At 48.5% G+C, this 288,358-nt stretch overlaps 1 protein-coding gene across 12 annotated transcripts; it reads right to left on the bottom strand.

Annotated features, from left to right (window-relative positions):
• Positions 1-180,384: 180,384 nt before the first annotated feature.
• Positions 180,385-274,578, bottom strand: FGFR2 (fibroblast growth factor receptor 2). Of its 12 annotated transcripts, none has more exons than XM_054690563.1 (18): positions 274,540-274,578; positions 270,562-270,847; positions 249,164-249,430; positions 248,013-248,090; positions 236,228-236,397; positions 226,698-226,821; positions 212,030-212,220; positions 210,932-211,079; positions 207,438-207,640; positions 200,807-200,958; positions 198,825-198,946; positions 196,547-196,657; positions 195,046-195,236; positions 189,023-189,145; positions 188,418-188,488; positions 186,703-186,840; positions 185,111-185,216; positions 180,385-181,320 (listed from the first exon to the last, which is right to left on the bottom strand). In XM_054690563.1, exons 2-18 carry the CDS (start codon positions 270,725-270,727, stop codon positions 181,156-181,158), a joined length of 2,526 nt encoding a protein of 841 aa, XP_054546538.1. In that variant the 5' UTR covers positions 270,728-270,847; positions 274,540-274,578; the 3' UTR covers positions 180,385-181,155. The 12 variants fall into 12 exon arrangements, with proteins under 12 accessions (XP_054546538.1, XP_054546539.1, XP_054546537.1 ...); XM_054690564.1 differs by lacking the exon at positions 274,540-274,578 and adding an exon at positions 271,210-272,473; XM_054690562.1 differs by lacking the exon at positions 274,540-274,578 and having other exon boundaries at positions 270,562-272,473.
• Positions 274,579-288,358: the final 13,780 nt, after the last annotated feature.

Genomic DNA, 288,358 nt, shown 5'->3' with positions numbered 1-288,358 from the left:
ATAAAGAGTTATATTTATCATATCAAGGGTATCATTTTTCAAACAATCGAAATGAACTGTCATATTTAACATCAAGATGAGATTAAACACTATTTACTCTTTAATGATGCATTTAGTGCCTCAAGGTCATAATTATGAACATTATTGTTCATTACATAATGGAAGTAAAGAATAATAAATAATTATTGAATAATATATAATTTCATATTATTAAATACAATAATGTTAAAATTATATACTATTAAATATATAATATTAAGTAATAAATAATTCTATTAGCAGGTAATTTAGGGCCTACTCGTCTTCTAAAAGGTTCTCATCAGAAAATACAGTGTCATCTATTTGATATCAAGATTGCCAAATTGGCAGACCCAGGTGTGCTCTAGCTCCAGATTCTGTTGCCAGAACCCTGAAGCACTGGTGGTGGGAGCACACGGTCCTGCCCTGATATCAGCCTCAGTCACCAAGGCAAGGCACAGATGGTCTTAGTAGCTATTTGTGATTCTGTAACCCACATGCTTTTCTAAGCCCCTGTGAAAGCACTTTTTTGTCCCAGCTGTATTCCAGAACCATGAGTCAAGTAGAACCTATAACAGGCCTCCAGCCCCCCAGAGAAATGACTGCTCAATCCCCTCTCCCCCACCATAGGTAAGCCTTCAATAAACACCTGTTGAATAAGGAATCACAACAGTTCTGAGCCAACATTCAAAGTGGGACCCGACCAGCCCAAAGAAGGACAGATTGTCACACCTTGACGTTTTATTAGTAGAGCTTAAGATCATGCTGCCTGTAATTCAGCTGCAGTGCACTATGGGTTTATACCAAGTCCTTGAAATGCCAAACAAGATGTGGCCCTCCTCCTGCCTTTGTAGATTTTGTTCTCTGAATCTGGAGTATAATTTTAGCTCCATCTCCTAGACAAGAGTGCTTAGCCCTTAGTCATCCAGGATCAGCCTCAATGGCTAATTGTCCTCAGATGCAAAACAACATGAGCTCCTGCGGGTAGGGCCTTAGCCATGTGGCCGACCACTGTGTGTGTGGCCAGTGATAAGGCCAGGCTGACTCACAGTAGATGCTCAATGTATGTTTGTTGAATGAAAGAATGTAGACTGAGTCCCATCACATCTTATAGTTGCTTCATCATTTAAATTGCTCAAATCCATCATCAGCTATGATAGGAGTCTCTCCAAGCATCCTGTTGTCTAGGTGATGACAAATTGCAGCCACCGACAAACTCCAGCTCACCCTCTTTTATATAGCCCTCGAGCTAAGAATGGCTACTGCAATTCAACGGTTAGGGAGAGTAGAATTCAAAGAGAAATATTTCATGCCTAGTGAAAACGATATGACATTGGGCATGATGTAGGAACATATTTCTGAAGAGCGATGGACGTATACCCCAAATCATAAACCACTGTAACCACTGTTACCTCAATGAAAAAATAATACAATCAATAAATAAAAGTAAGACATTCAAATGTTTTGTGTCCCCAAATAATGTGCTGTTGGAACATATCACACTCATTTGTGTATGTGTGATTGGTGGCTGCTCCTGAATGACAACGACAGATTTAAGCAGCAGCAACAGAGGCCATGGAGCCTGAAAAATATAAAGTATTTACTCTGTGGCCCACTACAGGCTAAGTCTGTGCATCCCTAGTCTACACACACCATTAATATCTCCTCTTAGCCATGATCTAAGATGGTAAACAGCCTGAAGGCAGGGAATGACAACTGAACACTGCACACTCTGGGGACCTCCCTTGCCTGGGTTTTACCCCCTAATCCCAGCTCCCCTGCACCCCATATTCTCCAACCCCAAGGACTCAGATTACACTTGGCTCCCACATTTCCATCATGTCTTCAGAGCCTCCATGGGAGTTTGCTGGAGCCCAGAAGGCAGAGACGTTCATGGGTTTGAGAATTTTCTGAGCATTGCAACCCTTACTCCAGCAGCTCTCAGTAGAGGGAACTGGGTGAGGCATGAAGTGCGAGTGTAGCCGCCACATGCAAGAAAGCAACTTGATCCCAACAGCCAGTTCAGTCGAGCCCTACAAATTTCCACCCTGGACTGGGGAATGTTCCACCATGAGGGCCCCCACCCGACCTCTGCTTTCCACACGCAGCCCTGCTCATTCGTACCTTGCCTGCTGAGCCCCCTTGACACACATAGCCAGCGCCTCCTTGCCAGGGCCATCACCTATTAAAAGAACTATTCCCATTGACAAATTAACATCAGCCTTAAATACTACCCCCCCGCTCCGTGGATTCCAAGGACGAGGGGCCTGGGAAACACTCTATTAAACTACAGAGAGATGAATTGATAGTCTGAATCATTGTCTTTTATTTCTCTCAAATAACATATCATTTGGTTTCCATAAAGTTCTGGCCATTGCCTTCTGGAAAAATTCACAGAGCCAACAAAAAAAAGGGAGGAAATGATTAAAAAGAATTTTCTCTCAACGCCACTAATTTGTTGAAACTCCTTCAAAGTTTTGAGCTACAGCACCCGAACCTCTCAGGTTCTGGTTCTCTTCCTCTTTCCCCTGCTGTTTCGTTCCTCCTCTGGCAACTACTGAACGCCTAGGGGACACCCAAGGGTGGGACAGGGAGCTGTTTGCAGGTGAGTATTCATTCTACAACAGATGGCAAAAGTCCAACGGAGGAGGAAGCCTGTGGAGACACTCCATTTGCACTGGAGATGGATTTGCTCCGGGATAAAGCACCAAATGCTAAAGTGGCACTTGTCAAGTTACAGAAACAAAAGAGGATGAAAAAGCTGGTGGAAATTATGAAGCAGAGGTGGGCACCATTTCATTCTGGAAGTAATGGCTATGAGCTGCTGAGCACTGGCATCAATAAAACTTGCCTCCTCCAGGCAGCGCTCCCTGACCCCTCTGGGTGTCACAGCCCAGCCCCCTGGGCAGCCTCCCGTAGCACTTATATTGTGCAGCAGGCCACTGAGACTTGCTAGCTAAGTCTTGGCTACTACCTAGAGTGCTAAGTTGTCAAAATTGTTGCAGATAGTGTTTTAGATCTGTTATGTGAGCCTCAGACTACCTGAGCACACACAGTAAGTGCATAATGTATCAAGAAATGAAAAAGGGGAGAATGGCCTCTTTTTTCCATCCATTAATCTGAAGTAGGCATTTCTAAAGACGAGGTATCCTCTGATCAAGACAGACATAAATCCTGCCCTTTAGATTTTTATTTGACAGCTTTAAGAATGCTGTCAATTTAAAAAGGGGCTTCTCTTTCAATGACTGCAGACTGATTGGCAGCTGTAGACCTCCTGGGCTGCTGAGATATTCATGTTGCAGAAAGAAGGGCAATGAGGATTCCAAGCAACGGAGCTCATTGTGATCCCAGCACCTAGACCTCCCTACACTTGCGTTTGGCTGAACCGCAATAGACATGAATTCCTCGGTCAGCTTTCCCTTTCTTCAACTGGTGGCCACATTGTTGTAATACCCACATTCCTGCACGCCAGGGATCTTTCATTCTGAGGAATATTTAAGTCACATTTTAATCTTCCTTTTGCTATCTTAACATTAATAAAAAGATCAAAACTTGCCCTGCAGTTGAATTCATATTAAGACATTCCAGAAGCTATTATGCATCATAACAGACAGTGAAAGAACTATAAATAGAGTCATATGGTATTCTATTTGATTAAATATTGCTTTATTTATCTTACTTCAGGTTGGTTAGAGAATGTGACTTGTATTTTTTTAACACTTGAAGACGGCAAGAGTTTCCCAGCTATGATGGAAGAGCTTCCAGTAGATCTCAGCAGGAGTGTTCACTAGGAATTTGGATAAACTCCAAAAACTACCTGTCTGAAGGCATCAGAGAACTGCCAAGGGACCTGGGACTTGAGAAGGCTGGGCATTTTACTGAGGTGAGCCCAAATTTCTGCACACCTATTTTCCCTTTGATGCATTTGCCAGTTTCAGGTATAGCATAAGAAGTTAAGAAGCAAAAAGAATGAGGCTGATAAGAAGTAGGGGTGCCAACAGAGCTTAGGCAATCTCACAGATATAGAGACCAAACCTGGTGTGCATGGTTGCCAAGGCATCTAGGGTTTGGGGGACAAAATCCTAGAGAAGCAAGGTGCACAAGACTGAGCCCCACTTGCCATGTCTTCTTCTAGAGGTACTTTCTGGTTAAGTGGCATGAAGAAGAGGCTAAGAAGGCTAGCAGAGCAGAATTTTTAATTATCTCAAAATGACAGAAATGTAAAGAATTGAATTCCAGATCCACCAAGGAATACAGACTTCAGGAAACCCTGCTGGCATTTACTTGGGAACCCCAGAGGATGATATCCTAGGAGCAAGAGCAAGCGGGAAGAGGACCAAGCATTGCAAAGACTCCACACTGGACTTGGTCAGCTTACTCTCTGAATGGACTGAAAAACAGTTGACGTTTAAACATCATGAATTTGAACAGTGTAGATCCATGTATCTTTCAATAAACAGAGAGGAAAGTCTTTTGGAAACCTGCAGCAATTTGAAAAATTTTACAGATAAAATGCATAGTCTAGAAATAATGAAAACATTAAGAGTTACGTATGTCATGAATTCATACAATACATGTAAGTGATAGTCTATCGTTTACTACCATATGTACAAATTTACTATTAAAAGTTAAAATTATCAAAACCTACACACACACAGACCATATGTGGCATCACAAGTAGTGAAAAATGTAAATAAAGAAGTAGTATTAAATCATAACTGTGTAAAATTAACTAGTGCCTGCTGTATGTATACTGTAATCATCTCACAGCCACCTCCTGTTGCTATTCTGGTGAGCGCAAGTGTTTGTTATATTGGCTTAAATGCTACATGATGCTAATCATCTACATGTGAGCAGTTCAATTTTCCAGTAAATTGCTTATGGCAATAAAAAGTGATGTCGTGCAGTTCTTGCATGTTTTTCAATACATTTAGTTGTTGGAATATATATATATATATATATATATATATATATATATGGGTTAATCAATTGTTTATGCTATTGATAAGATTTCTGGTAATTACATTTTGGGGAAATCAAAAGCTATATGTGGATTTTCCACTTCACAGGGGCCAGCTCACTAACTCCTGTGTTGAGGGGAGTCAAGAAATCTGCCTCTCTGCAGCTTGCTCAAGGATAGGTATATTCTCCCTGAATGAAGGTAACATTATCCAAAATCTCTGCAAAATTCATATAGAAGTATGAATTTAAAATTACGTGACAACTATTTTAAATTACCTGATCATACCAGGAAATAGAACCTAGAAAAAAAAAAAAAAAAAAAAACCTCATAGTAACAACCGACTACAGTTAACTCAGATCACAGTTATCAGACAGAGTTTACCTGTAAGTAAAACTCAGCAGTCTAGGAGGTGTACAGCTGCCAATCTCTTTTATAGCCATAGTAAGTAACACGTTGGAGAAAAAAAAATAGAAGAAAAAAGAATTGCATTTAAAAAGTGGAAATTCTATGATGGAAATTGTAGAAAAAATAAAATAACTGAAACTGAGAATTCATAAAGGGCTTTAATGGAAGGGTAGAATGGTTGAAGAGAGAATTTCAGCTACTGACAATACAATAGAAAGTAGACAAGGCTGAAGAATGGGTAGAAAGGGGGTGGGAAATGCATAAAACAACATAAAAGGCATATAGGGCATGACAGAAAGATCTAAAATATATGTAATTGGTGCCCCAAAAGGGAAGAAGAAAAGGAAGAGGACAGAAGCAATATTTTAAGCAATAATGTCTAGAATTTTCTAAAACTTGAAAAATAACATTATCATGGATTAATGCTATAGAAATGCTATAAACCTCAATAGAAGACATGCAAAGAAAGAATACATCTGGGCACATTACAGTAAAATAGCTGAAGCCAAAGACAAACTGAAAATCTTAAAGCAGACATGAGGGCAAAACAACCAATAAAACCAAAGCTATTTTCTTAGGATAAAGAAGGGAAGACAAAGTAAATGAAATAGTATCTTTAATATGTTGAAAGAAATTGCCAAACCAGAATTTCATACCCAGTAAGATATCCTTCAAAAGTGGAGGTTAAACAATTGGAAAATTAAATTTAAAAATATGTATACACACACATGTGTATATATAGACACATATGTTTATTGTATATACATACATATATACATGCATACATATATACACCAAAACACATCAAATGTTTAAGCATAAATCAAATAGAAGCTATATAAAAACTCTGCAGTGAAAATCATAAACATTTACACAGAAAAATTAAGAGCTCAATACATGGGAGATTATCATGTTCCTGACTTGGGAAACTTTATATAGTTAACATGTCAATTCTCACAAAGAAATTTCTAATTTGGCAGTGAATCCATAGATTTAGTGAAATTCTGATTGAATCTCAGCAAGTATCTTTTTGGAAGTTGATAAACTGATTCTAAAATTTATACTGAAATGTAAAGGGCTCAGAAGCAATTTTAAAAAATAAAATTGAAGCTGTACTTTACAATATATCAAATCTTATTAAGTATTGTGTTAAAGATAGAATGTATTGCTACAAGGACAAATGGGCCAATGGAACAGAGTAGGATACCATAACAGACCCACACACACAGTCAGCTGGTTTACAACAGAGGTGCTATTGCCGAGGTACTATAGGGGGAAAGATGGTGTTTTCCATAAGCAGTGCTAAGCAAATTGGATATCTGTATAAAAAAAAACAGAATTCATACTCTACACAGAAAATAATTTGAGATGGAACATATTAATGGTTCTAGAAGAAAGCATAACATATTTTATGATTTGGAGATAAATAAATGTTTCTTCAAAAAGGAAATGAAAAACATTACCCCCAAGAGAAAGGTTGATAAATTGTATTTCATTAAAATTAATAGATTCCTTTCATTAAAATAAAATATTAAGAGAGTAAAAAGGCAACAAACTAGAAAAATATATTTGCAACACAAATATCTGACAAAGTGCTTGTGTCTAGAACATATAAAGAGCTCTTACATAACAACAAGAAACAGATGTAAAAAATATTTTCGAGTGGACAAAAAAACAACACAAAAAGCAAATAAGTTCATGGAAATGTTGCTTAACCTTATTGGTCATCAAAGTTGTTATGGGATAATATCACACACCCCCCAGGAGGGATAAAATTTAAAAACAATTTCAACTGCTGAAGACATGAAACACCATTGGTGAGAATGTAAAATGGTATTACCATCTAGGATGCTAAAGATGTATATTAAAGCTAATATATATATATTATAATATTATAATTAATAACTATAATTATATTATATATATATTTATATATATCTCAGACCCCCAGCACTTTCAACTTTCCTTTGCAGGTATATGCATAAAAGGTTTGCACTTCGTCCTCCAAAGACTTAAGAACGTGCATGGAAGCACTTAAGACACTTAATGGAACATGAATGTCATTTTTTACAAAGGTCAAAAACTGAAACAATCCAAATGACATCAGCAGTAGAACAAATAAATTATGGTAATGTCATAATGGAATACTATACAGCAATGAAAATTAAACCTGCTGCTCCCTACATAAGCTAAATGAAGCTCACAAAATTAAGCCAAAGAAGGAAGAAATAAAAGAAACATAAAATGTTATTCCATTTATATACCTAATATAGTATTACTATTTTCAAAATAGTTAAAAATCAATCCAACCTACTAATCTGAAGGTGAGAGTAGAGGTTACTTCTGAACAATCATTATTGACTTCAGAGGGCGAGGGAGGCTGGGTGCTATAAATGTTCTATATCATCATCTGGGTGGCGGTTACACAGGCCTGTACAAATATAAAAATAAATTCAGCTATAAACTTAAGATTTGTGCATCTTACTCTATGTAATTTCTATCTCAATAGATTTTAAAAAAACTGAAAATAAAACTGGGCAAAATAGACATTTCCATAATAAAAATTAAGAGAATTAATCATTCGCAGACCTGTATTAAAATACTAAAGGGAATTGCTTTTGTCTTGTTTTGTTTTGTAGACAAAAGAAAAATGATCCCAGATGGAAACCCAGTAATGCAGGAAAAAATGAAGAAAAAGGGAAAAGGTCATTTGTGTTATGTGGGTAAACCTAATCATAATAATATCTCCTGGGAATTAACATATGGTGAATTAAAATGCATGACAAAAGTGAAAAGGAAGGAGGGAGATAAATAGAGTTAAAAAATCTACTTCAAAGATCCTAGCATTGTCTGGAGAAGGAAAAGCACTAATTTAAATGATCCTCTAATGCCAAGGATGCATATCTGCATTGGTCACCAAAAAAGAAAAGAATATACAAGGAATAAGCTTGCAGAGAAGGAAACATAGTATGATTTTAAAAAGGGAAACTTGAAAAAATATCTGAAATAACTTGACAAAATATAATAAAAGAGAACTAGCCAGCTAGCTGCGTAGATAGGAAAGCAAACATACCAATAATCGCATGAAATGTGAAGCGGTCTACCTATCTTTCACTAAAAGATGTTAAGAGGTACAGGATCGCCCCCCTTGGGTGTTATCACCGCACCATGCCCACCATCAAGACCCCTACTGTCCACTATGCTCCCTTCCCCACATTCTTCTCCCCACACCCCCTCCCCCTCAGGCAGTCTCAGTTCTACACTCAGATTTCTAGGGTTTGTAACTGGTTTGGCTTTATCTGACCATTTGTTTTGTTTATTTATATTCCACATAGAAGTGACGCCATCCAGTATTTGTCTTTCCCCTTCTGACTTATTTTGCTTAGCGTGATCCCCTCCAGTTCCATCCATGTTGTCACAAATGGCAAGAGTGAAACTTTTTTATAGCTGAGTAATATTCCGTTGTGTATATACACCACGCCCTCCTAATACACTCATCTCTCTCTGGGCACTTGGGTAGTTTCCACAGCCAGGCTAATGTAAATGGTGCTGCAATGAACACAGGAGTGCATATTCCCCTTCAAATTCGTGTTTTTGCAGTTTTCAGGTAGATTCCCAGGAGTGGAATTGCTGCATCATGTGTAGATCTATTTTTAATGTTTTGAGAAACCTCCATCCTGTTTTCTGCAGGGGCAGGGCCAGGCTACATTCCCACTGAAGAGTACAAAGCTTCCTTTGTCTCCACAAAGGATGGATTATTATGATTCCTTTATTTTACAACATATACATAATAGCCCTACCAAGAGTTAAACATTTTATACTTGATTTAACTTTTAAATTAGGTTTTACAGGTTACAATGAGACTCAGCTTAATGAATTTGTCCGAGGTTTCCATATACCTCCATTTTAAGAGTGCTTCACAGAAGAAATTCAATTCCAAATGAATCATCTTAGGGCATTTGAAGTGTTAATTCACAAGTTTTTATCTCCTCCAAGTGAATTTCTATTTGAAAAAGAATCACCAGAGCAAAGAAACTCTTAACCTAAAGACCTTAATAACTGTTGGTGGAATTTCCAGCCAGAAGGTGAAAGACTAATTTACCTATTGGAGAAGGTAAACATCTGGTGCATGTGTGTGCACGTGCACTCTCACACACATATGCACACACACACATGCATCATCACCAATATTCAAGTACTAATATTCAAGTACTTTTTATATAATTCCCTTACATACACACCCCACCAAAACAGCTGCACAAACCCGAGTTGAGTATGGGAGAGCGATTTAAAGACACAGAGTCTAGAGCCAACGTCTCAGGGGCCAAGCCCAGCACCTCCACTTACAAATGGGGACGTTGTGCAAGTTATTTCACCTCTGTCTCTGGGCCTCAGATTCGTCATGTGTGAAATGAAACTAATAACCGTCCTTATCCCTAACAAGTCCTGTCACCATTAAAGGAGTGAACCTAATAGTAACACCTGAAGGGGGTGGTCCCAGCCTCAAATAAATGAATGAATGAATAATTAGTACATCAAAACATTTTTTTTTTTAAAAAAGACATACATCCGAGGGGGTGGGAACCTGTACCTCTGAATCACATGCAGTGTTGTAAACCAATGTTACCTCAATAAATAAAAATAAAATTGAAAACACCCCAATTGAGGGGGAAAAATGAGTTCACCCAGAAAGGACTTAGATCAGTGCCCACGGAAACCACTTACCAAGTGTTAACAACTCCATCACCATGAAATCTAAATCCAGCCTCAGGAACAAAAGGTGTGTCCATTAAAGCACCTGCCAACCAGTTCCACATCATCAGTGATTACTGGTGCTCAGAATGATGACTATAAAAAATTACAAGCATTTATATCATTTCTGAGTTAAGAATGAAATTCCGTTCCACAGAGCTTTAATGTCCTGTGAATTTTATTGGGTGCAGACCCTGAATATTCAGAATTTGTACAGGAAATATGGAAACTCAGTTACCCAGACCCCTTAATTCAACGTCAACAAAATGCTGAATGTCAACAGTATTGGCTGGAGAGAGAAAGCTAGACTCTCCTCTCTATCCAACACTGGTAATATGTGCACCACTCCAGAGACTTCAAAACGCTCTCACTAAGGAGCAAAGAAAGTTCTAGATTGCTAGTGAAAGTGCTAGAAATAGATAGAAATAGAAATAGATCATGCCATTCCTATGACCACAGCCACCATATTATGACATATTATTATGAGATATTATTAATACTCAATTCTCCACTAAAAGGCATCTTTTCACCACCAGTTTCTCCTTTCAAAAATACCCTAAATATGTGTCTTTCTGTTGTAAAACATTATTTTCATGTTTACTTTACAATGCTTCCTTAAAAAAAAAATTCCTTCTGTTTTATCACCTTGCTATTATTTCACAGTTATTCATTCGTGTTGTTAACACCTGCTGTTTTAGACGTGTTAACTACCTGGTCTCCTCTCAGTATGCTGAACTAGCAAATGATTAAATCCTAAAAATGGACAGCTTTGTAGAAATAAACTTGAAGCATCTGAATTCAGTTGTTTTACACATATCAACTCATATGTCATAAATATCTCAGGTTATCCTTTGTGAGATTGGATTTCTGAAATTCTGAATTATATATGAATTATTTCTGTATATTTATAGGCAAGCAAAAATCTTTTGATATTATAGTTGTAAATTGCTCCCTTTACTAAAGACATGTGGTTTATTTTAATAATCATAGTCTATGAATACACGTTTTTGAGATTTTTTTGTGAATTGCTGCATTCTGTCTATGAGAATGCATTGTTATGCTGATTTTTATTAAGAGAAATATGGGATCATTGAGTGTAAGATTTAATTAAGCTACTGTTACCATTTCCATTTTACACATTAAGAAACTGAGGCGCTGAGGTTAAGACAGAGAGCCAGGAAGAGCCAGAGATTTGCACTCACACAGTCTGATTTCAGAGCTTACACTCTACTGAACAAACAACCATAAGCAAAATAATTATAAATTGTGGTAAGGGGTATTAAAAAATTTAGGATGAAGATGTAATGGCTGTCCATTGAATCTCCTCTAGCTGGGATAACCAGGAAGGGCATTTCTGATCTGAAAGCCATGTGAAGCTCTGTGAAGAGCAAGAACAACACTCCAAGAATAAGGGCAGCATGTGCAAAGGCCCTGAGGTCAGTGTAACTGACACCCAGTGGAGGGAGTGGCACAAGATCTGGTTGGAGAGGTAGGTCAAGGCCAGATCAAGGACATGAGCCTGAAGACCTTGTTAAGGAGAAGACAATATGAAACCCCAAGGCCTCACATGGTGCCTAGCACACAGTAGGTGCTCAGAGGAATCCTGACATTGAGCTATCATTAACCTTCTTTCAAGGCTAAATCAGTTTGTTGGAGGTCAGGGACCAGGAACGAGTCAGATCTATTTAAACCAGACAGCCAGTTGGCTTTGATTAGCCCACACATCTGCAAGGAGCCATCTTCATGTGAACCAGGATCAACACTGACAGGTAGTTGCATACTCAACATCTGGTTTACTTCCAGCTTAAAACAGGAACTTTCCATTGACGCTGGTCACTGTGGTGCTGACAGTCCCCAAAGGCCTCTGCAGAGCAGGCGTGCTGATTGGATCAAGTCAGAAATCCAGACCCCGTCTAGATTGGGCCGATCCTCCTTACCAAAAGCCCCAAACAGGTATGTCTAAGAGACAGGATTAGCCATACGTCAAGCACCCTGGGGACAAGATTTCCTAATCTTGCCAAAGCCAGGCTGGGGTTCAGTTGGATTTTCATTCAGATACATGTGGGGACTGTTACCCAGGAGCTTCCCTGTCCTGATGATGGAGTTCATGGTCTGCACTCCACCCCAAGACAAAGCAAAAACTGCTAGCCCCCTCAAATCTCTCCCTGCTAATGGCGACCACAGCCAGCCTTTGGCCAAGTCCTACATCTTGACCTTGAATGCACACGGCCCTCTTACTCCTGGGGTTCCCTCAAAGTGCCTGAAACATTCTAGATCTGGGCCAGCAAGCACTTAGGGCCCCAGCATCTGACATAATGAGACCTCCACACACACAGAAAGGCCCTGACCCTCTCTGACAACCAGCAGCTCCCTCATCACCTCCCATCAACATCTCCCTGAAGGCAGCAACTTGGCTTTCCCCAAGAGGCTCGGAGAGAGTAACTCAACACCTTCTTCTGGTGCCCTGTTCCCTCCTGGTTACCAGAACCCAGAGAGTAGGAGTGCCCGGGCTCTGTCCTGATTTATGGGACTAGTCTCTGAATCTGATTGGTAACTGCTGGAATGCTTAAATAGTAAACCAAAGTTAAATAAACCACCGCGGAGCACACGGAGGCCTTCACCACACCCTTCCCTGCTGCTCTCAGAGTGGTGCTGGGGGAGGGCTGGCCAGTGCCGGCCCTGCTTTGGAGCTGGGGCTACACAGGGCCAGCTCAGCAGGCCAGACAGAGTCCTGGTCATGGGTTGTTTTGAACCAAAATGAACCTTGGAAGAGGCTAAGCCTCCAGAAGGGAGGTTCAGATGCTTCGTTTTCTGAGTCAAGACATCTGTTTAGATGCATCCTTGCAAAAGTACAATTTTTTAGCAACTTGATGGTCGCTAGATTCTCACGTGGCTCCTGCTGTCCTTCCTATTGCCGAATATTTTGCTCAGAGAGGACTGAGTTGTTGAAAGATGAGTGGAGCAATATCTATACGTTATGTTGTTACTTTACACCGGTTAGGCAGGAGGAAACATTCCTTGCTGTGCCTTACTTGCCAGGAATCAGGTAAACTGGGCCAGGAAACAGCAGTCAGCACCAAAAGCCATGTTTTCAGAATGTCTTTAATAATGCAGCTCTGACATGGAGAATGCATTGCTTTGACTAAGCAAGCTCTGTCTTGTTGCCTCTGCCTTGGTCTGTCCTTCTCTGAGGACAGGACAGAGAAGGCACAAGGGACCCGCATTCTCTGCTGACTTCCGTCACTGCTGTCAGAGCATCGCCTTTCATGGGGCGGGCGCACTTTAAACACGCTTCTTTGTGTTGAGAGAATGTTGTGCTCTTTACTGCAATGAAGGAACATTCCTGCTCCCCTAAAAACCCTTAATGACTTAATAGCGTTTAAAACACACCCTACTGAGTCTTTAATTATATCAAGCTACTGTAGCAGTGAAATTAACTAAATTGCAACCCCTGCAGGAGTGACAGAGGTGACCAGTGGGGAGAGGATTAAACATCTGGCCGGCGTTCCTACAATTTATGATGGATGGAGGCTTATTAATAAAAAACAGCTGAGTGAGGGGACTTGCTTTCCATGTTTATTTTGTGTCCTAGATGTATGACAACACCTGATCCCTTCGCAGCATGATTACATAAGTGAGGATTTTTTTTTTCTTGGTAAACCTCAGATTTGCACATAAAATTTATTTGCCTTCCTTTAACAATCTACCTACATGGGGCTGTAACCTGCTAATAAGCCCCACGCTGGTGGAATTAATCATCATTTTTCAAGCTCTTTTCTAAAAAACATGAGAAGACAATGTTTTCTTAGGTTTTCCTCCCTGGTATGCTTCTATAAATGACAGAAGCAAAAAAAAAAAAAAAGAAATACTAAGTTATTATGAATATATTTAAAAGAATAAATATTATGCTGGGCACTTGAATATGAAAATATAATAACTAGGCTTAGGAGAGATTTTATACCAAATATGACCATTGATGGGGTGTAGTATAACCTAAACGATTTGGACTATAATAAATGTAACAAACATAGAACGTATAAATCAAATAAATCATCAAGTTCAGAATTACCTAGGTGAGGTGGGTTTTTTAAAAATTCAAAGACTATAAGCATAGTGATACCAGGGAGGTTTGTTTTTTTTTTCCTCCAAATCTTGTCAGAGAGAAAGTGATTCTCATTGACTTAAATACCCACAGCGGGATTGCTCAGACAATGGCATTTCATTTAAAATATGTCTTAACCATCACTCACGTAAGCACGGCTCTGACCGAGAACTTCATAGATCAAGTGAAAAGAATGGAGGGCAGCTGCAGACTGTCCCAGGGAACCTGAGCATCCGGCGCAGCCCAGACATTTCAATTACCTAAGGATGACAGCAGCTAACAGCCTGCCCGTGCCTGTACCTGAACCCAAATTTCAGAAACAAGTGCAAACTGGTTGGGTTCATTACCATCCCCGTGGCGCATAGTCCAAATACTTACACTCTTGCCAACCTAGCAACAGAACGTTTAGTCTGGGGCTTTGTGTGTAAAATAAAGGCGGCCATTCGAGTAATTAATTACAGAGATAATCCAAATTATTAAAAATTCCATTTGCCCAATTGTTTGGCTGTCGTAAGAAAATTTGACGGAATTACCAGGAATCCTGTTGCTATCTTTGTCCTTCGTGTCCTGAGAACTGGTGATCAGGATTTGACGAAGTGGGAACCCGCAGTCCCAGGAATGCCCGCGGCGGGCTCGCTTATCTTGAATTTATTTTCTTAAGGACTCTAACAAGAGTTGCAAGTGTGAACATCTGTCTCAACATAGAGTCACAGGCTTTCTTTTCACAAGGAAATGTTTGCCTTCCAAATCCTAATGGGCTGAATTCTCTCTTATTTATTTTCTGTCGGCCCATCACATTGCACCACGAGGAGGGGGGCATTTTCTGGGCTTGGGGACATGCAGGAACCAGGCAGCTTATTTTGATTACGTGACTGTGAGTGATGCTGTCCAGGTCGGCTCCAGGCAATGGCCCCTGGGGTAGGAGACAGTCGTCCCTTTAAGGGCTCTGTCCTTCCCACCATCTCAGGACGGGTGAGCTGCTGCTCAGGACAGTCCCCCCCCGCCGGGCCACTGCCCCTGCAGGAAGCCCAGCCGCCCTGTACCTGGATCAGGGGCAGGTTTTGTAATCATGACTTTGTGCAACAACCAATGCCAGTGGCTTTTGAAAATATGCACAGAATTCAGATATAATGTTGGCGAGGATGTGGAGAAAAAGGAACTCTCCTGCATGGTTGGTGGGAGTGCAAACTGGTCCAACCACTATGGAGAGCTGTGTGGAGATTTCTGGACCTGCTAAACATAGAGCTTCCATAGGATCCAGCAATTCCACTCCTAGGTATTTTCCCAAAGGACACAGAAACATCCATTCCAAAGAGCACCTGCACCCCTATGTTTATAGCAGCACTGTTTACAATAGCTAAGCTTTGGAAACAACTCAAATGCCCAAAAATAGATGACTGGATCAAGAAGATGTGGTACATATACACCATGGAATATTACTCAGCAATCAAAAAAGATAAACTCATGCAGTTTGTAGCAACATGGATGGCGCTGGAAGGGATCATGCTCAGCGAAATAAGCCAGAAAGAAAAAGAAAAATACCGGATGGTCTCACTCATAGCAGGAATCTAGAAAACTTAAATAAGGGACCAGGAAAATGAATAACTATAAGAAAGTGAAAATCAAAATCAACAAAAAACTATGAACCAGAGACACTTTATGGGGAGTGGGGGGCGGGGAGGGGAGGGATTGGGGTCAAAATAAGGGGGTTGCAATTGTATGGGGAATATAAAAATAAAATTTATTAAAAAAATAGAATTCAGATATAATTAATGAAAACTTTCTGTCATTCAAACATTCATTCAGAACAACTGGGGGGCAGGCACATAGGCAGTGGTGCTATGTCAGTGCCAAGAACCCCCTGAAAGGCTTGTTAACGAGCAGATTCTCCAGGCTCAGAAATTAGGATGAGCTGGGTGACTCCCCAGGTGCTTCTCGGGTAGGTGACCCCCAAACCACACTTGATATCTATAAGGCTTCAGAGGTAAAAGATGAATTTATTTTTGTTTATGTCTGTCTCACTCTCTCCTAGAGGGTAAGAGCCTCCAGAAAGAGGTTGGCCACTTTTTCCATCAAGGACCAGAGAGTAACTATTTTAGGCTTTGTGAGCCAAGAGGCCACATGCGCTGCCCATGTGGCATGAAGCAGCCACAGACAGCACACAATGATTGAGCAGAGCGTGTGCCCATGGCCTACACAAAACAAGTCAAGGTCCACAGTTTGCCAACCACTGCTGGAGGGTTGGACCCTGGTCCTGGTCGGTGCTCACACCCAGCGCAGTGCTGGGTAGATGGGGCATGGCTGAGAATTATTTATTGAATAAGGACTTGAGGATCATCCTCTTGCCTCAGGGATGTTACGACAGCAGGAAAGACAGTCGGCAGAATAGGAAGTCCCCACGGTGTAAGAGGAGAGCTGAGATGTGTGTGTAGTGTCCTGTGGGCACGTGATAGCAGATGGCATGTCAGAGGGGCGGCTGTTAGACACAACACAAATCCAGGTCATGGTTCCTTTTGAATTTCAGATGCATATGAATCAATTGTTTGGGACATACCCTCATAAATTAAACTTCATAGGGCAGACTACAGTCCATCTGACAGAGTCAGGGCTGATAGCCGAGCAAAGCTGAACAGGGGGTTTCAGCAGAGTGGTCAGAGGACAGGACACTCCGTGTCCATGACGAGGAATCCCAAGGCCCATCGCCCTCCTGCGGTCTGGCCCAAGGGTCCAGCCCAGGGAAATCAGGCCAGAGATTCTGAGGCCAGGAAAAAGGCTCAGACCAGCCCTGCAGACAACAGGGAGTGAGCTGAGAATTCCAGCAGAGTGGCTACTTCCAGAAGTTCCTGTTTAAAAGAGTAAGTATTTTGTCTTGAGTTTTGCTGATAGATTAAAATATGTTATTTTTGGCCTCAGTGATCTCTTCCCGGACATGTGGGGAGGATTTTACTCACTGTGAATGTGTTGATTAAAACACACTCTCACACACACGCTCACACATGCCTTCACACATAGTCCCATGTTCATATGGGACTTTATAACCTATGCACATATGTGCACTTTATAACATATGCACATGTATGCACATGTGTGCACACACACACACATACACGCAGTGGTGATCAAGTACTTATAACCAGAGAGAAAAAAGATTACATCAGGAAGACCATTTGCACCAATCAGAGAGAAGGGCTCAGGTTCCAGGCCACAGGGTGGGGACCCCTGGGCACCCTCTGTCTACACTGCAGATTGGACACTAGCTGAGAACCACACCGTAGCCAAGGGAGGCCAGACAGCATGTGGATCTGGGCTGTTCTGCATTTCCTGCCTGGCTGGAAGCCTGTCCCAGGTCATTTCCTCATAGGTCAGTCTGAACCTGTGATGCAGTGGCTCCTCCAATCACTGATGAATTTGGAAAAGACACAAAGTCAACCACTGGCTATTCTCAGTGGGGTGAAGTCTGAGAACAGCGCTGCTATTGCCCCCCCCCATCACATGACGTTCTTATCCCATGGTCTGTGCAGGAAAACTTGATGAAGAAAACTGTGGCAAAATCTGGGATGATGAAGGGCTGGCTGTGGGACACTTCTGGGATAGAAGAACCAGCATTTCATCCTAACTAGATGGTGAAGGGAGAAAAAAGTGGAAGAGAGACATTCTAGAAATTAAGAAGTTTCCAAATTAGCAGATTTAGTGATGCCACCCACCAACTTAGAAAAAAATGAGAGTCAAGTTTGGGGTGGGGAGAAATGATAAGTTGACTGAAAAATGTGTCTTTTGTGGGGCTTTCCAGGCAGGAGAAGACATTCAGTAAGTAGTTGGATGTGTTTCCCAAACTTCAAAGCGACATGGATTTGGCAGCAGTCACCCTAGATGCAGTTCCAGAAGCCTATGAGCGGATGGAGAGGAGAGAAGGGGCCAAGCAGGGAGCTGGGGAGAACCTCACATGTGCAGCATGACCAGAGCAGGACAACAGAGAAAGAAATGGAGACAGACAAGCCAGACAAAGAATGGAAGAGAACAGAACCACAAGAAGGGCGTACAAGGGCGCTGGGTTTTGCATTCAGGCGGCCCTGGATGCTGCTACAAAGCTGTGTGGAGACTGGTGGGGACCCAAGACAACCGAGTTGTGTTTTTCAGTCCTGCCCCTGCAACATTTGATTCATGCCTCAGATGAGATCATCATTGCGTTTATTCAACAAATACTCATTGCGCACACACGGTTCCAGGCACATCCTGGACAAAAGCTTACAAACTCGTGGATAAGATAAAGCTGGAGGGGCGAGATTAATCCTGGTGTGGGAGGGAAAACCATCAGCATATTTGATAAATAGAGCCGGGGCTAAGTCAGCCTATCGGCACGCCAGACTGATTGTTCTTGCGGCCCAGTGAATTAGAAAATGATAGTGAATGCTAACTCGCTCACTTCCAGGAAACTGCCAGTCTGAATCAGAAGAAAGCCTGAAAAAGTAATTATTTTTAATGACAAGTAGTTTAATAACTCTCAAGTACTAAAATAATTCATATTTTGCTAACATCACTGCCACACAGCACTCCTTCAGGAAATGCTTTATGGAAAATGTACTCTGATTTGTAATGAATATATCAATTGGCTAGCAATAAATTTTGTTTCAATGCTGCAGAAGCATTGGCTTTCTTCAGGAGACTGAGCATTCTCTCAGTGATATCGTCTCGTGATGATGTGCTTTGTAGTCAAATATCCAGAAAAGAACCTTGGAGGGAGGCTGACTTGGGTTCAAATTCCAATTTGGCCACATGTGAAGGCGATGACTCAGGGGAAATTGCCCAATATTTGAGCCTCACTTTCCTGCAGCATCAAAAAGGCACAATAATATGTCTCAAAGGATTATTAAAATTAAATAAGATAGTAACCGGCACATAATCCACATTGAATATTCTCGTAATGCCTGTTAACTGTTATTAATCTCAGACATTAAGACAGGCCGCCTCAGTGCTGGGCGCTGGGGTCTTCCTGAAGTTCCAAAGACGGTATCCAGTAGAGCACTCGGGTAGGATACAGGGGAAATGAGATGGACAGGAAGGGATGTTTCCTTGCCCAAATATCTGGCAGCCAAAGAGAACTCCTGTCAATTATTAGAACCCCGGTGGATCACATATCTCCTTCCCTCATCTTGGGGAGCCCCTGGAGCACAGGCGGCCCATGGAAAGCACAGATGTAGGAGACCTTGTCAAGTATCATGGCCAAGGTCGCAGACAGGGCTGCGTGAAGCACGGCCCACCGAGGCCAGCTCAACCCTCTGTCCTTCTGCAGAGACCTGGCCTGAAGGAGCGGGAAAGGTAGCGAGTGAGAGCCATGACAGCCTTGGTTCCAGATTCAAAACTGCAGTAGAAGAGAAGGGGACAGGCCTCGCAGGGCCGACCTTTACCACCTAAGACATGCTGCATCTTTTCCTGATGAAGAAAATGAGAAGATTAGGAAGAAAAAAATATATAATATGCTTTTGTTGTTGTTTTACAGGGAGGCAGACAAGATCCTATTGGACAGAATCTTAGGGCATTGTGACACCAAAATTTTTTTTTTCTAACAATCTTAACATAGGTACTGGGCGTCGATGATGGGCAAGGGATGGTGATAGGCCCCAGGAGAGAGGGGGAGAAGAGAAAGAAGAAGAATGAGGAGGACAATGACGGACAGTGCTGTGAAGCTCTCTGCAGCCTCTGCAGCACAAGTTCGATCCCCAGCCAGCCAGGGAGCTACCCACAGGGGGCAGCAGACCTCTCCTGTCTCCCCGCTGCTCCCCTCAGCAGTGTATTTCAGTAGATCCACCTGTTCTGCTCCCCACTCTGTCTCTGGTGAATCCTCTCACCCCCCGCACCTCTGCTCTGTACCCCAGTTCTTGCATGCATAAATAAGTCTTAAAAAAAAAAGAAAAGAGTATAACAAAGACCTGTAGGTAGTAGGTAGACACGAGGTGGCCACCCCAAGTTCTGGTGTTAATAGCAGGCTCTGCAATGAAGACCTCGCTCAACCACTGACCAGGCCTGCCTGCCATGTCTGGGGTACACTTGTGGTCCCCTTGACCTAATTAATGGTCCTAGTTAGTTCTAGATGCCACAAAAGATAAAACAAAGCCAGGTTGTCACACCCTGAAGTTTCCTACATTTGGGGGAGTCTTTGAGAAAGTTGGGGTAGAGTGGGGATACCATTTAAATTTATCATTGTTATGATTTGCCTTTAGACACAATGGAACCAAAGCTAAATGGTTAAATCGCTGTCAGACCTTACAGGGCACAAAAGTAAAAAAAAGGAAAAAGAAGTAAATCTTCCCCCCTGAGTTGAGTCTGTGATTCTCACAGATGAGTAACAGCCACGAACTTGAGATGAGCTCGAAGGCTGGGTGGGGCTCCCCAGAGGTGGGCGCCTTGAAAAAACTGAACCCTGGCCCTGGACTTGCTTCTTTTGACCTTTGGCCCTTGTCTCCTGAATTACTTGGTTCCCTTTGTCTCCCGAAGGAGATGCTAACATCACGCCCTGTGACAAGCAGTCACATCTCAAGTTAGTGAGGGAAGGACCCGGCTCTCCAATGGGCCCCAGGCCTCTGCCATTCAGCAGGGAGCAAGTCTGAAGACGGACCTGCCATGGCCCCTCGGGATGAGGAGTGGACACAGACAGGAGGGACTTGTCACAGGCCTGGTGACCACAGCTCCTCGTCCTGGCCCTGCTCCTCCTGGCTCTGCTCCTGCTCATCTTTTCTTGCTGACAAAACCAGAAAACCAGGCAAAACCAGCTGAGACCAAGACGGAGGAGAAGTAAGACAAGGCCAAGCCGCAGCCTGGTCGCCACGGTGAGAAGACGCCCCCTGCGCAGGACGGACCCGCCAGGACCGCGCTGGGAAGGCAACGGACGTGACAGCAGGTCCCAGAATCCCTGCCCGTTTCTCTGGAATCCCGCAGGCCCGTCAGTCTCTTCCCCTTCTGAGACCTTCCCCACAGAAGTCCCTGCTTCTCCCCACATCAGGGAGAAGCAGACAGTGTCTGCCACGTCCTGGGATTTGCCAGCTCCTGAGTTAACCCGATTCCTCCCCCCAACTTTTATCTCTGGAGTTTTGGCTTGTGAGCAGCAAATGGCCAGACCCCAAAAACTCCTGTGAAAACAATAGGTTTGTTTTTTATTTTTATCTCTACCAACAATGAAAGAAGACTTGAGATTTTTTTCTTACTAAGTGAAGGAAGTATGGGTTTCATGTATTTTTTAATGGATCTTATATCTTTTTTAAAAAATACTTTTCTTGAACTTTTTAAATTTTTTAATTTTTTTTTGGTAGAAGAACTGGGGTGTAGCCCAGCGGTGTGAAGGGTGAGAAGATTCACCAGAGACAGAGTGGGGAGCAGAACAGGCAGATCTACTGGAACACCCTGCTGAGGGGAGCAGCTGGTGAGGCAGGAGAGGTCTGCTGCACCGTGTGGGTCAGCTGCTTGGCCTGGGATCCGAACTCAGGCCACAGTAGTGATAGTGCTGAGAGTTAACCCCTACGCCACTAGTGAGGCCCCTGGAAGCTTGAGTTTTTAATGGCAGAGGAATTATTGCAATTGTTTAGGAACTCTTTGAGGCCAAAAGCAAGTCACTATGACTACAGACCTGGCCATTCAAATGAGTGAGTAAATGAATCCCAGACTACAGGAATCCTGAGCAGAAAGCAAGGAAGACCAAGAAGGGAGTGTGAAGAGGGGGTCCTATTTCCGAGTGTGTCTCTGAAAATGCAATGTATAAAGAGGAGAGCCGAAAGAAGGGCCCCCCACCCAAACCAGTCACTGCCTTCTTCATGGACTTCCACATGTCCCCTGTCCTCAGGTAGTCTTGGGGTTCTGTCACATAGCCCATGTCTTAACCAATGACAGCAGAGGCAGAGTGGTGGGCTATGGGAATGTCGAGGAACCGGAGGATTAGCTCTGTTCCTTCGGGGACAGGGTGACCAGCAGGAGCAGGAAATGTCTGAAGAGGACAAAGCAGGACTTGAGGGGAATTCTGCTTCTGGGAGAGTCTCAGCCAATGAATGCAACACTCCTTGATTTTGCGGTAACAGAATTCAAAACAAACTCTTTCTTCCACTTAGGGGTTTGGGCCCTGAGCAAAAAACAACATAGATCTCAAAACCAATGTCTAAACGCCACTTGAGAAAGCGTTACGCACGGCACATGCATCCCCAGATTCTAGAGGGCTCCCAGACATCACTAATTCTGAGCAGAGAATTGCTCAGAACCCCCAAGCTCTTGGAAACTTTAAAGCCCAGCAAGGGCCCTGTTAACTCAACAGTGTCCGTTGCCGATGGTCCCCCCAGTGTGTGCTTTGGAACAGTTGAACTCGGAGGTCCGAGTGAAGTTGTGGCTGGCGAGGACTTTGGACAAGCCCTCCAGGCCACAGGTGGAGGCGCTGGGCAGGCAGAGGAGCGTGTTCACTACATACAACAGAGAATTGCTCAGGGTGTGCCAAATAGCCCAGGGGAGACAAACAGAAAGTAACCTCCAAACCAGACTGCCCAACAGAAGACTTGGGGAGCGTGTTGAAAACAGCAACTGCAGGCTATATTGAGGGGGGTTGCCTCTGCAGGACGTGTAGGACTCAAAGCACACCCAAGAGGGACAAGCATGACTTCAGTGGTGGATGCCCAGGCCACGCAGACCCTGCAATTCAGCCCTGGCCCAAGCTGCCCAACCCTGCACTGCCCGCTTTGGCAATGGAGCAGACAGCAGTGTCGACGGCAGTCGCCTGGTTCCAGGCCCATCTCTGCCACCTGCCCCTTCTGTGTCCTCTCACCTGTCGCACTGACCTTTGAGTCGCTCACCTGAAACGTCCTCCAGCTGCTCAGTTTTGATTGGTAAAACATCGGAATCACCATATCCTGAAGAAGAGCCCTTGGCTCTACCAACCTAAGGTCTCGCAGAACTGGGAAGGGAACAAGACCCTCATCTGGAGCCGTGGATAGTAACAGAAAATGAACTGAGCCAGAAAAGGGGGACTGGTGAGTGTCCTCTGGCCGGGAGTTGAGATAGGCCGGGAGACTCTAAAACACAAAGCTAGTTCGCCTCCACGTGTGCTTGGAGATGGAAAGCAACAAATAAACAAAAGCAAGGGCCGCCTTGGACTATACCAGAGAGGGATTAACCACCGAATCACAACTGCACTTAGTGCTGTGTAGACACATACTTTAGGCAGCTGCAGTGTGGGGATTATGACAAAATGATTATTTTTCTTTAAAAAAAATCTTTTAACTGCTTCTTGTGGAACAAAACTACGACAGTGCATAGTCCCTAAAGCAGACTCCTTTCTGCAGGTGATTAAAGCATCCAGGGGTGAAGCGCAGCAGACGAAAGTTCACACAACAATAAAAAAAGGCACAATATGCAGGTCAGGAGCCCAGTCTGGCGATCGCAGTTAGCAACACTGCGTCGTGTGTTTGGAAAGAGCTAACAGAGTAGACTTCGAAAGTTCTCACCACGAGAGAAACATATAAATAAGTGAGGTGATGGATGTTGACCATTCTTTGCTGGTGATTATTTTGCAGTATATGTAGACATCAAATCATTATGTTACCCACCCCAAACTAGTACAATGTGCTATGACTATTCTCTCGCATAAAAAGGGGGGAGAGTTGTTACCTTTAAAGTGGTTATTTCTTTCAGGTTCCTTAACATTTACCAGGAATTTAAAAAAATAAAATATTCCATGATACCTGGGTTAATTGTTTATCAGCCAGAACACTCAACACTGGAATGCTCTGGTGCAATTGGAAGTTTTGCACCTGCTGCTTTAGCTAAATGACAATGATAAGAAAATGCTCATGACGTTGGTGGCTTCCTGAGCCCCGTCTTGCACTCATTGAGTTGCTTTCTCACACACTATTAAGGAAAGAAACCAGGACTGAATTCAAATTACCCCCAACTAAACACCCAGTGTGATCATCACAATTGCAAGAATATGCCCTAATAATCTAATCTCACCAAAACACCTTATTTTTCATTTCTAAAAATGCAACAACACCTGTTCCCAAGGGTTATTTTTGACAGTCATGACGGAGCTGCATTTTCATTTGGGGTGAGAGAGCTAGGTTATAAAGTTAGCACATGCAGTCATATTTTCCTTGAAAACTCACTAAATTGCCCACTGCTGTCCAATAGAAATATAATGAGAGGCACACATGTAACTTGAAATTTTCTGTTTGCTATATTAAAAATGTCGAAAGAAACAGGTGAAACTGATTTTCATAATATATTTTATTTAATGTAACAGATCCAGAATATGACTCCAACATGCAATCAATATGAAAAACATTAGTGGATATTTTACTACCTTTTGCAACTGCCCATCTGGAGTCAGACTACTCATTTCAAGGCCTTACTAGCCATGAAGGACTGGACAGGGCAGCTGTGGGCCATCTTCGTGGCCAGTGCAGATGGAGAGGCCATGTCTCTGTAGAGCAAGCCAACCAGGATTCCCTCCAGAGTTAAAACCAGTCCCTGTGGCTTCAGTTGAGAATCACAGTTAAGTAGATGGTTTGCTTATAGGCTGTAAAGTGGGAAGTTATCTTTAGGCATCATAATCACTCACTGAGCAAAATGTTCCCACTTCTGAGACACACCTCTGGACACATAGGAAAGGACAGTCTCCTTGGCCATCTGTCACATGCTCACACCCCTGAGAATTTTTTTTGCCTAGAACTGGGGTGTAGGCCAGAAGTGCAGAGGGTGAGAGGGTTCACCAGAAGCAGAGTGGGGAACAGAACAATTGCATCTACTGAAACACACTGCTGAGGGGAGCAGCAGGCGAGACAGGAGAGGTCTGCTGCACCATGTGGGTATCTCCCTGGCCTAGGAGCGAACTCAGGCTGTAGCAGTGATAGCCCTGAGACTTAACCCCTAGGCCACAAGGGAGGCCCCACCCCTGAGATTTCATTGTGATTTGCTCAGCATCTGTAGCTAAAATTACAAGCAAATGCACATGTATACTTTCACTGAAGTATGTGGACAAAACTTCTGCTCAGGGAACTCTGTCGAGCTCCTGCTATATGACAGAAACTAGAAAATACAAAGACATCTGCAAGTTTAAATCCTGATATAGTTATTTAGAAATTCCAGAACCATAACAGGTTGTTTGATTTTTAAGCCTCAGTTTCCTCATTTGTAAGATAAAAATAAGAACTATCCATTGATAGAGTTCTTCTGATAACAAATAAGCTAATCTTAACAGAGCCCAGGACAGAAAACACGCTCCATTCACTTGCCCATTCCTCATTGTGATTACTGCTGTGTAGTGCTGTGAATATTTGGTGACAATCAAAGTCCTAACTAGGCTTGGTCCAATTGCCCATGTTAAGGGGATGAAGACCTCCAGTTACCCCAATTTCTTCACTAGCCCCCAATCCACCCATCAATTGGACAGTCACCCTTTAAGCTTAGGTCATTCTCTCTAGCTCTTTCTTTAAAAGTGGAGGAGGGAAGTCAGCTAGAATGGGCTTGTTTCCTTTGCACGTCTCCTGCCTTGAGGGCCCCCAAGAACCGGTGATGTAGTAGGGTGGGGCCGCAACTCCGAGACTGGGATGGGGGCCAGCCTGGGTGACACCCTTGCTCACAGACGAAAGCCCAGCCCCAGGACGCTTGGACATTTTGACTCCAGAAAACTTGTGAATGCAGTTTCATTTCCCTGCAGATGTGGTTAAGGAAAATAGAAATACAGGTCAGTAAGTTTCCAAACAAACTAGAGGTTAAGGTGACTTCAGATGATTTTCTAATCTATTTGTCAGTGTTTACCTTTCAAGAAAGGTGAAGGCTTAAAGAATAATTCATCATTCTCCCCCACTAAAACACATACACACACATTTTTAACAACAAAGAAGAACATTAACCTGGGGCAAAAGCATTTCATCAAACACTGGACAAATAAAGGGAGAAAATAAGTCCAGGCCTGTCAGATCTTGCCATGAATTGCTGAGCAATGTGAAGAGAAGCTGAAGTTATGTAACACGCACCAAGTGTGTGTGCACACGTATTTATGCATGTGTTATGTGCACACACATGTGTATTTATGATTGCATAAAGGTATCCTGTGTGCATGTGTTTGTGTGTGCACCTGTTCTTTGTATGTATCTGTGTGCATGTGTGTGTGCATGTGTGTGCATAGCCACTGGTTCCACAGCACTCCTGCAGGCGGGGAGTCACTTAACCTTAGTATTCCAGTAGTCTTTATTAGAGCAGTACAAAGAATGAGATGCCAAGTAGAGAGCATTTTCTTGGAAGGAAGACACAGATCTTCTTTCTATTCTCCGCCCCTCTATGGACAGCAGAGCAGGAAAGTTCACACCTGCTGCTGTGTAATCCCTCTATGTTAGGCTTACTCCGCCCCCTATTAGTGATTTGAAAGTTGAATAATTGTTTGTCAGGGGCCTGCCCTGTGCAGCATGAGGTGTTGAACAATACCCTTGACCTCTACCACTAAGAAGCACCCCTTCTCTGCAGCTACAACCCAAAATATCTCCATGCACCATCGATGTCCACTGAGCCAAAACTGTCCCCAGCTGACAGCGACTGGTCTAGAGCTGAAGTAACCTGCCTGACTCCTGGGTTACGATGGTCAAGGAGAAATTTCTGCCTCCCCAGCCAGATGGGAAAATCACTTATTTAAAGCCTGATGCTCCAGCACATCTTTTTTCAGTTCTGACAAAAGGACAGTTGAATTTAGTAAGGCAATGAAGAATGGAAAACACAGCCTGGCCTTCCCAGCTTCAAAGATCATGAAACCTCTTATTTGTACTCCACAAAGCAGCAATTTCTCACAAGGATATGTTCCTTTGACTCTCTTTTAAAAGTCAAGTACAGCTTGGCAACCACAGAGTACAGAAAATACAGGCTTTCTGCAAGAAGCAATTATTCAAAACCCAAAGACGAAAAAAAAAAAAAAAGTAAGCATGTCAAATCGTATCAGTTACAACACGTTGGACAACTGGATTCCTTGAGTAAGAAGCAGTGGAATGGTTTGGGTTTGTTTTTTCTTGCTGACTTTGATTATTTCTTAGAGGTATATCTGAGCTGCCTAAAACTGTTGACACTGGATTGCTGACCTTTTAATTCAAAAACAGTAAAGTCCAGGTTTAGTATTGAGGCTTTTGCTTTAAATGTTCACCAATCATTACATCCATAATTAGACCTTGTGCTGGAATGTACCAAAATCTGCCTCCTGGATCACTTACAGGGTCTGCAGAAGCCACAAAAAAAAAAAAAAAAAAAAGAAAGAAAGAAAGAAAACTTCAGCAGTGGTAAGATTTTTCTGGGCTGGCACAAGAAAACTCAGTTCATGGAATATAAATCAGCAATCCTACACTCTAATTTCCACCCTCCCCATGTTGCATGATTATACAAGTGAGCTGTACCAGTGTCAAGTCAAAAACTGAGGTTTGTTTGCCAGAAAGAAGCCAAACCTTCAATTCTGCGGTTAATGCCACCTAGGGATATAATTACACCAGCTAATATCATCTTTCGCTAAAGAGGAGGGAAAGGGATTCTCCTGGCCAATGTTCATGTGAATTAACCATTTCGGGTTTAATACCAATGCTAATATTAAATTCCTAAGGTATTCCTATTTAGATGTTTCAATGTAAAAATTAAACCTCTTACAGAGCTGTTAATATGCTTATAGTATATTGTCTGTGATTTATTAAGTGTCAATTTCAGAAATGTTCTGCAAACACTGCCCCCAATGTTATTAAAGGGATTGTGCATAAAATAAACCAAATTTCTTATAACTTTTATACACACAGCAGAATTCAGGGAGAGTTTAAACACTTGGTGAACCAGTGATTTCCCTCCTTGTGACCCCAGATATCAACATTAATACATTTAACTAATGGCAGCCACAGAAATTGCTTCTAGTAAAAGGTCTGAACAGGATATTCGACGAGAAACGAGAGTATTTGGGAGAGATGGTGGCATTTTTTTCCAACACAAAAAGATAATTCCTAAAAAATAAATTAGGCATTTAGAAGTATAGGAAACTTCGTCAATGGATCACATCAAATCTTTCTACTGCAAGTTCACTATTACACAAATGTATATATTTTAAAACTAAAGAAAGGAATGTTTTGAGCAAACCGTTTACTATGAAAAGCCAACCAGGTTAAAACTTTCTGGGTCTGAGACACCCATCTTCCACTTTACTTTCTTACCCCTCAATCTGGGTCTTTCCCTTCATCCAAGCTGACACTAACATGCTTACATGTAACCCAGCCCATCTCCATGGATGAGTCACAAATACAGAAGGGCAGTGTCTTGCAAAGCTAAAAATGGAGCTGCCTGTAACCCAGCAAGTCTACCTCTAGGTTTATATCCAAGAGAAATGAAAACATACATTCACCCAAGGCTTGTACATGAATATTCATAGTAGCACTCTGCATTACAGCCAAGAAGTGGAAGCAGTCCAGCAGTCTACCAACAGAGGAATGGAGAAATAAAACCAGGTGTTTTGATATAATGGAATATTATTCAGCTACGAAAAGGAACAAAGACCTGATACAGGCTGGAACAAGGGTGAGCCTCAGAAACATCATGCTATGTGAAAGAAATTAGTCTCTGAAGGCCATCTAGCAAATGATTCCATTTACATGAGATGTCAAAAAAAAATATATGGGTTCCAGTGTGTACAAATAAATTTTCTCAAATACAGTAATTCACTTCTCATACTCCAGTGTAACATCATACCTAACACCAATTTTTAAAATGCATTACTACCTGGAACTAAAATGAGATCTGCAAGTATATTAAACACATTCCAACAGACAAAACAGAACTAACACTGATGTCCAATAAGAAACTCCAAATACTGCAACAAAAAATAAAAGCGAGCTCTTTAAATTGATAGTAGAGCCATTAACTACTGTCTCCTAAGATGGTTGCTGCCAATTCTAACTACTATTCCTTAAATTTTTCAACCTGGGGATCTTCTTCAATTATGTTGAAATGCAATGAGATGTTAAGCATTTCCAAGTCTCCCTGAATTATCAAAGAATCAAAAATAAATCCCAAATTGCTTTTGAACTGTGAAATGTGGGGTTTTTCCTACTCTCTATTGAAAAATGGCTGCAGAGATTGTGCTCAGATTTTCTAAGCTATAAATCTCTCTTAAGCTAGGACTAGGTATGGATATGTTTAGCCTCAAAGAATATTTTTGTCAGAAGGATATGACCAAAGGCACCAGGGATTTGTAATGGTCATCTGTGTGTCACCTTAGCAGCAGAGGTGCTGGCTGGAAACCAAAGGTGGTATTGTAAGGTCATTACCAAGGGTCAAAAAAAAAAAAAAAAAAAAAACTTAAAAAGTGCACACAGCCCAATCAAATCAAATGTCTGCTCACATGCCATAAAATATTCCTGTCCTTTGGTCCTGGGATGCTGTTTTCAGGAATTTATCTCAAAGAAAAGCAAAACATGGCAACATGATTTATAACAGCAAATACTTGAGAAAACCTCCACAGGCAACAATAGGGACTGGTTAATTACATTATGCTCCATCCTTTTGATGGAAGGTTCTATCTCCATAATGACTATAAAAGACATGGAAATGTACTGATGAGAAAATGTTAATGGGGAAAAGATAAAAATGTATGTATTCAAGAGTAATCACACAAGCTAAAGTGAGTATATGGAAAAGGACCAGAAAAGACCATCTAACCCTATCCATCACTGTGCTTTGGCATGGTGGGCCTATTTATTTTGCTTCTCTAAGTTTCCAAATTGCTGAAATTTTCTTAGTTGGTAGGAAAAAATTAAGTCAATCACACAAATTTTATGAGGAACAGTTCCGTGCATCAACTTGCACGATTTATACCAACATCTCTTTCACCGCTCCTGTTTATGTCAAATGGCCTCCATCAGAACCTCCATCCCAAAGTCAAGAAACAGGGAGTAAAATCCGATTTCATTATAAATTAGCAATGAGAATAATTTTGTGTGTACAACAGAAGCCATAGAAAAGTCTCCTCCTGTTTTCTGAACTCCACACATCTGGTGCTGATGTTTCTCATAAATTTCCACCCTGTATCTTGGGAGGAAATTGGAGGCGAGGAAGCTGAGAGAGAGAGAAGGAGAGAGAGATCTCCACATCAAAGGATACACATGTATGACACACATATACACGTGTAGAAGATGATACATATAGTGTGCATGGTACATGCATGGTTAGATCGAGATACACATTCAATTGGTTGTTTCTGGAGAATCGTGACCAAAATAGTCCTGTTTCCATGAAAGTCCCATGTGGGAGCAGAGGAGGTGATGGAGGAGATTTGTTAAATGAGGGTGAGAGGGGAGCGTCAACCGCTCGTGGGTCCTGGAATGGAGCCCTCTCAGGCCAGTTGTTCAGGTTTAAATTTCAATCCTAGTAAATCTACAAAGCTAGCTGCTGTCTATAACACATTTTGTGACTATTTTAATCATTTGTTAAGACATCATTTTGCCCTTCCCTTCCCATACCTGGCTCACCTGATCTGAGAGCCTTAACTGCACACCTGAGGACATGGGTGACATTGCTCTCTGCTCTCCAGGGAGAGCACAGCTTTAGATTTACAAATCAATTACTGATTTCACAGAAGGTCTGTTACTTCAATTTCTACTTTCCATGTAAATGTATAAACACAGCATAAAAACTAACACCAATTGCTGCTTTAATGTAGGATTCATATTTTACTGCAACAGGCAAAACCACCTTCTCCTTTTAGAACACTTTTTTTAATATTTGTTTATTAATGCATCCAAGAGCTGGGGTATATGCCAGAGATGTGGGGGTGAGAGGATTCACCAGAGACATAGTGGGGAGCAGAACAGGCAGACTAACTGAAATACACTGCTGAGGGGAGCAGCGGGCGAGACAGGAAAGGTCTGCTGCGCCTAGATGTACCTATAATTAGTAGTATGTTTTTTTAAAACTCATTTCCAAGACATATAAAAACATATATTTGAGTTATTATTTCATTTTCTGGCCCAATACTTTGAGAATTCTATTCCTGTAGTTCAGGCCAAATCAGACAGCTTTGGTATTAATTTTTTTTTTTTTTTGCACTTACAAGCTTTTCTTTTAATGGTAAAAGCAAAAGGCCTGATTTTAACACCAGCTTTTACATAATTGGTTTAAATCAGGAAGATTTAAGTACCCTGATGACCACTTCAGATATTTTTAAACTACTGGTTTAACACATTTTTGCTGAAATGGGTTATTTCTGGCTTAAATGATTAAGCTGCCTGTTTCTCTCCTAAGACGAGTTTACCAACAGGTGCTCACACCTGGATGCCAGGAGGGCAGCCTTCCAGGAAACAGACATCGTGAAGGCCCATGGAGCCTCAGGACCAGAGTCCTGAAGAGGAGGGCTTGCTCTCTTGCAGGGAGCACAGTCCAGCAGTCTTCAGCTTTGAGTCAGTCTCTGGACAAGTGACCTTAGAAACGCCGCCAGGGCATCAACTCCCCAGGGATACACATCACATGATGGAGACCAAGGAGGCGGCACCGTGCAGAGCCCACCGTGCACTCACAAACTCAAGATGGCCGACTCTCAGCACTTCAGGTGCTTGTGCCACATCCATTGGCCTCAGCCTCGGCTCACCTTCCCTAAGTCATACCTACTAATCAGGATCAGGAGTCACTAATCCCAACTGTGACCATCACATTGCATACCTGAGGGGGGTCATTCCTGAGCCCCACCCCACATCAAGTAAATCAGAATTGACAGGGATAGGGCCTGGGCAGATTCTGAAGTACCGTCAGGGGAAATGAATGCATAGGCCCACTGGTCAGATGGGCTTTCTAAAGGCCTTGAAATAAACCTCCCCTGAAAGCTGCCCCCAAGGATGGCAGCCCGCGTGCCTCCCTGCCCATCTACCTGGGAGGCACAAGGTTCATCCACCATGCCCTCAAGATCCTTTTCTAAAAAGGCAAACCTTGCAAAGAATCCTCCAGAATTTCACGTGTGCAACAGTTGAAACTATGCTGTGTTGGGTGTTTTTTTTCCTAAAAACACATGTGTCCTTTTGTTTCACAGTCTCACTTGGCACCAAGTACCCAGTGCATTTGCCCATCAGATTAGCTCGAATTACATGCTTTTACTGCTCCTACAAGCTAATGCAAGAGACCTACAATTAACTGTGGGCTGGTCTAAGCCCTAAATGGAACTAATGTCTGTCCCGACCGAATGCCTTAGGACCCGCTTTTTTCCCCTGTAAATTGCTATTTTTGTAGGCTGTCTTCCAGAAGTTGAGCCCCCAAACAAGTCAGAACTGTAAGCCTACTAGATTCCCCTCGCAATCACGGCAGGGCCCCCGTCACTTTGCACAAAAGCTTAGTGAAATGCACAATATGGCCCTGCCACAGAAGACAGACTTGCCCCCATAATGTAATCACATTCACATATCAGCCTTGCCAGGATCACACCCACACCTCCGCCAGCCTGGGTAGTTCCTCAGATCAAGACCTAGGAAGACAGAACACCATTTGAGTCTGTCTCTGCAAATTGACGTGCTAATCATTTTTAAGGGGAAAAAGAAATCTACTTATTTTCCAGTTGAAAATACTGAGGATGTTAGAAAATCCCAGCATCATGAGGTCTAAAATGACGACAGAGGACACAAATTTGTTCTGGCTGGTTACATTTTGCAAATTTCAGAAAGAGAAAAAGATGAATGGCTAACAAGCATGATTCTTCCTTACAGGCCTCCATGGCAAAGAGCAGAAGGCCGACATTACATCACCTTTCATTGCCATCAGCCACGAGTTACACCATGTCAGTCCTTGAAAGGGACATCAGGTAGAACCCTACCAAGTGCCTGTGCAAATTGCTGCTCCTGGCATTCAGAGCAGATGGAAAAGGCAAGAGTGATCTTAAGCAGAGCTGGTTCTGCTTATGGAAGTGAGGGGCGGGGGCGGGGGGAGCAACCCCCCAGCAGGACAGCAGGCTCCACTTCCCCACAGGTCACATTTCCCCCAAGTGCTGTCATCTAGGAGCTGGGGAGGCTTCGTAACAGGAGCTGGACGTGGAAAACAGGGGCCTGAATTTGTATCTTCACCACTTGACTCTGAAGCCAGGTAGCTTCAGACTTTGATGGAACGAGGAGTCTCCATTTCTTTACCTGTGAATCAGACCCCAGCCTTGCCTCCTTCATGGTCAAGTTAGACACCATTTCCTTGAGCTCAATGCCCCTTCTCAAGTGGATTATACTGGATACATGGTAAAATGCTGAATTTCCAAGTCAAGTGAGCCGTTGTTGTGAGAGAGACAACCCCCTTTGTGACACTAGAACTTTCCATTCCTCTCTCAGGATGGGTTTGAAACCTGCCTTCCTAACCACCCAAGCTTGTGCAGTCTTCTAAATAACCTTACTGTCTTCTCCATGTATGAGTGATTATTTTCAAATATGTGGAGTGAAGTGAGAACAATGACATACAACTTCATTTAAAAGCATTTCTAATTTAGTGAAACTTCTGGTACTGTGTGTTCTGCTAACACCTACAGTCTGTGAGAGTCTCAAAATGTTTAGGCATGTGTGGAATCACTGTACTGGAAGACCATCCAATTTCACTATTGTCCAAAATCCCACTCAGAGCCCCCTATATCCTTTAAGGTTCTGCAAGATGGCTGGTCCAGTGGCAGTGGGTTATCAGAACTGACATTAGTGTTACCAAAGTTGGTGTACAACCCCCACTACTAAATTTGAATGGCTTAAAATAAATAAATTAAACAATTTACAGGAGCCTGAAAAAAACCCAATGTCATTTCATTGTATTCCATATATTGGTGGTGATGCATTATCACAATCACAATGATGATGACAGCTAAGAACGTATAAAAATAATGAAGACTTGCCCAACACTGCGGAGGAGGCTGCTGGGTTCGTGACCTGGGGATTTTTCCTCCTCCTGGCTGCTCCCACTTCACATGACCTCCTGTGTGTGGGTCCAGGAGTTCAAACTCACTGTGTTTACTAGCTAAGAAGGTGATTTCTGCAGTCAGATTGTGAAGGTTTAGATCTGTTGAGTCCTCTCTCTCTCTCTCTCTCTCTCTCACACACACACACACACACACACACACACACACACTTGCTCTCACCCTCCCTCTCTCTCCTCCCAACCCCCCTTTCAGCCTCAGGATGCTTGCCAGGTAAATGGGTCCACAGTGTCTACAGTGAGGTGGACGAAGAAGAGCCTTCACCCCGGAGCCTACCCAGGGCCTCCTTCCACACTGTTTTCCTTTTAGTTCCTTTCATTCTGTTGGCCAATTGATCCTGCACTCTTCTCAGCCCACTCCCAACACATCTCCATGCCAGCCTCTACCCAAAGCGCTGCTCTGGTTCTGCCTTTCCAGAAATTTCCATATTTCAAATTTTGTTTTCTTCTTTGCATCGGCCACGTTTTCCAACTTAGTTGCAGATTGGTTCACAATCTGGATCTTTAGGATCCCCTACCCTTCTTGCCCAAGGAGAGAGTCGGGGATATACCCCCAACAGCCCTGCAAAGGCAGCCCTGCAGAACTGATGTGAGGGTGTGATCCCCCATGCACACACGCACACAGGTACACATCAGAGACCTGTCAGCAGGTAATTTTCTCCCATGCTGATGGCACTGAGTTGCTGGGTGCCTTCCAGCTACCGTCTCTCTTCAAGCCTCACTTCCTGTCCCTGTCCTAGATGCAGCTGTTTCTGTCTCCAGCGCCTGGGGCGGCAGACCTGCCCAGCCCTCTCTGTCTTGCCTCTTCTTGTCCCTGTAAAGAACTGCTGCCCTGAGGTATACAATTTCCAGAGCACACAGGGAAGACACTTTACCACCCCGCCCAGTCCAGAGGCAGAAAGCTATCTTTCTGTAAAGTCAGCCCAACTGTTGTCTTATTAATTTGTATTTTATTGGCCAAACAGTGCTTGTCCAGACACAGAGGGGCTATTTTTACCCAGGTTGTCTCAGGCATCACAACCAGCGTGGCATCTCCCAACCTCAGGCAGAGGGCCTGTGAGTCCCCTCACCTGAGAGAGGTGAGACCATCTGGCCTCTCTCATCTACTCTGTGTCAACTTTCCCATGGGGATGAACATTCCTGGTGGGTGGGTGGGTAAGCAGGTGGGTGGGTGAAGGAGAAATTATGTGGTTGGAATTCTTAGGAAGCGAGGACTCTCTTGATGCACACTTCCTGGGGGAACAAGAAAGGGACAAGCTAGGGGAGGGTTAAGTGGCTCTGCAAAGCTGGCGGGACACCCAGGGGGCCCTCTGGGGTAGGATCACTCATCCACAGCTGGTCAAATCATGTCAAAGTTTTGGCCCCTCAGCAATTTTCTGCAGGCCCTCTGTGTTTGCATGATGCTTTAATGCCCCCAAATTTGACCTTGTGATGGAAAACTTGTTCTCATTCGGCACTTTGGGGATACCGTGCCATTTCAAATCCAGGGGATGAGAGCATGTAGCTATTTTGAAATCCCATATGCTAAAATTCATTCAAAAATTCTCTCTTCTCCATCCCCTGCCCTAAATAACCAACCAAATGAGCACTGTTTTTTCATGCTTTCAGCAATCTTTGTTAAAAAGCTCAATGTGTGTTCATGACAAATACACCCCTGTGGCTACTTGCAAGAGAAACAAACCCCAGCATGAAAATACCAAAGCTTTCCTCTTTTCTTATGTAAATAAATCTCCAGATGGCTCATTTGTAAGACTGTGTTTACTAATTCTTGTTTTCTTTTTAGACAATCTGTTTCCAGTAACCATTCTACCATTGAAACTGGAAGTAATTCTTATAATTTCATTTCATGAAGAATCTACCAGAAGACAAGACCTATAAGGGTAGAGTGGGCCAATGCCACACACACACACACAAACACACACACACCTCAGGAAGGACTAACAATCTCCTGCTGCTGCTGTTGTTGGACAAGTGATATTTTTAATTAGAATCAGAAGAGAATAATTAATTTCAGACTTGTTAGAATATCAAAACTAGAAGGGATCATAGACTCATCTAGTCCAGGAATAGAGATTTGTGACCTGCCTAAACTTTCCCCTCTCCCCTTATCCAGTGCCCAGGGCAGACATCACCAATCACTCTTGCATCCTTCCAGCTGGTATCAGACAGGATCTCATTAATGTTTTCAAGATGTCTCACCATCAAGATTAATCAAATACACTTGACACATAAAGATGATACCTATTTGCTACATTACTAAGTCCCACATTTTATAGATTGGGGGATTGAGACTTTGAGAGAGGGAACAGTATCATTCAATGTCTCTTGCTAATTAACAGCATTTGCTCTTAGCCTGGGAAATTCGAAGAGTGATCTGTGATACCGGATGGGGGAAAAAAATGACATTTTCATTGTCACTGGCCCTGACTGTAACTTAGCATTTCCCTCATTGACAAAGAAGGCAACAGACCCCAGGAAAATTAGCATATCTGGCTCGGTCACCAACAGCAATCATATTTTCATGTAACATTCTATAGTTGCCAATTTCTCAAAATATCACGTATACGCCTTGGCTAATTCAAAGGTATAGTAGTTATAAGATCTACAGCTCAATCTTGTATTTTAATGCACTGATCAAGAATATTATAGTACATATATAACTATATCACAAGTTTGTTACTTAAGTATTTTGCTAGTTATATTTCAACATAGTTGTCTTCCTTTGTAATTATAAATATCATTGTATGTATTTAAAACATTGTTGGATGAAGGAATCCCAAAGACCTCGTCAAATTGTCAAAAAGATCCATGGTACCAAAAGAAATGAAAATTAAAATTTAATTAGAGAGAGATAAAGTAAAAATTATAAGCTCTCAAGCTCCTCAAGACAACTATTGTTAGCAGCTTACAGTAGGGCTGTCCAGATGTAGAGTCATTATGTAATAAAGATGGAATCAAATGATCCAAACTTTCACTACAGCTGGCTTTTTTCACTTAACAAAGCAACAGAATAGGGACTAAGATCGTGCACATCTTTCTATAGATATGACCCCTGCTGTTGAGTAGCTGCAGCATGTTGCACCACATGAATGTAACCCAAGTCATCTTACAAGCCCCAGTAAGGAAATTGATCAGCCAAAGATAGTAGAGGGAAGAGTCTTGATTTGAAGCTGAGAAGAGAAGAAATTTGCCTGTAACAGTTATAGGGCCCTACTATGGAGTGGAGCCAACAGCAACGAAGTCAGGGGCTGAAGTCACAGCCAAGCCCCCCACGGCCGGCAGTTCTCCAGAACAAGAAGGTCCCCTTTGGTGGCAAAGACTGGTCTTTTACATCAACATCCCAAGAGCATGAGCATTGAGGAAGCGTTGGCACAAAGGTGGGGCTCCAGAAATCATGACTCAGGGAGCCTGCTTCAGGGGTAACCTTCCTTGCTTCTCAATCTGGTGACCCAGTCTGACACGTTTACCAGACTCTAGGGCACCCCTCACTCAGATGTCCGCCTTGACAGTGGAATGAGCCTTCCCTCCTAGCTCCTGTGCCTCCCCAGCTCTATGCTCCTAGACTCTTCTGTGTCCTCCCACAAAACCCTTCGACTTCTACTTCAGAATCACAGAAGAAGGGGAAGAAAGAAGAAAGAGGCTCTCAGTCATCCCCAGTGAGTGCAGATGCCTCGGTTGATAGAACTGGGTGAGGCGACTCAACAGCAGAGGCTCCCAGTAGGAGAGAAACGCTTGTTTTCAGAAAATGAAATAATGAGGCGGCAAGTGGCCCAAGGCACAGGGAGAGACCCCAGGAGAAGCCAGCTTGCTGGGTGAGGGCCCCCAGTCACTGGGAGCACCTACTGCGAGCCAGAAGCCCCCCAACCTCGGGCCACTGAGCCAGAGATGGCTGTGAGTGGACATGGCCTGTCTGCCTGCCTTCCCCAGACAGGAAACCAGGGATGAGAGCACGTTCAGCTGACCCGTTCCTTCTCCCCGGCGCTGTAGGTGCCGCCCACCCGCCGAGCTGGCTCCAGATGCCGATGCCGGACAAAGCAAGAGCAGAGACGGGCCTACCTCTGCCTGGTCTCTTTGCCTGAACCACGTTTTTTTTCCCTTTGTGTTTCCATATTTCTCAAAAATTGGACTGTCGCTCCCTCCGCGTTCCCAGCGCGGGGTAAGAATGTCCGCCTCCCTCCCCACCCTGCTGTCTCCATTCTGCCTTGGGTTTCAGCCTCTTGAAATTCCCTGGCTGAGAGTCAGCTCTTCTATCAGAACCAACGTGGCTCCAGACTGTTCTACCCCCGTTCAATGCAGGGAATAAAACAAAGCCAGGCTTGTTCCCAGTTTGATAGGCTGCAAGTACAGGGAACGGGGGCTTCAAATCTTTTCACGATTTTGTTTTGGCACCAGAGCGTCTGTGTTTAATTCTACGTCTCCTGCCAGACTTGGGAAGCCGAAGTGATAATATCAACATGCGGAGAGATGGGGGGCTCCAGGCCACCATCTTCCCCTCCTGTGCAGAGGCGGGGTCACTCAAGTGTGCACACACATGCACACACACTCACATAGAGACATGCATACACTCACACAGACACACAAATGTATGCTCGCTTAGACTCACACACACATACACTCACTTAGAGACACATTCAGAGATAATCACACAGAGAAAAATACACACATGAACACACTCAGAGACACAAATACATACATACATTCACATAGAACACGCATACAGTCACATAGAGACACAGACACCCACATAGAGACATAGACATGTAGATGAACACACACTCACACAGAGATACACACAGACACACATGTGCATGCACTGATAAATACACCCACAAACATACAGCCATGCACATGTACACACATGTATACATGCACACACATCCAGTCATGCACACAGTCACACACTCACCCTTGCACACAGCCGCATCTTTATACCCAACACACACACACATACAGGTACACACATGCACACACTGACACTCCCACAAACACAGCTGAATGTGCACACAGTCACATACTTACATAGAGGCACAGGCGTGCACACACAGATACATATGTGCACATCCTCACATAGCAACACACGAGCGCACCCTAACACACACGGCGGGAGGGAGGCTGTGCATCAGAGGGCAGCTGTCTTGGCTCGTCCCCCACCCTCCAGACCCAAGACCATCAGCTTCTGATCGCAGCCTCTCCAGAGGGCCTGTTAGAAAGTTCATCCCATTAAGTAGACGGTTTCTATGGCGACGTTTACTTTTCCCTGCTCTGAAGTTCAGCAGCCCCTGAGTCCTGGCAGATAGGGTGCAGGAGCAAAATGAGGGACCTCAGTCCCCTTATCGACGCTCTGTAGATAACGGGCTAGCTCACTTTTTCTAAACAAGCCATGGGAACGAGATGGCATGGGTTGACCTGGAGCGTCTGACGATGCCCAGAGGGGAACAGCAAGGTCCGAGCCCAGCTGTCCCAGGGACGGTGACTCACGCACTCCTACACTCAGTAAACACTCTGTGGGCCAGCCACGACCAGAGACCAGCCAGCCCCTGGGACCTTACTTCGGGGTGAGGAGAGGTCCTGTCCTTCTGGCCAGAGGAGCTGACCACCCTAAGCAGTGACCACACAAAGGGACTGAAGCCAAGAGTAGCTGCCACCATTCTCTGTGTCTCCCAGCTGTGGGAGGCTGGGACCCTGTAACATGGACATGGTGAGCCTGCCTACCGACCGCCTGGTCCACAGGGGCTCAGCGAGGCCCACCTCATTGGTCCTGCTGTCGTTGCTCTTTAACTCCCAGGCCCCCGGAGAGAAGCACGTGCCAGGGTGTGTGTGTGAGCATGTGTGTGTTGAGTGGCGCAGGTGGAAGAGGTGAAAAAGCAGCTCAGATATTCCATGAAGTATTCCACAGTAGCACCAGGCAGGACAGTAGCACCAGGCAGGTCACCAGCCCAGCTTTTACACGTTGTTCCACAGTCCCCCTCACGTGTCTGTTGTTCAGCAGAACGACTACATTTCTTACCGGTAAATCAGAGAAATTTTTTCAATTATAAACATATTCTAGTCAAGGTCTTAGGATCAAAATGGAACTCCAAATGGAACTCTTGTGAGTGTCATTTAAAGCCTATTAATCACTGTAAATTATTTTGACACCCAAGTGAAGAGTCTTCCGTAATGCTTCTAGAATCCCATTTTCATTTAACATTAATTAAAGGCCACTAGCCGTAAAGCATTAATAAAACCAAATTCCCCAGAGGAGAGCCCAATGGACAGACTTCAGCTGTCAGCAGGTTCTGGGACCCTGAGCAAAACAGGCCATAATGAAATGTTAACCATGGAAATCAATCAACCCCACTGTGATAGAGACAAGACATCTCTCTGGAAGATAACAGACACTTTCAGTAATGAACTTCACAATCATGGTGAGTCTGTCTCCAGCACTTGTGGTCTTTCTGACCACTTACTCCTTCTGTTATACTATAACTGTAAGGTTGCGGGTTTATTTTGGGGCGTCAGGGGCTATGGCCCTGGTGGTGTCAGCCACAGGCATGTGAGGACTGAGACCAAAGGGCATCCCTGATCATCCCAAGAACAGTGAAAAGGTCCACGTCACTCCAAGAGTGTATGTTCCTCCAATGTCAAGGTCACCCCCAACTCTATTCTTTAAGAAATAACAAATACCAGTTACTCTGGTGGCTCTTTAACCTTGTCTGTTTATTCATCTACTGGATGTTCGTGATATGCAGCTCAGCAGCTTGGCGTCTCATGAATGGATAGAGGATGGAGTTCACCTCCTCTGGCAGTGCCATCTCTATGGTGGCATCTTGGAAAATTCCTGGAGCTGAAAGGCCCTGGGAGAGATAGATGGGAAGCAGCAAAGCGCAGCAGCTCCAATCTGGCAGATTCTCCTACAGAACTTCCAAACATCTGCCACATGCCACTCTGCTCCTCCCCCTGTGTAGCTGGATGGAACCAAGACATTTTTCACCTGTATTTCAGGAACTGAAACTGTGATTTTAGGTCACAAAGATCTTTTGCTTGAGTCATGGCCACCTGAAATCCTTACTATGTCTGAGACAGTCAAGCTGAAATCAAGCTATTGGCCCAGATTCTGACCTCACCTTCAAGCACATCCATGCAAAGGGCTCTTTGGGGATGAGGAGACGTTTCCCATTGTCTTGGTGGCATAAAGTTCCCTTGTAAACCTGTTCAAAAATATTTTGAATTCCCAATCATGAATAAAAATTTCCTTTGTGCTAGAGGGACCCACGGTCTAACGAGCAGGTGTCTGTTCCAATAGCTTCCAACGCCCTTTCCACTCTCCCACAGCCCGCCGAAGTCCTCGAGAGATTCAGCTGCAGAGACCCTCTAGCGCTGTGAGGGGGAATGGAAGGGCCCATATGCCCCAACCATGCCTCTTTATGCCAGATCAATCTGACTCATGTGTGTGGAGCCCAAATCTTTGCTGTTCAAGGAGCCACCAGCTGTGGGACAGGAAGGATGCTTAAAGAGGCTAATTGCATTTTTAAAAGTGTCTGGACCCATTAATACCACCCATCCCAGCCATAGCAGTTACTCTCCAGTTTGAGTCCCCCAAAGTCCAGCTCCCCAAAACATGAGACCCCAAAACAATACTGGTGCTCCCATTTTTTACATAATTCTGTCCATTTAAATAGGCAGGGAGATTCCTCCAATATCCTGACTGCAAACTTGCTGGCTGAGCAGGCAACAAGCACATGATAAGCAGATGGACACCCCATTTACAAGCAGAAGTGGTGACTAGCTAGCAAGCCCAGACACCCACCAGGGCATGGGACTCTGTGGTCAGGGGACCGATGCTTCCACAAACTCATCAGAATTTACCCATCCAAATGACTGCTATTCTCAAGGCGATCACTTCAAAGGAATTATCACTTAGAAATCTATCTGTGAAACTTATTTTCTAAGTCACATGGTAGAGTAAGACTCAAAGATTAAACGAATTTTCAATAAGGTGGGTGTAAAGCATGCCTACCATGGGCTAAGTATATAGTAAGCACTTAATAGATGTTGGCTATTATCATGATTACCCATCCAACCTCCTAAGATGTGACTGGATGTCCTTTTAACAGAATAGAGGCTGTCAATCACCCAAATTATTTACCATCTTCTTCCCATCAGACACTGAGCATACATGATGTAAATTAAGGGATAAAATGACAATCTTGGGCTAAATGTTTCTGTGGTGAAGAATAATGACAAGACTCGCTTGGATCAATATCTTCAGGAGTACAACGGAAATCGTTAAGTTTTCTTTCACCGTCTACCCAGTTACACCACGAGGGCGAAAGGTGATCTTGGCCTCTGTCTCTTCATGCCCTCAAAGCAGGAAGCAGAATCACCATGGCGAAGAGAATAATACTACAGGCCCAGCAAATCTGTTTCCTCTTCCTGGGCACACAGGAAGACTGCATGCCAACATCCACTGCAGTCTGGTTTGGATCGCATAATTTCTGGTTCTCTCTCTCTCTCTCTCTCTCTCTCTCTCTCTCTCTCTCTCTCTCTCTCTCACCATAAAAGCAGACTCTGGAAGGAGATCAAATGACAGGGGAAGACTGAGTCACAGCTTGGAGAAGACACTCTCCTCCCCCACATCACACAGACTGGGAACATCTACTTAGAATGTGTGGGAGCGAGTCATTCAATTTCATTGTGTTAAGTCGTTGAGACTGGGGTGCTACAGCACAAAGTGTGCTGACTCATGTATTTACCTTCCCGCTGACGTCACAGCTCCCTCTCTAAGCAGAGTCTCTGGGAGACACTCGGTAACGATTCATCAGCGTATTCACTTCACAAGCATTTGCCTATCAAGACATTGCTCTACCCTCAACAGGTCATGGTTTAGTGGAGACACCAGGCAAGGTCTTGTTTAAGAGAAGCCATCTCAGACATGAAAGGCCCAGGTGGGAGTGAGACCCAGGTAAGCACACCCAGTGTTTTTCTCCATCTAAAGCCTCCGTGTTTCACAGCTGCAATCTAAAAAAAAAAAGAAAAAAAAATCTGCTTTGTATAGGAAGCTCTGAATGCACAGAGAGTGATGGGTACCTGTAGATTATCCATTTCCTGCTTCAAAACTAGTTTTGCAAGTAATTGAGATAAAGCTATCCATTGAAGAAAAGATTTCAGAAGTAGAATTGAGATTTAAACTCAGGCGGAATTGGATTTTCAGAACTAGAGGAGGTTAACAGATTTAGATCAATGTAAGATGAGGGCCTGAAGTCAAGAGAAGCTAGAAGTCAAGAGACACAGCACTATATCACTCGCCAGTTAGCAAAGGGCTCAGAAGCCTTCTCTTCCAATTCTAATCAGTTCTACCCACTCCCTTTATATTCCAGAGAACTCAAGCCTGGATCTCAGTGGGAGCGAAATGGCAGAGTCAGGTCTATTTATTTCTAGTGCAGGCCCCAGGTGGTTCCAGGGGATTCTTCATGAACTGTGCCTTTGAAAACCCATTTAACAGTTGATTCCAAACTATCAGAACTTGACTTAAGCCAAACAAAAATCACTAAGTAAAATGATGAGGAAAACAAACAAAAGGTAATTGCTTCTCCAAAGCAGCTGCCTGCCTTGCACCTGGGGTATGCTTCCAAGTTAGCTGCTGAATGGGCCTTGATTGATACAAAACAAATAAGAACTATTTGAAAAGAGAGTAATATTAATCCTCTATCCATGCTTAGGACAACTTAAATACTGACTGATGTCAAAAAGATACTTTCTGAACTGTCTCTCGTAAATCATTCGCACATGTTTAAGCAATGAATTGTTCAGTAAGAAGGCGATTTTTTGTTTCAGTTGCATATTCGCAAATAATTAGCAGCTAACTTGGATATCTGGCCTTTCTTGGGAAAGAGGCTCTGGGTTAGAACAATTGGCACAGACTGGAAACTAAAGGCAGAGGGAAAGTCAGCGCTGGCCATCAACTCTTCATGAGCCATGAGGGGGAAGAATGGGTGGAGTCGGAGGAAGAGGGCGAGAGACGGTTCCGGTCCTTAACTGTCTACTCCGCCGACCCAAATTGCAAACCCAGCTGGAGGTTGAGTCTTTAAGATAAAGACTGTAAACTTCCAAACCCCATCTCCTTCTGCACAACTCAGAGAGGGGGTGTACACAATTGAAAGGTAGCCCCCCAGAGCACATGTGCACCTCCTGAGTCCCAGACCCGTGAATGTGGCCTTATTTGGAAAAAGGGTCTTTGCTGATATATTTCAGTTAAAGATCTCGAGAGAGGAGATCATCCTGGGTTCCAGGACTGGCTGTGAAGCCAATGACAGGCGTCCTTCTGAGAGACGGGAGAGCCGAGGACAAGGAGAGAAGGCCATGAGAAGAAGGGACAGAGGTTAGAGTCACACGGCAGTAAGCCAAGGAATATTTGAAGCACGAGAACCTTGAAGAGGCAAGGAAGAATTCTCCTCCATGGCCTGTGGAGGGCAAGAGACTCTGCTAGCAGTTTGGAGACTTCTGGCCTCCAGAACTGGGAGGTAATCCATTTCCGATGCTCTTAGTCACCCTGGTATGTGGTCATCTGTTATGGCAGCCATAGAAAACGAATACAGGGGGGTGCTGGAAAAGAGGCCCATGGAATATCTGGGAACCCCCTCAGGTCCAGCTGGGAAGTCACCACTCCTTCTCTTAGCAGAGTCTCCTGGAGACCGTGACGATTCATCAGCATATTCACTCTACAAGCATTTGCCTATCAAGACGTTGCTCTAGCCTCCACTACTTCATGGTTTAGCAGAGACACCAGGCTTAAGCAACAACGACAAAAGTGCTACGAGTAAGCACCAGGTAACACAGGACAGAACACCAGGGCGGGATGCTCAGTTTCCAAAGGTGCTCCTGAAAAAGCAAGCACATTTGTCACCTAAGGGCCCACTAGGAATGGACAGTTTTTCAAAGCCACGAACCACATGCCTCCCACATTCCTCCTTCCTCGCCTCTCCTTAAACCTGGGTAGGGAAGCCATGGTGGAGAATGGCAGGGGGCATCATCTTTGGGACTGGCAAGGCTGACTCCCTCAACATTCTCTTTCACATCTTGGACGGCAACCACAACTGCCGCTGACACAGAGGCCAGGTGGCAACACCTGTACTTTCACACAGGAAGTAGGGTTCTGCACCCCAGCATTTAGAGCCCAGATGTGTGCCAGAGGCAAGAGCCCACATGTGGAAGTCTTCCTTCTGAGTACCGGCTGTCACAGCCCTCAGTTAACTATGAGGGCAAACAGGGAGGAAAATCCCCTGAAAACCACTCTCCACTTGGTTTTCCTCAGATTGGAAAATGAAAGGCCAGTGACAATGTGCTGGAAATAAACTGTTCGGAGAATATGCAGATTGTGAGCAGGGAAGATCGAATGTTGCAATCAAAGGGAAAGAGGATGTTTAATCTAGTGGGAAAAGAGATTCGCATTGCAGAACAACCAGAATTCACTTAGTCTGCTTCTGTGACAGGAAACCACCAAGTTTAACATTAGAAACATTCATTCAGAAATCCAAAGTCTTGGTTTTTGATGGCTCGGGTCCTTGAAAAATAATGGCAGGGACCAGACCAGCAGGAGTGGAGACCAAAGAACTCGAAGCAGAGGACACAAGTATGATGTCGGTAGAGGCCTACATGACACCCAGAGTCAAGTTCAAGTAGGGCCAGGGTCAGCAACCCCAAATGGGATCGCACAACTGGTCAGCAGCCTTTGACTAAGGCCAGTTCTGGGAAAGAGGCGATCTCCCTGGAAATGTTTATAACACATCCTGGCTCCATCGTTTTCTGCCCTCCGAGGAGGACTGAATTCATTTTGCTCAACACAGCAATTTCAGACAATGTGGGTTTTATGGTTTTTTTGTGAAACAGAGGGAGGAATGAATTGCAAAACCAAATATAACTGGAAATGTCTTTGTAATTTTAAAATAAAAAAAATGAAAACAGTTCCGTCGAAGGATTGCCCTCCAAGAATGGAAACCCGAAGACAATCACTTTCTGTTGAAATATGGGGGACAGAGTAGAAGGAAATCCAAAGAGATGGAGATCCAAAATTTAAATCCAGTAAACCCAGTGGTAGAAATGAAATACAAATTATTAAAATCTCACCAACTCTTGAGGCTAGAAGTAAAAATATTTATTGTTCTTTCAACTTTTCATGGACAAGCATCAAATCTGGATGTTGCAGGTTCCCCACTGCTTTGCAGCTACAGGTATTTGTAATGTGACAAGTAGCTGCACCTGAACCATCTTGTATCCGGTAGCAAAAGAGCCAAATGAACAGCTAATGCTTTGCAAATGCCCCCCCAGGGCAAATCTTGCGGCGGTCCAAATGGCTTTTGTACCAGGGCAAGTGTAGGTATAAAATCTGAGTATCATTTACTTATTCAACCTGTCTACATGCCCGAAAGGAAAATGGTCGAGCAAATAGTTTACAGAACAACCACTTCGTAGAATCATATGCTACCCTCAGAAGGCATTTGTGAAGCCTGTATTGACAGAGACTGCTGACTATATCATGGGAAGCGAAAAGTAAGTTGAAAAATGCATGCTCTACTTTTAAGACCACATTAAAATCCATAGGCCATGAATGCTAACAGAAGCTCTCTAGGGGTGCTAGGGGTAGGTTGAATTTTTTTCTATTTTATTTTCCAAATTTAAAAATGTAATTATAATGAAGAATTAGAGGGCCTCCCCTGGTGGCACAGGCAGTTGAGCTCAGCGCTGTGAAGCTGTCCACAGCCTCTGCAGTGCCGGTTCGATCCCAGCCGGTCGTGAGGGTCCCACATGGCGAGGCAGACCTCTCCTGTCATGCCTGCTGCTCCCCTCAGCAGTGTATTTCGTCAGTCTGCCTGTTCTGCTCCCCGCTCTGTCTCTGGTGAATCCTCTCACACTTCCGCACATCGCACCTGTACCCCGGTTATTGTACAAATAAATAAATAAATCTTTAAAAAAAAAGAATTAGACAGCAGGCAGATAAATAGATGATGGATGGATGGATAGATAGATAGATAGATAGATAGATAGATAGATAGATAGATAGATAGCTATGCAGACAGATTTTAGAATCTTCTGGAAAAAAAACACAAGCTTCACTTGTTCTATGTGATGTCACCTTTTTAGTAAGGATGTCAGGTGTGATGGCAAAGCCTCGTGAAAACTAGACTCATTTCTTTCCTTGAATTCTTCTCTGGCTCCCTGAGGAGTGAGCTGGGGTGAAACTGAGTCTTGTTTTGGACAATTTGGCACTGAGGTGCCTGTGAATGCCAACTAAGGGGCTGAGTTGCTAAGTCTATAATGAATAGGATTATTTTTCATTTTGATATTATGGTCAGAGGACTATCCAGGGATAAAAGTATTTTCAGGCTTCAGATGCTGATTCTTTGAGCCCTTATCATAGATGAAATGGTACCGTGATGGAGGAGACTGGTCAGCCTTGCATCAACCTTACAGGTCAGTTCTGTGCATTTTGAGTCCTCTAAGATTCTATCCAACTAAAATTCTAGGATTCTAGGGCAAATGCAAATAACCACTGATACCATAGTCATGCCACCAGGTGACAGGATTCAACAAGAGTAATCTAAGCAAGAAAGAAAGTGTTAGAAAGATATGGGGAACACACAGGAGTGAAGAAGAGGATGAGATACCAGATATCATCAACTCAAGGAGAGTCAGGGAGACTTCAGGGGAAGGACATGAGCACAACCTGTTTAGGTGATGATTGTCAAGAAGAAGTGATGCTTGCAGTTTCTATCCTAGTTGATATGCTGATTCCCAGGGAGGGAAGTCAGATCGACTTATCTTGGTCGTGCGTTCGTGTCCAGGCCAAGAGGGCAGGCCACCTCCATTGAAAGTGCCACCAAGGTAGCACATAAAGTCAGAAGGTTGTGACCTAAGAGAGGGGTTGGGGTGCCAGGACAGGAAGAAAACCAGTACCCTCTCACGCTCCCAAGTCAGGAATACATGGTCCATGTGCAGTGTTTTATACAGACGTAGTACAGATAGAAAACATGAGCAGGATTATCCCCTGGGCCATGGAGGTGTCTCTAGGTTACAACCATGTGTGTGCCCTTGAGATGCAGATCTCCCTGCCTGAAAACACCTGTAGGTATATATACCCGACGCAGCATCCAGGCCTTAGAATATCCAAAAGAAATAAATACCCCAGATAGTGACTTTGCAATTCTGCTTATAAGCCCCTTTTAAGTTAAATGCCTTGAACAGTGAAATTAACAACAGAACAAGCCTCCTTGTACCATGAGATCATTTTATTTACTTGTTTTCTAACTCCACTTTGAACACAATGAAAGTTGTGTGTGTGTGTTTTTAAATAAAACAAATATTTCTTCCTCTCCCAATACTACACAGAAACCTCCAGGGCAAAGTAAAATAAAACCTCATTATTTCAGATTCCACTCATTCCAGAATTATAATAATTTGGCTTGGACGGCATTGAAGCCTGCCTTTGTACTTGCGCGGAGTCATGGTTTCACTAAACAAATCAATAACACAAACAAGATTGCTAGGAGTCCTGTTTAAACTACTCAAGGAAGGCTTCACCCTGTGGGCCACATGCAAATGACAGCTGTGTATAGAGGCCGCTGATGATCCTGACTGCAGAACTGTAGAGCTTGTTAGCAGTTAGTTCCAATTTCCTTAGGCTCCCTGCATTTCTTCTAAAACTCTTCTAGAATTCAGATCCTCCACTCCCAGTGTGTTTTTACTCTGTTAGTTGAATCAAGTGAGGTTTGCCTGTGTCTTTCAGTGCAAAAAGGTCAAGAGAATCATTTCTCTGATGTCTTGTAAGTGGAGAAGCAAAGCAGCTCTGGATTATACCAACAAATTAGGAACAAAGGCATTGTTTCTGAAATTGCATGTTAATTGTACAGAACCTGTTTTCCAACCAGTCTTTAAAAAAAAAAAGTCCTGGCTGTTATCTCTACTCCAAAGTGAGGCAACAGTAAAAAAAAAAAATGGTGTTTCTAAATGCCTGTGACATATCTCAGTCAACATGTCTCCAAAGGACTAGAAAGCAATACAATCCTGCTGGAAGTATTGTAAATGGCTTCAGAGTGCTTTCATCTGGGATCGCCTTGGAGCATGGCGGAACATACCCAGGACCCACACGGCAGGCAGGAAGTGCTCATCAAATCGTGTGCTGAGCTTGCTGCATTTCCCAGCCTCCCTTGCAGAGGGCACAAGACTTGCTCCCGTGGACTCTGCACAGAGATGAAGTTTCAGTCCCACATCAAGGCACTTACAGACAGCACGCTTGCCCTGTTTTCATCATGGTGACCTTGGCAGTCTCTTGGTGAGATGGCAAGAAGATAAAAAGCCTGGATTGCTGAGACCCTGATGAAAGAGAGATGTTGGAGCCCAGGGCAAGGTGCTCAAAATTCAATCAATACACTTTGCTTAAGAAAAAATTGTTAGGGCCTCCCCGGTGGCGCAGTGGGTTGAGCACAGCGCTGTGAAGCTGTCCGCAGCCTCTGCAGTGCAGGTTTGATTCCTGGCTGGCCAGGGAGATACCCACATGGCATGGCAAACCTCTCCTCCTCACCCGCTTTTCCCCTCAGCAGTGTTTTTGGTCCATATGCCTGTTGTGATTCGCACTCTTTCTCTGGTGAATACTCTCACCCTCCTGCACCTCTGGCCTGTACCCCAGTTCTTGTAGAAATAAATAAATCTTTAAAAAAAAAAAGAAAAAATTGTTAGACTTTATGACTAAGCCACAAAGATTCGAAGTTATATTGATGACTTCAATCAAATTTGTGAAGAACACACTGGCTGTTATTCCATCTCACAGATGAGAAGACAAAGACTCACAGAGGACATGTGACAGGTTAAAAGTCCATACTGATTTAAAAGTAGCAGGACCCAGAATGTAAGTCAAAGCTTCAGACGCCAGCACTATTTCCCTGAAGGCCCTAAAGCTATGCCATTGCCTGAATGCATACATTAATGACCAACTGGCATTCAATAACAACCTGTACAATAAATATGCAATTTCAGAAAAGACACTTTTGTTCCAAATCTGTTTGTATGATCCAGGGCCTCCTCACTTCTCCACTTAACAGACATCAGGAAGCAAGAGGCGCTGTGCAGCAGTGAGCCCCAGAGCAAGCCGGGAGCCTCCACTGCGTTTCATTCCTTTTTGTAAAGGCTTCTTCATAAAATCAAAGGAGTATTGTTAAGGGTGAGTAGTGAGAACAGCCTTGGGAACACAAAAAAGTAAATATAAGTCCAATTTTTCGTTCTGCCAAATTCAAACAAACATCATTTTATTGACCTGGCAGCCCCCACAAATTCAGCAGCCACCAGTTAAATAAAAAGCCCATTCATGTAAGGAAAGAATTGTCAACATAGGCATTTAACATAAGTTAGGTTTTATAGCAGAGTGACCCCGTGCACGGCAGCGAGCACATATGGGCTGGGATTAGCTAAGCAGCATCACCCAAAGTAAATGCAAAAAACATACAGAAACCACCCTTCCAATCTCTGGCCCATCTATACCATCTTAGGGGTAGAGCTAGATGGAAATAGGGGGAACATAAGAAAGGTGATCCACCAGTTTGCAAACTAATGTCTCCATCAGCATTCAGAGCTAATAAAAAGTATCAGCTATCAACTTTTCCTGGTGAGAAACAAAAATTGGCATAGACTACACAGAACAATCCAGCACACACCTTGTAAAAATGCAAAGCTCCTGCAAGAGAGTTTATGAACACATCTTTTTGAACTCGGAAAACACAACGTTGATTTAGAGAGGATACAGAAAGTACTCAGCATCAAAGAAAAAAAAGCAATGATTGAACGAATTCAAAATTGGACATTTCTGCTTGTTAATAGATACTGTTAAGCAAATAAACAGGCAAGCCACAAAGTGCGAGAGAACATTTCCAACATATATGTGATGAAGGAACTGCTTCTGGACAATGTAAAGAATTAATTGAACTCGATAATAAAATGACAAACAACCCAATAAAAAAAAGAGCAAAAAATTTGAAGAGACATTCATCAAAGAAAATATTCAAATGAGCGCATGAAAAAGCATGAACATCATTAATCATCAGGGAATGGTAAATTAAAACGACAGTGAAATATCGTTACAGACCCATCACAATAGCTAAAATGAAAGAGACTGAAAATACCAGATATTGGCAAGAGCATAGAGCTGTCAGAACGCTAATACCCTGTTGGTGGGAATGTAAAATGTTACAACCACTTTTGTTATATAGTTAAATATACAGCGGTCCTGTGACCCAGAAGTCTCCTAGGTATTTATCCAAGAGAAATAAAAACATATGTCCACAAAAAGACTGTTCATAGCTGCTTTACTGAAAATAGCTTCGTACTGGAAACCATTCAAGTGTCAGTCAACAGCAGACCAGATGAACACATCATACTGGGTCCTTGGAGCGAAATACTACATGGCAACAAAAAGGCACAGGCTTCAGGGATGGACTCGTGAAACAACATAGATGAGCAACAACATGGATGCGTTTCTGAAACATAGACTGAAAGGAGTCGAGGACAAAATAATCCATAATAGGTGATTCCGCTTATAGGGCCTCCTTAACTAGGGAAAATCAATATGCGGTGATAGAAATCAAACCAGTGATTGCTTCTAGAAAGGGGGGCAGGGGAGTGATTGGGAGGGGACACAAGGACACTTCTGGGAAATGCTCTCGATCCCCATGGGTATGTGCATTTATCAAAAGGGATGGAAGTAAGCACTTGACATCTGTGCATTTCACTCTATGTCAATCATTCTTCAATATTTCAAAAGTCCTGGGGGGTGGGGCGAGAAGCATCCTCTCTATTTTAGGCCAGGAGTAAGGACAGACCTCTAAGAGAACTTTGGAAACATGGTGAGGGACAGAATCGCCCCAGAAAACGAAGCCCTTGGCCAAATTCATTGGCTGGCTTGGACCGGGGCGGGACACATGGATGAAATCAGCCAACTCACGCAGCTTGGGGATGGCACATGGTCCGCAGACTGGGCCAGGGTCAGCCGCCCCCTGTGTTCATCTGCATCGTCTCTCTTGTGCTCTTGCTCTAAGCACCATCGCAAAGACCAGTTCAGTGCAAGCTCAGGCCCGATTCATCCAGGGCAGCCTGAGGGCGCCCCGCGCCCCGCACTTCTGGAGTCCTGCCCTGGACCTTCTCCTAGGCCCTGGGGCGGGGCCCCGAACATGCAAGCACATCAGGACGGGCAGGGAGTTAGAGCCTTGGGGCCACACCAGCCAGTCCAGGTGGGGGCTGCTGGTGCCCCCTGCATGGCTTGTGCAGACGTTTCTGAGACGTTCTCAAGGCTTCGCAAGAGGACCTTGGGGGACAGCACCCACACAGTGATCAACTCAGTAACATTTCTGTGCTCACTCGCCTCCTTTCCTTGGTCACTCCCTCCATCCTTCACTTCTGCTTTCTTGGATCATTTCTTCAATGAAGCATCTGTGGGCAAGCATTTGTCTCAGCCTCTGCTTTCAGGTGAACCAAGACTGAGACCAGGTTTGTGAACATACATGCAGAGAAAGAAGCCTCCACACACACAGATGCTCGCCTGGGTGCTGAGACCTCGTAGGTCCCAGACCCCCTGGCCTGGCTGTTTGCCCCAGTGCTGACCCTGGTATAAACGAGAGCGTGATGGCCTCTTGCAAACCCAGCCAGCTCCTGTAAGAGACACCCCTGGATGGGAGCCATCACTGGTGCATTGGCCGTCGCCCACCAGAACCCCACTTTCTGTGGAAGTGACGAGTCCATCCCTGAGCTGATCCCACCCCAGGGGTTTCAGGTCACTGGGGTTGCACCATGGATGCTGCCGTCAAGGACTCATAATGGACCCTCCCTGAGATAACATGACTCCCAGGAGGCACCTATCTTGTTTCAAGAAAAATCTTAGGATTTTCACTTCGGAATAACTATTTTTCTCCTAGGCAGTGAACTGGAGTGAATTGTGAGCCCAATCGTGAGAGAAGACTTAACACATGGCAGCCCACTGCTTCCAGAAGCATCTCTGGTTGGGCTTGACTGATCTGGAGGTCGATCCTCAGCCTCTGTGACTGGGGTGCTCTTGGGGGACAGAGGAGAGCTGGGGTCTCCAAGCCCACCCACCCTTTTCCTTTCATCTACAGCAGAGACGCTGCCGATCATATGACTTCAGCAAAACATTTCAAGCAAGGAATTTTGTCCTTTGTATTTCTGTCTTTATCCTGAGCCATAAATCAGCTTTTCCTTTCTTTTCTTTTTGGCTTAAAAGGAAACTAGTTAGTGAAAGACATAGTGTAAATATGACAAAACTCCTTCAGTACAGATAGTTCATTAAATTCAAATGGCTTGTTCCAACAGGCTTGCCGATGAATTGCTTAATGTATGTTTTATAAAACTTTACAAGGCATCTGCCAGTGTTTAACCAGAGTGGCGGGTTGTGTGTTGGTTTTCCTGCACAGAGAAGATTCTAGAATATGGTAATGGGTTGTGAAGACAATTATTTAGAAGCATGTTGATGAAGACTGGAAAAATAAATGAGAAGCTATTAAATGTGCTAAAACGGGGCCAGCTCTAGCTGTGCGGAGACAGACAGGCCTGGGCTCTGTCAAGGCACGCTGAGATCAAGGTCGAGCAGCCTTCCCAGCTTGCCTGCTAATTGCAGCCCCTGTCTCGCTTCCTAGATTTCCCACCCCAGACACAGGCGGCGTCAGCAGCACAGAGAATCCCACAGAAGTGCAATTTACATCTTGGAGTTGCCGTGTGTGGGTGGTGGTGGTGTGGGGTGCTGGAGGGACCCTGACTTTGATTGTGTGTTCACTGGGTTATAGGTGAGCCTGAAAGAGACTCTGGGTTTTCTTACTGGGAAAGAGAGAACAAGTCTCTGCTGGGAGGGAAGTCGCCATTAAGTGTGCAAGCAATTGCTCATGACTTAAGTGGCACAAACTTGAACAGAAAGAAACGTCCATGAGTATGGCATCCAAGGGTGCCCGGCACACACCAGCAGTTCCACGATTCCATATGCTTGTTCCTCTCACCCCTCCTTCTGGCAAGGCCACTTCCTGGCTCCTTGGCTCCGGGTCAACGGATCCTCACCCTTAGGACACCGTCCCTGGATCATCTTCTCTAGGAAATTCCCCACTCGAGTTTTTCCACTGGGACTAGGTTGGCCCCTTCTCACCTTGGTACTCTCACTGTAGCTGGTACGTCCTTCTGTATGGTGCCTTCCTCGCCCACCCACGCCCCCAGGCTCGAGAATAAGTTCCTTGGCAGGAGTAGAGGCTGTCAGGCCTTTCTGTCATCTGAGTAGGGCAACACGAACACACGGGATGTTTTCTAGGTAAAGGAATGAATATGCATCCTAGGTGCTGTGATTTCTTTACATGAGAGAGTGCGACAATATGGGAGGATTGCTGCCTTGCAAGGCATTTGGAGCCTTCAGGGCTGCCTCCGCCTATGGACTCCAGAATATTGCCTGCAAAGCCCTGGCCAAACCAGAGGCTTCCTGGCCCCAGGGGAGCCTTCACCTACAGCTGCCAGCTGTGCCGCTCCTCATTTCTGGGTGAAAATGCACACGGGACTTCCACACAAAATGCAGTCAGGACAGAAGAATGAGGAAGGCAAAGGAACCCTACCTGGATAGGTTTCAAAATTTGGATTCTCTAACTTAGGGAAACATTCCTCCTGGAAGAGTCTTTCAGAGAGAAGCGCACATTTCCTTTCCAACTGTATTGATGTGCAATCATTTGCACAACCGTATTTTTGAGATCACAACCTCACACCTCCATATATGCACTTGCCTCATTCAGCCACCGAATGCTCCAGTGCCCACGTCTTTGAAGGGTGAGCTCTCTCCCCTCCCCCAGCCCCTCTCCCCTCCCCCCAGAACTCTCTCCCCTCCCCCGTACCTCCAGTAACCAGTATATTGTTCGGAGTCTAAGAATTTTTTTGTTGTCTTTTGCCCACTTTTCTTGGTTATTTCACAAATGAGTGAGATCACCCGTAACTGTCTTTCACTTTGATTTAAAATTCCACTTAGCATCATTACCTCAATCCGTCCGTTTTGTCTTCAAAGGCACTGTTTCGTCCTTTTGCAGAGCTGAGTAGTATTCCACCGAGTCTGCATCCCACCGTGTCTTTACCCACACTTGGATCTTGACCACTTCTTTTAAAATCCTCAGGGTGCTGTTGAAGCCACAGCGTTGGGCATCACGCAGGGAACCACGGCATTGGTGATATTTTTGCAACACCTCTCCCCTCCCCCACCGCCTTCAAGCAGGTGGTGACTGCACTAGCAGGCTTATGTTTAAAGACCGAGAATTGAGCCTGAGCAAAATTCGGAGGTAAAGTTTAAAAAGGTAACAGCATGGAGAACAGAATATAATTTAGAAACACTTTTCTTCCTAGGAGGGGAGAAACTCAGTATCTTGCCACACGTTGAAAACAATGGTTTCTTGCGTCTCATCCAAAAGAGTAACCTGAACAGGCCAGAGCTGGCCATGATCCTGCAGCCTGACCAGCCCCTGAGGACAGAGGGAGGCCATTTTGGAGCAGGCCAGGCCAGGCTGTCCACTCCACAAGGGAGAGAAGGCGAAATCAGCGGGGGATGGCAGGCCCCAGCTCGGCGAGCAGAGTGCAGGCAGGCGGGCAGAATGCTCGTGCCCAGGACAGCCCGGCCACTGACCCGTCACCGCGTGTGGTGCTGGTAACTGAGAAGCCACAGGTCCCCTTCCGAGCACGGTTAGGAGACACAGGGAGTGAGACTCTGCAACAGGTGGGCGACACGATCAGGGGGGATTGTCATGGGCTGCTCCCCGCAGGGAAGGGAAAGGAAGCCAGGGAGGCAGCTCCGCATGGGCCTGAGTGCAGAAGAGACCGCAGAGGAGAGGCAGGGAGGAAAAGGAGGCGGGCAAGGACTTGCTACGAGGGAGGCCAGCGCTTCCGAAGACCGAGAAGTCTCTGAGGTCCCAGAGAGAACTGGGAGGTGATGAACAGACCTTGTTTTTCTTTCTCCCCCTGCACAGGAAGAGTTACCTCTCACGGCATCTGCCTCTCCTCTTCTTCCCAGCTTCTGCGCCTCAGGCGACCATGCAAGAGTTTTATCTGTAGCTCAATCCAATATTAAAATACAGCCTTAAAATAGGAGCTATTCCTGACACTTGCTGACAGATTTGGGATCGTTAAGATAATGAATCATTCACATTTTACCAACTCCTTTAAAACCTTTTCAAGAAAATCATCCTCATGTGCTGCCCTAGCTTGGGGGGCACAGTGACCCCGGTTTCATTTTGTCCCCAATAGCTCCCTAGGCTTGACTGGGGAAGACAATCAGGCATTGACCGTCTCATTGCTGTCACCATTACATGATTTTACTACTTGTTCTTGCTGAAAGGCCATGAAAAATGAACATTACCACATGCTTCTCTTTGATCAGAAGGTTTGTGTTTTTTGTTTTTTTGTTTTGTTTTGTTTTTTTTTTTTTTTTTTTTTTTGGTGTGTGGCAATTTTGAGTGGAGAGGATTGTTAAACCAGGACACTTGTTTATTTTCCGTAACCTGAAGACTTAAACGAGGCATTCTCGGCTGTCTTAAAAGACTTAAGTGCAAATTTCTACAAATGAAGTTGGACATTAAATGTTTACTCATGTCAGCTATTAGAAAACTCGGGTGACAGGAGAAGTAGATTCTAAGAGTGTGTCACGTAGCATCAGAAGGATTTACAGAAATGGGGAAAAGATCTATCGATGAGGAAGTACTAAGAACTGAGGAAGAACAGGTGCCAAGAGGCTGGGAGAATCAGAAAAACAGTGCAGCCTCCACCCCAGATCCCATACCCTGAGCACCATGCACTTGGCTCTGGGTGTCTTCTCTACCTACGGTGCCGACTCTGCGCTCCCAGGGATCCTGCAGGAAAGGAACACTTCCTGACTTCCCAAGATCAGCAAGCAAATAGGTTTATGTGTACTTTGTCCATTTATTCATGCATTTGCTCGTGAACTGTGTTCATTGGGATACTGCTGTGGTGGAATACACCGGGGCCACGAATCCTGGAATGTGGGTGTGCACATTTAAATCAATCACAGAATTCTCTTTCTTAAGATGTCTTCTCCTTGAAATGGGACAGGAATAGGAAGCCCAGTGTGGAATTCCTACCCCTTCTTCTTTGACCTCCATGCAGTGGACCTGTGGACCGGCAACCTGAGCCATCAGCATCACTGGGAACGTGTTAGAAATGCACGTTCTCAGGACACCCCCCCTCCTCGCGCTACAGACGCTGACGGAATCAGAGGCTCTGGGGGTGCATAAGTTCTCCAAGGAACTCTGATGCCAGTTGGGGTATGAAAACCGCTGCCCCCCAGGCGCGGACCCTGCTCTGCAGGACCTGCCCCAGCTCTAGACTAACTCCCGCCGAGGGGCAAAGAGAGACAGCTCCACGAGGCGTCCAGGTAGACGCTAACCTTCGGGCTTCCCCCGGAGGCTGTTTGATTCTTCCCACACGCTTGTCGGGCCCGTGTTGGACCTAGAGCAGTATTTCTCTATAAACAGTGTCAGCGTGTTGTACGATCGTCTTCACAACGTTTTTAGCCATTTCAGGTAACAGTGCTCCACGTGGCCCGCACCCCGGCCCTCTGGTGAATGTTACCATTGTTTTGCAGACAGGAAGTGACTGCAGCATTAACACTATCCAGAAGTGAGTGGTGATAAACTCTGGCACTGCCTCAAAAAAGGAAAGCCAGGCTCAGAGCCGCAGGAACTCAAAGAATACATTCTACAGCCGAGAGGAAAAACCCACACAAACTCAAAACAAACCAGTTCAAATAAACCTCTTTGCTTGCCATCTATAAACAGAGTAAGTTCAAGGGAGAATCTTTTGGCCCCAACAAGAAGCGTGGAATGAGATAAGATGTTCTCCCCTTTATTTGAATGTGTGGACGCATTGCCTCCTATTATAAAGGCATTTCAAATATCCATTAATGATTTAATTGACTAAGCCCCATTCCTGCCTGACTACCATATTGGGTTTATCTGAGCAGAACTTCCTGCTATTATCTTAAGTCTCTGGCAGCTTAATGAAGGCTGTATGTCAGCAAACACTATTTTTTTTTAAATTGAAGGATAAACTTACAAGGAGTAAACGCTCCTTTAGATGTTAGAGGTCACTCATGCCCCAACTTGACTTGACTGTCGATCACAGCTGCTCCAAGAAGTCCCCGTGGCTCTGGGCTGTTAAATCATGTTCACGGAGGACAGTCCTCTTCTGGCTTGAAATACGATCCAGTTAATGAATTTACCTTCTTCTCATCCCAGGTATCAGTAAGAATAGCCAACGTGGAAATCTTGCTGAGGAATATTTACCAATCTATAGCCGAACAAATCCCTACAGGAAAGTCCACGTTGGATTTATTTTCTTTAAAAAGAAGTACACTTGCTTCCAGTCTGTTGTGACATAGTTGAACTGTAGACCTGACTGTGTTTTCCAGGAGCAATGAGTGGAATTCTCTGTAACCCAAGTAAACTCCTTTTAACGAGTTCAGGGGAATCAGCGTGTTTGTGTTGGCTAGCCGGACCTCAGGCCTCATAGACGTGGCTGGATCAGGCGCAGATGGGCAGCAGGAGAAGGCATTAGTCTCCCCTCCATATCTCCCCTGCAGGCTTCATGGTCAAGAGCAATGCCAGGGAGTTCAAGGCACTACTTGCTTTAGGGAAACGAAAGCCAGCAGCCCAAGAATCAGTGTCCCCAAGAAAAGGTCAATAGGCCTCAGTGCTGTAATGGATGTAACAAATATTTAAATAAGGATAATATAAAACTGTGTTTGCTCCTTTTGATTTATTTCCAATGACTTGGCTTTCACTCCACCGAGTGGTTCAGATTCAAACTTGATTTCTGCTGACTGGTTTAACCACACGGTTTCTCTTCCTTCCTCCAACGTGCCTTTCAATCACAGTTCCCCACCCCTTCCAGAAGAACCACAAAGCTCATAGCACCAGAGATAGTCTCAGCCTATTAAGTGACTACATAATAAAGGGTTTTATGAATCTGGGAGCCGGAGTCCAGCTTCTCTATAATGCCAAGGAAAAGTCGGGCCGGGAAAGACCAGCTCAGGCCATGGGAATGGCCAGGCACAGTTCTGTCCTCGGGATGCCTTCTTTCCTTCCCAAAGCTTGGGTCTTGCAGGGCTGGAGAAGAGCAACTCCTTGAATTTAGCACCATAATGTGTCTCAGCTGGTGGGATCCCAGAGATCCCCTCCGTTAGCCCCAGGAAGCTAAGTCCTCACCATAACAGAAAGAACTGTCCCGGATCCTCCAGGGGTATATAGCAGGAAGCCAGGGAGGAAGAAGACAGCCCTGGGGGGCATTTCCCTGTGCTCCCTAGCCCCCACCCATGCTTGCTCACTTCAACTTAATCCTCAGTGAACCTCACCCACAGCCAAGGACCATTCCGGCACTTGCTGGAAATCTACCCTCTCTGGGTAGATTGGACTGTTGGGGCCAGAAGGGAGGTAACTGGGAGGAGGAGGAGGTCTGCCTCGAACACTGGTGTTTGCACCCCCTCCATCTGCTTTCCCACGTGCTGCTTCAGACTGCCCAGGGACAGGAGGGCTTCTCCCCTACATTTTTCCATGGGAACATTTCTGAGGCCATTCCTATGCACGTCCAAGATCACTGCTGCACCCTGGACACCACACCCACTGGGCAGGAAGAGGAACAACCGCTCACTGCACTCTGCTCTGCCTCTGACGGCATCCAGAGCCCAGGGGTGTGGCTCTGCTGATTCTCCACCTCCACTGGCCGAGTCTGACCTCTGCTCTCGATATATCGAATATCTTACGATATTCCTACCAGGTCACTCTTTTATTTCAGGTCTGTTGTTTGTTTGTACTTTAAATTTCAAACAGAATGGGAGATGCTCTTGCAGCTCTGTCCCTGCTCCCTCAACGGTGCCACGCACATAGTGCATTATTTACAAGGGATCCTCAGCTCACGAGCACAGAAACTGAGGCTTAGGGAGATGAGTTAATTTATTCAAGACCATCAACTAATTAGAGGTAACGTTGCCTTTCCAACACAGGTATATTTTATAAACATAATTAGACACAGAGATTTGATCAAGGGCACTGCAGACCCCCCCAATTATTCCACCCGTCACTTAGCACAGGTGTGTTTGCTAGGGGCCCTGATCTCTGTGACCCCCGAAACTAGACTAACAAAGAAAAATCCACTACTTTTAATAGACGGAGTTCTGCCTTCATGACATTTCCTACACCCCGGAGACGGGTAACTGTTAAGAAATAGCATCCACTACTACGAACCTCACTTGGCAGCGGAGGCTGGCTCCACACCGAGCCCACGGAAGAACCTGTGCACTGTGATGAATTCCATGTTCGCCCATCAACACGAAATGGTTATTCCTAGGAAACCTGCTCCGTCTCAAGAATCACAACCTTCCACTCTATTATCACGGTTAGAAATGTTGCTCTAACAAAAATTGATTAGGGAGAGAAATAAAGACTGCCTGGGGAGTAGGAACAAGCTTGGATTCATGGACATTTATTGAACAAAGGATATTTTCCAGATGCTCTGTGTCTTCATAGAACAAAATACAACCGAAGTAAAAGCTGCCCGTGGAGGGTGTGAGATCACGATAAAGGGAGACCCCTCAGGGGGGCGCCCAGTGGAGGAGGGAAAATATTATGGCCAAGAGTATTCTGAAAGCAGGACCAATACACCACAGTGATAACCCAAGCCAAGGGCAGAAGTTAGATGAGCTGCCCTACCAGGAGCCTCCAAAGTATTTATTTTCACTCTAGCAGGGGATAAAGGCCTCCTCGGAAGAGAAAGTCCCTGACATTTAATTAATCTGCTTTGCACCATGTAACAAACAAAGTTTAAAGAATCTAACAGATTCTTAATGAAAAAAATAAATCTTGAGGAGTTATTACTTGGGAAACCTGGACATTGTCTGAGGACCTGGTTGCCCGTAACAATTTACATTTGCCTGCTGGGATTGCCAGGGGATCAGATAGCAGACTATAAAGTTGCTAACATAACTAATGCAGTTTGATGGCAGGAAAAGCATCCATCCATCAGAAGCTGTGCAGGCAAAGCAAAAGTGGGGCAGGAGCTGGAGGGGCCTTGGTTCTGAAAACAGAAGGTCTCCGTGGAATTTTTCTATAGGTTCCAAAGGGAGGCCGAGGAAAACCAGGTGCTAGCCACAGGTGGAGCCCTGGAAAGGAGCGCTCTGAAGCAAGGAGGTGGATCACTGGTCTTCTCCAAGTTGCAGCAACCAGAAATGTCTTTCTCTCCCTCTTCTTCCCTCCTCCCTCTTTCGAAAGTCATTCTGTCAGTGGTGACTTCAGACATTGAAAACACCCCACTTTAAGTTGCCGTGTTTGATGGCAAACAAGAAAATGCACATGGGCAGAAATGTATAAACACAGAGTTGTTCTGCCTTGCTGTCTGGATATCGGCGGCAGATGCTGAATTTATTTTATGTCTCAGTTCACGGCTTATTATCATCATCGATCCTGGCAGGGCTGCTCCCTTATTTTGTCTTATTTGTCTTTTGTGTTCCTTTTTTTTTTTTTTTTCTAATTTTCCCTCCCATTGAGCTCCCGCCACAGGCCAACCGTTCCAATGCCTCTACTACGTATCCTCTAATCGGTAGGTATCTGCGAAATGTGGAACTGCTTTGTGTATGGAGATACATATTTTTAGTTTGTATAAATAGCAGTGAGCTATGAACCAAAATGTTTTTTTGTTTTCCCTTTTTAGACTCAGGACTGTGTTTTAGAGCATGATTCCTGTGGCTATGCATGCATCAACTTTATGGCTTGTAACTGCTGCGTGGTGTTTTGTGATATCCAGCCCCCACCCTTTACTGAACTATCCCTGCACCCCCCTCACCACTGACCTACAGGTTGACTTCATCTCGCCATGACACAAGCAGTCAGCACTGAACATTTGCTTCTCTGTCTTCCTCTGGGTTACCCACAGGTGGGCTCTGAGTCTTGGGTGAACATGTACATCATTTTCATGAGTCCTGTCCCCATGGCCGTCCTGTTCCCCACACACACACCAGCACCGACTCATGCATTATCCAATTAAATGGGTTATAACTTTTGTCAACTAAAATAACTAACAGGTGTTATCCTGTTCTCATTTTAATCTGCATTTCTCTGAATATCACTGAGTTAGAGTATCTTTTTCTCTATTTGCTGCCCATTCACACTGACCATTCACACTGACCGTCTCTTATCCCTATTTCTCTGTAGATCTGTCTTTTTCTTTTTTATTGTCCAAGTCCCTTGAATTCTGTATGTTGATCTCTCACTCATCTCAGACATTGAAGACATATTTTCCTAGGTTCTCACCTGTCACCTTGGTTTATGTCATCTTTCTTAAACAATAACTCTAAGTTTTGTGCTATCAGAGCCAGCATTACTTGCCAATTTGTCCTTCGGAGGTCATGTTGAAGAAATCCTTCCTTTCCCCTAGGTCATGTCTTTGTTCCTATTACAAATTAGTTCTACCTTTCACATTGTGACATTTCATCCATCCTGGGTCCACTTTGTCTATGGCGTACGGTAGAGACCCAGCTTTGTTTTTCTTTGTATATCAGTCAATTTTCTCAATACCTATTAAATAATTTGCTTTGTTGCCTATTGACCTTTATTATATCAAGTTATATAGGGATTTATTATTAGTTATTTCTGTTCGATTGGTCTACTTCTCTGTTCTTGTACCAATAGCACTGTTTTTAGGGCCTCCCCTGGTGGCGCAGCGGTTGAGCGCTGGGCTGCGAAGCTGCCCGCAGACTCTGCAGCACCAGTTCGATCCCCAGCCCTTGGCAAGGGTCCCACATGGAGCGCAGACCTCTCCTGCTGTGCCCGCTGCTCCCCTCAGCAGTGTATTTCGTCAAGTCTGCCTGTTCTGTTCCCCACTCTGGCTCTGGTGAATTCTCTCACCCTCCCGTGCTTCTGACTGTACCCAGTGCTTGCATAAATAAATAAATAAATAAATAAATAAATAAATAAATAAATAAATAAATAAATAAATCTTTAAAAAATAGCATTGTTTTTATTTCTACATTTTAGTACTATGTCTTAACATCTGGTAATGGATGTAACTACTTATTCTACCTGCATTTTTCTGTGGATGGAATAACTTTGTCATAGCCATTTAAAAAAATCTAACTGGGATTTTGTTTTGGATCACACTAAAATTATGTATTAGTTTGGAGAGAATTGACACCTTTATAATGTTCAACCTGCCCATTCACAAGACTAAAAGAGCTCTCTATTCATATTTTCTTTAAAGGTCATCTGTAGATAGCATGTGTACTCTTTGTTAATTTCTAGGTAATTTAAATTTTGTGCTGTCATTTTGAAGCATCTTGTTTTCTATTTCATTTTCTGATTGGTTATTGGTTGTATGCAAAACACAATTGAATTTTCCAGGGTTATCTTGCAAGTTTCCTGAACTCCCTTTGTTTGGTATTTTCTGTTGATTCAGATAGATCTCTGTTTAGATCATATCAACAGCAAAAGACAATTTAATGCCACCTCCCCACACACACTCTTTAGACTGACATTGCTTTGTTTCGATTTGTTTTTATCTTAATGAGTTGGCCAGGATCATTTGTGTCGTGTGCTAAGCTGCTTATGTTCCTCTTCTTAAAGGGGATGAGTCCAAAGTTCCTCTGAAGTATGTTTTCTCATGTATATCAGGGGCATAAATCTTTACCACATTAAGGAAGTTTCCTTCTAGACATAATTTGCAAATACTTTTATCATAAATTGATGTTGACCTTTATAAAAAATTTAATATCTAAGATAATTGCTTTTTTTTTTCCTCTTGGATTCATGAAGCAATATATTTTCTGAGGTTGAACCATCTTTGCTTTTCTTGGTTAAAGTTCTTCAACATCATGTGTTATTTTTGCCTTTTTTATATTTATAGCTAATATTTCATTTTGCATTTTAACATCTATGTTCAAAGTCAATTGAATCTTTCATACTAACCTGACAGAATTTGGAGTCAATAATACACTAGTTTCATAAAATATTTTCTAAAGCTTTTACTCTTTCTCTGTTTCCCAAAGTTGTCTATTTTTTGGTTTGTTTTGAATTTGGCAGAACTTGCCTATAAAACTTTTTCTGGAAGAAAAGAACTTGATAACTACTTCAACTTTATTATTACTTACTGGTTTATTCAAGTTTTTTTCAGTTTCTCCTACACTATTTTGGCATTTACTATTTTTCCACAAATGTATCTGTTTCATGAAGTTTTTTAATGTTCTGATTGATGGTTGTTCATAATATTCTCTCATATTTTTTCCTCAACTGTGTTTAATTTATTTCCCTGTTGTTTTTATTCTGTATTTTTGTTATTTGCCTATTCTTTCCTTGCCCTAATCAGCCTAACCAGAGGGCGCCTCTCTTATGGTGTTTTCAAAGTCCCAGATTTTGGTTCCTTAATCTCTAATTTTTTTCAGTATTCCCTAAATTTCTCTTAAAATTATGATAGATCTCCTTTTGCTTCTTTGCATTTGTTCTTGTTTCAACATTTTCAATTGACCTGTTTTTCTTGTTTTCTAATAAATGTATCTAATGCTTTACTTTCTAAATACTTTTCTAGCTACATTACAAACTTTAATAGGGATTTTTTAAATTTCTATTTAGTTCTAAGTATTTCATAATTTCCCTCATTTCTGCTTTAACCTGAGTTACTCAGGTTCTGGATATATAGGCTGTATTTTTAGCTTCCCTTTGATATTTTTTCTCATTTTTGTTACATTTTATCAGCAAAAATATTCTGCATTAAACAGGGTTATTTAAAGTCAGAAGTTTCTTTTGTAGCCTAGTAAATTGTCATTTTTTGGTGAATAATTCAGTCTCCAAAAAGAATGTAACTTTCTATTTGTTGGATATAGAATTCCACACAAACTACAAGTTTCTTACTTTAATGTGTTTTTCAGACCTTTCATATCTTGGTTTATCTTTGGTCTGCTTAACCCATTAATTTAAGAGAACTGTTAAAAGTACTGTCCACTGGGCCTCCCTGGTGGCACAAGGGATTAAGCACCGCACTATGAAGCAGTCCACAGCCTCTGCAGCACGAGTTCGATCCCCCTCCAGTCAGGGAGAAACCCACATGGTGCAGCAGACCTCTCCTGCCTTGCCCACTGCTCCCCTCAGCAGTGTATTTCAGTCAATCTGCCTGTTCTGTTCCCCACTCTGTCTCTGGTGAATCCTCTCAGCCCCTACACCTCTGACCTGTGTCCCAGCTCTTGTATGCATAAATAAATAAATCTTTTTTTAAAAAAAAAGTACTGTTCATAGTCATTTACTTCTCTATTTCTTCTCATAGCTTTATCAATTGTCATTTTATGTGTTTGAAGGTAATGCTATAGGTGAGTCTAAGCTCACAGTGACTATATATTCTTACTATATGTGGCATCCCTCTCTGCCTTTAATGGTGTTTGCCTTTAATTCTATTTTATCAGCTATTAATATTGCTTATTCATTTTCTTTAGGTTCACATTTGTCTAGTATATAATCTTGCATCTTTTTGTTATTATTCTGACCAAGTGATTTTCTTTCACTACTCCCTTATTGACTAAGTATTGCCCTATTTTATGTTCTATATGCAGTCTGAGTATTCCCATCTTTGATTGGTGAGTTAATATTTATTGTAATTACTACTACATAAGGATTTATTTCTGACATTTTATTTGATTTCCCCCCCAATGACTTACTTTCTTTTTCTTCTCTTCTCCTGCCTTCCAGTGGATAGCTCAAACTCTGTTAGGAAGTTGTATATTCTATTTTTGTTTGCTGATGTTGTTCCTTATGCATTAGGATGCTTAATTATATTTTCTCCACCCTTCTCTTAAACATATAAACACTTGCCTCTTATACTAAGCAAAACAAGGGCCTCAGCATGCCGTCACATGTCTCTGCTCTCACCTTCCTCCCTACTCCATCAACTGTAGGTTTATTGTGTCTTGGATTTTAATTCTGCCTCCTTGTGCACATGAGTGTTGGTAGTTCTGAAGACACACATCTCTCTTTGGAGGCTGATGACTTCAAAGATATGCCTCTAGCCTCTTCCCTCCTTACTTAAAGAAACTTGAAAGTGTGTACACCAGAGAGTGGGCTGTTTTCTCCTGGTAAAGCGTGGTATACTTATTGACTCACAGGCAATTAACAAAAATAAACTTTACCACATGAATGAACATCAAATCATCACAAACAACACTTGAGCCTTGGAAACTTCATGGGTGAGAAGGGAGTGTTTCATCATTCCCAGGAGACGAGCAATTCCATCCCACTGCTTGACACTAGTCAAGGGTGCTGCTTGACCCAAGTCCCAACCACTCTCTTCTAAACAGCAGGGCACTGGTGTCCTAAAGAGCTCCAAGTAGAAGGTGCACAGTAAGCCGATATGTATAAGCCTAAGACATGCCCAGATATATAATTTCACACCTCATTAGTAGTTACATGTGTTTTTTTACACTCACATACACACATATACTCTAGGTGATATTTTATTTTTTGAATTAAACCAAACTATCCAATATTCATTTTTTAATGTAACAGTGAATATTACTGCTAACACTGGAATTTAACAGCAAACAAGCTATGCTACTTAAGGAGAACCAACCTCTCAATCAGAGGATCATTTTTTTTTTTTTTAAAGATTTTTTTATTTATTTATACAAGCACTGGGTACAGTCAGAAGCGCGGGAGGGTGAGAGAATTCACCAGAGCCAGAGCGGGGAGCAGAGCAGGCAGAAGGACCGAAGTACACTGCTGAGGGGAGCAGCGGGCGGCAGGAGAGGTCTGCGCCATGTGGGACCCTCCTCTGGTGGCGAGGGAGCAGCCGGGGATCGAACCGGCGCTGCAGAGACTGCAGGCAGCTTCGCAACCCAGCGCTCAACCGCTGCGCCACCGGGGAGGCCCAATCAGAGGATCATTTTTATGAGGCTATAACTCACTTCACATCAATCAAACCCATTTAACCTGATCCTTCCCTTCTGTTTCTCTAAAATCTTTTGTAAACCCTCAGTCGAACTTCTCTAGACTTCACAAATTTTTAGATATAAATAAAGTTATTTAAATGAATATTCAGACTCTTCTGGCTCCAAAATTTCAGCTGTTTACCTGCAAGAGATTAGCAAGTGCTCTGCCTCAGTCTTCACTGGTTATATGGAAACCACAAATGTGTCTCATCTAGTTCCCCACTCCAACCACCCTACTGATGCCCACTGGCCCCCTGAGAAAGGCACATCATTCCGCCTCCTTCATGGCCACCATGACGTCATACCCACTTTGGTTAGACCTCACGTATATCTCTGAGGGTGAGGCGGGGCCTCCTCTTTTCTGTTCCATCATCATCAAGATACTCACTCTGTAATACTTATGCCCAAAATCTTACAAAATACTTTGTAAAAGAACTTCTCCAGGTCTTTATCTACAGCCTTCCTTCTCCCCAGGCTTCAGACCTCTTGATCTATGGAGACAAGCTGGGAAAGATAGAGCAGGACTATAATCTCCACATCTTCTCCAAGAGATGTATTTATACAAAACTCTGATTCTACAGCCTTCTCAAATATAGAAATATAGTAAGTTAATATTGTTAGTAAGTCATGGGAAGAGCCAAGGACAGAGCATCATTCAGACTTCACACAACACCATGTCTTAGTTTCAACTTGGTTGAAATATCTACTAAATAGATAGCTTCTTATAAAACTTTCTCTCTGGGAAGAAAATTCTAGGTAGTCTGAGATACTCATATTATTCAACAAAATTTTTTTAGCCTTGTCATTAAGGTAAGAAGGCATCCCATGAATTACTCATATATTGATTATTCAGCAATAGCTTTAGGCAAGAGAGCACCACGTTCTGTGTCTCAGAGCTGCGATAGTCATTAGGACTGCAAGTTCACCTCCTCCCCGGCATATGCTGAAATTGTCCTGCCCTGTCTTCTTGAGGCTAGGCGTGGCCTTCTGACTTGGTTTGTATAAACAAAAGCATGTGAAAATGACAAGGATCGCTTCCAGATACATAGGGTCACCAACATAAAACCCTGCAGTGCTCAGTGTTCTCTTCCATGAAGATTGAGAAACACACATGTCAACACATAGTCTCCAGCAACCCGGGTTCCAGAGGAACCCCAAAGAACAGAGTCATCTGGCCCTTACTGGACATGTACCATGAGTGAGAAATAAATCTTTTTTTTTTAAGATTTTATTTATTTATACAAGAACCAGGGTACAGGCCAGATGTGAGGGAGGGTGAGAAGATTCACCAGAGACAGAGCTGGGAATAGAACAGGCAGACTGACAAAATACACCGCTGAGGGGAGCAGCAGGTGAGACAGGAGAGGTCTGCCGCACCATGTGGGACCCTCGCTGGCTGGCCGGGATCGAACAGGCACTGCAGAGGCTGCGGACAGCTTCACAGCGTTGTGCTCAAACGCCTGCACCACCAGGGGAGGCCCAGAAATAAATCTTTGATACTCTAAGTTCCTGTAATGTGGGGATGCTTGTTTTCCACTGTATAACTTTGTCCATCCTGATTCATCCAAGGGTGAGTATGCCAGGAATTTCTTTAGGACGTCTATTCAGGGTCATTGCCTTGCAAAACTCCAGAGGACACCATTCATGCTTCATTCTGCAGAGATGGCATGCCTACGGCACAGCCATTTACTCTGTGCCCCTCGCTCTGTCCCTCAGATTGGACAGCCCTTTCGACAGAATAGATACATATATTTTCTGAGTTTTTCCATGCCTAGAAAAACAACAATATAGTATATTACTGTATTTTTTCCCTTCTTAAAGGGAAAGATCTTTCTTCAAAAGGTCATCAGAGTACTGATTTACTGTAAGGAAGTAATTCTCAACCAGAGCAAAGAGTAAGGGGAGATATTCCCCCTGCCGCACCCCCCGATGTGGGCACATTTAGAAGTGTGTGGAAGTATTTTTGGTGGTTAGAAGTTGTCTGCTACTAGTATCCAGTGCATAGAAACCAGGGATGCTAGTAGATGTCCTCCAAGGCACAAGACGGCTCCCACGACAACGAATTATCCTGGCCAATGGGACAACTGTGCCCCTATTGGAAATCCTGTCTTAGCAGAACGCTGAAGGGAAATAGTCTTTCTTCTGTAGACAATTCTCATTTCCTACTGACCGAACGCTCTTTTTCATTGAGAATGGACAAGAGAAAAAGATGGCATAAAACTCAAGAAATGGGAGCATAACTTTCCACTCCTTCAGTGAGGACACGGTGATTTCCTTTCCAAGAGAACAATATGAAAAGAGAGCCTGGAGTGACTTCACAGAGAAGAAACTTGGCAAACGCTCCCTCAGCCAGGTGGTCAAGTTTAATGTCAACAGAGATAAGTCATATTGACAGCATGTATCACTGATAACATGATATAAACAGAGCTTTACTGCCCAGAGCTCCAATCTCAGACTTTGCATGAAACAAATATCAGAAAAATCCCAGTTGAGGGACAGTTTACAAAATCCTTGACCTCAAAATTGTCAAGGTGATCAAAACAAGGAACTTCTGAAAGAGTCTTAGGGGGGCCTGTCAAGTAAAAGTGGTGTTCTAGATGGGGTTCTAGAATGGAAAAAGGGACATTAGAGTTTTTTTTTAAAAAGGAAATACAGATTTACTGAATTTACTGATACAGCAATGCATCCGTATTGAATTGTTCATTGGGACAAATGTTTCACACAAATCTGAGGTGTTAAGTGGGGAGAGGCCTGGGTGTGAAGTATATATAAGAATTCTATTATCATTGCTGCCACTTTTCCGTAAATCTAAAATTATTCTAAAGTAACATGTTTCTTTTAAAAACATAAAATGAGGGGTTTAGGAGAACTATAAAGAATTTTCTAGCAGTCAAAAAAGTCAAGAATAAAATTGCTCCCACAGAGACATTACAGATATATATAAAAACTGGACAAATGATCATTCATCACAACTGATTCGTAGCCATTCTACCCAAAGACTGATTGCCATCGATGGAACAGCTTTTGGGTCATGTTTAACATGTAACACATAATAATCATGGGTCACAAAAAGATAGCTGTCAACTCAAAGACTTCAAGGCACCACACGCTATGACTGGACGGGATTCAGTAGCTTCTAAGATAATATGAGGAGTGGTTTTCAAACTGTTCTGTTAACCCAAAAGGCCCACAGAAGTCTGGTCTGGATCTGCTTCAAGACATTTTTACTATTTTTAAAACTGTAATAAAAAGCAATGACTATCTTTTATAATCCAGCACATGAGATATCAATAACCCGGGTGTGATGGTTAATTTTATATGTCAACTTGACTGGATTGCTTGTGGTGTTGTTTGTGAGGGTGTTCTCTGATTAAATTAGTATTGGAGTCAGCACAGTGAATTTTCTTCCCTAACCATTGTGGGCATCATCCAATCTGTCGAGGGCCAGAACAGAATAATAAGGAGGAAGAGGAAGGATAATTACTAAATCTCTATCTATCTATCTATCTATCTATCTATCTATCTATCTATCTATGTATCTGTCTATCTATCTATCTATCTCTCCATCCTATAGGTCTTGTCTTACTAGAGAGGACTAATATAATGCAGGTTTACATTTGCTTCCAAGAACAAAGCTTCCTTGCCATCCCTGCATATACCTGTGAAGGTCTTATAAAGTGTCAGTTAGGAAGGGTAGACTTTCATGATCACCTTCTTACAAACTCCCACCTCTACATTCTTTTCACAGAGTTATAAAGTGAAGAGTTCATACAACATTAGGCAAATCACTTTCTTTCATCAAAGGTAAAGTTAGAAAGAAAATAAGAGTCATTGGGAGGATTAAATGACCTACTTCATGCAAGGACCTTAGCATGCTGCCTGGTACATAGTACAGAGTGCTCAATAAACACTTGTACAATTATGTTTTTCCATTATGTTATTTCCAGCCTATCCTTTTCATTAACCTTGCAGGAAGATTCATGTTACAAAGACAAGCCATATTTGTTCACATTTCCATATTCTTACCTGGGTCGCTCCCTCTGTCTGGAACATACTTTTTTGTTCTTCAAGATGCTTCTCAGACAAAACTACCTCCTTCCACAAATCTGTCCCATCCAGCACCCCCAAACAGGTTGTCTCTCCACCCAGTTCCCACAGAGCTGGGACCACACATCTCCATGGCTAGTTATCGGTTTTCTATAAGGCCACATAACGAAAATAGCACATAACACAAAATTCAATATTTGAAGCGTACACTTCCGTAGCATTAAGCTCATGCAGGATGCTGTGCATCCATCACCACTAGTTCTAGAATTTTCATCACTCCAAAAGTAAACTCCAAAAGTAAACACACGTCAGGGGGTCATTCCCCATTCCTTCCTCTCCAGCCCCGGCAATCACTAATTTTTCTGTCTCTATAAATTTACCTGTTCTTGATATTTCACATAAATGGAATCATTCAGTGGCTTTTGTGTCTTAGAACTGTCACCTGACTATGTTTTTGAGGTGTCTTGATGTTTTAGTATGTGTCAATACTTAATTTCTTTTTAGGGCTGAATAATAGTCCATATCTGAATATACGCTTTTTATGTATCCATTCTTCAGTGGATAGGCATTTCGGACATTCTGTATTTTAGCTCTTGTAAATAGTGCTACTATGAAGGTTTATGTCTAAGTTTTTTGTTTCACCATCTGTTTTTATTTCTTTAGGCACAAACTTAGGAATGGAAATGCTGGATCATGTGCTAATTCTTTCTTTAACTTTAGAGGAAACCCCCAACTCTTTTCCACAGTGGGTGCAATACTTCACATTGTCCTGAGTAGCGCGTGAGGGTCCAGATCCCACACATCCTCACCAACCCTCGCTCTGCTTGTTTGATCACTTGAATGATATGAAGATATCTCCTCGTGGATTTGATTTGCACATCCTTAATGACTAAACATATTGAGCAGCTTTCCAGGTGCTTGCTGGCCATTCTTACATCTTCGTTGGAGAAATATTGGCTATTAGTTGTTAAATCCGGCTTCCTCGCTCCCCTTCCTGACTTGAGCTCAACAACAGTAGAAAATGCCCTTTTCCCATTGAGTCGTCAATGCAAAGGACAGCCCCAGTGTTATGAGGCTGAGACTCCAGAAAAAATGTGTGACCTCAAGACTTGTGCAAAGAAAGACTAAGAGGATTCTCCCTGATGGTAGAAGCTGTTAAGGACGAGGACAGAAAGGATCCCTACCAGGTGGAAAAGCCACACGGATGAGGCAGGACTTAACTAGCTCCTGACCGAGGAGCAGAATTTGATTCTAGATCCCCAGCTTCTCTTTCTGTCTTCATTAATTCATCTGTTCATGATGCAATCAATCAATTCTGAATGACTGTGTCATGCTAGGAGCCTTGCCAAGCTCCTGATTGTTTGAAATGGGGCGTCTCTGTCTTAGAGACCTCACTCCTAACTTCGGACCCCAACCCTCCTCCCAGTTCCCCTTACCTGTGACTGCACCTAATCTTCTGGTGCTTCTTTCTCTGTTGAAGGAACTGTTTATCATCCCAATCTGATGGGCCAATAATATGTGGAAATGAGAACAAGATGAGAGGCTCAAAGTCCTTTATTGGCGTATGAGGTTCAGAAAAACATCAGATTTAAACCTGTTGCAGATTTGTTCTCGTTTAATTTTCCTTGCCTTTGGTCACAATCTGCTTCCCACCATCTTCCAAATCTACTCCACAAATGTTTCAGAGCTGAAACATTTGCCCTGGCTTTTTTCTGTGATTATTCAATGAAATAGCCTTAGGAATTTTCAAAAAATGAAATTCTTGTTTCCTAACTCTTCATAACTATAGAACCCCATGGTGACCCCAGCTCATCATGACTAGCAACAAAAGTAATCATGTGTATTTGCCCACCCTGACAAGTTTTAGAAGGCCTTTTGCAAATGCAGTTTCTTTTATTCTTCAAAAAAAAAACCCTATAGATGCAAATGATCGTGACAGGCAAGGAAACTTACTTAGATACAAGATGATCTCCCTACGTCACAGTCTCCGGAAGTGATGAAGCCAAGATTCATGTCAGTCCTTTTATTTTTCAAGCTTCAGACATTTCTATGGATCCATAAGAACATTACAGAGCTTCCAGCACAAAGACAAACTCTATATTATTAACGTGCTAAATTACTCAGCAACATTATTTTCTAACAGGTTAGTAATAGTTAAAATTTGGTGAGCAGAGTTCCCTGCCTTAGTTTCCAACCCTCTTAACATTTTTCACATTTAATTTTTGGACACCAAATTCTTGGCAAATGATGCAAACAGAATTTCAAACCTAAGCTGTACCCTTGATGAAATGACTGTTTTTCCCAAAATAGTCCCTGGGCAAACTGTTACACGTTGTGCTCAATGACCAGGGACGCAGCTGGCAAAGGCTCCATATAAAGTTTCTCTATTTGCTGAGATGGTTTCGTGCTTGATGCTCATGGGTTGCTCTTAATAATTTAGTCACGCACTCCTCTGCAGTCTATTGCTTCCACAATGCTAATTTAAACCATGTCAGTGTGCTTGCAATATGACTGACAATAAGCAAACTTAAAAAAAAAAAGAATCCATTCTTCAAATTAAATGTATACTCTTCATCTGTGAACACCGCGCTTGAGCTGCTAGTTAAAAATTCTCTCACCCTCCCTCCCTTTCCACTGTCGTTCTCTCCATCTTCTCCTCCCTTCAAGCTCATTCTCTCTCTCCCCACACGCTCTCTCCCCATGCTCTCTCCCTGGCCTCGTCCCCCTCTGTGTCTCTCCCCCTAAGCTGTCCCCCAATCTCTCTCTCTGTCTCTCTGTCTCTCTCTCTCTCTCTCACACACACACACACACTCACACTCACACACATACACACACACACACGCACTACCCTTTGGACAATTTCCAAGCCTCTAACATACACTTTACTGAAATAGGCTGCCCTGGACCACACACACAATAGCAAATTGCCTAAATAAGTCAGATGCATAAGCAACAGGCACTCAAGTGCAGAGAATGTTTAAACTTTAGGGGAAAAACAATAAATTAAAGCACAGCCTTTCTTCTAAAGTGATTCCTTATTGCGGCCTCTGCTCTGAATTAGGAAGCTGCATGAGCGCGGTGTACATGTCGGGGCCACCCTGCCTCCTTCTCCCGCGCAAGGCAAGGGCAGCCCCGGGAAACAGTCTACACTCGCAGCAGGGTCAGGGGGCAGCGCTTTGGCTACATCATCCTGCGGTTTCTAAGGTGACCTTTAAATCCTTTAAGGGGCCTCTGGGCTCTCAGGTCATCCGCGTGGGTTTCTGAAGCTGACGGGCCCTGCTTGCCTCCACGCAGTGGACACACACCTAACATGGCCACGGCTTTCTTTTGAAAGTGTCAGTGTACACGTCTCCTCATTCTTTCTATTGCCAAACCCAAAGCCTCACTGACCTGCAAGGCCCCCCGATCAGGTGGCTGCCAACTCTCCAGGGTCCCTCTTACTCTACCTTCCAGCCTCCCTTAATCTGTTCCCTCCAATGCCCCCACCATCTTCCTGTGACCAGCCTCCTCCCAGCCAGTTCTATGCCTGGGGCTCTTCCGCAAGACCATCGTGGGTTAGCTTCCTTCACTTTAGCTAGGTCTCAGCTTGTATGTCCCCTACTCTGAGGTCCCCAAGCTCTCTGAGGTAGACCAACGATGGTCCTCAATTCTCTGTTCCCCAGGAATAGGGTTATACATCCACACTCTCGCCAGGGGTGCTTTCAGTGCTTTTTCCTATCATCACAGCCCTTCTGCCATTGATCTTGGTCACATGATTTGCTTGACCAATGACATGTGGGTGTGAGCGACAGTGGCCAGGTCTGAGCTGAGGACCTAGGAACCATCACACATTTCCACTCACCACTTCCCCTGCTGTGAAAAATATGCCCAGATAATCGCTGGTCCAGAGTGAATGAGGGCTCCATCAACAAATGAGCAACCTCGAATCAATCCTTATCGTCATAATTCACTGAGATTCTAATGCTGCTTGCCACGCCTAGGAAAAGCTAAAACACTGTGCATTCTAAAGTAGCCACCCAGTCTCTGCTTTGTTACTTTGCTGTCATTATAGTGCCTATGTTGCTAGCACATTTTTTGCTTGTTGACTATTTCCTTCCACAATAAGGTTCCTGAGGGCACTGTCTTCCCAGGCCTCTTATAGATAGCCTTACACACATCGGGTAGTCAATATATATATTTGTTGAATGAATACATAAGGTCACAAGTCTTACCTTTAGAAGGATTTGTAAGGTTTCCAATCTGAAGACCAAAGCACTCAAAGACCTCAAGCAAAAGCATCATTTTTGTTGCTAAAAGATCAACTAACAAATAAATCAATATTTGAGATAGATTTGTCAGAACTCTAGATGCTCCCAAGAAACCAATAAACAACTGGCTATATGCCATAACAGGACAATACCAACAGCCATTCTCACATGACACCAGGTCTGTGATGACCACAGTGATAATGACGATGGCTATGGTGGTGGTGTTGGTGGTGATGTTGACGATGGTAGTGCCAGTGTTGATGGTGATAGTGTTGGTGGTAGTGATGGTGGTGGTGGTGAGGGGGTGACAGTGTTGGTGGTGGAGATGGTGGTGGTGATGATGGTGATGGCAGTGGTGGTAGTGGTGTGTTGATGGCAATGATGATGGGGGTAATGAGGTGTTCCAGGAAGAGAATAAAGAGTGGGATCTAATACAGCCTTGAAAAACATGGTATTTCCTGCCTTGGGAATAGGTTAGCCTCTTAAGAGACAGGGAAGATGAGCATAGAGACTTATGGCAAGAAGAACTAGTTCTGGAAAACTAGAGTGAGAGGAAGTCACGGACATTTTCCAAGAGGACTCCACCCCTCCGTCTCCGCAAATCCCCACTGCCCATATTGGAGTTTTCTCTTTGTTCAGTTGAAGATTAAAATGTTAAGAATGGGCCTCCCCGGTGGCGCAGCGGTTGAGTGCTGGGTTGCGAAGTTGCCCACAGCCTCTGCAGCACCGGTTCGATCCCCAGCTGCTCCCCGGCCACCGGAAGAGGGTCCCACATGGCGCGCAGACCTCTCCTGCCGCCCGCTGCTCCCCTCAGCAGTGTACTTCGGTCCTTCTGCCTGCTCTGCTCCCCGCTCTGGCTCTGGTGAATTCTCTCACCCTCCCGCGCTTCTGACTGTACCCAGTGCTTGCATAAATAAATAAATAAATCTTTAAAAAAATGTTAAGAATAATTCAAGATTTATTCTCTGAACAACATTATTCTCTGAACAAGACAAGTACCTGCAGGCCAGAACCAACCTCCTATCTGGGTGAAAGTGGATCTTGCTACCAAAGAAAGTTTCCCTTGGCAAAAAAAAAAGTCTCCATCACCTAATGGAAGAGGCTTAAGGTATCCAACTACTGCTACTAATGGTAAGTCAATGATTCAAGTCAAATAGTGATGTCAATCGCTGAGATAAAACTCTAAACTACAGTTAGCAAATCCCTACGCTCAAAATGTATTTACTGAGAAACTCTCACTGTGTCATCCTCCAGTGGGCCCTGGTTTGGGGGAAGGGGAAGCACCTGGAGGCAGGAGGACCACAAGGACCGTGTTCTGTTTGAGTCCTGCCCCAGTCACTTGGCCTCTGTGCAGTTCGGGCAAATCATCTGACTACTCTTCAGAATTTCAGTGTCTCCATGTAGAAAACAGGATCATAACATTGTTTCCAGAAGGTTGCTATGGGCTTCAGATGGAACAATAGACATGAAGCGGCCTGGACACCATGCAGGCCACAGACCACAGTGGAAACTCCAACTCCAGGCTGCACACAGTGTGGACTGAATCCTCTGTCAGCACCACATAGTTCAGCACATGCGGGGTGGAGCCCAGAATTAAGCAGTTACCTGCGTGGTTTAGACATTAATTCTCAATTCTCTGATATAAGTCGTCCCAAGTAGGTAATTTCTCCTTCTATTCGTAGTAGTAGAACAACCATGTAGTGTCTCAAGAGAACGAAGACCGTGGAACAGAAAGACAGGCTTTGATTTCTGGTTCTGCCTCTTCTATCCAACGTGACCTTGAGGAAACCAAGTCATTTTTCTGACCTTTAGTGTCCCACAAAACAGGGATCACTTACCACCCCCCCCACCAGTCTCTTTTATCTATTGCTTTCTTTTCTTTGTTGTCCCGATCACCACCAGAAGCTGACTTGTTCGTTGTTCGTATCACTTCTCATTCACTGACTTCTCCAAGGAGATTGTAAGTTCCACGAAGGCAGGAAAACCTCATCTGTCCTAGCATAGGTCTATCTCCAGGGTCTGATACACAACAGAAATACAGTTAAGTATTTGAGGGATGAATGAACAAAGAATGAATAAATCCCATTGAAAGTATTAATTCAATTTTATAGCTGGAATCTGAGTTCAGAGAAATGAAAGTCTTTCCTAAGGTCATGCTTGGTAGGAGGTGGAGAGGAAATTCAAACCAAGATCTATTTAGTTCTAAGTCCACATTTCTCCAGGCCACTGCTCTGCCTGCCAAGAGAAATCCAGAGCCTGCATGTCTGTGAAAGGCACCACATTCCTTGGAATTAAAATCCTGTTCTTCTCAGGCCTCCCTGGTGGCACAAGGGGTTAAGCACCGCACTATGAAGCAATCCACAGCCTCTGCAGCACGAGTCCAATCCCCTGGTCGGCCAGGGAGCAACCCACATGGCGCAGCAGACCTCTCCTGCCTTGCCCACTGCTCCCCTCAGCAGTGTACTTCGGTCAGTCTGCCTGTTCTGTTCCCCACTCTGTCTCTGGTGAATCCCCTCACCCCCCGCATCTCTGGCCTGTACCCCAGCTTTTGTATGCAAAAATAAATAAATCTTAAAGAAAAAAAATCCCGTGCTTCTGCATGGCCTGTGATGTCCTGTGTGCTGCACCCGCTTCTTCCTCTGACCTCATCTCAAACCAGTCTCCTCCCTCAGGTTTCAAATACCATCAGCCTCTGCCTTGTTCCTCAAATGCACAAAGCTTGCTTTCACCCCCAGGGCCTTTGCACTTTCTCCTTGCTAATAACCAGACCTGCAGAGCAGGGCCATGTCATAGGAGGGATAGAAGTGGGAGGTGACAGTTAAGCTGAGAACTCAAGGAAGAGTAAGGAGTGACTTCAAGTAGAGAGGACACAGGGTAAAAGTGACAAGTACAAATGAACCCAGAGGCCAGAACGCATCTCAGATGAGCGAAAGCAGCACGCAGCCTCCTAGCACGCCCCACACCACCCATCTGGGCCATCTTGGCCACTTTTGATAAAGACATCAATGAATAGAAAGACTTTGTTCCTCAAACACACTAAGCATGCTCTCGCCCCAGGGCCTTTGCACTTGCTCTTTGCTAATAACCAGACCAGCTCCCCCTAGATCTTCCTAAGGGCAGCACAGAATTGAGTTCCTACTTTGAAAAATATCCACTGTGTTATAGATTCTGGGTGAGGGTAGACCCAGAGTTGCTGGGTCATTTCCTATATCAGGAGAAACGAGGAATTCAGGTTTTTACTTTTAAAATATTTTTTATATTGACTCAGAAAATATTTACAGCATTTAAATGAAGCAAAACACGCTTCTAGGAAGGAGCAGCCCTATAGGTCTATTAGATGGGATACAAAACAAAGACTACGCAAGCATGCTCGTTTGCTGTTTGATAGGATTGGAACTGATCAAAACTCTTATTTCTCTTGACCGCCAGGCAGTAATCACAATGACCTACTTCATGATAGAAAATAGGTGACAAATAAAAAAAAACTACTATCATTTTTAAATAACAGCATAATTCTGATCATCTAGATCTCAAAACGACTATTCCCTAACCACACACGGGCTAAATCCAGCGGCCATCCTGAGGCTTTCAAAGGCAAAAACATGTTTAAGAAACGTTTTAAGTTTCTAACTGCAGATGCAGAGAAAACCTTTATGAGGTCGATACTCGATGTCCCAATCTATCATCGCAAATTTAAATACGATACAGAAGGCCGAAGATTCGATCCCTAAACCTCTCTCCGCCCTCTTAGCATGAGGGTGGTCTTTTCTTACATATTTTCCCCCATTTTTGCAAGCGTGAACTCCACGGAGCAAATGGTTTCTGTTCAGCTCTCCAGCGCAAACCCCCTTGTCATTCTTCAGCCAGAGCTTTATTTAGAAGTTCCCAGAGAAATGAAAGTGAGAGAAGCGGGTTCATAAAGGGAAGGGATATAAAGAGCCCCATTAATACAGCTGCTGGGCTGGAAAATCAACAAAGCCTGATAATGTGTTTTATTTGGACCTCTCCTCACTGCGCGCTGGTGATAAGGAGGCACTTGAAGCTCGGACACTCACTGTACTACGCGCACTCAGCTCCTTATTGATTCTGAAACAATACCCCCTTTCAGATCACGCCCGCTGGAGTGAATAATAATGAGGCGATACGGGGAGAGGCGTGCCACCCTGATCACCGCGAGGGAGGCAACACAGGGGGCTTTATTCCAGGTGCTGCCCACTGCCTCGTGAGTCACCGCGGCCGCTGCACTCGACCTCACCATACCCTCGCTTCTCTCTTTGCGAAATAGGGCTGCAGCGCTGGCTGGCAGCCACGAGGCTTCTGTACATCTCTCCAAAGAATTCTAGAAGACTTGATCTCCTTGTATGGAATGTTTGGGGGCCAGTCTGCAGACCCTGCAGGCACCAGCCGGAGTTTCAGACTCAGATTTGGAAGGGATATCCGCAGGCATCCAATCCAGCGCTGGGAACCACACCCAGAGCCAACTCTAGGCCCCTCGCCCCCCCCGGGGCTTCCAGAGAGAGGCTGAGCCCACTCTGCAGTGACTGCTGTCCCACTCTGCCATGCTGGGTCTCCCGTGACCTTGTTCCTGCCTCCTGGCCCAGCGCTGCCATTCCCTGCGAGAGTCATGCGGTTCAGCACCATGTCACCCTGACTATGACCTTCCTCACCGTCTGATGTCACATCCCTCTCTGCCTCTCCCATGTCACCATCTCCTCTTCTCTGCAAAGCACACACCACTACCAGAGGGTATTGCCACATTGTTTGGGTGGCTCCCTTCCAGCTTCCCTCCTGGAACAGAAGCTTCACGAGGGCCAGGCGTGGCCTGGCCTGTCCACAAGTGTGTGTCCCTAATGCCTAGGCGTGACCCTCTAATGCCTTCGGAAGTGAGACAAGGAGTGACGAGGGGAGGGTGGACGGCAAGAGGGCAGAGCGTGGACCTCGGTGGCCGATGCCCAGGGAAAGCACTCAGAGCAGAGACCCTGCAGCAGGCCGGGCTGAGCACAGCAGCAGGCTGCGAGCCTTCCCCGCCACCAGCTCCAGCTCGGGACCCACTGAGCCAGACAGGGCCTGGCAAGACCAGACCAGACATTCCTTTCCCCAGCATCCTGCCTCCTCCTGGTTTTCTGGTTTGGGTCTGGGTTTGGGTTTCAGTGGCTCTATCTCACTTTGATGAATATCAGACTCAAGCAAAGACCCAGTTGGGTTGTTTTGCAACTTGCCTCCAAAGCATAGCTACCATCTTTCAGAAAATGCAATTGCAATGATACATCAAATTTTAATGAGCCAGAAAGCTAAAGAATTCAAGCAGATTAAAAAAAAAATCATTGATGGGAGAAGCAGAATATATTTTTTGGTTAATTTTTCAACACAATTTCTCCTCTGAACCCTGCCTGGTTGAGGTTATGGATAAACGAAGTTTCTAGAGTCTCTGAGCATATGCTGGCTGACATATACTGCCCAGAAGCCGAAAACACACGTAAACTGGGATGAAACATTTTGCTCGAGGTAACCCACCATCCATGCAATCCCCATGGAGATATCTGACATAAATTCTCATGTTCACCAGGAAAGCAAAACCCCGAACGATAAGAAATTCATAGTCCTCAAGCTGATTTTGAGCAGCTCTAAATCACAATATTCTTTTGAGGCTGGAAAAGTTTGGCATATCTCTAGCTTGGAAAAATTTGAAAAGTGGAAGTTTATGTCCTTGGAAAGACAGCTCTGGGTTTTCTGCTCAATCCAAACCAGAAAGCCGTGGAAACACATCAGAAGCAGGCTATATGTTTCATCCCAATTTCCACTGTGGTTGGGGACTTTCATGCAGGCAGGGCAAGTTTTGGGGTCTACATCTCCAAATAAAGTTAAACCTCTGAGCCTCTTCCATCACTAACCAGTAAAATGCATGAATGGAATGAATCTGAAACCAGGTCTCCCCATTTCTCAAATCAGAAATGGCTGTGGAGAGAGAAAAGCCAAACTCAACGAAAATCAGGACGCTGATAACCCAATCCTATCCCTCCACTGTCCCTAATCCTTTACTGGGGAGAAGGCTGAGGGTCAGCTCTCTCATAACAATAACTTGGGGGCGCCCCTACACTCCTTCAGTTTTGCCAACACTGAATGATGATGAAAAGTATTTTTGACCTGCAGACTTAAGGCAGCTTCAAAGCGACGTCTGCCTTAGCCTGCCGGGTCATGAGGTCGAGGGGGTGATCGCCCATGTCTTGAAAACAAAATCAGAAACGCAGGATGGTGATGGATGCTGACAAAGCCACTGCCCCCCACCCCGCCCCGTTCAGGCAGCCTAACAGGGACACTCCACACTGGGCCCCCTCACAGCACCCTCGCTCCATCTGGAAACAAGACTTCAAGCAGAAATGCAAACACGCTGGCAAAGCCTCTTAGATTCTGGCATCCCCACAATTCCATTGTTTGGCCCCATTTGGGGAGGTCAGAGGAGAGCTGAGCCAGGGGCACGGGCTGAATTACAAAGGCCCACAACCCCCATTGTTCCCAGGGTCGGCTCCCACCCCTCGCTCTCTCTGAAGTGGCCAGTCCCCCACCGCCCCCTGCACGCCCCGAGGTCTCTGAAAGGCTTGGCATCCACCGAGCATAATGCTGTGGGAGGGATATTTAGGTCCCAGGAGACAAAGGTCCGAATAACTCAACGCCCTCTCCCTGAGGCTGAACATCACTCAAGAAAAGAGCGGCCTCTGCTGCGTCCTAGTCCTGGGGGCAAGCGTTGAAATAAAGTCCTCAGGTGTCTCCATTCCTTTGGACTTGTTTAGTCAGATGGGTGTCTTTATTACGGCTTTCTGCTCTCCTCACAGCTAGGAGGGAAGGGGGAAGTGTCTGCCTGGACTCAGACTTGGCCTCCCCTCTCGCCAGTCGCAAATGCTGACAGTAGAGAGGACAGCAAGGGGCCAGTCCCTCTGGATCTGCAGTGGCCCCACTTGGGGGACATGAGGGGGAGGTGGAGAGGGATTTGCGCGGGGTGAGACCCAGCCTATGGTGATAGGAGACAAACCATTGCAAGATCATAAAATCTTCTTTGGGGTGCAGTCATAGACAGAGGGTGCAGTTAGGGGTCTTCCTGGAAGGGACTTTTTTGAAAATTAGTGTTGGGTTTGAGACCAATGTTGGCAGAGGTTTTATAGATTTTAAAGTTGAAAACATTTAGTTTTCAACACCCATAGTTCCCCAAAAGGAACGCAGTGTGGGTTCTCAGGGGTATCTCTCCAGGCAAAAAAAGTTTATTGCATGTATATAAATAAATCACTTGTCACGCCCTACAGCACCTACTACTTCTAAAAGTTGTCCATTTACTTTGTCCAATTACCCAGAAAACTGAGGGGACCAGGGGAGAGTCATTTGTAGAACTCTCCCAAGCTGGCTGACCCCCCCCCTTGGCCAGATATTCTGTGAGTATGACCAACCCACACCCCTCTGTCTAGAACATACCCCAAGAAAGGGGTGCTGGAGTGACCGAGAGGGGCCTCCTGGGAAGTGGACAAACATGAGTCTATGAAACCCCCCCAGGGGCCTTTTGCCCTGGACCTTGGCTGCCTACGGTGAGGTAGCCTACAAGTGACCCCGAGGCCAGTTGATGGGACAAAAGCCAGCTCCACAGGAGAGCAAACCCCGAAGGGAACCCCAACATTGGGTTGCACGGTCCACCTCAGCCACCATGGGGCAGCTGAAATTGAATACGGAGTCCTGTAAATTGGTTACAGAAACACAGTTCAGAAGGAGAAAGCAAGTCAGTGTGATCAAAAGCAGGAGCAGCTAATGCCAATGGACACCTCAGTAAAACAATCCTAAAGCCGGAGCGGCTGCCAGGCCCGGACTGCTGCTTGACGACCTGCATCGACACAGAGCCGGAGTCTGGACAGCTGGACCCAAAGGTGGCTTTGCTTTGTGGTTGCGGTTTTCAATCTGCCAGTGACGACACTTTCTTTTTTTTTTAATTCCACATAGATTCATCGCTTTCTAATTGGGGGGAATCACCCAGTCAACAGAACTTCTTGGAACTTCTCCAGATTCTTAAACCAAGTCCCACACGGTTTAATAAACAACAGCAGAGGGTGTTGGGTATTTGAATTTCGAATGACGAACACGTGAAACAAACATATATTTTCTTTTTAATTGTCTGAATAGTTAGTGTCCCCTGGAGGGGAGGTGGTAGGAAGGGGGGCACCTGCTGCCACCCAGAGCCTCGCCCCAGTCACAGTTGGGGCTGACCCTGTCTGAGTCCAGGCAGACACTTCCTGGGAATGAGCCACTCAACCATGTGAGATGAATTAACTGTTTAGAGCAGGGGAACCTGATACTGTTAGTTTCTTCTCACACCGGAGTGGGATTGTCAAATTGGAGTTGAGGGCAAGGCAATGACCCATATAATTTAGAGATGGTGGGGGCAGGGATAAGATTGTGTGGATGTATATTTTATGGCTGACTACCAAACAAAGCCTGCTGCCCAAGGCAGAAGGGAGCAACCAGACACTAATGAATTAAGAACGCCTTGTAGATCCTGCGTTTCAGAAAGATAATTATTTCTTTAAGGAAAATGGAATCTGCTGAGGGTAGGCATCAGCACTTGAGAATGTTGACTCAGCCTGCTAATTTTAAGACCATAATCCATTTCTGGAAAGACAAACAGGTCTTTCCTCCCGGGGATCATTATTGTCCTTAAAAAGAAGCCGAACGGTAACATCAGTCATGTCTTGTCTTTGTGAGACACAACACGGTCGGAGGAGGAAGGATGTTTGTTACAGGGACGGAGGCGTCGGCCATCTTGGTTTCCACTTCCGGGTGCCCCGGTTCACGGGTCCTCTTTTTTGAGGAGTTACATATTTTCATGACTTTCTTATTTGAAACAAAGTTGCCCTTTCATGTCTCTGCTAGGAAAAAACACCAAAAATACTCTCCTCCCCCACGGGTGTGAGCTTGCTGATTTGTAGTCCAGTGCCGTTGTTGCCGCCCTTAAGGGGTCTTTTTTAACCAGCCCTGCTCCCCTTCCCCCAAAAGAATAAACCACACCCTCCCTATGCTCTTGCAGCATTTTCTATCAGCAATAAATAAATTACTTTATCTCCCAGATTCTCAGTTTCTTAGTCAGTAGAATGGAGACCATGCTTTAGAAAGGCGATGTGGAAAAAACAAACAAACAAACAAACAAAATACCACGGGGAATACAATAAAGTGACAAGCACATGCGGGTGTTTAATAAATAAGGATGCTTCTCCCATCTATCTACAGCAACATTATTAAATATTTGCTTTGCTCTGTTCCTTTACCTATTCTCCAGTTAATCCATTTCTTGGGTGCAAAGAAAATATCTTTCATTCATTTTGTATGCCCAGAATTTAGCATAAATGAAGCCCGGAACATAGTGGGTACATAATGTTTGATGTATGAGTTAAAAAATGATAATGAGTGGATGAATTTACCCAGTAAATGCCAGCTTGTTTCCTAGGTATTGGGGATAACAGTGGTGAGAAGGAGAGAGATTCTATGTATTCTCTGTGAAGTTGAATCTAAGGGTGAGTGAGTAGGAACAAAAATAAACACACAATGATACTTTCAATGGGGGAGGACATTACTAATGTCCTTCAGAGGGATTAAAGGTGGGGGGGGGGACAGACAGACAAATGAATGTACAGATGGATGGAAGGAAGGAGGGAGGGATAATTGGTGAATGGGAATCTCTTAATAAAATTGAAAATGGATTTTCCAGTAATTTCATTTGAGTCTAAGCAAACTAAATCAGAAATCTGGATTCTCACTTGCCCGTATTGGCAATTATCAACCAACTATCAACTATCAATGGTATTTCTACCATTATCTATAAAGACTCAGAGTTTATACAAGTCTTTCTGGAAACAAGGGCCGGTAACACCCTGTCTTGGTGACTGCCTGCTTGGCTGGTCTTCCTCTGCCATCTCTGGTGCCAACCCCTCTCCCTGCCCAGAAGCCACAGCCCCCAACATGTCTTTTGGGTGCCGTGTCCTCTCCCCTTGTTCACATAGCCCTTTTCTCTTTACCACAGAACCCTCTCTAGGACCCAATGTGCATTTTCAATCACCCTGGACAGTTTGAGCCCTGTGGGTGACGCGCCTCCTCCTCCCCTCTCCGCCAAACAAAGGTGTTTGAGATGAAATTTCTTATTTCCTATGTGGACATAGCTCTCTGGCATATGGCTTTAAATCATCAGATGCTTCGGGGTAATTCACTGCCAGAGAAGAGTTTACTTCTTTCAACTCACCACAGAATCACAGCCCCAAATAAAATGAGAAGCGCTTTGTTTTATTTTTAAATAAAAGAAGTGCCTTTTAAGTCCAAGATTTCTAAGGGCTCTTAGAACATGTCATATTTCTCCCTCCATTTAAGGGCTTATGCTAGAGGGAAGGAGAGGCAAATACAACAAAATGGATCGGCCAGTGGAAGTGTCCTCAGCAGACCCACAGAGAAGAAAGACCCAGAATGCCCATCTGCCAGAGCCCACCCAAAGCAGTGCCCAGGCTCAATTTCTAGCCTGTGCCCTTCCATGATCCCCCCTACCCTGCCCTCCTGTTCCCATGCACCATTGGGCCTCTACCTACGGGGTATCCCACCCCACTCTACTCTTTCAGGGACTCCACTTCAGCCAGGTGAGATCAGCCGGCACACCTCAGGTGGACAATAATCTCTCTGCCCGCTCACCTTGTTTTTTGCATACTTCGCTCTATCCTCCACATAAAATACCCTCCTCCATCTCGACCTGTTGAAGAGCATCTATCTGCCTTTCAAGGGCCAATTCCACTGTCATGTTCCTTATGAGATCTTCGCAAATCTCCCCAGCAAGTAAGCATAGTTTCCCTCTGTGTGAAATCTGTTGAACTGGGTTTGCATTTATTGCCTGTATCAGTGTTAATAACCCATGTGCACTGAATTCTCGATATGAATGCTGATGTCAAAAATTGTCTCATATTGTCTTTATATCAATGAAGTTTAGATCTTGCCAGGCAGGTAGACACTGCACAGTAAAATCTCACTGAACGAATGAGTGAAAGAATGACACAGTCCTTGTTTGGGGAGGGCTCATTTTTGACACACACTTCCCTCCAACAAAAATCTAGCCACTAAAATGATAAGAGGGTTAATTTCTTTTTCATCTTTGGGCTTTAATTGTAAATCTCTTGAGGCAGGTTTTTCTATTAAAACACCTTTCAAAAGTCCCCTCGGCTTTGTTAATAAGACTAATGGAAATTTCATTTCCACCATTGCTACCTTCTAATGGAATTTTCTAAAGGTACTTTTCTTTCTGTCTTCATTTTTCATGTAAAATACTATTTTTATTTTATATCAATAACTTTAAACATTCAGAAACACTGATTCTAATGCATAACCAAAGCCAAAACTGTCATTAAAAAATCTTAAATCTCAAAGATAGTGAGAGAAGATATTGAATGCCATTTCCCCATAATTAGGAGATTTCCAATGAGCTAGCTATTTGGCAACTTTTACAGAGATATGAGAATACATTTTGCTTCTGAAAATTGAGACCAGGTGAGCTAATTATTAATTTACATTCAGATTTTAATTCCCAGAGACTCTGTCTGCCAACTTTATAGTCAATAACTCATTCCCTCACAAAATGAGCAATTAAAGAACCAGGCAGAGGCCTTATAGAGATGAACTTCTTCAAGCAAGTCCAGAACCTGGACTCTGGGGTCATTTTTATGCTAAGTAGCACCCCACCATGATATGTTAACACCTCCAATTGTCTTTAAAAATTTTTTTTTCTGGTGTAGCCATTACAGAAACCCATCCGGACTTAGCTTGAAAAACTGACTGTTAAGACCCAGCAATCTTACTCTTGGCCAAAGAATATAAAATCATCAACTCAAAAAGCCATACGCTCTACTGTGTTGACTGACATTATTATAGTAGCCAGTACATAGAAACAAGCTCAGTGTCCTCTCATAGAGGTTTGGATGAAGAAACTGTGATCTATCCGCACCGTGGAATATTACTCAGCCAATAGACAGAATATGGCCACTGCCAGCAAAATGGAAGCACTTGAGGGACTTGTGTGTCTTAAAGCAAGTCAGAATGACAAAGAAAATGTGGACATTTATGAAGCAGACGATCTGACAAAGTAAAATACAAAAACGAGTGGACTCTGAGAAACCAAGGGAGGCTTTTGAGGGGGAAGGGAAGGAGAGTGTCAAAGAGTATCTAAGAGATGGTAGAGGGGATTTTTTTTTTTTTTTGTGGGACCCTCGCCGGCGGCCAAGGAATGAACCGGCACCTCAGAGGCTACGGGCAGCCTCGCAGCCCAGCGCTCAACCGCTGCTCCACCAGGGGAGGCCCGGGGATTTTTTTTTTAATTAAAAAAATTGTTTAAATGTTTGAGAAAACTAGCTCTTGTCCTATTAGAAAATCTCTTCAAAGACAAATTAAATGCTGTAAGAAATATTCTTCATCTAAATTGACCTGGAGAATCACCAGAAAAGTAATTGTCATCTACTGACATCAAAGCTTTGATCTAGTTTCTTCTGTTTCCAAGAGGAATGTGCTTTCCTTTCACGTGACCTGGACCAGAGATGCTGAAACAGATAAAGAGGGCCCCCCCTGGTCCCTAGTAAGCTCCCCTGGCTGGTTTCCTGGGCAATTATACACACTCCAGGTAGCTTGCTTTCATAGAGGTACAATTAACGTAACTCGAACTTTACCATCTTAGCCATTTCCAAGCAAACAATCCAGTGGCATTTAATACAGTCCCATGTGGCGTCCCATCACTTCCACTTAGTTCCATCTTAGTTTTCATCTCCCCTACAGAAAATGTTAAACCCATGAGGGTTAAACCCCAAACCCTTACCCCACACCCCATAGCTCTTGGCAACCATTACCTAATTCCTTCCTCTAGAAATTTGCCTTTCCTGAATATTTCATTTCAGTGGAAACACACAGTAGGTCACCATGTGTCTGGCTCATGTAGCATCACGCCTCCAACATCATCCACATGAAGTGCGTCTCAGAACTTCATTCCTTTTTATGACTAAACGCTATTCCATTTGCAGAGACACCACACTTAATTTATGTTCATACCAGGTAGTTCTCTTCTGTGGTCTGCGCACAGTACCAAGCTACCCACCCCTCAGGGCACCAATAATCCATTCTTGGCTTGGAAAATTGGGAGAAAGGCACAAAGACGATGTCCCTGTGACAGAAGCAAGCTCACCAAATGAGGAAATGTTTACTCCCTTCTAAGAACAAACAGGTCCACAGTAGCCCTAACCACTTGCTACTGTGGGCCACAAGCCTAGAATATGTTTATATTGCTTGACCCAGTAATTACACATCGAGGAATTTATCCTAAGGAAATAATGAGAGACGAAAACAAATATTATATTCCAGAGTGTTTATCACATGGTTACTCGTATTAGGAAAAAAATGAAAGTAACATAAACCCCTTAAAATGAGCATCACTGAGGAAAAAAAAGCACATCATTTCCATAGGACGCTCTGCAGCTGTTAAATCACGAGCTCAGAGACCTTTGTGGGCCATAAAACAACACTCACACACTACATAATTAAGCAAAGAACTCTTAGTGCTGTGAATATAGCTTTTCTAAAAATACGTGTGCGGCTTTGTGTAAGGACACACATGACATGTACATGAATATACTCCGATGCCTCAGAATCATGGGGTGACGAGCCATCTTGCTCCTTACACATTCCTGTATTTTTCCTGTTCCAAGAGTCCATGTGCCTGACTTTCAGGGTAGAAAAAAATCAGTAGACGAGTGTGAATCCAACAAAGAAATGGCCGCCAAGGCACCCGCCTCTCCGCCCCCACCTAGGCTCCACCGGTGACCCGTAAGCATCTCCTCCTGGCTGTCCACTCATCATGGCTCCAGTTACCAATGCCTCGTGCTCAAGAAGCCATTTTCCATGCAAGTGTGGGCCCAGACCAGCCTCGTGAAATAAGAATGTGGCTTCTAGATCATCAACCCCAACCATGACCCCGTCCTGCTCCAAGTCTCCCTGTGAGTGCTCCCTTGATATTCCAAGTCGGCCCTTTCCTCTCCTCCCTCCTCCCCATTCCTGCCGCCCCTATCAAGGGACCTCTCCAGCCTTTGAACCCTGGTTGCCTTTTTCATGAGAACTATCAATGTGATGCTCCCCTAACCCTTTGGGTGGAAGACCTCCCCTACTTGTGGGTGGAAGAACTTGGGTTTTATGTCCTCACTCAATTGGAAACTCTATAAAGACAGGGTGGAATTTTTCCTTGGCGAGGAGTCCTCAGAGGGCGTCGTCTGGTGCATGGTGCACAGCAAACATTCCCTACATGCTTGTTGAATGGGCCAAAGGAAAGGAGTTCTTCACAGCCAATTTTGTGGACCCTTAAAAATCAGCAGGAAGGAAGTTTGGCAGAGTAGAATCTCTCTTGTCCAGCACATAACATATAACTCAGTGATTGAGGGAAAGACTGCAGCATCTCTTAATTTCTCAGTGATTTCTTCTCCCGGGGTGATTCTGGCCAAGGTCTCGGTGGACCTGGCCAAAACTATGGAAGAGATCTATGTGGAACTATATTTTACTCCTAGTTTTTCCACTTGAAGTCTCTTTGATAACTGTCAAATGATGCTCTTTGGTAAAATGAGGCCTCTCTAAGAAGTTTGGGAGGGCACTTGGCTCTGGGATATGAGCAGAAAACTTTTTTTGGAAATTCATGTATTTCAAAATAACCAGAGGAATATTCTCGGGGGATTACTGGCCTGAGGAAGTATATAAAAGCAAAATCGAAATAGGTATACTGCAAATCTTCCCAGATCAATTCCAATGTGAACCTTATTCTTGTTGGGTTTCGTGCACAATCAACAGTAGGTACAGAATTACTGAAACAATAAGACAGAAATTCACAGGCACTCCTTTTGCAAAGTGATTTATATCAGCAATAGGTTTAGAAATCCCATTTGGGTTCAGTAGAGAAACATTTTTATTAAAGCACCTTAAGGATATTTCATTTTCTGAAGTTGAATCAGAATCCTCACAGGAAGTGAAAGGGAGTCCTATCTTTTCTCTTGGCGGAGGTGGAAAACCACCTCTCTCCTTGGAATTGGGCCCCTCCTCATAACCAGTGCCTGATTATCCCTGCCCTGTCCCCCTTGGTCTTACCCCACCTCCTCTGCAACTGTGCTCTGGATCCAGGCAAGACCGTCACCAAGTCAAGCTCTTCCCTGCATCACAGCCTCTGTGTTTACCCTTCCCTCATCTTAGGAAGTTCTTCCCTTTCCCTTCCCTGGTCAACTGAATCTTCAGGACTCAATTTAAATGTCACTTCTTGGGGGGAAGGGGATACTTCTGTAACTGTACCCTCAATACTGTCATTCAAATAAGCTTCCCTAAGTAGGCTCCCTTACGAGCAACCTGCTTCATTGTCAAGGCAGCTCTCACTGTTTGCAATGATGTGTGTGATTGTTTATTTAAAGCACCTCACCCTCAATAGAATGGGAACTTTGTGGGAGTCCTCCTGTTTTGCTCATCCCTGGGGTGACAAGGATGAGCTCAGTCAATATTACAACATGAAAGAATCATGGCAGCCTCCCCACCAGCGCGCAGGCTCTGACCAGCTCTGTCGCCATGCCACAGGGAACTTCTGACTCTTTTAATTTCCTAAACTGCACACATAAAAGGAAGACAAACTTTGTCCACCTCACCTGGGCGTTGCAGGACTTGTGTGTGTTGATTGGGAAACTCTGAGACACACAGCAGGGCTATATTATAGTTCGTGTGCTTTCCAAGTTGCCCAAAAGAAAAATATGATCACACAGATGTGATGTCACACATGCGTGTGTGTGTTGGAGCAGAAATCGTCTCCCTGATGCCTGTTTATTTCCTGAGTTTTATGGTTCTTTCGGAAACTCAAACGGGTAGTGAATCGAATGTGGAAATGGCTGCTCCATTGGCATCCACTGGAGGAAACGTGTATGACGGGGCCATGAGTAAAGAGACAAATCAATGCTTTCATTGTAACTATAAATTCAAGATGGCTGCCCCCAGAAAGGCCAGACTGAAGCTATTAGAAAGTTAGAAGCTGGTTTTGAAATGTTAGGCTTTTTCACGAATGATTGTGTTTCTAGCCCCCTATGATTCACTGCATCTCTGTAAATAATTCCTTTATATCTGCAGCTGACAGTTTGACATTCCCTCTGATAATGTTCTCAGGTGTCAACAGATAGCACGGTGGAGTCTTTGATCTCCATGCAGTGATTATCATCAGTCACACTTTGGAGATGTTCCCTTGGAAGCCCATCAACAAATCCGAGCATTTACAGGGTGAGTGTTTCAAGTGTGGTCAGACTCTAAGGCCCCTGCTTGAAAATGGGCCTCAATGGCTTGCACTGAATAATGCCAGATTCCTGACACACACGAAAAATAACCCTCCCCCACCCTTTGCCTTTCTCTTCCCTTAATCTGTACCCCCACCCCTCAAAAAAAAAAAAAAAAAAGAAAGAAAGAAAAGGTTGCAACACTGCCAAAGTCTTTTAAGAGCCATTCCAAGGAGCCTCGGACAGCTCTGGCTGTCTAAAAGGATACCATTGTAAAGGCAAGCTCTCATATTTCAATGACATACGTATATGTCTCATAGAAACCAAGGTTTATGTGCCTCAGGATTTCTCCTTAGTTAACCACAATTGCAGGGAAATGGCACCACATTCATAGAGTTAAATGTGGTAGCAATTACTGTGCTGGCAAAGGAGAAGGAGGGTCTTGATGGCCTAAATCCTACAGTCAGGATTAAATAAACGTGTCTCTTAGAGTTACACTGATAACTTGGAACACTCCATCCATGCGGCCTGCTGGATGCCGCAGCTGCTGCGGGGACCAGCATTTCTCATTGAAGGGCCCGAGGGGACCTGGCCAGAAGGCACATGGGACAACTTCAGAACAAAAATCAGTTAAAAAAAAATTGATACATGCATAGGTATACACACAAACACATATGCACTGCATGGGAAAACTGCTCCCAAATAATCTTGAACTTCTAGATTATTAAATGCTTTTAGATACCAGGAAATAACTTGAAAATTGCTTTCCTGTATCATGTTTACTAGAATGGTGCTATCGCATACTTGAGGGCAGGAAAGATATGGGTCGGGTAACCTGAGCATTGTTTAATGGTCAGTGATTTCACTAATGGCCAGCCAGTCTCTTTTGGATTTCAGTAGAACACAAGAATGCGATAAGATTCCTGTGAGCATGATAAAAGTAGAGGGCCATTTTCCAATGCAGTATGGTTTATGTTTAAGGTCCCAGTTCCAGTTGGAATAGAAAGTAAGTTGCTTCTATATCTTTCCCCCAGTGACTAGAATACCCACATACAAATAATTTAGACAAAGAATTTCACAAGTCAACAAAATATAAGCAGAAATTGATCCTGTCACTTCTTCTACCACTAAAATATGTCAACTCCTGGATGGAAACATAGAGACTTTATGTAACAGGACACAGTTAGAGAGCAAGTTAGGGAGGAAGCATATTTCAAGCATGAGAAATGGTGGAAAAGTCAGAAGTTTTCTTCTAATTGGGAACGGCAGAGATACTGAGTTCAAAAATCCAATAATCCCACAAATTCACCAGTGTGTCTAACAGCTTTGGCCAGCCAACCGAGTGTTAAAAAGCAATTCCTAAGAAGGATGCCCCAAAGGAAATAGATGAGGTGGTTATGAGGGAAAGAAATGTGTAGAGAGCAGAACAATTTCTAAAAGGGAAAAAAAAGGTCCTAAAACAGAAAGATATTTTTAGATAGATGCATGTAGAGAGATAGATAGAGAATAGGTGACTAGATGGATGGATACACACACACACACACACATGTTATATACACACATAACCCATTTACCTAATTTGATGAATATAAAGCTAAAGACCAAATTTTCATTTTATCCTAGATTCCCAGAGATAGAAATGTGTTTCTTATCTGTAGGTTGACAAGCTCTACTTCCAAGAAACTATTTTCTACAAATTCCTTTTGAAATCAAATGTCCACAACTGACTCTAACATTTATAGTGCCCAGAACACAAATAAAATGGGGACCCCTTTAACATAAGTCTATGCGTAGGTTATAGATCAGTCATAAACTGTTAAGTAACATCCATTCTGTCCCATCTTGACAAATACAACTTCATGACAATTTGAAAAGCAAGGATCAGACTTAGAATTCTGAGAGTTTCTTGCCAGAATGTTGAGATAGAACGGGACTCATACCTGCAGCCTGGCCCCCTTCTCTTCTGCCCCATCACCACTGCACACTGTGGGGCATCCTAGCCCACATACTCAAGAGCTACCCATATCTTCAACAACAGCCATCCCTTTGTACCCACAGACCTGGGTTTCCACCAGTGGAGTAGTTCACTCTCAGGAGGTCAAGGCCAGGGATGATGCCAGCAGGTCCTGGCAGCAGGTTTGGATACCTTTGTGCAGAGAATGTCAGATTTCTGAAGAGCTGCCCCTTAGGGAAAGCAGGTAGCCCAGTACACATAGCAGGTAGCCCAGTCCTCTTGGCTCTGCGGATTCCTAGTTCATGGACAGAGACATGACCAGAGGCAGGAAGAGAGGAGTGAGTCCACAGAAGCATGGGGTGTGACCCAAGTTATATCTTGCCAGACTCCAGGACCAGTACCTCAAGCAGCCATATTCCTGATTAGCTAGTGTAGACTTTAGAGAGCAGTACGAAGAAGAAAATGAATGAACATGAGCCAAGGTCATCTTTATATTACTTTTCTTTTGCTGCATAACAAATTATCCCTGAAGTTAGACTAAAACAACAAACACGTCCTTATTTTTGCTTTTCTTTTTCTTTATTAAAATAATAATTTTCCCACCACCTACCCTTATCCCCCATCACCTGCCCTTTTACCTCAGAAACTTCACTTCTGTTAACACTGTCCACTGGTTTATAATTTAAAACAATAAAAATTGATTAGATCAGACTTTGGGGGGGCAGGGCCAGGAATCCAGGGGCAGCTGGGGAGTCTGGTAAGAATTCTGATGAGGTTCGGCCAGCCCATCAGCTGGGGCTATGATCTCATCTGAAGGCATGACGGGGGCGGGGTGGACTCTGGTCCCAGGCTCACTAACACCTTTGTTGGCCCTCTCAGTTCCTCATGAGCTTCCAGCTTCCGGCTGGGAGTCGCCCTTCCTCACCTAGTGGGCCTCTCCTTGGACTGTGTGACTGTGCTTGTGACATGGCAGCTGGGTCCCCACAGCAAGGGACCCAGGAGAGGGAGAGCAAGGCCAAGATGGAAAACACCTAATCCAAGTAAGGACATAGCATCACCTCTGCCATGTGCTCCTGGTCCCACAAGCCACACAGGGCAGAGAGGGAGGGGCAGACCCACAGGTGGGCATCCAGGAGGCCGATGGAGGCCAGCTGTTCCACTCCTGAAATGAGGGTTCAGTGATCAGCTTTGGCCCAGAGAAACCACTCAGTAAATTCTTTCTGAAGAAGGGAATTAAGGGAGGGAAGAAGGAAGGACCAAGGATACTTGAGTTTTCTCCACACACTCTCATTTCCTACTGCTCAAACTAACCTGAAAGCTCCAATGATCCTCCCCACTACTTCTCTGCAAGAAGCCACTCTTGGCGGTGGATGCTTTTCTTAACTTCCCCTTATCCCGCAAACCACCCTTATCCCTCAGAGCCAGCTTAAATGTCCCACACCCCGCCTGTGAGCAATTTCCTGGTTCTCCAAATCCCTTAGTAAATACCCAGCTCCAGGGCTCAGCTCTTCTGTGGCAACGAACCCCGTTCCAAATGAACAGGGATGTTATCACACATCATGTTCTTTCTGTGAAGCCTTTTCCTCGTGGGGACCTCTGTCCAGCCCCTCAGCGCCCCATCCAACCATCCACAAGCTCTCCAGTCTTATTTTGTGCAGGTCAGTCCAGCAGGGACGCTTCCCATCTGCACCCCCAGTCCAGGTGCCCTGAGTCAAATCCAGGCAGCAGAACATCTCAAATGTGTTGGAGAGATTTCCTGCCGATGCAGATCCAGCCCACCCCAGGGCTGCGAAGATTTCAGCCTAAAGAAGCAGCACCCACTTTCTCTTTGCCTCCAGTCCCCTCCTGCCCAGCTCTGCAGCTCTCCTCCTGCACACTGAGTGCAGGTGTCATGCAGGGAGGGGCCCGTATCTATGCAAAAATCCACCTTCTGTTTGCCTTAGGGCTGCCACCACCTTACTAAGACTTGGATTAACGCATATAAAACATTCTTTTTCACGATAGCCTTTAAAAATCTAGTCACTTAAAAGCTTTTTTTCTCATAAAAGGATAATATCCCCCATCTCCAGTAAGACAGCTGATTGTAACAATATAAATGATCTTTTACATAGGAAAGATGGCTGAGACATTTATTGATTCTCTACTTATTGGCTATTTCATTATATTCATAAAATCTGTTCTAATTTTTTAATAAAGTCTCAGACAACTTATGACCACAACTGACTACTTAGCAGTTAGTAAATCATTTGTTATTTCTAAGGGCAGCTCCATGAAAGCATCAGCTCAACGGAAGCATAAAGGCTGTAGGTTGCAGTGAAAATAAAGTATGGCTGGGCTGTCTCCCTCCTCCCGGCTGACGGGCAATAGGACGCAGACCTTCTGTTCCTAAGAGCTGCACCACGTCTGGCTCGGGCTGCTAATGGCCCACTGTGGCCCATGTTCGTTACCATTTCACAGCCCTTGACCTGTGGCAGGCCTGTCTAGAGTCCAGCCTGCAGTCTGCACCCCCGCCCTGGAGACCTTCTTGCTGGCTCCCACTGCGTGGAAGCGCAGCAAGCCCAGCAGCCAGTTAAATCTACTTCAGTCACTGACATCGGGCCTGAACGGGACCTTGACGCTCACGGAGCAGAACTGTCTCTGAGAGCTGACAGGAGGCGTAACGCCATTTATCCCAAGGACAGTACCCCAGGAGGTCTGTCCTGCAAGAGGCCTGGGGGGTTTGGGGGGGCCAGAGTGCAGACTAGCCTGCGAACTTGGGCTGTATGCCAGCAAGGCCACGAAACAGCACCCTGACTCTTCTGTGCTTCAATTTCCTCAATCACAAGAAAGGAGAGACTGGCAGTGCCTACTCTTGAGATGGGGTTAGAGTGTGATACGCTTAGCATCAAACCCAGAGTCTTGGAAGTGATACAGGTGCTTATGGATGAATGAATGAATGAATGAATGAATGCCTTTTTATATATAACAGTGGTTCTTTTAAATATAACAGTGGTTTTGAATTTTTTCTCCTCTAATGCTGAGGAGTTACTTCTCTAAATGTAATCGCATATGGAAACCACATATTTATAAATACCCACACGGAGTCGGGTCTCAACGACGGAGGTACATTCTGAGAAATGCGTCATTAGGCAAATTCATAGGAGTGCAAAATTCCCGAGTGTGACTACATGAACGTAGATGGCCGGGCGCCGGGGGTGGCCAGCCAGGGCCACGGTCATACCCGTAGCTGTCACTCACTGAACAGCCTATACGGCATGTGACTGCCCAACAAATTCCTTAACAATTATTACAACCAGCCACGCTAAGCTCGGCCAGTACGAGCTGAGCTGTCACTCCGCGCTGCTGGGGAGGGCCTGTCTCCCGGGTTATGACCCTCTCGGCACAGCCCCCAGGCTGAGGTCCGTCTGCGGAAACCCTGGCACCTTCCTCCAAGCCCGAAAGCACTGAGGATGCAGGGCTGACCCAGCTGTCAGACGTGGGGCGTGGGCCGTGATCTACCAGCCCAGGGGAGCCGTGAGGAGAGCCACACTTCGCCTGATGCCCTTAATCATCTCCGAGTTCCCACGAACACCCCAAAGGATGTGGCTTCTGTCCTGGAATCTGAGCCAATGTGGCTGCTGGAGAGAGTGAAGAGATGCTCTACCCCATTTCTGAAACCCATAATCAAGGCCATAGCTGGCCACAGAGGGCATCTGGCGAGGTGGTAACAGGGTGGTCTCTGCGACCATCTCAGGAGCCAGCACTGCAGGGCATCTGAGGGATTTCCTGGCAGGCTTACAAAAATAGATCTGGGGTGCTGGAGGAGAGGACTCTGATCTCAGGGATGGTCGGCACGGTCCTGAACGCAGCGTAAACAGAGGAAAAAATCAAATTAAAATTTTAAGTTAAAAAATTAAAAAATGCAAGTCTTGGAGTTCATTTTTTTTCTCTTAAAGGTCATGATTTTCTTTCCTTGTCTCTCCTTGGCTGTGGGTTTAACTTGTTTGTTATTTTGCAATACGGTGCGATGCCCTGACTTCAGGTCTCACCAGCGGAATCCAGGGTCGTTCAGACAGAAACACGACAACAAATGAACTTGAGCGGCGTCCGCTGGAAGGGACGATACTAAGCAAAGGGGAGAGTCGCTCCCAGGTCTGAACTCTCCAGCATTTCCTCGGTGGGCTCTCTGGATCGCACTGTCTGTGGGCCTGACCACCCACGAGGAAAATCAACTCCACCACTGCCTCGGCGCCCAGCCCAGCTGAAGGAAGCCCACCTCAGGCCAGAGGATGCCTCCCCAGCCAGAGGCAACCTGTGAGGGGCCTGGGCCCTGGCCTGAGCCGCTGTGGCTGCAGGCATGTGACCCCACTCTGCCTGGAGGGGTGGCGACCCACTTATTCAACACCAATTTGGAAGATCACTTAATAGGCAGTCGGTAAACATTCTCTGGGCACTTAAAAAGCCCAAAGACAAAGGGGGAAGAAAGGTAAGTTCTTTGCGTTAAAAAACAAAATCTGGGGCCCCCCTGGTGGTGCAAGGGGTTAAGCACAGCGCTGTGAAGCTATCAGCAGCCTCTGCAGCACCAGTTGGAGCCCGGGCCAGCCAGGGAGGTGACCCACATGGCGCAGCAGACCTCTCCTATCTCACCTGCTGCTCCCCTCAGCAGTGTATTTCGTTAGTCTGCCTGTTCTGCTCCCCACTCTGTCTCTGGTGAATGCTCTTACACCCTGCCCTGCACCCCTGGACTACATCCCAGTTCTTGTATACATAAATAAATCAATCTTTAAAAAAAAATCCATCCACTACATTTAGAGATCTAATTGGCTTTATTCACTGATCATAGGTCAGGCAGTGTCTCATCTAGCAAGTAGAAAGGTGTTCCAAGTTGTCCAAAATGGAAGGTTTTCATCAGAAAAGGGGGTGAGACAAGAAAAGAGATCGTTTAGGCAAAGCTACCTTCCCTTACGGGAAGGCTTTGCCCTGCAGATGCCCCTGAGCTGCTGACCAGGAAACTGAAGTGTCAGGCACTCTGGAGAGGGGCTGGCCCTGCAGTTAGGGCAGGTGGCAAGCCTCAGTGGGGCCTTGGCTAAAGGGCTCTATGTGGGGCCTGTGTGTCCTTTCTTTACCCGCTCTAAAAAGTCCCCAATTCTGGGAAACAACAGGGAAACAGTCGTCTCTATGCACTAGAACCTGAAGTACAAAAGGTCGTGGACAAGGACGTGTGCACCTCCTCACACTGGGCTCCAGGGGATGGAGAGATTCATTCAGAATTTGAGAATTCTAAGAGGTCTAGAGAGAACATTCTAGGAAAACAGACTGAACACCCCCATGGCCACGGTAGGTGTTCAAAGCATCAGTGGGCAACGAATGATGTCAAAGTCACCTTCCCCCACCATGAAAAAAAGTCACCTTCCCCCACCCATGTCCTGATGGTTAGTAAATCCAGAATATTCATTGAAAATCACAAATCAATAGCTGAAAAGTTGGTTCCCTTCTACTTTATTATAAAAGCTTCTGAAAGTGCTATCTACCCAAAGTAGAAATCCAATTCCAATTCTACTTCATCATTGTTTCATTCTCTGTTTGGACTGAATAGATGTCAGTGAAAGGGTGGTGTCTTCAGACCCCAGAAAACATTTCAGAACTGTCCCATCAGCCAAATTTAATTAAGATCTACAGGATAAAACAGGATGTTTTTAGATTTCCAGTAGATGTTTCTTTCATAAAAACATGAGGTGGAGCTTTGGAAAATGGAATTACAATTGAAAAATATTTCAATTTTTCATCATTTCAGGAATAACGTTAGAACCTTCCAGGTAGGAATCCAAGGCAAAAGCGATCCGTTCCTCCATTCCAAAGGGAATAAAGAGTTACAGTCACCCAGCAGATTTCATTCTAAAAAATTAATGAGTCACTGGACTATGAACCTATTTATCTAAAGGTCAGAGCCTGCCCCTAGTTCATGCTGGCCCAGTGAGCTCCCAATGAAGGGAAGTACGATATAGGTTGAGTTCCACCCCCAAGACCAACACATAATTGCCTTCTACTTAAGTCTCATTGAAAACACTCACTGGGGCAAAACAGGACCGGGAATGTGGGATTAATAATTGGTGCTTGGGATTTTATCTGGAAAAAATAAGAGAGAGAGGGAATGTTTGCCAAACCATTGCATGGCAGATTCGCTTACCAGGTAAGGAGAGGGTTGAGTAACTCCGGGGTGTAAGGTGAGGGGTCCTCCCTGCGGACAAAAGGAGAAGCAGTCCCAGGAGCCTCTGCCCAAAATTTGAAATGAATTTGAAGGGAAAATTCTGCAATTCAGAAAGTATCACTTCACTCTTTTTCTATTATTCTTGAATTCTGTACATCACTTTGCTTCCCTGTTCCGGCCAACTCCAGCCAAAATACACAGGGAGGCCTGTTCTCACGGTGCTGTCCCGACCAGGAGCAGGAAGTTCCAGAAAACCTTCTTGTGAAATCAAAGCTCCATTTGCAAACTAAAGAGATTCAGATAAAGGCCACGTGACGTCCTCAAGCGTTGCGTGCTTCTCGGAAGGCCAGCATTACCTTATGGAGACTCATCTGAAGTTGTAAGTACCATCTCCAGAGGTGTTTCCAGGCATTGCCCTGAGTTTTCCCTCCATCTTCTTCAGCAGCAAGAGGACTTTAAGACCCTAAAAGATCCTAAATGGACACAACTTTGACTCACTAGAACCCAACTAACGAACTCTCGAGTAACAAAAGAGCTTGCCTATATACTGCCTTCATTTTCAAAGAAGGTGGGACCACTAGCATCTGGCTGACATCCATAAAGCCTCCTCCACGCATGGGCTGCCTGAACCAATGATGCCCAAATCACCTAAAGCTGGTAAGAATTTCACTAGCAAGGGAACAGAAGCTTAAGGTACTAACAAGCAACTCAGCAAAGAGACATGGTTGGCAAGGGGACGAGCCAGAATTCAAAGCCTTCATCCAGAGACTGTCCACACTGGAGGGTAATGAGGTTTTATTCAAAGCAGCAACACAGTGCTCTCCAGAGGGGAACGAGGTGAGGGTTGGGTGAACCAGGTAAGAGGAGCCGATTGTATGGTGAGGGATAAAAGCTAGACTTCGGGTGGTGAATATAATATAGGACCTTCAGATAGGAAATTATCACGCTGTACACCTGGAAACGACATAATGTCATAAGCCGATGTTACCAGTTAAGAACACGTCTTCTAAAGCCACTTCCAGATCTCTGTCCCACATGGTCCACTAATACACAAGTGAAGCTGAAGTCCAGGAGGTCACAGGTGGCCACCATCCATTTTTCAGTCTCATTATGTTTATGACGCTGAGCCATTAGGAAGGTGATTCAACCATCCAAAAACAACTTTCCAGCAAGAATTAGTTTCAAGGCCTCCTGGTGACCCCAGGAAGGAAGATCACTGAGGCCCTGTCCCCAGTGCCGCCCCTCACGGAATCCCTTTCCTCTGGGGATTTCCGTCTCCCACAGAGTTGTGTGTTCCACACAAGACCAGCAAGGCCAGCTGACTTCTGGCACCAGGACTTTTTCCCACCCACGAGCACTCCAGCAGAAGGGCGTGAAACAGAATTCCCCAGAGTGTAAACAAGAGGATTCTGGTTTCACCAAACCTAGGAGGAAAGCCCAGCTTTCTCAGCCCTCGGTCCCGGGCATAATGTCCCCGTGTCATCATGAGGACCCGTGCTGGGGAGTCAGGAGATGGTCCTAGGTCCCAGCTGGGCCCTGAATCTCCTCCCAGCAGAATCCCAAAGTGGGTGCAGAGTCCCGAGATGCACACCACGTGAGGAGATGATTGTGGAGCCATCTGGGAGAGGAAAACCTCTGTTCTCTTTTCCTGGACATGCCCACCATTAAACTGATAGCACAGGCAGGCTGCAGCTGAATGGGGAGAAAGGACCATCCATCTGGAACTGTTGGACAGAATGGGCTTTTATCAGTCCCTCTGGAATCTTTGGACATCTGACTTTTTCCAACTTTGTCTTTATTATTGGTGCTTGTGTGGCGGGGGAGCTCAAGGAGGCTCTTTGCTTACTGGAGTTAGTGATGTTTGGAGGCTTTATACATGTGAAGATGGTTAGAGCAAAGGTAGGGGAGACCTTCCTGCCCCTATGGCTGTCTCCAAACTCTGGAGGAAAAACACCCCAAAGCTTCCACAGTCCTTCAAAATAGCTCTTTATCGGATGCTTCCAGCACCTTCTCTCTCTCTTTCTCAATCCACTCTCTCTCACACACATACACACACACGCACACATGCATGCACACAGGCCACAATAAATGAGCATCCAGCTGCTACTATATAGCAGAGCTGCGGCCTGGGAGGCATCCAACCTTTACTGAGTAAAATGGTCTCCCTGCAACTTCCACCCACTTTTCCGGCTTCGTCTTTGGCACTGTAGTAAATAAAGGAGTCTGGTCCCTTGGCCGAGGTGACGGCTCTCGGCCTCTGTCTCCAGGATGAAGTCAGCCCAGCTGGGTCAGAAGACATCTGTGGTTCAGATCAGACAGGAGGGACGGTTTTATAAATAAACTATCGAGGAAGGAAAACCACTCACTTATCTCCTGCAAGTCACTCACCTTGGCTCCTATAGAAGCCAGACCATCCAAAGACCTGTCTTGTCTTGTCTTACTTTCTTGTGTTTCTAACTGATAGCGTTCTTCCTTCACCCCCCAATGTGTTCCTTACAAGGTTAGGGTGTGAGAGCTGGAGGGAAGATTCTAGGACCCACCTCACAAGGATGGGATGTGGAGGCACAGAACTCAGATGTTTCCCCAAGTCAAACCCCCAGGAGTCAGCAAGGCTGCAGTGGCATCCAGGCCCCCACCTCCCAGCCCAGGCTGTTCTCTGATCCTCACACTGCCTTTTCTTCCATTGAACAAACATGGCTCGGGTCCAGCATGGCCCGGTGTAGAATGTTCCCGTGCACCTAGAATGACCATATTTCCTGGACCAAAAGCAGAGGCACGTTGTCCGACAAATGTGAGTGAGCTTAGGGAGAAAATGCAGAATATTTGATGCTGGAACTCTCCCCCCATCAATTGAGATGCACAATCCAGGAGAAACTGGACTTTCCCTGCCAAGCTCAAAGGGTTGGAGGAGAAGCACAGGGCGTAGTAAATACAAGCAAATGTGAGATTAACTTGGAAGCCAGGCCCATGGCCACCCCGACTGCCAGTGTTGCTCTCGCTCTGCACCTGCACACCCCGTGCAGCTTTTACACCTGAGTGTGGGGTCTGGGTCCAGTGCCGGGCCAGGGCAGCCTCAGTCTGTCCTGGATTCAGATCTTAGCTTTGCCTTTGAATTGTCACACGACCTGTGGAAAATTCCCTTTCTGAGACTTGGTCCCCTCATCTATAAAATGGGGATGGTAATTATTGTTTTTAAAATGCAAGCTGGCAAATCCAATATTGATTGAGAATGCCCTGACACCCATCAGCGGTTGCTTTCCGACTTGGGGAGCCATTTGCACGCGGTCACACCAGCATCGCGACGGCTGCCTTTATTTTCTCAGCTGTTTCTTGCCATTTTGGCCCAGGCCCTGTCTTCAGCCCATCCCCCCCACCCCTCCCCGGGGGCAGAGAGCACCGTCCCAGCCAGCAGAGTAAGGATAATGGAAAGGTGCAAGGGAGGTGGAAAAAAAAAAGCAAGTGAGTGAAGAAATGAATTTGTGGAAAATTCAATTCTGGATCCCTGCTGCCTGCCACCCAGCAGGTACTTCAAAAATGTGTCTCATATGATTGGGATAAAACTGAAAACTAAATATACAAAGTAAATGGTGAATACAGGATTGGAGACAGACAGACCCAGCGAAGAGGAGGCCACTTAGCTGAGTCTTGAAGCCCGGTGGGGGCAGGCGGGGGAGGCAGGGGTGAGTGGTAGAAACCTCACACAAGAGTGGGCAATGTGAAAACGTCCCTAGGCCTCAGTGCCATCGACGCAGCCACATAGATGCCCAGGGCCCCGAGCCTGCTTCAAAGCTCTGCTGTCACCCTCTTGAAATTGTCAATGCTCTTTGAACAGAGGGCCCGGTGCTGTCATTTTACACTGGCCCCTGCAGATGATGGACATGGTTCTGAAGCCTCAGCAAGGCGTTGACCACTTGCCCCAGAAAGGCATACATTAACCCAAACACTGGAGATATTTATACAGTTGAGTCACCCCCAGATCAAGTACTTGGAAGGAATGCCCAGAAATGGAACCATAACTCAGAAGGGGGAGGGACCCTGGGCAGGGGGAGGGGTCCCGAGTAAAAGAAGGGGGTCTCGGGTGGGGGGAGGGCAAGTGAGTTGAACCTCGTTTTCCTGAGAGCCCTCTGGATGCAGGAAAACAGCTCCTACCAGGTGACAAGTGAACCATTTATTATAAGCCAGGATAAAGCAGAAATCCCTGTCATGGGATTAAAGCCACAGGCTGAGTGACTTGGTGACATTCCAAGAAGCAGTCAAAGAAAGGTCACTCAAATAACCAGGATGCAAGGGGTTAACTTTTACCTACAGAACAGTAGGGTCTCCAAGAAGTCTCACATTGAATAAAACATCTATATACAATATGACAGCCAGGGGGGCCGGCTTTCAAGTCTCTGTGTAAACATCACGGCTGACTTTGGAGTTCTGGAGCTCTTACTCCTGAAAACCTTATATTTTATTTTCAAATGGCATCCCCCCTGCCAAGACGTTACATTTTTTCCCTTCTTTAAATAAGCAGCAAGGGTAATGGCATGATGAACAAATTTCATTTCTTCTGTTCAGCTTTTTCCATCCCGAGCCCGGCCTCCGCGAGGCCAGATGGCACCAGAGCAATTGCTAGTAAGTCAATACATCTGGCGACATTCCTGAAATGACAAATCTGATGGAGCAACGTCCAGCTCCCACACAAAGCCCCTTTTCAGAACATTCTCACTGGTACTTGTCTGCTCGAAGCAGAACCTAATGTGTGAAAACAAAATAAAATTGAGCTCTTTCACCGCCCAGCGCTGCAGTTTCATTTCACTGCTTTTATTAATACGACTCTCCCTGCCCTGCTTCTGCACCTCGACGCGAGACCTACGTGCATCCCCTGCCTGGCTCCGCCGCCTCCAAACGCTGACGGCGCTGGAACTGCCGAGGATTCAGAGCAGACAGCAAGGCCCCCACGGTCTTTGCATGACGAGCTTCAAGCTCATTGAGGGAATTAGCTGCAGAAAAGAAGCAGTGAGGCAGGAGCACTTAGAAAGAGGGTTTGGAATCTGCCCCCATGCAAATCTTTCACCAGTAGAGTTATGAGTTAGACCTTGTGAGTGACCTCTGACCTCTAGGAGGACAACCCGTGAAGGAGCCGCTGACCCGACCACAAGAACTGATGTGATATGACGTGTGTGAGAGAGAGAGAAAGAGAGAGAGAGAAGTAGGGAGGGGAGACTGCTGGAATCAAGGGGTTTGTGAAACTTAAAGTCACCTCCCCAAAGTCATCCAGGTGAGTCTGCCCCCTTGGATCTGTTTTCAGCATCATTCTCAAGGGAGGTCTCAACCGGGTATGGAAGTGGCCATCTGATCTACTGTTTCAGTCAGTGTTCTTTCAAGATTCCATTCAGCTAAAGTGAACTGAGTGCCAGCTACGTGTTAGACTTCAGGATGAGCGATATGCAAGATGGACACGGTGTCTATTAAGAAGCTGACAGACAGATGATAAACAAGAAAACAAAGGAATCTACGAGATTGTTCCAGGAGGAGTAGCAAAATGAAGAAAAACAGTCGGGCATAATAGGGAGAGACGTGCTGCGGGGGGTGAGGACGGTGGCTTTAGAGATGACGGGAAAACCTCTGACTTCAACCTAAAGGAGAAGGAGAAGCAGGTCAATCATGTGAAGATCTGAGCAAAGAACCTTCCAGGGTGAGCTGTTTGCCCTGAGCAGCGACCCAAGGAGGGAATGGGTTTGACAGCTGGAGATGTCAACAAGGACGCTAAAGGCTGAATTGGACTCGGGAAGGAGGTTAGGCATTACTCTAAGTCAGTAGTTCTCAACAGCAGGCAATTTTGTCCCCCAGGAGACATCTAGCCATGTCTAGACACACATTCTTGGTTGTCACGACTGTGGGGAGCAAAGGCAGTGCTACTGGCATCTGGTGGGTAGAGCCCCGGGCTGCTGGTAAACACACCACAATGCACAGGACAGTTCCCCCACTCTGGATAGTTGGATATTTGGATATTGACATTATCCAAAATGTCAACAGTGCCAGCGTTCAGAAGCCCTGTTGGAAGAGCTGTGAAAAGCAGTATGAAGATTCCATCAGGGAAAAGGCGTGATGGGCAAAAAGAAAATTCAAGAAAGCAAAATATGATAGGACACCCATTGCTATTGCCCTGAAATGTTAACTTAGCGAAGAGAACATTGTTCTCCTCCTGGAAGAGTCTGTAAACAGCCTGTGCTACACTCCCCTCCCAGAAGTCGCTAAGCACAGGCGCCATCAAAAAGCAAACTTCCGGGAGTGGCGGCCAGCCCGCATCTCTTCCTTCTTGGCCTCCGCACCCGTAGTCCCCTGGCAGATGTGGCTTTGCTTCTCGGATCTAAGTGACATCCGAGCTTCTCCCAGAGTTGTCTTGACTGTTGGACTTGTAAGGGGGCAGGATACTCTTTCAGCTTTACAACAGGGCTCTGGGGATGGAATCAGGTGTCCAGCCATAACTCACAGCCAGGGAATCTGGTCCTCAGGATTGAAAGGAAAGTCAGAAACTCCCGCCATGAGCAGCCCACTGATTACACTTAGCACGAGAAGGCAAGAGTCACTCCAGAGCAGCATCAACACCAGCATTGTCCTTTGTTCTTCCTTCAAGAAAGTGCAATTCAGAATTGCTCCATGCCACCAGGACCCATCCATAACTGAGGTGAAGATAATAAATGACATCTCCCATTATGTTATGTGAGCTTTCTTCCAACGCTGTTAATTTCCTACCAGATCTTTCTAGGCTAACTCCACTCTGCTCTACCTTTCTGATTCTTTATTTCCTCTATCATAAAATATAGAAAACGTGTCCTTCATGTACTTGATAGTAGGTTGCTATGAAGCTGTTGCTTAATCATTTCACGTTGAATAGTTTATCACCCACAACGAGACTGGAATTCTTTAAATAGTCACAATATCTGCTCATCTTTGAAATGCATCCCCACTAACTTTTCTTCTTACACTGTCCCGTTCCACCAGTTTTGCTGCAAAAGGGTTAAACTCTTTATATAACCCACATTTGTTTCATTAATATGAAGCACTTCTTCCTTTGAAGTCAAACACTGGAAGAATTTACCAAAGCGTGTGGGGTACTTAGCATCTTTCATTTAGCAATAAATGAAAAACATACTCAAAAGTCACCGCAATTGGAGAACTGGATGATGGGTGCAGCAAAATTGAAGTTATGGCATAAAAATTGGGCCACGTATACATTATATGTGACAATCTGAGGATGCAATTTGAAAGCTCAAGATGCAAAATTTGAGAACTTTCTGTACCAGTTTCACTAGATGCATATTTCAACTCATTTGATGCATTTCATAAAAATATTGGAGGTGGTTTTAGAAGGCAACCACACTCCCCACCTAAAGGTGAAAATTCTGGCAAAAACTATTTTGAGGAACAATTTGTCCATGCCTAATGAAGGTGGATATATTCTCCCTACACACCCCACACCCCAAGAATTCTACTATATGGACAGTCCCACCCAGTGCGGTGTATAGGACATCTGTTACTGCTCAGTGGTGAAAACACTGTGTGCATCAAGGCAGTATGTTCAGACAATGGAATTCCATTCAGTGATTAAAATGAATGAACTCAATTTACATGTGTCAACACCATCAAATAAAATGTAAAGGCACAGGAACACCTATTGTTTGTGGATATATACAAACAGGGTTAACATCACAGGAAAACAGTCTGATGCAGGCCTGTGTAAGAACAGTGCTCTGAAAACACTACATGATAATAGTGATGATATTAATGCCAAAAACAACCGACATTTGCATATTGTGTAGACTGAGAGAATGGATGCATAAAGGACTGAACTTCAGCTAATTCTGACGTGTTCTTTCTTTTTCAAAAAGAGGAATCTGAGTTTAATTGGTGATGGCTTTTTGGTGTTGGTATATAAGAAAATTTTTGTGGTTTTTCTGTGTTCATATTTTTTGAAAGAATCTAAAGTTTTTAAGGATTTTGAATCTCAAACTAGAGCTAAGTTTTAAAAGTTAAAGGCTGGGCCTCCCGGTAGCGCAGCGGGTTGAGCACAGTGCTGTGAAGCTGTCTGCAGCCTCTGCAGCATGGGTTCGATTCCGGCCGGCCAGGGAGATACCCACATGGCACGGCAGAACTCTCCTGCCTTGCCCACTGTTCCCCTGAGCAGTGTTTTTGTTCCTTCTGCCTGTTCTGCTCCCTGCTCTGTCTCTGGTGAATCCTCTCACCCCACCCATCCCACCCCCACACCTCTGTCCTGTACCCCAGCTCTAGTATAAAAAATAAATCTTTTTTAAAAAATAAAAAATAAAAGTTAAAGGCTGCTGGTTCACTATCCCGGAGCAAAACATGAAATCTTTGTATTATCATTGCTACTAAAACCCAATGGTCGATTCTGAACACACCACCTAGGAAAGAATGATTCGTGAGAAAGGCATCTGAGAAAGCACAAAGCCTGTATTTCCTTTTGACATTTTTAATCCAGAGAGAGCAGAGACGCCCTCCAAAGATGCAGAGCTGTGGCCAGGATGCCAGGGGAGCAGCAATCCCAAGAGCCATCTTAGAAACAAACCCCACCATGCGGAGCTCTCCTTCTATGCCAAGCCTGGCCCAAGTACTCTGCCTTCCTGAAGCATATAAGATGCATGCAACACGAGCCTATAATTTTCCTCTGTCATGAATAGGGAAACTGAGGCACAGAGCAGTTAATCACTTGCCCAGAGTCACTCACTGGCAAAATCCTATTGATGATCCTATCAGAGCATTAACCACAAATCTCCCACCCTTTCCATTTGGTGTGAGCTGCAACTAAAGAAATAGTTTCAAAGATGACCTGCATTTTCTCCATCCAGGCATCAGGAAGACCAGCCAAATCCAGGATGCGGGTCTCAGCATGCTGACCCTGCTCACCCTCCTGCCACCGTCCTGAGCTCAGGTTCATTTTACACACAACCATCTCCAGATGTGGGTGGAGATCACCTCAGGGGTGGCTCAGTGGCTCAGTACTGAGTGGGACAGAGGTCGGTCCCCTCCTGTGCACCACAGGCAAGAGCCATAACAGAACAGTCCCAACTTCTAATGCAGATGATGGCAAGCTCCCCTCTTGTCAGCCCCTGGACATGCCCAGATAGCGACCCTATCAAGTCTGAATACTATGGTGCCGCCCAAGGACCCAGAGCAGGACCACCCAGCCCAGTACTTCACCCTCAAGAGCAACCCGAGCAGCTACAATGTACTGGGCTCCTGCACTGCCCCAGGCATCTTGCTCAGTACATGCTCCACCTCATCGCCCTTAATCCCACAGGACTTGTGAGTGCACCATCATCTTCACTCCCCAACTCAGAAGGAGGGTGATATGCAGAACCCGCCAGTGGCAGAGCTGGGATTCCAATCAGTTGCTCAAATTCCGCTGCCTGCCTCTTCTTTGTGAGCACTTGTCGTGGGTGACACAGTGTCCAAGTCCTAACAATGGCACCTGTCAATAGGCCCTGATTTGGAACACTTACAGATAGGATAGAGTTCAAGGTCTCCAGATGAGCTCATCTTGGATTTAGGGTGAGTGTCCCTATAAGAGAAAGGAGAGGAAGACCTGCCACAGAATCAGGGTGAGGCCACCTGAAGACCCATGTGAGATGGAGCAGGGATTGGGGCTAAGTTGTCATGAGCCACAGAAGACCCGGCCGCCAGGCGCTGGGAGCAAAGTAGGGAGCAGGGCCCCCCAGAGCCTCCAGAAGGAGCCCGTCCTGCTGACACCTTGCTTTTGGACTTCCGGCCTCCAGAACTGAGAGAAAACATTTCTTTTTCTAAGCCACCAAACTGGTGGTGGTTTGTTGCAGCAAGTCCCAAGAAACTGATACTCAGCTATTATAAGATCCAGGAAATCTTATAAGTTTTCTCACGAAATCCTAAAGACAACCACAGAAAGCAGCATCCCGCTCCACAATTTTGAGTCCCAGATGGCGCCAAACAAAAATGCCAATAATTTTGCTCTTTAGACACTCAGAGGCGAGTGAGAACACAATAGTAAGTGTGCGTTTCACAAAGAGCTTGCAATTTCTGCACCAGAGTTACAATTTGGTACTGTTCGGGCAGATTCTGATTTGAGGGACTGTCTGCTGAGACGTATCCCCAGCACACAGATTCCCTGACAACACCCCTCCTCAGCAGAGGGGGCCAGGGACATGCAGTTATTTGTAAGCACTATGACACATTTCCTCATGCCATGTCCTAGAATCTTCCATCATATTTGCAATACTTTCAGATGGCCTTTGAATTCCAGCAAATCCACGTGGCTCAATAACATTACTTTGTGCCAAGCAACAAGCTTCCAAAAGAAAGAAAATGCAATATAAATTCAATTGCCATGGGGGACAGAGGGGCCCACTTAGAATCCACCCCGAAGAAAACGCTCAAGTCCCCCCAAGTGCTACCCCTGTTAGGCCTGGGTTAGCTCCACCGTGGCGACTCTTGTCCTCCTGTGGAACAAAGGCCTGTGGGGTCAGCCTGTACAGAAAACCAGCAGAAAAGGCCTCATCCACCCCCACTGTCACTTGTCGTAACAGAGATTATGTTTCTTATTCTAAACACTTTTAAAATTAGTGTCTTCTTGACATTTTCTCATCTCCCTAATGAGGTGCTGGGTTATTAATTGAGGGAATCTTTAACTGTATTCAAGCTGTGGAGAATGTTTTTGCACCCAAAATAGACTTTGGGTGAGGTTTCCAATAAGAACATCGCTATGGAAAGATGTTTCACTTACGTCTCAAAATCCAGAGATGCAATACTTCTCCTTGTAACTCTACTTACTGAGACTAATTCTTCTCCATCAAATGTGATGTGGATCTTTACATTAAATGTATGTGGCCTTACAAAATGCTTTGTGTGAATTAAAACATGGAGACATGGCTCCTGCCCCACAGCCGTCGGGGCTGTGTCCTCTCCTCAGGACCCTCCCTCCCTCCCACACAAGATCTGCTGAAATTCTCTCAACATCTAGAATCAACCAAAAAGGCAGGTTACTGTGCTTCATTATGTGACTAGAGCTGCGAGCAGTGACTCCTGGCCATTCGACTTTTCCATCCCTGTCCTCACACTCCAGAGTCTAGAGAAGGCACCTCTGCTGTGGGACATCAGAATCTCACCCCGAGTTCACACATTCATGGGGTCCATGAACTAGGATGGGGAAGCCAGCAGTACACCTTCCCTAACCTCTGTGAAATTTGACATTCCCTGTAATTAGGAAAATAGACAACAGACCACATCAAGGTTACTTAGACTAGATTGCCACATTAAAGTTGTCGCCAATCACAAAATTTCACTGATAGGCATCACTATTCCAAAATTACAATGCATGTAGAACCACCTCTAGTTCTTGCTAGTCAGTGTCTTCGTTCAAAGTACATATGTTACGTGCTGAACAATGTTTTTGCTCAGATATATAAAATGATGAAATTGTGCCATGTGTGATAGCATGGATAGACCTAAAGGGTGTCACGGGAAGTGAAATACACAGAGTGACAGATACTGTATGATTTGCTCACATGTGGCATATAAAGAAACAAGACAAATAAATGAAGAAAACAAAAAACAAGATCTTCAATTACGGGAACAAAATGGCGGTCACCAGGATGAGGTGAGGATGGAGTGGATGCATTGATAAGCTCTGGGGCCTATGGAAACTAGACTTTGGTGGAGTTTGGCATGCAACCAACACAGCTGTTCAATGAGAAGGCTGTACCCCAATGTAATAGTATAAACCAATGTCATTCAATTAAAAATTTTCTAAATATTTTTGGTAATTTTGTTTCATTATTATCAGTTTCCCTGATAGCCTCCGCACTTAGTTTCAGCAGATAAGCTTATTCTGGGGCAGCCAAGAGGGCTCATGCCATAAAATGGGCTGAAAATCCCATGTCCTGCCACCCAAGCTCAACCGCGCGGCCATTGTCACCCCTCAGCAATGCTCTTTACACCACTGGGTCCTCGGGCAAAGCCATGCTCCCTCCCGCCCTCCCCCAGGCCCCTATCTGACCCAGCCCCATCCCTCTGTGGAACCCACTCACCCCACTAAGACACGCCACCCCCACCCCGAGCAGACCAAATCTACCATTTTGCCTCCTATTTTTTCTATCACTAAAACAATCTTAATTGTTTGGTTGCCCTAATGTAAAATGATATTATAATAGTGAATGTGCTTTTTGAAAACACTCGTGGCCACTTCTGCCCCCAAGAATCAGTGAGAGCCCTCTGCCCCCGAGTCAATATTGTTGGGCCTTCCAAACCTAATACCCCAGCACACCACCTGTCCATGCCACCCCACCCACCTGTGCACCCCTTCTATGTCAGACATGTCCCGTTATGAGTTCTCTCCTCCTTCCCACCAAGACAGCCGCCACAGAAGCCTCCTCACGCCCACCGCCTCATCACCACCCCCACTTACGCCCCTTTTCTCAAAGATCTTGTCTTTCTGGGTCCTCACTCTGCCACCGACCACAGAATGGAGGCTGCCCCGGGTGGTAGGATGACCTGGAAGTCACACTGTGTCATGGCTACATGCACCCACACTTCCCCCATTGCAGCCCACAACCTGTTCCAGACCTCACCCCTAGCCCTGATTCTGCACCCCTGATGCCTTTTCCTAAGCTGCCTCCTGCGAGGTCTCTAGTCCCCCACTTCCAAACTACCTGTCAAAGCCACATCTGTTCTTTAAGGCCATCTCTAACCCCACTTTTCTGAAAAGACCTCCCCAGTACCTGTGGTTAGAATGAACCCCCGCCCCCAACGGGTCACTCACTAGCCTCCGTGTCTCAGGCATGCAAGGGACACGCACATCTGCTGTCCCCACGCGCCTCTTGTCCTGTGGGCATCTTCCCTGCCTGGGACTCATTCTAAGCATTTAAAGACCAAACTTCTAGAACCATATGGCCCCATCACAAGCCAGCGTCTCCAGCTGGCACAGAATGGGAGGGCAGTCCTCCGCTCTGGTGCCGGAGAAAGCACAGCCAGCAGATTTGCTGAAGGTCACTTAGTTCTGCTTTTTGGCTTATGGACCAATGTTAGATGGCCCCCTTCTTCTGAGAGCTCACTCCCTCTCTTATACCACGCCCATTTGAGCCCCTAAAGCACAGTGTGGGTCTTTCATCTTTACATCCCCTAGGGACTCAGCACCTTGAAAGTACAGAACCATGTTGGGTGCCTCCTGCCAGCAAAAGGATCAAAGATGAAAATGCCACCCACTGAATAAGCTGCAATACTAGTTAGCTCACCTTCCCGGGTGTAAACAGAGCCATCCCCAAAAAAGGCTTTAAACAATAGACTGCTGGCCAGCCAGATCAACTTAAAATTCCCCCATCCTACAGGGCGCTCTTTTTCCTACGTGGTCATATAAAAAATTACCACTTCTTGAAAAATGTACTGATCAAATCTGGTATCGATGCCTTTCCAGTATTTTGAACCTCTTTTCAAACTGGGCTCTCCTTTCCCTGCCACCTGTCTGAGAGCGGTGTGTCCTCCTTCATGTCAAGCCTCTGGTCCAAAAACAGAGTGAAGCACATGACAATCACAATGAAATATCACTACATTAATTGCAAAAGGAAATGAGTTTGAAACAAAGTGAATGCTGCAGGCAGTGAGTTGCCCTGCTGTGTTCTGAGCATTTCAAAGGAAGAAACAGAAAATTGGAAAAGATCAATATCAAAGAACGGTGATCTGCTGCGGTAATAAATAAAGATGTCTTTCAGGGCCCATTAACCGCTAATCACATCTTGGATCAAAACTAGCTCTGGGCTGTTTGCAGGAGCTGCCTCCAGGCTCATCCTGAAAATCAGATGGGGCGGTCCTAGGTGTGTTTCATGTTGATGAACCCCCTTCTGGCTACTGCTTGAGAGATGGAGGGGCCAGTGAGAGCCTCAGCATGAGCTGCAGTGTGGACCAGATACTCCCTTCCAAGCTACAAGGACATGGTTTCCAACGGTGCAGACTGGGGGAGAAGCAGCGAGGAACAGGGTAGGAGCACCCACCAGTGCAGACGGCACAACTGAGTTACCCCTGGTTACAGGGTGGGATTTCAAGTCATTGCCCCAGGCCACAGGGGCAAAGCTTCCCTCTGCTTTTACAAACAACCTGGGTGCACACTGCGCATCACACGGAAAAAATGCCTGGTTTTACCGCAGGGCCCTCCATCCTCATCACAACCATCCAATCCATCCTAACAGCTGAAACTATTCAACAAACACATCCACAAACCTGCTTTCTGGCGTAGACTGGCGTCGCTCTGCACTGCATGGTCCTTGGAGCAGCGGCATCAGCCCCCAAGGGGAGCAGAAAAGCATAATCTCAGGCCTCCCCACTCCGCACCCCCACCCAGAACGACGGATTCCCAATCTGCATGTTGACAAGATTTCTGCGTGATTTGCGCACATGCTACAATTTGAGGAGCGTGATCCAGAACAGCTGTTCCCACTGCTGGCCGCACATGAGCATCACCTGGAAGGTTTTGGTGGGGATTATTTAATATCGGCGTCTTGCCTCCAACCCCAGAGATTTGGCTGGGACTTGGGTGAGATGCAGGCAGCAGAAACAAACACGCACACACACACACACACACACACCACTTCCCCTGCCCCCCCGCTGCCTGGAAGATGATAAATCCAAGCAATATTTTCTGAATAAACTGTCCAAATGACTATAACAGATCAATTCAACCACCAAAATCTGCCTTTCCCTGGCCTCCCCAGTGTGATGGAAAAGGAAGCAGAAAATGATTAGAAGGTTTAAGAACATTTTAAAGGACAGTGGCTTTAAATTGATGAGATCAAAATTCCTTTCTCTCTTTTTTTTTTTTTTTGAAGATGGAATAACTCAACACATATTCCCAGAGTTACAACCCCAGACCAAGAGACTGGAAGTTCAAAGAACAAACGCCTTTCAATCCTCCCTAGCTCAAGACAAGTCCGTTTACCTCAGTTTCTCACCTACACAGAAGAGAATTCACTCATCTTCTCTCTAGGAAGAAGTCTTGACATCAAAACCATAATATGCTTCCAATGCATGATGATGTGGTCCCTGGGGTTTAATGCCATTTCTGGAATCTCTTGATGAGTCAACATCTGAGGCTCCTAGGTAGCCATGCACTGCATGTGCAAATGTAAGCTGGTCAGCAAAACTGGCTCTAGATGACTAGATGTGGCTTCCTCTGACAGCTAGACTATTGCAGGAATCTTAGGAAACAGTGAGGATGCTGTTCATTTCCCAATCCATGATCTGATCCAGACTGTTAATGCCCCCAACCTGGAAATCTACACTGAGATTAAACAGGGTTCATCTTGGGACAAGAAAAGACTTTCTATGAGCCAATCTACAAACACAAATGAAAAGTGTGAAAGAGTTGATCACAGTAAAAGTAAAATTGTTTATGATGTTACTTGTTACTGTGATCAACTCTTTCACACTTTTCATTGACAAAATGGGAGAAAGGTTCACAGTGTACCATAGATCAAGGGCTAAGGCCCTTCCTACATAAGTCCTGTTGAAATATGTGGAGCAAAAGGATAAAATTCAATAGGGATAAAAGGAAAAAGACATGAACAGACAATTCACAAAAAGATTTAATAGTGACCCTCGAGCAAAGGCAAAGTTGTTCAAATTCAATCATAATTAGAAAAATTCAAATTAGAGCATTCCCGACATACCGTTTCTCACCTACCAGGTTTGCAAAATTGTCAACAAAAAACAACATATGCTGTAGGTGAGACTGTGGGAAAACAGGCACCTTCAGCATTTCCAGCAGGAAGGTAAGCTGGTTTGCGCCTGCTAGAGGGAAATTTGGCAATTCCTAACAGAACTGCACTTGTCCTTATCATTCTTTCCGCAATCCCACTTCTAGAAGTAAACTTTTTTTAAAATTTAAATTTTATTTTTATATTCCCCATACAATTACAACCCCCTTATGTTGACCCCAAGCCCTCCTTTCCCCACCCCCCATCCCCCCATAGAGTGTCTCTGGTTCATAGTTGTTTGTTGATTTTGATATTTTCTTTCCTATAGTTACTCTTTTTCCTGGTCCCTCAATTAAGTTTTCTAGAAGTAAACTTTAAAGACATACTTCCAACAACATAAAAACACCCATGCACAAGACCGTTTATTACAGCATCATCTGTAATTGCAAAATACTGGCAGCTCATGCTTGTTTTCAGAAGAGTCACTGAACAGACGCGGGTCCATCCATGCACTGAAGTTCTAGGCGGCTCGTTTCACAAAGAATGAGGAAATTCACTAAGAAATTAACAGCAGCAGAGAAAGAGGAAGATCTCTCCCTGGAGTCATTTCCAGGGCACACTATTAAGTGAGACAAGTGAAGGCCGAGTTCTTATACTCTGGGGTCCACCATATGAAAAAAGGGGGCATGTGTGTTCATTTTCTGGGGCAGCGGTAGCAAATTCCACAAATCAGATGTCTCAAACAACAGAAAACTATCATTTCACAGCTATGGGGGCTAGAAGACAAGATGAAGGTAAAGCAAGGTTGTTGCCTCTGAGACTTACAAGGAACCACGTGTCCATGCCTCTCCTAGATTTGGAGCATTTGCTCGGCATTCCTTGGCTTGTGGAAGCATCTCCTTCACCTTCATCTTCACATGGTGTTTTGTGTGTGTGTGTTGTGTGTGTGTGTGTGTGTGTGTACAAATTTCCCCTTTATAGGAGGACACCAATCTATTGGATTAGGACCAACTCTATGCCCTCATTTTAATTAATTTTATCTGCAGTGAAGCTATTTCCAAATAAGGTCTTATTCTGAGGTACTTGGGTGTAGACTTCAACACGTAAGTTAGCATGAGTGAGCAGGGACACAATTCAACCCATTTAAAAAATCTATAGGAAAATATATGCTCCGGGTGCTTCTGACCAACCAGCTATGAATAAGAGGTTTCCAGGGCCCCTCCTCAGGTTCGGTTAATTTACTAGTATGGCTTAGAGAAAACCCGTTAATCATTGGACCCCTGGTTTATTATAAAAGGATGTGACTCAGCAACAGGTCGATGAAGAGAGGCATAGGGCAAGATAAATGGAAAGGGCACGGAGCTTCCATGTACTCTCCAGGGTGACATCAGTGGGAAAACTGAGAGAATTCTAGTAAGATCCGCAATTGGTTGATTGCATTATTCCACTGTGAACCGCCTGGTTTGCATCACTATACTCTGTGGGTTATGTAAGATTGTTAACAACATAGTACTAGTAAAGGAAGTGGAGTGAGAGGTATATGAGAGCGCTCTAGGGTTTTTTGAACTATCCATGAGCCCTAAAAATAGTCCAAAATTTGAAAAGTTTGGGAGAAAAAAATTTAGGAACTAATACACGTTGGTCACTTATCAGTTCAACTTTCTATGAAACGTTGAGGCTTCAGTGTTTCAGTCTGGATCTTCCACCCACCGCCCACACTCCCCCAGGACTAGCTTCCTAGGGAAAAAACATGGTCAACAACTCACTCAACTGAAAAGGATTTTTTTTTTTGGTGGCAAGTGGCTGGGAGGGGGCTTCTTATATGAATTTTCTATACAAATGGTTTTTGGGGCTCAGATCTACCCTTCTTGGGGTCACCCATAGAGTAGGAAAGGATGCAGGTTCCTAAACAGGTAAACTCAACCTAAGCTGTACCCTTCACCCAGGGAGCTCCATGCCTCTGCCCCAGACATCCCAGCCCTTGCTTCCTCTCCTGGCTCCACCACTAGGCCCCGTCCATCCCCCTTGGCTGGGGCTCCCTCTGCTCTTCCTGCTCTTCTGATGCCTGGCAGAGTTTTCCCACATGAAAATCTTTCCCAGCTGCTCCCAGGTAGAGCTATCTTTTCCTGGACTCACACAATTCTCCCGCAATTCGTTCCTTCCAGCTCTACAACACTCTGACTGTCTGTCCCACTGGCTTCCCAGGTAGGCTAAGTTCTGGGGGACCCAAACATCATCAAACAAAACCAGAGTTGTACTAGAAACACCAGTTTCTCTAGCCCCACTCCCAAGGCCAACCCCTGCCCTCCGGAGTCTCGGCATTGGGCAGGTTGACCATTATGTTGACTTGGGCTAAGATTCATGCTTAGAGAATCCCTGCTCCCCTCCCTCCATGGCGTCTCCATTCCAACCACGGAGGCTTTGCTTTCCCCTCCGCCCATGTGGCTCCAGTTTTCCAGGCCTTCATTCCACTAACATGGGCACTCTGGTCAGCCATGCCCATCTACCACCCAGGAACTGGAAGCTGCCCCCTCACCTCCAACGAGCTGTGCCCCTTTTTTCTTGGGAATAAAAATTCCTGAGGCCCAAGTATCCGCTGCCCCTCTGGAATGACCCTTGGCAGCCCAGCTCCCCTCCCCCACTGCTTTCCACCCTTCCCCCCATTCTTCAAGGGGTCAGCACCCACTAGAAATCAGGCTTTGCTACCCAAGCCCACTTGGCTCACTGCTTCCCACAAGTTGGAAAGGGCTCCAGAGTCCATAAATTCCTAAATGAAAGCACTTAGATTGTAAATGTTACAAAACATTCCCATATTCAGCCAGATTTTAATATTAAGGTTTCATCGTTCTGATTGCTTTGCTCCCACGCACAACGAGAAAGTCCTAGACTCGCACCAACAAATCATTATGGAAAAATCCACCGCTTTTTGTGACTACAGCTTTTCTCACCTTCCTCTGGCCTCCCTGATGGTCACTATGAAAAATACCGGCACTTGTGAAAATGTGTCTATTTTGAGGTAAAAGAATCGAGAACATGGGAGGGAGGGGTGAATAGAGGGGAGGGGAGGGGTGAGGAGGAGCAGGAGGAGGCGTGCAGGGAAGAGGGGGTGAGGAAGGGCGATTTGGTGAACTGATTCCTAGACGGTCCACGTATCTAGTGAGCTCATGCCCCGCAAAACTGCTTCCTCTTCCCATATCTTCTTGTTTTCTTACTGTTGAAAGTTACCAATTAAGACCATTCTGATGAATACGCTTTCTCCTTTTAAAAAATAGCAAATGCCATGAAGGCGGTTAGTCTCGTGTAGGGGTTGACTTCTTAATCAGATTGCATTTCTCCAAACTCCTCATTGATGGAGATGAGAGGCTTAGAGGACTAGGAGCTTGGATAATGTGGTGGGAGAAGAAGGTGTAATTGTTTTGGTTTAGAAATAATTGGGGGGACGTGGGAAGAGTGGATGAAACACTACGCTGGGGGAATCGGGAGATTATGAAAGTGTGGCATAGAAGAGCACCCCACGGCCCAGGGGCGGCCAGGGCGTAGGGGGCAGACCCGCGGGGAGCTTGGGGAGAGTGACTCAGTCTGCTCGAGCTGTAAATCAAGTGGGACTCGTCCACTCAAGCTGTAAATCAAGCCCCGCATCCTCACACATGAGCAAGAAGCCTTGAAACTCAGAACATGGAGTCCAGACGTGCAGTGGCCATGCCCCAAGGCCCAGAATCTTGGGATTTTAGATGAGGAATAAGGTTCGAGGTGCTCTGGTCCGGCTGGCCTCACCTTATGGTAAAGGTGCAGACTTGATGCCAGACAACCTCACAAATCCCTTTATTAGAGTATTTTATGTCTCACTAGGAAAAAAGATCTGATAGAAGCTACCATTAATTCAGAAGCAGCGTGGATTTGCACTTTTAATTCTAAAAGCAGGGCCTCCCCGGTGGCACAGCGGGTTGAGTGCAGGGCTGTGAAGCTGTCCGCAGCCTCTGCAGCGAGGGTTCAATTCCCAGGCCAGCCAGGGAGATTCCCACATGGCGCAGCAGACCTCTCCTGCCTCACCCTCTGCTCCCCTCAGCAGTGTCTTTGGTCCATCTGCCTGTTCTGCTCCCCACTCTGTCTCTGGTGAATCCCTCTCACCCCCCACACCTCTGGCCTGTACCCCAGTTGTTGTATAAATAAAAATAAAACCTTAAAAATAAAATAAAATAAAATAAAAGCACCTGCACACATCCGCTCACCAGGCTCATGGCCACAAGTTCCGCTGCACGCGGGAACCCCACGAGTCCTCTTGCTCAGCGACCTCGCCCTGCCCGCCTCCACGTCACCCCCTCCCCCGTGGGACGCCCACGCTGCCCTGGGAACCCCAAGGTCCACCCCCAGGGAGGGTGCGGAGGGGTCATCCACAAAGTGACATGGCTGGGGTTCCACTGGGCACCCGTGGGTGACTCTCCTTGGCGAGAAAGACAGAGGCACGAGCTCCTGCCCAGGGAAGGGGCAGCAAGGGCAGGGCTGGGGCACAGGACAGGGAACCCACCGATGTGATTCCTGAACAGTTTCTGCTTTCTGGCAGGGAAGATGAGAAATAGCTGCCCTGAGACTGTAACATATGCTCCTTTCTTCCCTCCGAGATATTTCCATTTTTATTAACTCTGCTTGGCTACGGGATAGCAAACGCTGCTCCTTCTTTTGCAAACCACTAAATGATTCCTTTGAGAGCAACTATTCTCTGGGATGTGTGGGGTAACTCAGGGGGCCCCGATCTCTGAACCTTATGCAGTGAAACATTTTGCAAACTTGTCCAGAATAAAGAGGAGGCCAGCCAGGGGTGTGGGGTCTCGGCACTGAGTGGGGGGTTGGCACCTGGGCCTCGCCTGAAATGGCCTGCAGGGCCTTCCGCCCGGCTGCAGCTGGCTGGTGGGTGCACAGGCAGATTTCTTTTTCACACATGCAATAAATGTTCTTCTGTTTGTGTTTAATATTTGATTTTTAAATTTTTCTTTAAAAGGACTGAAAGAACAACAACAAAAATATCATCACCAAGAAAGGAAAAGATGTTTCTCAATAGGACAGAGTTAGCAAAACCCAGCACGTCGTCGTCATGAGTAGAAATGATTCCGAAAGCAGCTGTGTCCTGGTTGGAGTGTCAGAGTGAGCCCTGCGCAGATGGTGAGAACGTGAACTGGGGAACACAGGCTTCAGCAGAGAGCAACAGGCTCTGGGGTGACTAAGGGCTGGGGGGGGGGCCCTTCTCCTCTCTCTGCCCCAGCTTCTTCTGTGCTGATAAGAAGACCTTGAGGGCCTCCCCTTGAGGGCCTCCCGCTGCGCCGGTTCGATCCCAGGCCACCGGCGAGGGTCCCACATGGCGTGCAGACCTCTCCTGCCGCCCGCTGCTCCCCTCAGCAGTGTACTTCGTCAGTCTGCCTGTTCTGTTCCCCATTCTGGCTCTGGTGAATTCTCTCACCCTCCTGCGTTTCTGACTGTACCCAGTGCTTGTATAAATAAATTAAATAGATCCAAAAAAAAAAAAAGAAGACCTTGACCAAGGTTTGCTACCGAAAAAAGAAATTATACAAAGCATATGAAACAGCTAGCAGGCTGCATGCTGCATGAGAAATGTATAATAAATAATAACTACAATGCTCGTGCTGCCATGGAGCTCTTAGTAGGAGGGGGCAGTTCATACAAACCACCCAGGCTAACTGGTTGCCGTCACTGCCATTATGATTTTGTTTTGTAAACTCAGAAACTCGAGTGCTTACTGCTCACCTCAGACCTACCTGTGACTCGGGACCCCACCCCGAGGGTCTAATCATCCACATCTTCTTAACACCCTTATGGATTTTCTAGTTAAGATGGAATAACAGGAACTGGATTTCCTCTGTCATTTGAAAAGACCAGAAACACGAAATACAGGAGGCAGCAGTTTCCTGACTCTAGGCGGTGGGCAAAGGGGAGCAGTGACTCCCGAGAAATAGGGAGTCGGCAAGGCAAACCCAACAATTCCTTGAGAGGGTGTACAGGATGTGACACTGGAGGGGAAACCGAGGCAGAGCGTCACAAGTTCTCTGGGTTGAGGACACAGCAGTGAGCATTCAGGAAGACCAGGGCAGCCAGAGTTGTCAGGACCCACCGAAGTGAATTTCACAGAGAGAAGCCCCGAAGGCTGGAGAGGGTCCTCTCCACAGCCTAGCAGAGGGTAATCAGGGCATAGTGGAAGACAAGGGCCAGGGCTAGGGCCAGAAGCGTCCCAGGAGATGGAGGGGATATGGTACTCTCTCGTGGGCAGGCAGGTACTAGCTCCCAGCAGCCAGCCCCGAAAGGCTCATGATTCCTGGGGAGTTCTGTTGCATACCCAGGAAGGCCTCGCTTCACTCGTGGGGAATGAGCACTTCATAAATGCAAGACTTATATGAATAAGTCTGCTTCCAAGTAATTTAACAGCATCACAGAACAAAGTTCAGGAATATTTATAGTAACACAAAAATACTCAGCACAGAGCAAGGTAAAATCACAACATCTGGCTTCCAATCAAAGATTATCAGGCATGCAAAGAGGCAGAAAAACATGACCCATAATGAAGCGAATAATCAACCCATCGAAACTGAGGCCGAAATGACACAGCTGTTAGAATGAGCAGAGCCGGACACTCACTTGGTTATCACGACTTTTGAACAGATGAAACGGTTAACTAGAGACATGGGAGATATTTTTAAAGACTCAAATTGATCATGTGTAAATGACAAGTACATTGGATGAGATTCATGGTAGCTTAGACATTGCAAAAGAAAAAATTAGTATATCTGCAGGTGCAGCAACAGAAACAACCCAAAATCAAACACACTGCTAAGAAAAAGAATCAAAATGGGACCTTCCAAGTGGCGCAGTGATTGAGCGCTGGGCTGTGAAGCTGCCCGCAGCCTCTGCAGTGCCAGTTCGATCCCCGGCTGCCAGCGAGGATCCCACATGGCGCGCAGACCTCTCCTGCCGCCCGCTGCTCCCCTCAGCAGTGTACTTCGGTCCTTCTGCCTGCTCTGCTCCCCGCTCTGGCTCTGGTGAATTCTCTCACCCTCCCACACTTCTGACTGTACCCAGTGCTTGTATAAATAAATAAATAAATCTTAAAAAAAAAAAAGAATCAAAATGAACCAACACAGACCATCAAGAGTCGGGGGCATTTCAAGTCATGTAACACATAGATTATTGGAATTCCTAAAGTAGAAAACACTGAATGGGCACACACACACACACACACACACACACAAATTCAGAAAGTAATAGCTCAAACTTAATGAAAATTATAAACTCACAAACCAAGAAATATGAAAAAAAAAAAGAAAGAAGGACACCCAGGTGCTACATGTCAAATTGCTTAAAACCAGCAATAAAGAAAAATCTTAAAGGCAGTCAGAGAAAAAGACATCACATTCGCATGTTGCTTATGAAGTCATGCTATGTTCTGAGATATGCAAGGTTTGAGGTTGCATCAGCAGGCGGTTCCCTTACTGTGCAATGTCATAGAGCCTGCTATTCTCCAAACAGCACTTTTCTATTCCTCTGGCACAGCAATTCAGGAGGGCGTCTCAGAAGAGGAGCTGGGTCCCATGACTTCTCATAGCCCAAGTCCTCCACCAGACCCTCTGCTCCCCAACACAGACCAACAGTCGTTTGCTGTTCATAGCAGCTGGAAGGGACTCTGAGATCCCCAAAGAAAACCAGCAACACATCCCTGAGCACACCATGGCCTGAGAGCCCAGAGACACCCCAAATAGCCTCACCTGTCTCACCCCTCGGGCTGCCTTCCTGTCAAACAGCACTTCATCTGGGTTTTAGGGCTCAGACTTCCTTGGCCCAAGTTAAACAGTCAGGTGGAGTGGGTGTGTTGCCTTAAGATTGAGAATTGCTCACAGATAAGGCTGGCACTTAATAAAGAAGGCCTTCTGTCCCATGGGAAGTGTGGCGGTTGACATTTCCTGCTTTGGCCCACGGGCTAAAAGCAGGGAGGCTACTGGAAGCCTCTGTGATTAACTACAGGATCACATCCTTTTAATTAAGTGGTTCCTGGGCCACAGGTCTGGATAGCAAATTCTCTGCTTTGGGGAGGGGGAAACGCACCCCCATGGCTTGCCAGGCCAGCTTTGATGTCCCCATCTCTTTTCCCATGTACCTGTCTTAAAATCTGCAGCTCATGAAGCAGTGCTGGGCTCCCGGTTTCCTGGTTTCTGAGGTTCCAGGTTTGTAGCCTCTGTGGCCCAGAGCACACCACCACCTTCCCTCCCCACTTTCCCTTGCTACAGTCCCCCCACCTTCCCCACGAATGTCCCATAAGCTCCCCACACCTGCCAGGGGAAGCCTGGGAACCCTGTCTGGACAGAATCTCGGGGCAGAACTAAGAGGTGTCCTTCCTGGTCCTTGGGGACAAAGCACAATCCCCTCCAGCCTCCTCCAGGGAGAAGGATCCCACGGGTGGGGGAGGGGAGTCTGGCTCCTTGAGAACTCACTAAACCTGCGCCCAGGTGATAGCCAGAGAAAGAAAACCAAAAGCAAGGTGCACGTAGCAGCTGCCTGCATTCCTTGGCTCACCCCATCTGCACTGGCCCTGGTCTTGACACCAGCTGTTTTGGCATCCTGGAGTGTACTCCACCACGTATTTTTAACCAGTGCCCCCCATCTGGAGTCTGAACATGGGCCATGGTCCCCAGCCTTGAGGACACACTGAAATCCCAAGGGAGCTTTCCAACCCATCCTTGTGGTGCCAGCGACCAGTGATCTCTGGTTTCGTGCCAGAGATTCAGATTGAGTGGGTCTGGGTTTGGCCTGGGCATCAGAATTCCATACCTGGCCTTGTGCCAGGTCCCTCAGAACTTCTGCATCACACTTTTGCTTGGCCCTCCCCCTGTGATAGGAATCCCCAGGGGAGACTGAATATCTCTGTTCTCAACGTGCGCCTCTGCCCGCGTGGATGCAGCGTTCTTGCTGGTTTGGAGAACCATCGCCTTGGAGAAAAGAATTCATTCTTCTGAGCCTTGCCAAACAGACCTAAGCTCTGATCAGTCCCCAACCCCGCTCAGTCACCATAACAGTCATTTGTCATCAACAAATAACTTCTTGAGTGATCACTGTGTCCCGTGCCCTGATGTCTAAAAACAAATACAAAAATAAGCAACGTGACTACCCATGGGCCGCGTTTCATCCTGGAAGAGCACGAGGCTGGAGAGGGGGAGCAGAGGGGGACGGAGGGCGGTGGAGAAAGGAGGATTTTAGAGGTGACTTTTCTTAATACAATGGGGGAAATAAAATAAGGTGAGTCAATCTCTTTGGAAATACCCAGGAAGACCTGCCCACAAGAATAATAAGTATGCTTCCCTTCCCACGCCACCGCTCCCCACTATTCCCGGGAGGTTAAACAAACAATTTGTTGTGTCTGTTGAAAAGGGGTATAGAAATCCATCGCCAGGAAAAAAATAAAACAGCAGTGAGCCAGCTGAGATGCATCCAATAAAGATAACGTCTAAAACCAAAGAGTAGACAAGGATCTAGATGAGTGTGATGATTGAGATTAACCTGTAAGTAACCTGCCAGCCCCAGTCCTGGAGACCAGAGGGTGAAGCGGGAGAGGTAGGCTGTGAGCACCGGGCGAGCACTGGCTCCGGGAATCACACGCAGGGCCCGTGGCTCTAGAAGTTTCGTTCTGGACAGACAGAGTCCGTGCACACCCGCCCAGCAGTCAGGAGTATTGTCTTTGTTTACACATCACTCTCGTCTGCAAGACCAGGGCGTCTTGAGGAACTGGGGCTGTGTCATTGCCACCTGGCTCCCCAGCATCTGGCACAGACATCTGGCAGGAACCACCTGGTCAGTGACTTAAGACTTTTCGAGGTCTGATGGGACAACCTGCTCTTTAGTGGGGACAGAGAAAGTTACATCGCACCCTGGCCAGCTAACAAGGCACTGGATAACAGAGGGGACCCGGGAGGGCCATTTCCCAAAAAGCCAGCCCTGCTCTGGACGCTGACAGTGGGTTGAACAGCGTCCTCCAAGACCCACGCCTGGCCAGGACCTCAGAGAGGGGCCTGCCTTGGGATTAGGGCCTCTGCCAATGCAAAGAACACAAGGATGGCAACAGAGACTAGGGTGGACCTAACCCAATGAGGCTGTCCTTATAAGAGACAGATAGTGACTCCCAGGGACACAGAAAGAAAATCCCATGAAGACAGGGGCAGAGATGGGAAAGCTGAGCCACAGGAACACCCAGAGCTGCCCGAAGTCGGAGGAGAAAAGGATCTTCCCCCACAGACCCAAGAGACAGCCGATACCCGGACTTCTGGCTTCCAGCCTCCAGAACCGCAGAGAACACATTTTTGTGGTTTGAAGTCACCGAATTAATAACGTCGTGTGATAGCGGCCTGAGGAAACTAATACGAGTGACACATGCACATGGCGTTTGGTGCTCCCCACAGCCCCAAGATGAAGAGGACAATGCCCGACTTAGTGGTGAGCCAACAAGGACCCAGAGTCTCCAAGAGGCAGCTATCACGATCCCCGATTGTACATCAAACCCTACAAGGGGCTGACATCCAAGATCTACAAAGAACTCAGGCAACTCAACAAAATGAAAACAAACAGTCCATCAAAAAGTGGGCAGAAGAGACGTGACACTTCTCCAAAGAAGACACACAGGTGCCAACAGACACATGAAAAGATGCTCATCCTCTGTTATCATCAGGGAGATGCAGAGCAATACCACAGGGAGACACCGCCTCAAGCTGCCGAGAATGCCCACACCGGGAAGACCAGGAAAACGAGCGTGGTCAAGGATGTGAAGAAAAAGGAACCACCAGTGGTGGGAATGCAGGCTGGTCCACCCTGTGGAAGACAGTATGGAGGTTTCTCGAAACGTTAAATACACACCTGCCATATGATCAGCATCTCCACTCCCAGGAATCTACCTGAGGAACACAAGAGCTCTAATTTGAAGGGGTGCATGCACGCCTGTGTTGACTGGAGCCCTGCTCACAACAGCCAAGCTGTGGAAACAGCCTAAGTGCTCAACAACAGATGAGTGGATTTAAAAAATGCAGTTACTACCGGGCTATAAAAACTGAACTCTTGCCATTTGCAACATGGAGAGAACTGAAGGGGATGGTGCTAAGTGAAATACATCAGAAGGAGGAAGGCAGATACCAATGATTTCACTCATTTGAGAAATACAGGGAACGAGACAAAGGAAAGGACAAAACTAAACCAAAGCAAACCCTAGAAATCTGATTGTAGAACTGAGGCTACCAGATGGGGAGGGCGAGGGCTTGGGAAGCAAAGGGTGGAAGGGCCCAGCGGACGCTTGTGGAGGACTATGCCTTGGCGCTGGGCATGGCGTGGTAACACCCATCTGAAGGGGTATGAACCTGTACCCCTAAATCACAAAATGTTATAAACCAACATTACTTACATAAAAAATAATACAATAATAATTTAAAAAGTTGTTACTTTTCTGCCCCAATAGACAAAGAAACACTCGTGCAGCCAGATGGCCGTGTGACTAAGGAATGACTAGCCTCCTGGAGAGGGGAGCACTCTCAGCACAGGGAGCACTCTCAGCCCAGGGAGCCCCGCAGATCTGCCACTGTGAACCAGGCAGCGCCCGCACATACGCTCCTTGGGTAACACCCTCGGAGAGGTTTCTGCGGGGCTCCAGTGTTTATAAGGAAAGCCTCACCTTTTCAACTACAAAGACCTAGAGAGACAGGACACGTAATCAAAAGGAGCACATGAAAGGGAGAGACACATATGCTAACCATCAAGTGCTACTTCTACTTAAAGAAAAAGAAAAAACAGTCAACGTTTTTCTAGAGTCCGTGTCTCATGATTCTGTTTCAAGATGATAGTAAAAAGCTACTTGCATCTGACACAGGCATGTTAAGATCTTAAGAAGGCAAGAGCATCATAAGAGAGACATAAAATTTTTTTTTCTTCATTCTCCTTCTCGTTGGCATCTGCTTTGAAGAGTATTTGAAGTGGCTGGGGCCCTGGAAAACACAGCCCCCATATTTGGAATTCCTCTTCTTCTCGAACACAATAGAAAGTGTGTAAAACTGTAAGTGACAGCCCTCCCTGCCTCTGAGGCTGTCTTTAAAATTTTTAAAGCTCCTGAAATATAAGGGATGAAAAAAGACAAAATAATCCTCGTTGTCAAAGAAGCTGTTTCTCCATCTCCCCATCTGCTCGTGAAACTGGAGAACCCGCTCCCATCCCCAACAATGGGGTGTGGAGCCGGGCTCTGGGAATGTTCCATCCCAGCTCCCTAAGACAGGCGACCAGGAAAGGCTTTTCTTTTCAAATGTCCATCTCAACGGCCACCGCGCCGTTCTGCACACTCCTGTGCCCTCCGCCCACGCTCTACCCATCCTGCACTTCTCTCATGGAACCTTCCTTGGAAGGGGAGGAACAGCAGCGAACCACCATAACGGGGAAGTACAGGGGTTTGAGAGGAGGGTTGTCAGATTTAGGAAACAGAAATACAGGGTGCCGCTAACATCTGAATTTCAGAGAAACCACAAATCGAGTTAGTATAAGTGTATCCCAAATAGCACAGGGGACACACGGATGCTTAACATTTATTATTTGTCTGAAATTCAAATTTGACCAGGAAGTCTCGATTCTTGTTTGCTAAATCTGGCCAGCCTGATGGGACGTGGATTTGCACGCCGCTCTGCTTGCAGCCAGCTAAGCAAATGTGGGCAGAGGAGCTCAGCTCTCTGCCGGTCAGGCTCTGCCACGCCAGGGGGATGCCCCCATCCCCCAAAGAGGCTACCAGGGACCCATGGTCACTCCTCTAGCAGGATCTCTTGGACCTCATTCCTTCTCTGCAGGCAATTCTAAGATGCTTCTAGAGCTCCTCATGCACCTCTCCCCTTACCTCTGTGATGTGCTCATGTGGTTACATTGGCCAAGAATATTTTTCCCACCCCAGGGCATGCACACACACGCTCCCATGCCACCACACCCTCACCTTCACTCAGTCACACGAATGCACACATACAGTCACTCATACATGAGCTTGCACACTCCTTGGTGCTCACATACTCACACTCACATACTCCTCCATCTCCACACTTTGGTGGGTAACCTCTCTTAGTCCTTTCAGATGGATTAAGTCCTCCAAGAAGTCACCCCTACTTTCCCTCTCTTCCCATGGGGGTTTGGGCTTGCTCCCCCACTCTCCCACAATCCCTGTGCTGACCCTTTTTCCTTAGTACCTCTTCTCTTTAGGGGTCCACCTTCCCCATCAGGCCATGCGCTCCCAGGCCCTAGTCCTCTCGTCATCATCGGCACAGTGCTAGGTGCGGGTGACTATCGAACACCTGTGATCACCTTTGCTTCACCAAAGTCAGTGATCCGGAGCAGGCAGACCTCACTGGTTGGCACCCACGCCCACTGGGACCCTCCTGGGACCTCTGCCTCTCCAGACACGAGCAGGATGCTCAGCTACTGAGTATTCTTTCCACTGTAGCATTTCCCCAGTTCTTCGCTTGCTTTTTGCCTGCATCCTACAAACCACCAAGCAGACTATGTGGTGCTGGCAAAAGGAAGACACAGGGCCCCTCGCTCAAGAACTGAGAGTCACGAGAGGAGAGAGGAGAGAATTAAACTAAGGCAGTCCTTGTCCCAGACCAGGGCACCACGCAGGCCACCGTCCCCAGTCAGCCAATTCCACTCTCTGGCTCTGCCCAGCGGGCATGTGAAATGCCATCACCTGCCCTCCAGGCGCGCAGTCCCTGCCTCCACCCCAGCACCTCTCCAGCCTGTTCCCACCTCCTCTCGGCCTTTACTGAGACGCCCTCCGGGGAATCCCCAGGAGAGGGCAGGTAAATCATGTTTCACGGTGATTCTAGAGAAACCAACATTTTGGCCAACAGCTTCGGGTTCTATTTGACATACGAGTAAGTGGCCAGATGCAAATGAGACCATGAGCGAGGCCAGACACAGAACTTTCTCTGGCTGCTCCCACACACCAGAAATACGACGACTCGGGCTGAGGCATCAGAACCAAATTCACGTTTAAGGGGCATCTGTGAAAAGCAACGTGGGGCAGCTCTGTGGTTTAAGATAAGATAAAGGGTAAAATGGCATGGGCAAGGCCCAGGGAGTCAGAGGACCCGCTGCCTCAGCCCAGCCACCCAATGACCCTGCACTGCGCCAGGGGCAGCCAGTCTTGCCCACGGGTTAGGGAGTGTGGCACACACACCACAGACAGGGCAAGCCCCTGGCTCTCAGACATTCTCTGTTCTACTCACCAGGATGCACTGTCAGGCGACCCCATTCCCCGCCAGTGACACCCACCCCCAGCTTTGCCCAGATGGGCTGGAGAACTGGCAGAATCTCAGGGGAAGTGATGGCTGGGAGCTTCGTCCATAGAGGGCGTTGGCCAAGGGTGAGGCATTGATGCATCTGCTTAAAAATCCAAAATACCCCTTTTTCCAACCATATTGGAGAAGGCAGAGGAGTGGCATTCCAGGAGAGCCTACAATATAATCAGTAGCCCCCATGGGGTCACTGTCTCAGTCTGCACCCCTCAATCCCCTGCACCCCATGGGACAGGTGAGGAAGAAAAATCTCGCTGTAGGTGACCTACAGGTAAACCCTGAGGCAACAAAGAGGCATTGCTTTAAGCTGCTGATTTGTGATAATGTGTTACACGCCTGCAGGAAGCTAGCACAGAGGTGGACTTGACATTTTTAATGTGAGAAGATTTTGGAAGGTGGTGTTTCCCAAACTTCTGCCTTTTGCAATCTCTCCTGGAAGCTCTCCACCATTGAGCTCTCCAGTGACGTGAGGTCTGCACGAGGCCCAACCAGAGCAGCTGCTTCCGCCTCCTCTTCAGCAGCCACATCCTAAAATCAAAGCTTGGTGGCTGGCAACGTTGGCTTTCTGAGCCTAATATCAACAAAGTAATACTTTAATAGCTGTTAAAGTGAAGATGTGTTTATTTGTGTTACTCTTAGTGTCATAATGTATTTCCCCCTGGGTGGGAGTTCCACATTCCAGACACACCTCCACACAGGTAACACACAGTTGCCTTCAGCCACTAGTAGAGAGTCTTTTGGGCCTTCGAGACACCCCCTAGCTCTCGAGGAAAAAGTAGTCATGGTTTTCTGCTCAGTTGTGACAAAGGGACACAAATAGGGTGGCTCCATCTATCTGTGCTGCCACGGTCTTCTGTGACAATAAAATGTCCCTCACTGTAGTTTCTTGTCACTTCACCAACTTTTCCTTCCAGTGACGTGAAAACAAAACCAGCGGCTGTGGCCCATTGATAATTTGAATTTTCAAGGTGTGGATTCTGATTTGCACGCTGCGGGTTGGCAGGGGGCTTAGTTGGCCTGCGTACTTTTGTCACTGTTGAGTGATCTCTGTTCATCACTTATAAAAACTTCATGAAAAATGACAACAAAAAGGAAGCTAATTGTGAATGCTTGTGATAGATTTTTTTAATGCATGAGTGTGTTTAAAAAATGAAAATGTTGAAGAAATAGATGTTTCTTAGGCAAAAGTATCTGACATTTTTAAGGACCTGATTGGTAGAGTGGCTATCTCTCGTTTCGCCTTCCACTCTCTGCTCACCTTCTGCTAACAGTCCCCAACTTCTTCTGGAAAAGAAGCACATCCTCATTCTCAGAATCTGGACTTTTGTTTGAAATTGATTCTATGTACACACCAAGGCTAGGCCAGGGACTAAGACCTAATCCAAATCAATGCCTTCCCCTGGGGATACATAGCCAATCACACTTGATGGGAATAGAGAATCTTGCTAGGACCTTTGAAGGAATTTATCCTTATACTGCTGGCCTTGAGCAGTGGTGGCTGTGGACCTGAAGCTGATGGCAGCTCTTTGTTGCTGCTGGGAACCTATTGACATATATGAAGTAAACTCTAAGAAGAGCAAAACTGAGTGATAGAGAGAGACTAAAATTCGATATTACTGAGCCCTGGATCAAGCCATATCTGAAGCTTACATTTCTCTCCTTTCACTTACGGGAACAACACATTCTTTTTGTTAATTTTTCTGTCACTCGCAAGTGATAGACCCTTTATTAAGAGTCCCCTTGATTTTTTAGTGATATGTTTTGTTGCATTTTATGTGCTTATCATTCATTTATGGGATCGATCAAGGTTACAGGACACATCTTTCATGAACTTCTTTCTTTCATGAACACAACTTTCATGGGTCTTCTTTCAGGGAATTAGTTACCCTTCCCTTATTTTGTTCTTTTCTACTTAACAAATTACCCTGTTGCAGAGGCTTTCAGCTACAATTAATAGATTGCCAGATTGAAAGTGGCTTCAACTATCAGTTTCCTGTAACAATTGGGCTGGAAGTTAGACTTCCCAGGGTTAGTTAGTTAGCTCACCACCAAAGATCCCAGCTCTGTGCTCCATGCTCACTTAATGGTGAGAGTCCCCTCATGGTCACAAGATGACTGCTGCAGCACCGGACATCACATCCTCATATGATTGTGTCACAGCCAAGCAAGAAGGAAGAAGGTGGGAGCAAAGAGCTTTGCACTCTATTTTATCAGGAGGGGAAATTATACACAAACTCCCTGCTTCTGACCAGGAGTGGGTTATATAGTTCCCCCATAAGCCACTCAGCAACAACTGAGCAGAAAACCACTCATTAGTCCAAGGGGATTAGCTCTTCGGAGGCAACTACAATTGAGGTCTCATTAATCTACCTTCTACCAGGACTAACATTAGCTTATGAGAAAAAACACCAGGTAGGTAAATTCCAATTTCATGCAAGTCAAGCTCAGTGCCTTCTTTACCCTTAAAATAGGATCAGAATAGGCCAGAGGGAAAGGCACCAGTGTAAGAACTATATTTGGATCCCCTAGAGCTGAAAGAAATGAGCAAGAGCCAGAGGGCTGGGCCTGGCCTTTGCACAACTTCATCTGCCCCCCCGGCAATAAATTCTAAAAATATAGACCTTTGACAGTTATGTATTTTAAATAGCAAACTCCATGTATATAATATCCACTCCTTCCTTGCCACAAATTAATTTTTCATGATGAGGAAGAAATGACAGATAGATTTTGCTTTAGCCGAATAAGTGAAGGTGAATTTTGAATTTCAGTGCTAGTATTTCCTGGCTTTGTAGCCTTGGGCAGCCAGACTCCTTCTCTGTGGCTCAGTTTCTCCTCTGAAACATGAAGATATTAGGAACATCTATCTCATATATGGGAGTGGCAGACCAGCACAAGCCAGGTTGGTCATCCTTGGTTATTAGGTTATTTGGGGTAAACTCGGAGGCCGTGGAACTCAAGCTGATGGTGGCCTCTTTGCCACCATTTGGAGCAATAGTGGCCTCTTGGGATGAGAGGCAAAAGGGACTCCACTCTGCTCCCCATAACCCCCATGCAGGTTGCTATGAAAGCCAGGTTCAGACTGACTCCTGCCCCTGATGCAAGCAAGCATTGACAAACTGCCACAAAAATGGTCACACCAGGACACAACGTGTCACACCCATTCTGTAAACTTGGGTCACCTCAGTGGTCTGCCTTTTTAGGTGTTTTAAACCCATTTGCAAGAAAGGCAGGTGTCACACAAGGTTGATGTTTACAACTTTCAAGCCTTGGACACAGGCTGCAAGAACTCTCCAGAGCACTGGCTGCCCCAGGGCTAGTTCAGCATCAAGCTGAACTCTGTTTGGACTCTAGATTCTTCTCGCTGCTCACATGGTATGGAGATGTTGGTTTATCACCACAGGCCAATCTCCCCATATTGAACACATAATTCATCAATGGAAAGTAATGTTTTTCTTCTAGAATATTATTAACAAAAGCCTCTGGTTTTTTGATTGTAGGTAAACATAGTCAGAGCCTGGTAGCAGACACTGTGGAGTGTGCCGTTGGAATAATGTCTCTAATACTAGCTGATCGCCTCTGGGTGTATCTTTCCAGGCAGAGCCGCTGAATGCCTCTAAAGTGTACTAGTCCACATGTTCATATCTAATGCAGGTTTCCCCTGCTATCCAAAAGTAGAGCATTCCTATGAAACCTTTAGTAAATTGAAATGGTGTAAATCTAAGAAGAAATTATCATTCATTGACATGGAAAATTTTGAGATTTCCAGTCTCAAAAATAACCTGCTAAATAGCAACATATAAAACCTAAAAGAACATAAAGTAAGAGTAGAAAGGATGTGATAAATAAACTGTGCATAGGAAGCAGCTCCTGGAAAAGGAGCTTGGCGACCCATTCTTACTGTGCTGGTGCCGCTGCCTCTAGGACAAAGGCTGCTGCAACACAAACGCTGAATGCTATTCTCACTTTTGACCTTTTGGTGTAAAGATGAAAATCCTTGGATTTCCTTCAGTTATCGAAAACGGGTTCTAAAGTAAGTCTTTCATAAAAGCAAAGTGGTATAACATGAACTTCCAAAAAGCAGGGGGTACCTGTAATCTGGGCTGAAGTATTTTGAAATATATCAAAGACCTTAAAAAATGAGGATTACTGCATAATGGATGCAAAATTGCCAATTCATAAGAAGGAAGGAGGGAGGCAGGAGAGAAGCCACCTCCCTTCCACCTGGTCCTCCCATTGCTACCAGGGAATGATCTTCTTGCTACTACATTAGCCTTGGACAGTAGGGTAAGGTTATTCCTCCTAAATAAAACTGCCCTCGCCACAAAACCATCTTGATCTCCCTTTAGCTTCCCATCCCAGACGCTGCACATTCTGACACGCCCTATCTTTCCCACTCGGCTTCCCACCACCACTCATCGAAGCTCTCGCTGGTATCCTTTCCTTTGCCTGGATGCCTGCCCCACTCCCATGCAAAAAATCTGCCTACCCATTAGATGCTGTCTCCTCCAGGGAGTCTTCCCTGACCACACAGCCAAGGCAGTGTTGAGAACACAGGGTCTAGGGGAGATATCCTGGAGTTCATCCCGGGTTGTGACACTTCCCTCTCTGACTGTCAATTTCCTCCTCCTTTTAGCTGTGCTAAACGTGCCCAATCCACAGACTCACTGGGGGTCCTTAGGCGATGACACACGGGAAACATCTAGCACAGTAGAAACTGAAAGTGCCCGGGACATGCTGCGTATCACTCAAAACAAAGCCGTAGTGAGTTCCTATTCCTTTCCTACCCGGGGAATTGTCGCCGCGGGCCTGTGTTCCCCACCCCTCTCTCAACAGTTGATTTCTTTGTCATCTTATTGATGTGCAGCTTCTCAACTCAGAAGGAAATCAGAAATGAAATATGTAATTATAAACAAAAATAACCCCAATGGAAATCAGCTTTCCTCTCTTTTTATGACCTATCCAATAAAAATACAAACTTTGAAAGTTTTCCAACGCTCACTTCCAAAAAGTGACTTTCTTCTTGAGCAGCCTGAGGCAGTACAGTGCGGTGTTTAGGCCATGGCTGTTGGAAGCAGGCTGCCTGCGTGCAGACCCAGCACTTCACTGCGTGTACCTCTGTTTCCTCATCTGTAAACCAGAGATAATAATAGAAAAAAAATTTTTTTTTATTTGTACAAGTGCTGGGGTACAGGCAAGATGCGTGGGAGGATGAGAGGATTCACCAGAGACAGAGCAGGGAGCAGAACAGGCAGACTGACAAAATACTCCGCTGAAGGGAGCAGCGGGTGACACAGGAGAGTTCTGCCGCGCCATGTGGGAGTCTTGCCCAGCCGGCCAGGATCGAACCTGTGCTGCAGAGGCTGAGAACAGCCTCACAGTGCGGCGCTCTGTGCCACCAGGAAGGCCCAGTAATAGAAAAGTTTTAACTGAGACAGTGAATGCTCGTGATTCTCTAAGGAGAGTGAATGGCCAGAGCAACATGAGTTCTAATTCTAACCACTATTATTATCTATTATTATCTATTATCTGTAGCTAAGCCAAGCATAACACACAATGGTAGAGAAAGTTCTAGAGAAGGAGTTGGGGGCAACTAGGAGAAGTCTTATCTTGGCCATCACCTTGTGTTCTGGAACAAGTCTTCGGTTTCATCTCTACTATAAGAAAACTGAAATAAATAATATGGAAAGCCTACCTTGGCCTAAAGGCCTATCTTCATAAGTGAAGGACTATGGGATGGCTGAGATTTTGCAGTACCCCAAGCTGACATGTTCTCCTGCCAGTGTCACGGATGCTGGAAGAAGACCCAAGACATCCGGGCAGAGACGAAAGACATTGCTACTCACGGCTCAGCAGGCAGCCTGGGCTTTGTTTTATCATGTGCTACAAGCAAAGCTGCCCAAAACTTCTGCAGAAAACATTATCTCCATCTTCCAAGGACGAGCATCCTTGAAAAGAGAATCTGGAACAAAAGCTATCAGTGCCTCTGCTCACGAGCCTTGCGGAAAGCCCAGGACCAGAAAGCCCAGGACCAGAGACCATGAGAACATGTCGGTTTTACCGCGTCTCCTCTCAAGCTCGGCAATTCAGTGGAGCTCAATATCTTGTCCTCAAATCTGTTCTTCTTAACACTTGTTGCTCTTCCTGTGACTCCTTTCTCCTGATCATCTCCCCTCCTCCCCGCCCACTGCCCCCACCTACATGCTCTGCTGCATCCTCTACCCTGAAATTCAGCATGAATGTCTCATGGTCTCTTCCCACCTGCCTTCCCACGCTGCCTTCTGAGGGCACAGCTCTGACGGTGCCCCCCTCTTGGCCGGAAACCATCGAGCCCCCCGCTGCCTCCACACTTACACTCTAACCCTGCCAGTCCTTGCAGGGACTTGTAGTGAACTATGACTACCTCCAGGAGAGGGAAGTTAGGTTCCTTTGAGTTTTCCAGACCTTAGGAATAAGTCTATGTAGAATAAATTGCATAAGGGGGCTTCTACCTGCCCAGTCTTTAGACTTAATAGACGTAAGAGTCCGCTAAACATGGATTAAGCAAGAGGGAAAAAGCAATCAGGAACAAGCCATTAAATGGCAGATTCTTTTTATGGTTTCATTTAAGTTTGGGGGGACAGTGTAGGGATTTGGTTTCAGTCAAAATCAACCTCAGGCCCCCAACATGTAGGGATGTCCTCAGAAGGGTCAAGGGACCTGCACTTGGCACCCCCTTCGTCATGGCTACTGGAGAGGAAAGAAGAGCTGTTCTGGGGTGCCCCTGTACCCAAAGAATTGAAACCCTACACTCAATGGGAAGGTGCCTAAATGTAGCATGCTTGCGCTGACACGTATGAGCTGCACTTCGTGGTAATAGGACAGAGCATTTTAATTCAGGCCTGGTCTTTAAGAGAAATGCAAGACATGTGGAGCGCACGTTAGGGAAGCCCCGCCATTCCCTCCCAAACGCTCTTCGGCAGCTTCAAGAGGAATGACCTCGTGACCCCTGTTGATCCTGTTACCCAAGGTCAGCTCACGCATCATTAGTGTCCATTTCAAGTAACGGGGAACTTTCCCTTAAAGACCCAATATTCCTTTGCTGACCATATCGTGTGTTGCCAGAATCCTCTGGGCTTACTGGAATTTCTCCAGCGTCTTTCAGATGTCCTGGGAATAATTTTAAGACATTAGACTTTCAAATTACAGCTTCAGGAGAAAGTGACCTGCATCTGGCTCCCCCAGCCCTCCTGACACCTAAAGCAGCTTGACCTGCACTCCTGTTGCAGGCAGTCAGCTCCCCGCTGAGGAGGGGTGACCAGGTCAGCTGCCCCCGCCACCCCCACATCAAAGCCAAAAAAACAACAGAGGGTATATTGAACAGGGAAGTGCGGAGTTGTCCCCATCCTGTGGGCTCTTGAGAACCCCCTGAATATCCCGCTGAACTCTGTGTTCAGTGATACTGCCTCTGGCAGCTCAAAATCTGCAGGCTGGGAATATTTACACCATGGAAATGGGTGAATGCTGCAAATGTGGGCTTCTCTGCACCCACCCCACCCCCAGAGCCACTGAGCAGCTCACCACTGCTTATTTGACAACCAGCTTTCTCGTCTCTGCTTCAACAGCACCAATAAATAGAAACCCAGACGACCGTGGGGTTTTTTGGGGTTTTTTTTTTTTTTTTTTTTTGCTTTGCTGCTGATACAGTAAGACCTTCACAAATTCCAACAAATTAAAGAAGCATGACCTCTCCTGTTGAGAGCTCAGGCCGCCTTCCTTTTATCAGGCTCTGTCTTCTAGAACCATCTCTCATTTCATCCATTAAGGCACTTCCTAAGCTGTTCCCTTCAAAATGTGCAATAAAACAAACTGGTCTTTATTGCTGTCTCTCTCCAGGCCCCCTTGAAATTACATTTTCCAGTCTATAGCAATCTCCTCCGCCCTGAGGAAGCTGGTAAGGAGGGTTGGGTTTGATCAGGTTTCACTCTGTATTTTCATTTGCAGTCTTGCATGGACTCACATTCAAGAATGACTTTGCTTTACTTCTGCAAAAAATCTTCAAGTGTCTCTGTGTGTTACATGCAGGCTGAGCCTTTCAGGAGGCTGAGCCTTTCCACGCGACCTGAGAGCCACGGCTGCAGCGTCTCTTCCAGACCAGGCAGGCACTGTGTTGTGCATATCAACACCAAGCAAGCTTCTATGGGCCCTAAAGCTCATTGCCTGTGCCGGACACGATGAGGCGTGTCTCCTTTCTCACCAGGGAGAAACAGAAGAACCAACGAATGAACAGGCAGGAGTCTCACCAACATTAGTGCCCTGATCGCCCCTTCCAGAAAGCCTTAGTTCCACAACCAGCGAGTTCGGGTCTGTTGGGAGACCATTTCATTTCTAAGTGACTTACCTGGAGGCAGGAGGTCTCTTTTTGCCTGTTGCAAACTGGAACTCAGCGTTCCACCTCTCTTAAGAAGCCAGCGGCCCAGCCCCTGGCTGCTTGCTCCAGGTCCTCGCTGTGTGGCCCAATCAGCAGGTATTACCTCATCAAGGTTTGAGCACACAGCCATGTAAGAGGCACCTGATGACCAAACATCATCACAGCCCAGAGGAATGGAGTTAAGCAGGTAGCCTTTGGACACTGTGACAGGCAGTGGGGTAGAGAGAAGGAGAGACTTAGGAGCCTCAAGTCATACAACTAAGTATCACCTCCTCCAGCTCCAGGGGCGACCCACCCCTTAGGAAAGATACCCCTGGGGAGAATTAACTATTTAAATCCTAGCAGGGAGGAAATGGACTGTGTCCTCCAGCTCCATGGAGGTGCCCTCCCCTGTGCTCTGGGATGTGAGGGAAACCCTAGGAACAGCTTCTTCAACACTGCCCAGCCAGCAGGTGGTGGATCCAGCCGGCCTTGGCCTTCTTTCCAACCAATTAGCAACCGCGGTGGTAGCCCGGATAGAGAGGAAGTGGAGTAGCTGGGGCCAGTGTGTGCACACAGGTGTGTGTGTAGACGTATGTAAGCATGCAAGCTGGCGTGCTGAGGCTAGGAGCACATGGACAAGCATGATCCACCAGCAGCTGAGCTGATGGTTGGATAAAAAAGACAAAGGTCACTCACTCACTCCCCAGTGAGTCATCAGACGTTCCAGCTGAAATGCGTCACCAACTGAAAGAGGTTAGAAACCTCTAATACAGTAAAGCCACAGCGAAATGATCCTAAGCCTTGTTGGAAACTGACTTTTCAGTAAAATCTCGTGTTCTCATTTGTCTGAACAGTAGCCAGTCCCACTTTTTCCATTCAAAGAAGTTTCCAATCCATTTCCCTTCGCAAACATCATTTGAAAGGGGGCGTCATGTGGGTAGGATGCTGATGGCCACGCTTTCCGTGTGTGTGTGCACGCGCGCGTGTGGGTAATCACGTTTCTTCTGTGCTTGAAGTGACCTTTTACGGGCATAAGTACGTGAGCCAAGATGCATTTTGGCAGCCCCAGGAACAGCATAGCCCCACGATGTACCCACTGGGCTCAATTTTGCCACCAGAAAAAAATAGCTCTGTCGCTCAGTGCTGGGCTTTGGGATGAACACAGGAATTTCCTGACCCACAGCACAACCGCAGAACCACAGTGCCAAGCACACGGGGGAGAGAACAGATACAGAAACGGGGTTGATTATCCTCGGTCGTTTAAAAAATTGAATTCTGAGGGCCAAAGAGCAGCCAAGGCCCTAATACTTGTCACGTTTGCAAAGATTAGGACCAAGCAGGGTTTTAGCAGCTCTGGCCAGGACCGGGGGATCTTCTTGGATGAGGAGCACCACTCCAGGTGACAGCTGAGGAGGTCTGCACAGTTCTTAAGACCTTTTCTCTGGAGAGAAGGGGACACGATTGGGAGGAGCTCAGGGTGACACCGCTGGACACAGGTGTTATTCCGTGTCTTGGGTGGTACAAACACCTCAAACTCCAGCTGTGCTTTGTGGAATCCACGTTTCCTGTATCTGTGTTAAAGTTTTCTAATTTTTTTGTTTAGTCCCGTTCCTTCACATTACAGAAGAGTAAACTGAGGGGCAGGCAGCTGAGTTAAAGGGTAGGCAGAGGAGCAGCATGGGCACCCTCATTACCAGTGTAGCTCTCTATCCACCACTAGCTCTCACCACGTGCCTGCTGTGTTACATGAGTTAGTTTCATGTTTCCAAATAGATTGAAACCATCACTAAGGACCACCAGGGTCTTAAGTTTCATGCTCCCTACACTCTCTCTCTCTCTCCCTCTCTCTCTCTCTCTCTCTCTTCTAAGATCACAGGTGATGTTAGTAATCCTTGCCTGGCCTGTATACCATGCTGAGCATCCCCCACCTGCTCCACTTAGCAGGAAGGAGCGATCCTGTTGCAGGCCAGACTCCACCTGTGCCCTTGAGGCCACACTCTTCACTGTTTAGTCTCACACCTTCAACATCTACCAGTGGCTCCTTCGGTTTGGGACCTACAGGTTTCAGCTTTGTCCCCTCCTCCACGGGCTCCTCTGAGCATCCTTGTGGCTTACACTGGTCCAGGTCCCCCAACCCTGGTCCAGACATGACCCATTCATTTCCATGAGTGGCTGTGGGTAGGGGTAGAGGGATCAGAGGAACTGACTCAGCCAAATAACTAGGGATGGGTGAGACTCAGAAGTTACGCTAAGCTGGGCAACTCCAAAGCCAATTGAGTGAAATGTCCAAGATGTTGACCACCAGGGCAGTCTCGGGAAACACAAAACTGATTATTTCAGAAAGAAAGGGGAAATGTCAGGTGGTATGGGAGAGGGGAGGAATCGACTAACCTGCAGAGCCTCAACATCCAGGCAGGGGTGAGCTGGCGTGGCTCATGTCCCAGAGGAGGTGAGCTGAATGTGCTGCTGGCCGAGGGCAGGAAGGACCAAGCAGGACTGACAACAGGGTGGCAACCAGAATCCACTCCCAAGGCTTTCCTTCTTTGACTTCATTCCCCAATTGCCTATGTCCAGCTGAGGATTTGGGCAAGATGAACTTGAAATTGCCCTCTTGCTCTCAAGACCTCCTGAACTCAACTGAAGAAATAAAGAGTGATTGCTACAAGCAACCAAGAAAGTGAACATTCACAGGGGAGAACTTTGCCTGGTCTGGGGGGCTTCATGCCCCATAAAGAATGGATTTCTGGAGAGCCAAGAAAACACATTCATATGAAATGCAGGAGGAAACTAAGTGCTATAATTCTTGGGGGGTTTCCCCATAAATACCCTCTTATGAATCCCCCAGATCAAACTTTTGTATATTTGGGCTTTCTTCAACCAGGGCTTGCCTGTTTTTAGAAAGGTCACCTCAGCTTCTGGGAGCTCTTAAACAGAATGTAAACGTTGGCCCTTACACTTGAGTCTCTCTATGCATATTCAGTTTGTGTTGTTTTTTAATAGCTGAGGTCCCTTGAAATGTCAGTCTAACAGAATCCAGGAATTCACGCCTGACCTTCACAGAGCCAAAGACCAAGGGTGCAATTTTGACCTGGATTCCAGTGGTAAAATGCAGCCTCAACACTGACGCTCTAGAGCTCAACTTCTGCTTTCTGTTTTCTTAGCAATGAAATCTACAGACCTTCCATTTCTGAACTTTTGCCCAGATTGGAGAGCTGAGCCATCAAACTGAGCTTCAACTCATGAGGGTTAACAGCTTTGAATCCAAATATAGTAGTCCTATATACCTATCAAGATTTATCATCTATTTATGTCCATGTCTGCACTGACATAGTTTAACAGCCTCTGTTTTACCTGAAACCATGCAGACCAGATACTGTGGTTTTGAAAACACTGATATTGAAAAGAAATATGATATTTCTCCAGTGCTCTGGAATGAGGTGACCCCCATAGGAGTCTGCTTCTTATAAACTTAGAGGTTGCTAAGTGTGACAAGAGGCCTCTGCCAGCCCCCTCATTTACAAAAGAGGACGAATGCTTGACATCACACCTCGTCAGTGGCACAGGGTGACCAGAACCTGTCCTGAGCACCTCGTACCGTGCCACCCTGCCCATCCCCCCAGACACGTGAAGAGGAGAAAGGGTGTTTCCTGGAGTGGGGCTTTTGCACAGCAGACAGGCCTCAGTGCTATGGAGGCCTAGAGAATCCATCCCCAAGACTAGAGAGTCAGGAGTCTGTCAACTGGCCGTGTTCACACCAAGCTCCTCACCTGCGTACTCAGGCATCTCACGGAGAACATTGGCAGCTCTGCCGGAAGTTCCAGGTGGTATCTTGTAGATGGCCCTGTCTGCAGGACAACTGTCGTGCAGTGGCTTGAAGCCCAACATCACTGGTACCCAACACTCACTCTACCCTCCCTCTTAAATGCCTACTTGAGTTGAGGAAGCTAGAAAGCTAGAAACCACATTTCCCAGATTCCCCTGCAACTGGGATTCTGAATGTGATTTAATCTCAGCCAATCAGACTCAAGCACGTAGGACAAGAGAGGTGGAAGCAGATGGAATAGCACTTATGGGGCCCCACCCTGTGGATAATCTTGGCCTGGGGTCCCTAGCTTCACAGTGTGGGCAAGTCAGGTTTATAGTTCCCATTTTGCTAGCAGCTGACAGCAGAGATGGCTTGGTTCTGGAGCTGGTGGAAGCAGCCGTGGCTTCTGGATTACAACAGTCAGTGGCTTCTTCTCATAGAAGAGCCTCTGTTTCCTTGGCAGTCAGCCCCACCATCTAAATTGAAGAGGTATGTGCTCTTGAAAGTCAACCCAGTGTCGTTTCTTCAGCCTTCTCAACAATTGCCTAAGCCATTGAATACTTTGAGGAGAACAAAACACCCTCCTTGCCTAAGGAGCATGAGTTGCTTCTGTTCTCTGCAATTGAAAGGTGATGACATGCTGGAGGGGAAGCCGGGATGGAGCAATACAACAGTCATCGGGAGCCAGGAACTTAAACCGGCAACCTACAGAATTCTTTCCTTTAATTCTCACAGGTAGAAAATGCAAAGGTCAAAGAGCTGAATAGGCTCCCCAAATTCCACAGCAGTTGGTACTGGAGGAACTGAGCTGCACCCTGATTCCTAACCTGGTTTCAGGATCATTGCCAAGTGCTCTGAGTGACAGGTGCCGTGACCAAGCCTCACTGTGAGGACTCTTAACCCCAGTTCTGCCACTGAGAGCAAGTTCCTTAGCTTTTTTTATAGTTGGGCCCCTCACCTTGCAGGGGAGGATAAGCTAGACCATGACCTATAGGATTGCTGTAAAAATGAAATAAGCCAACCGGTGGGATGCTGGTATAGGGCAAATGTGAGAGAACCATTAGCTGCTGCTAAAGATTTCTCCCAGCAGAAGGAGTAAGTTCACCTTTCAGAAATGATCACAAGTGATCTCTTGACCTTGACATTCAGAAAAGGCAGACTGCCAATACCTGGCCAATGTTAACGATTCAGACTTCAGCAGGAGGGGCAGCCACAGGGCACAATGAGACCCTAAACTGGAGTATCTGGGCAAGGATGTCAACGGCCACCTCTGTATCTTTCTATTTTGATGGCCTCCACCGTCAGCCCCTTAAAGTCATTGAGTCTTCATTTCTTTACTTGTAGAAGTTTGCATTACTGTCTAGCTCACAGGAGATGCAATGAGCAGGAAAGACCAGCTGGCTCATGGAAGAGAAGCCATCGCCAGGCTTCTTTCAGTTGAGGGGGCAAAGCTCCACTTAACATAAATCAGCAAAAAGTGCCACGCCAGGCTTGGTGGGCTCTGGGAGGGTTCATGCAGAGCAGGAAGTACAGAGACGAAGTCAGTCTCTCTCCCCCTCTCTTCTCGGCCAGGGGTTCCCACGCCAGTACACACCCCTCCCTCTCGCTCAGTTTCAATCCAGAAAGAAACTGGTTTGAATGCTTTGAATGCCTTCTCCAGTCTAGGGGGCCAACTCCTTCACTCCGCTGGGGACTGAGGGATTTCCAGGATATGGAACTTTTAGTGGGAAAGTCCTGGGAAAACTGGGACAAGTTGGTCACCCCCAAAAGTAATGGACTGATTGGCCCATGTTGGGCCAGGCGCCTCCCAAGAGCAGTGACTGGGAGGACACGCTAGCCCCTCCAGTAGCCATCACAGGGGACAAGATGTCCTTAGATGATAAAGAAGGACACCAGGTAGAGAACCCCATAAATTCCCACTTTGAATCCAGAGTAGAGACTCGAGGGTCCTCTACGCCTTCATTCAACATGCGTTACTACATGCACTAGTGTGTCTCTATAAGACAGTGTGAAGGACCCGGTGGAATCTTCCGACCCCAGGGGGATGTAACACAACGATTTGGCACTGGAGATCTGAGTTTCAAGGTCAGCATAAAGTGAAGATCACATCGAGTCAAAATACCTCCCTCCCGCTCAGCCCTGTATTCTCCGTCGGCGCAGTGAGTGGTTAAGAGGGGGCACAGGATCCGGCGCTGAGGAAGAGCTGGTCCTCATCTCCTACCACAAAGTCACCCCAGGACATGGACTCATTGAATGAAAGGAGGTGGCTCAGCCCGCACTATCAAAATAATAATTTCTCCCTTGCCCGGAAGTGCAGACAACGTGGTGGTTTCAGACCCTGGGAGGTTGTGAAGTGAACTTAAACCCTTAAGGGTCTTTGGCCTGAGTGAGACAAAAAGAAGAGCTAAATGGCACTCAACCTTCAGGAATAAAAACAGATTAGCTGGATGAAATAGCGAGTTTACCTTCCACAAAACAAAGAGCACGGGGTTGTTTTTATTTCTTGGTCCTGTCATGGAAGAACAAGTCACCAGAGCCCGGTGCGCCACAGGCGCCGTGGTGACAGTGAAAAGCCCATTTTGCCCGGTTGAAGGCACATTGTTCAACTCCTGTCGAAACAGAGCTGGGGGCAGCGGCAAACGCAGCAGATTCCTAGGCCAACAAAGAGCAGCTTAGATCATGGAATGCTGCTTGGAACAAAAAGCATCACCAACATTTTAATTCCTTTCTTTACATTAGTTGGAGAATCAGGTCATTCCCCCAAGCTATTTAAAAGAGGGCTGAGATGCCACTTGTAGAGAAGAATTTGAGGGCAATTTACCTGTGGGATTGGCTCTGTCTTCACCCCCACATACCTGAACAGGTGGGAAGGAGGCCAGAGTTCCTACTCATCCCAGCCCTGTGTGAAACCTGCTTCTCTCCTGAGATCACTTCTCCCCAAAGCATCATCTCAAACGAAACCTGGTCCTCTCCACGCCCAGTGCAGCTTTCTCAGAGGCCCTGACACTTTCAAGGTTTCCAGGCCACCATTGTCAGGTAAGCAGCTATGTTCCGCCTGTCACCTGTTCCCCTCACACACAGCCCCCCTGGTGATTCCCCTATGCTCTCCGCCCCAGCCCCACTACTACCTGGGGAGAAGCTTCACCTCCCTCTGCCTGTGATGGTCCTTCCACACCTGCCTCCTCAAACCCTTAACCTCATCTCCCTCGACCTTATTCTTCTCTCCCATTCAGCCACCTGGTGACCAACACTCTGGAACGCTCCACTTCTGAAATCACAAAATGAGACATTGCTCCCCCAGATCATGCCTCCCTCCCTCTACTTTGTCACTTCAGTTGCTCCCAGTATTGCATTTACTTGTCCTCCATGGGTCCTTGTCTGTTCCCTCCCACCTCTCCCATCTCTTACTTCCCTCCTTATGCAACTTGGGTTTGATGATTATTCACATTTACTCCTCCCAACACCCTAAATTCTTCGCCCATTATTCTTCCACCTTGTCCAGGTAAAACTCAAGTGCCAAATCCAATGTCTCCTTCCCGGGTGCCTGAGAGTATTCAGCACTGCCAGGTAAAGGGACAGTCTAGACATTGCACTCTGCAGGTCCTCCCTTCTGCCTGGCAATCCGACTACATTCCCTCGATGGGTCCCACCTTCCATTCTCCACACTTGCTCCAAACTTGCTTTCCCACCTACCTCACACCCTCCCCACTCTCAGCAGGTGACAGAGAATCAAAAAGCTGCAGTAAGAGGAAATGTCCTCAGTGTTCACCAGCTCTCCAAACCAGCCCATCCTGCCCCCCACCCATCCAAGGGGAGCCTCTTCCTTCAAGTTCTACTTTCCAGCCCCCTCTCCCGCTTACAGACCTCATGTTCTCTGCTCAGCTCCTCACCCAACGCCCACCCTGCAGCCTCTGCCTTGCTTTCTCCCATCGCTTTTCTTTTTGCATTGAAGTTTCACCAAAAAGGCCTTCTCTCAGTCCCTTCTCACGCCAGCCACATCATACTGTGGCCTCCGTTCATGGAGTCTTCTTAAATGGGAGTATGTGTTCCCCGACCTTGTCTTCAGGTCACCTGAGTCTTAATCATCCAAGAAGTCTTTAAAATATGTAGCAGAAGAAAAAGAAGCCAGGCATTGAAAACTATACATTACAGGTTGCCCCTACTATCCGAAAATAGAATATTCTAATTGGTGTGATTTGACAGGTTGTTTTCTGGGGTTGAGGTTACTATTGCCATTGTACATTTATATATTCCAGACTATCTGGAAAATTTTTAGTGTTCCCAGACCCAAAAATTCACCTCTCAAATCATATCATATAGGAACATTCTACTTTCAGATAGTAGGAGAAACCTGTATATGATTCCACTTACATAAAATTTCTTTAAAAGGGACAACTAAGGCAGGGGCCTCCCTGGTGATGCAAGGGATTAAGTCTCAGCATTATCAAGCTATTGGCAGCCACTGCATGAGTTTGATAACCGGTCAGGGAGCGGACACACACGGCGTAGCAGACCTCACCTGTCTTGCCTGCTGCTCCCCTTAGCAGTGTATTTCAGTAAATTTGCCTGTTCTGCTCCCCACTCTGTCTCTGCTGATCCTCTCACCTCCCCCTACCTCTGGCCTATAGAGGTGTATGCATAAATAAATAAAATAAATAAAAATATTTGTACGCATAAATAAATAAAATTTTTAAAGGCACAACTAAGGAACAAAGCAGAGTGGTAGGGAAACAGGTTGACTGCAAATGAACACAGAGACACTTTTGGGGGTAATGGAAATGCTCTAAACCTGGATTGGGGTGATGGTGCATAATGACCTAAGTTTACAGATCTCCTCAAACTATTGGCTAAAAATGGGCAAAGTCTGTATGTCAAATAGACTGCAAAACTGTATAAATACAACTTTTCACTATAAAAGCAGAGGGATCAAAAGCTCAGATCTGGGGGGACTAGGCTGGGACATAAAAAGGGAATTGAATGGCAATAAAATGAGTCCAGCCCTTTCTGTGGGATAAAGGTTCCTTAGTTGGGAGAAAGGGGGAGCCTGCAGGGAAGGTGACTTAAACAATGTGTTCCTAAGGAGTCCCAAACCCCTCACTACACCCCAAGAATTGAGTGTGGCAGGAAGACCACAAAGTCCCAGGATGAACTTTGGGGACCCACATTCTGGGTGCAGCCCCCAAGATTGTGGCCAGACTCCAGGAACAACGTCACCACCCAACACCGGCAGATGGGGCCTCGGCCCCTGGGGTGTGCTCCTGACCTTCGGCAGAGTGAGCGCGCTCATTTGGGGGTGCCCTGCCAGGCACAGGGAACACCAGGTTTGCGGGGTGAGGAGGGTGGGATAGGAGGGGCTACTGGAGACAAGCACTGAAAACACATGGAGGAGAGGCCCTGTCTCCCTGCTGAGGAAGAGGCAGGGGCAGGCCCCAGGGCCTACAACAGACCCAGAGCCAGACGGTGCCCGAGCAGCGGGGCAGGTGCCAGGGCAGGGCAGCGATCCCCCAGCCGATGGCTCCCTTTCTCCCAGGAGGGGGCATGTGGCCACACAAGCACACACTGGCCTCGCTGGTTCCCCAGCTCTGCCCACGGTGCCTGGAGCCAGGTCGGTCCCACAAGGGCTGACAAATGGGCACAACCCAACGGAGTCAGCAGAGGAGCCGGCTTTGGAGAGGGCTGGGGTGGGGTGGGGTGGGGTGGGGGGACTCGCCCATGAGCACCTCCAGGCTCCGGCCCGGTCACAGAGTGGGTTCGAGGCAGCTGTCCCTTATCACCGCCCCTGGCTCCTCCGCAACGCAGCTTTTTTCCTTTTCTATATTTTTTTCTTTTTTTTTTTTGACAATCAAAACATAACCTTTATTTTTTTTCCTTTTTCTTTTTTTTCCCCTCCTGGCTTGACTTTATTTTTTAATCTTTTTTTAAATTTTTTAAAATTTTTTTCCATCCTTGTTCATTTTTAAATAATATTTGCTTCTCCACGCCCTCAGGTGCAGCCCCCTGGAGTTTCCTTCCCGGGGCACCCCTGCACCTGTCCTTTTTTAACAAACCTGCACCACTCCTTGCAGCTGGGCCACCCCCCACCCCCACTTTCAAACAGCCCCTGTGACAAAACTTCACACCAGCCCCAGCTCCCCTGGGGCAAGCTGGCGAAACCACCACCACCCCCTTCGCTGCTCCCCATATTCAGGGCCGGCCTAACACCCACTTAATTAATTTCTTTGGAAGGGACTTTAAAGCCTCCAGGACTGAGATGCGGGTTAATTGGCCTGTTTGTCAGAACCGCCTTGAAGGAGCATCTTCAAAGACGAGGCACCCCGGCCCCCTGTCTGGAGCTGCGCCCCCATCTCCACCGAGGGCAGGAGCGAGGCCTTTCTCCTTAATTACTTCTGAGCACCAGAAAGGGGGCTCCATGCAGCCGATGATGAGAAGCGACACAGTAGATGCACATGTGTGTTCAGGCAGAGAGAGCCGGGGAGCCGAACCCGACGCCAGCCAGCCCCGGGGAGCCGGCCCGGCGGGCCAGGGCGCGGCGCCGCCTCTCTGGGCTCCTGGACCCGGTTCCATTTTAGAACCAGGCTGATTGGGGAGCACCGGTTGCTTAGCAACGCACAGGCCAATGGTTTTGGGCTTTAAATGCCAACATCTGCACGGCATTCGAAGCCTAATTTTTAATTCAAACACTTCTGTCTGGAGACTGGGAAGAGGAAAATGTATCTTGAAAAACACACAACAAATTGCATTTCCTTATAAAGCTCCCCCACCCCGCAAGCAAGCCATGGATTTGGGTGGCTGCTGGGTGACAAGTCCACATCTGCATCCCTATTCCATGGGGGAGGGGGGGCCTGTAGAAGGGCAGAAAGGGGGAGACAGCGCCTCAGTGTCCAAAAGGAAAGTCAAAAAACACGCCTTCCATTTTAAGCGCGGTTTAGGGGCGCCTCGGAACAGGAGAAAAAGAGCTTGGTCTCCATTTTGTTGAAAAGGATGGTTATTGTGGGTCCCGGCTTCCACCCCAGGCAGATGAGAATCGGGGTGGTCCCCTGACAGCTCTCCCACCACCAGGCATTTAGTCTCCGTGAAGACCTACTGCGTGCAACACCCGGGTAGCTCCACACTACTTTCTCCACCAGTAACTGAACTGCAAGTTCAAAATGAAATCAGGGAAACCAACTGGCTGAGATACTCAGATACCCTACGCCAAGAAAGAGTTAACACCCCAAACACACACACACACACACAAATATAGGTCCACACACACACACATAGGTCAGGTGAGACACCAGTGGCCATGGTATCAGACTCATCCCTGCCCCTGTTCTGTTTGGGACCCGCCATGCCTTGCCAGTTGCAACCTCCACTTCCTGCCAGGGTTTCATTGCGATGGGTCAATATATTTGCATGTTGTTTGGGTAACAATGCAACAAAACCCCAGCAAGTGTCTAACTGCACCTTTCTCTTAAAAGATCTAAATGGCCTTGCAAACGGATGCCCGTGTGCATCTGGTGTCTGCTTGAGTGGTTACATTAGCCTTCGCTCCTTGCGGTATCAAGAGGTCAGATTACCTGCTGCAAAGCAAAGAAAATCCTAAATCACTGGATGCGAGAAAAAATAAAAGCCCTAAGAATCTGAGCAGGGAGAGGAGCTTCAGAGTTCCGCACAGGGCGAAGCCTCCTTCACTGGACAACAATCTCAAGGGCTTTCACCAGGAGATCCTCTGGGAGGAAGAAAACGATGGGTTTGGTGCTTCGATAAAACAAAAAACAGACAAACACTTCCCCTCGCTTTCTAGCACGACACCCCAACCAGTTGTGAGGTTTGGGCCACTGGCTTTGCCGAGAATGTGAGATCTGATTCCTGTTATCTCTGCTTGCATAACTACAAATGTTATCATTACTGCTCAACTGATATGGCTCTGCCGTAGAAACACAAAGGAAGGCTGTGTGTACACTCGCCCGCTCACCAGCAGGGCTGGCTTAAAAAAAAGAAAAAAGAAAAAAGACACAGAAGAAAAGGCAAGAGGGGGGGCTGGGAACAGAGGGGGCCAGCCTGCTGAATGAGCCTTTCAGAAAGAATTATGTGATAGGTTGTGTGTGCATGTGTGTGTGTGCGCGTGTGTGAGTGTGTGTGTGTGCTTTTTTAAAACCCGCTGCCAAAGCCCAGAATTGAAAAGTATTCAATGGGCATCATGTCAGAAACACAATGATTTATTTTGCTGGTTCATTTTCAAACATGCGCTTTCTCCTTATTCCCTGAAATGTGTCCTGGGCCCAAAGCTTCAAAATGTGAGGAACAGAAGTCATGGAGCGCCGGGTTGGATTCAAGATAAACAAGTCTTCAATTATATCCATGACAGCGCCGATCCGAAGAATCTCGTCAGCTTTCCCACCAGACTGGAGATGTTTCCTCCATCCAAGACTGTCCCAGCGACCCGCCCCAGAACCGAGGACCTGGTGACATGCCTCCCTGTCTCGCCATCACTCTCAGTGTCCATGGAGATGGGTCACTACGGTCCCCTCAGCCAGAACTGTGCACGCAGTTCAGGTCAGATTGTGTCCCAAAGTCCCGAGGGCAAGAAGTGGACTCTGCTTCCCAGGTGCCATCCACTAAGGGGGAGTCTCTTCCCCATTAATTCCTGATCTTCCTCCAGAATTGCATGGATGTCCCCAGAGGTGTGCTCGGGCCTGGGGATGGGAGGCAGGACAGGGAGGGCCTCGCAGGACCGTCTAATTGTCCAAACCACTCTGGCCAAATGGTTACACACGTAGACTGAGGCCAACAAAGCTTCCCTTGGACTTCCGAACCTCTCTTGCTCGGCTCCTTCTAGAAACCAGCCCCTAATTACTTTTTTAAAAACAATGTATTTTTTTCTATTGAGATCTAATTCACAGACCATAAACTCCTCTCTTTCAAAGTGTGCTTTTCAGTGGTTTACAGACTATATGGTAAGTTGGGCAACCATCTCCACTAATTCCAAAACTTTTCATCACCCCCCCCCAAAGAAACCTCCCCTGTACCTAATTTCAAATTCATCCTTTCAGAATCTGTTTTCTAAAGAGGGTCCCAACTTTTAAGCTTCTAAGTCCATAAAAATGAAATCCACCCCTGGGCTCAGAGACCTTCTACCAAGCCACCTTAGGCCAGCCTCTCACAACTGCTGGGCAGCCAGAACAAGATCTGCTGGGTGCAGAGCGGGGAGCAAGCACAGGATCCCCTGGAATTCAGATCCCCCATCTGCCTGGCCTTTCAGCTTTTGCCATCCCTCCCCCAGGGCCCTTCAAGGCAGGTGTCCCTTCTGAGGGACCCACCAGATGAGCCAAACCTCTGTTCCTTCCCTGGGGCCTTTCCCCAGTCCTGAGAACTGTAGGGTCCTATCTCTTGATCTGTTTCTGCTTTTATGCTCAAAAGGCAAGAATTCGCCTCTTTTGTTCTCTGAATTGTGTCTCTCTGCCCCGAGGCTGGGGAGAGAAAGCAGTAGCTCTCCCTTCAAAAGGTCAGAAAATAATAGTTACCAAACCCCACCTGGGTTAATTCACCCCATTACTGGCCAGATGGTTTGCAGGAAGCTGCCCTGCCTTCAGAAGCCTCAAGGTCACAGCCCGGTTGCTTCTCAGACAGAGTCAAGCCCAGGTGATGCCAGGGCACCTGGTAGTGGGGAACCTCATTGAGACCGATGCCATTTCCAAAGATGGCCGTGACTTTATTGGCTCTTTAAAAAGTAAATAAAGGTTCAGAGAACTGTCTCCTTGCTAGGACAAGCTGATGAGTTGTAGGGTCAGGAGCTGTGCTTGTGTCCACAGGACCTAGCTGGGGGAATCACGGCCCTGGGTCCTGGTCCACCAGGAAATTCTTCTGGATTTATTCATTTACTCTCTCACCTCAGTTTGCCATCTACAAATCACCAAACTTCCCCAGTCCTTTGTGAGAGGGAGAGGACTGGCCAAATCATGAGCCAGTCCAGGTGCAGGAGCCTATGGTCAGCTCCCTTTATCAGAAAAGGCAGCCCTGAGGCGGAAGCCATGACAGTGCAGATAATGATGAAGGTGGCAGCAGCTTCCCTGTGGTCACTGCATACCAGGCACAGCTGTTGTTGTTTTCTTCTCCTGAGCATTCCATGTGGTAGTTACTATGATTATGCCCATATTGCAAATAAGAAGGGAAAGAAGCATGAGAGAGGTTAGGAATATGACTAGAATTATCTCAACTGTTGGGAGAGCAGCATATTTATCTTGTCTGCTTGCCTCTCGAGTCTTGCTCTTAATCACTACTCTATGTTTTTTTCAGCAGGGAACATCAAGAAACAGTTACCCTCTGGTTCCAGTGCACAGAGATGTCCTTCCCACCTGGACCCAAAGTGGGTTGGAGCCTCCGTCAGGTCTGGACTGAATTCTTAGTGCTTTGTTTGCCTTAGAAAATGGAAGATATCTGACCCAAGAAGCAATTATCTAGAGAGGAAAATGGATCCCTACCTCACACCATATAACTACATAAATTCCAGCTCTACCAAAGACTAAATAAAAGGATGAAATCATAAAAATTCAGAAGAAGCCATAAAATAATAATTTAATATCAGAATGAAGATGGTTATTAAAATAACCACCTAATCTAAAAGTTTTATAAGAAAATAGTGAAGTACTTTCTCTAGAGAAGAAAAACATCATCCATCATCCTTAATAAACCCCAAAGCAGATAACTAGCATATTACAGACTCGGGCCTTCTTTGCTTTATAAATACCTCCTACAAGACAAAACAAAGAAAGACCAATTAGCCAACAGAAAATACAGGCAATGATTATGAAAAGTTCATAGCAAAGAAATTGCAAAAGCCTCTTAAAATATATTAAAAGGTGTACAACCTTGCACATAATAAGAACATTCCCAATTAAAACTACCCACCTGGTTGGCAAAGATCAGCAAGGATGTGGGGAAACACCTCCTCACCCAGTGCTGGAGGACATGGTATCTACTAGCCTCAGTGAGAGTGATTAGGCAATCAACTTTTGATGGTGCAAGTCTACTTTTAGGAAGTTAGCCTGCAAATATGCTGACATATGTAGGAAGTGATTATATACAAGGATATTTATTGTATCATTTTTTAGTAATAAAATGTTGGAAGTAACTCAAATTCCTGAGTAGAAAATGGGCTAAATAATTTATGGAACAGAATGCTATGCAGCTATAAAAAGGATGCAAGTAAATGAAATTGGATCCTTCCCTCACACTGCATGCAAATACTATCTTCAGTGGATCAATGGACATAAATGTAAGAACTAAAACAATTAATTTCGTAAAAGAAAATATTGGGTTTGTCAATGGATTCTTAATATGGTACCAAAATCACAGGCAACCATGGGATAAAATAGATAAACTGGACTTCACTAAAATTAAAAACTACTGTGCATCAGAGTATATTATCAAGAAAGTGAAAAGACAACCCACAGAATGAGAGAAAGTATTTGCAAATTTTACCTATTAAGGGTCTAGTACACAGAATAAAGGATTCAACAACAAAAAACAGCTAACAACTTAGCTTAAAAATGGACAAAATCTGAATCTATCATTCTCTAAAGAGGGACAAAGGGCCAAGAAGCACTGAAAAGGTGTCCTACATCATTACTCGTTAGGGAAATGCAGATGGAAGCCACAAGCATTTGCTTCATTCCCACTAGGATGGCAGTAGTAATCCAGAAGGTCCACAGCTTATAATGGTTCGACTTAAGATTTTTTGCCATTACCCCAGGGTGAAGGCAACATGCATTCAGTAGAAAAGGTACTCCCAGGTTTGGATTTGATCTATCACCAGGCCACAGACCGTCAGATGCCTCCTGGGGGTGCTGGTCAGCAACTCCCACACAGTCACTGGATCACCAAGGCACACAACGATTCTACACAGTCTTTCACTACAGTAATCAATGAATTAAAAGTTATGCAACTGGCGCACAGACCTCTCCTGCCGCCCGCTGCTCCCCTCAGCAGTGTACTTCGGTCCTTCTGCCTGCTCTGCTCCCCGCTCTGGCTCTGGTGAATTCTCTCACCCTCCTACCTTCTGACTGTACCTAGTGCTTGTATAAATAAAATTAAATTAAATAAATAAATCTTTAAAAAAAAGTTATGCAACACTTTAAACACTTTTTAAAGAAAAAAACATTTATAAAATAGTCTTTCGTTTGATGATTTTCCCAACCATAGGCTGATATAAGGGTATTGAGCACATTTGGTAGGTGAAGTGGATTAAATGAGTTTTGACTTATCATTATTTTCAACTTATGAAGGGGCTGGTTGGGATATAACCCTGTCATAAGTTAAAGAAGATCAGTAATAAGTAAAAAAAAAGAAAGAAGGAAACATAAGTATTTTGGAAGGTTGTAGAAATTTTGGAACCCTCATACATTGCCAGTGTGGTGAGGCCACTTTGGAAATGGTGAGATGGTTCCTCAAAACATGAAACGTGGGGTTGCCATGTGACGCTGCAATTCCACTCCTACGTATCTACCCACATTGATTGAAAACAGGTGTTCAAATAAAATTTTGTACATGAATGTTCATAACTGCATTATTCATAATAGCCCAGAAGTGAAAACAACACAAATATCCCTCCATGGATGGATGGAGAAACAGAATGTGTCTATCCATATGCTGGAATATGATCTGGTGACATAGAGGCATAAAGTACTGATATAGACTATACCGTAGATGAGCCTCGGAAACATTAATTAAGTGCAAGAAGCCAGACACCAAAGGCCACATATTGTCTGACTCCAAACAGAAGAAATGCCCAGAATAGGCAAATCCACAGAAACAGAAATCAGTGATTATTAGGGATAGGACAGGGAGGGATGAAGAGTGATTCTTCAATGGGCACCAAGTTTCTTTTTTGAGGCATGAAAATGTTCTGGAATGTTTTGTAATAGTGAAGATTGTACAACCTTGTGAACGTACCAGAAGCCACTGCACTGCACATGTGAAAATGGCTAAATTGGTGTATGTTAGGTAAATTTTAGGTAGGTGGAAAGAAGGAAGAAGCCCTTTAGGTACCAACAGGAATGATATGCCAGATATATTTTCTGGTAAGAAGCGACAGTGTAGCTACAGACAGTAGGTGAGCATATTGTCATTGTCTTTTAAATGCATTCATTGGCCAAGTTTTAATAGAACTCATGTCCCTGGGAGCAGGAGCAGAGAGACAGACCCATACCTGGGCCACGTCCAGGCTCAGGGGAGCAACACACACCCCTCCAAGAGGGCGTAGCTGCGATGGGACCCTTGCCAAGGCTAATGGGTTTTATTTACCCAGGGAGAAAATCAGGCTGTCCCCGCTCACCCACACTCCCATGGGTCAGCGCAGGCAGCTGCCCACTGGCCCAGCCCCCAAGGCCATTAGAACCAGCTAAGGAGGGGAACAAGCCGACCAATATGGAGTAGATTTGTGTACATTTTCTCCACGACCCAACCTGAGCTCAACAATCTGCTCCATTGCACTTGTTTTAGCTCAGAAGACCTGCGAACTCAGCTCTGCTATGGGCTGCATGTTGTGAAACCCCATAATTCATATGTGGAAGCCTTCGTCCACAATGGTATTGGGAGGTAGGGCATTTGGGAGCTGATTAAGTTTCAATGAGATCTTGGGGCGGGGGGCAGGCAGGATAATGTTCGTTTGAGAAAGAAACTAGAGCATGCCCCCTCCACCATGAGAAGATGACACGGCAGGACGATGACAGTCTGCAAGGCAGGAAGGGGGTCCGCACCAGACACAGACTCTTCCGGAGCCCGGATCGTGGACTGGCCGGCTTTCAGAACGGGGGGGGGGGACAGCACTTCTGTTGTTAATATCCCCCACCCTATGGCCACTTGTTACAGCAGCCTGAATGGACTAGGACAAATTCTAGGAGTGGCCAGGAGAGACAAGAGGCATAAAGTACCCCCTGCCTACATGGGTGTGGGGTCCACATGAAGTGGAGCCCCAGTCCTGTCCTTGCTTCCCAAGCACCCCATCCTGGGAGCAGCTGAGCAGCCAATGGCCATTTCGCTGTCAGAGGAATCACACTGTTCACATCGTCTGGCCCTGTGAGCAAGCCATCGGCTTTACCTGCTGCTCCCCTGGAAAAAATAAAATGTGATCAGTTCCAACACCGCCAGAGCAAACTCTGGCTGGCAAGACCTTTTTGAGAGACTTGGACTATAGTTTATTCAAGGATTTTTAAAGCTAGTTGTGTCCTATGAGGTGGCTTTAAAATGTAACGTTTGAGTTACAGGTGACACCCCTGGAAAAACAGGATACAACTGACTTCTGTCTGTAGAAAATGAGAGCCAAGAAGTGGGGACACTGGTATAGGGTGGCCCTAAGTTTGTCTGGCCTCCTCCCAGACACCCCTCCTGCCCGTACCTGCTTGTGCAGGTAGCACAGGGAAGAGGCTGCATGTTCTCAAAAACTGTTCACCTGATGGTTGGCAACAAATCTCATCCACCCTACAAGAGCTATAGGAAGTAAGAAATCTTGTCTTCATCTTATTGGTGGGGAAACTGAGGCCCAGAGGAACTATGACATTAATCCCAGGCAATAGACAGAGTCGGTGGTGGCCCCAGCTAGAGAGATCTATCTACTTCACCTCTCTGCCTGCTACCCTGGTTAACCTTATTCATTATTTTACCTGCTTTCTTCCCCTTATACTAATTTACTGCTTCAATTTACATCCAATTTAGTCCCTTCCACTCAGGCAGCTCCCTTGTCTGCAAATGCTCACTGGGGAGATGTTAAGACTACACTTACCCAGAAATGTGTTGCCTTCAGCTTAGACACACATCGCCACACCAACCTGCTGGGGCCCTGAAACTCCGCTATTACCTCATGGATCACTTTCTCCAATAGCTTCTCAGCCACGCCACTAACACTTCTAGTCTCTTTCTAACCCCATGGCATTCCAAATACGGCTCGCTTCCAAGACTACCTGCAGTTCTTATTATTTTCCTGTCATTGATTCCGTGCTGGGGTTTCTAACTACCCAATCCAGAGCTCAAGCTTTCATTTCTTTCTCTGTCCTTGGAATCTGAAACATCTCCCAATTTACTACCATCTGCTACCTTAATTAATAGGCTGTTTACCTCCCCTGTAAGACCTTGCAGCAATTCTCTTGGACTCCATCCCTAACTGTGCACATTGCAGGCTCTCATTAGTCCTGGTTTATAATCCAGCTTTCAATCTATTTGACAGCTCTCATCTCCAAGCCAATTTGAATTACATTTTTCTCGTAAGATTTCATAAGACACAAATATGTTTTTCAAACCTGGAACAAATTACACCTACCACATTCCCTCTGTCCACTCCTTTTACAATTTGAAGGGACCCTAACAAGAGCAAGAAAAGAACATCGTTCCATTTGTTTGATCCAGAATTGCTGGTTCTTTCTCTGCTATGAGGTCTCGGGTTTGCCCTCTTCTAAGTAACAAGACCTGGTGCCTCCCTCCAGCCTCCCTTCACGCTACCGTCCTCATCAGGGATTTAAATTGCACATAATACAATTGTACCCAAATCCAAAACCAAAGATATAAGGGAATCAAGTAAGTGGCTTTATAACTTGAACTCCCAACATCATTTATAGTCAGAGGTGACTGGTTAGTTGTTCAGAACAGAAACAACCCCCACCCTTAGAATCCGCCTGCTGTGGAGGGAAATGCACATGAAATGCACCTTGTTCCCAGGGTTCCTTAAAATGCATCAACCTCCAATATTTCTTCACAGGCACAATGCAGAGCAGGGACAGGGACGAGGAAGGCTAGGATTTATTAGGCTCCTGCTCTGCATCGAGTCATGTTATGGCTGGATTCATACACCTGGTTTCAGTGCTGAGCTTTACATTCAGCTTTGGGAGCATTGCCTGAATACATGGGTAAAGCAGCAGACTTTCAGACCTGGTGCTAGATATTCTACATTAGGACTTAGGGGGTGGGGAGCAGGAATCTGTTTTTCGAGGAGGTACTCTTGGTGATGAAGTAAATCTAGTGGGAAGTACCCTATTCTCAAAGCCATCCCAAAATGTCAGTCTCCACCCTATTTGTCCATCATGTGTTGGATCAGGAAACTAAGGCTCAGAGAGCTTAAAGAATTTGCCCAGCCTCACAGGCTAGGAAATCATCAACCCCGCTTTAAAGATAAGTCCGCAGGATTCTGGAGTCCATGCTTCTCCGCAATCACCCAGAGCCTCCATTTTGTTGGAAAACATAACTTATTGTCTTGGTCATCAAAGACAACCCAGTAACATTTGATTGAAAATGAATGTTTTATGCAGCACTGCCACGACGTGGATGTACACCAACATTCACAGCACAATGTGGAAGCGTCCCAAGTGTCCGCCACGGGGAGTAAATCAACAAGACGTGCAGACATGGAGCTGGCCATGGAGACAGAGCTGTGTGGATATGCATGATACAGCCATGCAGTGACCTTCAAGGCGGGGTTGCCCCATCTCCTTAACAGTGCCTCCTTAACAGACCTTCAAGGCGGGGTTGCCCCATCTCCTTAACAGTGCCTCCTTAACAGTGCCTTTAATTCCTGAACAGGTTTCTGGTATCTGTAGCATGAGGAGTTGGAGCCACTAAAGCACAAGTTTAGTGAAATAATTTCTAACACTTCTTACTTTTTATCTTTTTGTTAGCAATGGTGAGGGATAATAGATGAGTAAATATTGTGTATATACAACATGGACAACTTGATGCTTGATGTATGTTTACACTGGGAAAGAGTGACCACCATCAAGCTAATGAGCACATAACCACCCCCCCAACACACACAGGTACCCTTTTGTGAGTGCAGAGTGAGAACACTTAGCATCCACTGTCTCGGCAAATGCAAGTTCGCAAAAGTTGACCATGGCCACCTTGCTGTTCTTTAGATTTCTAGAATGTATCCCTCTAGAATGTGGCCAGCCTCTCCCCATGTCCCCACCCCCAGTCTCTGGCGGGCACCATTCTGCTTTGTGCTTCTTTGTGTTGGACTAGTTTGATTGCACAGGTCAGGCAGTATCTGTATTTCTGTGTCTGGCCCATTTTCCTTAGTGATGCATCCTCTGGGTTCATCTACATTGTCACCAATGTCGAGACATTCTTCTTTCTTTTTTTAAGATTTATTTATTTATACAAGAACAAGGGTACAGGTAAGATGTGTGGGAGGGTAAGAGGATTCACCAACGACAGAGTGGGGAACAGAATAGGCAGACTGACAAAATACACTGCTGAGGGGAGCAGCAGGCAAGACAGGAGAGGTCTGCTGCGCCATGTGGGATTCTCGCTGGCCAGCCAGGATCAAAGCCACGCTGCAGAGACTGTGGACAGCTTCACAGTGTGGTGCTCAACTGCCTGCACCACCAGGGAGGCTCGAGACATTCTTCTTTTTAAAGGCAGAATAATATTCCATTGTATATATACCACATTTTCTTTACCCATCTGTCAATAGACATTAAACATGTTTTTGAACATGTTAATATTTTTAATGGAAATTTAAAATATATATATATATATATAACAAATTTAAATCCTCTCATTCTGGGAAAGCGCTTCCATACCAATTTAACCAAGTGAAAAGTTTCCCTTTGTGAATAAAGAGCCTCACCCAAGATAGAGGCTGGCCAGCCCAGATGATGCTAAAACCCTCTATGGCAGCTCTGGAATGTTCTCATTCAAAGACAAGATGAAAATAAGAGATAGAAAGGGAGAATTATGGAATAATGCAAAATAAGTTATGCTTTAATTTGGTTTGAGGAGTTCTCTAAGGGCATTTTCTCCTCTTCTGTGTTTCTCTGGATGGTTTATATCTTGAAGGAAAACGCTATTGCAACCTTCCAGATGAAAGATACTGGGGAAGGACACCTCTGAAAGAAGATTTGATGCACAAGAGAGTTATAAGTTGGGGCTTCTGCAGTGAAAATGCAATCTGTTCTTTGCAAAAAGAAAGGGAGCAGACGTCTCCCCCAAAGATTCAGTTTCAGGTTCTAGCAGAGGAGGTTAAGGTTTAAGAAACCCCAAGATCCCTGACCCCACGTTCCTGAGACTGGTTGTCTGTTTGGTCATGTGGACGTGGTAGTGCGGGACGTTCATTCAAGATCCCAGTGAAGTGAAACACCCCTGGCCTGGGCCGGGGAGGGCGTCCCCGTGTGCTCCTCAAGACCCAGGAAAAGAGCCGAGGCTTCAAATGAGGCCTGCTCGGGCCGCGGGAGCAGTGCAGGCTTTAAACAAACGTCAGGCTTTGTTAGCAATACTTTTGTCCTCTTTTAATAGTTAACCTGACCCCAGCTCAAGAATCCAAGATACTGAGGAGTCCATTGTGCACCTGGGAGAAACTTTCAAAACCTTAATTACTCATAATCTTGGTTTCAGCAATCATCTCGGGAAGGCTGCTATAACCCTCCTTTTTACGGCTCCCAGATGCTTCCCACAACATCTATCTTATCTCCAGCAGCAGACTCTATTTTTTATGATTTAAAACATAGCTGGAAAAGTCTCCATCTTATCACGGGGCAGGAGTGGTGTCACCGGCAGCCCAAATATTCCGCGCGAGTCCCCCCTCCCTCGCTATCACAGCTGCTTCTTTAGCCTCGCCAGACTCCTGCTGAGATAAAAACCCAACTCATTTAGGTCAATGATTAAATTGAAAGTTATAATATTACCAATTAAGTCAGAGCAAAGAGAACACACACACACACACACACACACATTCTTTGAGAGGGTCACCATAGTACCTGTCCTCACAAACAGCACCCCTGCCCCCACCCCAAAGTGGAAAGTCTAGGAAAGCACTTGAGAAAGCCTCCCTCTGTCACCAGGGTCTCCGCTTTCCACTAGAACAACTATGTATTGTCTCCCGAGCACACGTTTATCTGAGCGCCTGTGTGCTCACTGGGCTGTGGACAAAACCCTGAGCCCAGCATGTTCCCCCAAGAGCTGAGGAAGAAGGAAAGCCCTGGCTCAAGAAATCGAGGGGACCATGTGAGAAGTATCTATTGTGCCCTTGACTCTGGTGTGGTGAGGACAGGTAACACCCCTGAAGACGAAAAGAGCTGTCCAGGTAAGGCCACCGACCAGCGGGTCACACACCTTGGCTTGCATCTGCCACCCCGCACCATGGTCAGCAAACCCCAGCCAAGGAAGCCCCAGAAGAGTCAGAGCGCCCCCCTTTCATCCCAGGGGAGCCCCCCACAGGCTCACATTGTTCTCACTTCATTGGACTTCAGAGGGGCTATTATCCCAGTGACGGCGGGCTGATCGCTCTCGAGTAATTAAACAACGCCAGGCGTCTTTTAAACAATCCTCTAATTACTAGTCTCACCACCAGAATTACACCCTCCAAATCCTAGTTGATGCTACCGTATAGACTTTGGGGAGCTACAGACGATGGGAGGAAGATCCCAGGAGCACGGCCTGTCTAGGTCCCCATGTGTCAGCCTTCGAGGCTGTGCCACCCCGGAACAGCAGTTCCAGGCCTCGGCCCAGCCCCGAACCACAAAGAACCTCTGGCTGAAACCCAGACTGGCAAGGGCTCTTATCAAATTGTATTGATTCACATTTGTTTTCATAACTATATAATTTCAGGAGCACAGCTTCACACCTCGACGTGAGCATGTGATTCATCCCCCACCGCCCAAGCAGCTGTGCCAACACCCTCACTTAACCCCCTCTGTGTCCTCTTCCCTAGCCTTCCCCTTGGTCACCCCCATATTTTTCACACTCTCTGAGGCAACCTCTATGGCAAATGACATGGAGATTCCTTCGAAGCTAAAAATAGAAATGCTGTAGGATCCAGCAACACCTCTTCAGGTATTTATCTGAAGACCAAGAAAGCAGTGACAGAAGAGGACATGCGAGCCCAGCCTCCAGAACAGCACGACTCACAGCAGCGGAGCCTGGAATCAATCGGAATGCCCGCTGACGGCCGACGAGATAACAATAGGTGTAAGCTATTTAAAAAGATGACATTGTTTTGTTTAAGAGCAGCTTCACTGAGGCCTATGGAAAAATGATCCAAAGGTAGAGAGAGTTCCCATACAAGCACTCACCCTCAACCTACGTCTCCCTTGCTGTGGCCCATTTATTACAACTGAGGCGCTAATATTGGTATGTTATTATTAACGGAAGCCACAGCTCACATTAGCAGTTACTCTTGCAATTGCATATACTGTGGGTTTGGGCAAATGGATCGTGACGCACATACAGCATCATAGAATCCTACAGGATAATTTTACTGCCCTAAAAATCCCCAGTGCTCCATCTAGTCAATCCCCCACCCCATGCCATTCCCCACCCCAACACCAGCAGGGATATATTTTGATCCTGAATTTGCTAGAGTCCTGTATGTATTTTTCTCTTTTTTCCCTTGAAAGGAAATGGTGGTGATTCAGGTCATAAGCTCATCCTAAAGCTGAGCTCGCAAATTCTCGAGAAGCCTGGTGTAGAACACAACGTCCCTTCGGGCCCACGCAGCAGGGAGAACGTTCGCTGGACCGTGAAGCAGCCTCTCTCCAGGAGCCCAGGTGGAGCCAGGCCGGACGGCCACTCTCTCTGCCCTCAGTGAGAATGGGTGCAAAGTGTGCAAGCCCCTCGCCTAGCCCTCATGCCACCCGGCAGCGGTGGGCATGCCTGGAGCCCCGCCGCGCTGCCGAGAGTGGACAAGAAGTGAAGACTGCAAGAATGCAGAGAGAAGTCAGGTCGTAGCAACTTAGGGCCACGATTCTCAAAGCATCACCCTCCAGTCCACTTGGGCAAAGACCTGGGGAGCCCCTGCCTTTGGGAGCGGGCTCCCGCAGAGATGTGCACGAGGAGGTGAGTGTGCCTCCATCATGAGTAGAGAGCCCAAGGTCCGAGGGAGCAGGAGAATCATGGGCGTGAGAGCAGGATGGCGCGCCGTGTGGACCCAGCATGGGAGGAACCTCAGCAGGGACAGATGGACATTTCGTGGGGACAGACAGACATTTCCAGGGGGGGAAGTGGAGGGAGAGGACAGCGCAGGAACGTGGCAACCACACAGCCCGGATGGCCCCAGACTCAGACGTCCCAGGGCGGTGACTGGGGGTGGACCCAGAAGGAGTACGTACCACCAAGTGGCAGTCCTGTGGCCTGCCTGTGTGTCCATTCAGGTCAGGGGAGAGAAGGAGTCCAGGGGGCAAACAAGGGGTGTCCTCCCAGCCAAGATGGGCAGAGGACACTGGGCAGCCCCACCGGGAGCCTGGCTCTGGAGAAGGCCGCGTGGCACTGCCACAGTAGAAGGTCTCATTGGCCTCAAGCGCCCCCACCTGGATGTGGCCGTGGTGCCCGGCTTTTGCTCCAGCAGAACTGGAGGACCACCCCCACCCCCACTCCATGAGCTGCAGAGTCCAGGCCCCACATGTGGACAGCTCAGAGCAGCATGCACCCTGGCGGGTGGCATCGCCATAGGCACCATTAGGATTTCAACTCCCAAACTCAAAGCTGGAAAAAACTGAAGAACCTGAGTCTAAATACCCCCCCAGCCCATTTTATCCCATTTAGTGGGGGACTCTCCTGCAGCACCTTCTCCTGCAGGACCTGTGTTGATGCTTTTCTCTCTGGGGGCAGCTCTGCCAACCACAACTTCTTCACAACCTGGAGTCCTGGGTCTCCCCCGAGTTGGGCCAGAGACAGCTGGAGTTCCCTCCTCCCCAGGCTCCCCGTCACAACAGGAAAGTGGGTTCACGGCCTGGGGCAGAATCCAGTCAGGGCCAGCTCTCCAAAGCCCAGTCCTGCATCTAGAACGAGCGTGGTTCTGTAAGAAGGACAGTGTTGGCATTTCCCCACCTGGCCTGCACCCACTTCCGCCTCCCTGGTTCTAGAGGAACCCCCCCACTTCTTCCCTGTGCAGATCAGCCTTGAAGACAAGGCCAGCAGGGCACCCGCGGGAAGCAGGTTTCTGAGGGTGGGGATGCTTGCTCAGAAGGGTGGGGCTTTGTTTGAGAGCTGTGAAGAGGTGTGTCCACCGCCTAAGAAAGGACTGGCCGTCCGGAGAATTATCAAATCAGTTCAAGTGCCCAGGCCCTACCTGTTGTACTGAAACTTCATTTTTAAGAGAAAACAGCAAGGTTCAATTTCACTAAATTTCTTTCTTTTCCTTTTTCCCCTTTCTTAATCATTAAAGATCTGGCCCAGGCACTAAGATGTGAATTTTTCTCTCTTTTCTTGAATGGACCCTGACAGGGGCCTGTGGTCATACTAGCCGTGTCTGCCAGGACTTTGAGGCTTAGCTAGCACTGGATATCTACCTTCTCTAACTTGATTCTCTCGCCCTTCCACGTCAGAATTCTATCCATCTTACCCCTCAGAAGTTCACACCCACCACACTGCCCTTTGGCCACATGCTCACCAGATTCTACCTCAAAGAGCATAATTTCCACTTTTGCTGCTTTTGGGAACTAGACTGCAACAAGACGTTTGCTCTGCAAGTGTCCAAAGCATTTCTGGATGGTGCTATTTGGAGGTGAGTCTGCAGAGGCAGGTGGCTGGGCAACCAGGAGGGTCCAGGGCGAGAGCGGACCATGCTGGCTGCAGAAGGGCCCTACCTCGAGCAAAACCCCCGAGCCGCCCTCACTCTCCTGGGATCTTCGGAGAGATGTCCCTGGACCTCGGGACTCAGAGGACCAGGAGGAGGGTCAGGAGCAGTCACAGAGGAAGGTAACAGCCCTGGGCACACAGGCAGCCGAGGTCCAGGTGGGAATCCACAGCCAAGGAATGTTCGATTCTTCATTCTTAAAAATGGTGGAGTCTCATAAGAACACATGTGACCCCAGAAAGCACCATAAACAGCCCCTCCCCCTGAAGCAGCACCTGACAGAAGGAAAGAGAAATGAGGTGAGACCTTAGGCACACGTGTGTGACCACGCACACACCAGCCTCCCCCGTCCCCTTTGGCAGCTCTGTCCCTTACGAATATTCTAGCCTGACGCTTTCCCTCAGGACAAAGATGCAAGGCTTCAGTCTGTCAGAGGCCAGAGAGGTGCCTGCCTGAGTCCTGTAGCCTTTTGTTGTGGTTTGGGGTCTCCTTGTTTCTTCCCTAACAGGGTAAGTTCACGTGCCTGGGTTTGTAGTGCTGTGCACACAGTAGGTGTTTCGTGGATGGCACTGGCGGGATGACTGGAAGAGTCCGGAGAGAAGCCCCTGACTCCGTGGGTGGTGGCACCGTGGGTTTTGCCGTCCCCTCTCCAGCCTCAGTTTCCCTGTCGAAAGCAAAAGCCTTGGTCTGGGCCACCTCTCTATCCTGAGACCTCTCGGTCATCTGGATCCCAGGGGCAGGCCGAGGGAGCTCATCGTCTGCTGGCCTCTTCTGGCCCAGAGTTTCAGAGTCCGGGGAGTGAGCTGGTAATTAGTGTGAGTACCCCCTCACCCCCAAGTCCTGCAGCCCCAGCTTGGTTGGCAGGCACGTTCCAGCACCAGGACAGGAGAGCCCAGAGCCAGCTGTGCCCTGAGGGAGGGGCGTAAGTTCCGCGAGGTTGTCCTTTCTTGGTTATCAACCACCGGTCTCCAAAACCACCCTTCAGAATGACCGTCCCCCTGGCCAAAGTAACCTCGCCTTCCGGTCTCCCACACTTGAACGCACTGGTCCTTGCAGACACTAGTGACGGGGTGAGGACCACCCACAGACAAGATCACAGAGACTTCCCCACCCGTCCCCAGTGTGTGTGGTTTCTCCACCCAACCGGCCTCACCGCCCCTTTCTTTGAATAACCATGTCCTGATTTCCTTTGAAGACCTCCCTGCACCTCAAGAGACCATCATGCGGGGTGTCCTGCCTTCCCAGCCGAGAGGTGAGCACCTGACAGCCATGGGCCCCTGTGCAGCTTTTTCTCATAATCTGGGGCACGAGCAGAGACGACAATGCAGAGCACAGCAAGTACCCGGGCCCAGGCAGCCCCGGGAGAGCGCGTCCATCAGCTCCAGCCAGGAGATAAGCCGCTGGGCCCTAACCCTCTACCTTCTCCCTGATTCTTCAAGCTGCACCACATTTTCAGTTTCCCACTCTGTTGCTGCATCCCCAAAGCCCTCAGGGAGTTACCCTCCAAACCCCAGCGCACAGGGATGGAGACCACATCTTCCGGAGAGCACGGGATAGCGGAGCAAGACCTCCGGGGGCTCAGGCTCTGGACTTGACTTCTCTGAACCCGTGGACCATCCATCTCTAAAACGGGGCATTTGCTTGCCCAGTGTGACAGGGCTTTGGGGTTAATACAGGGCAGAGCTCCTGGTATGGCCTGGGCCCGAGGAGGCACAGGGAGGGCCGGTGGCTGCTCTTGTCACTGACATTCTGAGGAGAAGTCTCATGGCCTTCTCATCCCTTCACCCCGGGAAGCATTTAAGCAACACAGCTTATTTCTGACATCACCACATTTTTGGTTGTGCAAAGCTCTGGATGACCAAGAAAAGCCTCCCCAAGCCTCTTTCGGGAAAGGGCTGCTTTTTCTGACTTATAACAAGCAGGAGGCATTTGCCAAGCTGAAATAGCACATCACCCTTAGAACCCACAGATTTGAGCGAATTCTAATCTTGGCCCAAACTGGCAGGAGTAAGGGGGTGAGGGGGAGGGGGAGGATGAGTCAGAGATTCCACCCTTCAGAGGGGGCAGCCTAATATGGCATTGGGGAGCCACGCGAGAGACTGAGGTATGCCTGGACTTTCAGCCTGGAGCCACGACTCTGGCCAGCAACCAGCTGGTCCACCCCACCCTCCTACCTACCCTCACAGGCATGGGGGCAGAGCCTTGGGTGGCAAACCCAAACTGGGTGCCCAGATCCAACTGGAAGGAGCCAGCCAAGAGAGCAGCAGTCTGACCCAAAAAATGACGGCCGCCACCTTTCTCCCAACATGCCCTGCGTCTCAGGCCAAACATGGCCCTGTCTGCTCAGGCAGGACGCGGGCCGTGCTGGCTTAAGGCTCTAGTGCAGCCAACACTGAGTCTACGACGTGTGGCACGTAAACATGAGCGAGAGGGAGGCCTCACCCGGCACAGCCTGGAAGCAGATGAAGTTTATTTTCAACCCTGGAGAAGAGCATGGGGGAGGGAGGGCCTTCAAAAGGTGAGAAGGGATTTCTGTGGCTGGAATTGCGGTACAGCTCAAAGGATGCACAGAGATGCCTGTTCCGCGGCCTGGCTGGCTCCTCACCAGCTGTGTGACTCTGGGCAGTCACCTGGCTCCTTTGTGCCGCTTTCCTCTTGTTCTTACTGTCCATCATGTGTGTACTGAAATCAAGAAAAGGTTCTCCAACTCCAGTGAGCATCGGAGTTATCTGGGGCTGTTTCCTGGGCTCAGGCTCAGAGATTCCAACGCAGCCCTCGGGCTAGGGCAGAAGACTTTGCATCTCTAACAAGCCCCCAGGGTGACCAGATTCCCCAAGTATGTTCGGAGCCTCATTGTCCTGCCTTCCCAGCAAAAGTCCTTTGACTGAACTGACGGCATTAGTTCCACTCCTGACCAATCACTGCAGACGGTCGGGGACTGGGGGGTTGGGGAGGTGGGGGCGGCAGAGCGTGCTGACAGGCCTAGTCTAGGTTATGGGCTCCATCCCTGGAGCTGGAAGGTGACTCCATGTCCCCAGAACCCAGCCCAGGTTCCTGGCAGCAGGAGCACACTGGGGAGCCCAGCATCCTCCTCCTGGGCCAGCGAGGCCTCTTCCTCCATCTCATCCCCTCCAGCACACCTGGCATGTCCCTGTAGACCTTCTACTGAAGAGATCAAGGCTTGGTGGTATCTGCCTGAACCAGGCGCCTGTGGCCAAGGCGAAGGGATCCATTCCAGATAGCTGTGTCCCGCCCAGCACCTCCCAGGATAGCCATAGTTACCACTGTTCTCCTGACAGGTGCTCCGCTGGGAAACTGTAGCCACCCAATGAGGTGACACCAGGTAGTTCACATATAAGCCTGTGTCCAGAAAACCAGCATCACACATGAGCTGCCGACCTGCCTGCGTCTGTTGTCTGACCCCAGCTCGACTCTCACATAGTGAGTGTGATGACAAAGGTGGCAATGAAGGGGTCAGATGTCCCTGCCATCGGTCCCGAGGCTGGACACTGCCCGGAGGGGGTTGTTCAGACCAGGATTTCAGGTTTTGCATGATTTGCTCCCCACAGCAGGCCAGCACTCCAGCAACCGTCCCACCCGAGCCTCATGTGTCCTATGACCCGTCCGGGTCAAGTAGCTGAGGAGGTGACGAGCCCAGAGAAACCCTTTTGCCCACACACACACAATACACAGCTCAGGGCCGGGATGGCGTCTGGATTTGAGTCCCTACTAGGACCTTAAGTCGATCCAGAGATTGATCAGGGCACTTGACTTGGGACTCATTTTCTGGAAAACAGAGCAATGTCAGGATTTAGCGGCAGGCAGGCTCTCGGCTCAGGCAGCCTGAGTTCACACCAAGCTGTGTGACCTTGGATCACTCACATAAACTCTCTGTGCCTCAGATCATCAGCAACTGGAATTGTAAGAGTCCTTTGGCCTTCTGGGTGGTTGTGAAAGTGAAAATGTATAAATCACATGAGATAGAACCTGGCACATGCCAAGAATGTTATAAATATCAGTTGTGATTTTTAAGTTCACAAAATATTGTCAGAGCACTTCCTATGGGAAGGACACCATAGAAAGGAAATTTAAAGGTCAGTAAAGATCTGGAAGTTTACCTTGAAAGCACTCAGTCTAGGAGGAGGCATGATCCCAAATAGCTAAAACACAATGTCTCTGACAAATATTATCACCGAGTTTTGAAGACTGTGCTGACTTCCACTTGGAATTGCCAAATCAAGAAAGATTTCCAAGAGATATGATGCTTAAAAAAAAAAAAAAAAAAAAAAAAAAAGAGATATGACGCTTGACCTGGGCCTTGGATGGGTTTGCTAAAGACAGGTGTCTGGAGCAGCCATTCTGGATCTAGACAGCAGAACACTGATTTTAGAAAAGGGCCTGTTTGTCCACAGAATGATGGGTTCAGAGCAGCCAGAACATAGGGTTCCTGAGGAGGGGTGGTTTATGGGAGGCCTGGAAAGCTGCTGGCATGTCAGGCTGCGGAGACTGGCCTTAATCCTGAGACAGCAGGCGCCAACAGACATGTTGAAACCAAGGGAATGGGATGAGATGTGACTCTTTTAGGACTAAAACTGGTATCCGGGTAAAAGGTGGCCTGGCTGGGGACACACTGGTCAGTGCAAGGCTGAGCCCAGTCTAGACAGGGTGAGGACCCAGGCGAGGCCGAGGAGGTGGACATGGACTGGGGAGGACAATGGACCAGAAGTGGCGGCTCCCTGGGCACTGGAGAGGGACGGAGAAGTCAAGACATCCAGAGTCTCCAGCTGGGACGGTTGTCACCAGATTGGGCACTACAGGGAGAGAAGTGGCTTGAACACGTGTGCATGGAAAGAGAAAATGGACACTTTCTGGGTGGGGTCGACTTGCATTTTCTGTGGGCCACCTCTTCTTCTTGAGACGAGATAGGGAATTGTAATACAGAGTGGATTGTCAAGATTTCCCCTGAGGACAATCAGCTCAGGCCTGGGGGTCTCTTTCCTGGTCATTCAAAACAAACAAAAGAATCATAAATACCTGCCAAGACCAGGCCAGGAGTCAAACTGGAGTGAAAAGCAAAGCATGCTGGGACCTACCCTTAATTTGCACCCGAATCACAGGGCGAGGTCCATAAACCTTGTCAGTTAGCAAATTAACACACTTAAGAGACCTCCAGTCTAGGATTCTAAGACCCCCATGTCAGCACGTACCCCAACTGGGAAGGACAAAGATCCTTTTCAGGCAATCCTCTTCCAAAAGAAAAAGAATAAAAAGAAAATACCCGTTTTAACCATGGAAATAAATATAGGAGATGATGACTTTAAAATTAAAGGTTGGAAAAATGTACAGCAAAATCCAAACCCTAAATGCGGTCCAGTGAACCACAAGCCACACATATCTTGCACTTCAGTGAAAGCTTTTGAAGGAACCCTTGAAATAAAGCTCCCAGGCTCCACCGGGGGAGGACCAATTTTCATCCAAAACACATCTTTATGGCTGAGTTTTCAAGCCCAGGAAAGTGTTCCTAATGGAAATGCTGACCGGCCTGGACACACACCACACCAGCAAGAGCTCGGCTCTTTAAGAAAATAAAGACTTAGCAACTAGGTCAACTGGGAAGAAAGCAAGCGCTTCCCTTCTGGAAAGTCTGTGGTTTTCAGGCAAACCTTAGGAAAATATCTCCGTGTGGAGCAGCATGTCTTATTACCTTCGCTTGTACCTGAGGCCGGGTTCACCGGTTGAGAGAAGGAAGAACAGAAAAACAGGAGCCACCTGTTGTCCCGACATGTCGTCTGAGGAGCTGAGGCGAACAAACGTCCTGGGCCTCACAGGCGCAGGCGTGGGCTGGGCGTGGGCGAGGCGGCTTCTCGTGGTGCAGGGCCAGCAGCTGCTCACACTCACAGTGAAGGGCTCACCGTTCCAGGCTTCCCCACAGTTACCTGACAACAGCTGTGCCTGTGAGGCCGGGGCCATGATGCTGCCCACGGGTGAGAGATGAGGAACCAGAGGCCTGGGGGCTGAGTACTTGCCAGGGCCTCTCTGACGGGCGAGGGCTGAGCGAGGCTTAAAGTCAGAGTCTGGATTCCACTGGCTGGGCCCTCACTGAGGGCTGAGGGGCTCGCTGTGGTCCAGGGACGGCTCTGAAGTCTGTGGCTTCTCAGAGGCCACCCCACTGGCCTGAGGAGAAAAGTTTATCACCTGAGCCCCTGACTGTGGACTGTGGAGAATTCCAGTCCTTGCATCTTGTCAGACCTCACCAGACAATATCCCGGTCAATGAGACCAGGGAGGGAGACGGGCTGCTACGGACCAGACTGCGTCCCACTCAAACTCTTATGTGGACACCTAGTCTCTCATATGACTGTACTTGGAGCTAGGGTGTAAAGGCTGGAATGGACACAGTGCAGGTTTTCTGATCCCATGCAGACCGGGTAAAGGAGGAGTCAGAGTCCTCAGTGGTTTTTGCAGGTCTTTTATTGGGGTTCACCAGACTCTGACTCTAACCAGAGTCAGAGTCAGAGTTCACCAGACTCTGACTCCCGGCCTCACAGACACAAATCTTCACTCTATCTGAGCTCTCTGGAGTTCGTTCTGCTGCTTCTCGGCTTCTCTTTCGGCTTTGGCTTTGGCTTCTACTGCTGCTGCTGGCGTCCCCATGACGCCGCCCTTAAAAAAAAAAGCCCAGTCTCAGCCCAGGTGAATCCCATCTCCCTAGGCCCACACCCTGCTCCAGGTGCCGCCATCAGGCATGCATTCAGGACCGCAGGGATCCATCATCTATCCTGATGGCGGGAGGGCAGAAAAGCCTGATTTTTAGCCTTACCCTACATAGGGCTTCTAGGAAGTAAAGTTAAATAAAATTATAAGAGAGAGACCCTGACAAGGATCCAAAGGGATCAGCAGCCTTATAAGAAAATAACTCTCTCTCCTTGCTCGTTCTCTCTCTTACTCTCTCTCCCTCTCTCCCTCTGTCTTCCTTCCTCCCTACACACACACAAAGGCACTCAAGAAAGGCCACATGAGGACACACGCAGAAGGCAGCCATCTGCAGGCCAGGAAGAAACCAAACCAGCACAGAACCTTGGTCCTGGGCTTCCAGTCCCCAGAACTGTGAGAAATAAACTTGGGGTGGTTCAGCCCCCAGTCCGTGGCATTCAGTGATGGCAGCCTGCGCGGCTAATGCAAGCGCAAACTCAGACCATGAGGGAGAAAGAAAACCTCACTGTGGCCAGCCACCACCCTGGGCGCGGCGCGTCATCCTCACCCCTCAGTTTCCGAGCTTGACTCCCTCCCCCAAATCTCTTCCATCTTCAGGGGGAAAGATGGACTCCTGGCCCTCTTCATGGAGACCTGGGCTGAGATTGGCCCAGTCAACTCAGGGAGTCACTTTTACCTTAAATACTTACCCTCGAACAAAACAGCAGTTACCAGAAGGGGTGTGGGGGGAAGGGAAGGGGATAAACTGGTTATAGGGTAAGTAAAAAAGTATCAGGCGTTTCTGTCCTCCTGCCATTAGGAGTGATGAGGGAACCCTGCGGTGATGAATGCATGCCTGATGGCGGCACCTGGAGTGGGGTGTGGGCATAGGTAGATGGGATTCACCTGGGCTAAGGCTGGGCTTGTAAGGGCGGTGTCATGGGGACGCCAGCAGAAGCTGAGAGAAAGGGAGTGAAAGAGAGAGCGAAAGAGAAGCAGAGACCACCAGAGAAGGCCGAAGAGCCCAGAAAGAGTGAAGACTTGCTGGGGGCTGGGAGGCCTTCCAGCCCCCCGGCACCCCTGCCTGCTGTGTACCCAGTAAAATCCCAATAAAAGCCTGCAAGAGCCACTGAGGGCTCCAGGACTCTCTCCTCCTTTACCCCGTCTGCTCGAGTCATAGAGAACCTGCGCTGTGTCCATTCCTGCCATTACACTGGTCAAAGAGATCAACTGGATGATGAGGGATGGAAACTAAACTTTTGGTGATGAGCATAAGGTAGAATATATCTGAAATCTATATAATGTTATAAAACAATGGTACTTGATTTTTTTTTATTCACTTTTTTATTTTTAAACTAACTTCATAAGAGCAGGTTTCTCTGTCTTCCTCCTGCACAGGGGTCAGGCCTACTGCTGTTGCCACCAGAGAAAGGCCCACACACTTGGGTCGCTCCCTTTCCTCAGCAGGTTCTGCCCTCCAAGTGGGTCTCGTGTGGGTCACACCTCAGCTGAAGGCCCCCATCAGAGAGGGATGAACTCTCGGGGCTGCTGCAGGCATCAAGAACAATCTGGATCTAGAATTGGGCCAGCTTGGGTTTGGGTCCAACTCCCCCACCCCCACCCCCACCCCCACAATTATGTAATTGTGAACAAACTCCTGCTCCCTGTTCTTATTACCTGAGCATGTTAGGAAGGTGAAATGAGAGAAGCTGCTAGAAGGCCCACCTCACTGAGCTCCCTTCTCAACAGGGTATGGCAGGAATGGGCATTACCCTTCTTGTCTTGTCAGAACCTAGCTCCCAGAAAGCCCTTGGATGAAAGGAAGCTTCCAGGAAGTTAACCATGAATACCGATCTCAATCACCACCAATCTGGTTGTAATATAATTTAAGAGGACCCCCAAGTCTCAAATACCGCACCTTCCACGTATGTAAATGGTTGAATATTGCACCCTGCTCTAAATATGTCCATCCCTAGCCAGGGAACTTGTGACTGTGAGCTTTTTTGGAATCAGAGACCTTGCAGATATCATTAAATTGAGACTCTCAAGATGAGGCCATCCAGGATGATGTGGGTGGGCCTCAATTCCACGGTGAGGACCTCACTGGGGACACACATGGAGAAGAGACGACCGTGTGAAGACAAGTCGGTGAGGAATGCCTGGAGTGCTAGAAGCTGCAAGCAGTGGAGACAGCTGCCCTCCAGGAGCCTGTGGAAGGCACCACCTGCTTGACTGGGGACTCTGGGCTCTGGAAGGGGACAGAGTAAATACCTATTGTATTAAGCCAAGTTTGTGGTCATTTCTTGCAGCAGCACTTGGAAGCTAATACAACAGCCTGCAGGACTGTTTCAAGAATGAGTAACAAGTGGGGTACCTGCTGCCCCAGTGTTGCCCTGGCCCACTGTCAGTAACCGGTGACTGGTTGGCTCAGTGGAGAGCAGAGTAACATGGATCCAGAGGCCACCCCTAACCAACCAACCTCACAAACTTGCTTCTGGACAGTCTTAAGAACCTTCTCTCGAGGGACCACCCCCTCGAGATGGGTGTCCCCGCCCAGTGCCAACTCTACCCAAGAAGGCTTTCCCCTCTGGAAACTCATTCTGGGAATGCACCACGACCCTAGGCTCTGCCTTCTGGAAGCTAAGCTAAGTACTCCACCCAAGCCTCCCTTTGCATGGAGTCAGGGCCTTTCAGCTTCTCAGGACAGTCTTCTGTCCATCTGTCCGTCACACCGAGCTGTATCTCCCAGCCAAGGTTCCTGGCAGCAACGACAGGCAGGATTTTTTAAAGGAGGTGAACATGTCCCCCATTCCTTCCAGCCTGTGAAGGTGGGGGGGGGGAGGAGTCAGGTGTGCTTAGAACCTCAGTCTGAGGGGCTTAGAAAAGAACTGCTGGGCCTCCCTGGTGGTGCAGGCAGTTGAGTGCAGGCAGTTGTGTGCAGTGCTGTGAAGCTGTCCGCAGCCTCTACAGTGCCAGTTCAATCCCAGCTGGTTGGAGAGATACCCACATGGCACGGCAGACCTCTCCTGTCTCGCCCGCTGCTCCCCTCAGCAGTGTATTTTGTCAATCTGCCTGTTCTGTTCCCCGCTCTGTCTCTGGTGAATCCTCTCACCCTCCGATGGATCTGGCCTATGTCCCGGCTCTTGTATAAATAAAAATAGATCTTTAAAAAAAAAAAAAAAAAGGAACTGCCAGCTACACCTTCCAGCAGTGGTGGGCCAGGGAGGGTGCCCTGGCGAGTTCTGGCTCCCTGTCCAATCCCCCATCCCTCAGATGCAGTAACAAGCCCCTTGACTGCCATAAAAGCACTGTGCTTGCTGTGTACAAGCAGCTCCAAATCAACCCGATCCCCAATCCCCCTCCCAGGCCCACTTCAGACCCTCCCTCCACACAACCCTTCCGTGCCCTGCCTCCCACCTTCTCTCTGAAAAGCTGGGCACGCCTCTGTCGAAGTGGAACCAACCTGAACTCTCCTAAGGAGCCCTTGGGTCATGTCAGATCTGAACCCGCTGTCAGGGGGTCGTCGGAGGAACTCTGGGTGTTTGTGCTCGTCTGAAAATCTGCCAGGCCGTCCTCGAGAGTGTGCGCGCACCAGCAAGCCCTCCTCCCCGCCCAGCGCTGCCCGGGCGGCTCAGGTTCTCCGTAGGGCTACAGGTGCCATGTAAATCAGCTCGAGCCAACAATGTGTACCTTTCAAGGGACACCACTTACATCCCCGCCGTCTCCCGGGCACCCGCCCTGGTCTTTGAAAAGGGTCTCGGCTTTCACGCTGGGAATCTGCCAGGGGTTCAGCTTCCCCCCAGCAGTTCCCCCCATCTCAAGTCTCCTGCACTTGACTAAACTCACCTGCTTTCAGGTCAGAAAAATAAGGGCTTAGTGTTTGATTTGCTTGAAACCTCACCGAGAAGACAGGGGGAAGCTGAAACCAGATGCGAGCATTTCTACGGCCGGTGTCCATTCCCCGCACCACGGATGGCGTGTGCAGATTTCCCCCCGGACCCGCTCAGGTGGGGACGCCAAATGCTGATTTATGGAGCAAGCAGCTCTGTCACTTCAAGCAATTTGACCTTGAGAGGTGCTTTTAGCTCCGGGAATGGGGAACCAAATACAAGTGGCACTAGCCACGTGTGCAGGGAACAAACGTGGCTCAGTCACGACGCCGTCCTGGAATGGCCTCTGTGCTCGGAGAAGACTTCGGACAAGGATGTGTGCCTATCCTCTCTTCCATGAAAATCTTAAAGCGTGCAAGAACACCGGGAGAGTGGAAAATAAAACCCGGCCAGAAGATTGTGAAGAGGGCCATCCTGCCCTCTGGACTCCGTGTCCCAGGCCTGCCAGGAACACAGAGTGTTTCGGTACAAAGGTGCTCCTTAGCTGGAAGAGATCAGATTTACTTCCTGCCAAACAAGCATCATTCAAATCCCAATGTCAACCTCTCACCTCCCTCCTTTGGAAGAGCCACATTATTTACTTAGCCTTTGGTTTGCAGGTCTCTGTGGCAACCTTGTTTGGGAGAGTGCTGGGCACCAGCTCCTCAGGCTCCAGGGCAGAGACATGCCAGGGGGCACGTCGAGACACATAGAGATGGCCGCTTACTGTCTCCAGAGGATTTTAGAACTTCTCCCTTGGCTAGATGATGTTTTTTTGTAACATTTATCCCCACCCCTAGGCTCCTCTTTTAAGTGGGCCCCGTTCTTGAAAGTATCACCTAATTTCAGCATCTTGTTACCTGCTACTGCCTTAACCCACAAACCACCTGTATGGACCTGGCATCCACCTGGCATATTGCTATCCGAACCCAATGTGGGCAAATATCTTTGTAAAGGGTGACAGGAAATATTTTCAGCCTTGGGGGCCAGACGCCATTGTGCCCCTAAAACCACCATCTAGCATAGTAGAGGAATAAGTGTGGTGTGGTTGTGACCCCTGAAATGTGAATTTTGTGTCATTTTCACGTCATACATACATATACCTTTAAAAAATGTCAACCATTTAAAAATATAGAACACCTTTCTGAGCTCTCAGGCAGCGTGAAAGGAGGGGGGTAGGTTAGATAGACAGTGAATCATAGTTCGCACCATCATCTGCACAAAACCAGGACAAGCTCACCGTAACCACACCCCCAGCCCCAGCCTTGGCCTAAAGCTTTGATTTTGTCTTTTTCATCCTCAGCTCTGACTACTATAGGGTGATGGCCGGCACCAAGACCCACGGGGAGTAAAGGTGATGCCAGAAAGTGTCCAATTTCCAGCCCTGCTGTGTTAGTGCCGCAAAGGCACACTCAGCCTTTTTCCAGAAGCAGCAGCAAGTCAAATCACCAAGCCGTTTTAAGGGCTTCTCCCCATCTGCGTAAACTCTGCAGCCATTGTCTCCACGTGACCCTCTGCAGTCAGAGCTGGCACCAATGAGGTACCAGCAGTGGGCCAGAACCCCTGCTGAACTTCCCCCAGGAACGGGGAGCTGGTCCCAGTCCGGTCCTGTAACTTATACCGATTTCACAATTCCCAACCATTTGGCAGGACGGGCCCTGGACAATGCACAATGGCAGCCCTGGGACGCGCTGCATCGGGCGGCCTTTATTTTTTCCCAGCTGGTATTTCCTTTTGTCACAGCACCCACTTTAATCCGCTTGTGACAACATCACATGCAAAATCAGGAGGAATCTTCCTGAAAAATACCTCCCGAGCTTTGGCTTCTGTCCGCATCTGCCTCTGGGAACATGGGACTTAAGAATTCACCCGCTCTATCTGTGCCTTGAATTCTCCCCCAAAGCTCATGCAGACCACTGCCTGGCAGAGTTCTGGGAGCAAATGCTTGTTTTCAAAGGGAGCATAAAGGTTGAATATTGTGGACACAATTTCATTACTTTCACTGATTTAAAACTTTAAAGGTTATAATTTTAAAAGGGGGGGGGGCGCGCCACGGCCCTAGGGAAATTCACAACCTACTAGCAGTTCTACTAATAGTTTCACGACTAAGTTTCTGCTGTAATGTGACCATTACACACACACACACACACTTTCTTTCTATATTTCTGTATCTACACCCATGTCAATGTCCACATCTATGTGATATAAATGGATCAATAAAGACAGACAGACAGATATAAACAGATGATAGAGAGATTACAGACAGAAAGGTACAGATAAACTGATAGATAAACAGCAGCTAATATTTGAGCACTATGTAGCAGGCACTGTGTTCGGTAAGTCACAGGTGAAATCTCATAACACTTAAAAAAGGGATCATTTGTCCATATTTACAGACTAAGAAAATATTTTCTCCTCTATTCTTCATTGATAAATTCATAAAGGTTCTCTGCTCCTTCCTAAGTACATCATGCTGAGGATTTTGACTTGTCAGGAACACCTGGCTAAGCACCCCACTTCCCCAAATAAGGAATCAGAAGAGGAGAAAGAAACTAAAGACACAACTAGCAAAGAAGTGGTGTTCTGAACTAGAGGAAGGAAAATCAATTACCTGGAATGTTAAGCCTAATACTGCCACCAAACTAAACCCCCGAGGACTCAGCTTTGCAAGCTAGAAGAAACACCCCAACTTTTATTCCCAAGGTCCCCAGAGGACAGCAAAGCTGGCTGGGTTCCCCAAGAACTGACGCTGCCTGTCCCCAGAGGCACTGTCTGCCACAGCACCTCAGGTGACCTGGAGGCAATTTTGAGGAGCCCATCAAAACCCCCGGAAACCCCGAGGAAAAAAGAACACAAGAAGGGCCCCATTCCAGAATGTCACTGGAGACGTGGAAGGCTCCTGTAGCCCCTGCCCAGCCAAGTCACTTCAAGGCTTCCTGGGGACGAAATGTGAGAGAAGATAAACTTTGCTTTCATCTTTAACAACATCAAAAAATAAATAACATCAAAACGCAGGCTGGATAAGGAAGACTCCGATGTGCATACATAAATAATGGTGCATTAATCAGCCCCGAGGACTGCTCAAGCTCACCAGACTTTGATATAAAACCAGGAGTCTGGGAGAGTGGGGCTCAAGGATCACAGCCAGGAGAGTCTGTCTCTTCCCATCACGTGGCTGTGCCTCCTGGCTTCCCCAGCCAAAAGGGGAGACATGAAGTTGATCAGTTTCTCAGCCCCTCTATTCTGTGAGTCTCCACTGAGGCCTCTTAGCTATGATGGCGATTTTGCAAGGGCAAAAGCCAAGCCAAATAAGTGAAGTGTATTATTCTAGAAAAGCCAGGACTCTTGTGAAAACAATTCATACCCAATAGAATGGCTGTAACGATACTGAGATATTTATACATGAGCAATACCCAGTGTTAGGGATACGAAGAAACCAGAGCCCTCATACAATGCCAGTGAGAAAGTGCAAACAGAATGACGGCCGTCAAGCAACTCCTCAACAAGTCAAAATAGTCACCCTATGACCCACCTGTAGGCATGCATCCGGAAGCAAGCCTGCCCACTCCAAAACCTGCACACAGAAGTTCCTACTAGCACTGCTCCAAATAAGCAGAAAGTGGAATCAACCCGAATGTCCATCAACAGATAAGGAATAAGCAAAACGTGGCGCAAGAGACTGGCTTGGCAGTAGGAAGAATGAAGTACCGACCGACACGCTGAACATAGATGAATCCCAAAGGTGTGATGTCCAGTGAAAGCAGCCAGACAAAAGCCATCAATACTATCACGACTCATGTGCAATGACTAGAACGGGTGAGTCCACAGACAGCAGCCTGGTGGATGCCACAGCTGGATGGAGAGGAAGGTGGGAGGGACTATTTGTGGGTACAGAGCTTCTTTTTGGAGTAATGAACATGTTTAGGAATCAGAGGGTGGTAATGGATGAACAGCCTTGTGAGGTCACTGAAATCACAAATGGACAAAACAATTCTCAGTAAGACGAAAAGGAATGTTCATTGAGTGTGCCGAGTACCTGCAGCTAACCCTCATGGCAAGACCAGGAGGCCAGGCTTGCCAAGCCACCCCCTCTACAAAGCTCTCTCCTGCGGCATTGCTGGTCTGCTCCTCTGGGATGCCCTGAAGCCCAGGAAGCAACCCACTAGGGTTCAAGCTAACCTCTTCAGACTTTCCATTGGACACCCCTGTCCCAGGTACTGCTGGTCCACGCATCCTCCCACCCCACCCCTCCAACAAGTGACCCACTTGGCACACACACCAAAGCTCCCGAGATCTGCCTTCTCTGCAATCACACCACACGGCACTGAGTCCACACCTCTGAGCACAGGAAACCATCGGGTAAGACACGAGTATTAAAAAAATAAGCTGCGTGACATTTATTTTGTCTTGTTAACATTAATATCTGTAGAAACATTTTTATTGTCAGTATAAAAATTAACAGGTTTTATTAAATACTTTCTCCAATTCTGTAACATGTAAAATCAGTGTCATCTGCATTCATCTTGCGTGGCTCGAGCAAAGTGAGTGTTTCGAAAGCAAAACACAAAACACTGTAAGACGGCTCGCGTGCCGTGGCGCTCTGTCTGGCGCTGGTGTCAGGCCGGATCTTTCTGGCGAGGTCCTGCCAGAATTAGATGGAAGCAATCCCTTCGCAAGATGGAAATCTCCCAAACTCCCAGCAGAACAGTTTCTCTTTTCTAGGATGAGACGGAAGATCCTATGAGGCTTCTCCCACATCAAGGAACATGGAAACCGTTAGCGAAACTCACCGAAGAAAATACAGGCTGATCTGACTCATGGGCAACTCGGGCAGAGGCCAGCTGCAGAGAGAAGGACATTCCGCCATCCTCTAACTAAGGTCCATCCTCCAGGAATGAATTAAGGCATCTTTTTGCGAGAACGCTGGTACCATTTGTCTTGGGAAGTCCAGTCAAATGCTAGCAGGGCCCAGTCAGAGCTACCAAATCACCTTCTCCTACCGGTGATTCCTAATGTGGACATTTACGTGGTTTCAGCAGAGTTTAAGCACAAATAAATCAAACTTTATTCCCCCCCAATTAGTCATATTCTGTAAATATTTCTCTTTTCAAAGGATCTGATGACTAGTTAAGTTCAAGAATAGGTTAACTAGTTCGATGCATTGCCTGCATAGAAATGCCACTTAAATTACAAAAAAAAACTATAAATGATTAATTGTTTTGTATATTACCAATTCATTAATAAATTAATGTTATACCATCTTCCCTGAAAGCAAAGTATTTTTCCACCTCTGCTCGGTGAAAATTAAGAAATTCTGTGTAAGAACAGCATTTAGCAAATAACTATTAAAAAAAGAGACCAATTTTCTAGGTGCATTGGGACATCCATTTAAAATCAATACAAAAAATAATTCCTTGTAAATATATAATATATATTTATACATAATTTGAATATATTTACATACATCCAGCACCTATATACTGCAATTGTGCTCTGTAAGTGTGTGCTGACATATATTTTCTCCAATTATTACAAAATTCACAAGGAAGGCAGAACACAGGTTCGCCTCGAGTCCGGCTGGTCCGTAGCCAGCACCCACGGTGGTCACGGGCACAGAGTGGCCCTCGGCAGTCCACTGCCCCGGAAACATTCTTCCCCCGGTGACCATGACGAGTGTCCAACCGTATAAATTCTCTACACGTGTGCCGATTACTTTCCCATTATTTACTCCTCTGATTCCTATATACAAGGGAGGCGGCAAGCTCCCTGGGGCCTGACCTCCCTGCTCAGTGTCGCTAGCTTCCTGGTGCTGTCCTGTGTGGGGACAGGAGGCCAAGCCCATTCAGGTTTTGACGCTGCCGTTGATCTGTGGGTACTGAGGAAGGCATGGTTCGTAAGGCATGGGGTCCGGAGAGAAAACAGAATCATCTCCTGAAGAACAAGAGCTCCTTGTGTCGGGGTAACTGGGTGAATATTGTTCGAGAGGCTGACTGAGGTCCAGGTACTCCTGAAAGAAGGCAAGATGAGACTTTTACTTCAAAAGCAGGCTCTTACAAGGTTGATACCAGAGCTGCGACAGGACGAGGAACACCCCATCCCAGGATTAGAGGCCTAGCTCCCCCTGGCTCCCCCAGAGGCCCTCCTAGAGCCCCTGACTCTACATGCCCAAGGCTGCCCCTCATTATGTGTCCACAACCACCGTGAATAAATGGAGGCCGGCAACCCAGGGCAGGGCATGCAGGTTCACTGCCGATTCAGGCAACCAGAAAAGAATCTTGGAGTCCTCGGGAGACCTGACAGGCCTTCAGAGTTAAAACAGGGGAGCAGGTACACAGGCACCCCAGCAGACAGGCATGCTGGAGGCTGGCAGCAATGGAGACCACCAGTCCCCTGCGATCTCCACAATTTCGGTCGGTCTCCCCCCTCCTCTCTCTCCACCCAGGTGTCTGTGCTTACGGTACATGCACCCTGTGCTCTCTGGCTTCTCAGCCCAGGTATCCAATTTACAGGTGAGTGTGCCCCGTGCTCACACTCCCAAGCACTTTTTGCACCAAGACTATATCACGTGTGGGCAACAAAACCCAGGAGGAAAAACAAGGCCGAAGTTGGTGGCTGTAGAGGCTGGCGTTGGGAGGCGGGCGAAAGCCCAAGTAAATCCCTTTTCCCTACAATAAGCCACTGGCAACTGGGGAGTGCTGCAACCTGCTTGCACTGCAGGTGCTGTGTGGTCAACTTGACTTCAGAGACCCAGGAGGGTTGCCTGCTCTGCTCTGCATCATTGGTTTCAAATCCAAACCCAGCAAAATGAAAATAATGCGGGACCCCTTTAAATAGTTGGAACCATGACTATTCAGGGACATTTTACTATTGTCAGGTAGCTTCACGGATGTAACTCATTACTCTCAGAAGCCCTGACAGTTGCAAATGTAAACAGGTTCCCCTCAAAGCCTCAGATACATGCTCATGCATGCTAAATCCAAAATGGACCACTAAAGAAAAGTCTAGGTAAATAGAGGTTGGGTTTCAAAGTTGGTAGGTTTGGAATACAAAAAGCCCTGTCCTGCTCCCTAAAGCCCCCACCGGGGCTGCTGTCAGAGACGGGGGCACCCGCAGGTCCGGGATCACACACCTCGCAGTAGACCCCACTCCCTGCTCTCGCAGGGCCCTTGAGTTAAGAATGGGCTTTCACATTTTTAAAAGGTTGGAAAGAGTCAGAGAAGAATAATACCTCATGGCATTAAACTTGTATAACATAACATAAAATTCATATAAAATCATATAAAATTTAAATTTTAGGGCCCAGCAAGTTTGATCTGGAACAGAGGCATTCACTCATTGTCGCTGGCTGCAGGCAGAGCTGAGTTGTTTCGAGAGATGGGGTGGCCTGCCGAGCCAAAGATGTGGATAGCGTGGCCCCTCGCAGTCATGTACAGACCCCCACTCTGAAACCAGGGACCGATTGCTAAGTCGGGTCTCAGGACATGTGGGGTGTCAGCTCACCCACCCAGAAGCCTGTGATTCCTCGGTGACACCTGTTTAGCTGAGCTGGAGGCCAAAAGTGCAGACTCTGGCACAACCCGCCTCGGGGTTACCAGAAAGAACCCACAAAAGGTCAGCGACCGATAACGTTTTAAAAGACCAAACAAAAAAAAAGACACGCCCCACTATAATTCATCACCCAGGCTGGCAAGAGGAAGCCCCCACCCCAGAATGGGGGATGTGTCAGTTCCAACAGCATCAGCACTGGCCTCACAACTGGAAACAAACACGCCCACCACATCAAAAGCGGACTTTTTGCTTACAATGATAAAAATGAAATTTTGTCCTAAATGGAACCATTTTTGCTCAGGCATATGGTAATGATTTCCAGAAGGAAAGAAACTTCGAGTTTTATATCCGTTAGACAATACGGCATTCTGCTTTCTTATGTTAGGATCCTAGATTCAAAGTTCAGGGTGAGCGCCCCTGCTTTAGGCGGAACTGTACTAAGAGCACTGAGCATGGGCACAGGGCCGCTGCGATGGAACTCTAGAGCTTTTCCTAATTTCTAAATGAAGCCGTAAATGTTCAGATCCAATGGTGGGGGGGGGGGGGTAGGAGGGATGGGAGGAGCCACAGGGATATCAGTGGATTCCAAGTCTAGGGTAAAAGGAACTTAAGCTAGAAACAACAGTTTTGGCAGGAGAAGAAAGTTGTTTTTTTTTTTTTTCTCTTCCCCTTGAACTGCTCCTCTCCTTTCAACTTCTGAAGGTCAGCTGTCTTCATTTAAATGCAATCTCTCCCTTTATCAGCCACAGCCAGATAATGTCGCTGGCCCAAGGCTTCTTATCACAACCTTTAATTATTCTTGTTTAATATCATTCTAAAATTGTGCAATGTATTATTTGAAAATAAATTATTCTTCTAAAGTGGGTGATTTTAACCATTTTTGTGTTAAGATCACAGAGAGGTAGTTTTTTTCTGTTTGGGGAACATGGCACTGCATCCTCAATAAATCTCCCAAATTGATTCAGCAACAATTTCTCTATTGTGGGCCTCTGTGGCTTTGATGGATTTATTGTCCCTCCTGCTTACTCCCTCACCCTCGTCTTGGGAGCCTTCAGGTGGGGGCTGAAGCGGCCAAGGAAGGCTGAATCGAGACAGAGTGATTTTGCTAGTATAGATTCTAAATATTTTATAGAAAGTAAACATGTCACTGAAAAATACACATTTTCATCTAAAAATCACACAAGTCACTCATGGAAACTAGATATTTGAGGACCACAATGTTGTCTATGCAGGTGTCAAAGGACAGTGCTGAGACCCGAAACTGCTTAAAGCCACACACCAGCGTTACCAGCATAATTGCTTCTTAAAAAATCAAAAATTCTGGGCCTCCCCGGTGGCGCAGCGGTTGAGCGCTGGGTTGCGAAGCTGCCCGCGGCCTCTGCAGCGCCGGTTCGATCCCCGGCTGCTCCCCGGCCACCGGAGGAGGGTCCTGCATGGCGCGCAGACCTCTCCTGCCGCCCGCTGCTCCCCTCAGCAGTGTCCTTCGGTCCTTCTGCCTGCTCTGCTCCCCGCTCTGGCTCTGGTGAATCCTCTGACCCTCCCGCGCTTCTGACTGTACCCAGTGCTTGTATAGACAAATAAATAAATCTTTAAAAAAAAAAATCAAAAATACTCTTTCTAAAATTTCAAATGGACATTCTAGGACATCTTGTGCGGGTTTCAGTCGCACACACGAGGAGACCCCAGACCTCATGCCGCTGCCAGACAGGATCCCGTGGGCCTGTTGGTGTCCACGGAGGCTGCGGTCCCAGCATTTCACGCGTCTGGGCCTGCCCAGCAGCAGCGGCTCTCACACCCATCCCAGAAGCCAGCCTCACCCACCCAAGCTCTTTCCACGCAAAACCAGACACTGTTGTTGGGCACTGCTGCCCCCTCCCACTCTCCTGCATGCCCATCCTGGGCCCACCACCCCAAAAAGCCACACTGAGGGTACCTGCCACTCCAGAGCCTCGCTGAGGGGAGCCAGCACCCCAAAGTCACCCTGAGGGAACCCGCCACCCCAAAGGCCACACTGAGGGGCAGTGTCAAGAGAGGCCTCTTTGGTTTCATGAGTCAGAACTCACAAGCTCTGGGGAAAATCAGAGTTTGGGAGGAATGCAGTTTAACTCTGTCTGACCCCCCGTGGAAAGATGATAAATGACTACACTCCAAGCCGACTCCACCAGGGAGGCTGCATTTGAGAAAGCACACTGACGGGCCTCGCAAGCAGAGTGAGGGGGAATCCCGGGTTTCCCGAAGCAGGTCCTTACCTCGTTGGTTGTGAGAGTGAGAATCCGATCCAAGTCTTCGACCAGCTGCTTGAAGGTGGGCCTCTGGGAGGGCACCGCGTGCCAGCAGTCCCTCATCATCATGTACCTGCAGAGAGGGGCTCCCTGAGCACCAGCACGTGGCTGCAAGCAGCTCCCATGGGCAATGTGGAGAGGGATCCCGCCTCGGTTACGAAAACGCGCCAGAACGGTCCAAGCAGCTAAGTTAGGAGCTCGGATTCACTGTTCCTAAAGACCTACTGGTTGGCTCCTCTGAGAGCCACATGGAAAGTTTGCCGAAGGGTCACTCTACCCACAACATACTAAGACGGTTTCTACACCGTCCAGAAGGACACGTCCGCGCGTCTCCACTGTGTTCCTAGTGTCCCCGGGGCAGGGCCACACTTGGGTGATCAGAGTAGGGGGCGCTCAGACTGGCCCCCCACCAACGCCTGCCTGGCCCAAGGCAGCTCTTCTGTATCTGTCTGACACTTTGGGTTTTGTTTTAAAGATTCTAGCAGACAAAGCTTCCTCAGTCTTGAAAAACGAAGGCTGGAAACCACAATGTTCAAGACAGGTTTCTCTGAATCAATCTGCCATCGCTGGGCCGCGAACTAACTTCCTGATTAACTCTCAGAGAGGCCTAGGTTCCCAGCCTTATCTTGATTATAGGTTTCGACAGACCCTCTATATGAGAGAGAGAAATAGGAATGACAAGCAGCACAATAAATGCCTTTATATAATATACTATAAAATGTGGCCATTCATCAGACGTCCACCGTACACCGCAAGGCACTCTCGGGATTACTGATATAAAATCCCCGTGAAACGGGGCACAATAGACAGCAGTCTCCGGGACAATCACTCTTCTGAGTTAATCCTGGGGGGAGGACAGACTCCTTTTCAAAGCACTGTTCTTACTGTACAAGACAGAGGTCACACACACAACATAATTCTACTTCGAGCACGGGGTCGGTTTTTCGAGAAACCAGTGCATGGTTTTTAGAATAAGATCTTGAAGAGTGGCACCGAAGCAAATCTTTAATTCTCTGCACTCAACTGGGGCCAAAATGTGGGCAGCCAGACACCTCCCTGCTGGCGCTGGAGTCGGCCTATAAGCAGCAGCTGCCAGCAGTCACGAGGATGCTGTAGAAGCTCCGTGCCCCTCACCGCCTGCAGGGCCCGGCACAGGCCCAGAGAAGAGGTGATGCTGGTTCTTCAACCCCAGAGCCTTCTAGACTGTATATGAGGGACCCACATATGACACCGAGGTCTCCTCATCACTCTGAGGAAAGACAATAGCACAGTGGCCTGGGAGGAGCGGCCTGGCCCACCCTGAGGTCGGAGCCCTGGGCCGGGCAGCCCTACGCCCTCTCTGGCGGAAGGGAACGTCCCTCCATACACCTCAGGAGGCCGTCCTTCCTTCTGGCAGTCACGACTGTCAGTGCTAGCTGCCTATCTCAGTTCTGGAACTGGGCCCAGAGCGTTTCAGCAATTCTTCTTCTTAGCAGATTATGTTTAGAAAACCAGGGGCCTTGGAAAACAGAAGGGCCACAGGCGTGGCAAAGACGCGCGCGTCAGAGACTGGGCCTTACAGCTCGTTGGTGCAGTTGGCAGGCTTGTCCATCCTGTGTCCTTCCTTCAGTAGCTTGAAAAGTTCCTCCACGGGAATCCCTGGGTAGGGAGAGCCCCCTAAGGTGAAGATCTCCCACATCAACACCCCAAAGGACCAGCTGCAGAGAAGGGAGGAAACGGTGTTACCGACCCATCTGAATCACAGAAGCCTCAACAGGCCCAGTTAAGAAATAAACTCCCACTTACTCCTAAAGTTCAAAGGCAAATAACCTGAGTCCCCCTGCAGGTCATCCACGTGCCCCTGCCTGCCCTGAGGAGCAACCCCTAATGATGATGACGTGGGATGTTTCGATGGAACTTTCCATCCCTGGCAACAGACCAGTGATGGGGAGCCATCGCTCATCTGCTTGGCTTCAGTGGAGGCCTGGGGTGGTGGTGGTGTTCTCCTAACCCTCTGAAAAAATCCCCCAGCAAAGTGGAAATCCTGAGCCATGGGCTTCAAAGCTCTTTATGCTCCTGTCCAACTCTTCCGTCAGCCGACGCACATGACTCTAGGGCCGGGACCTCTCCGTGAGGGCAGCTGACAGAATAAGGCCAGCAGGCTCATCCCGCCAGGTAATAGCTGCCCCAGAACTGGGGCATCTGAGGGCACAGCAGGTCCTGCCTTACTGAAGTCATGAGGCAGCTAGCGCCAGGCTGGGGCTGGGATGGAAGGTCCCGGCTTCACACCACAGGAACAGGAAACGTCTCATAGAGCGTAATTAACACCTGGCCTTGCAGAGACCCGTGTGCACTTTCCTAGCTCCGTTCCGGAGACTCGCAGTTCCTGAGACATCAGCCCGGGACCCTACATCTGCCTGCGTCCCTATGGCTCAGGACACACGCCTTCCCGGCTCTGTTCGGGTGAGTTTCAGAAAGGAAACCTCCAGGTTTGGCCACTGCCAATGTGGGGCCACAGTGCCTTCCTTCTAAGCTTGTCCAGGGGACCCCTGAGGGAGTGGGGAGTCAGCGCCTGCCCCAGAAATCCTCCCTCTCACCATCCAAATCGCTCAACTTCTTTCTATTTTTCCTTTTGGAATAATTACAGACTGGGGGAACCTGCAAAAGGTAGTACAAGATGCCCCTGCACCCAGCTTCTGTAGCAGTCACATCCTTCAACCAGATCTCCAAGCCCAGACTTGGAAAGAGCAATTGCAAGCTGACCTAAGAGCATCTTCCAGTGTGTGATAACACTATTGTTATCAGAAATGTCCCAAGTGATCCGACGTTCACACTATTTCAGTTATCAAGGATGCGAAGAGACCACTTTCTACAAAGGATCCACTGCCGAGCACTCCCCGTGGAGACCATCTGAGCAACCCACGGCCCACTGAGCTCGCCTGGCCAGGCCAAACCCTGAGAGGGGGCACTGCGACAGCCCACCCTCACGCAGGCGGGGGAAATCTCAGGATTCCTTCTCTACGGGGTCAAAGGACAGGCCAACAGCTTGGTGTCTGCACACCCTCGCAGAAGGTCAGGTGGGCACTTCAGCTCCCCTGCTCTCTGAAGTCAGAGCAGTTGGAGACAGAGCACCAGTTAGCAGCCACCATGAAGCCCGTCCCTTCTGAGTCAGCCCCTGCACTCCCAGGGATGCGTGAAGCCAGCCGGCACCGCAGGTCGAAGAAAGATGAAGAGCCTAGAAGGTGTGTTTTGCAAGTGAACTGGGTGCAGAAACCAGAGGCAGGGAGTCACTTACACATCACTCTGGTGGGTGTACACCCTGTCAAAAAGGGCCTCGGGAGCCATCCACTTGACCGGAAGCCGCCCCTGCAAGATGGAGAAGGTGGAAACAAATGCGTTAAAACCAGTTGTGTTCAGCAGCTCTGCAGGGACCAGTGTCCTGTGCATCTCAGGAGCTGACGATGTTAACGGGTTGGGCCTTACGACAAAAGGGCCTGGCACTGGGACTACCCTTCATGCTGAGATGCACAGATTTGGGGACATAATTAAAGCTCCTTTCCTTGGATTCTCTCGATGCGTGCTCGCCTCTCAAAGACACACGTGGCAACCTTCTAGATAAAAACTAACCCAGCAACTCCCCAGCTCTTATCGATGCTAACAAAGTTCTGGACAAAGAGGGTCTTCAAGATCCTAGAGAAGCTGCTGATGGGGCTGGGAGTGTTGGACACGGAATCAGTGTCTTAAACAGATCCCAAGTTTACAAAGAGTAAGGCAAACTAGAGGAACAAGGGGCAGAGAAGGCGCCCTCATGGATGACTCTGGCTCAAAGTAGCCATCATCTTTTGTCTGGAACATTCCACACTGCCCCCTCCTCCCACCACGTCACAGCCATAGACTTACATTTGTGGTCTTTTTGTAATAGTCTATGTTGTTGATGTCCCTGGCCAGCCCGAAGTCCGCTATTTTCATCACGTTGTTTTCAGTCACCAAGACATTTCTGGCTGCTAAGTCTCGATGAATACACTGAAATGGAGAAAGAACTCTTCAAAAGGCTTCAAATAATGACCGGAAAAGGCTTCAACTAAAAAGAAGACATATTCGCTTCTCATAATGCAGACAGAAGTTTCATCTTTGAGTGAAAAACTGGTGTTTCTTTTCCTAATTAAAAATGCATAAATGACCAAGGTCCTGGCCACTTGGCAAAGCAGAGGGGGGCAAAGTAAGCGCAATTTCTTGTACCTGCCATCGAGGGCACCACCGCAGCCTGTGCACACGTCTGTATTAGTTCCCCAAAAAACCTTGACCTTGACCCTTGCTCTTTGGACCTTTTGGGCAAACTTGGGGAGGAGGAGGTTAAAATGGAACATCATATCTTCACCTCTTTTTATTCCTCTACATTCTAACCTGTTTCCATCCCTGCCCCCTGCTTCTCCCCTTCCCCCACCAACAGTTTATGAGACGTGCTCCCCCCCTCTTTTTTAAAGATTTGTATAGAAGAATTGGGGTGCAGACCAGAGGTACAGGGGGTAAGAGGATTCACCAGAGACAGAGTGGGGAGCAGAACAGGCAGACTGACTGAAATCCACTGCTGAGGGGAGCAGCGGGCAGGACAGGAGAGGTCTGCTGCGCCCTGTGGGTCAGCTCCCTGGCTGGGGATCGAACTCAGGCTGTAGCTGGGATAGCGCTGAGACACTTCCCCTAGGCCACCACGGAAGCCCTTTATGAGAATCTCTTAATTGTCAAATTAAAATGACCTAATTCCTCCATTTTCCCCTCTCTGGCTGTGGACACTGTTGATTTCTGCCTTATTTTGAAAACCATCTCCCCACTGAGTCCCCCATCCTTCTCTTGGTTGTTTCTTCCTCTCCACCTACAAGCTCAGATTCCATGACTAGTGCTGCTCTTTTTCTGCCCCTCATAATAAAGGATTTGTCCTACCAACCTGGTGTATCCCCACATGTCCTTGCGGCTCTGATTCTCAGGCACATACGAAAGATCTGCAAAGTCCCATCTCTGCCCTGACCCGATCCTGGGCCCAAGTTCCCATTTACAATGGCCATGGGACATTTCCACGGGACGTCCTCTGGACACTTCCATTTTAAAGTCTCCACTCCACTAATTCTTACCTCTTGGCCTCTCGGTCAGAGGCAGATGTACACAGAACTCGTCACACTCACCCCTCCTGAGTCTGCCCCTTTTATCTCCAAAATGCCTCTCCCATGTCCACCCACTCCATTCCCACCGCTGACTCCCCAGGCCAGGCCGCCATGCTGGCCGACCCCCGTTCCCACACATGGTGCCACTGCCCCCCCAGCAGGCCCCGCATTTCCACAGGAGCATCACTGCACCCCCCCCCCAGGCTTCCCAGGGACCATGTCCCCAGAAGAACCAGTCACATCCTCTCCAGGCTTCCATCATGGCCAACGCCTGTCTGTCCACATTCTCTGCCGGGTCCTGGCCCCATGTGCAGCTCTGGGCTGAGCAAGACTGGGTGGCCAAGGCAAAGAAAACCAAGTCAAGTGAAATTCCCATCCCCTGCAGAACCTGAGTGCCCACCAGTTCCCATCATGAGGGCGCTGGGGCTGCCCAATGCTGGTTTTTCTGTCTTTGATTTTTGGGGGAGGTCAGTGGCTTGCTCAGGGAGGACGACTAGCACCCCAAGTTCCAGGTGCATGCTGGTGCCTCTGCATGACTGATCACACTAAATCCCAAGGCAAGCCATGATACGGCTGCTATTAAACCCGTTCACAGATGGGAAAGTTGAGGCTTGCTTTGAAAAGAAAAACCTGTGCAGGTTTGAACATCTTGGAGGTATAACTGGTTTGGGGAGTTGGTAGAAAAATGAGTGTGCTTTGAACTAAAAATAGCAAGGCTTTCATATTTGTGCTCGGCTCCAGTACCCCATTAGCTGATTACACCCCTGCATGTGCCACCGAGTTTCTTTCTTCACTGCCTCCCCCACACACCTGAGCAGGGCCTGAGGACACTGCACGCTGGGCTCTGCCTGGAGCCTGACCCAGCGAATGCTTCCTGAGCTGAATTCAAGATTCCACTCCCCCCTCCCAGCACCTCTGGGCTGTACCCCAGTTCTTAGATGCATAAATAAATGCATCTTAAAAAAAAAAAAGCACAAAATTCCACCCAACGAGCTCACCAGTCCCCCTCGCTCTTCCTTCCAGAGTGGTCTCCAATATGCTCATCACTGCCCACTGCGGGGTGGGGGGGAAGGCCAGGATTTGGGCTCGCCTGCTGCTTCGCTCTCCACCCTCAGGAACAGGCCCTCTGTTCAGGGGAACTGGTTCTTCCCAACAAGATCATTTTTAAGATCTTCACCAAAACTGATCTGGGTCCTTAATTACAGGAGGTCATCAGCCGGGACTTTGGAACCTGCAAAGCCTTCAGGACATGACTGCTCCTTCCACCCCCGGCTCGTCTACAGATAATAGCAAAGAATCAGCCCTGCAGTGGGGAGCAGGGGGAGCCGGTGCGGAGACCTTCCCCTTCCCAGAGAGAGGGAGGGGCTACCCAAGAGCGCAGAGGGGGAAGGCTTCCTTGAGAACAGAGAGAAGCAGCAATTACCTGAGCGTGGAGCGAGGCAGGGACTACTGTGGGAGCAGAGAGGTGGGGAACAGGGAGCCGGCAGGGCAGTGGGTGGGTGGAGAGCTGAGAGGTGGGTCGGGAATCAGCCCCTTCACCCTGGGAACCTCCCAGTGCCCATCTGGGAAGGGGGACAGTGACTTGGACACACCCGGTCTGGCCGGGGTGAGGGTTGGGTGACCTCCCAGCGACACTCCTCAGCATCCTGCTCCATCAAGGGGCCCTCCCAGGGCGCCCGAGTTGGTCTGAGGTCACATGTGACACTGGGCACAATGCTTGCCCCTGCCTGGCAGCTCCAAAACGCAGTCGTGATCAGTAATAACAACAACTACCCTGATCACACCAGTAATGGAGCTGCTCCCAGCCTGCTGCTCCAAACTGTGTTTTCCTGCCCCGTTTTAAGAAGCTCCTGTGGCTCTTTGCTCTCTCCCTCCGCACCACACACGGCTGCACACAGGCAAGGCCTCGGGGCCCTCGTGCCCAGGGTGCAAGGGGAGCGCAGCCCACTGTTCCCGCCTCCTTCTGAGCACGAGGACACACACCTGACCACTGCGCACCGGGGACTCCACCCCATCCGGGCCTGTGTCCTGGGAGCATCTCCCCGGGGGGCATCTCCCTGGCGTCCAATCTCTAGATTGGAGCACTTCCAGGATTGGACTCCAGCGTCCCTGACCCTCTTCTCAGCCTCTCCGCTCACCCCCGATGCCCAACACCCCGTCCATGCCCAGGGCCTGAGCCACGCCCTCCGCTGCTGCGCCCTCAGCGCTGAGCTTCCGTCTGGCGAGGCCTCCCAGGCAGGTTCTCAGTGTGCCTTGGGTTTTCCACCAAAACCCACCCCACCAGCCCCCTGCCTCGCCAAGGCTTCCTCCTCTGCACAGGCTGAGCGATTTCTCAAGCTGGGAATCCAGAAGTCATTCTCGAAGCCTTTCTCTCCTTCCCCAGAGAGGATCAGTTCATGGACGATCCTGATGGCAAAGTAGCTCCAAAATCAATAGGCTTCTCCAGCGCCTGCAACAGCCTGAATCCAACCCACAAACTGTTCCGCAGGACTCGTGTTCCCAGCCCTGTGAAAGCGAGCTCTACAGCCCAAGCTGGCGCGATTGTCCCTCAGTGGCCCCCCAGTCCGGGTGCCTGCCTGGGTCTGGGCCCCTGAATGAGCAGGGCCACCTGCCTGCAGCCACATCCCACACGTCGGACCCTCTGAGCAAGCACTCACCCCATGACCTTCCCGGCCCAACCCCTCCCTCCCTCCCCAAGTGCAGGCTCTTCTTCACCCCACCCTGTCTGCAGACTTCTCAGCTTCTTACTAATGTTTGCCGCCAGGTTCATTGCTGATCTCTCCTGCTCTCACCCACGGGCCCAGCACCGCAAGGTCAAGGCCTGTGTGTTCCATCACTTCACGAGGCGCCTGACCCAGGCCGCCAGGCAGCCATACCAGGAAGACTCAGGAATCTTCATGAAGGGATGAATACAATGGCCAGCCTTCCTGCCAGGAGCAGCGCCCTGTTGAGTCCAAAATACCTTCCCTTCTCCCACACGGGGATGTAAAGTGAGCAAGACCAGAGGGTCCCGCAGGGAGCTGCAGACACGCCACCCCCGGTGATTTTTTTAGGGATATTTCAAAGCTGCAGAAAAGCTGAAGTAGGACAATGGAGACACATGTTTGCCAGATTTGCTGAGGATGACTTACTTTTCCTTCGATCCACACCCAACCGCCCCAGGCACGCGCACACACACTACACACACGTACCATACACACGCACATACATACCACCACACATACACACACGCGCCACACACTAAACACACGCTAGCCAGCAGGAACAAGACATATACACAATACACCCACGTCACACACACTCACACAAAACCACACGACACTTTTCACAGTTGCAGGCCCACTACCCTCCACTCTAACTGTGTGGGCACATCCATACCTCCTATCTTGACACACCACCACTCGCCCACCCCCCCAGTTTAACACCGACACAATCCTATTAGCTAAAAAGGTTCACTCTCAAATTTCATGTGCTCATAAGTGTCCTTCAGACAAGCTGCCCCTCCCCTCTCCCCGCCTTCCCCCAGTGGGACCCAGTCCACGAGCACACACAGGTGTGCTGTTCGCACCTCCCTTAGGGGGCCTCTCGCCTGGAACATTCTCCCCAGTGTTTTTGTATTTCAGGACATTGACATTTTGATGTCTTGACAAATGTCCCCCTTTCCGGATCTAACTGTCACCTCGAGCCAGAGGCTTTCAGCTGGCACCACCCTCCCGCACCGTGTACATGGGCACGCCACACAATCGCAGACCTCAACTCTGTGAGTTTCCTAAAATCTCTATACTGGAACTTTCGCCAGAAAAAAATCTGAAGAAAGCAGACTCTGGACTCTCGTGAAAATAAAAAACGGAACCAAACAAAAGAACAGTAATGTGGTCATCCTGGCATGAGCCTGTGTGGCCACAGACAGCAGGCAGCTGAGGAGCACCCGTCTGCCGCGCATGCAGGTGGGCTCACCTGCCGGCTGCCCTGCGCCCCAGGCCCATGCCCCAGGCCCACGCCCCAGGGCCACGGCCCAGGGCCATGCCCACTGAGCTCTCACCTCTCTGGGGCCCGAGAAATTCCTGATGTCTCGCCATGTGCCACCACCTCTGCCCAAGGGGGTAGTTAGTCTGGCACCTCCTGTTCCCCAGGTGTGGGCTAAGAAAGGGTGTCTCGGGTCATCCAAAATGCCCCGGAGCACCTCTGGACACCTGTCGAACCACTTCCACAATGACGCAGATGTTTCTAGTTTGCGGCAAGTGGCATGCATGGCCCGCGGGAGTGTCACCTGGGGGGCCCTGCCAACTCTAACCACAGGGGTTCACCCCATGAAATGCAACCAAATAAACCCAGAGCATATCCAGGACTCAAGGTTGTTAAAATATCCCTGTGTTATCTTTACTCTTAGAATATTTCGGCCATTGCAAACTCAAGATCAAACACAACACCCAAAGTCTATGTCCCAAAACCCAATAACCACAAAACAAAAAAGCCAAAACAATCGCCAGAATTACAGGCAGGACTCCCCCACCAGCTGTTCCCGGAGCTAAATCCCAGGAGGGCACAACCAGCTGTGACAGAGAAACATGCCTTCTCTATGTTTCTGTAGGCTCTGCTTAGGCCTTTAAAGAGCTGAGGAAATCCTAACGTGAATAATGCAGTATTTTCCAGGTTGCCTAAGACAGGCAAGGGCTTGACCTAGCAAATGAGCCCATCCGCATGGCCTGCTTTCTTCAAAGACATTCTGCACTAGAATCCACCCCATGGAGAAGGCACAGGACTCACTTTCTGGGAAGCCAGGTACTCCATGCCTCTGGCCAGCTGGTAGGTACACGACACCAAGTCCTTGAAGGTCATCTGCTCCTCAGGAACACGGTTGATGTCGTAGGAATACTCCATGCCAGGAGGCCTCCGGGCTCGCAGGTACTCACGGAGGTTACCTTTGGAGGCGTACTCAACGATGACGTAGAGAGGCCCTGTGGATGGAGAAGGGGCGCTCCTGAGGCTGAGGCCAGGACCCTCCGGGGTGCTCAGCAAAGAGGTTTCAGTTATGACAACCCAGGGCTTTATTTTTTTAGACATATAGAAAAGCAAATGCAAAAGCAGAGCACCTGCCTTCTTTTTTCCCCCAAATGATAACAGACACTTGGAGAAGGCCATCTCAAAAAGTCTTTCAGAAATAAACAAAGGTGCTGTGAGCATCCTTCCCGATCATTCCAGTCTCTCACCCGGGGCCTCTTGGAAAGCAATCAGAAATGGACTCCTTCCAGTTCATTTTATGATTTCACATGCATACACACACCAAGAAGCAATAAATTCTTTTTAATCACATGCATGAATAATAAAGGTAGAGCCCTACAACATTTTCCACATACATGATCCTTACAGAACCTAATTAGGCTGATAAAAATAAATTTAGATCATTTCTTTTAACAGTGACATATATTCTGTCCTTTACACGCACCATATTTTATTTAGTCATTTTCTTATAGGTAGCGTCCAGGTCTGGGACACAGCACGGAACACACAATGGGCATTTCTGCATCTATGTCCTTATGCCCACATGCCATCACTTTTCCATGCTGCAGAACATAGCATGGGAAGCGAAGGTCCACAGCCAAGTCCGGCTAGTACCCGGCACACAGCCACTTCTCACCACAACAGCAGGTGGACAAAACTGAAAGTATTTATAATCACCCTTTACAGAAAAGTCTTCTGACTCCTGGCACAGCTCTAAAGAGAAACCCCTCTAGGGTAAAGACTAGTTGCTTCAATTTTATTACCCCAGATAGACCTGCAAAGGTGAGCTCTTCAGTGACAGAAGCCAAGTCTCTCCCAGCCCAAGGGAGATAACATGTCCCTTTATACACACTCTTCCTTTTAAGATAGTCTTGGGAATCTAGCCATCTGTTGCCCACAGCAAGACAGCTTCCAGAATGTCCATTTTAAGGGGAGAATTGTCAAGCAGAACAGAGACTCTTGTTTTGAGACATCTCTTAGCAACTACAAACAATAACGTAAGGTGGCCACCTTCTCCAAACCCGTCCAGGTTATGCCCTAAACAGCCATAGGCCCTCCCACCCAAAGTCAGCCAGCCAATGCCCACCCACCACTCTCCGGCCCCCCAGGAATGGTCACCAAGCCCCTGTGTTCATGGTCAGGAACACCATTCTAAGGGATTTTAGGGAGAACTTTAAACACCCTGAGTTGCCCTGGAAGCAAGACCCAGAATGAAGCCAGCACTGCACCTCCGAGTATTGGGGTGAAAGCATTTGCCCTGACTCACCATCCTGAGTACAGGCTCCAAGGAGGTTGATGATATTTTTGTGTTTTCCAATCATCTTCATCATCTCCATCTCGGACACTAGATCTGACAGGTCTTTCTCCGTGGCGTCATCTACAAACATCAGGCAAATTGCAGATCATTTTCCTCTAACCCATCGCTATTGGCAGGTGTGAGCAGAGTCCAAATAGCCTGAAAATTTTCTGAACAGGATTTCCAAGCAATCCCCCTTATTTTATTGGGAAGGAGGCAAAGGCCAGGTGGGAGCTGCCTGGCTCCAAGTTAAAGCACTAATTTGGGGTCAGTGGGGTCAAAAGCGGAGTCTGGAACATGGGCCTCTGACGCAAAGGCCACTTCTTTTCCAACAAACCCCTTAGATTTGGGGGGGCTGACTCTCTTGTGAAATAATTCCATCCTCTGGCATATCTATGGTGCTCCAACTCCCTGGTGCCTGAAAGCAACTGTAAGGACTTAAGGACAGGTGAAGGCCGGTAGAGGCACTTCCCAGACCCAGTACCCTGAGAGCATTCGGAGGAGGTGCACAGCGCCCTGCACCTGTGCACTCACATCGCAGGCACGCACATTCTGAGCAGTGGGGCGGAGACGGGGGCTTCCATACCTCCTAGGGGCTTCTCAAAGGGGACTGTGACAGCCCCACCCAAAAAAGGGCAAGTGTTACAAGCCTCTGCTCTGTCAAGTCAAGCAAGACTGACCTAGGTCCTGCGTCCCTGGGCTCACAGCTTCTAGAAAGCAGCACAACTCACATGCCCCATTGTGGCAAATTCAGCATGGACAGATCTGGACTTACTAACACAAGGAAACAAGGGCAGAGACGAGAGTCATGCTGCAAAGAGTTTTTGAGCAGCCCGAGAGGCAGAGAGACCGGGACCGAGTGTGAGACCCACACTGGCATGCCTGGAGGTCTGGGCTCTGCCATGGAGAGGGGAGGGTGCCCCGTGCTCACCCACTTAGGGTGTTCTCCAGCAACAAGGCACACACTGGCTGCATAAAGGATGTGTCCCAAGGATCTGGGGCTTAGGACCTTACCCATCCTACAGGGAAGGCCAGCCGGGGTGCAGCCAGAAACTCAGCTGCCACGGCTCCCTCCTGCAACATCCTGGGTATCTCTGGGCCCTGTACCCTCAAAAAATGAGCACTGAAAAGAGATGGGAAGCCTGGGCCTTCCCCACAGGGGACCTTGGTCCCCAGCCAGGGGCTGCCTAGGCCACCCCACACCTGCCGCCCTGCGGGGTCTGGGCACTCAAGGCAGGTCGTGAGCCAGGAGGCTCCCTGTGGGTGGGAAGCAGCTTCACGGCCTGGCCTTTCCTGAAGAGCCCCTCTACGCAGCAGCTTAGAAAAAACAAAAAGTCAGCATTTTTTCTTCTATTTCCAGCCCGCAGTTTCCCTTGGGCAGGGACATGAAGACTGTCCCATGGGAACCCACACAAGAAAGAAACCCTGACTCTCAGTACACCCCCGACGCAGCAGGCACCCCAAGTGCCAAGAACAGACTCTTCCTGGACACCGGGGGACACTCGGCTGGGGGTGTGCTTCCTGGGGTCCCCAGGATAGATTCACAGCGTGACTGTTCCCTGTCACTCCTCCCGCAACGGGGACCCTGCCAGGGAAGCGCCTGGTGGAAAGACCCTCAAGCTCGCTGGCCGGAGGCAGGCAGTGGGGCTGAGGCTCCTGCAGAAGGGGCAGCCTCCCCCAGACGCAGCTTGGTCTCCCTCTCGGGGAACCGATTCTACGTCCCGGAAGGCTCCGCACCTGCACCAGCACCCACACTGCTCGCTGCTTTTCCCGAAAGAGCCCTCGGGACAGTGTGATTTCTGCTGTGTGCCTCTCAAGAGCGAGACGGCGTGGTCCCCTCTCCCCCAGCACCCTCCACCCCAGCTTCATCCAAGTCTCCTCTTTGCAAGTTAAAGTTGGGGTCCTCCATCTGATGCACCAACACCCGCCCAAATTAATTATTTGGGAGCTGAGACCTTCTCAGCACAAATACAGGAGAAAGAATCCCGGTCATCTACAAGGATTGAAAAATAACACAATTTAGGGGACAGCTACTTTCTAACAAAACCGGCTTTTCTTTTTCCTAAGTGCACACAGCTCAAGATAAATAGTCTGTCCAAGATGCTGATTTATACTGAAAACTTCTCGACCCCTGGGTCAGCTATGTGCTCTCTGACCCCGGCGGCAGCGATAGAGCTGACAAGCCACAAAAGGCACATTCTTGATAAGCTGTGCCGCCCCTCCCCCACCTGCCGCCCCTCCCCATCACCTTTCAGCATCTTCACGGCCACAGTGACGGCCTCCTTGGGCTTCTCTTTGTCGATTCCCACCGCTTCAGCCATGACCACTTGCCCAAAGCAACCTTCCCCCAGGGGTTTGCCCAGCGTCAGCCTAAAAGCATAAATAGGGGATTAGTGCCCAGCATCTGGTGAGGGTGGAGGGAGGGAAATTCCAGAACTAAATATAAAAATCTTTCAGCGGCTTGCGAAAGCATGGAGCATTTATCATATGGAACTAATGAGACCTGGGGTCCACACGCACTGGAGCGTGTTTCGGTGACGTTTTAGGGCATGACAATTGCTGGCAGAACAGCTCTTGCAGCCTCAGTTTCTTTTCTAGGAAGGCATCCTAGGTGGTGAGGTGGTCAGATCGCCTCGGTGCTATCAGGAGAAGATTTTGATCTCCAGTCAGTCAAGGATTTGTCATTTACAATGTCTCAAGGAAAGACAGAAAAGTTATTCTTAGTTTTTTGTCTGTGATGTCTCTAAAACCCCTATGAGTCAAATACCAAGGGATTTCATGGTCACAAGTGACGAACCTTAAACACGTTTCAAGGAATCTCTAGTTTTTTGCTAAAGAAATTTTTAGAAGTTGGGGAGAGTAGCTTTTTTTTAACATAACAGTCTAGAAATCCCTATGACCCCGAATTAATAATGAAGAAATCCACAGTAAACACAACAAACTCAATTCCTGAGCTCGGAAGCCTTTAATGTCCCCACACGAGTAGCCATCTACGTCCCTGGGCATTCCAGAAGCCCCAGAATGGAGAACTCTTCGAAGCACTTACGAATGTGAGTTTTTCACTCAAGCACAACACAGCACAATATTGAGCTGCCCTCAGCTGCCCTCAGTGTTTATGGCAAGTACACAATGGTTTGCGAACGCTCAACCTAAAGGCCGAGGGCAGCGTATACTGAGGTCATTTTGCGTAGGCTGAGGTCATTCTGTCTCTCCTCTGAACTAAAATTAAATTTAATATCTTGGCAGAAAGTAAACATTTGCATTGGAAAAATGGCTAATTTATGTCCAATCGCCCTGCTACTCCAAGCCTAACAAGGCTTTCTTTGTGTAACTTCGGCCTCCGATCTAATAAACTACTTCTAAATAGCCCTCATTCACGGAAATCTGCCCCACCTACATCGGTGCTACACACTGTTTTGAAACGCTCAGCACTCAGATTTTCCACACTCAGGGTCCCCCCATGGGAGCGACCAGTTCGGCACATACAGAATCCACTGTTGACTTCAGCGCCACAGGTGGCAGCAGCTCAGGCACTGAACCAAGAGCTGTAGCTCCTTAAAATATGATGGCAGTTCCCCGCTCAGCCCTGTGCACGACAGGACTTGCACAGGAACCCACCTACATGCCTAAGCAAACCGGGGGCTGGGAGATTCAAGAGAAACAACTCCTTTCTCTCTCCACTTTCTACAGGCAAAGAAATCATTCTTTATGTTTTCTCTGCACCTCCCCGGGACATGTTCAATAAAAGGAATGAATGAATGGTCTTTTCTCAACGCTACACAAATAATCTGATTGTTACGTCTGTTAACACTGACAGGATACCCGGACAGTCACTCGGTCCCAGTTCATGGGGCACATTCACTGGCTGCTGGGTAACAACTGGTGTGGAGCTGTGTGAGTCAAAATGACACGTGTCGGTAAGCCCCCTCCTTCCAAATAGAGCTCCTACCTCCAGTCCCTGGGAAAGCTTATCTCTGTATTTCCAAATGTGCACATGAGATCTTTCTATTAGTAATTAAACATTTCTTTCTCTGACACACACTCCAGAAGACACCCCAAACGTCAAGACAAACAGGGCCGTCATCCACAAGCCAGTGACATCATCTCACTCCCGTTGACATTGTCAGAGCAAAACCTTTGAGGTTCAGAGTCATAGGAAGAAAATTTCAAGCCAACAGCCCCAAGTGACCGGTGTCCCCACTCGGGCACATGCCCTGTAGAAATACTCACTTATCTCTCGGGAACTCCCACTTTGGGTCTTCTGGCAGTTCGTACTCAGAGACCCCAGCCAGCATGGGGGTGTCTGCTGTTGAGGAGAGGCGTGTTGTTATCCTCACCAGGGGGGTGTTGGAGTTCATGGAGGAGCTGGACTCAGCAGAAACCTGGATACAAAATGCAAAGACACGGAGATGTAATTCTGGCTCCCCTGCGAAGGCCCGAGGCCACCCGGAGCCCAGCCAGGTGGTCAACTGGTCAACTGGTAAGAGGAACGGGTGGGGCTGGCCGAAGGCATGGGAACGAATCTAGGGCCAAAACCAAGTACGTTCCAACTCCTTTGCACTCCTGTCTATGCGGTACTGATTTTCATCCAAATTATATGTTCTGAAGACCCGTTTTCCAACACTTGTAGACAGCACCTGATTAAGTCTTCTTTCTGTCCTAATTCCTCAAGTCAGTCAGTCGCTGAAGGACAGACAGACCCAGACACTCACTCTCGCTTTTCTGCCTACCCCTTATTGATCTGGAGAGAGTGGAGCATCCCGTCACCAGCTCAGCTCCCAAACCAACGCTGCACTCGTGGGGCTCCATTAAAACTTGCGGAAAAATCCGCGCCTCAGTATTTCCTCCATCTCTTATAAAGCAGAGTAGCTCAAGAACTGGCTCTAGGATTCCAGTAGCTCCCAGTGCTTTCACTGGGTTTACCTGAGACCCAGGCCCAGGGACCATTCTTGGCGCCCCCCCCCCAAGTCCTTTGGGGACTCCTGGGAGCCTAGACCATGGGGGAAAATCAACTGCCTCTTGCCAACTTCAGTTTCAGTAACTAGATAATTGAAGACACGAGGCAAACAATCAAGGGTTAAAAAGCACATCTGCACTCACAGTCCCAGGGAAGCTCCTCCCCCACCTCCACCCAGCACCAAGCAGAGCTTCACCTGCCCACTTTAGTCCACACCCACTTTAGTTCACGTCTGACAAAACAGTTATTTCTAAAATCATCGTCTTCCCTCCTCTGGTTCCTATGATGGAAAACACGCCTACTCGACAGCCATTTCTGAGGGTCCGGGCTGCTGAGCTCCCCCACATCCTGAGCCTGTCCCAGGACGGGAGGAAAGTGGGCACATAAGGAAACTGTAGTGGCAAACCGTTTAAGAGCAGAGAAACCTAACATGCAGCCTGGGGTTAGCTGCTCAGCCACTAACCTATGACCCAAAAGGAATCTGCATCCATAAACCATGGCAAAAGTTCACGTCCATAAACACATACACACCTTTTCCCCAAACAGTGTCCCACAAGGTTTTAATGTGAATGCTTTTCAAATGCTACTGTCATTATTATTACAAATTTTAAATCCCCTATACAATTTCTAATTTCTGGTCACTGATGGAAATTTAGTTCAGGTGAAGTAGAGAGGTTTTGGGTCCATGTACAAATCTGGAAAATGCTTTTATAAAAAACACAGTGGGGAAGAAAGGTAAGAAAATGCCCAAAGTATAAGAAACGATAGAATTGGATCACTGTCTGCTGAGGCATATCTTAATTCTACCTCCATGCATTTTTACTATGCTTTTAAAATCCCCGCTGGGGCTGTAACGCAGGACTGGCTTTCTCTTCACTCCCTTTCACTCCACAGCTAACCTGCTGCCGGGCCTTGGCACAGGCCTTTGTCCCGACCCCTCCATAGAAGCTGGGATTTCACCAGAGCCCCCCTCATTGTGCCCCTCAGGCAATCCCCGCCCCTCACCCATGCATTCTTTTACTAATTCAAGCCCTTGTTTTCTGCACAAAATCCTAAGCTCCCCTTTCCAGCTCTTTTTCTTCATTTCCAGAATCTCTTTTTCATGTAATTTAAAAAGATTCCATGGAGAGTGATCATTGGGTTATTTATAAACAATAAACGCTAACACTTGGAGACACTGTCTTCCCCCAACTCCTGGCAGGCAACCATTTCAGCTTCCTCACTTTCTGGAATCTCTTCACCACGTGCCATAAATCAATCTTTTAACTGAATGTGCTTTCTGTGGGTTTCCACAGCCCATGTGGGAGATTAAGCAAGGAAGTGGTTTTTTCTTTTCTTTTTCAAGGGCCACCAAGAAGCAGTGTTATCTCTTTAGACTAGATTAAAGGGAACAGCTAGAGGGACCCCCCCAGAGAAAGGAGTGGCAGGAGCAGAGAGGCCGCGGGCAGGCGTGAGGATTATTTGTGTGTTTACGCCCGAGACTGCTCCAACAGCCAGTTAGAGGAGCCCTCTGGGCCCCGGCTGTGAACCCCAGCCCCGAACCATAACACCAGGCCCAGAGTTGCTAGTTTTCCTGCAAGCCGTGCGCTCTGCTTCCTGGGGCCTTACAAGCGCCTCCGGCTGAGTGGCTGATCTTCAGGCACAGGCGTTTCTGGAAATGGATCCATTTCTCCCTTCACAACAACATTCAGGTAACTGGGTGAGGCTCCACCCCAAACCTCCCCAGACACCATGAACAAGTCCGTCAGAGCCCAGGCCACGGACCCAGCAGGGCTGGTCCTCAGATTACATCAGCCACAACCAGGGTCAGAGGCCAGGCGAACAGGCATGTCCTTCGGAGGCTGAGAGGAGAGACCAGCTGTAGGGTAAAGAAAATGTCAGACTTTTCTGCCCTCCCGCCATCAGGATAGACGATGGATCTTGCGGTCCTGAATGCATGCCTGATGGCGGGCACCTGGAGTAGGGTGTGGGCATAGGTAGATGGGATTCACCTGGGCTAAGACTGGGCTTTTAAGGCCGGCGTCACGGGGGCGCCAGCAGAAGCCGAAGCAAAAGCCGAGAGAGAAGGCCAGAGAGCCCGTAGAGTGAAGACCTGCTGGGGGCTGGGAGGCCTGCCAGCCTCCCAGCTCCTCAGCCCCACAGTACTCCTAATCCCAATAAAAACCTGCAAAACCACTGAGGACTCTGACTCCTCCTTTACCTGGTCTGCTGGATCCTAGAAAACCTGCACTGTGTCCATTCCTGCCCCTACACCAGCCAAGCGGGGGCCAGAGGAGGCAGGTGCACGTGGCGAGGCAGAGTCCAGCCACGCTCCCCATGGCCCCTGTGCTCACCCAGGTGCCTGCTGGGGCCAGCGAGTCTTCGTGAGTCCGAAACCAGAGACTATTCTGAGATCATATGTTGAGGTGCAAGGGAGTACATGAGCTGCCAGAAGCGAACCTACCTTCCTGAATTTGGTATTTAATGCCCACTATCCACAGCACCCAAACTGGCATGAACCCTGCTTTATCCTCATCACAACATCCCCGGAACATGTCATTTGCTTCAAAGATACTGTTATCAAGATGTCCTCAATTGCTCTTGGTTTTCTCCTAGTGTCCAATCTACCTGTACCAGCAACAGAGAAGGTGGAACTGCAGCCTGAGAAACATGCCCGAGCCCCTTCCAAGAGGCACCTGGTGTGGGACAGTGTGAGCTCCACGCTGTGTGTGTCCCTCCTACTGGGAGACGCGCTTACCTGCAAAGGAGACACTTACGTCTCCACCCTGCCCTGTGGAAGCTTCTGGCTCCATAGAGAAAACCTGGCTCAGCAAACCCAGCAATACCCCTGCCCTAAACCAACATCCTCACTTTCCAGGGGAGCTCTCCCCGCCACCCAGTTGCCATGTGCAGAACACAGAAAGTGAAGCCCTCTGGGAGCCATGGGTGGGCAGAGGTCACCTCACCAGGGCCATGACTGGCTGCCCCCAGTGGCCCCACAGACCTGCAAGAGAGCTGGGTGCCAGCAGAAGAGCAGGTGAGCAGGCACCTGGCAGGAGTTTCCCAACCCCCGCCCAGCATGTGGGACACACGGACTCCATGGCCACCTGGTTACCCACGCCGAAAAGCCATCGCTTTCTCCAAGCATCAAAAGCACAGTCTCGGGCCTCCCTGGTGATGCAGGTGGTTGAGGGCTGCACTGTGAAGCTGTTCACAGTCTCTGCAGCGCGGGTTTGATCCCGACCAGTGGGCGAGAATTTCACATGGCGCGGCAGACCTCTCCTGTCTCACCTGCTGCTCCCCTCAGCAGTGTATTTCGTCAGTCTGCCTGTTCTGTTCCCTGCTCTGTCTCTGGTGAATCCTCTCACCCTCCTGCGCATCTGGCCTATACCCCAGTTCTTGTATAAATAAATAAATCTTTAAAAAAAAAAAAAGCACAGTCTCAAAAACTTTCATTTCTTCTTTGGTCCTAGAGCAAAACAGTTTTGACACAAAATACCATAAACTGAAATGTCTGTCTTATGCCAGTAAGTCCAGTACAGACTAGCAGATGCCAAGAAGGAAAAACTCACAATGGGATAGAATGAACACACACACACACACACACACACACACACACACACACACACACACCCTTGTTCTGCAAAGAGAACATGATGGATGCAGCTGAGCAGGAAGCCGTTGGGGGTGCGTGAAGGGGGGGAGGGGAGGGGAGGGCAAGAGTCCAGGCCCAGCAGGTAAAATTCGACCCATTCCCAAGACCCGGAGCGCTTGGGAAGGGGGTGGGGCCCGCACAGCAGGAAAAGTGGCCCCGTAAATGCCTGGGAGCAACCCATCCCCAAGACATCTGGTTCCAGCTCACCTGTCGCCAGGTAAAGGCATGCCTGGCATCCCTGAGGCATTTCCTCTGTCATCAACATCTCTGCTGGCCTCGCAGGGTTTTTCATTCCAGCTCCAGTCCAATGACCCTCTTTCATGCGCGCCCCGATAAGCATCTCCGTCCCCACCCGAGCCCCCGCTACGGCGAGTCTCCATGAAGAGGCACATTCCTCCCTGACATTGATGAGCTGCGGGGATAGTGACAGCCCCCAAATAAACTCCTCTCCCAGAGACGGCTTCTCCAGGGGACCCGCCTCCATGTCTCTCCCTGCTGACCCCATGAAACAGGAGGCCACGCTCATAACCCCAACAATCCTGGAGCCAGCGGGAGGGTGACGGGCCAGGTGTGACATGGAGCTTGGGTGAGACGAGCGTTCAGAAAGTGAGGATGGAGGAGGAGGGAGAAGAAAGGAGGCTGAATGTTCTCTTCTGCCACACGACCAGCCAAGGAGGAGGACTCGAGGAAAGACCAGTAGGTGGACAGATGGAATAGACGCGAGGGCTGGTCAAGGCAGTTTCCAGAGCATCTGCCGCGTGTGTATTAGAAAGAAGGCCACTGGAGCCGTCGCAGAGAAGAGGAGGAAATAATTATGGCCCAATGGCCTAAAGATGCCAAAGGACAGGATTCTTCCCGAAGGTAGCATTTTTCCCTATTAGACAAAAAATAATAGCGCTGGGAACACCACTCCCTGTTTCAAATCCCAAAGGCCAGGCTCTAAGGGGGTGGCAGCAGAATGACCCAGAGGGAGCTGGTGGAGGCAGATAGGGTGGGAGAGGGTGGCCAAGGCCCCTGAAGGTCCCTGAAGCCCAAGCGGGCTGGGGTCCTGAGAATGACAGTGGTGTCGTTTTAATAACAACAGCAAATTTGATGGCAGGACTGACAAATGGAAACCTCTTCCCCTTACTGTTAACAGTTCAGTCATTCCCCTGCCCTCGACACCCACTCCAAATGCTATCCTCAGCACCCCCTCCAGGAAGACCAGCTAGGATGCGACTTCACAGGGGTCAGCGAGGACCACTCAGCCTGGGGTCTGCAGCTGGACCAAGGGCGCCTGATCCTGCTGCAGCTGCTGCCGAACAGCTGGTTCCTGGTCCTGCCTGATGCCTCCTCCAGGAATGTCAGCACCAGCTCAAGTCCCTGAGAAACAGGGCTGGGATTACCCCGAATCCTACAGGTGCATTACAGAATCACCAGGGACTTGCAATCAGAACCGAGTTCCAAAAACTTGATGAACAGTCTGTGCTCACACCTGCCTGCTCTACCACCTACATGCAGGGGGCAGAGGCCACGGCATTGCTTGTCCCGCTCAGCTCTACAGGGCTTTGGTGAAAGGCAGGACTTTGGTGTAAGCTCTAGCTCACCTGATTTCCCCAAAGCAAAATTAAACCTATCAGGAGGTACATTCAAGCAAAAATTGACCACCAAAGACCAAGCACCAAGTTAAAAACCATCATCACCCAGTCAATATAAAAATCATTCCCCCAGTGAATCCTCAACCACCCCTGTCAGCTACTCACAATGACGTAACATATTTATACAATCGACTTAAAAATCAGGAAATCTGAGCCTAAGTTCAGTTTAGGATGACATCACGGGCCAGCTTGAGTCAAGTAGTAATTCAGAGTCACCTGCAGGGCATAGGTTTCTGACCTCGACTTAATAAATAAGTCAAAGAGCTAGAACCATAAGCCTGTCTCCAGAAAAAAAATCAGATCACAGGGATAAATGTGGCCTGCGCTCTGAATCCACCACACACTTGGTTCTCACTAAATGCGCCAGACACTGCCTCCCCGTGTCTGGTCGGTCCTGCTGATCAGTTTGCAGATCCTCATATGCCTGCATGTCCTGAAGCGAGATTGCAGGTGACCCTGCAATCACTGGGACTGGACCCCCCAAGCTCAAGACAGGGACGGGAGAGCCACCTCTGCTCACAAACCACTCACACAGGGCGGCGCACAGGACAGATGAGTTGGAGCGGAGGAAGAGACCCAAGGCTGGCTGGGGCTGGGGAGGAGTAAAGTTCTTCAAACTCTTTATCTACTTTCTGTTACCTGTCTCCGCAGGGGGATGCGCTTGGTCAGCTTGTGCACAGCCGGCTGGCTGCTGAAGTCCGGCTTCTTGGTCGTGGCCTTCATGCGGCACAGGATGACAGTCACCACCATGCAGGCGATTAAGAAGACCCCTATGCAGTAAATGGCTATCTCCAGGTAGTCTGGGGAGGCCGTGATTTCCTTTTCTCTTGGGGGAGCTAGATTGCAGACCACAGGGAGGAACAGATAAGCACGCCACAGAGTTAGAACACAGAACTGATGCATCCTGGCACAACTAAAGGAATCCAAAGTACTTTAGACCATTCCCAAGGCAAGACAGGCTTCCCAGATAACTCAGTGCTGCAGGATGGCGTGGACCATGGTGTCAGGAGCCTCACCCACAGGAAGGTGAATCACCCAGGGCTCCCAGCTTTCCCAGCAGGGCCCAGGTGGCCACTGCAATCCAGTGGCAGGAGGGCTGCCACCCAGGTAGAGAGAGCAGGTCTCAAGGCCACATTCTGCCAGACATCTGGACAGAGTAGATTAATGGGTCCCCACAAAAAAGGACTATCTTCCGGGAGGGACTCTAATGCAAAGCAAATGAGAAATTCTCACTAGGAGCAGTTTTGTTTCTAAAAGGTCTCACTTGGGTAGGCTCTTCTGAAGGAAGATGCCACAGGGTGATTTACCCCAGATGAGACAGTCTATAGGAAGTGAAATACCTAGTCCTCTAGTGGGATGGTCCAAGCTTTTTTCAAATGCCTTAATATAATCCAGCATATTATTCAATGAAACACACAAATGTATTTAATATAAAGACTGAGTTGCTTATAGTATAGAATCATTATGTCCATACTATAAAGTTCATAATATTTCTTAATAATCAGTAAAAATTGGGGGCATCTGGTTATACTGCTACGTCACTGCAAATTTTATAATAGAAATGGTACTACATGTGAGTTTACATGTAATTAAGCATATTCTTAGATCAATTTCCAGTAGTCTGCTCCCTCCTGAGTCCTCAGTGGTCACTCTACAAGCAGTGGACTTGCACATACTACTTTTCTCAGTCTGTATTCTTAGTTAATGTGCTAGCACTGTCAGGCAAACTGGTTAAGAAGCGCCCATGGGGCACTTGCAAAGACAAAACTGCAAGTAAAAGCAAGCTCGAGGTAAGAGGCATCTTCTTGTTTCAAAAGCAAATATTCACAGAGCAGATTTACAACCAAAGGAAAATGGATGCAATGGTATTATTGAAAGCTTACACATTTTAATCAGAAAAATATTTGCAAGAGAGTCAGAACTCTCAGCAGCACAGCACAAATGAAACAATCAATTTGTATTTACTAGATATAAAATAAGCATGCAGGTAGGCACTGTTCTAAAAATAAGAAATTAATAACTGGAGTGCAACATCATGAGCTGGCAAACCACAGTCTATTCAGTTTCACAGAGGAAGTGACAATGAGGTAGATGCACCAGCAGAGAGATGATGGAGAAAGTCAGGCGAGGACAGAGATGTCGGTTAAAGGTTCAGGCGGCAGCCACGTGGAGCCTACAGGCTTCAAGGATGTCGATTTCTGTTAGCAGAAATCACATCAAGCCCGAGACGGCAGGAGCATGCTTTGCAGTAAAATCAAGCAGAGAGTCATTCTACGGCAACATGCAGCAAGTCACCGATTCCCAAGGTAGGTCACACACTGCTTCTGTACGCCCTACATTTGGGGTGCTTCTCCCCGGGTACCTCAACATCTATTTACATCTCACTAAAGCACAGGGCGGAATAAAAGTCATCAACGTGTATGTGGGGTTATGTCAAAATGGAATTTGACATGGGAAGGCATCACTTTGAATTTCACAAGCATTTTTAAATTAAGAGAAATGGCATGGGCAAATTTGGACGTTGACTCAATGGCTTTCAAAAAGTATCCTAGCCCCTTGGGTTTGAAGGGGGACATTTCATAAAGCCAAGTAAGTATGGGATTTTGCTGTAAGTGAATTGCCAAAGCCACTTCTCATTCCCAGGGGATAATTTTGAGGATCTTTTTTTTAAACTTTATGCAGGGGTAAAAGGGGGCCATTTCTGAGAACAGAAGCTGTGTTAATTTTATAGCAATCAACCAAGAAAAGGGAAAAACAACCACAGAGAGAAAGAGCAGTATATACCTGGCAGAACTGTCAACCATGCAGAGTGAAAGGAGATCCCAATAGAATTACCCGCCAAGCACGTATATTCCCCAGCATCCTCAAAAGTTACATTCCGAATATAGAGAACCTCAATCTCTTTGTCCGTGGTGTTAACACCGGCAGCCTAGAAAACAAGGGAAGCAAGAAAAAAGGCTAGACGACACAGGAATGATCGTGGAGGGGCCACGGGACCACCGGGCACGGCAGCGGGGGCTCCTGGCCGCCGGCAGCGTCACCTGCACCCATCCACAGAGCCCACACCCGAGCGACACGGAGCGACACCAGCAGCTCACCTCCACAGGCCCGTCACCACACCGGCTTCACCACCTAGACAAGCATGCAATCAAACACATGGAAAAATCGGCCCACAGAGACCCGTTCTCGTGGCTTTGCTTTGTTTTCGAGTTTGGGGTGGTTTTTCAAGAGCACGCCCCCAAGTGATTGGGTTGGGTTCTGGTCCTGTTGGCTGGACTCCCACCTTGAGAAAAGGAGGGTTCTGTCTCCTCGGCTGGGTGGTAAAAGCAAACACTGCACCTCGGCCGTGTGGACACCTCGGGCCCCCCTGGCCTGGGAACCCGACCAGGGAGCGGGGCTGTGAGGCCTCGGCCAGGCTCTGGTTGCTTTGATTCCTGCTTAGCCAGCCCTCTTGACAGCCATTCCACTGGAAGCAAATGGAGGCAAAGCAGGATCTGGGCAGAACCTGGGCTTTTTTTTTTTTAATAGAAACATTTGAAGTTGTGCCAGGACAAACTAGGAAAGTCCATGGCTTGGAAGCATCCAGCGGTGGATTCATACAGGAAGATGCACTCTCCCAAATTCAGGGTGATCTGAGGGTAATTCAAGGTCAGTATCTCCTAAGTGCCAAACGACCAAGAAAAGCTGCTTTGTGGGACACATTGCATTGTGCTAATTTATTTCCCTCCAAATCTGCAGGAGGTCTGATTCCTGCTGAATCGCCAATGCCACAAGGAGGCATCCAGGGCGTGTGTTTAAATGGCATTCAGGCGCAGTCATGAGGGGAACCGAGTAGCCCAAACGAGATCAACCAGGAGGAGCAATTTAAAAACTGGGTGGGGGCAGAGGGTCATCTTTAGTGGAAATGAGAGCAAGCACTTCGAACACGTGGGCATTTTTCCATGGCCGCTGACACGCTGCCAGCTGCATCACCAAAGAAAGACCATGATGAATATACCAAGGCCACAGTCACCTAGAAGCTGCCTGCAGTCTCCCAAAGCACCAAGTCTTTTCAGCTTCTAATATCCAGCCTTCTTTGGGGGAAAAAAAAAAAAAAAAAAAAAAGAACAAAACAAAAACATTGTTACCTTGCTGTTTTGGCAGGACAGTGAGCCAGGCCGACTGGTTGGCCTGCCCTATATAATTGGAGACCTTACATATATACTCCCCAGCGTCAGCCTCAGTCACATTGAAAAGAGCCAGCACTTCGGCATTGGAGCTATTTATCCCCGAGTGCTGGAACAGACACAGGAGAACAATGTAACGGCCAACTAGAAGGACATGATGTTGTGAGGGTCCCGCCACCAAAACACCATACAAAAAAACAAAAAAAAAACAAAACTCCATTATGTCTTAACAGCAGCTTGAGAGGGCTGTGCATTTAGGAAGAACAAAATAAGTCAGCAGGTGGATAAGGGAGTGACCCAGTGGACGGCGGGAAGAGGGACGAAGACCAGCAGAAGGGTGGCTGGTTATCTCTGCAGCTCCGTGGTCCTTCTTGGCTCCCTGCGGTTCCACTGGAAAGTTGCTCCTCTGAAAAACAGCCTCCTCACGGGCCCCTCCACGCGGGAGGCAGGGGCTAAGAGGCTCTCACCGCCCTCAAGAGCAAGGCAGATGTAAAAAATAAAGAGCCTGATGCTAAATGGGGACTTGCAAGGACTCAAATGAGAAAAACAAGGAGAAAGAACGTTTCCTTGCTCAACATTTCATTAGCGCCAACGTTTTCTAAAGCCTTATTGTCCAGAACTGCGTGTGAGTGAATCTCAGAGGTTAAAGGCTTTCTTTCAAAAGGAAAATCTACATCGTTTGGACAAGGTGGCTTCTAAAATCAGACCCTAACGCCCTACTAAGAGAAAACATCAGTGTCGCGATAAACGCTGGCAGAGGGCCCAGGGGTATGAAGCCGCAGCATCCTCTGGCCTGTCCTGGGGGCTCTGCAGGCCCTGCAAGGAAGACCAACTCATGGCCAAGCGCCGGTCAGTCACTGGAGACGCCGCCGCCGGCTTCCCTGGTCCCTGGACTACGCCCCTGCCCCTTCCGAAAGGTCGCTGCAGTCAGAAGGCCTCCTCGTCCCTCACACTCTCCTCTGGCCAGAGAGAGAATCACCTTCTCTCAGATTCAACAGGACGTGAAGGGGTCTGTGGCACAACCCAAGCGGGGCCCCCTTCAGACTCAGAAAGTCTCACCTTGAGGACCTTGAGGTAGGGCAGCCCGTCGGGTCCGTATTTACTGCCGTTCTTTTCGACGTGTTTGATCCACTGGATGTGGGGCTGGGCGTCGCTGTAAACTTTGCAGACAAACTCCACGTCGCCGCCGACCACGGTGGAGGCATTGGCGGGCAGACCAGCCTGCAGGATGGGCCGGTGAGGTGACCGCTCTGGTGGAGGGAGAGGGAGGGAGAGACGAATACGTGAGGTGTGTTGTCAGGAGGCGGCTCATGAACTCAAGCCAAAAAGGCCTCGAGTCTGCTGGCTGACTCCTTTGAAATAACACCGTGGGCCAGCGCGTAACAAAAACGACTTCAAAGCAGGCTGCAGGAGCGCGACCCTTGTGAAGAGAACATTTATTTAGTAAGCCGAGAAAAGAACATTATATCTCAAATCATTAGATGTCTGCGGCCACCTCATGAACAAGGGAGAAGATGTGATTTTCACAATCTAAAAAGCGAGTGGCAGGGCAGTGGGCGCCGCCACCTGTGCCGCGGGGTGAGCATCAACCCCCACCTCGACCACGGGTAGGGACAAGACAAGCCTTAACACAAAGAATGCGCCTCGACCCACTACATCCCTGCTACACTTCTCAGATGCTCTAGGGAGATTTCCATCCCTTGTTTTAAAATGAAAATAAACTAAAAGTAAAACCCAAAGGCATGACAAGCAAATGAACAACTGAACTCATCTCTCCGCCCTGGAATTCACTGCATTGACTCATTCCTGACGCGTCCACTCATCTCTCTGATAAACAGGAGGTGCCCCTGCTGGCCCGGGGTGGATGCACTAGGCCCAGGCACGGCGCCAAAAGAAACCCTAAGATGCCGGCTTCCGAATCCTGGCAGTGTCAGGCCATCTGAGAGGACCCTCCCCGAGGGGTGCTAAACATGGCTTCCCATCCTCACTGCCCTCCTGCCTCTTCCAGACAAGTTCTCAACAAAGGACGCCCCCTCTTGTGTGCCTTCTGGAAAGGCTCCTCTCCAGGGTGGTCTCCGTAGAAATCCCATCAAGGCAAGCAGGTCAAGGGATGTGAGCTTCCACACACGGGGACCCTTGAGAAGCAAGCCACCCACCAGCCTGCAGCGTGACTGTCCACCAAGACATGCTGACCACGAGCGGACTGGAACCTTCCGATAATGGGGCTCAGTCAAGAGCTGCACATTCCCAGTCACCTGTTAGTTTGCGCCATCCCGCACACCTGCACAGGACTGCCTGCCCCCCCAAACCCACCCCCAGCTTTGGTACTGCTGTCTCTAACCTCCAGCGTAGAACACAGCCAAGGGGGATGAGGAAACTCCAGCCAGCCCAGGCACCAAGGGCACCTGTGCACTGGCCCCGAGTTCCGTGCGCGACGGGCTGGAAACAGCCAACTGGAGACTGCCCGCTACCTCGCCTTTCTGGACAGGGCCTTTCAGGTGACAAGGTCAGCTAGTGGAACGTGCTGGGCGGTGGCCAGACCAGGCACAGGTCGGTTTTACTGTACCTGCCTGTTGCTGGTCTTCAAGAACTTTAAACTTCCATCCCTTCACAAACACCTACATTTTCACATTAAAAAGATAAGGGTTGCAGAGGCCCAAAGATGCCCAATGTCACCCACATAGGTTGATCCAAAAAAAAAAACCTAAAGTCATGACTTATGGTTTTGGGGTCAGAACTTCTCAAAGTTGGGGTTTTCCCCTCAAATAGCTGCAGAAATCCAAGATGTCAGGCTGATTCACCGTCCAGCCTCTGGTGAGGTGGGCAGCGAAGGAGGTCAGGTTCAAGCCCACCGGGCTTGATCCACCCTGCACAGGCAGAGGGGTGGATGCGTGAGGCGGCAGTTCGTTCCCTGGCCTGGCGTTCCAGCTCTGCACACACATGCATGTGTGTTTGTGTGTTTGAAACAAATATTTGCAGCGACCCTAAATATTTATTCTTAGAAACAAAAGGTACTGTAAAATCTTAAATGTCATAAGCCAGATCAACTGAATTTCAACCCAAGTCCTCTTTCTTAAACATACTTGTTTCTAATAAATCGTTTCACAAGCAAACATTGTGTATGTGATACCAAAGAAGGGAGTCTGCGAACAACGAGGGCTTTCATAGCCTCCACGTCCCTGCCTGCGCCAGCCTTCCGCAGGGGGAGCGCTGGCAGGGCCCGCTGCAGGGCTGCAGGCTGTGGTCGACGAGCTTCTGAGCTGGTCATTAAGTTGTTCCATCGCTCCCCAGCTATTCTCTCCCTCACAGGCGTGCACACACCTTGCCATGGTTTAATGTTATTGCATTTGCACGTTACGACAGACCGAACGTTACTCGCTCGCAGTCCTGAATTCATCCTTTCAAATTTTCTCACCTTATACAAATAACCTCTTAGCCACCCCATCCCTCCCCGCCTCCGCCCTTTCTCACTTTGGGTACAAAAACTGCAAGCAGGATAGCTCTGTAATCGAAACCTTACACCGTCTTCCAAAACTTATTACAGCTGCCTTCAGTATAAAATGAAACTTTAGAGAATGATATTTAAAATGTTTTTAAAAAGTCAGTAGGCCTCATGTTTCGTTTCTCCACATCAGGCTTTGATTTCCTTTGCAACCTTATTCTCTGCCCTTAAACAAGTCAAAGAACGAAGCCTGAAACCGCCTGGGCCAGGCCCGGCCGCCAGCATCTTCTCGACCACCCGCCAGGCCCGCAGATCAGTGGTCAGAAGGAAGGGGTGTCAGGGGGTGGGGTACCCGCCTGCCTTCTGAGAAACTGGGGTGGAAGCAGGGTGCAGAGGGCAGGCCGGGCGAAGGTCCGGGCGGACCCTCCATGGCCAGGCCCAGTCGGCCCGAGGCCAGTGCCACAGGAACAGGGCCATGATGGAGGGAACCGAGACCCCCCACCAGCTGCAGTGCTCTGCCCACAACCCCACAGGGCCCAGAGGGCTGATATAAAAAGACCAAGTGGACGACTTATCTGTGGATGAGAGCGTGAGGCCCAGAGCTGGCCCATCTCTTGCTCTTCTCTGTGATAACAAACCTCACATCTTCTCCACCAGAAAGGATTTACAGTTTCAGGCAAGGTTCTCTTATGGCATGTTGAACTGGCCGGCATTACATAACACAGATTGTTCTCCTTACAAGAGTGAGAGAGAGATACGGAGAACCAGACAGTGTGCTTGTTATCATTTTTAAGACTACAGATTCTGGGTCTCCCTGGTGGCGCAAGGGGTTAAGACGCAACCTATGAAGCTGTCTGCAGCCTCTGCAGCACGAGTTCTATCCCCGGCCAGGGAGCTACCCACATGGCGCAGCAGACCTCTCCTGTCTTGCCCGCTGCTCCCCTCAGCAGTGCATTTCAGTAGATCCGCCTGTTCTGCTCCCCACTCTGTCTCTGGTGAATCCTCTCACCCCCCCCCCCACACCTCTGGCTGTACCCCAGTTCTTGTATGCATAAATAAATAAATCTTAAAAAAAAAAAAAGATACAGATTCTGAGCGTGGCAGGTTGCAAATGAACAATACTCGGACCCGAAAGACAACAAGCCTCTTTAATACAGGGACTCCGAGGTTCCCGTGTGAATTCCAAATGAACACAGAGTGGAAAACCTTCCCAGGGGCGCGGCTACCGCTGATGGGACAGTTGGCTGCACCCCTGGAATGAGGCTCCACCAAGTAAACCCGTAGTAAACACAGACTGAAGAGCTTCAGAGCTGCATGCTCTCCCCCGTGCTCTCTCTCCCCCGCTCCCTTCTGTCAAGTGCTGCAAATGAGTCCACTTTACTAAAACAGAGGATCCAATGCTACGAGTCTCTCTTAATAGAGCCTGACTCAACAGCTAGGAGGCAGGCGGGAAAGAGCCTGCATCCTTCTAAGAGGTAATTATGGGGGAGAATACCTGAGTGACAAAAAATAAATCTATATTAACTGACCGTTCAAACTTTACAGCCTGCCAGTCCTCCTCTTGACGTAAGAATACGTGAGCTCAAAGTATCTACAACTTCTGTCTTGACATAGCAAAGGCTATAAAAATGTCCACAGGGTTTTAGAAGGGCCTCCTATCTGCAGACTCAGTAAACATAACATCCAGGGATCAGGAAAACCAGGTCCTTAAATTACATCTATAAATGAATAAACCCAGAGCAGGTATTTGTCCAGCACATTCTGGTCTGCTAACCTCTTTCTCCCCCAAAAGTTACCCTGCACTGGCCACCAAGAGCCATTTCAACACCGCTCTCTGGAGCAGCAAAAACAGCCAGAGACTCAAGTCACGCCGAGAGCTCAGTATTGATCTGGAAACAGCAGGTCTCTGCTCTCAGCCGCCTATTCATTTAAGAAGCAGGGAGAGCCTGGCCTGCTCTGTCTTTAAATTAAAATCAAAATTTAATTACCCTTCCTCTAAAATGGCAGTTTCTTAGCAACTCCAAGGGGCTGAATAGGGGAAGAACATTCTGCAATTTGGAGCACAGTGAAAACAACTGAGAATTCTTTTTTCTAAAGCCCAGCCTGTTGTTTATTTTTTTTTTTTTTTTTTTTTTCCTAAAGTGTAGGCGGCGGTTGCTTTTGTTGCATAAAAACGCACTAAACCAGTTAGCACGAGGCACAGTTATTAGGGGGAGGACGATCAAAGACCTCTGAAGTTTGAGGAGCCCAATAACCTGCTAAAGACCCCACGCTAATTACAATTAGTAGAACGAGTTCATTGCCTCATCAAGATCCTGACTGACGCACTCGCTCCAGACAGGCTAAATCCAGTTGGGTTCTGAGTTTTGTCTGCCCTGAGCCTCTTCCTCCAGCCTCCAGGACTGGCACAAAAGAAGTCGAAACTAAAAATGTCAGGAGAAAAAGGAAGATGGGGCTGGAGGATGAGAAAGAGCTCTACGCTTGCAGGAAGGGCCTGAGGCCCCGGGACCAGGGTGCTGGCTGGTCTCTTCCAGAGCAGATGTGTGGCCTGGAAAGCTGGGTGCCCAGAATTACTTTAAAATAATGAACAGGTGCAATTTTCTGGACAGGGACCCATCTTACTGATCCTTCTCCACCGTACACTTAGCTTCATCTTCCTCCTGCCTGGGAAGCTGAATCTGAAAAGTTGTGACGAATGGGACTGGGGTCCAGCTTCCTCCAGGAACTTACAGACCTGTCCCTTTAGGGAGCATGCGCATCTGGAGTAAGCCAAAGTGCCCCCCGGCATGGAAGTCCCTCAGTGACTTAGGAGGCTGCACCATCTGAAATGCTAGAAGCAGAACAGCACCCACTCCGTTGTGCTTGCTCCGCGAGGTGGAGGAGCAGCAAAGAGCTGGAGGAGCTGGGCGTTGGGAGAACCGATGCAGGGGGAGGCCACGTCCTTCCCTAAGGAAGGTCTGAGATGTTGTGATCTGGGTGTCACTGTAGGACTTCTGGGCCAATGACCTGGTGGCCCAGTGGGAATTCCACCCCCCGTGTTTAAGATACTCTGAGCTCCATGCCTGGCAAGTGTTAAACCAGCACTGAAGACTGGTGAGAACAAAGTCCGGCCACACTTAGGTTCACAAAGGCCTGTCCTGGAACAGAGGAAAAGAAACAAACCCTCAAACAAACCCTAGAAACCTGACTACAGAATAGGCTGGGGGGAGGTGTTTTTTGGAGGGCAGGAGCACTAAGGGGGACGTGGGAGGGCATGGTGTAACAACACACATCTGAAGAGGTCTGTACCTACATCCCTAAAGCAGTGTTGCAAACCAATGACCTCAATTAAAAATAACATAATTTTTCAAGTAAGAGAGTCCATGATTTTTTTTTTTTTTTTTTTTTAGCCTTTCCTCTGGTTAAAAGGAGACATGACTTTGAGATAGAAAAATTCTGGGGGCGACAAGTGGAGGTGGTCACCCACACCTCAAATGTGCTTAATGCCACTGAGTTGTCCGTTCAAATCTGGTTGAAGTGGCGCATTTTATGTTGTGTATATTTTATCACAATAATAAAAAGAGGATAAGAAGACATGGCTAGAAAGGGTCGAGGAATACCCTCCTGGTCTCCATCTCGAGAGTGAACAGGATACTGTTTCAGAGCCGCAGAAGACCTGACTCTTGGCCAGTTACATCTCCTCATCCAGTCCAGTTTACTAAACAAGAGTTTTTCTCACTTCTCACACAAAGCCTGCCTCCCAGACTGTGCTGGGCTTCCTGCTGATGTCAACTCAGACGTCAGTCTCCCCAGGCGCCCTTCCTGAGGTGCTGAGGTAAACACAGCTGAGAGCAGTCACGCTAGGGAGCTCCACCACAGAGCCAGCACCCCGCCACAGCGCAGGGGGTGCCACATCCTCCAGGAATGCAAGCTCATCAGCTGGGGTCTCGTCATGGGAAGAATATGCTGGCAAAGTTAAAAAATAAAAGAGAATCCAGGAATTCAGCAGACCCTCTCATCACAAAGCCTGCGCGAACTCCCAAGTAGAATTATCTTCTTTAAAAACCAAACCAGTGGAACATCCCCAAAGACAGCCCTGCTCAAAATGAGGCCATTTAGGTTGCAAATGTTCCTCTGATAACTATCAGAGAGGATGCAATTGGCCCAGCTCTAGACATCTTAGAAAAACTATCCACCCTGTTGCTCGACCAGTAAGTATGTGCAAAGCTTGTCTTTGTCTCTCTTTTTAACCAAAAGACAAAAGATGTGTGCAACCTAAAACTCCACCAGCGGGGGACTGATTAAGTTGACTGCATCCATAACAGAACAGCACATGGACCAATAAGAGTGCAGGAAGATCGATCACAGACAAGGAAAGATGTTCAAGTAAGAATGAGGACAGCCAAAGGTCTTTCTTTAGAGAAAGTCTAGAAAAACCCTATGGCGCTAATCTCACAGAGGCCTCGTTCTGCTCCTGTGGTGGGTCAAGCAGAAGCAAACGCTTTCAGTCCATCTGAGCAAACAAGAAAGCACCCCCACCCCTTGGTAGGAGCCACATGAGTCATTGAACAACAAAACCTTCCTTGTTTTCTTCAAGGGAAACTCTTACACTGAAAATAAAAGTGACTCTAGATACTCCTGCTGGAAGCATCCTCTAAAGAGAACTTTCAAACTAGTCACCGGCTCACAAAAGGCGCCAATCTGAATCCTACTTCTCCCCTGAAGGGCCAGGCAGGCAGTGCCCAGCCCACTCCCCACAGCGAGGATTTCATACACAGAATGGTTTCTTTGTTCTTTTGGCCAAAATGCAATTAAAGGACTAAGTCCCTCACCTCTAAGTCTTAGAGCACGCACTAAACCAAATACAGCCAAGGGAGGACTTCCTTTTCCAAAGAAAGCACAACTTCTAAAAGACACTTCCAGAATAATACTCAATGCTTATCTTACAAAAGCTCCCTTTCAGGGTGGCAAGACGAGCATGATGCCTGGGATGCAATGACTTGTCGATCTGGACACTTTATTTGGGGTGACCAGGATTCCTCCAGGCTGGTCTGCAAGAACCCTCCAAGGAGGCAGCTCTGGGACAAAGAAAGATAAAGTTGCAGTTTTAACAGGACCCAGGAGCCTCCTGCCCTGGTCATCATGCTCTCACAGGGGCAGCGAGGGGTCTTTGGTACTGAGAACAGAGGACCCCAAGAGGGCAAACTCCCCATCTCGTTCAACTGTTTGTCCTGGACACCCCCTCGCTGCTCTGTAGACCCACAGGGTATATGGAGACCACCGGTTATGGCGCTGCGTTCTCCCCCAAACGAACCAGGCCAGCCCCAGCCCCAGCTCTCACTCTCCTCAGAAGGGAAGATGCCCCAGCCATCTCCTCCTCTCCCTCCACCTGCACCTGACCTCACTGTGGGGACAGGGGCCGCTGCAACGCCAGAAGCTGCCTTCAAAACTCAGGCCTGCCCTGAGTGGGGGGCACACCCCCATAACAGCGTGAGGTCCTTGAGGTCCCGCCTTTCCGCAACAGAAAATGAACTAAGCATGAAGACTGTGAATACAGCAGTGGGGGGCTCTCAGGGTGGGGGTCCAGGCCACGAGGGGGTAGAGGGGAGGAGCCAGAAGGAGGGGCCCCACAGATGATGGTATAGGACTGTGGGGGCTTTGCTGGTGGCTCCCTAACCCTAAATCATATACCAGTGATTTAAAAAAAGATGCAATAAATACAACAAAATCAAGGGACCATTTTCTTCACAAAGTAAGCCAAGCACTGTATTATTTAGCAGGGGAAGAACTGGATGGCGTGTCTACGTTCAATCTCAAACGCAAGGGTGCGTGACCTGCCCCACCTGGGGTCTTTCGGCCTAGGCTGTTGACCGTTGTTTAAAGTTGTTCAAATGAGTTGAGAGAGTTGTCTCAAGTCTTCTTCAGAATTTGCAATATGTTAAGAAACACAAAACCCCAAATTCAAGCACCTCGTCGGGCTATTTCCACTCAGCCTGCGCAGCTAGGAATCTCAGGTCTGGCTCGGCACGCGTGACCGCCTCGGTGAAGCTCCATCTTCAGGCCAAGCTGACTCACCTGCCCTGACAGCAGCCACTTCCCTGCCCCCAGCTGCGTCTGCAGGCCCGGTGAGGTGCCACTCTCTCCCAGCGCTGTAAGCCACTAACTCTTCCGAGACATTTCTACATCCTCTCTGCCACACCGGTCTCAGAGCCAAAAATTAGACCAGAGGTCAAATATTAGCTCTCTCCCCTGCCACCTCAGCCAGGCTCGCTGCCAGCCTGCAGAATCAATAGGCTTCCTTCCTCAACAACAGGGCAGAGGGCAACGGGTGGCTTGCAAAGAACGTGGCCAAAATGCTGATATCTCAAAGAGCGACGTGCGCTCTCCACGGGGGAGTGCCTGTTGCAACCCCAAGAACTGGCCCCCACAGAGACCAGCTGCTCCCAAGACCCAGGGGAGAAAATTCTTGCTGGTACCAGCCCACTGGGAAGGAATTATTTGCTGGTCAGTCCACTGGGGGGTAAAGCAGCCACCCACTGACCTCCTCTGGCCCCCTGGGTCCCTATTGTGAAACAGGTATGGAAACCAATCTGTAGCAACACCAAAGGGAGTTTTGAAATTTCTGTCCTGGGGGAAAGAAGAGGACTGACCCTCCTTTGACCAGGGCGAGGACGTCCCACCCAGGCCTGGGAGGCGGGGAGAGCACCGGCGGCAGGGCCGAGAGTCACACGTGCTATTATTTAAAAGCAACGCCCTCCTACCTCATCTTCCCAATGGTGCTACGGAGAAAGCATGTCATCACCCCCATTTTACAGGAGACCCTGTGACTTCCAAGGCCAGGATAGATGGGAACAGAATCCCAAGTGCCCCCCTATAATTCCCACCAGGACCTCCAGAGGCGCCACCTGCAAGGAGTGGGGACCCTGCGGGTCTTGTATTAGAGCAAAGGGCTAAGAAGTAGAAGGAAACCACCACTGAAGCCACAACAGCGGCTGTCTATGCTTCCCACCGGCTCCCTGCTCCTTCCACGATTCCAGGTCAGCTGAACAAGCCCACCTAAAGGCTGTGTGACCTCTGACCTGAGGAGGCATCTGGACCCACACTAGAAGGGCCGGGTTTCACAATGCTCAAGCTGGCATGCACACCCAGTATCAGATCAACACATCTTAAACTTAGACCAAGAAATGGAAGGAATGGGTTGGCAGCCAGAACGGAATATGAAAAATCCAAATGAAGCCCAGCCAGGAAGCCTCTAGGTCAAGAAGCTTCAAGTTTAGACCCCCAAGGGGCTCTGCAGAACCGAGACCTGGTGAGCACCAGGAGATGCAGAAGTGTTGCAACTAAGAACATGAGGAGTAGGGAGTTCAGTGCCCTAGAACCACAGGAAGGACAGATTGGACCACGGGCTTTAAGGGCGGGCTGCCTGCCACCACGCACTCCTCACGCAGGGAGCGGGGCCTCTGTCCAGGAGCAAACGAGGACAGCTGGGGTCTTCCGCCAGGAGCAATGACAATTCCAATTTTGACAGCTTCAGTTCGTTAATTTAGCATCATTTTTTCATTTACTTAAAAGCTAAGAGTCCAAAAAACACACTACAGAGGGGGACTTGAGGGACGCTCTAGCCTCGGTCCCCTGCGTTCTGCTCCGGGACCACACTAAGAGCCTTTGTCCTCCCTGATGGAGGCGCCCCAAGCAATAAACAATTTACGCAATTTCTCTTCTCCCACTGGGGTGTAGTTGCCAAAGCTCAGTGCCAGGTGTCAACCCCACAGTCAGCTTATCAGACAGTGCCTGGAAAAAGGCACTCACCCAAGGGGAGCGAGGCCGGGGGCAGACTCCTCCAGGCCCTCAGGCTGCCCCCCATCGTGTCCAGGGCCGAGTCACAGAGGTTTAGGCCAAGGGCCAGTGGACAGCGCCATTCTGGCCTCCACCCAGAAGGCCAGGACTGGTGAGGAGGCCGGGCCATCTCCACCCAAACAAAGGATGCGTGACCCGCTGATCCCAGCTCTTGTCCTGGAGAAATTTCTGGGAAGTTAGGGAGATAAGAAGGAAGGCACAGCTGCCCTCAGAAAACTCAGAGGCAGCATTCCCAACTCCACAGAGCCTTGCCCCAAAATACCCAATGTCAAGCTCACATCAGACCTTATCTGATGCCCCCCGGAATGCAGAACCAGACACCCAACAGGGGACCAAGTCATGACTCAAAATTGAAAAAGGGTGTAGAAGTTAGGGGCAACTGGCCCTCTGAGTGCTTTTCTCCCTCATGTTTTCATTTTCTGCAGCAAAGCACTAGACATGGGGGGAGGGGCAGTGGCACCTCTTTGAGTCTTGGTGTGGCCACAGCTGCAGGCACAGAGCACACAGTGCACGGGCACTCGCCCCTCTCGGATTCAAGACCCAGATGGAGACCCCAGCCCTGGAGCAAATCACTCACCCCCTCCTACCCCCTCTGACCCTGAACTTCCTCCGCCAACAGATGGGGTGAGAGGTGGAGGCCGACTGGATGGATCTGGAGCTCCCAAACTCTGCCACCTGCTTCTCCAAGTGGCAACTGAACCCATCCTGGGATGGCCTGGACGAAAGCACCGACCAAAGTGGGAAGCTGGACACGTGGGCATCAGCCACTGAGCTCAGTAGTCCCAACGTGGCACTCAGTTTAATAAAACTTCAGACCAAGTCTAACACTATTAAAGATGCCAGAAGAACGCAGGTGGGGGGCCAGGAACCCAGATGTGGCAGCCGGCCACCCAGGTGCCCATCTGGTGTTTTTCCCAGTTGGGTGTGACCCCCAACTGATGCCTCGAAACCATCACAGCAGGTTGAATGGTGGCCCCCAAAAAAGATAAGTGCAGGTGCCAGCCCCTGGGGCCTGTGAGTGTGACCCCATGTGGAAACACGGTCCTTGTAATGAAGGACCTGGAGATGGGGTCATCCTGGATCTGGGGTGAGACCTTGATCTTCTGAGACAGTTATCTCAGAAGAGACAGAGAGGGGGACATGAGGTGCAGTGGAGGAAGATGGAGGCAGAGGCAGCTGACTGCCAGCTTAAGCCAGGAGCGAGGCGTGACACAGGTTCACCCCCAGAACCTCCGGAAGGAGCCACGTGCTAACAACAAGACCCGGGCCCAGGCCTCCAGAGCTGTGTGAAGCTGCCCCATTTGTGGGGATGTGTAGAGCAGATACCCATCCTAGGAATGAGGAAAGTGTCATCATTCTATTTTACTGGGAGGAGAGAGAGAGCCTCATCCCAATTCCCAGCCACTCCCTCCACCATCCCAGGCCACCTTCAGGGACGGTCACTGACACAGGTGAGTGACACGAGACGCGAAATGACTTAGCCCAGGTGGCAGCTCCCTGGTGGCCAGGACCCAGTCAGGACCCAGTGCTGATTCAGCCTCACTCACGGATGAATTACGGCCAAGACGCCTCCCAGAGCAGCTACTTTTGGGGAGTCCACTTTTTATCACTGCAATTACCAAAATATGGAGCTTCACGCTAATTCCCCCTTGCCAGTAAGAGGCTGAAAAGTAATGGTGTCAATTTTAATGAGGATCAATCAAGGCTCCTAAAAGGCTCCCATAAACTAAAGCATTTCCCTCGCACACAACAAAGGCTTGCTGTTTAATTCCAGAACCCAAGAATGTCACTGGAATTACACGGCTTTCACATTAAAGGCTTATGGGGATGCCTTTCCAGGGAAGAATTTCAATAAAAAGATCTCACCCATTTTGACGCTTCATAGTATCTGAGCCACAAACCTATGTATCATGGCAACAAAAATAACAGTCTCGGAGAATGGGAAGGAAAACAGGACTTCACTTGCGCTGGGAAAAGATATCGATTTTCTGTGAAACAGAGATGGAGCTGAGACTCTGTTCTCACATAGGGACCCATTCCATCCGCATCCTCGGGCCACCAGAAATTCGTAACTAAAGCCCGAATCTCTTTGTTCCCATCTGCAGGATGCTCAGAGTGAATGCCAGCCCCATCAGTCTGCGAGAGACTCTTTAGCTGACTTGATTCTTATTTTATTAGCGCTTCTCAGGGCAATGATGAGGGCTTTGAGCAGAGATGAGAGTATTCCACACCTCCATCTTTCCTGAAAATGCCTTCGACTTCACTGACTTTTGGCTTGTATTTATAAAGAAGGTTCAAGGCTTGGAAAATTATTGGGGTTGAGCTTTAATGGATATTCCCAACCAGCATTGTGTCATTATTGGCCCACATTTAGCTGGGCGATCTCCCAAATTTGTGACATAATCAGGCCTTTCTCTGCATTACTCCATACACTCCACGCTCCCCCTACATTACACCACTGAATCATACGCTCTTTTCAACAAGACCGATTGCCAGGGGATTAACATTAGACAGCACAATTCCATTATTCAGCAGCCCCATTCAAATCCAGCCCTAAACTCTAAGAGAGATTTCAGGGCTTCACAGAGAAGAGCTGCCAGAAAACTCAAAAGGGAGGTGGGGTGAGGGGCCCGAATGTTTTACATAACAACTCAACCTAAAACCGGTTACAAGTGAGAGCCCATGGCTGCAGGGGCCGAGATATGACTCCTGGTTTCTGGAATGGCCCCAACCTCTCCTAATGAATGATTTGCAAGCCTATGCAAAGCCATAATCCCAAAAGACCACTAGAGCCAATTATTTTTTCCCCACAATAAATAACTTAATTTCAAAATTAGGTATTTATAACTTTCAGCCCCAAATCTAACTTTCTTTTCTTAAATAGCAACACTTTCATGTCAATGTCAGCATACGTGTGCCCCAAAATGAAATCCAAGTCACGTGCTCTTTGATCAATGGGTTTATAGCACAGCAAGGCCAAAATAAAGGCTAGCCATTTCCTTCCCTTATTCAAGGACGCCTTCTCTTTCTGCTTGTCTTGTAAATCATCTGTACGCAGTCATTCCCACTAAGAAACGCTCTACAGGTACCTCTGTGAGCAAAGAGGGCTCTAAAACTCGGTCCTTTGTGAATTTCATCTTATCCACAGTATAGAAAAAGCCTGTCAGATTGCACAGGGACTTCTGAAAAACCTAACCAAAATGTTACAAATACTTTTTTCAAACTTTTTTGCAAAATACTTGCATTCAAACAGCAATATAGACTATTATGCTTCCCAAGGCAGAGTTTCTGATGGATCCAGTTTAACAAGATGGTTTTCTAAACATCTTGGTTTTCTATCCTAAAATTTTAATGAACCGCATCTACCTAATTTGGTTAATCAGGCTTTTGGAGTTTTTTAATGGCTCTTTGGACAATTCGAATATCTATTGGGTCTCCCTTTTCAGAGTTTCTAATTCATTGAAGAAGAAATGTCCACGTGTGGAATAATACCAGGGACACTAGCAAAGCCAGGGGCAGAGGGGGTCCTGGTGGGCGTGTGTGGCATTAGGGAGGGTCCTACATTAAGGCAAAATGAACCCAGGGGAGCTCGAGCTGAGCCCCCCACAGGACTCAGCAGCCTGTACGTGGCAGTGGGCAAACCAGGTAACCCCCAGCAAGGACTCAGAACAGGGGACAACACTGAGTTGGTACAGATGGCAAAGGGAGAGCTGAGGCCAGCACCACTTTCATCAGTAAGAAGGCACGTCCTGAATGGGGTTCCACGCGTCACCCCTCCTCCATCCAGCACAACAGAATCCATCCTGACAGAACCAACTTGAGTTTCCAGGACATAAGACTATGCAGTCTTAAGACATTTGATTAAAATACTACTTATCTGAGCACTCTGATTAAAAGGTAATCCTAAGCTTTTACGCAGTTCCCTTCTCAAGGAGGAAACAGCTTCCAGAAACAGACACAGCACTGAAGACATATGATGGAAGTGGAGGGCTGGCCTCTTGCGTTCACCTTCCCCCAGCCAGGTATAAACACCCACGCCTTTATTCTGCAGTCAGACACACCCAGTTGCCGCCTTTAGACAACGTCAACCTGTCTTTTAAAAACGAAGTTCTCCGAGATCCTCCCTACACCTATTCTGGCACATGCTGGCAGTTTTTAGTGATTTCAGTTTCTAGAATGTCAGCATTGGTCACACCACCACACCACCTCCACTTCACACCAGAGGACACTTGAGAATCCAGAAGGTGACCCCAAACACAGACATCCTGGCTGATGGGGAAATAGCACAGCCAAATGCCAGAGACCCTCTCAAAAGACAGCCTCTATCAGAAAAACAAGAGACACCAACTCTCACTAAACCCCGGGGGAGACAAGACCCGCTTTCAGGATTTCGAATGAGTCAAGTTAAAACAGGGGGCGCAGAGCTACTAAGTGGGAGAAGAGACTCACCCACAACATCGAGGTTGTAGGTGTGGTTGATGGAGCCGTATTCATTCTCGACCACACAGGTGTAATTTCCTTTGTCGGATGGGACCACACTCTCCATGATGAGGCTCCAGTGCTGGTTTCGGACCTGGAAAGATCAAAGGGAAGGGGGTCATGTAACCATTTCAGTCTGAAACACCAAGTATTCAGCATGGAACCCCAGGCACTCGGCATGGGATCAGGCACTCTGCATGGGCTACTAAGTACTTGGCTTTCTTGATTTAAAAATTGAGGGAGACAAGGCAGGTAGCACAAAATCACCTGCACTCTAATTGTCCCTCCTAGTAAGTGCTGACATCATCGTGGTGAGTGCCTGGGCTAGTCAGATGCGCAAGAGCGCAAGGTGGGCTGTCATCGGCCAGGGTGTGAGGATTCCTCCAGGAGTGGCCAAGTGGCCTACAGAGCCTCGGAGCTCCAGGACAGGTCAGCTCAGGGGGTTCTTCCACCAGAAACACTCAAAACCAAGGAATCTTCTAGAGCCAACACTAGTGGGTGCTCACTGTGCCGGACACAGTTCTGGACACTGCGTAGCACCTCAGCTAATTCTCCCAAGGAGCCCACACAGTAGGTGCTGCTATTGTTCCAAGAACCGTCTGTTTGAAAGACTCGTTTCTTGTTCCCACAGCCCTCAGCTGCTGTCTGGAAGTCTCCAGAAATTCCTTCTGAGAACCCAGATATGTCCTTCTCACCTTTGGTAGTAGCTGAATAGATGTGCATATTCCTGACAGACTCAGCATTCCAAATATGGGAGCAATGAATCTTTAGGAAACTGAAGTTGTGTATCCCTGGCTCACAAGCCCCTAGAGATTTTTTAAAGCTAAGGGGCCAGGGGAAATGAGTTATCATCGTTCCTACCCCGGCTCTGTCCACATGTATGCAGATCCCATTCTAACATCCCCACCTTGCTCTGAAGAGTTTAACTCAAATAGAAGATTTGAATCGACTCAAATTTTTAAGCAAGCATGATAGTTTCTTACGGGGATAAAAATGCAGGGTTCATCTTTAGAGCTCAAGACTTTCATAATAATCCAAATCACGATCTTTAAAGGTATTTGGACAAAGCACCCTGACGAAATGGGAAGAAAAAATAAAAACCCAGGACCTGCTAATCTTCACTATCATTCAAGGTTGACCTTCTGAACGATCCCGAGCCCTGCAAGTGTTTTCTGCCTGAATCACATAAGAAGCACTGATGCCCACGGTCACCGCAAGCACACGCGCCATGCAAGGAACTCAACTGGACAGTCCAGATAATGAGCGCGTGGACGCTCCGTTATCAAAGCAGGAGGGCAGCGCGGCTGTCCCCTTGGCAGGGCAGAGCCCAGAGGGGAGAGATTAGGGGCGCGTGCTACGCAGCCTCTGCTGCAGCGGGCGCTGGGGCTGAGCTCAGACAATGTTCCCGCGCAGCATCCCTGGGGAAGCCTCTGGAGTGAAGGCCACCCCTCCTTAGCTGAGCCCAGCGCTGAACTGAGACTCTTTCGGTCGCTGTCCTGCAGCTGCTGCCTGCCACGGCTCCCCAACCCCTCACAGAGGTGATTTTGGAGTCTAACAGCGAGGAGTGGACCCGAGCGCTGTCCTCACTGGCGCAGGTGAGAAGGCCGTGTAAGGTGAGTGCGATCATCGGACTGCAGCAGGCGAGGCTGCACACTGGACTCGCTTTCTGCCTTTGACCGGCCAGTGACTGACAGGAGCATGAAAACAAGAACGGAGAGGCTGTGGGTCCTTGATAAGCGCCTTCCAACCAGAATGTAGAGGACGGGGTTTTCTGAAGAAGATGTGGATGCTACATTTTCCAAATGTAGGAGAACTCTCTATCTAAATCCCAGCCCCACAGGTGCTACCCTGGAGCTGTGTGTCCAGCCTGCTAGCTCTGGGATTGAGCCCCAGGCTCTCAGGGGTATCTGCGGTGGCCTCTCTTGCCCCTGAAGAACCAGTCACGTGGAGGGTAACTCAGGGGTGAAGCCACAGGCGCTCACGTCACCAAGCCACATAATCCAGCAGTTAGCCCTGCTGTAAATATTCAGTTCTTTGAGCCCCCGCTCAAATGTCATGCCCGTAAGCCCTTAATCATGGCTAGTGCCTGCCTCTGGACCCCATCCAAACTGTCAATGTCTTTTTTGTGCCGCGATCCAGATTTGGCACATGGCAGGTTCCAAACGGAGCTGAACCTGAACCTAAACCACACCGGGAGACCATCGCCTGCCTCTGCACAAGACATTCAATCTTGGCACACCATGCACAGGCCGCCGCCATCTTTAACCCCTGGGCATCTGGCCACCTCTCCAGGGGGCTGAGACACTCCACGCAGCTCGCTCCTCCAGGCACATGCTCCCGAAATATTTACTTCCTGGAGATGCACTACAAATATTAATAAGTTAACTTTTACAACACATTTTCTGCAGGAGAAAAATATCTGTCAAACAGGATGTTGTACCCTTCCAGAGACTTTGGCCCTCAGTCACTATTGATTGCCCCATGCCGTGCTGTTAAGATTTATTTCCTTATACTGATTGCTCCGAGATTTGATTCCTTGACTTACCACCCATCCCAAATTATCTGAGCTGTGGCATTTTCCAAGTTTTCCAGTGAGCCTGTTTGGCACTCTGGTAGGAGTTATCCTACCCTTAATTATGGGTGTTAATGACAAGCCAAGAGACTACAAACAGTACCCTAGAAAGATGGGGAACAAAGGCACAAGGATGTGTGTGGGGGGCTGTGTGTGTGTGCGTGTGTGTGCTAAACACTCTGTTTTCACACCAAGATTCAGTGTAAACATAAAAAAACTGCTCTAACAACAAAAATGGAAGCTATCCTACTCCACGTGTTTTTCCAAACCCTCCGATTTTTAGCACTACAATTTTTCTGCCAATTAGGTCATATGCACATAAACTACCTTTACTCTCACAGGAGAGAGAATGTAAATACCCCAATAAACATATGAAAAGATGCTTAGCCTCGTTAAGCATCAGGGAAATGCAAATGAAAACAATAATGAGACACTGTTATTCACCAGCTAATTAACAAAAATTAGAAAGAGCATGTCATTGAGTATATCCTGAGCATGTGGGGAAAGAGCCCCAAGTTGAGAATGGGAACATAAATGGGGGGGACACCTATGTGTAAGATAATTTGGGTATACCAATGAAAACTGGCACACATTTTTTTGACCCAGTTAATTCCATGTCTAGAAATCTCATCTGTATAAAGCACAGTAGGAATTCTTCAAGGCACTCCAACATGGCTGTCTTTTAAAGCACTGTTTGCAATAGGAAAAAAACAAAAAAAGTGGAGTCACCAAGAAGAGTGATTCATGACGTGCACTTCATCCCACACTGGTCACCCCAAGAAAAGCACACAGCCACTGAAAAAGTGGGGTAAACTGATGGTCAGGCCTGGTTAAGATAGTAACCGGCTTATTCACAAACGAAAAAAATGTAGGCTGATACGTGTGTTCATAATTCCATTTTGTAAAACCTACACAGACACACACACACCCCTAAAGATGCATCTAGGCCCAATGCTAACAGCATGATTGTATAAACATTGCCAAAAGCAGAAAGAAATTACATGAAACTGTTGGCAATATGCTTCCTGTAATTAAATGGTGGGATTAGGGATGTTGTTTACTTTTTTTTTTTCTCATTTTCACTTTCAAATTTAAACAGAAACCTCACCCTCCGTCTGTCTGTCTGTCTGTCTGTCTGTCTCACACACACACACACACACACATAGAGTGCGGCCTTCACAGCGCCCTGCTGCACACCATGGCACCCAAACAGTGTGGATGGGAAATCCGCACCCATGTTTTGTGGCCAAAACATTGTGGAATTCACCACTACTTTTCATCAGCCAAGGAACAGAATTAGAGCATAGGGCTTCAAAACTGCATTCCCTAAAGATGTTAAAAATAGCACTGGAACACTGGAACAGAGCAGATGGAAGCAAAAGGCCCAGACTCTCCTTGGAACACCAACGTGGGTTCCGCACACTCCACACCACCCGCCAGCCCAGAGACAAAAGGCACCCAGACAGGTGGTTTCAGCATTCCTGACGCTCAGTCTTGTAAGGGGCAGGTCAAACCCCCATCTGCCTTCAGGTGACAACTGGAAACAGAGACTTAGTTTGACATCAAAACAGCTAGGTGAAAGGCCAAAGGTCAGAGACCCAGGCTGTCCCCTGGGTTTCCACATTGCAAAAACCTCCGGACGTTTCCAAATACCCTGGTGTTCGATAACAAGTGGAATCCACAGCCAGAAGCTGGAAGGAAACATCTACTCTGGCCCAGCTGATGAGAATTGTGGCCATGTGATGAGAAATTGCCAGGCTTCAGTCCACCGGCATCAGCTCAGAAGGACAGCTAGCCCTTTCAGCCCTGGATTCAGAGAGGTACCCCAGAAACGACAACCCAACACAGACCAGGTGTCAGTAGGAAGTGTGAACCCCCACCTTCAGCAGGCTCCCGGGGACTCAGACGCCCCCTGTGCAATGAGTGTGCATAAAGTGAGCTCACACGTGTCAAGGCTGCGCCATACTGTGGCTCACTGCCATGCAGACAGGGAGGCAAACACTGTTTAATGCTTCAGCCCCAAGTCTGCTCCTCAGAAAGTGTCCAGAGAGCAGGGCAGGATGAGCCTCTGGGTCAGTGAATCTCACCCACTCAGCGACACTCACTGGGCCTCTCGGAGGAGCAAGGCAGTGAATCACAAAATGCAGCAGCTGCTCCCTGCAGATGCTGACAAAGGTGCTCCAGGGGCCGGCACCCCAGGGCCCCGCTGCCTTTGAATTTCACTCTTTACTAATCTCGTGGTCTTCCTCAAAAAGCTGAACATCAAGAGGCCTCCCTGGTGGTGCAGGCGGTTGAGCGCCGCACTGTGAAGCTGTCCGCAGCCTCTGCAGCACTGGTTCAATCCCCACCGGCCTTGGGGCAACCCACATGGTGCAGCAAACTTCTCCTGCCTCGCCCGCTGTTCCCCTCAGCAGTGTATTTCATCAGTCTGCCTGTTCTGTTCACCGCTCTGTCTCTGGTGAATCCTCTCACCCTCCCACGCATCTGGCCTGTACTCTGGTTCTTGTATAAATAAAAAATAAATCTTTAAAAAAAAAGCTGAACTTTGAGTCACGATCCAGCCATTCCACTCCTCAGCAATGCACCCAAGAAACCGAAAGGCAACTCAGACAGATGCTTGGACACCCGTGTTCACAGCTACATCACTCACAATAGCCAAAAGACAGGAGTAGCCAGTGTCCATCAGCAGAGGGCGGGGGCTAAACAAGGGTGGCAGGCCACGTAACGGGCACTATCGTTCAGCCACAGTAAAGTAATGACGTCCCAAGGCCTCAGGGACGGACCTCGATCACTGTAAGCCAAACAAGCCAGACACACAGGACCCACTTAGATGAGATACTCAGAACAGGCAAATTCACAGACAGGACTTAGATGAGATGTTACGAAGGCCCGGGGAAGAACAGGACAGGGACAGTGTGATGGTGATACAGAGTTTCTGTTTAAGTAATGAAAAAGTTTTGAAAATAAATGACAAATTTTAAGTTCAAGATATGTTACCCTCGTGAAAAAAAATATCAGGCCAGTCATGGAAGTTGGAAGAGCAGCATCACACCGCAGCCTTGCTCTCTACAGACCTTGGGCCAGCCGGTGGCTACATGCTCTTGGGGCACCAGGACCTCCTCTGTGCTTCTTATTTCTCATTAGGGGCTCTGATAAAGTGTGGCACCATCTACATTTAAAGAAAGCAGTTCAACACAAGCCTGGACTTTGGAGCCAGGGCATCTGGGTTCCCCTGGCAGCACAGCCACCTAGGAGCATGTGATAGCCTCCTTGGCAAACGGGCAGAAGAACAGAGCCCACTTCTTTGGACTGCATGGGGGCTGAGTGAAGTGGGGTACAGGAGGCACCTGGCACTCAGACACAGGTGAGACCTCAATAAACGCTGGTCAATGCCAGCATATTAGCTTCCTCACCATGGGCTACTTGATCTGGGATTAAAGCTGAATATCTTGGCTGCGAAAAGGCTCAACAAAGTCCCAATATATTAATAAGCATATTAGTCGTGATTTCACCAAATAAACATGCTTCTGGGTTAAGCATTACGCTGACTCAAATGTCTTTGAAATGACATCTTAAGTAACATAGAAAATGTAAATCTAATTAACCTTTGCAGCAAAACCACCAGTTTAGTGGTGATTATAAGAAAATCATTTCTAAAGTTCTTTCCTTGAATCTGAAATATGCATGGAAACTAACACCCCATCCTCTAATGTTTCACTCTGCTGAGGGGCTCCTGGGATTCCCAACCTCCAGGACTGGGGAACTAGGGATGGTGGCCAACTCCTCAGCCACAGGCAAGGAGTTTATCCTGTGACCTCACTTGGGTCTTCTGCAGTTAGCAAGCAGCATGAAAGGTTTTGAAGAATCCTCTTCTCCTGGATGCCTAAATCTTTACGGAAAAGCTGGGGACTGAGGTGGTCTATTAATTATCTCAGTCACTCTGCTTTTCTGCATTAAACTGTAATAACTGTTCAGGACCCTATGAAATATATACCCATAAAAGTAACCTCTTTATTAAAAAAAAAAAGTATTAAACTATGCTGTCGTTTCAGATGGAAATGGCTGATGCTGCATCACAGTCTGTTCTCAGAGCTGGCGGGATGGAGCATCTGAGATCATCTATTTAATCTTCTCATTTCAGGATGGGTCACTGAAGCGGACTGCTGAAACAAGTTACCCACTGTCAAGACTGAAGTAAAAGGCCAGGAGGCTCTGTCACTACAACTAAATTATTACCATCCAACCAGCCTTCCCCGCATACTAAGAAAATAATTTGACTTAATCACTTAAGGATGGCTCAGCACAAGCTCTTTGATAAATAAGACTAAACTGCAGAATACCAATAGCTCTGTTGGCTATTTTAATTAAAATAAGCTTTCTGGCCCATTTTCATAACATTCTTTGATTTTGTTTTGGTTTTCTGTGTCCTCGTCCCCCTTCACGGGCCACATACACATAACACAGTGGATGAGGGTCAACCCATGAGGTGGAGAAATTGCTGGAGGGACATTGGGCCACAGAGCAGGGCCCCACTATAAGATTTGTGAGGGGAAAAAAAAAATCACAGAAATAACACACATTTGTTTGTGGAAATGTTCGTGTCTTGCTTTCTAGAAAAACACATCTTGGAAAACTTGACACATTGAGTCCCGGGAGAGGGGGCAGTGCCCACGTCTCGTCAGCGAGGGCAGGCCTCTCTCCTCTGGAGGAAGCGCAGAGGAACAGAAACCACCAACTCTACAATCCCACTCCCTCAGCCAAGTGTGCAGAGGCACCATTCTTCAAAAGAAGTTAGGTAAGGAAGAAATATCAGAGGGAAATATCAGAGGGAAAACCCAACATGGATCCTTGGGCCTGCTTCCAGCTCACTTCCGGCTCGCTTCCGGCTCACCTCAGGACCTAAACAGGGCGGCCTGCAGGTGGATGTCTGCCTCCTCTTAGACCTCCAAAGAATTCATGACCTGGGCACCTGGGCCAGGTCTAACCCATCACTGGTGAGGCTTATATTTAGGTGACTACATTTTCCTGGAGGGTGAGAGACCTCTGCCTTTCATGTCCAGGAAGCCCCTAGGGCTCCATGGAATTTGTAAGTTTCCAGTATCCACAAAATGAATGTCCCAGGGTTGTGAAAACCCCGCACTGAATCCAGCTTGACCACCCCTGCATTGGCCCCAGGCCCATGGCCACAGCCACCTGGACACAAGGAAGGCCCAGCAGGGTGGCCTGTCCACCACCCGCAGCCAGCAAACACATTCCTGAGGGGCTGTGCTCTGCCTTTCTTGCAGTTTTTTTTTTAAAGCAAGATATATTTTAGATTTTTGTTCCCACGCACTCAAATTCCATTTCTCTTTCACACCAGAAAAGGCTCAAACATGAAACAACAAAAATACTTTGGGCTTCTGTGCCTCAGGGGGTGGGGGGTAGAACAAACATTCACTGAAGGTCCCTGGTTTTGCTCTTAGAACACATAGGTGCTCTGCATTCCGCGGAATGTTGTCAATAATTAAAACTGAGCTGCACCTGTTAAAAATCAAGTAGCATTTTCTCATTAGGCACCCCCAGCCTTCCAGCCCATGTGTAATCACAAATTCAGATTTGCAAAATGCTTACCCATAATAATGAGGTTGGTCCTATTTATTTTGAGACCAGGAGTTCCTGGAGCTCAACTACTCTTTGTCCTGATTTCCTGCGCTGTCTTAAGTGAGGAAAATTAGTTACCTGCCAGGATTCTGCCCACCTCCTTATACCTAAGTTGTAAAGAAATGATTGGAATTTGTCAAGTATAGTTTTCGAGAGCTTCTGGTGGTGAGCATGACCCTGGAAACCATGATTACGGTGGTTCAACCCTTCCTTGCCAACCAGCTAATCACCTAGTGAAATCTTTGGTCTATTCAGTCTTGACAAAAAACTAAGTCAGCCTTCTGATCTCAACAGTCCTGTGAGACAGACCTTGAGCTAGAAGCCCAGTGCAGCTGCCCAGGTCCCGATCCATGGGAACTGTGAAATAGATCTTCTTGTCCAATGCTGTCACATCTTGGGTTAATTTGTTACCCAGCAATAGGTAACTAATACATCCACTGTTCAAGTTCCAAACACACCAAAGAATTTCATATAAAATTCCTGAAGTTTTCCTCATCTACTAAACTCTTAAAGTTCTCTCCTTCCATGCTAAATAATTTGGAGATTCCATCTAAGATACCCTTCCTCCTAGGTCAACCCAGAATCCTTTCCCAATCTCCTCTATCCTGATTCTCCCAAACATCACCTCTCCCTATACATCCATGCACCTCTGACTTCACCCCATAATGTCCTGACTGCCAGCATTTTTTGCCTTCCCCGCTGGAGGAGTAGTCCCCAGGAGCTGGGCGGTGCTTTGTCCAGAGCCTAGGGCAGTGCCTGGCAGAGGGTGCCCCGTTTATCAGCTGAACAGACAACAGAGGCACGATTGGGCATTGTCAGGCAGCGGTAGGGAGAGGGTTGGCAATTTCAGCCTCCAGATTATATTCACTCCGGGCTCTTCCTTGAAGGTGGAGGGCAGGGAGTGTGTCTGCCATCTCGGACACATTCTCTTAATCATCCAAGTCCACCCACTCATCATACAACCCCGCTCATATAGGACACCCACACTTGCACTGCTCAAATTCTGCTCCAGTTTAAGGTTCACTGACTATAAAGCATATTTAGAAAACAGACTCTCAACGTTCGACCCTTCTGTTATTAAACTCCCCTCATACAAGAACAAGGCAAATGGGGATTGTGCTCTCAAGTTCTAGACAAGTCCATTTTTTTTTTAAATCCCAAACTTGAAAATGATCAATTATGATCACTGAGTCAAAAAATACTCCATCTAGTTCCTGTTAACTTTTGACTACTTAAAAAGAAATGAAGGTGAATTAAAGAAACAGAATCTTTGAAAGCTTCATTCTACCTTGTAGCCTCCAATGCGATGTTCCTGCTTAAATTCCTTCCCATTTTTCAGCCACCTCATGGTTGGGGTTGGATTCCCGCCAGCTGGACAGCGGAACTTGACAGTGTTGGCTGCTGGAACAGCGTGCAGCCGCTTTTCCATCTTCTCTGTGTTGGTCCAGTAGGGTGCTCCTGTTTGGGGAAAACAACATTATAATGTAGATGGATGGACAACCTGGTCTCTGTTACTAAACTCCTACAGGTAAGATCATTTTATTTGGTGTGTGGACGATGGGACGATTTCAAAATCTTTGGGTGATGTTTACATTAGGAAAAAATTTTCTGAAGTCTCATCCAGCTGGCCTGGCAGGAGGTCCCTAGAGATGGACTACTTGTTGGCTTAGGCCTATTAACAGGGGAAACAACGCTTGAGGCACCTTCTCTCCCTCATTCTTCGTGCCAGAATATAAATTCATGTTGAATCATGTTTGAAAATGCTACTTGACACACACCGTGACAAGGCCTACAATAACAGCAGCTGAGTCCTCCCCAAACATATCATTTTAGATAGATCGCCATACCTATTAAGCAATCACATATACACACGAGTAAAAGTAAGTTGTATTCAAAAGCCACACAACTTATCAACCAGAGCTTTACTTTAAAGGATAATGGATAGTACAATTTATCGTCGTGATAAGATAAAGTAGTTCAGGGAGGTCATTCCCATTTCTGAGCACTTTATATGACAAATATATTTTAATTTCTAAAGTAGAAAAGAAAGCCTCCCTGGTGGTAGGGGTTATGACTTAGCGCTATCACTGCGACAGCCTGAGTTCGATCCCCAGCCAGGGAGCTGACCCACATGGCACAGCGGACCTCTCCTGTCCTGCCCGCTGCTCCCCTCAGCAGTGTATTTCAGTCACTCTGCCTGTTCTGCTCCCCACTCTGTCTCTGGTGAATCCTCTACCACCCCTGCCCCGTACCTCTGGCCTACACCCCAGTTCTTGTATAAATAAATAAATGTTAAAAAAATAAAGTGGAAAAGAGATCTTTTGGTGGTTGTGAAGGTCATTTTTATCACCCTGTCTAAACGAATTAACACCAACTAGTTACGTAAAACTGTACCTTGTAAACTGACTTCAAAGGCAGAGATACAAGTGGTTTTATAAGCTCAAGGAAAGAGACAGGTTGTTAAATCATCAGGTAAAGGACATCTTATCTAAGTAAAAGCCGGGGCCATCACTCCAAAGCAACATGTAAATTCTTCATGCCTGCTAATAACGGCCGTGACCGCTACTGAGTGCTTCTTATTTGCCCAACACAACTCCAAACACACTTGTGTGTTTAACACAAGCACCGTGACAACAGTCTGATGAGAAAGCACTGTTGGAATCCCTGTTAACAGAGAGGAACACTGGGCCTCCCCAGTGGCACAGCAGTTGAGTGCTGGGTTGCGAAGCTGCCCGCAGCCTCTGCAGCGCAGGTTCGATCCCCGGCCACCGGGTGAGGGTCCCACATGGCGCGCAGACCTCTCCTGCCGCCCTCTGCTCCCCTCAGCAGTGTACTTTGTCAGTCTGCCTGCTCTGCTCTCTGCTCTGACTCTGGTGAATTCTCTCACCCTCCCGCGCTTCTGACTGTACCCAGTGCTTGTATAAATAAATAAATCTTTAAAAAAAATAGAAAAAGAGAGGAATATTGAGCCTTGGTGCAGTGAGGTAATCTGCCCACAGTCATAAAGCCAGGAGTTTCAGGCCAGGAGCCGAGCCCCGGAGGTTGTCTCCGAAGCCCGACTACCTTTGCCCTGCTGCCTGCAGCAAGTAAGAACCAGCTTGTCCACAGGTTTGGAATTCACACCTTGGACCACTCTGATGTTTAATCCCAGGACAGCCAGGCTGCGCCAAAGGCACATGCTGCTCTCATTGCTGCTCAGAAGGTCCACAGAAGTCTTGCACAGCAGTGTTTCACCTGAATGTTTGTCTTAGCCAACAGCTAACCAAACCAGCACTCCCCTAAAGCATCCATTGCCAAGGCCTCAAACAATCCAGAACATTTCAGAACCCTGAAATTCTCGAAGATTGGTTCATACCTATTTCTAATGAGGGTTTGACTGAACAACAGCACACACGTGCCCCTAGCCAAGGGCAAAACAGTCCTAGGCAGGGCTTCACCTCAGATGCAGATTTAAGTCCCCTTTCCTCTAGTCTGTGGATGGCACAGCTTGCTCTCAGGCAGGGGGGGCGGGGGTAGGGTGGAAAGAAAGAAATGATCCCCTTTACTTAACAGCCAGACTTTCATGACAGAATTAGGTATTGGAACAATGGCCCCCAAAGTACCTAACCCTATTTGCCTCATCCATGTTCTTCAAATTTGCAACAAAAGATGGAGCTGGGGGCCTCCCTGGTGGCGCAAGGGGTTAAGATGCAACCTATGAGGCTATCTGCAGCACGAGTTTGATCCCTGGCCAGGGAGCTACCCACATGGTGCAGCAGACCTCTCCTGCCTCGCCCGCTGCTCCCCTCAGCAGTGGATTTCAGTCAATCTGCCTGTTCTGCTCCCCACTCTGTCTCTGGTAAATCCTCTCACCCACCACACCTCTGACCTGTACCCCAGTTCTTGTATGCATAAATAAATCTTTAAAAAAAAAAAAAAAGGCAGCTATGGGATTTTCCTAACCAGGGCATCCTGAAGCTTCTTTATCCTGCTTATCTAAGTATCAAGGAGGTAGGTGTAGATGTTGTCTATAATAAGCCAGGCCAGTGCAAAGAGGCAAAACCGTGGCGGTCAGCAGAGAGAGAGGAAGGCTGGCAGGCGGAGAGGTGGGAGCCAGGAGAAGGAACAGGGCTGTATTCTCTCCTCCTAATCCAGCTGCATAGGCAATGAGTAGGCACTTCGTAGCCATTTGGCGTTGGGTGTCTGATGCCGGTAAACACACCTATTCTTCGGAAGCTTCACCAGGGCGTGCTCGGCTCCTATTTGTCACAAGACTCCCAGGGCCTGGCAGCCACAGAAATCATTTCAATAACCTTCACTTGAAAAGCTTCTACTTAGTAAAAATCCATCCACAGCCATCGCCTCTCAAAAGAAACCATCAGGAGCACAAAATAAATAATGAGCTTTGTCGCTACACAAAGACTTTTACAAATCTGACCTAAATGAAGAGCGCACCTCGTGCGGTCAGGTGTCCGGACACATGTCATTTGTTTAAGTCAACACAATAGCCTATTCACGTGAATTAGCTAAATATTAATGTAGCAACTCGGCATCAATGACGGCGGAGCTGATCCTCTGGAATGCCTTTTCCCTATTCATACAAAGAAATCAGCAGATGGGTGCTTACATACCGGTGGGCACGATGCTTTTGTTCCCTAAAATGTCAAAAAGTAGGACTTCACTTAAGGAGCTAAGAAAGTCGCTCCGTCCTGCTCTCACCAGGCGAAGCTGTCAGGGAGGAGGCTGCCCCCAGCACCAGGCTCGCCCTGGACCACACGGCCCTCTTGATCCTGCCTGTGGCAACAGCGTGCTGGCAACCAGCACCTTTGTCTTGGCGCCCAGGGACTGATTTAAGGACAAGGGTGAAAGAATTTCGCTGGAATGTCTGGCAGGTAGCCAGTTCCCTGGGGTGCAATTTCAATCATCAAAACTGCACCTATAAAATCTGCTGGTGTAAAAGCAGACACACAGCCAGGCAGCGGGGTGTGGGCACCAGACTTCTTATCTAAGCCTCCCAGGGCTAAGGCGGGTGGGGCTGCGTAAAATCTAATGGACAAAGGAGAAACAGATCACCTGCCAGCTGTCACCGCGACCTGCATTCACAACTGACTCAGCTGGGGCTCAACATGAAGTCATGTTGTTGGAGGTTCCCTGTATGGCAGGGAAAGGTGCCCCCCACCTCCCACCACCACCACTCCGTGAGTGTTAACATCACACAGGCACGAGGTACTTCTGGGACTAGGCCTTCCTTGAGGTTGTCAAGCTCCCACATCTTTTTCAAGAGCATGATGCTTAAGGAAAGGAGATTATTTTATTATTTTGCAATGGCTCTTCCTGAAATTAGTTCCACACAAAGTTTGAAGAAGCCGGATGATTGAGAGAAATAACTGCTGCAGGACCAGCCCTGCTGTGTTTCCTTCAGCAGCAGCGTCATGCCCTCCGTAAACTCTGTCTTCCACAGCTCCTGCCTTTTCTGCAGCCTGGCCCCATGGGAAGATCGGGGTACTCCAGAGCTGCCTGCAAGGGTGGGGCAGCGGGCACCCAGTGCCTCGACCTCAGGGGCTGTCCTTCATACAGTGACCACTTTCACAAACTAATGCTCTACAAAGTGGGGGTGAGCCTTGCACCCGTGGGTACTCAGCAACTCTATTTACAGTGAATCTGCAAGCCCAGGCCACATGACGGGTAAGCATATGCTTGTGTGTCCCTTCCCTGGCATCACACTGGGGAAATATGAGGATTGGGTTTAAAGCCATTAGCCAACAGAGCAAGGGTGTGGTATAAACTACTGGTGGCATAAAAAATGAGTTATGCTGGGCCTCTCTGGTGATGTAAGGGTTAAAGTCTCAGCACACTGGGGCTCCCTGGTGGTGCAAGGGGTTGAGCACAGCACTATGAAGCTGTCCTCAGTCTCTGCAGCAAGAGTTCCATCCCCAGCCAGCCAGGGAGCACCTCATGGCGCAGCAGATCTCTCCTGTCTCGCCCACTGCTCCCCTCAGCAGTGTGTTTCAGTAGATCTGCCTATTCTGCTCCCCACTCTGTCTCTGGTGAGTCCTCTCACCCTCTGCGCCTCTGGCCTACACCCCAATTCTTGTATGCATAAATAAATAAAAATAAATCTTGTAAAAAAAATGAGTTATGCTAAATCAAGAGTCAACACGGGGGTTCCTGCTGCTCTGACATGCTTGGCTCGCCTGATGCTCCAGCCAGCCATGTTCCCACATCATTAGAGGCTAATAATGAACAGGTGAAAGGAACAGTAAGCCCAAGCCAAAATAAACAAATTACATAAAACCCCATCATCAAGGTCCAGTGTACCTAACGCACTGTCACCTCCTACACTGAAACAGTTGTTGCATATTAGGGATAATGGTAAGTAATTTTAATTTTACTTAGAAGCAGCAGAAGTTTCTCAAGATGTGGCTGCTAAGGGAAACTTTCCTCCAAGTTCCCTCAACACAGCCTTTCTCTTCCAGCTCTATTCCACAAGCAACATTCATCAATCCCTTTGGTGGTCCCTTGTTTGTTATTTACCTGTGTTTCCATTACCAGGCATCTGGATACTGAAATATATTCCTTTTGATGCCTGTAGGCTAGAAAAGTGGCACATCTAGAGGGGGCTTTAGCTTAGGGAGGATGCACTTAAGCGACGGATGGATGGATGGATGGATGGATGGATGGATGGATGGATGGATGGATGGATGAATGAGGGACGGATAGATGGATGAGTGGATGGATGGATGGATGGATGGATGGGTGGATGGATGAATGAGTGGGTGGATGAGTAAATGAGTGGGTGGGTGGGTGGATGGATGGATGGATGGATGGATGGACGGATGGATGGAGGATGGACAGATGGATGGATGAGTGGATGGATGGATGGATAGACGGATGGATGGAGGATGGACGGATGGATGGTGGACGGATGGATGGATGAGTGGATGGATGAATGAGTGGGTAGATGAATGAGTGGGTGGGTGAGTAGCTGAGTGGATGGAAGAATGGATGATGACTAGGTGGGTGGGTGGATGGGCCATATGGACAAAGCTTGAGCTATAAAATGAAGGCAATGAGCTGAACGTTCTAATAAAGTCCCTCTCTATTCGAACATTCCAAGTATCTGTGTTCTAGGCAGATATTGATTCTGTCAACAAATGGTAGGACTAGAAGATTTCTTTTAACCCTACAATTTATACTTAATGAGAAAACATAGGCTGCTGAGCCTGCTCCCCAAGAAACCCTTATTTTTCCCAATGCAGATATCTGAAGTTTACAATATATTCTCCTCTCCCTCACCTCTCTCTCTCAAACCAGAGAGAATAGCCTGGCATTTAACGAGAAAACATGGACTCATGTTACCACTGTATCAGAGGAGACTGTATCATAGGCGACCATCTGGCCAGTGGCTGATGTGACCAGTGTCATCGAGGTTAAGTGATTTGATCAAGGTCTGATGGCCAGAGGCCGGGCTGAGGTTAGACCCAAGTCTCCAGCTCCCTGAGCAGTGCTCTTTCAACCACCCCAGGCTGCCCTTTGAACTCTCCCATGGTAATTAAGTCAAAAGTTTAAGATTTATGTGAGCTGGGGACGCTGATGACTGCCAACTGTATTTTTATGGACACAAAAATAAAAAAAAAAAAAAAACACAGCTTGTTTCAGCTCCTAGATTAAGTCTCACAAACTCCCTAAAGCCCCACTAAGGCCTCTGCCTTAAGTCTATAATTAGGGCCTTTAAAAATATCACTAATCAGGACATTTGAAGACTCTGACCCCTGATTTGGAAGGGGGCGGAGGCCCGAAAGCTCTAACTCCTACCCTTTCTGTTGACTCTATTCATCTGTTTTCAGTTTTAGATAAATGAAGAGAAACCAAGCTAGCAGATATACGGGGATGGGAGTGAGGGTGTGAGTATGGAAGGCAGGGCCTTTGAGAAATGTTACAGGCCAAGGGATAATGGTAAGTACAACTTGCAGGCCAAGGAGGCATGTGTAAGAAATACAGTAAAACCATCAGGCAAGTTACCCCTATGTGGAATGCCTGAGCACAAGGGGAAACCAGCTGTCCCGGGGGGGTTCTCCAGACTCTGCCTCCAAAGGAGAATCCTCCAGAAATTGGTGATGCTCTTTATCGGGTGGGAGGCTGGAGAAAGAAGAGACAGTCACTAGGCCCTCTGGTGAGCCACCAGCGCCAGCCTTTGGGTGAACTACTGAAACCAATTCACAGTGAGTTTTCATTACAAAGAGATTTCAAAATACTAAGAGGGCCTAGGCACTGTCCTTTTAATTTTTTTTTTTTTTTAATTCCTGAAAACTTCACCTTAACTAAGCAAGTAGCACTCACCAGCTTAGATATAATCTCTACCAAGAAAAAAATCCAATTAGGGCAAAAGGGACAGCAAGCGATTATCAGCAGGCTGATCAATGGAAGGAATTTGAGATCAGGCCAAGTACCTTCATTTTCCCTAGTTCCAAGAAAAGAAAAAAACATTGCCTTCCTCACTGACACAGAGTATGGGCACGTGCAGGTCTCGACAGGAATGAAACCCAAAGAGAAAATTACCTGGTCTCTTCTCTCAGTAGAAAGAGCTGCTCCAGCAGCAAGAATCTTGAGCCGGCTGTCTCACTAACAGTTCCCTCTAGTCCAGCGGCCAAACCTGAGCTGTTGTCAATCATGATCTTCCCAAGCACTAAGTGTCAAGCTCTTCAGAAACATTCATCACTTCAACGCAGGCTGAAGGTATCACAAATCACGGTCACAAAGAACCATCCAAGTGTAGTTACCGCCTGCCAGGTAACCCATTAAGTTATTTAGGACCTCAGGACGGCCAGGACTAGTTAAGTCATGCTTTCCCTAGGCTAGAGAATAAATCCTGAAACTTTCAAAATCCTCAGCCTGGATGCATTTCAAAAAACTAGCATTTGAAATCGTAACTTTCTGCCCGGAGAAAGTCTGTTTCACTAAAGGGCATCTGTAGCAGCATTATTTCCTGGCAGCCAGCTCGTGATGACATCACAGGATTGTTCCACTCAGGGAAAGGTCTAGCACTGGTAAGGTGTGAGGTCATCAAAGCTAGTCAGCTGCTAAAATATGACCGGAGAATGCCCTTGACATCTGCGATAGAGGAGCTGGACTTGAAAGGCTGGGAAAAGTGCACGCAATCAAATCAGCCCATTACAGGGATTTTCAAAGCAGATGCAACAGGATGTTAATAGATGCTGTGTTTTAAAAAGGGTCTTATGGTCAATAAGTTTGGAAAACCCTGGGAAAGGCCAAAATTAAACAGATGTTTCAGTAAAGAACTTCTCAGAGTTGCATGAGGCTCGTACACACTATAGGTCTCTGAGAAAGGGTGACAGGATGAGGTTATTTTCTAAATTCATTTCAACATACAGCTCAGTTTTGGCAGACAACTATTCAGACTGGGGTTCCCAGGGAAAGTCTTTGGGAAACACAGGTTTATTCTCTTCAGGGACAGGCCACGTTGATCTGCTTTGAATCAAGCCCACAATGACACGCAAAAGGACCAAAACTGCACAAAACACGGCGTTCACCACCCAGGCACGTTCTGCCCCGCAGAGCAGAATAGGGGGGTGAGATGCTCCAAACTGCCCTTGATAGGACAGGAGCAGGTGAGGACGCACAACCCAGCCACTCACTCCGTTTGCTGCACAAGCCAGGGAACCCTCGAAGGGGGCCCACTTTTGAGCTGGGTCCGGTCTGAAGAGGTATGAAAACCAGCCTGAACATGGCAGAACATTCCCATCCAAGTCCAATCAGACCTTGCTGTGAGAGGATACCAGCTCCACGTGCAAATTTGAACAGCCCTGCCTTCACCTTTGAATTGCTCTTTCTGCCCTTGGATCTGGCCACCGAGCTTTGTGTGGTCTGCAGAGAATCTGAGAAGAATCCTCCCCAGCAGACAAGCTCACCTTCTTAGAGTTAACCACCAAAGTGGATCAACGATAATCTTGCAAAGCAGCAGAGGGAATGACCTGCAATATATTGTTCAGGCCAGAAGACACAGACGAGCAGCTTCCAACCCAAAACAGAGCAACCACCTTCTCAGAAATGCCTCCTTCAGCACCGGGTCCCTGGACCATCGCCTGTTAATTTCACTAAAGGTGAACTTTCAAACATAACCCCGAGGTATTTCTGGAGGATCAGAAGGCACTGAAGGAATCCATTTGGACACATCAGTGTTTTCCAGGTGGCTGAAAATGCAAAGAATTTGATGCTTCTACAAGTTTCCCTATTCATCAGGTCAGGCATTTGACACCTGAGGTGGCAAAAAATTGTTTTAATGGCGAGATCCCCGGCCCCACCTTGCCAATTCCTCGGCCATGGCATCCCTCTGCCCACATGGCCACAGCTGCTTAATCTCAGCTGCCCCAGGCTGCACCTGTGAATGAGACCCACCTAATCACACCAACAGATGGCGGGGCCAAGCAGCCAGCGAAGAGCGGCTATCACTTTAAATCGGGTCTCATGTTTCACAGGCACCAAACAGAGGCGGTGCCCGAAAGCAGTATCTCTCTGGTACAGCTAACACCAGGCCTTAATCACTGCAGGCACCCAACTCAGGGGCAGAGCTGGTGTCATTCGAGAGCTCATTACAAAGAACGCCGGTTGCAAGGTGAAGGCATGGCCAGCACGCCGAGAGCTGCCTATGCCGACGGCGCGTCCACTACCGGACCCTTCTTTCCCCGCGGGTGCTAGGCGGTCGGGACTAGAGTTCAGGAGGAAAACCTGCAGGTCTGGGGCAAGGAAGTCTTGTGAATCATCAAAGAGCCTCCACTCACTCAGCCTACTTGTCACATAACCTGTGTGGCTGTTACGTTTGATCCCCTCCCATGTATTGATGGTACCACGGTATCAGGCGGAGGGCTGACCCCCAGGTCAACCCCATTCCCACGCATGCCAACACCACCCTGAGCCGTGCTGTCAGAATTCGATGTCCAGTCAACAGCAATAGCAGCCACGGGTGGGTTTCACTTACTGTTGTGAACGGTACCGGCATCTCTCTCAACCCCCATTATCACCCTGGGAATTGGCAGAGGGAAGCTGTGATTCAACACGTTACTAGCCTAAGCCCGGACTGCAGGTCAGCCTTTTGCTCACTGACAGAATCACAGATTTCCAATCACAGATTTCCAATCTCTGGCCTACACCCCAGTTGCTGTATGCATACATAAATAAATCTTTACGATAAAAAAGAAATAACTAGTCTCTCCACCTTATGGGATGGTGGGGGAATGGACTGAGCCAGCAGTCGGCACAGGGCCTGCCCAGAGGCCTTCAAGGACTCTTCGAGGACCAGTAATGGCTTTCCTGCTGGAGCCAAAGAAGCAGCGAGAAGGGAGGGATGTCGTCCGGTGCACCAGGGATCTGCTATTCAGTAATAGTAACAACCTCATTAGAAGGCTCGTACAAATCACACACACTTGGCCTATTACACACTGCTTCATGAACATCATCTTTAACAGTAAACGCTTGTCCAAGTTGTTTAACAGTCAACTCTTGATCTCCATGTGAATCCCTTGGCCAGTGTGTCCTCCAATGCCATATGCTTCTAATTTGCAAGTCTGGGACGGGGACTGAGAATTTTCATCTCTCAGGTGATGGTGATGCAAGTGGTCCAGGCCTCAAGCTTTCTCTTGCCAAAAAGTGAAAACTATACAAACCCAAGTATTTCCCTTTTTGCCCAAGCTGCTAGGAGACTCGGGGACGAATCCAACTCCCCACTTTAGCAATATATTATCCCCAGTGCCTAACATCAATTTTCTCTTTGTCCTCGAAAAAGCCCTGGGCCTATTTTATAATTATTATTTAGCCTTTGTTTAAATCCATTAAGCCAACTAAAATCCCATTATGAAAATGTAGAACAGAACACCTAAGCAAAGAACGCCAGTGACCAATGTAAAATGGCTTTGGGAACCTTCCAGCTATGTTATGAGAAAAAACTACTCACGCTTATTACATCTCCTTTCTTGAACAGTGAAGTGCTAGCTCATCTAATCCTAAAACCCCATCGGCTATTGTCATCATCCACCTTTTGCAGCTGAAGAAACTGAGGCAGTTAAATGACTTGCCCCAGGTCACCCCACCCAGAAATGGTAGAGCAGGATTCGATCCCAGCTTTCCCAGCTCCTAAGGCCAAGTTTGTACTCAGCAAGAGAAGGCCTCCTATACGGGGGCGCTCGGAGTTCACTACCTTTAAAAAAAGCAAACGGGGACTTCCCTGGTGGTTCAAGGGGTTAAGTCTCAGCACTATCAAGCTATCAGCTGTCACTGCAGCATCCCTGGCCAGGGAGCTGACCCACACGGCACAGCAGACCTCTCTGTCTCCCCGCTGCTCCCCTCAGCAGTGTATTTCAGTGCATCTGCCTGTTCTGCTCCCCACTCTGTCTCTGGTGACTCCTCTCACTCCCCTCCCCACCCAGCACCTCTGGCCTGTACCCCAGTTCTTGATATGCCTAAATAAATAAATAAATAAATAAATAAATCTCTAAAAAAAAAAAAGGCAAACAGCCCTCACCACCTCACCGGCCCCATTCTGTGGCTGTCCACACAGCAGTGCATCCTTCCTCCCTTTAGGCCCACTCAGTGATGCTTCAAAAGACTGGTTTGTCAACCTCAGCTCCGCTGGCCTTTGGGGCTTTGCTGTGGGGCTGTCCTCACAGGTGGCATGCTCATTAGCAGCATCCCTGGTCTCGACCCACTAGATGCCACCAGCCCCCTACACCCCCTGCAGAGACAACCAAACATCGCCCCGTGCCCCCGGGGGAGCAGGAGAATCACCCCATTGAGAACCACCAGGCAGGTGCAGGGCCTCGACAGCAATGAGATCCACGGCCCCCAGTAGTGGAAACAACCAAAGGAAGGAAAGCAAGGAAAAAGTCACGAAAGTAGCCACTGACACGAGAAGAAAAGACAAACAGAAGAAACAGGTGTACAGGGACACTGGTTTATTCTCAGATCGAAAGTCAGGGGAGAGAGCGAGGACACAGGACATGGGTTCCCAAGGAGTGGCCAGGAAGACAGTGGAGCAGGTGCCGGGCTCTGCTGCTCCGGGCCTCGGAGGCGGCCGTACTTACTCTTGTTGTTACTGTTCTCACTGACAAAATCCTCGGAGCCATCACTGTCATCCTCATCATCTCCGGACGAGATGGCATCTGTATTCAAAAGAACACACCCATGTGTTTGTGCAAGGCGGAAGGTTGCACACAATCTTCTAGAGCTCAGTCCTTCCGGAGAAGGGGTTCAACCACCTGCAGCCCACCCCACACATCTGCGACCATGTTTAGTTAAGATGATTTTAATGGCTTCGACTTTCTCTCCATGAGGACAGTTGAGCTGTTATAATTCTCAAGGTCTTCTGCTTTCATATGATTTAAACATGCTATAAAATTGGAGAGACTGAAGCTGGATGTCAACCTCTGATGGTAGTCAAGGGCCAAGCAGATTTACTGAGTGTGTAGAGCCAAAGATTCTTCCCAACACCACCTCTCGGCACTCGGGTCCCCCGTCAAGGAAGGAATTAGGCCCTGGCAAAAATTTGCCCCTGTGTGGTTGGCAGCCCGTTTACTAACATTCTGAAAGGAAAACTTTAAGATGGGTCCCTAAGGGCCTGTGCAGTGCCTCCCCGCCGCATACTGTGTAGAAGAAAAACCAAGCAGAGAATTGTAATAAAAAGGCATCAGAAATCTTCAGCATGCAAAGTGCCAGAAGGAAAACCAAGCGTTTCCGCTTCTATCAAAGTGCACTGTTGGGCCTCCCTGGTAGCCGAGGGGTTAATTCTCAGTGGTATCACCACTGCAGTTGGATCCCCAGCCAGGATGCTGACCCACATGGCGCAGCAGACCTCTCCTGTCTCCCCCGCTGCTCCCCTCAGCAGTGTATTTCATCAGTCTGCCTGTTCTGCTCCCCACTCTGTCTCTGGTGAATCCTCTCACATACCCCCACCCCAGCATCTCTGGCCTACACCCCAGTTCTTGTATGCATAAATAAATAAATCTTTACAAAAAAGAAAAAGTGCGCTGTCATGGAATATGCCAAACGTCCTCATGCAGGACAGTCCTCTCTAGTACCCGGATCCTGCACAAGAACTTCAAAAACTGGTCAATGACCACCTGGGATGCTGTGTGTGTGGCAGCCCATCAGCAGATCCCACTAGGACTTCCCTCATCCAATCAAATTTTACCCAGAAAACATCTAGGGAGAAAGCAGAGGGTGCAGGCTGACTCACCTGTGACATTCACCGTGAAGTAGACAGTCTCGCTGTCTAGAGTCCTAGCGGCAGTGCAAGCATAGAGGCCGGAGTCTCTAGGCGTGGCACCTTTTATCTGCAAGTATTCCCCAATAAGCACTGTCCTATTGTTGGGCCCCAAGTGCACCCCATCTTTAGTCCAACTGATCGGGGTGGCATCTCTCAAAAGGCAGCGCAACTCTAGCGACTCCCCCGGGGCGGCCACGTATGCTTCTGGTTGGGAGATTTGGTATTTGCTTGGTGGCTCTGCAGAAAGGTGGGAGAGAGAAGATGGAGATGGGAAAGAGGAAGGGAGAGAAGGCCCAACAAACGTCAGTGGAGGCCCCAGCTTCCCAGCAGAGGCAGTTCTTGTTTTGAAATGGCCCCAGCAGGCGGCACCTCTCCCCACAACCCAGGAGAGGCCGCAGGTGCAGAGCAGATGAGCATGGAAGCACCCACTGGAGGAAGCACCCAGCGAGAGCTGCCCCACCCAGTCTCCACAGCCCACAAACCCAGCGTGAAAGGAGATTGTACCCGAGAACTGTGAAGTCCATTGCCAACCCAAAGCCGGCCTGCAACCGCTGACACCAGGAAACTGTGATACCGTGGGGGTTTATGTGTAAGGACGTATATGTGTACATGCATATACGTGCACGCACACCTGTTTATCTGTGCAAGACATTGTTGTCACAAAGCCGAGCTTGCAAAAATGACGCATCTCCAACTCGGGACCAGAGCAGCCACAGAGGCTTCTGGTTCTGCCTTTGCTGCTCTGGAAACTGAATTGTGCACTGGATGACTTAGAAAATGCTGTTTTTCTTAAACTAATAGAAACCTTGGCGGCCTAACCACCCAAAACGAAGAGTAAAGTGAGGCAGACAACCAGAGGTGGTGCCCACTGTGCTGAAAAGGGTCTTCAACCCAAACCGCCGGCACATCACACAGGACCCAGGAAAGGCCAGGTGGACCCCACTCTGCTCCCCCCGCCCCTTGCTGTGCCACACAACCTGGGTTCTGGCCCCTTTAGGCCACCTCTTCCATCCTGTTAAGCCAATTCATCCTCAGGCCCCTTACGGAGCAGCCCCCTCCCTGTGGCAGCCGGCCAGGAGTCAGTCACCTGGCCCGCCGTGTAGCGGATCTCCCTCCTCGTCCGTCCGCCATGCCACACATTTCTGATGGATTTGTCCTGTGTCCCAAGGAGACCCCGAGGTCCCAGCAAGAGGGCTGAGATCCCATGGCTCTATGTGTGTCCCCTCCCTTACCCTCAGTAAGGAAACTGGCCCACGTTGAGCATGATCACAGTTCCCCACTACACAGGCAGGATCCAGCCCACAGGACGTCTCCGCACACCAGCCGGAGCCACAGGCTGGGACCCCCAAGGGCCCACACGTGGGCGTGCCTGCCTCACAGGGAACCGTGAGTGGTACCGGAGTCCCAGGCCCACAGTACACAAAGCCGCCGGCTCTGGTACGGCTCCAGACGGGGCAGCTCCACGAGGCAATTGTTTGCCCTTTTGCGTGTGGTCTGTGCAAACCTCCACAAAACACCGAAATGAAGCGGCTCCGTGTTTCAACCCCACCGTTGAAGGATCAGGGAGGACCACACGCATCTGGTCCAGAGCTCCTCCTCCTCACTGCCCGTGGCCACCACAGGAGCCAGGGCTCCCCCCAGCCGGCACCCCCAAGGTGGACACGCGGACAGAGTGACGAACAAAAGGGGAAAACAGAAGCAAAGTGAGCAAGGACGGGTGGACCAGGACCAGGGCAGCAGTCCCAGCGGCCAGGCCGGTTACATCTCGAATGTTTTTTCTCCTTCAAGAATGACTGACTGGACCCCTCCTGTGGGCCAGACTTTATTCCAGGTGCTTGAGCAGCACAGGGACAAAGAAAGTCCCTGCACTTGCAGGATTTTAGTTACCTTGGAGGTAACTGATCAAATATGCAAAATCTATGAGAAACATAAATATGTGCGTGGTCCTAGGGTCAGGAAGAGGGAACAGGGAGATAGTGGCAGGGAGAGGAGATGGCAGACAAGAATTTCTAGGGCAGGAGTCTGCGAATCTGGCCCCAGGGCCAAAGCCAGCCATCCTGGTTTTGTAAACAGAGCTTTGCTGGCACAGGACCAGGCCGGTTCCCACAGGTATTGTCTGGGGTGATGATAGCAGAGCTGAGTAGCTGCAACAAAGACCCTATGCCATCAAATATTTAGTCTGCCCTTTCCAGAAAGTCTGCCAAGCCCTGTTGTTATAGGACGGTCAGAGACGTGCCATGGAGAGCGAGATCTGAACATCAGTACTGAGAATGTATGGGTAAGTCCTAATGCAGCTGAACCGAATGACTAATAGAAATACTCTGAACTCTGGATGCTGGGCAGAAAAGTCAGAGCAAGAGAAATAAAGGAAAGAGAGGGAGGGGGTAAGGAGGCGTTCAGGTTGGGCCCAAACCTCAGACCATAGTCTACTTCCAGCACCAAGAGTCACAGGTTTATATGTCAGCCCTGCTGGGGTCCCACAGGCCCTCTGACCACCCCTTTGGGGAGGGCTAAGGCAAGGTTCAGGTGTCATCTGGGCGCCCTGTGTCCAACAGTTAAGTATTCAAACAGCACCCACATGCTAGAATGAAGTTGCCCAGGACTTGCCTGGATCATACAATAATCAATATTTATTATGAGCACCCCGCATGTCAGCACGTCACCGAGAAGTCATGGGGTTCGTTGTCCTTTGAGCTGGAATCAGTCTTCAAGAGATCACTCAGCAGGGACGTTCAGCACTCGTGCGGCCATACCCCCCACCCCAAAGGAGGCACAGGGTCCCCCGCAGCCAACCTGCTCTGTCCCTGTGCTCAATAAGAAGCTACGTCCCTATTTCATGGAAGCAGGAGAACATTCCAGGATGGCAAGCGCTCTCCCAGCAAAGATCAAGTGATAGTGATCCATTTTTAAAGGATGCCATTTTCACTGAGAATCCTTTCCTTCACCTGAAACAGGTGATAAATTGTTGCTGAAGCTGGGGGGGTGCCTGAAATGCTGGGCCGACATCACCCAAGATGCACCTTTAACACCTACCGGATGTAGATGGCAGAGGGGCAGAGAGAGGCCTGTGGGGCAGGAGCCACACCAATCCCCTCTGAGCCACCCAATGGATCCAGTTTGGGGGTTCAGCAAGGGACATGTCAGACCCAGGAGCAAGAACACGGGCGCTCAGCCTGGAACCCAAACATCTGGCCAAGCGAGGTGGCTCTGTCCCTGACACCTCCCCAGGAAGCCATCAGATGTTTGTTTTCTCTTCTGTGCTTAAATTGAATCCTTGGGGTGACTTCAAGGCTCGTGCCCCCACAAACATGCTCCGCAGTGCTGTGTCCACTGCACAGAGGTATTGCCCCATACCCATCTGCAGGGAGGGACAAACTGCCGGCTCCCTGACATCTGTGCTGCTGCGCTGCCGTAGCCTGGACACTAGCGGCGCCCTGGCTGCAAGCTGCTCCGAACACAGGACTGTTGACCTGCCAATGCAGCAATGGGCTCCTCAGGAAAGTCAAACAATCCCTTTTGTGGCATGCTAGCATTCCCTGCATGGATCCTTGCTGGTGCCCTAGCATGCTCTCACTAGCCTTTTCATATGGGAGGGGGTGGGGGTGCACGCAGCAGGGGACACGGCCTTGTCCTCAGTAAGAAGCCACATCCCTAGTTCATGTCCCTCTTCTGTCCAATCCAGGGGGTGGGGCTGGAAGGACACCCAACCCGCCCTTCAGCCCATCTCACCTAAACACAATGAGGGGGAAGGTTCCAGAGGCTTCCAAAGACAAATGTTTCCAAACTTCTTTCACAATATGCATTGAAATTTGAGGGAGAAAGCTGGAACCGACACGCACAGGTGTTGGACAATCTTTGTCAGTGTTCCCTAAAATTGCTAAACCAACAGCACCAAGGGTTTACTTTCTGGGCGGGCTCTGCCTGCTTCCACTCGCCAGGGCTGCACGGGAACAGCCAGGCTTCTGAGTTGCGTTGCAACAACTTGAACTTTCTCCCCAGAACATTGAAGCACTTAAGGGCCAGCTGCATGTCGCCATGTAACTTCTCAATACAGTGGCTCCTCTGATACCAAGAAGGGAACCATGGGCACATAGCTAATCAGACGAGGGCGGCAAACAAACCAGCAGCCATCTGCGTGGTCAGCACCTGGGCAGCCCACCTTGAGCTGGGCCTCCTTCCTTCTTGCAAAAAGACTCATCCCTTCTTGCAAAAGCACAAGGAGGAGGAGATTCCAGAAGCTGCTTAGCTCCACACCAAGTCCTCTTGCAGAGACTGCCACAGACAAACTATATTTCCATGTACGCTCCCTGGCATCAGTGGAAACGCTAGAAGGGAGAAAGCTGCAGCACAGACACACTCTGTTGGATTCCTAAGGGGCGGACAGGAATCTAGAAGCGGGCAGAGGAGGAAGCTGAGGCAGGGGCTCGCTGACTCTCCTCCAAGCCCCTCAGCAGACCAGGGGAGAGGTCACCAGCTCTGGGTGAGTTCACACTGAAGTCAGCTGCACCTACACGTGTTCACCTCCCGGGAAACAAACACAGGGAAGAGAGCTTGGCCGGGGGTGATCGCGGCCCTGGGAGGGCGAGATCCTGCCTGGTCAGAGGCGCCTGCCGCGGGACCCTCTGCACACGGGAGCCGAGTCCGGCTCGACGTCTCCGGAGGACGCCAGGGAGCGGGCGCTGCACACCAGCCTTCCAGGTAGCCGCCGCCAGCCGCGACAGCAGCACTTCAGGCTGTCACAGTTTATGATGTTTGCCTATAAAACCCCGTGTGGGGTTGGACATGGCGCCTGAATGCAAACAGAGAGCAGATGGGAAGCCCGCGTCTTGCTCCGCACTCGGCTCCTGGAGCGCGGGGGACAGATTTAAACAGCTAAGGAAGGAGCGAGCAGCAGATAAGCCCGTTCACCAGTGCAGCCTCTTCTGGGGTGTCCTTCCAAATGCCCAAGATTATCCCAGCTAAGAACCAGGAACCCTGGCTGCCGGGATGCAGCAGGGTCACCCCGCGTCTCAGAGAGTCAGGGATATCCGAGCCCTAAACACAGTCCTCCCAGAAGGGGAAGGAGAGACACCCAGAAACAGGTTGCTCAGGGGGGAGGAGGGGAGGGCAGGGAGGAGGAAAGGAGAGAAAAGTGGAGGCCCCGGCTGCAGGTGGTGGAGGCACCGCCCTCATGGGGCGTGGGACGCGGGGGTGGGGCAGGGGAGGCAGGGTGGGGAGCTTGGGGTGCAAGAGGCAGGGGGTTGGGACATGGGGTGTAGGGGGCAGGGCACAGGGTACAAGGGTTTGGGGCATGGGGGGCAAGGCGGGGGGTGCAGGGGTGGGGCACAGGGAGTGGGCTGGGGCCAAGCCAGCTCCCACGGGAACTCCAGCAGGAGCACTTGGGGCAAGAGGCAAGAGTCTGCCTTCCCGGGAACCTCCCGGATATTCCACCACCTTGGCAAGAGGGAAAACTGTCACCAGATGCGGCTGCCAACGTCTTGACGGAAGAAACACAGAATGAAGCTGCACGTGGCTGCTGCACCACAGTCCATGGCACTGGCCGGGCCGTGGCACTGGGCCTGGTGTCCAGGTCAGCCTGACCAGCCCCCCAGGGTCCTGCTTACAAGTTCTACCTGGCTGATGCCCCAGTTTCTGGCCCTGGGAAGGAAATCCAGGCAATCCACACACACACCCCCCCCCATACACGGCTCCTCAAGGATTTTTTTTACAAGCTTGAATTGAGGGAATCTGGACAGACAGACAGACACCTGGCGCATCAGTGTGTTGGTGCCCCGGGAGGTTTCCTTCCTCACAGCACAGGGGCTTTGGGCAAGCAGGGCTCCCAGTTGCCGTGACACATTTGTCATCTTGGCACCGAAACTCGCCACTGGAAAGACAGAAGTACCAAGTCCCCACTGTGAGTCCCCACGAGGGCCCCCACGAGGCTCTGCAGACTGGACAGAGGAGGCGGCCGTGGAGCAGGCTGCTGAGCGCCACATCCTCAGGGCCTCCCTTTACAAGAGCAGACTTGCAGGAGGCAAAACTCCTGATATCAAACGCAGGCCTTATAAGGCAGAGGTACTACTTGTTCTTGAAGGGGTGGGGAGAGGGAGACAAATACTCCGCAGAACATAAAGATGAAAGCGCGCTGTCTGGAGAAGCACTGCCAACGTGAAAATGGGGGACAAAGGAAGTCAGGGCAATGGGAGGCCGATAAGTAAACAGGCTGACAGGCCGCAGTGCTCTCCTCCCGGCCGGTGGTCAGGCTGCCCTGTAGACACCCATCGGGCAGCCAGCGCGCCCATCGGCATCACGGGGGCCGTGAGCTACCTCTGCCACAGTAGCTCGACTGTTCCAGCAACTCTAGACGGGCTCACATTCCTCACGATCAGATGGGATAATGGCTCCGGTTTCCAATATGGTAACCATTAAACATGATCCACACAGGCACACCCCTCCTATAATTTAGGGCTGTCTTTGAGAAACATGAGAGAAATTAGGTTGTGGGCCACGAGAAAATAAAAATGTAAAAATAGTCAAGGGCCTAAGAAGGCCCTCATTTAAGAGTGAGTCACCATTATCCCCTGATACTTGGACCCAAAGTGGAACGATTCACTCCCCCTGTTGTCAGCACCCCCCACCCCCTTCCCTTGGACCTGATGTTTCAGGCTGTTAATTACAACGTTCTCTAGAAGGCAGAGGGGGGCATACAGGGAAGGTTTTATCCCTGGTCACAAGGGCCTGTGTCATATTCTCGAGGACATGGTCCCACCGGAGGCCAAGATCAGGTGCTGAACCAGTGCCATCTGCACAGAGGCCCTAGATGTTGGCAGCTCTGCATGAGCAAGAACTTCAAAATGGAACCCCTTGTTCAAAAGGCATGGCCCAACGAGGCAGGCCTTGAGGGAGATTATCTAGTGCGCAGGATGCTGAAACTGGCACGAGTTATGTCAAAGCGGCCTGCCCCCCTCCCCCACCCCTGTTGGGTACACAGGAGGTGTCCTTGTGCTCGGCCACCTGTTCCCCCCAGGCCCCCAGCCTCCTGTCTGCTAGAAACAGGTGTGCTGGACATGGTGGAGGAAGCAGGCGCATCTCCAGATCTCCAGGGCCGCCCAGGATGCTCTGTTCCAGGGAGACCATACCCCCCAAGAGCTGGCCTCAGGGCCCACACCCCCTGGCCCAACCACTCCCTCAGCTCCGCAAGCAGGGAGGGCACTGGGGGCCCTCAAAAGCGGGGGCAGCAATGGGAGGGATTTGCTGGACTTTTATCAATACAGTCTTTAAGATCACAAGAGGTCTTGCAGGTGTCAGCTGTAAAATGAACGCTGTCACCTCCACTTCTGAAAACCCAATCCTCTGCCCCAAAACCGTTTTCACCTCCAAGTCCTGATGAGTCACCTCTCCCCTCAACTTCCATGGCTGAGCCCTTCCTGGTACCGCTGCGTTGGGACTCCCGTCTCATTGCTGTCTCCTTCCTGGTGACTCTTTAGAGGAGCCAAGAACAGGCTGGGGGATGGGATGTCAGAGACAGACCGGAGTCCCAACTCTGCCACTCACAGATGGTGACCCTGGGAGTGAGCCCTCCAGCTGTTCTCATTTTCCTTTACCTACACATCAGGAATAACAAACGGGAAGCACCCAGAAAGCACAGCTCAGCAAGAACACTTAGCAGTACAGAGAAGGCACTCAAGATGCAGCCACCACCAGGAAGGCCTCCAGCTGAAGCCACGTTCCTCTGCTGCTGCATGAAAGCAAAAGGCCCCTCACCAGGTCTTCTAAAGTGGCAGGATGGGGATGCTGGAGGGAGGGGAACCTTCTATTCCCTTTCCAGAGCCCCTCACTGAGTTTAGGAGTTGATTTAGTGACTTATTCACGGTGTCACTCTGGCTTCCGCTTGTGCGTGTGCACGTGGGTGTGTGAGCACGCACTGCTGAGCGCGCTCTCAGGACAGAACGGGTGGTGAAGGTGCCCTGCCCTCGTGGGCGCCACCTCCCCGCTGCCTGCAGTCCCAGCTCCTCTTCCTGTCCTCGCCCTACATTCTGATCTCCTCCAGCTCCACACCTCCCCACCCCCTCCATGTCAACGCCTCTCAAGCCTCTGCTTGCAGGTTCATATTTCTCCCTGCCCGAGGGAACACATTACCTGGATGTCTACGGAGGCCCAATCCAAAACAAGCAAGTGACCTTCCACCTCCTCCCCCCGGCTGGCCTCGCTCTGTCCCCACTAACATGCACCGAGCTCAGCCCTAAGGGCCCTCTTCTCCACTGCTCTCAGCCCATCCGTGCCCGCTCCCCTCCCTGTCCGGTCTAGCTCTGGAAAGAGAGCAGGGCAAGGATTCCCTCCCATGGGTCCGTTCCAGGCCTCCACACTCTCCACACCCCCTAACCCGTCACCCACGGTCCGCCCCATGTACCCACCAAGGGCCACCAGAGCGACCTGAAAAGCAAGCCTGACTTCTACTTTAAAAAAAACCCCACAGACTTGTCCACACCCTGCCGAGCAAACCCCCAGAGCCCTTCCACCCTCCCCCTCACACCTAGGCTTGCCACCCCCAGGGACCCCAGCCCTGCTCCCTCTGCCCCACCTGGCAGGTTCCTCTTCAGCCTTCAAAGCCCAGCCAAACAGCATCTCCTCTGAAAGGTCCTCTGAGTCCCATTAAACCAGGGAGCCAGGCTCACAACTCAAGACGCCCACGGCAGCCTGTGTCCACCCGCAGCAGCTTTATCCCCCCACGCGGCGCACACAGCCAGATCGGCCTCCCCGCCCCCAAGGATTCTTAGGGACACGGGGGCCTTGCTAGCGCCTCACCTTGATTCTCCGCATAGAGACACTTGGACATTTAGAAAACAGCCTCTAGGGGCTGTAGGGGCGGGAAGACCACTGAGAGGGTTTCTGATCCAGCAGACGGGGTCCTGGAGGAGTCCTGGAGTCCTCAATGGCTTTGCAGGCTTTTATTGGGATTTACCGGGTACACGGCAGGCAGGGGTGCTGGGGGGCCGGGAGGCTGGCAGGCCTCCCAGCCCCCAGCAAATCCTCACTCTATCTGGGCTCTCTGGTGTTCTCTCTGCTTCTCTTCTTCTCTCGGCTTCCGTTCGTTCTTGGCTTCTTTCTCGGCTTCTGCTGGCGTCCCCGTGATGCCGCCCTTAAAAGCGCAGTCTCAGCCCAGGTGAATCCCATCTCCCTAGGCCCACACCCTGCTCCAGGAGCCGCCATCAGGCATGCATTCAGGTCCGCAGGGATCCGTCATCTATCCTGATGGCGGGAGGGCAGAAAAGCCTGACATTTTTTTCCTTACCCTACAGGGCCCAGACCTGAAGTTTCTGGTCAGCAGACATGGGGTCAAGACTGAGGGTCTGGATTCCCCAAGTCTCCAGGTAAAGCTGGTGCTGCTGGTCCCAGGGTCACAAGTCAGAAACTGGATTGAGTCCAAGGACAAGCAACTGAGACCCGCTTCTGCAGAGGAAGAGCCAGGCCCTTCCCAGGGACGGCCCCAGCCAGCATCTGCTGTCAGGGCCAGAGCATCTCCCACCAGCCTGCTGCTGGTCAAGGTCACCACAAGGACAAAGCCAGAAGCTGTCTGGAAAAGTCCTGGTAAACTCTAAGGGGGGGAAGGGATGTTGGGGGGAGAACTCTAAGTGGCGGGGGGAATGTGTGAAAGCAAGCTCTCCTTGCTTTGGGGCCTTGGGGCCGGGGGTTGCCTGGCCCATGGGCTGCTTAGCTTGCAGGTAAGTGACTAAAAATTTGTTTCTTCCAATTATAGGGGAGCCTCAATCTGCATTCCCCTGAGTTACAAACTGGGTTTTCTTTCAAATGAACAAATCTGTCACATCATATAAAGGTCAGTTACCTAAGTGGAGATTTCTGGAATGTTCCCAAATGGAATTAAACATCCGAGAATCTTGTGAGTCGTTATCATCAACACCCATGTACAACACCTGCTTGAGAATTTTAGCAAGGAAAGAGGCTTGTTACAATACCATCTATTAGACATCCAAAAATTTGAGACACCTGATATTTATATGTGGGGCAAACCCGCCACAGCACTTCCTTGAGAAGAGCTCAGGACTGACTTAGCACAAGCCCTGAGCAGTCCAGGACCAACCCCGGACTCCAAACCCTCCGGCAAGGGGCCCAGACATGGGGCAAACCCAGCTCACAAGCTTGAGGACCTCAGCCACACTGAGTGGGTAACGGGCCTGCTCTGCAGACAGCACACCCCAAAGCCAGCAGTCTGACTACTTTCCAGAAGCAAGTGTTTGGGGACCGCCACTTCTCTGCACATGGGGTTACCTACAGCTCCTAGAAGCTGCTGCTGGGAGCAGCTGGCCTCCTGACTCCGATATAAATAATCACTAAATGGTGCATTTGTCCCTTAAAGGTCAGATCTATGTCCAAATCCTACTTGACATTTTCCCCAAGCCCGCGGAACAGGTCCCTCCCTCAATTATCCTTCTGAACACACAAATACTTTTAAAGTGGCCCCAGCCACCAAAGAAAAGGGAAAAGGAAAGGTGGTAGGGGGGTTAAGAGTCATGGTAGGGGGGCAAGACTGCCTCCTGCTTTTTCAACTGGGGGCCTTTTGGGGGCGATTGTTCAGCAAGTTTACTTAAAGGGCTCGGCCTTTCTTGTCTCAGCAGGACCCCAGTTCCAACACAGGTTCAGAGCCTGCAGATGTGTCCCCGGACTGGCCACCCCCACGCCCCAGCAGCATCCCGACCATTTGCAAATGAAGGGACAGCAGCTGGATACTGAGAAACAGATGGCCCTCCTCATTTGAATGGGTTTGATCTGGCAGCCCAGGCTCAGCAAGTTCGGGCCTGGCCAGGCTAAAATCCCGTTCAGACCAAGGCACAGATTCGTAGCCCGAGGGGTCTTTAGCAAGCAGCTGGATGGAATGACCTCTTGGAGAGGATTGCCTAAAACAGGAGGGGGCAGAGTGCCCAGGAGGTGGGCGGGCACATTCCCAGCTGGTTTTGCCCCGCAGGACTCAGAAAGGCTAGTGGAAGCCAGTGGATCACTTTTCTCTGGTGATTTGCAGAGAAAAGAAAAGATCCCCTTTGGGGGATCCAGCGCCAGAGGCCTGAAGCCACATTAATTCAGGAAATTCCAAATTACGATAGGCGCCATGAGGTTAACCTTTCTCCCCTGCCCTAAGCAACATATTTGCAGAGGTAAAAGCTGCTGGAAAAGAAGCTTGAAAAGTCAACAAAGGCACTTTCCAGACCCCCAGCACATGATCTTGGGTCTTGGAAAGGCTGTGCGCCTTCCCAAGGCTGCCATGTACCTTTGCACAGAGCGGGTACAGCTTACCTGATCCCTTTTTGAAACCAAGACTATGCATCCCTGTCACATCAGGGACTAGAGGGAGCGTTGGCTGCATCTCAGGGTCCCCAGGCAAGGCCCCCAAAAGGGGACAAAATGGGTGTCACTACTCAGCCCAGGTCCACCCAGCAACCCTGGTTCTCAAATCACCTCCCTGCCTCCTTGTTGGCCTGGCAAAAGAGCAGGCTGACATGGCCAGCTCAAGTAGGGGCTGGGGGCTGACCGAGCTGCCCCCGACCAACTGACAAGTCCTTGACAACTGCCAAACAGGGCTCAGAGCCACCTACCCAGCATATCTTGATACTGACCAAGTCAATTCACTTGATTTGCTGAAGAATCAAGATGGATCCCTATTCCTTGCGGCCCAGCCTGGGGAAGATGCTGAGTGCAAGCACCCAGCAAAAGCTTAACAGGGTACCCAGCAGCCCTCCTACCCACTTCTCCAGTCTCATCTCACACCCACCTTCCTGGCTCGGGTCACTCCAGCATGCTGGCCCCTGGGGGATGGCCGAATCCCTTTCAGACACACTGGTGATGGGTCCCATGACATCAATCATTGAGCTGTCTTTGGGGACTCTACCCCGAAGAGGAGGTAAATAAAGCAAAAAATAAACAATTGGGATTAGAGCCAGTTAAAAAGCTTTTGCATAATGAAAGAAAATATCAGCAGACTAAAAAGATACCTCACTGAATGGGAGAAGATATTTGCAATTCACACATCAGAGAAGGGGTTAATATTCAAGGTATATAAAGAAGTCCTCCAATTTAGCAAGGGAAAAACAACCCGATTTAAAAGTGGGCAGATCTGAATAGACAGTTTTGCAGCGAGGAAATACAGATAGCCAATGGACATATGTTCATAGCCTTAACAGGGAAATGCAAATCAAAACCACCATAAGATATCATCTCCCACCAATGAGAATGGCTCACATTAAAATGACTGCTAACAGCAAGTGTTGGAGAGGATGTTGGAGAGGCTGTGGAGGGAGCTCAACGCTTACACACTGTTGATGGGGATGTGAATTGTTGCATTCCTCAGAAAACTACAAGTAGAACAACAGCCTGGCCCAGCAATCAGTCTAGGGCTCCATCCAAAGATCACGTCATGAAGTCATTACCTCGCGGGGTTATATGCACCCCAGTGCAGCATTATGCCCACCAGCTAAGGCATGGAACCCACATAAGGCGTGATATATATGCACAATGGAATACTATCCAGCCTTAAAAAAAGGTGACATTTTCTCAGTTACAGCAAAATGGAAGGAACAGGGGATGATGCAAAGCAAAATCAGAAAGATAAAGACAAATGCTGGCTGATTATTCACTGACTGGTTTTATAGGTGCAATATAAGAAATCAAAGCAGGCGAATGAACAAAACAAATTATCCATTAGACACTGGAAGCCAAAATGAGGTTACCACAGGCGAAGGAGGGTGGGAAGAAGAGTGGGCTGGGTATAAAAATTGTTTTTAATGATAATAACGGCTCCACTCTCCAGCCTCTTTTCTTGGGGCACCCTTCCCTGGCCACGCAAGAGGAAGAACAGAAGCTGCTGCCTCTGTCCTTTCATTCTTGAATTTTCCTTTCCTTTCCTTTTTTTTTTTTTAAACCATCCAAGATACTTAGAAGGGCTGGGGGGCTTGGGCCTGTCATTCCCGTGACCACTGGATCACACGGTGCAGAAGTTCAAGGTACTTGGGTCTACACAAACCAGAAATGCTAAGAGTCTGACATCCTGTCAAAGTGACAACCCAAAAGCTAATGCTGGGCAGGTTCCAGGAAAACCACATTCAAAGATGGCCTGCCACTGAGGGGGCTTATAAACCAAGGGGCCAATACCAGACCAGCCCCTCTGGTCCCGCGCTCAGGTCACATGGCTTAGCCTGGTCACTGACTGGGACTTGGTTTCCTTCCCAGCTCCTGGGCAGCAGAGAAGGTTAGCTTCTTACCAATAAACTACATACCCACAGAAGCCATTCTAGAAAAATCATAAAGTAGCCGCTATTGGAACTTTTTAGCTGCCTGTGACTTTTCTTCATGTAGCCTTAGGGGGCTAGGTGTGCACGAGTTGGGGCAAACACCATCAACCAGTAATGTCCTTACAAATTGAACTAAATGGCAGGTTCAGGAAAGAAGAAGGCCCCACAGTATTCCATAAAGACCCTTCTGACTCAGGAAAGTGGAGGCATCCATGGTAAATCTTTGATGCACCAATAGATTCACCCAAAGCCTGGGGTCCACACTCACTCGCTGTGGGGCCCTGGCAGGATCATCTCACCACCTGGAGTCTCTGTTATCTAAGAAGTGATTATTTATCCCATTCCACCCAACGGGACAAGGGATTCCTGGGTCCTCTGGATCCTTAGGATGGGAAGTGATGTCTGCCCGAGTACCTACAAGGAGCTAACAACAGGTAGACAATAAACGGTAGTGGGCATTGTCCCAGGCACCCCGCTCATGCACCCCTCTCAGGTATGGGTTAAAGAGCATGTCCCCATCCACACTGACCGCCCCAGACTCATCCTGTCAAGTATGCGGGGAGGGGGGGGGTGACATGCAAGCAATTGCTTAGCCCCTCCCCTGTCCTACTGGGACTGGGGGTCTCCTAACAACCCTCAGGGTTCCCTTTCCTGTAGATGGGGAGCCTCGCTCCTGTGCACCCAGGAAGGCACCACATTCACACATCATGGAGCTCCCTATGTAGACCAGGACTAGAGCAAAGCTCGCTATGGACACCCCGCCTCCCCAGGGCACCAGCCCCCAAGGCCACAATATTCCTTCCACCATACTGCACAGGCCTAGGGACAGACCCTTTCGGAAGCCCCCCACAGAAAACTCTTTCCTGGCCTTGTGAAAGCAGCATCCCAGTGCACCGCGACCGCACAGCCACAACTGACTTCTTTCAACAGGGAAAAAAATAAAAAACCATCAACCTGAACTATTTGGACCCCAAGCAGCAGGAGGATCACGTTTCTCAAGTCAGGGACTTGCAAAAGCCCCAGATAATAAAAAGGGCTGGACACATCGAGAACCTAAGCTCCTTTCTGTTTCAATGAATGTAAATGTCTCAAAGGAACATTTAAATCCTTTATCAGGTCTTTACTTTGACAAGGAAGTGGGTGGAGGAGAAGGATGCAGCATTTATTGGATGCCCAGCCTGGGCCAGAAAGAGCAGTGGGCGTTTACACTACTTGCATTGAATCTTCATAGTCGGGGTAGATACCCCAGGTAAATATTATCAGCCCCGTTTAAGATAAAGAAAGGGAGGCACAGAGAGGCCATCTAACTTGTCCAAGGTCACAGCACGAGCAGATCTAGAGAGATCCAAGCCAGACTTGTCTAGCTCCAAGGCCAAGTTCCCTCTGAGTTTATGTCTCTAGAAAGCAAACCAATTCAAAACAATTTTATCCATTGACGTGAACAAAAGTGTCAGATGCAGTATTTAGCTTAATTGTAAAGGGAGTTCTCATGGTCGTTGTTTAAGGTTTGAGTGATTTAAAATTTGTGGCATTTTTAACTTTGAGGGCAGATACTTGTGCGCCTACCAGAGCAGAAAGGTTTTGAGGGAAATCTAGAAGGGTTAGCAGGGAGGGAAGGAGGCAGCCACATTCCTTTTAGGCAAGAGCAACAGCCAACTAACAAGTTTCAAAGAACATAAACCCGAGCACCCACTGCAAAGATCTGGCTATTCATTTTATAGCGCCTTCCCACCCAACCCCCTACCCCACAGAAAGTTGGCTTCTTCGATGTCTTGATATTTTTCAAACGTATGGAAAAACTTAGCCGTAAACTGTGGTGTAAAAGGAGGTCATAGAAAGTAACACCAGGGCTAGAAAATAATCCTCACAATTTATACAGTTTGCTTTATTAATGTCAGAACTCAGGGTTGAGTTCTTTCTTCCAAGGAGCGCTGCTCTATCAATCATGCAAATAAACACATCCCTGTCCTCATTCCTGAGTCAGTATTTTCCTTATAAGCTACTTTTTACCTCCTCATAAAACATGCTCACTATAGCCTGAAATTCTATATGTTCATTCCAAGTGACTTGGCATTTCCCCCTCTTTAGCTGGACGAGGGGTTACCGGAGAGGTACCCACAGTCAGCTCCCTGCCTCTACAGTCAAAAGAATCTGGAGATTAATATTCACAGAAGTGGCAAAAATCCAGAACGAGGCGTAATTACATATCAGGTTCCAAAGTGGAATCAAGAACAACAGCTCACACCCAACATCTCCGCACTCAGTCAGCAGGCGAGTTGCCCCAAACCAAAATTACGCAAAACCTAGATTGTGCCTATTTTACTTGCCACACGCTCTCCAAGGTCTGTCTGACGGCTCAATATCTCCTGGTACAAACATGCAAGTGGGCAAAGCTTAGGGTTATATAAACAGAGGCCAGAGAGAGCCGGCACGGCCACCGTGTGCCAAGGCTACAGCCACCATGTTGGAGCTTGTGTCACATCCTAAAGGGGGGTGACAGCAGATCAGAGCAAGGGAGTGGCTGAATCAGGAAGTGTGGCCTTGTCAGTTTCACAAGGAGACATCCACGCCCAAGACCTGCCTGACAGTGGGGTCCTGGGCCAGAGGCTGATTCAACCAGACTTGGAAACCACGCGGGCGTCCTGTTCTTCTCCTGATAGTCCCTAATCCAAGGCCAGAGCACCAGGTCCAAGCAGGAGGATGTGGCCGGTTTGTGGAGACAAAATAAACCAGATGGGGCCTCCCTGGCGGTGCAAGGGGTTAATCACCGCACTAAGAAGCAATCTGCAGCCTCTGCAGCACCAGCCAGATCTCCAGGACGGCCAGGAAGCTACCCACATGGCGCAGCAGACCTCTCCTGTCTTGCCTGCTGCTCCCCTCAGCAGTGTATTTCAGTCAATCTGCCTGTTCTGTTCCCCACTCTGTCTCTGGTGAATCCTCTAGCCACCACCACCCCCCCACACACACCACTGGCCTGTGCCCCAGCTCTTGTATGCATTAATAAATAAATCTTATAAAAAAATTTAAAAAAATAAACCAGATGGTACATGGCTTTAAAAACTCCAGCTCTTTGGGGCTTGGGAGATAATGATGCTGAAGCAACACTGTTCAGAAACCCTCGGCGAAGGCCAAACATTCCGGCCTTGCCGTTCAGACATCTTCCAACAAGGTCACTGACCAGCCAGTGAAACCACACTGCGCAGGAGGGGAGGTTAGGTGCTTCCATGCCAGGAAAGCTGGAAATGCAGAGCCATCCCTAAATCTTTACTCAACACAGCCATCGGATAAACCAACAGGCAAAACCCAAGGTGCTGGCCTAGCGTCCACTGTGGGAGAGCCTGAAAAACGTTCAAAGAATAATTTCTCAAGAGCCTATCAAGGGAAGTTGTCCGGGCTAAAGAACCAAACCAGCCCAGGGGCAGCAGCAAGCCAGCTCTGCCTCCGGCCCGGTGTGACTAGCTGGTACCCCCAAAGTCAGTTCCCCACGTTTTCCTTCAAAGAGTAAAATCAGAGAGTTGAAACAGAATTGTAAAATGAAGCCAGACTCAAAGAAGAGGGGATGGGAGCCTTTCACAATTACCCCGAATAAGTAAACACCCCAACAACAAGCTGGAGGGCTACTGGATATATTTTATTGAGAATGCGAACATTAAACAAAACCCTTCCTGTTTAAACACAACCCGGTTATTTCATAACCATGTAATTATTCATTAAGTCTGATACTGGAAATGTCTGCCTCACAGTGGACTGCTCTGGTTATTTGAATTCTCACCCTCAATGAGGCTGGAAAGACTTGAAAGGAACAAGTTTCGGTTGTGACCTGGGGGGTGGGAGGGGCTTGTCACATAGTAGGTGCTCAATGTTTTAACTGGCTAAGATAAACAGCTTGCACACGCACCCCCATTTCAGATCAGATGGAACCAGATAGAAAGTACACAAGTCCCAGTTCTCTGGGCTTGCCAGATTTTTGCTCTGAAAAGCAATATTAAACACAGCGCTTTGTCTATGAATTGGGAAATACTTTATATACTCATAAAAAATGTGTACTTCATTGTGTCTTTAACTGCATAAACCTGCATTTGGTTTAATTGACCAAGAATGAGTCCTTGTCCCTAAGCTTACTATCGAGTTACAGTCAATTCTTAAATATTAACACTCATATTGAAGAATAAAGACGCAGATAATGCAAAACAGAAGATTATTTTAAATCATTCAGTCTTGGTATGCGGATATATTCTTTTTTCTTTTCTTTTAACTTGCAATTAAATGCGTATGGCTGATATTATGGGACTTATGAGACTTCCAACAAAGGACTTAAACCCTACCGAAAAAATCTAACTGAGGGAGGTCTCCGGTGCATCCTCCTCAGCCTCTGCTGTTGAACTTTGCATCAGCTCACCCTCATCCCAGGAACACATCACTGCTCAAAAGGTTGCCAAAAAGCAGGTTAAAAAAATAAACATGCAAACTACTTTTTTCCCAGGTTGTTGCTTTTCAGAATCACACTTTGCAGAGGGTGGGAAAGTAATTAAGGGTTTGGGGTGGAAAAGCCCTTTTATTTTAGCTCCTACTGGGTTGGTGTAAACAAAGATGTGGTTAATGTCAACAATGACTTAATTAACCAGAGTAGGTGACAGAGTCAGAAGAACTTGAAAGTAAGAGTCTTGTCTCCTCCCCAGGGTTATCAGGCTTGATTGTACTTAAATAACTAGAATATTAATCAGCAGAACAGCATGTAACCTGATGTTGAGCATTGCCTGCCTTTAAGCCTGTAACTAAATGTACCCCAATCAGCTGACACCCCCCCCCACAACAACATGAGTGACCAAGTGAAAATACTCATTTTTAATCTGGAAGATTAAAGTCTTGTAAAGATTGCTCATTATAAGTCAGTTGAACAGGGGCCTCCCTGGTGGCGCAAGGATTAAGACGCAACCTTTGAAGCTATCCACAGCCTCTGCAGCATGAGTTCGATTCCCGGCCAGTCAGGGAGCTACCTACATGGCGCAGCAGAACTCTCCTGACTCGCCCACTGCTCCCCTCAGCAGTGTACTTTGGTCAATCTGCCTGTTCTGCTCCCCACTCTGTCTCTGGTGAATCCTCTCACTGCCCCCCACCCTCTGCATTTCTGGCCTGAACCCCAGCTCTTGTAGGCATAAATAAATAAATCTTTAAAAAAAAAAAAAAAAAAGTCAGTTGAGCAGAGCAAAGGCCTTCACTTCAGAAAGTGTGCAGAAGTCAAATGACAGATGACAGGAGATATGATGACAGGTGATGGGCTACTGGACAAAGCTAAGACAGACAGAAAGATCTTCCAGTGGTGGAGCCCAGGCTCCTTCTGGAACTGCAGTCACATTTTTCTCTGGCCACATTTTCCTGTGTTTCAGTCCAACAGACATTATCCAAAGAGAGCTTCCAAATTAGCACACCCCGAGCCTTCCAAGATAAGACCTGTGCTACAGAAGGTCAAGATTGAACTTCTCGTTGACCAAAGCTCCAGGTACACTAACTCCAAGGATAGGCAGGGACATGTGCGCACATGCAAACACCTCTCCACATCAGCAGGACCATGGTCTGACCTGCGGTTGAAGCAAAACTTCTGGAGTGGAAGGATCCTTCTTAGGACCGGAAGGGCGCCAGCACTGGACTAAGCACCTGGAGAGGTACAGACCCTACAGAAAGCAGGGAGAGCCGCCTGGAAACTCCAAGGGCTTCCTCCATCAGAGAATGACCTTCCTCTCAACGGTCTGCAAGAACCACGCTGTTCCCGACACTGTGGCAATAGACCAGTCAGCCCACAGGACTGGGAGGATCCTGTTCCCAGTTCGCCAGCAACAACCAGAACACTCCTGGGTGCTAATTAGATGCCAGACCCTGTGCTAATTGCTCTTTAGGCTGGGATCACATTTAAATCTCCTAACAAACTGGTGAGGGGAGTCCTCAGAAGGCTCCTGAGGATATTAACATTCAAGTAATACCAACAAAGGGACCCTAAAGATCATTTCATCAAACCCATGGGAGACAGCCAGGGAAACGGAGGTCTGAGGGTTTGGAAGCTTTTCCAAAGCCACTTCTTCGCAAGGTTTTGCATCCTCCTCGAAACCATTTGTCTGTTTTTAATGTCTCACAACCCTCATAGAATGCAAACCTCACAGAAGCTGCAGGTTCGGAAAACTGCACGAAGACATTTGCAAAATATTCCCTGCACTTTCACAGAAGCAGAGCCCTCCTCCCGAGCCCACGTGCATGCACAGACCCTGCGTTGGGAAGACCTGCTTTCAACAATACTCACATTGTTGCAGAGAAATTTTTAAACAAAGAACCATTGGGGGGACTTCACCCCCGTCCACTGTTCCCCTCTCGGCCTTACCTCTTTCTTCCTGCATATACACACATATTTCAAACTTTCTTCCAAGACTAAATATGATTTTTAAAAATTCCTTTAGGACCGTTTTACACATCACACTGAAATAAACTCCCAATAATGCTGCCTTGAACGTCTACATGAAAAATGACGGTTTCTCCTGAGCCTAGGCCTCGCTGCGTGCACACCAGGTGATCCCAGCTCCGTGGCCTCAGCCCGTGCTGAGCCACGTCTGCAAGGAAACACCAGCAAGTGGGGAAATGTCCGTTTTAATTATTAGCAAAACTAGCTGTACAGGCACGACTTTCAGAGCCCAGAAAACCTCCTCATGCTATGCCACTTCCCCATGCACACCCCTCGCAAATTACCGATGTGCCACGTCACAGCAGCACAGGTGATAAGGAGGAGTCTCCCCATCGCACAGATAGGCCAACTCCCACCCAAAGCCCTCCTCGATAAAGCCTGTGTCTGGGTCGGAGAAAGTTGGCTGGCCTCACTCAGAGGAGGCGTCATGGCTTCGGGTACTCAGTGCCTCTGTCCCGGAAAGGATTGAGCCTGTATCCATCCACAACTGGTGTCCAGGTCCCCACGCTCACCTCGGAAGGCAACACAGCCCTCCCTCCCGGAGTAAGCATCCCGGCCCGGCTTTCTGGCTTCTGCCAGCCCACCTCTGGGGAGCACGCTGCTCCCCACACCACAGCGCAGGCTGCTGGCTCAGAAGCAGTGAGCTGGCCCGGGCCCACGACCATGCAGCGGACCCCCCAAGCCCAGCGGGCACCAGGTGGGCTACCTGCACACGGGTTCATTAAGTGTCAATGAGAGCTGGGATCTGCCGTGTTATTCTCAGATTACCGCTCCAAATGGAACTCAACTACCAATATCCCCTACTGATGACAGATCTCAACGCCGCACCAGGTAGCGGCTGGGCTAAGCTCGTCCCAGAAGGACGTGGGAAAGCGGTTCCAAATCTGCCCAGCTGTATCCTTCAGCCCACGGAGTCCTTGCAACTGGCCTGATGCTTTTGCACTTGATCTTAGCCAAAAGGCCGAGAAGCGATGGCCTGATGCTTTTGCAATACAAGTTCCAAAGCTGCCACACCAGTGCATACCCAGTTGGAGCTGCAAGTTCTCAGAGATATGGGAGATAGGCAGGCACATTCACTTTCAAAGGTACCTAAGATAGAATCTGCTGTGACATGACGTATGCTTCAGTGTCATGAATGACAATGGCTTAAAAAAAGATCTGAGTCAAGCATCTCTGAGTGAACTTCAGAAGCGTCTTTTTCTCCTTAGACAATGAAAACAAAATGTCAGCATTTCTGATGTTGGCAATTTCCCTCGGTGGAGTCCTTTGTTGCAAAATAGCGATTCTTGACATTGTAAGCAAGACTCCCCCTCGGCCGGGAACTACAAGGCAGGAGGCTGTAGATGACATTCATCTTCTCTGCAGCCCTCCTGGGCACCGATAAAGGGAAACAGCGCTGCCTCCCGCTTCCAGCACCGAGAAACACACACCCATGAAACCACCAAACTAGTCCTAGCCTCCTGCCTGCAGTGTTCCAGCAAAGATCCCTCTCCCAAGTCCCTGCCCACCCCCTGCTCTCAGCAAACTGGGTACAACGCAAGGACAGCTGCTTCGAAACCGGGTCTTGACCTAAGTGCCACTTCCCCAGACAAATCCCAAAACAAACTTGGCACCCTGCGAGTGAAATGAAATCCACTTACCTTCCGGCTCTAACGTGGCATCCTCAACTAAATTGAAGGAGGGCCGGGCCAGGGACAAGGTTGCCATGGTGACCACAACCAGGCAGATGAAGCGACCCCAGCTGACCATGGTTATGGTGCCGATCCCCCGTCCTCTTCCATATCTCCATGTGGACGGTAATCCCATCTGCACACTTGCCTACAGCATGGACTGCTGGCAATGCTTCAGCCTGCGGGGGGCTCAGGAACCGGGGTGCCGCTGCCCAGGTGGCCGTGGACGGGCTGGCCGCTGCTTCTGCTGCAACCTCTGGAGGAAAGAGATTTCCGTGAGTCAGTGGAATCCTCCCCGATGCCAATTCATTCAGACCTGAGTGGGAGAAAGCCAGTTTCAGCCTCTCCAACTGGCACCGTTTTTTTTCAGTATCTGCAAATGCCTTCTTTCATCCACACCTCAGCATCCCAGGTGCTTCCACCAGGCCAGGCAAAAAAAAAAAAAAAAAAACATGCAGGGCTGATCTTTTAAAAAGCAGACTTATAAGAAACAGAGATAAGCAGCACAGCTAACAGGGCACAGATAACGTGCGGCCACTTCAGCTGGGCCAGTGCACGCTCTTCTATCCACTATCACCTCTACCAGCCTCAAAAAGCAGAGGCAAAACGTGACCTTACTTTCAAGGGCAACCACAAAAGCAAGTTCACAACGCGCGGGCTCCTCGTTAACGTCTCTGCAGCCAACAGGGCTTTAGCAAGCTGGACCGAGGCGTCTGCTTACACACATACTTCTGCGGAGCTGCAGGAGTGCTTTGCTCCACCCTCCTGGAGCTCTCTGGAAGAAGGGAGACCAGCAAATAAAAAGAATCCCGGGAAGGTTACAAAATTCCCACCAGTTTACACTTGTCAAGATTCATTTTCCAATGCAGAGACGGGACTCAATCTTTCGCCAAGCGGCCACTTAGGAAGCCTGAATGGAGCTGCCATGCGTTCGGAGCGAGTGATCCAAAAAGAGGCCGGGGCTGACTCCATCCAGGGGCCCGGCCAAGCGCCGCTCAGGCGCCACGCAGTGGGCTGGGAGATGGAGTGGACACCGATGCACGGCACCCTTCATTAATGAGGGTGATTTACATAAAGAGAAGCTGTAAAGTGCTGTCACGGGATGTGATTGGGCAGATAACTTTCAATATGCTAACCTACTGGGTAACACTGCACAGCAGAGATTTTACAAGGGGGCGCTCCACTTACTCTTCTGGTTTACCCACTTGCTCCAAAGGCAAAGAGAAACTTCCGAAGTGACTGTATTCCCAGCAACTTTTAAATGGGCCCAGTAGCCTCCATGACTAAGTGTAAAGCTTAAAGGCACAGGCTTTGGAGAATCTAATGAAAACATCACAGGTTCTGCGAACAATAGAAAGGAACTACATTTTATAACATTGGGGTGGGGGTGAGAACTTTAATAGACAAAATCTAAAACGCCTGCTTGCTGCTTGCTGCGTCGATGTTTGGATGATGACACAGGATTCCAACCCTGCCTGAGCCTCCCCCAAAGCTACATCAGAAAAACGAAGGAATACATGGGCAGGGGAGGAACTGCACCATTTCCAAGAGAGAAATAAAATCTCCGCATCAAAGAAAGCACATGTGCAATGAAATTCACAGCAAAAGCAAGAAAAGCGAGAGTGAGCGAGTGTGCGGTGGGTGTGGTGGGAGTGCGCGTGCACGTGCCCCATTTTGTCCGACTGCTTGAGAATGTTCCCCCAACTTTCTTTCCTCCTCAGGAGACTCAAGAGATAATTCCATATCTATTTCTACATACATGTGGGAGGACAGAACACAGGCATTCTCATTGATTCACTAAGCATTTCTAGAATGCATGGGAATGTTCTGCCTCTTAACTCTTCAGTCCAGCAGGAGAGTTCGGCCCAGGATGCTCCCCCCCGCCCCGTCACCTCACTCATCCATCCTGGCACACAGGAGCCTCCTTTACTCCGGGGAGATTAAGATGGACAGTGACCTCAGCTCCGGGGCAAGCCCTGCATCCACTCTCATCCGCCTGCACCGTGTCCGGGTCTAGGCCCCATGCAGCCCCCTCCCCAAGCCTCTGGAAGGCGCGGCCCAAGGCGGCAGGTCTGCACAGCTCCCCACCAGAGCAGACAAAGGTACGGAGGGACCCCCTAGGCAGGATAATGAGGTCCTGAGGCTCGGTGTTGGGAACACAGGCCCAGCATGCCGCTGGCGGCCACAATCCCAGCTTCCTGCCGTCAATACCATAATCCTTCCTGGAGTCAGCCTCAGCGAAAGCCCCGGCGTGTTTATTTTTCCCCTTGAAAGGGAACTCTCTTCTCAGCCCAGGCGCGGGAGGGACTGTCACCCTCCCCGTGATGGATGTCTCCTCGTGACCACCCGCACCCCAGGCCATGTTCACCCCAGGACAAGCCTGCCCCCGAAGATGGGCAAAGTGACCAGTCAGGGGACCGGGCTGGGGAGTAGTCCCCGTGCCAGGGCTACGCTGAGCTCTTCAATTTACCAGAACATTCCCAAACCCTGTGCGCTCCAAGCAGGCGAGCCAACGCAGCGCCAGCCTTAACTGGGCCTGCACCTCTGGGAGGATGGGACCCGTGGGGGCTCCCCCATGTTGAGGGCAGCAGCGCTCTGTCCCCTCTGCCCCTGCTGGATTTCACTGCGGGAACGTGAGCAGCGCCAGGCCAGGTGAGGGATGCCCAGGTACCACCCAAGGGCAGGCCTGTCTCCTGACTCCAGGCCCCCTGCAGCCCCCCCTTCTCCCCTGAGCGGAGTGGAGGAGGGAGCTATTAAGAGGTCAAATCTAGGGGGCGAAATTCCTGAACACACTGAAATCTCAAAGCTAGATACAGCCCCGCAGCCCCCTCCCTGGGAGCTTGCAGGCCAATGAGGACCGCAGCAGCTTGGGGTGCCGCCTCGCCATCACCAACCAGGGTTCGCTGCCGCGTTTCTTTCAGGGCTTTGCCCGGAATATCCTGTTTTTCTGCCCCTTCTTGGGCGCTAAAGAGCTCAGAAAAAATCTGCATTTTAATTGACATTCCAGGGCGAGTAGAGGGGCGCCTGATTGCTTTTCTATTCAAACTAAACAGGCTTTTCAGATGAAAATGAGTTGAGGCCGGTGGAAGATTTACGGGGATTTGGGACGGAGGGCACAATGGGGTTTTAAAAGCTGACAGCGTTTCACACCAAACACAGGAAGGGTGCCCGAGAGCGCAGGCAGGTTGGCCTGGAGAGTAAGTCCGCCTGAGCGGGGCGCGGGGCCCGCGGCCGGGCGCGGCTGGAGGTGCGGGCTGCGGGGCGCGCGCGGCGCCGGAGCCGGGGCCCGACCCCGCGGCCGCGCGGGCCGCTCCGGCGGAGCCGGCGCCTGGCAGGGCCCCGGGCGGCCTCCCCGCGCGGCGGCCGCAGGAATGAGCGCGCAAGTTAGGACTCGCCTGCGCTTTCGACATCCCCAGCGCCCGGCGGCGGGGCAGGCAGACGCCTGGAAAAGTCGGTCCGCTTCGCCCCCCGGCCCCGGCCCGCCGCGCCCCCGCAGCCGCGGCCAGGGGCTCCGCGCGCGGAGCTGGGGGCCCGCGCACCCCTGCTCCCCCGAGGTGTCACCCCCGCGCGCTGCCCTGCGGAGATGCGGGGCCCCACCCCGGGGAGGAGCGCCCGGCCCGGGGCTGCAGGAGACAGATAAGGGGCTCCCGGAGCCTCAGAAAAGGGACCCCCAGATGCCCCGGGCCGCGCGGTTGTGCCACCGGCGAGGCGCCCCGCGCGCGCCCGGCCGCTCCGGGGCGCACGGGCCCGCGGGCGGGAGCGGCCAGGGCGGGGGTGCCGGCGCCGCGGCGATGTCAGCGGCGGGATGGGGCGCAGCGCGGGGCTCGCCCGCCTCCCCGCACCCTCGCCGCGCGCGGGGTCCCGCGGGCCAGCGCCCCGCGCCCTCCGCTCGGGGACGCCCCCTCCCCGGCCGGCGAGCCTCCCCGCGGGCGCCCGGCCCGGGATTACCTTGAACGGCAGCGCTCCGCGGCGATCGGCGCTGTCCCCGCGCGCGGCGCGGGTCGGGCCGCAGCGGGCGGGGGTCCCGGCCGAGCCCCGAGGAAAGAGCGGCCTGGGGTCCGCGCCGGGGGGCGCGAGGCTCAGGCGCGGCGCGGGCGGCGGCGGGGCGCGGGCATGACGCGCGGCTGCCCGGCCGGGCGCGCGGGGGAGAAAGGGCTCCGGCGCGGCGGCGCCGCCAAACTTCGCTCGCAAGTCGCGGGCGCCGGGAGCGCGCAGGGGAGCGGCGGCCTCGGGGCGCCCCGGGCCCGCCAGCCCGGACAGGAGTCGCCGCGCCGACCGGCTACGCGCCCGCAGACCCCGCGGCGCCCGAGCTTTGTGGCGGCCGCGCTGCTCGCCGCCCGCCGCCGCGCACCCGCCCGCCCGCCGCCGCCCCCCGCGGGTCACGCCCCCCTGAAACCCGAGCCGTTTCCTGGACGGCGGCGCCCGCTCTGCCAATCAGCGCGGCGCACCCCCCGCCCGGCCCGCGGGCCGCGGAGAGACGCCCCCGGCCCCCCCGGCCGGCCACCCTCGGGCGCCCCGCGGCCCCGCGCCCCGGCGCCCCCGACCCCCGCACCCCGCGCCCGCCGAGGGGTGCGCGACCTTGCTTGATTGCAAAGCCCCAAACGAGTGACAGCGGGCCCCCCAACACGCGCGCGCGCGCTTTCAAATGCCTCTGCAGGGCGTGGGGGAGCAAGAGCTGCAGCTACAACTTTGTGGGGAGACCAAGCACATGCGTGCGCACGTTGCACGTCTCCGCCCTGCCAGGCCATAGCAATGAGGGGAGACCCGAGGCCCGGGGGCCGGCAGGTCTCCCCCCGGGGCAGGGCGCGCTGAGCGCCTGTCCCTCGCCACGCCGCGGCCCAGCCGGCCCGCAGAGCGCGGCTCCCGCAGAGGCGGCGCGACCGGCCCAGGGTCGCGCAGCAGGTGACTGGCCTCAGAAAAATCAAAACCTGCAACCCAGGGGTCGTTTGGCAGGAGCTCTGTGGGGTCGTAAGAAGAATTTCCAAAGTTTCTAAAGCCTCAACGCTGCTATGAATAGCTGTGTGGCCTCCAGCAGATCCACTTGTCTGAATCTCAGACCCTTCAGCTGCAAAATCAGAGTCTTCCACTGAAGGCCCAGCGGCTCCCCTTCAAGGTCCCGGTCCCGGTTCCCTCCCTCCACGGCCTTTTCCACAGGGCTGGGCGTCCTGGGGAATTCATGTTTTCACACACTTTCTCTCCCGCGCACTCAGCCACTCCTCGGTGGGCATTCGTAAGTCCAGCACGACGCAGAGAAGCCCTCACTGATTTTCCTTTAGGAAAGGTCATCCAGTCCAGAAGTGCTTGGGGACTGTCTGGAGGCTGAAGACGTGGAGCAGTAAGGATGAAATGACCTGGGAAACACCCTCCCTGCATCGAGGAAGGCTGTTGTTCACCGCCACTGAGCGGCACACTTCAGTGGACTTCTGAAAATAGGTTTTGTGCGTACCACACCAGCAGAAAAAGGCCCTTTTTCTTCACGATACCTCCTAGAAAACTTCTATGCAAATAACTTGAAAGCCAGGGGTAACAAATCCCCTGAAATGTCCAGGCCAGTGGCTAGGAAACAACAGTCTGGAAACTGGACAGTCAAAATAATAGTCCAGTTCTCTAGGAAAATCATCAGCATATATGCTTGGGAGAGGAGTTTGTCTGGGTCAAGTCTTCTAGTCTGGATGGGTTTCCAAACCTCCTAATTAATGGACACCTGAGCAGGTGACCCTCAGGCATCCCCCGCGCCACACCCACCCCTCTGCAAAAAGAGACGTGAGTGTCTCTGCCCAGAGGCTGGCACTTACATCTTCATAGGTCCCACCCCTGGAGAAATCCCAGGAGAGTCTCCCATCCTGCCCCTGAGCCACCAGCCATTGAAACTGCTGTTCACACATTCTCACATAAATTACTGGTGCGGGGAGCGGTGGTCCCTGTCTCCATGCATCCACCGCTCTACAGAGGCCAAATAAAAAGGGGGCCCTCCACTGAAAATGACAAATAATAACATCTACTTCAATGTCCAGACCCAGCTTGCGGGTTATTCTTCAGGGGGATGAAAAGACACCCGCCCACCCAAAGCCCCTCAGTCCCTGAAGAGGGAGGGTTTCTGAGTACGCGGAGCCCACCACGGCAAACGCCTCGGTTCAGAGAAAAGTGAAAGCATGCTTGGAATTTGAAAAAAAAAAAAAAAAACCAACAATTCTGTCATCATATTTAGGCTTCAAGTGACCTCAGAGGGTCCAGGAAAGCCTTCACACCAGCGAGGCGGCTGAATGAGAAAATAATCTCTTTACAGTCTTTTTTTTTTTTCTCTTCCCTCTTCAAGTGGCTGGAATCCCTTTTGTCAATGGCCTCCCATGAATGGCGTTGCTAATAAGCCTATCAATGAGCCTCCACGGCCGGGTGTGAATAGGTAAATAAGGCCCAATCTGTTGAGGTTCAGGGCCGAGGGCAGCGAAGCCAGTGAGAACTAAAGGTGACAGTTTGAGCTGAACTAGCGACTCGGGCCCCGGGTTCAGCTGAAAGAGCCGCCAGACAAGGCCACATTCACGAACCCCCGCCCCCCACCGAGGCCCCCTTCCTTCACAATTCCCCCCTTCACAAAATGTCGTGAGTAGTCACCCTTTTTTCTTTTTTCCCAAAAGCCCTGGAGAAGCCCTTCTCTTTTTCTGCCCTCGTAATGATACGCCAATGCCTGGAGGATGACAGATGAGGACCCCAGAAGCCCATCACTTTCAAGAAACAAATTGGACCGCCAGCCCGTTGGTTCTGGGAGAGAAAAGGCCAGGGGGCCACCCTCGCTGCCACTGGCCTCGCTCCTTGGGTGAGCTGGAATTTCTCTTAATAATTCGTTTTGTAGCAGGTGGCTGTATCCCCAGCCTATGGACAAGTCCGCTGGATCAAACTGCGGACATTTCTGGGTGAATGACGCCTTCTGTGGGGCTCTGAGCTCCCTGCTTCCCATAGTATGAATTTCCTTCCAGAAGCTACATCCCCATCGTGTGTAGCATACGAGAAGCACTGGAAAGGAGGGGCCGAGAAGAATCCAAGTCCTGTGTCCACTATCCTGGGTGGTGACCCTGGATGAGGGGATGGGCCGCCCCCCAGGTCCCCCTGCCCCCGGCTCAGGCCTGTCTTCAGGGGGCTGTGGCCTTTAACTGAAACAAAACCAGGGCTCCTGACCTGAACGTCATCAGTGATTCTAAACTTCAAACTGGGCTTGATGCTCAAAGCCAAGACTCCCCTGGAGACCAGTGCTGCAGGGAGTCCTGCCTGGCTGTGAGGCGAGGGGACCTCGGTTCTGACAGGTGAGGTGCTCTTTCCACTCCGGGGCTGTGTGACCTCAGGCGAGTCCCCTAAATCCTCTGACTCCTCCATCTTCTGGGCTGTGAATAACACTGGTAAGCAATGGTACCTGTCGTGTAGCTATTTCTCAGGGTCACTGGGAGAATTAGATGGATGAAGGGGTGACCAGCATTTAGACCTTTTATTTAGACACTTCTTGTGTTTCTAGAGAAATGCCCTGTGTTTCCTATGGTCAGTGTGTATTTATTTATTCCCCATCCCTGGGGGTACTGGAAAGGATGAAAGTCTTTCCAGCAAAGACCCTCAAACCCACTCGCTCCCCCAGGATATGATTATGAACCTGGTTTTAACAGGGCTGCAGTCTTTACTGGGCTCCCCCATCGCGCCCTCGTTGAAAGGGCCGCCAGCACCAGCACCTGAGGCTGTTGCCACTTTGCAATGTTCCCCAGAAGCAGTCCCTGGTGGGGGGACATTGTTAACACCCCTGAACAGTTCAGCCCCAAAGAGTTTAGAAACAGGAGGAGGCCTCAATAAAAATGCCCACTGTCCCTGGCTCTGTTTATTGAATGCCCCAGGATTGAGTGACAGGGGCAGAGGAGACCAGGCCCAAAGATGAGGACGTGAGGTCAAACCATCACGCTGCCCCCCACCTTGTGCAGAGAGGGGAGGTGACTGACTGGGCAAGGCCACTGATGAATGGCAGGGAACCCCAGAAATCTGGTCTCCTGATCAGGCTGGGATTCATGGGGGGCACCAGAGCCAATGGTCTGGTCACTCTCCATGCCAGGGGGCCTGCTCTCCCAGCTGAGTCAGCTCAGCACAGGGCTTAGAGCCGTGGGCCGAAGCCTGCTGCCTCCCAACACACTGCCCCCCACCCAGCAGGCACTGAGCATCCTCTCTTCTCAAGGCTGGGGCGGGGCTAGTGGGGCGCTCAAGTGCCAGGTCCCCTTCCACAGTGTCATGGGCTGGATTTGCATAGTCTTCAAAATAGGGGCGAGTGAAAGGCCAACATGGGTGGCTCCTAAGATGATTCAGAAATGGGGAATCCTGAGGAATGACTTGCATTGGCTCAGCGGAAGCTCCCAAACCTGCCATACCTTTGCGACTTGCCACTGGGCAGGGGGTCTGTTACTCACAGCACAATGGAGGGGCAATTTGGAAACTGTTCCGGCTCCAGAAAAGCAAAAATAACCATAAAGACCATGGGGGCGGGGGGTGTCATGGAGGGAATATTACTCTGACTTCAACCCTAAGGCCACCCCCAACACACACCAGCCACAGTTCCCACCTGGCATCTGCTCAGGTCTGCACTGCAGACGTGGCGTGGCAGATTCAGCACTGTGCCCAGTACCCAGACCTGGGGTTTCACCTCCCCGTTATCAAGGACTAACTATGTGATCCTGGGAAAGTCACTGACTATCACCCCACCCCTTGGCCTCACTGTCTTTTGCATAATTAAGCTCTCCCCCTTCAGCTTTGCCCTGCCCCTGGTCCAGCCCCTCCCCTCCCTGAGTATTTCCAGTGCCCAAGGCACGTGCGGTGCTGTCATTTACCCATCACCAGGAGCAACCTGTGACAGGAAGGCCACGCTCACTCTAAAGTCTTTGAAACCACAGTCCGGGGGCCCCGAGCTGACCCCTGTCTACTGGTAACGGAATCTGCGGAAAAGGCCCCTAATCCCTGGCCTATGGCTGCTTAAGGGCAATTTATGGCATGTCATTGCTTTGGAGCAGGACTCTGTCCTCTGTCCACCCCACACGGCACTCGGCCACCAGCGCCTCCATCTCACGCCTCTCAGGGGACTGGACACGAGACCTGCAAGTGGGTCTAGCTGGTGGGGGCGAATCGGGAAGACAGCAGCCGCGATGCCCCCACCCAACCCTGCCCAGCCCTCCAGCTGCCCGGAGCCGGGCTCTCCGACATGGCAGCCGCTCACCAGGGTGATCATTCCAAAGTCAATTAATAAAAGTAAAGAAAACTTAAACTTCAGCTCTTCAGTAGCACCGGTGACGTGTCAAGGGCTCAGTAGCCACATGTGGTGGCCAGGGCCAGGGCCACCAGACTGGACAGCCTGGGTGTTCATTGTCACGATGACCATCTGCTGCACCAGGCTTGGCTGGAGATTGCCCCCTGCTCCCCCTGTCTCCCCCAAGATCTCCTTCGTCAGGAGTCCTGGAAGCAACTCCCGCCTGCCCCGCTCCACAGCCGCACACTGCCCACCGTCACACGCTGCCGCTGGGGCAGGGCAGGAAGTCCACTCTCAGACCAAGGCGCTGGAGACACCCAGGCCTTCGCTGGCAAATGCGATAGATACTCACTCTGGACTGGATGGAAGTGAGGAGGTGCTGGCAGCCTCACCTCCTGGCTCTGGGGTCCGCCCGATCCCAGTGGAGTTCCTCTCTGGGAGGATGGTGGTCCCGCAAATTCTCAGGAATCCACAGCTATGTGCCCGGGCTTACGGTCCCCGTGGGCAGGAGACGGCCGAACCAAGAGGGCTATCACCTTGGAGAAAGCCTGATCAAAACTGACCTTGGGCCACAAGCTGGGAGGAGAGGGATTCATTGGGGAGCACTGAATGAGAACATCCAGAGAAGCCCTGCCTGCCCGCCCACCTCTGGGTCCTGGCGGGCACCCTGCCTGCGGGATGTGTGTTGGCTGGTACTCATTGGGACTGAGCTTCCTTGGGGGTCTCCTTATCAGGACCTCTGGGGACATTCACAGGGGGGCCTGGTCCACAAAGTATGTTTAGAAACTAGAGACTAAAAGCCATTTTGGTGTCACCGAGCTGTCAGCAGAAGTTACCTTCCCGGCAGAGACCAGATTCCTCCCTCTTGTCTCTAGATTTCGGCCTTCGGAGTGTTATTCTGTTTCCCCAGGGCGTGTGTCTCCTTCATCCAAGCAACAAGAAGTTCACTTTAATAAACCCAAGGGGAGGAAACCGATGCTGCCGGGATCCTGGTAATTCTGGGTCCTGGGAAGGAGATAGAGGGTACGGAGCAGGGGCCTCGTAAAACCCCAAACTCCTAAACCCTCATAAAGCCCCAGAGCGCTTGTATTTAGTCCCCTGGCCGGGGAGAAAGGCCATCAGGAGGGAAGCGATGTCTTTAACAGATCTGGGAAAGCAGCGCTGAGCAAAAATTAACTCCTTCCTGGGGTCGCAGCCCGGCCTGCTGCGGGCCGCAGGGGAGCAGGTGCTCCAGGTGAGGGGCCGCCCCGGGGCTCCTTTGTTCTCGGGCTGCGCGCCGGGAGGCCTGCGGCGGGTGCCAGCGCCCCCTTGTGGCCACGGGTGTCCCGTGCGCGCCCTGGGCGGGCGGTACCGGGGCGAGGGGCGGCCGGGTGAGGGGACCTGAGGGGGGCCCGGGGGCGGTTGGGGCTCTGCAGGTAATAATGAGTGATCAATGTCGAGGCGCCTCTGCAGAAGGAACCCTGGAGCCGGCCAAGCCCGGTGGCGAAGGAATGCCTTGCTCCACGACTGGGGCTCCAGATCTGGCAGGATTTGGGGGTGACAGCAGTCTTCTGCCAGGGCCTGGCCTGTCCTTACCTCTAGGGTCCTCTCTGCCCACAGCACGTTCTGGCCCTGGGTGGTGGCCCCACGTTTCCAGCTTGTGGTGACTTCTCTCCACCAGGATCAGCAAGAAGCTGGGGATCCACCCCGGTACCCCTACCCTCAAACCCGCCTGGGCTTCCGCCTGCGGCCACCTGGGCCCCTCCCACCAAGGTCTGCATGACCAGCCTTGGGCTGTCCTTTGAAGGCTGGGCATCCCGTGCCTTTTGAGTTGTTTTTTTCCTGGTACCACTGCAGCTGCCCTAGATTTCTAGGGACCTATAGGATGCCGGGACCCACTGCCCCGCTCTTTCCTCAGGTCACTGAGAGCCTTGGAGCCTCCCAAGGCAGGGCGCAGAGTGGCTGCTTGGTGGCTGCCCTTTACCGGGTGCTGATCATGTCCCAGGCAGCTGTGAGCGTGGCCTCTGGTGGATCATCACATAGCCACGCAGGACCCTGGAACCGAGGTGCACTGTGACCCCTCAGCCCCACTCTACAAATAGGACCTTGGACACCTGAGAGCTTGCCCCAGCCTGTGGTCCCTGAACTAGTGGGGGGCTGGGAAGGGCCTGGGGCCCATACAGCTGATGTATGGGATTGCAGGTGGAGAAGCAGGCCACCCCATGCGGATGGAGACAGTTGTCTCCATTTTTAGACGGTGGCTGTGAACCAGAGTTCACCTCTGCCCGCCGCGGGCCCACTACTGCCCGTGCTCACCACATCCCTGGCCGCCTGCTAATGCTTAATGGGGCTTTTGTGTGGCTCGAGTGGGAAGCGCGAGAGGTACTTGGTGCTGCTGAATGGTCAGTCCCCATGAGCTGGATTATTATTTCTAGATTCAAGACAACCAGGCCTTCCCCTATGTAGCCCTGGCCTAAACCCGACCTTATTTCCTGTACCCTTGTTGCTGTGTGACCATGGACAAGTGACCTGACCTTTCTGTGTCTCTGCATCCGTATTTGTAAGCTGTGATGATTAGCTGTCACCGCTTCAGATTCACCGCTAGTGTCCCGTTCCATAGCAGCGCGTGTTGTCCAGGGCGGAGTACCTGCTCGCTGTCTTCTAAACATGCTCTCAGTTTCAGCTAGAAACTCCTTCCCGCGCCGGCTCATCCCAAGGGCCACCAGATTCTTCACTGTTATCCAACTGAGCCTGCAGGCGCAGGAAAAGAACCCCCTCTTCTTTGTGACACCCCATTCCGATGGTTGGGGTGAATGCTCTTAAGGGGTACCAAAACGTTAGCTAATAAAAATGTGGGACACCCCTTCTGTCTGACTTTCAGGTAAACAAGTCATTTTATTAGTATGATTATGTCACCAATATTACGTGGACACACACTGTATGGGACACATGCAATTAACAAGGCTTGTTTGTCTGAAATTCAGCTTAACCAAAGTGCCCCGTGTTTTTTTTTTAAGATTTATTTATTTGTGCATACAAGAATTGGGGTCAGGCCAGAGGTGTGGGGGGTGAGAGGATTCACCAGAGACAGAATGGGGGACAGAACAGGCAGACTGACCGAAACACACTGCTGAGGGGAGCAGCGGGCAAAACAGGAGGCATCTGCTGCACCTAGTGGGTAGCTCCCTGGCTAGGGATCAAACTTGCGCTGTCCTGCAGTGGCCGCGGATAGCATCCTAGTGCTGCCTCTTAACCTCTTACGCCACCAGGAAGGCCCCTGAGTGTCCTATGTTTCAAACAGCAGCCCTGTCTGCGGTCAGAGTCACCCCATGGGCCAACCCGTTCCCAAATCCAAGGGAGGTGAGGCTCTCCCAGCCACCTCTCTTTTGCCCTAGCCCGACGACAGAAAGGACCCCATTAGGTCCTAGAGGGTTGGGCCCGACCACAAACTCTCTCCTGTTCTCCAGGGCTGGTTCTCCAGGGCCTGGGTGGATGTGGGCCTACTTCGAAGTGATAAATTAAGGCATGGACAGAGCTCTCTGAGTATTTCAGGATGATTATAACGATCTGTCATAAAGCCTGGTTTCCCCAGCATGAAGCAGTGGCTCTGGTCTCGGCTCTGCGTTGCTGGGGATGAGGCGTGTGCCTGGAGGGTGCTTGTGGTCAGTGCCCTGGGCAGAGTCCCTCGAGACCCCAAGCATAGAAGGCACCTGACAGCCCCACCTCGAGCCAGCCCCAGTGGTTGCTGGGGCCCGTCCTGGAGAGGAATGCCACCACCTTCCATTTCCAGGGCCCAGTGATCCTGTCCCCAAGGCGTGACGTCTCACTGGCCTCTCTAGGACCTGCCCCCTGCCCAGGATTCGTGGGGATTTAAGAGGGATTAACAGTGCCTGTGCTGGCCCCTCCCCCGCCTCTGCCATCCTCTGGGGAGTCAGGGGGTGAGCCCAAGGGAACCTTGGTCCACCATGCAGGCAGACAAACCTGCCTCTATGTCCCCGCATGCCCAGTCCATTTTTCTGGCCCTTTCCAGGCCAGTTCCTACTCCTCTGTCTGAAATTCTTAGAGCCTTTCTGATTGAACCTGCTGGGCCCCAGGGATTCTCAGGATACCACCAACTGTCCAGTATCTGCTGCTGCTGCACTCCACAGCAGCCCTGGGGATCAAGATGTCCATGGTCTGCCCTCCTGTCCCCTCTGTCAGCCCTGCTCATGGCATGCCAGTGACACTCTGTATCCCAGCTCCTGCACCCATAATTCCTTCAGCTTCCAACAGGTGAGTTTGGTTTCAGTCCATCCTGGGCTCCCAGCTCAACACACCAAGCCCAACACACCAAGTGACTCATCCCTGCATCCCTTCCGCTCCAGCCAGTGAAGTTTCTCTGCTTTTAAGGGCCCCCGTGATTGGAATGAGCCCACCAGGGCCTTCTCCCTCTGTTGGTGCCCTCTGTCGCTTTAATTCCTTCACCAAGACCCTGCACAGTCTTCTGTGCATTGGGGCATAGACACCTATGGGGAGCAGGGGTGCTGTTCTGCCTTTCACAGACGGGTGAGGTAAAATGAGGTATATTCTCTTCCAAGAGCTTCTAGAACAAAGTGCAAGAAACTGGGTGGCTTAAGACAATGCACCGTATTGTCTCACAGCTCAGGTTCCTGGAAGTCCCTAGGGCCATCTCCCTCTGACACCTTCAGGAGACCCTCACTCCAAGCTCCTCACGTGGCTGCCTTCCCTGGCCTGCAGCTGTCATCACTGGTCTGGTCCCTGTGGGTCTGTGCCTGTGTTCCCTCTCCTAAAAGGCAGGGGTGACAGTGAATGAGGGTCCACCTCAAGACCTCATGTTAGTTTGTATCCCCATGCAAAGATCAGATTTCCAAATAGAGCCACAGTCAGAAATATCAGGAGAGCAGGGCAGGACTTCAACGTATATTTGGGGGGACATCATTCACCTCACAACACTAGCATGGCCCGGGAGCCTACGGTGCTCAGGGACAGCAGCAGTTGGCCCTGTGCAGACCCAGCCTGCTACACTCGGGGGCTGCGTGGGCCAGCTAGCGGGCCCACATGGGAGATCTGGCAAATTGTGCCCCTTTTTCATCTTGTGCTTAGCTCCCGCTCGAGCCCCTCATGAAAGCTACCCCCCCGCCCCCCGTCCCATGATGCCCTCTCCTTTCTCCTGGGCCATCCAGAGCCACATCGCCACTCCTCAAGCCCGACTCGTTCTGGAAGGCCGTCCCTTGGGGGCTGTGCCCATGGGCAAGGGAGAAGGCTGCGCTGCCCTGGCCATCCCAGCGCTCAGCAGGCTGGGGAGAGGGGCTTCCTATGAGGAAGCACAGACGGAAAACTCCACCTGCCTGGGGGACATAAAGAGAAACCAGGGTGGGCCTCCCCGGTGGCGCAGCGGTTGAGCGCTGGGTTGCGAAGCTGCCCCGCAGCCTCTGCAGCGCCGGTTCGATCCCCGGCTGCTCCCCGGCCACCAGAGGAGGGTCCCCCATGGCGCGCAGACCTCTCCTGCCGCCCGCTGCTCCCCTCAGCAGTGTACTTCGGTCCTTCTGCCTGCTCTGCTCCCCGCTCTGGCTCTGGTGAATTCTCTCGCCCTCCCGCGCTTCTGACTGTACCCAGTGCATGTATAAATAAATAAATAAATAAATGTTTAAAAAAAAAAAAAGTAATAGTACATCAATTCTAGGAATACCCTTTAAAAAAAAAAAGAGAGAAACCAGGGTGCTGACGCAGAGGCTGGAAAGTTCAGAAGAGTAATTTCAGGCAAGAAACTGCACTGTCTCCCGACTCTGGCCCATAAGCATCTGTCTTGTCAATGTCAACCTCACTTCCTAGAGACAGAAACAATACCGTGCACACACTGGCCAAGCGAGCCTCCCAGGGGCTGTCATTTTGGGGGGATCTGTTACCCATAGGACTCTTGGAACTGGCTGATCACCTCCCTGGCACACTTATTAATATTCTGCTGCCCCCCCCACCCCGAAAGTTCAAGGGAGGAAGGTTTGATAGATTTCCCCTGCAGCCCAGGAAGCTCACCCCATTCTCTCAGTCCCACCGTGAGTAATAAACTCGAGCACGTGCACAGCCAGACCAGCCCCCCGCCCCCCACGAGTGCAGTGCGGTGGAGACCAAGGCTCAGTGGTGGTTCCCCGGACGACTTCCAAACACTTCGGCTTCCTGACCTCACCTCATTTCCGGAAAGCTCCACAAGTTCACTTCCCCCAGCGCAGATGGGGACAGGGCTGGACGGACGAGGGACAGCTGTTGCAGCTGGGGGAGCGGAAGACAGAGGGCTCCTTGGGGCTCCAGAGGGAAGTCACTGTTCCCCTCAAGACGCTGGCCCTCGGGGAGGGTTTCCTGGGGTCTGGGCTGCTATTTCTGCATCATCAGGGTCTAGCACCACGTCTGCGAAATGTCAGTATCGGTTTGTTGCATGAACAAATAAGCAAATGCCTGGATGCGAGTCAAGGCTGCCAGAGAAGATTCCAGAAGCCGCCCCCACTTGCAGTTGAGACTTGTCCTCAGTCCCACCTGGGCCCAGAATCCAGGTGCCCCACCTCCCACAGGCGTCCCTCGACCCCCCGGGCCCGGCCAAGGGCAGAGCAGGCAAGAATGCAGAGCCACTGTGCTGGGTGGGGGGGCGTCTGCAGCTGTTTACGTGATGTGTACCTGGTAGATAAATAAACTTCATTCCCAGGGCTGCCAGTCTCTAAACATGCACAATTATACATTCACTCAGAATCTTTCAAGAAATAAACAAATGTGGTCATGTTTCAGTCTTCCAGCCGTCACAAGCCTAGGTGCCGGGCTCCTGGCCTTTCAGCTGGTTCATAAGCTCAGTTTATGGGGCCCATCCTCAGACCGAGTGCAAAAGCCACCCTGGGGTGGGGGGGGAATGCTCCTTGTTAGGGGGTAGTGGAGGGATCGTGCAAGCAGCAGATCCTTCCAGTGCTTCTCCCGGTGCAGACCAGGCTCTTCAAACGTTCCAGGAGGCACCGGCACCCACTGCAGCCATTTCAGTGCAGCCGCACGACGGTGAGGTCAGGTGACCCCGTGAGAGTCTTTTATTCGTTCACTCGATCAGGCGTCAGGATAGTGGGCCCGCGGGAGCCCATCACGCCGTGGGCAGCAAGGCCGTGGTTTCCTTCAAGGGGCTTAAGGCCCAGGCACCCGGGCCAGAGAGGTCTCAGGGGCGCGGCCAGGCTCACCTGGGAGGTGGCAGGGAGAGACCCGAGCCTGCGTCTGCCCGTGCGTGGAGGAATTTCCCGCATCCCGCGGCCCGGTGGCCCATCCGCACAGGGACTCAGGGCTCAGGCTTCCCGGTTTACAGTGGGAAGAAGGGAGGAGGGGACGGCAGGAGAAAAGGAGAGGTGGGGAGAGGGAGGGGAGGCCCCATCCGCCACCCTCCTAGGCTGTGGGCTAAGAGGGGAGACGGGATTCCCTGTCCCCTCCCCCAGAGGCAGCCCCATCATGGCCTGTGGTGCGCGAAGACCTGGAGGTCCCCAGCCCGGGAAGCCCGCTGGAGGAGGACGGACAGAAGCAGCTCGTCTCCCAGCTCGCTTCTCCAGGCATCTCCCTGGCGGCGCGGGGGTAAGTGTCAGCACTGTGAAGCCATCCCCAGCCTCTGCAGCACGAGTTCCATCCCCAGCCAGGGAGCTACCCACAGGGCGCAGCAGACCTCTCCTGCCTCCCCGCTGCTCCCCTCAGCAGTGGATTTCAGTGGATCCGCCTGTTCTGCTGCCCACTCTGTCTCTGGGGAATCCTCTCACTCTCCCACTCCGCGCACCTCTGGCCTCTATCCAGCTGTTACATGCATAAATAAATAAATCTTTTTGAAAAAACCCTTCTCCAGCAATTTCCAAAGTCAAGTTTGAATAAAAAAGGTCTTCCAGCCCCGCCGCTTCCTCCCACCCCAGGCCCACCCCATGTCCCCTCTCCCAGAAAGAAGGCTTGGCCTTACTGGCCTGGCCTCATCCCCCTGGGTCCTGGCACACAGCCAGGGATGGGGCTCGGGCTCCCCGGGGACCAGGTGCTTGTTCCCTCAGCTGCTGAGTGTCAGCCCTTCGTGGACTCACCTCTGCTGAGGAGAGACCCTTCCTTCCTGAGGCCAGGCAGCCTCCTCCCTCCCGGGCAGCCCACACCCTTAGCGAGGCCTCCAGCTCATTTGGGGGCTGAAAGGTCCACATGCTGGGAGCCCCTCAGGGGCTCAGAGAGGAACCAGACGCCTCCCTGCAAACCCCCACCAGGCGGCGTGCCCTTCAGCTGTCCCCAACACCCATGCAGGACGGCACGCAGGTGTCCTGCAGGTGCCAGAGCCATCGGGAAACTTAAACAAATTTACCTTTGCCTGAAAAAAATTTCTGTCCCTGCAGCGTGCGTGGGGGAGGGGGGGCAGGCAAGGAAACACTGGGAGGTGGGGTGTGACGATGAGTGTGTGTATGTTTGTGTGAGTGTGTGTGTGTGTGTGTGTGTGTGTGGATGGAAGCCACAGGGGCTTCTCTGCACTCAGCCACATAGCTCTCCTTGGTC

Source organism: Talpa occidentalis, unplaced genomic scaffold, assembly GCF_014898055.3.
Source record: "Talpa occidentalis isolate TD23 unplaced genomic scaffold, MPIMG_talOcc4v2.1 talOcc4.8, whole genome shotgun sequence".
Lineage (NCBI taxonomy): Eukaryota > Metazoa > Chordata > Mammalia > Eulipotyphla > Talpidae > Talpa > Talpa occidentalis.
The sequence above is the reverse complement of the archived record's forward strand: the minus strand, read 5'-3'. Positions and strand labels throughout refer to the sequence as shown.

Coding starts and splice junctions, on each gene's coding strand:
- FGFR2 (XM_054690563.1), bottom strand. CDS start 270,727: ATGGGATTACCGTCCACATGGAGATATGGAAGAGGACGGGGGATCGGC. Junction 236,398..248,012: donor TGAGAACAGTAACAACAAGA/GTAAGTACGGCC, acceptor TTCCCCAAACAG/GAGCACCCTACTGGACCAAC. Junction 226,822..236,227: donor ATCGCATTGGAGGCTACAAG/GTAGAATGAAGC, acceptor TGATCTTTCCAG/GTCCGAAACCAGCACTGGAG.